The sequence below is a fragment of the Telopea speciosissima genome, chromosome 5, assembly GCF_018873765.1.
Source record: "Telopea speciosissima isolate NSW1024214 ecotype Mountain lineage chromosome 5, Tspe_v1, whole genome shotgun sequence".
Taxonomy (NCBI): Eukaryota; Viridiplantae; Streptophyta; class Magnoliopsida; order Proteales; family Proteaceae; genus Telopea; species Telopea speciosissima.
Genome location: NC_057920.1, coordinates 57,291,167 through 57,579,524, shown reverse-complemented (window position 1 = coordinate 57,579,524; position 288,358 = coordinate 57,291,167). Strand labels below are relative to the sequence as shown.

The window sequence follows — 288,358 nt, the reverse complement described above, 5'->3', positions numbered from 1 at the left end:
AAAATCCCTTAAACGTTAACTCTACCACACCAAATCTATCAACTATATTTTCCTCCTCATACATTTGGACTCATAAAAAGAAACACTACTATAATATTTTACTAATTTTTCAGCAACTGTATTCACCATTAGATAATGGATAGAGACAGTACAACAAGTACTGTTTTGGTTAATTTTGTAATAACAATCTCTATTTTGGCTAAATATGTTAAAATAAACATTGAAAGATTAATTTTGTAAAATGAAACCTGTTTTTGCCTAATCTTGTAATTTTCCCTGAAAAAAAAATGACATTTTACAATACACTTACAAAACAGACAGAGAGACATCACCTTTCTTTTTTCTTTGAAAAGAAAAATAGCATTATGTTACAATTCTTTTCTTTTTTTTTTGTTTTTTGAGGGGGGTTGTAAACAGAATTTTATTGAAGAAAAGAGGATAGCAATTAAAAGCCGAGGCATCCAGATTACAAAGATCCTAAAGCCAAGGAGTGGATGTAAGCCATCTAGTCTTGCATGCTAGACGAGGCCTTCCGGAGCTAAGGAGTCAGCTAAGCTATTAATCTCCCTAGAAATATGGTAGATTTGATATTCTTCAAAATTAGAGGATGGGAACTTAATGTCAATTATTTGGCATATGATAGTAGAAGGAGCTTTCGATGGATTTCCCAGGTTGAGGACAAGATCTCTACAGTTCAATTGCACTTGGATTTTGTCGAAACACTTGGAGATGGCATAGAGCATAGCCGTCTGGGAGCACAAGGGCTGAAACCAAGACTCCCTAATGGAGATAGCCAGTTGTGATGATCCGTGATGGCCCCTAGTAATGGAACCAAGACCCCCTAATGGATTTTAACGGTTATAGGCTGTATCAAAATTGATTTTTAAGAAATCCATGACTGGAGACTCAACTTGGCAATGTGGTGATCTTGCCGGGAAGGTGTGGGAGCTGTCTGGGCTTTACTATTAACAAACTTGAACTCCTCGTGAGCCTTAACTAAAGCGGCAATGACATCCGTTGGCTACCAACATCTACGCTTAAACGCTTAAATAGGTGATCATTTCTGACGATCTAAAGATGCCAATAGATGTAGGAGCAGAGACTGGAGAAGGATCTGTCTTTTTTTTTTTTTTTTGGTGGTAATTTACACATACCCCCTGAGGTTTAATGAAAGGATATTTTCAACCCCAGGTTTGAAAAATTCTGCGTACCCCCCTGAGGTTTGCAAATGGTAACAGATAGGTCCATTCCGTCAGTTCATGACTAACACTGTTAAAAAATAGACTTGAACTGACGGAAATGCCCTTACACAAAAATTTTTTAAAAACAAAAAAAACACCTGCAACTCATCTTCCCCAATCGATTTTGGGGAAGATGATTTGCAGGTTTTGCTGTGTTGATGCACTGATTCAAGGAAAAAACCATTAAAATTGGGAGCATCCAAAACTAAATAAATGAATTGAATCTCTTCACCCCTTCATTACCTCTTCTCCTTCTTCTTCTAAAACCTAATCGAATTGCTGCTCCACCATCGCCACCAACTATTTAAGCAGTCGTTCTATCCTGGATTCAAGATCATTGTCTGAAGTATCTTTCTCCATCTTCACCAAAAATAAAAAATATCATTCTCCATTCCAGAGGGTCAGATCCCATGGGAGAAGATATTTTCCCTTCACAAAAAGTGGGTCCTTAATGGTTTGTTTGACCATAAGTCCCATTCCATTCGGAAGCAGAGATCTGAGCCAAGAACTGTAAAACCGAGATCTTTTAACCGGCGAAAAGGGCAGCATCACTGGAGATCTGACACTGTAAATTTTTACTAGCTAAGTGGTTTTCCAATATTTGCAGGAATCTCGAATTTCATAAAAGGGATAAGTCTTCCTTGGTTTTTTGGGCTCTCTTTTGTTCTCTTTCTCCCACAAATTGAAAGGAAAAGGGACGAAAAATGCAATCTTTGCTTTGGATTTTCCAAATTCTGAAATCTTTGCGATAGCTTCGATTGACCTTCCCAAATCCTCTGCTTAGAAAACCGGCCTTATAGCTAATGGCGACCGTTTCTTCTTTATCTTCCGCCTGGTGCTGCTTCCTGTCAAATTAACCCCTTGATTTTTTAGGTTGCTGAACCTCGAGTTTGTTGGCTGGTTCCAATAGAGATGGGTTTTAGTACTTGAGTCCAGAATTTCTGCTCGAGTGAACCTCATAGCATGGAGTTCTTTTCTTCGAGGTTTGGAGCTACCGCCTGGTCTTTCATCGAGGAAGAAGAAGAAAGGTTCTTCTATTTCTTAATCTCTAATTTCTGGAAAGGTTCTTCTATTTCTTAATCTGACATTGGCCTACTTCTATTTGTTTTGATTTTTGTGTCAAGCATGGCAATCTTGAAGTTGTTAAATTCTCTCTTTTTTCATGTCTTCACTTCATTCTTGATGAGATTCCTCTTCGGAAGATGAGTTGCAGGTGGAGTGGATTTGAAAATTTTCCCTAATTTCAGTAAGGGTTGAAAGGGTTTTGAAACCTGCAACTCATCTTCCCCAAAATCATTTGGGGAATATGAGTTGCAGGTGTTTTTTTTTATTTTATTTGTGTAAGGGCAATTCCGTCAGTTCAAGTCTATTTTTTAACAGTGTTACTCATGAACTGACGGAATGGACCTATCTGTTACCATTTGCAAACGTCAGGGGGTATGCAGAATTTTCCAAACCTAGGGGTTGAAAATATCCTTTCGTTAAACCTCAGGGGGGTATGTGTAAATTTTCCTTTTTTTTTTTCTGATTACTTATGTGAATCGAGGTTAAGCTCTTGAGCCATAAGTGGAGCTGAGGGGAGTTAGATTGAGATAGCATATAGCCAATTGGGCTACCAAACCAAACCGCTTTAGCAAAAGAGCAACCAAGGAAAATGTGGTCGATAGATTCAAGCTCCACTCCACATCAATGATAAGAGGGGTCGATTGGAACACATCTTTGGTGAAGGGTCTCTCCTAAAGCCAAACCAGTAGTGTACGCGCGCCAAAGGAAATGTCCAGTGTCTGAATTTAGGGAGAGTAGGGCATTTCCATATAAATTTCTAGACCGATTTAGGTGTGATGCTCCATTGAGGGTGGTTTGAAGAAGAGGCATAGGTGGAGCAAGCTTCAACTAAGCAGTTGGAGGGAATGTGCTAAACATATTTAACCATGAATGTACCATTTTTAAATCCCCTCCAGGTTTGCATGTCATCCTTGGGGAATAAGCTTAGTTGGAAATCCAATATAGCGTTCAATTCAGTGGGGTGGAAAAACCCCCATGAGTAGATTTGTTCTCAATCTTCTGTTAGACTGATCAATTAGATCATACACTAACTTAAGATTGCAGTTTGGGGGTTTAGGATGTTGAAGCTTGAAACCCGGCCGGTAAGGTGGACACCCACTTATCCTCCCAAATATCCACTTAAGAACCGGTCTCTACCTTCCAAATGAGGCCGGACAAAAGAGATTTTCTTCCTTATAAAATGTTGCACTACGCCCAAGAGGGTTGGTGGCTTAGTGAAGCTTTGAGGAAAGAGGTACGAAGAAGACATATGGCCTTGATGAATTTGGCCCAAAAAAGAGTTCGGTTCCTTTCAAAGACGCCATGCTACCTTGGTCAAGAAAGCTGAATTTTGAAGAGAAGAATCTTTGGCTGAGTTGTATCGGTATTGGTGGAGACTCATACCGATTCTTGATCGATACGACACCAATCCAAGGGTACTGATCAAGCGTAAAAATGTGAATAAAACCCATTTTTATTGAAATTTAGGGGTAACATCATCAAATTCAGATTGATATGGGTTGATCCGGATTGATATCATATCAGTATCGATTGAGACCAATATCAATCTGGATCAATATTGTATTGGTATTGGACAAGACCGATATCGATCCAAATCGTTATCGTATTGGTATCGGCTGATACTGAGGCCGATCCTGATACCGATTACTAAAACCGTAATTGGGATATGGTACACTAGCACTTCTGTGTCTATCTCTCTTCTCTTCACAAGAAATGTCCTTGTTGCCTTCCAATATAAGATACATTTTTCTTTGGCACCTCATAACAAGAAATGTCCTTGTTGCCTTCCAATATAAGATACATTTTTCTTTAGCACCTCATTAATAACATATATGAGGAGGAGGAGATGGTGTACTGTACGACATAGGCTCAGAGAGCTTTTTTCCCTAAAAATAATTAGAAGTAAAATAAAAAATAATCATGATCTCGATTTAGAATTCCTTAGATGGAATTATTGGGAGATCTTGGTTAAAAGCGTGACACCAAGAGGTCTCCCTCGAAATACAACTCATTTTCCACATGTATTTAAATTAATAAAGATATGGTAGAAACAACACTACCTGGATGTGGGCGATACGCAACCCCTATGCCCAGACACAAAGGCGGGTGAAATAACCGTCACGACCCCATAAAATGATGAAAAGATGGAATTTCGTGATAGTCATTTTTCCCACACTGTCTTGGGCTCTTGGCACAGGGGCAGCGCACCCACGAAGCGTTCTCTTTCCCAATCTCTTTCCCCAAAAATACACAGTTGGAAATTTTTTCTAAAGTGAAAGATATTTAATTTAGTTTAACCAAAACTTTTACCGAAAAAACAAAAAAGTTTAACCAAAACAAGAAAGATATTTAATCTAGATAAATCTTCTAATACAAGAAATAACGGAATTACAATCCTATAGAAATTCCATCCAAGAGAGAGAGAGAGAGAGAGAGAGGCGTGGACTGGTGGTTCTGTTAAGGTATGAACAGTGGACGACGACAGGGTTGAGGTATCTTATGGGTCTCTCTGTTAACGAATGGTTCATTATTACGGCACGTTTTGTCAATTTTGCGGGATTGAGCCAATCACGTCCGGATTTGCCGAGGCCTCTTTGTTTTCCTAATGATTCCTTTTAGCCATGTTAATTGTTGCTAATCGCTAAAAGCAGCATTAGTTTACACTATCTCACGCGGCCACGCGGCCACGCGGGCCACGCCAGAACCCTGCCTTCCAGTCCCCCAAACCCAGACGTCTTCATTGCTTTTTATGCCTCTGCTGCAAAGGACTAATAGGACGACGTTGTATAAATTTCCCGTCCCGTTCCCTCTTATCTTTCCATTTCATGGAAACCTGAAAGAACCCAAAAAAAAACCCATTCCTCTCTCTTTGTCTCTGTGTGTGTTTTTGTGAAGAAACTAGTAAAAGTTTCCAACTGAAGATAAAGATGAAGGTTTGTAAATGTCTAACACATTTGTTCTGGTTCTGCATTGTTGTTTTGTATCTACAATTACATAATGCTATAACCCTTTAAATTTCTGAATTACAGAGAACCAACTTATTTCCGTACCTGCTCTCCATTGCAGCTCTGTTCCTTTTAGCTTGTTTCATCCCTTATTCTTCAGCTCTCAAGGTTTCTTCTTCTCTTCCACTTCCTCATTTTACATTTTATTTTCTATTACAACTTTTCATTTCAGCACAAAAAATATTCAAATCCTTTGATATTGCGTATCAGCTTGGGCAAACATGCGTATTGGACAAGAACTGTGACACGGGTTTGCACTGCGAAACCTGCGTTGCCAACGGCAACCTTCTGCCGAGATGTACTCGGATTCAGCCGGTGATTCCCACAACAAAGGTAACTTTTTCCATGCTTTCGCTACTTTCATCTCTTGATTTCTTGGATTTCTTTCTTTCTTTCCCCTTTTGCTGAATTTTTAGATTGTGTGGTTGGTGATGATTAGGTTAAAGGGTTACCCTTCAATCGGTATTCATGGCTGACGACCCACAACTCCTTTGCCCTTTTGGGAGCTAAATCTGCTATTGGCTCTGTTATTCTCACTCCTGAAAATCAACAAGATTCCATCACTAGTCAGCTCAATGTATGTATGACAATCTCTGATTTCCTTCACTTCTCCGTCACAGGTTCACACTGATAACTTGAAGATCTGTTATTAGTTTAGCATTTTCAGTTTAGCAGGAAATTAGAAGGTAATAATGCTATGGGTATATTTGATCTTTAAGGTAACTAAATAAGTTTTGCCATAGCTTTCCATTTGATCTGTTTGAAGGAGTTGGTGAAATTGATTACGCAGTTCGCTTGATACCAGATAGCTTCTAAACTACTCTAAATCCCCTTTTCTTTTGGATGGTTATCTTCTAATTTAAAAATCCCAACCGCCCAACTTGTTCTACCTACCCAAATTATTAGCACATTAGTGCCCAAGTTTTTTAAGGGGCAAGTGTTTGTAAAGTACTTAGTCAATTTATTTAATACTTCGGTGGGGTGGGGGTTGTGTTTTTAAATTACTTTGCAAGTAGTTGGTTTGGTTTCTGTCTTGAAAGGAAAGTTTCTCTCCACCCACAAGCAATGAAGAAGAGAATCCAAGGTCATAATTATTCCCCTATTATGCAAAGCCTAGACTATCTTTAAAGTCTCATACATACTCAATGAGGACAAGAAGGAATTTCTTCTGCAAGTAGTTGGTCTTGTTTTTTTTTTTTTTTTTAATAAGAGAAAGTTTCTCTTCACCTACGAATCGTGAAGGGAATCGACAGTCATAATTATTCCTCTTATTATACGAAATCTAACACGACCCTTAGATTCTGTGTCTTTGTTTTTATTGCGGTTGGATGGTACTCTAAGGCAATGGCGGACAATAGAGGGAGATTTATGACCGTCAATTCTCTCAACTAGCGGGAAGAGAATCTTTCTCCTATGTGAATAGTGTTTCTAATTCGACACTAATCACAACTGAGGTGTGGGGTTTGCATACCCTGTAGGAGGCAGTTTTCCTTCACCCATGGCCGACGGGTTTGGATGGTGTGTGAAGGGTAACGGGGAACAATGGGAGGGTATTATCGACTTCACACAATAGGGGAGCAGAGCATTTATGACCTTGGATGGGTATATTTTTCCTTCATCCATGGTGCGTAAAAATTTTTTCCTACCTTATATGTCCTAGATTTTGAAATAGGCCATGGGCTCCAAAACTGGCTAACCAATCAATTGCATAAATTAAATGCATATATCAGAGAGACTGGATCTTCCCAAAATTGCCAATTAATTGGATAGTCAAGAATCACATTAGTTGGTCAAGTTATCAAATTTTGTCTTGATATGATCCTCACAGTAGTTACTGTTGTTATGTAATCATCCATTAATACAAGATTGCTTAGTTAAGATGTGTGAATTCCATTGCAGAATGGTGTTAGAGGTTTCATGCTTGATATGTATGACTTTGAGAATGACATTTGGTTGTGTCACTCCTTTGGCGGCAATTGCTACAACTATACAGCCTTTGTAAGTCCTTTTTTGTGTGTGTGCAAGAAAGATTATGGTTTTACTGTGAGGCTTACTGACTCATAGGATTTAATCTTATTTATAACTAATTACTCCGAGTTTTGATTAACCAGCAACCTGCGATTAACGTATTGAAAGAGATTCAAACCTTTCTTGTTGCAAACCCATCAGAGATCATCACCATTATGATCGAAGACTATGTCACTTCTCCAAAGGGATTGACAAAGGTCTTCGATGCTGCAGGCCTCAGAAAATTCTGGTTTCCAGTATCTCGGATGCCCAAAAATGGTGGAGATTGGCCAACAATTGATGATATGGTACAGCAGAATCAACGTCTAGTGGTCTTCACCTCTAAATCAGCTAAGCAGATCTCAGAAGGAATTGCTTATGAGTGGAATTTTGTTGTGGAGAACCAATGTGAATCTTATACCTCCCAATATAGACTCCCTTTGTTTCCTGTAAAATAGGATATTTTCACTGTTTGTTTCAATGAAAAGTGAGGCAAAAATGCAATTTTTTCAGATGGTAATGGTGGGATGAAAGCGGGTTCCTGTCCAAACCGTGCGGAATCATCTCCCATGAACAGAACAACAAAATCACTTGTCCTACAGAACTACTTCCCTGATGCTCCAAACCCAGCGGGAGCTTGCAAAGATAATTCAGCTCCCCTTATGAACATGATGAACACTTGCTACAAAGCAGCTGGTAATCGGTGGCCAAACTTTATTGCTGTTGATTTTTACAAGGTATATATAATGTATGAAACATAATAGAGTTGCTGTTCTTAAAAAAAATATGGAAAATTGCAGCCAAAGAATACTTGTTTGATTGAATTCTATGTTCTGGTGTTGCAGAGGAGTGATGGAGGGGGTGCCTTTGATGCTGTAGATGTAGCTAATGGTCATCTGGTCTGTGGGTGTACCAACATTGCCTATTGCAAGGTCAGCTACCTTTATTATAATTACCCAGTAATAATCCAGTACACAATACCCAAAAATTTCTTCTTAAGTCAAAGACTTTGGTATGCATTTTAACACAGTTGAAACAGTCTTGGAACTAATTGTGATTAACACAATCTCCACACACTCTCCCTGAAATGTGGGCGGTGGGCCCCTCAGTATGGCCCTGTTTGTTTGACAGAAAGGGGTAAGAATAAAGAGATGAGAAACCACAGTACATGTGGGGCCTAGAACTTTCCTTTCCCACCCCTTTTTTGTCCACCAAACAAACATGACCTATATGAATGGTGGGAAACCCTTTTCATATTCATATTGACTCAAGTGTATACCTTTACACACCGACAGCGTATAAATCCCTTGCCCAAAATTTAATGTGATCATATGGTTATCCTCCTTCTCAAAGACACTCTACTTTTTAAGCTTTACTACAATTTTCTTGGCCATCCAATAAAATTTTACACTTCATCATCTTAAAATGTAAAGCTTTACTATCATCTTATTAAATCCAATCAGATGGGGGCCTATACAATTTCTGTAAACCTTCATAAACCCAGTTCTGAACTGGAACACATGAAACAATTAGGATTAAATATATATTATGGTCTACAAGTGAGAGGAGTTTGAGATCCCAATTTGTGTAGAGATCAATATGAAATTAACTCCTTTTTTTTTATATGTGATGTGCAGCCAAACGCCACCTTTGGAGCATGTGACACCGCAGAACCAGAGGCTACTCCTACACCTGCAGCGGCTTCAAAGACCAGTGCTGCGTCCTTGGAGAGAAGACCGTTCCAACTGCGGTGGTTCATTGGGGCAGTCTCAATCATTGCTGTATCATCGCTACTATGGTTATAGGTTCTTTCAGATCTGACTCGGATCCTGACTCGTTGTAGCTCATTAGCAAAGCTTCACAAGGGATCCGTTTGGTTTGAATTTTTTTTGTAAAGTGGAGTAAAATTTTCATTGGTAAAGTAGGATGTAATGAAGGATCCATTGGGCCCATTTCCTTGGAAACTTGTTGAATGAAAATAGCCAATTGTGAAGTAAAATTACATTTCCTTTCATGTTGATTTCATTTCCAACCTTTTGGGATTGGTGTGTGGTTTGTGTGATTACACTTTCATCAAAAAAAAAAAAAAAAAGCTCTCTCTCATCACGTGGTAAAAATAAGGCTGTATGTATAGAGATTCCTTCCTATGCTAACCATATAGAGAACTCTTTTATTTCTTTTAGGGGCAGAAAATTGCTGCACAAGCGTGGGGCCAATGAGTGCGCGTTGGTAGGGGTATAAATGAATAGTCAAAATCTGTTTTTGAATTCGTGTTCGTATCCGTTTAGCACTATCCAAACCTGTCCGAAAGCTAAACGGATGCGGATACGGATAGGATATAGCTATCTGAAAGCTATAGTTACGTGTGAATGGATAAAATATCTGATCCGTATCCATGTTCTTATCCGTTTAGCACTATCCGAATCCGTTCGAAAGCTAATCGGATGCAGATGCTGATATAGCACTATCCGAGCCGAATCCGATTCGTTTACATTCCTACGCGTAGGGGCATCATCGAGGAGGGATCTTTTTCTTTTAAGGAAAAATGAAGGTTGTTAGATTACGCGGTCCCTTTAGCCGGACACAAAGAGGGTGAAACGATCACCCCACCGGCCCACCCATGTTGATTGCCCCTGCACTTGGAGCATGCAGCATGTCAGTAAAACCCCTCCCTTCTCTTAAATTGAAACTTTATTTATTTATTTTTTTTGGTAATTAAACTTTATTTATAAAACATTAGGAAAGTCTTTTATGATTATTTTTTATGTTTCGGTAGAATAGAAATAATCATGCATTATTATTATTATTTTTTTCGTTTTTCCCTAAAATTTATTGGATATTATTTACAATACATTTTGACCGAAACACAATATTTTGCATCTAGTTTGATTTTAAAAGATAAGGATTGTCTCTAATATTTTAGAGAAAAAACTAACCTACTAGCAAACTAATCTTTCAATTTTGAAAATCTCTTAAATATGGGAAAAAAAACAAAGGACGGATTATTAACAAATAAAATTAAAAGAGAGGTTTCCCACACTATAACCATAGAAAGGAATTCGTATATCACACCAATTAGTGTTTTGAAAAAGGTATCATCCACGTGGAACCCAAATTTTTATAATAAATGAAATAAAATAAAATAAATACATATGTGAGGCATTCACTTTTTCTGAGAGGGTGTGCAGATCTTATGCGCATAATAAATTTTTTGGACTTCAACCAAAAAAAAAAAACATTTTTTTTGGACTTGAGTTCCCTATCCGACTATGTGACATACATTATCACCTCCCTGTGTCTACCTCACCACTCCTTCCTATGAAATGGCATCTCTCTCCTCCCACAAGAGGGGGAGATATGTCATTTTATAAGAGGGAGGGGAGAGGTAGACACAAGGAGGCGCTAGCATACGCTACACAGCTTGACAACGTTCTTTTCCCCTAAATATTTACTTGAGAAGAATAACACATTGGTCACGCAGCTCCTACATCAGCGCAGGAACCAATGGGGGGACGTGTAGGGGGTATCGACTTAAAGGGATTTTCCCTTTTGTAAGGGGCATGGACTACGTGGCAATCATTTCAAGGGGGCTATGTCTGGTCACAAACTGCAATCGACCAGGCAACGTTCTTTCTCCCTATTTACTTATAGTACCATGCCAAATTCCTGATTTGTTCAATAATTTGTTTTGGTAGGTGGTCAATTCAGTTTAGACTGAAACATTTTTTATTTGTTAAGGTTTAAACTGAAACTTGCCATGTGAAAAGACGATGACCTTGGGGTTTACCTTCCCACACTATTTCAGCTCAAATCTAATCTGTCGCATGGCTTAAGTTGGCACCCAACCATGGCTTTGGTTACATATACTGTAAGCCACTAAGACCAAAAGACCTTCCCCTTAGAGGTGCAAGTGTACAATCGGTCGGACTAGGTTGGGTGTTTGAAAACTCAGGCTGGCCCAAGGTCCTTAGGGCTCAGTCTGGACTCGGCTCAAGGTCAGGTTGGGCAATATGAGCCCAAACCAAGCCTTGCGATTTTAGGGGCAAATTGAACCATGTATTGGAAAAGTATTGAAATTATACATGCATCATGACTTGGGGTTGCCACTAAATGTGGCTAGAGTTAAAGTTCATATCAAATGGAGAAGGCCTATCTGTGTGCATTCAAAAATTCGCAACTCGCGAGGGGACCTGCTTCCAGTTAATTTACAATATGAGGCATTTAAAATTTGTGACCGATGTGGGCGACTCTGTCATGAAGTTACTTCTTGTCTAACAATGGCAGGAGGGCAAAGCTCTAGCTCTGGAAGATTTTGATCCCTCTACAAGTATGTTTGAACAAGCTCTAACACATACCCTACAGATGAACTTCACTGGCTTCGATAGATTCAATCAGCATGATGATGTCATCACCTTTCCAGCGGACCCGCCAGCACCCTTGATCACTGAAATTTTGGATGATGGTGAGACTGTTGCCGATACCATGGCTCTACTCGCTATTCATGATCCGGCCATTGCAACCCCAGTGGAAATGGAGTGGGATACGCCGCTGTTGGACTACACACCAGAGTGGGAAATGGGCCTGAATTCTGGTTGTTTTATTGGAGGATTAAAAGAAGCTTCCCCGGTGCCACCTATCGAAGACACTGTTACGGAGGAACTGGTCTCAAACTTTTTCAACACTCCGGTAGCCACGCCTGAGGTCGCAGCATCTCTCACCACAAGACCTCCAGGTTGTGACTTATTTGAACCTGCTCCGCTTGACATTGATCCTTTGTTTGGCATACCTGTACCTGCTCCAGTGACATTCTCTCCTCCAAGCCGGCCCGAGCTCTTTTCGGGGGACCCCACTGCTGCCCAGTCTTCCAAAAAACGAAAGTTTGCTTATCTGGAATCACCTTCCACCTTGGCTTCTGAGTTGGATTTCTTTAAAACTGCCCTTCAACACTGCATTTCCTCCTCATCAGATCCGGATTCCTTTCTCACGTTGGCCAAGTTTTGGATGAATCATTGTGCGTCTGCGCCTTCTAGGAGATCAACGACCACCAATTTGGCTCGTGGTACTACACCCTCTTCATGCCCAGGCGACATAGTACACCTGCCTTCATCTAATCCGGTACTCTCTCAACTTTTGACCTCCTTTTTTAAATACTCGCACTTTTGCCTGGTTTATTCTATTATGCTGTTAAGCTTCTCTTGGTGTTTGTGGGAGCTCCACAGACCCTCTCATCTACGGCATTACAAGGCCATTCGGATTTTCAGATTCTGTACGTTAATTATATTTTTTTGTTCCTCTCTCTAAAATGTTGATATTTTCTTGGAATATCCGTGGTCTTAATGGTAAATTCACACAAAAGTGTTTAACATCCCAAGTTGAAAAAGCTAAGCCGGACATTATTTTCCTGTGTGAAACCAAATGCACCGATCACTCCATGCTATTACAGAAATCCCTCTGCTGCTTAATTATACATCGGTCTGCTTCTCCGATAGTATGGGCACCCATGGTTTGAAAGGTGGCTTATGGTTATTGTCTAAACCCGAGTAGGTTTGTGTTGAGAGATTAATATACACCAATCTACTCGCCATTAAACTGAAGGGTGGGGAGGATATCTGTTCATGGCTTTTGTGTGTGTATGCTCCACCTCATTTACAGGAACGTGGACGCTTTTGGACTTTTCTCACAGAATTTATAGCTAACATCGATTGTGCGTTTGGTATCATTGGTGATTTTAATGAAGTCCTTAGTTCTGAAGATAAGTTGGGGGCTCCCCTTCCCAAGACACTGCTGCCACAACTTCGCTCAAGAGCTTAATTTCACTGCATTCCATGGATGAGGTATCCTCTTTTGGTTCCAAATTCACTTGGTCCAACAAACAGAAGCCCCCTCGACCTATTAAAGAATGTCTAGACAGAGCCTTTGCTCCACCCAACTGATTCCTTCTCTACCCTATGGCCTTTATTACCAAATTACCCTCCCTTGGTTCGGACCACAACCCTATCTTGTTAGCTAAGTCTGGAAATAAACGTAGTTACAAGAAATTGTTCCACTTTCAAGATGCCTGGACCCATCACCCTGATTTCAGCCGGTTCTGTGCCTTGACTTGGTCTTCCATCCTTGATGGGTCCCTCACTGCCAAGCTGGCTTCTTTCTCCTATGCTTGTCGGGATTGGAATAAGAACACTTTTGGATTCATAAATAACCTTAAACATTCTCTTTTCCAGGAACATCTTGCCCATTCTGAATCTTCCAACCCCAACAATGACATTATGGCAGGAATCGATCGGAGGCTTCACTGGATCTTTGAGGCTGAAGAAGCTTTTTGGCTTCAGAAATCGAGGCATTTGTATATTCGGGACGGGGATAGAAACACTAGGTTCTATCATTCTGTGGTAAAACACAATTTGAGAAAACGAAGGATTAAGTTCATCAAGGATCAAAGTGGTGAAGTTATCAGTGATCCATCTCTTATGGCTGCAGTTTTTGCTAATCACCCTAAAGAGGTTTTCACCACCTCTGAGCCCTTGGATGCTACTTTTGTTGAATGTTTATTTCAACCCGTTCTATCGGATGGTGATTCTAATACCCTTTGTTCCCCCCCTTCTATTGATGAAGTTAGGAAGGTGGTCTTTTCTCTTGGACCTTGGAAGGCACCTGGTCTTGACGGATTTCAGGCCATTTTTTTCCAAAAATACTGGGATGTGGTTCATCTAGTCCTGCATTTCTTTGAGTCTGGCCTATTGCCCCCGGGTCTCAATCATACTCTCATTTGTCTCACTCCTAAATCTGACTCGGCCTGCACCGTAGAGGAGTTCAGGCCCATTAGTTTGTGTAATGTTGCATATAAGATTATTGCGAAGACCCTTGCCAACAGACTTAAAGGAATGCTGCAGACTTTCATATCCCCTTTTCAGGCCACTTTTGTCCCTGGTAGACAAATCACCGATAATATTATCATTGCCCAAGAAATTTTCCAATTTTTTAAAACTACTAGGAGCAAAACTGGTTATGTGGCCATTAAAATTGATATGTCCAAAGCCTATGATAGGGTGGAATGGAGTTTGATTCGATCTATTTTCAAATTCCTAGGTTTTGGGGAGAAGTGGGGGGAGTTGATTTGGACATTGATTGCCACACCCTTTTTTTTCCATTAAACTGGATGGGAGTCCGTTTAACCACTTCCTCTCTACCAGAGGCATCAAACAAGGGTGCCCTCTCAGCCCAAACCTTTTTCTGGTAGTAATGGAAGTTCTCTCAAGACTGTTCTCTACCTACAGAGAACTAAATTTGTTTTGTGGTGTTAAAATTGCAAGGGGGGCACCGGAAATCTCACATTTACTTTTTGCAGATGATATTTTTATTTTTTGTCGGGCCACAACTAAAGATATTCTAACTATCAGAGTTATTTTGGATCTCTTTTCAGACCTATTTGGACAGGAAATCAATTTCCAGAAAAGTGGTATCCATTTTAGTAAGAATGGGCCAAAGGAGAGCAGAAATTCCTCTGTTCGACCTTAGGAATTAAGGAGATGTCCAAAGAATCTATGTATTTGGGAACTAATCTGTTTCATCGCAGATCAAAAGTGAAGGAATTAGAAAGCACTGTGTCACGCATCCAACGGAAGTTATCGCTTTGGAAAGCCCATCTTCTCTCCTTCGTAGGACGTCATGTCTTGATCCAATCGGTCTTGGCTTCGACCCCTGCCTACCTGATGCAGTGCTTCATGTTCCCCAGGAAAACCTGCAGAGACATAGATACTACCTGCCAACAGTTTTGGTTAGGTGGAGGACCAAATCACCCCAAGAAAGCTGCTTTAATATCCTGGACCAAATGTTGCACCCCCAAGTTTTCAGGAGGGCTTGGTTTTCAACAAGCCGAACACCACAATAAGGCTCTCCTAACCAAGCTAGGATGGCGATTACTTACCGAGGAGACTTCTCTGTGGGCCAAGATCCTTAAAACCAAATATTTCCCTAATTCTTCCCTCTTTGACCCCAAGACAAGACAAAAAAAGGGATCCTGGACTTGGAACAGCATTCACTGTCTGATTCCAACTCTTGATAGCTTGCTCATCAGAAAAAATCGGGAATGGTAAATCTACTTTTTTTTGGACTGAAAAATGGCTCCCTTCTGCCACACAGGTACTCTCTCACGCTGCTCTCCAACCCCTAACCACCGCAAACTCATCTACCAAGGCGGCTGATTTCATTACCAACTCCAATTGGAATCAAGATCGTTTGGTTCGCTGTGTGCCTCAACCTGTGATTTCTAATATTTGCTTGCTTCTTCTAACTTCTAACTCAAATGATTGTTGGTGGTGTGTTAAATCAAAAAAGGGTAATCTCACCACAAAACTGGCTGCTAAAGAGATTAATTCTGCTGCTATCTTGCCCGACCCTTTGATTAAATCTTGGTGGCATTTCTTTTGGAAACTTACACTCCACCCAAAGTTTAAAATTTTTTTCTGGCGTTTGCTAAATGCAGGACTTCCCATCAAGACTACTCTCTCGAAATGGATCCAGATCAACCCCTCCTGCATTTTTTGTCGCAAATGTGTCGAATCCTCATGGCATCTCTTTCTATCTTGTGGTTGGGCTAAACGCATATGGGCTGCTGGACCTTTAGGCTTGCGAATGAAACACATGCAGTACACAGAGTCTACAGGATATGTGTATCGATTTCTGTTTTAACCGCCATTTCGACCATCCGACCTTAATTTGGTTCTTCAGTACTTTTATAAACACTTGTTATTTTATTTGGACTACCAGGAACCGGCTGGCTACTTCCTCAGCCAAGCCCGACCCACACTGGATTCTAAATACTGTAAATAAATGGATTGCTTTTTTGAATTTATCACCCCCTACCACACACCCCTATTCTACAACTTCCCCACCCCTGATTTATTCCCAATCCCAAAATTCTAACTCTATTCCTCTATTTGATTTCCCTGTGTTAATATGTGCAGGACACCGTCGTGCTGGATTAAAAACAGCGGACTGGGCTTTTATGATTGTGTTACATGGACATGTGATGTTTTTTGATGATGCAGGACAATTAACTCCTAACAACATGTTGGAACCGGACCTACTTACTATAAAAATGGGTTTAATATGTGCCAAACAACAAGGGATAATGGTGGTGGAAATCTGGTTTTCCAATCAACTAATATCCAACATTTTGCCTTCTCCATCCATGAAACCGTGGCCGTGGGAACTAATTAAGGACCTGTTGTTCATAGTTGATAATGCACCTAATGTTACTTTCTTATGTAAAAATGCTATGTATGTACGAAGTTTGCTATCACTTGCCAAAGTAGTGCTATGTAATCAAGAAGACAAGGGTGATATTTCTACTGTTTAATAGTAAGTTTGTTTATTTTCATCAAAAATAAAAAATAAAAATTGAACCATGTACTTTTTTTTCATTTTTATATTATTTTTTACACACAAAAAAATCAACCTAAATATTTTTAGGTTTTATGTATTAAGTCAATGATGTTTATTAAATGTAAATTAATGATACTTTATCTATGGTCCTTATATTAAACATATATACATATGATATATATTATTTACATATGGGCTCAACACAAGGCCTCAGCCTAGGTCCGCCCCAGTCACACCTTAGCCCTGAAAATTCCAACATGACCCAATCTATTGGCTAAAAAGCCCAACTCAGACCCTGAAATTATTGAACAGGCTTCAGATGGACCTTTTGGGAAAAGATTGGACAAAGTGACACCACCCGCATACTGCAAGCTAGCGTTTGCTATGTCTATCTCTCTCTCTTCCTGTTTCTCTCTTCTTCCCCCTCCCCTTTGAAAAGACCCCTATGCCCCTCTTGTGTGATGTCCTATCCCACACCCTCATTGGTGCCACCAGCTAACTTACCACATGTGGTCGGTGTGACTATCCCTCTCCCTTCCCTTTTTATTTAACTTTTTTTTGGCACGACCCTTTTTATTTATAACTAGGCTTTCTCTTTTTCAAACAAACAAATAGGTCTTTAATTACTTTATCATCCTTATTGTAGTAGAATAAATGCATGTGATGCACACCATTATTTGTTTGATAAATTGGGAGCCTCAGGCTGTGTTTGGTATGCATTCCAAGTCGATTTTGGGAATGCGAAATCGACTTGAAGTGCATTCCAAGAATGCATACCAAACACAGCCTTAGTTTAACAATAAGGTGCTGTGTTGATAATAGAATTGATCTATCACACTCATTTCCTTTATACTCCCTCCAAAGCCTGTATTGTACCTAATTTCAATCATGTATCCTCCGATGTATTGGCATGCATCCTCCCAATTAGGGGTGTCAATTGATCGGTTTGGACTGATTTCAGAGTGAGAGTGAGTGAGTCTAAAACACGATACATTAAGAGTGCACTGATTTCAGTTTTGATTTCTTATCGGTTTCTCTTATCATTTAGAGTTCAGTTTTTTATCGGATTATATCTGTTTGGATTCGATTTTCTAAGATCGACTTGGTGTCTTATCGGTCAAATCGGTGTCGCAAAGCCTAAATCCAAAGCATGATCCATAATCTCATATCAGATTTGGTTCGGATTAATTTTGGTCGGTTTGGTTTAGTTTCGTTGGTTTGGGCCAACTTTTGACACCCCTATTCCCAATAGTCCAATAGTCCAAAGGTGATCAAAAAATTCTAATCATTTGATATTTAGTTTAATTGGTTCGGGCTCTATCGATTAAGTGTATGATAGTATGGCCTATTTCCATTACATGGATTGCGGAGTTTGTTAATACGTCTTCCATGTGTTCTACGCGGGGGAGGCTTACTTGTCTAATAGTATAGGTGCTTTATTTGTCTTTGGTTTCATCGCTTGTTACTTTGTCTGGTTTAATAATACCGCTTATCCTAGTGAGTTTTATGGGTCCACTACCCAACAAAAAAGGCATATAGTTATAATAAAGTAATCTAGGTCCACTATAAAATAAATAAATTAAAAAAATTTAGGACCATGAGAACCCCACACGCCAATTTTGAATGAATGGGAGATATAGTATTATATACCTTAAAAAGAAATCTCTCTATAGTTTTTTTTTTTGGGTATGGTGGTTTTCTTTATTTTTTGGTCAAGAGAAGGTGGAGTAACGCCTCCACCAAGCGAGATTTATAGAAATAGAGAAGAATGAACAAAGTTATCCTTTAGTAAAGAAGGATTTACAAAAAAAGGAGGTGGATGCAATCACCACACCTTAGAAAGTTTCAAAACTGCAACCCCTTTAGCTAGAGTATGAGCTTCCCTATTTACAGTCCTGGGAATGTATTGAAAAGAAACACTAGCAAAAGAGGAGCAAGGAGAATCAATATCATCAGCAATCGAGCACACTGCCCAGTCCGGCACTGTTGCAGATCTATTTACACAACCAATAACACTCATAGAATCAGAGAGAATGAGGATATGATGCATATTTAAGCTTCTAGCCAAAAGTAAGCCATCTCTTATGGCTTCCACCTCCATAGCTGCTGGAGAAAAACTAAAACCAAACTTGCACTTTGCTGCAAAAAAAACTTTTTCATGATCTTGGATCACAACTCCACACACTCCATTCAAGCAGTTTTTCTTCCACACGCCATCAACATGGATAACAAAAGGCCCAGCTGGAATCCGAGGGGAGATTGAAGAGACAGCAGCAGGAATTTTAAATGAGACCTTATTGCCAGTAAGGCCAATCCTAGCTTCTTCAACAATACAGTAAAAAACCTGAAAGAGAGATGTTAAGGTTAAACTAGAATGATTAAAGATATAATCATTGTGGAATTTCCAAATACACCATATCAACGATACCCATTGAAGAACAGCATCACCTGGGTCAGGGAGCATAGAAGATACGTTAAGGAATTGGTGTAATATATCAGCCATGGAAGATCCTGAAAGGGCTTGAGAATCATTCCTAAAAGGAGAAGCTTTCCAGCATGCCGAGGCAAAATCACAGTGAAAGAATGTATGCATAACAGATTCTTCACTTTTCCAACAGATTGGGCAATAGGTTCAAGAACCATGTTTCTAATAAATAGTAATTGCTTGGTTGCACTGGAATCATTACAACATCTCCATAAAAAGTGCTTCATTTAGGAAATTTGCCCAGGGGCGGGGGTCGTGTTGGGCCCCACAAATTCAACTTCCAAATAGATTTCTAAATTCAACTTCCAAATAGATTTCAGATTCACCTTTAGAGCTACATGCCAGATTCTTGGAGTTTTGATCAAGGGCAAAGTAGTAAGCTGGTCGAACTGTAAATTCACCATTGCCGGACAAGCCCCACACCTAAGAATCAAGTCTAGGAGTATTACTAATTGGAATTTTTAGAATAGCATCTGATTCCACACATGAGAAATTTGCAACTAAAACAGATTTCTTCCGGCACCTAGAAGATGAGTCAATCAAATCAGCCACGCAATGATTATGGTGGTTCACATTATTAATTTTTCGTTGAGTATCTACATTGTCATGTAGCAGATTGAATTGGACTGAAATTTTATACCAACTGGTGCCCAGGTTTTCGCCCTCTCTTCCCCATCATCTTTCCAGGATGTTAGCACTGGAGAAGCCCTTGCCATTAGGATGGGAATGTCCTTCGCTTTGTAGCAGAACATCTCAAAGGACTCCATTGAATCGGACTGCTTGGAGGGTGTCCATCTCCTTAATGATCCTTCTACTTCGATTCCGTTCAGGCTAGAGTTCATCATTAAGGATATTTTATCTGGCTTCAAAATTCTCTGAATGTAATTTTATTTTCATTCCCAAAGAGGCTAACTGTGTTGCCCATTCTTTGACTGGAAAGGCCCTATCTCTTGGGGAGATAGTTTGACCAAACTCCACCCCTTGGCTTCACAATCTTTGTGTAAGTGAAGCCTTGTCTTTCTCCTCAATAAATTTCACCTTACCAAAAAAAAAAAAAAAAAATTTATACACAAATAGATCTAAATGTCCATTGATCAAATGTCAAGTTTCAATTCAAACGTGGCAAAACAAAGCACTAAAAGATCAGAAGATATCAAATGGTGATGGGTAATTTATGAAACACCCCATGAAAATGGAACGATACTCAATTCAGCTCCTCTTATTTGAAAATACTCATCTGTCCCCCTCTATAGTAACGATGGTAACTTAAATCAAACCAAAAAGTGAAATGACAATTTTAACCTCAACCATAATAAGATAAACAATGACAATGGAGGTACCCAACGTTTGTAGAAAATGCACTTTAGATACCCTCCCTCTTCTGCTGCTCTTCTTCTCCTTCTTGCTGTTGCCACCGCCACAGCCATGATCAAAACCATTGTTGCAACCACCATCTCAGGCAAATCAGTCACCGCACGGAGGTTGGACCGCTGATGGAGCTTCACCGGAGCTCCGTGACCGTTCGCCAGTCGTTTTCATGGCTGGAATCAACTCTCAAAACCTGCAAAATGTTTTGAAATCGCTAGTTTGATCTTTAAACCCTTGGAAAAACCAACCTTTGCTTAAGGAAAACCATTCTAGAACTGCTCAATTAGACTAGTAATGAGAAACATGTACCCACAGGAAGCAAGCATTGGAACCTGTACAGATCTCACCAAAACTACTAGATTCAGAGGAAGGAAATTTTACCCAACCTTTTACATAAGAAAAGGGAGACACTCAAAGCGAGCAACAGAGACGAGTAGAGACGAACTCACCTCATTTCTACCTTCTAGTAATTGAAACAAGTGGGATTTGCAGAAGGGGTGTTCTGGTTTTTTGCTGATATTAAGACAAAAGAACAAGAGGATTAGATGAATCTGTTATGAATCCAAACAGAGTACAAACGATAATAATGATGCTCATGAATTTAGTAGTTCAATTCCTCTGTTCTTTGCTAAGACTTGAATGGTAAATAAGTTCACAAATCATATCTTTGGAGTTATCCAAATTGGAAATCCATAATCTTTTCACAAACTCAGAATGAAGATTGATATGGTGGATGGTCCAGCATCTCCGATTAATGAACAATAACTCCTCATTTTCTCTCTTTCAAATAAAACAAAACTATATTAAGAAAGCTTCATGTATCCTTTATTCGAGATTCATCTCTGAACAGGAAAGCTTCCTGTTTGATGTAACATTGACGATTCTTCCAGGTTTTAGATTTTAGCTGAAACTTTAAATGGTTCACGAAGACATCGATGGCTAGACCCTTCTCTCGCATCTTTGAAAACACTAAAACCAGAAGAAGCAGAAAAAGGTGAAGAGGAGGACGAGGCAGTTATAAGTTGGGGAGATTAAAACAGCAGGTCGGTCGAAGATTGATGCAACAGGTCCAGGTCAGACGGAGATTGAAGAGCAGGTTGGTCGGAGAAGGAGAAGAAGAAGATACTGGCTCCGGTGCCAGTGAAACACTTCATTGAATTTGGGGTTTTTTTGATGAAGGAAAAACAGTAAGTTTACCGTTATTTGAGGGTAGTTTTGGGTATTTAAACAAAATTAACTAGCTGACTTCATTAACAGTGTAAAACTAATGGTAGGGACTAATCTGTAATATAGGGTTTTAATGTAGAAAGTGTTATGAATATTTCAAATAAGAGGGGGTGACTTGAGTATCGTACCTTTTTCGGTGTTTCGTAAATTACCCCAATAACTATGCACGAACATACACGAAAACACATGCCAATACACAAGGGCGAATAATTAAAGGGAAGTCTTGTTGTAACCAAGGTTGGTTATATTTTATAGGAAAAATTAAATCTCCTCCCCTGTACTTTGCCTTAATTAGACATTCCTTCCATCGATTTTTTCCAATTACACCTAGACCCCCTCTAGCTGAAGTGCTAACCTGGTGTTAGTTTTATTTCAAAAAAGACTACTTTACCCTTGTACTAAAACATCAAAAATAAAACTACAATGATACCTTTTTCTTCATCTTCAACCTAAAACACCCACTTCTTCCTCCGTTGTGAGTGTGTGACCGCTACAGAGTATTATGGTGAGTTTCGATGATGATTTTCTACTCACCTTCTTGCTACCACTACTTCGCCATCTCCTTACCACTGTTCTCCTCTTCGCCCACTATTGCCTGGAAATGTTCGATGCACTAGTCTTCTTATTTGAATAGCTGTTGTAAATCTTCCCTGGCCCTTTCCTTCCATCTTCCTTTCCCTTCCCTTCTGTGTCTTCTTCTGTAGCGTATCCTGTTCCTGCTTTCTTTATTGTTGGTGGTTGTTTCTCATGAGGACCAGTTGAACCTGTGGCCCTTTCCCTGAGATATGGCTCCCAGACCCCCTCGAAACCCTCGCCCTACGATCCTCCCACATATCTCCCCAGGAGCACCCTCCAACAGTAACCCACCACCTACTCCTCCACCTCCCCGTCCCCAGGAAATTTCACCAGTATTGAGTAACCCTCTTCACCCACCCTTAAAAAAATACCAATCCCCTGTCCACAGGCCGACATCAAAGCCAGCAGCATCCCCTTGTAGCAACCAACAACTTCACCAACCATTTGGCCCTTCACAACCATCAGCCTCTGTACCACTGCCCCCAGCTTTCTATGAAGATACCTCGCCTATACCAACTCCGGCAACCAACTCTCCGGAAGCGGACGAGGAGGATGACGATGTACTATTTTTTGAAGATGATACAGAGGAATACTCCCCTTGCACCGGCGACAACTCACTTGTTGGTTACATTCTACCAGGCAAACCCTTTTGAAAGCAAGCAGTGTTCGAAGCGTTACCCACAGCCTGGAATACCAGATTCCCTGTACAGGTCTCTTCTCTAATTCAAAACCGATTCCTCTTTCGTTTCAATCATCCCATAGACCTTTCCAATGTGTTAGTGGAGGGTCCTTGGTCTGTCTCTGGCAATCTACTTCTGCTTGAACGATGGAGGGATGATGAGTGTTGGTCCTTTAAATGTATTGACATCTGGGTTCAATTTCATGCCCTACCTCCTGAAATGTGTACTTTGGAGCTAGGTTTCCAATTGGCACAAAAGCTAGGGGCTCCGATCAAGGCTATGATTATTCAAGGCACCCAAGCTGGTCAGAGGATGCTTTATCTTTGGGTTCGCATCACGATGGACATCCACCAAGCCCTCAAAGGAACTCTCTCTGTGCGTCGGAGGTTTGGTAATAAGGTGGAAGTACAAGTCAAGTATGAGAGACTCCCTCAGTTCTGTTACAGCTGTGGACTACTAGGACATGATGTTTCAAGGTGTGTGCTCATCTTTGAAGGAACCTATGAGGCAGCATCAGCTGAGCAGCCTGTGACATACACTTTGAGCTCACAAATTAGAGGCATTCCGCTGGATAATCGTCTGGTGGAGCAGGCTCGAGCCCTGGTATTCGAAGAGTCGGTGACTTATCGTAATAGATGCACTGAGTCTACCTCACCGCAAACCTCTAGCACCACATATGGCAGTGTTCCTTCAACTGGCGATGGGTCTGGCGGGCTAGACAAAGGTACCGGCAACGACAACCAACTGGCCGTTGTTCCTCTGCCACATGTGTTCAAACAGCTACAAGGCGCTCTGTCTCCGTACCAGCAATCGTCTGCCCAGTGTGCGCCTGCTACACAATTGTCCCCTGGCCCCACCAGTAACCGTCCTACCATACCACATGCCACAGCCTCTCAACATCACCCCCCAGGCTGGTCATCTCAACCTACCAGTGAAACGGCTTTAACCCAGGTGCTCATGCAAAACAGCCCAGCCACTTAAATGGCATCCTTACTCCATCATCTCACTTCCCCTGCCCTGGCCAATAACCCTGGCCTGCTCCCACCTCAGACGGACCTATCCCAGCTGTTGCTAGCTATTATACCCCATCTATCCACGATCAACATCCATCAACCCCCTGCGGACCCACTCCATTGTGGTTCTCACCCATCCTTTGCACCTATTAGCAATCACTCGTACCAACAACCTCCTAGCTCATCCAGTACCTTAACATTTAACCAAAGCCTAGCCCTCATCCAAACCTTCCCCCTCAACCAAAGCCCATACACACACACCCACACTACTCCAACCATCCTGATAGAGCCCAACACCCCTAACCAAGGCCCAGATCAGACCCTGGCCATCACCACCACTAGTTATGACTACATAACAATCCACCCATCCACCATTTCCCCTGATACATCTTCATCTCCAACAGGGGATAGAAAAGGACAAAAGTAGAGACGTCCCACTAATCCTCTCCAGGCCAAAACGAAAATAAAGAAGCAGAGAAGTATTGAAGGTCTTAGAAGTCCACCCCTAGGCCAAGATGAACTCGGTGAGCATTTTTTATCCTATACCCCCGCGGATGCTGTCGACCCACAACCCCGCGGGAGACCATGAAACTGCTAAGCTGGAACTACAGGGGCTTGGGGAGACCCCAGACAGTTCGGTCTCTGAGAAACCTCTCCAAATTGGAAAAGCAGGACATCATCTTCTTAATGGAAACTAAAAGTGGTAGGAAGAGAGTGAATCAGCTCAAGCGACAGTTACGAATGCAGGATTGTTATATTTTACCTACTGAAGGCGCGACTGGAGGCCTACCTCTTTCATGGAAGGACCCTTCACACATTTAGATTCTTCAAGCTAATCAGCGCTTCATTGACTACTCGGTGTCTTTACCAGGAGGGAAATCTTTTTTGCTCACCTGTGTCCATGGAGATCCTATTAAAGCAAACAGGCAAAGAGTTTGGGAGGCTCTAATTAGCCTTAGTGAAGGGAGGGATGACAATTGGCTAGTCATGGGAGACTTCAACTCCTTCTTGCAGTGGAAAGAAAAGGATGGGGGCAGTTGTAAAGGTAGCCGAGACATTTTCCATTTTGGGGAGATGGTGGAGAAAAGCAAGCTCATTGATCTTGGAGCTTAGGGCCCATTATTTACCTGGAGCAATAGACGTACTGGCCCTGCCAATATTCGTATTAGACTCGACAGAGCGTTTTTGAACGCTTCTTGGAGGACTACCTATCCGGAGGCTGTGGTTTTCACTCATGCAGCTGTGGGTTCAGACCACTGCCCGTTGTTGATCGACACCGATGGGAAGCCTTCCAGGGGGATTCGACCATTTAGATTCCAGAGCATGTGGTTACGACATTCGGAGTGTAGGAAGGTGGTAACATCGGCATGGGAACGAGCCCCCCCACCCCCCAAGGTGTTTTAACTAACAAATTAGATGCCTGCAGGAACTCTCTAAAGGATTGGAACTCTCAGGTGTTTGGTCATCTTCAAACAGTCATTTCCAACCTCCGAAGGGAGCTTGCTATTCTCTAGAATCAAAAGGTTCATGAAGCTTGTCCATTACAGGAAACGGCCATCTCCAAGGCTTTGGAAGAGGCACTTGCCCGAGAGGAGGAGTTTTGGTTTCAGAAGTCAAGAATTGATTGGTTGCGCTGTGGTGATCGAAACACAAGCTTCTTCCATGCCTCCACCATCCAACGCCGTCAACAAAATAGAATTCTTAAAATTCGTTCGGAGGATGGCACGTGGATCGCTTCTAAACCTCAGATCTACAAGGCCTTTGAGGATTATTATACCACTTTATTCACTTCAGAAGGCTGTGATGATGTAGCCCTTACCTCTGTCCTTCAGGCAATCAATCCCTGCATCTCCCCTTCGAACAATGCCCTACTGGAGGTCACCCCCACCATTGACGAAGTAAGGAAGGCCCTATTTGCAATGGCTTCTTCTAAGGCTCCGGGTATCGATGGCTTTCCCCCCCCTCTTTTTCCAAACGTATTGGGACCTCATCTCTGCCGACCTTTTCTCTTTTGTTACCACTGTTTTTGCTACAGGGTCTCTTCCTCCCAATTGCAATGACACTATTATCACCCTGATCTCAAAAACAACAGTACCGGAGGAGATCGATAACTTCAGGCCTATCAGTTTATGTGGGGTAGCAGTAAAAGTTCTCAAAAAATTATTGCCACTTGGCTGCAATCAATTCTGCCTCAGCTGGTGGCTACTACCCAATCAGCCTTCGTACCTGGCAGACTAATATCAGATAACATATTCACAGCCCATGAGGTCTTCCAATATGTCAAGAAGAAGTTGGTGATCCTCAAATTGGATATGAAAAGGGCATATGACCGTATTGAGTGGCACTTTTTGGGTAATATCCTTCACCGATTTGGTTTTAGCTCTAAATTTGTTACCCTAATTATGAATTGTGTCTCCTCTGTTAGCTATTCTATCATGATTAATGGTGCTTTAAGGTGTTCGGTGCAGCCCTCTAGGGGTATTAGACAGGGAGACCCACTGTCCCCTGCACTTTTTGTTATTTGCTCCCAAGCCTTGAGCAGCCTCATTGCCAAAGCACAAGGAGAAGGTTTGCTTCATGGTATTCAAGTCCGAAATAGGGGGAAGGCTCTAGCTCATTTATTATTTGTCGACGACAGCCTTCTCTTCTCGAAGGTCAAATTGCATGAGTTGTATAATTTAAAGGACCAGATGGAGATTTTCTGTAGAGCGAGTGGGCAATCTATTAATAGAAAAAAGTCCAGCCTTTGCTTCAGCCCCAACACGGCTACCAAGATCAAAAGATGGTTCTCCAGAGTGTTTAAGTTCCCTTATGGTGATGGACCAACGAAATATCTTGGTGTTCCAGCCACCATTGGAATCAATAAAACTCAAGTTTTCCATGAAGTAAATGACCGTATGGGTAAGAGGATTAATGGCTGGTCTCAAAATTTACTCTCCTTCGCGGGTCATGAGGTGCTTTTGAAATCAACAGCTCTACCTATATCCACATTTACCTCCACTCATTTTAAACTGTCGGCGTCTATCCACCAAAAAATTAGAAGTGCGGCTTCCCATTTCTTCTGGAGTGGTAATGCTGGAACAGGAAAAACTCACTGGCTTTCCTGGGGTAAACTCTGCCAGCCTAAATCTACAAGAGGTATTGGCTTCAAGGACCCAGAGCTACAAAACAAGGCGCTATTGGCCAAGGCAGCATGGCGGTTATTCTCAGATCCTACCTCTGAGTGGGCCTTGTTTAGGAAGCAGGTCTATTTTCCAAACTTTGATTTTTTAAATGCAAAATTGGGCAACAAAGCTTCTTGGGGGTGGAGGAGCATCTTAGAGGGGAGGAAGGCGTTACAAAGGGGGCTGATTTGGTAGATTGAGCATGGTTGGTCGGTGGATATTTGGGAGGACCAATGGGTTCCAACGTTGCATGGTTTCAAAATTCCCAGCCACTGTCGAATCGCAACACCTTTCCACAGAGTCTCCGATCTTATTCTTGTGGACTCCAACACTTGGAATGTGGCTCTCATTGATACCCTCTTTCCACAAGCCATTAAAGCAGCCATACTGCAAATCCAACTTCCAATGTTTCCTGTGGAGGATCACCTTATTTGGGGAGGTGATAAAGGGGTATTTTCTTAGTCAAGTCGGCATATAATATTCTTGCAGCTGGGGACAAACTTAAGATCATAAGTTCTCATTCCTCTTCCAGTGGTAACAAATGGAGTCGCACCCCAAAGGATCACTGGAAGGCTATTTGGCGTATGGTTTCCCTTCCAAAAATTAATTCTTTCCTTTGGAGAGCTACAGCTGATGGCCTCCCTACGAGGGAGGAGCTGGCTAAGCGGCATATATCTATTGACCCACAATGTTCCCGGTGTGAAGACGCCACTGAGACTATAGAGCATATACTCCTTCATTGCCCCTATGCCCAATCGGTGTGGTTTGGAAGTCCGATGGGCCTGCGTGTGGCAAATACTGAGTTTTCCTCATTCTCGGAGTTTATTGGGGCTTGGAAGGATTTTCAGAAATATGGTAAGAAGGAAGGTAGAAGTATGGAAGGGCTGGTTAGTTTCATTCTGTGGTACCTTTGGAAGAGCATAAATGACCTTATATTTAGAACAAAAAACTGGTCTCCCACGGAGGTAATTTCCGGAGCCATACAGGCCTTTTCAGAGTTTCAGGAGGCCCATAAGCCTACAAATTCATCTGCTCCAAGTGTTCAAGACAACTTGCCCCACCTCACTAATTGGGTGCCCCCTCCGGCGAATTGTTTAAAGATTAACTGTGATTCTTCGAGAGACCCCAAATCAGGGAGGACTGGGGTGGGAATGGTTGTGCGCACCTCAACTGCTAAAATTTTGGTTGCGAAGTCAAAAGTGGTGCATTTCAGTGAGATTCAGGTTGGCGAGGCTTTGGCCATTCGAGGAGGGCTCTTAGAAGGTATCGGTCAAGCTGTAGATCACCTCATTATTGAATCCGATAACAAGGCGTTATTGGCTACATTAACGACCCACATGCCTTGGTTCCTCTCAACCTGTAAGCAGTTATTAAAGATATCAAGCACCTATCTTCTTATCTACTCTCCTGCAGGTTCTCTTATGTTCCTAGAGAGTCCAATGCCTTGGCTGACTCTTTAGCAAGGAAAGCCTCGTCGTTAGGATGTACGACGGTATGGCCTAACTCCACTCCGTGGCTAATGGACTTATGTAAGCCGTTAGTGGCGTGTCTATAAATTTAGTCTTTACCAAAAAAAACCTAAAACGCCCATAACTATCTTTCCTCTTCCACCGCTAGCACCACCACCACGACACCACCATCATCATCGCCATCACTGCCGTCACCACCTCCTCCTCCATTGCCTCTGTTTTGAGTGTTTATAGTGTTGCTCAAACGGCTTATTGAAACTCTCCTTGAAATTATTTTGAACGGAGGAGTTGTAGGAAGTAGCCACACGGGAACGTTGTGGACACTCTAATTTAACCAGTTTTCCATCCAATATGTCTGGCGAAGACATTTGAATAGTTCATCCTAGAGGTTGCAGTGCAAAGTATATCAATTATTTTAGGGTTTTAGTTGTTTGGTGATCTATGAAAAAAGCAATTAAATTGAATCATTCATCTATAAACCCAAAAGAGTTCCAGTTGATCAGAAAATGTTTTGAACTTTCTTCTTCGACACAGTCCCTTCGATGAGAAATTCATTTTTTTTTCTAAAATCCAAAAAAAAGGCATATATGCCTCTAGAATCTAGATCGGTTTTGACCTTCTAGAAAATGGGTAGTTTTCTCAAAAATTTTTTAAAAAAATTGGGATTTTAGATTTTTTTTTCCTAAGTAAAAAAATAAAAAAGGAATTTGTCTGAACTCTGAAGTGATTTACTGGGGAATATTGAAGCAATCTATGAAAAGGAAAACGAGGGTTTTGGTTTTAAATCCATATTTTCTGGAATTTGTCTAAACTCTGAAGTGATTTACTGGGGAATATTGAAGCAATCTGTGAAAAGGAAAAAGAGGGTTTTAGTTTTAAATCCATATTTTCTGGAATTTGTCTGAACTCTGAAGTGATTTATTGGGGAATATTGAAGCAATCTATGAAAAGGAAAACGAGGGTTTTGATTTTTAAAGCCAAAATTTTCTTCATGTAATAATTCTGAGAGAGAGAGAGAGAGAGAGAGAGAGACGGTTTTGTGTGTTCAAAAAAGTTTGATTCAATATCAAAATTAGAGGTTGAAGGAGCAAGGTGGGGGCAACAGGGTTAGTTTGGAGATTAAAAAAGAAATAGGGAAAATTACATGACTAGCTACTTTTGGGTTTTCATTTACAAAACTGTCCACCCTATGTTTGAGTTAACAAAAATAGACAAAAACAAGTTTAGTTTTACAAAATTAGACAAAACAGTGACTCTCTTTCCTTCCTTCCTCGGCAGTTCCCCTCCGAAAAAATCTCTTTTTATTTTCTCTATTACTTGGGGTAGCAGAGAATGGCGGTGGTTGGGACAAGGGTAGGGTTGCAGGGAACGGAGGATGCTTGGGCGAGAAGGCAATGACAGGGGTAAAAATGTCTAAAAATGTAAGTGTGGGAGGGAGAGACACTATTTTGTCCAGTTTTGTAAACCTTAACTTGTTTTTGTCTATTTTTGTTAACTCAAACATAGGGTGGCCAGTTTTGTAAATGAAAACCCAAAAGTAGCTAATCATGTAATTTTCCCAAAGAAATACTACTTTGCCACCTAACAACTTAATAGACGGACGCTAACGGTATGGGTATATTAGTCTATAGGGATTACGGGTGTAATTGGAGAAAGCTTAGGGGAGGAATGCATAATTAGGACAAAGTACAGGGAGGGGATGTAATTTTCTCTATTTTATAACTTTACTTTTTTGCCCTTTGTCTTATTTTCCAAAAATTATTTAATTAAATGCATGAGTAAAAATGTTTCTCAAAATGTTGAAAGTCATTTAGTGTAGCATTTAATGCAATTTTTTGTAGTAAATGATTTTTGGGAAATAAGATAAGAGACAAAAAAGTAAGATTACAATTTCTCAATTCACCATTTTAGTGACAACAAGATGCACCCATAGTTTAAGGTATTGGTATCTTATCACCCGTATCAGGCAATACGTATCGGTATTGCAAGTCACAAATCTCGATACCGTATTTGGGAAATGGTACGAAAAGGGGTAAAACAATAAAAAATAAAAAATAAAAAAAATCAAGGGTACACTTGTCTGATGCAGCTGATTTGTGTCGATATCGTATCGGTATCGTATGGTTTTGCAGATAACCAATACCCGATTTGATACCGTGCACTAAAACCATGGATGCACCCTTACTGAAATTTGAGTCCAAAATTTGATATGTGATCTATCTTTACCATATCCTAGATGATTAGTGGTTAGATTTGTCATTTGATTCTTCCGGATGGTAGAATTGACTATCTAAACCACAAATACTCTTTCTTACCTTCTCGATCGACAATGGCACCTCCATTAGTGTATTTAAAGCATGTAACTTTCTTTTGATTGCTTCTTATTTTCTTCCCCAAAGTTTTTTTAAATCAGGAGCAAAGTAGAATTATTGTCGAGCTGTCAACTGGGGGGTTGAGATTTCTTCATTTCAAGAGGGTAGGGTGTTTATTTTAATTTTTTGGGTAGAAAGTGAGGTGTTTATCTTTTAGTACAAGAAAAATATATGATAAGTTTTACTCACTAAAAGAAAAGCAAGAAGTTAAAAATTATTTGACAGTTGAGAGATGTCAACTGTCAATAAGTAAATCTTTTCATAATTCTTATTTCAGAACAAATCCACACATGTACACATTAATTTAGGCCATGTTTGTTTGATGAAGAAAAGTGCAAAAACTAAATTGTGGAGTTGTCAAAAGTTGGGGGTTGAGATTTCTTCATTTCAAGAAGGTAGGGTGATTATTTTATTTTTTTGGGTAGAAAGTAGGTTGTTTATTTATTAGTACAAGAAAAGTATATAATAAGTTTTACTCACTAAAAAAAGAGTAAGAAGTTACAAATTATTTGACAGTTGAGAGATGTCAATCATCAATAAATAAATCTTTTCATAATTCTTATTTCAAAAGAAACCCACACATGTATACATTAATTTAGGCCATGTTTGTTTGGCGGAGAAAAGTGAAAAAAGTAAAAAGGGATGGAAAACGTATGTCTGTTTCCCACAAACTATAAAAAACGTGATTGTTTGGGTAGATGAGATGAGAAACTTTTAGACAACCTCATTAAATGCTATCGCTCTTTTTTTCACCCCACTCATTTTCAAAGTCCTACCACTTTGATACTATTCATGAAGAAGTAAAATTTGAGTCTATCTCTTTCCTCTTCTCATTTCCTTTCTCTCCTATGGAATCCCACCCCATCTCCATTTCATCTCTCTCCCACCAAATCCCACCAAATCCCACCCAATTACAAAACATGTTTCATTATTATTATTTTTTTTTTTATGAAAATAGAAAAGCTATATTAAACAAAAAGGAGTGTTTACAACGGTGTGATGTCCTTTCTATTGTCCCTATACATGTGAAAAGTTAAATTACGAAAGTGTTCAGTTGCCTTAGCAAAGTTAAGAAAGAGAAGTAATATGTTCCAAGATACAGGGGATGGGGATTGATAAGTTAGATAATTAAACATGTTCCATTTATTTCTTTTTTTTCCTTTGTCAACCCAACCCACAATATGTGTGATTTTTTCTTTTTGGTAAAGCAATATGTGGGATTCACCCTTACAACTTATCCACCCCCTTTTTTATCTGTCAAACAAACGGGGCTTTAGGTTGAGAGAGAGAGAGAACAATCGAAAACTTCCCAATCAATGTACCAGTGAACAAGGTGCACGTCACTGCTGAGTTTGGGGAGGATCATAATATACGCAATCTTATCTCCAATTCACGAATAAACTGCTTCCCAACTTGAAAACACAACCATCCGCCCTCTATTTAGTTCATGCAGTTATTAAAAACAAAAACAGAAAATTCTGATGATTGGTAATATTCAAGTATTGATGCTAAATACCTCTCTTTTGTCTCTCCTGGGATTTTCCCCATGACAAACTTTGAATAAAATTTCATCTTGACAAGCTCACGCTTAATAATTGCTTTCAAAGAAAACAGGCGACATTTCTTACCTAAAAAACTAAAAAATAGACGCCATTTGAGAGCAGTCCAAATTCCAGAATCCAGGTTGGGTGGTCTTCTGCACCGAAGTAGAGACTTGAGACTCGTCCAAATCTATCTCTCTCTCGAAGCCTGGACGAAGTCAAGTAGTCAAATATAATGATGGGATTCAAGATTTTGTCTGTTTAGAAGTACTTACCCCAACTGGGCCGAGTGTGAACGTGCCTGAATTTTCCTTCCTCAAATTTAAATACCATCCCTTAATCACTTGTTTAAGGGTAGTCAAATATAATGGCGTTCACAATTTTGTCTCTTTAGGGTACTTGCCCAACTGGGTCTGGTGTGAACGTTCCTGAATTTCCTTCCTGGAATTGTAGTACCAACCCTAGATCGCTTAGTACCCAAATCGGTGGGAGTTAATTAGTTGACGATTTGACGCAGTACTCTCTGATCTGGTCCGACCTCTCCCAGTGGTCTCCTCTATTCCTTTCTGTTTGTTTGATCTTTGTTAAGGACAACTAACTGCTACCTCTCTACTATCTTCTTCTTTGAATCCTGAATCCTGAATCCTGCAACCTGAAACCTGAAACCTGAAACCTGAAACCTGAAACAACCCAGAAGTGCATTCTTCTCACTCTATCTCTGGGAACTGAGGAAGATTGCCATAAGATACCCAAGGAAGATAGATAGGCATGAAGAAGGTTTGCATTTTAATGTCTCATATTTATGTTCTGGTTCTGCATTGTTGTTTGATTGCAATTACAGAACAACCATGATCCTTCATTTTGTTGTGTTGCAGGGATTTGCAGTTTTTTTCATTGCCGTTTGTCTCTTCCACTGTTCTTCCGCTCTGGAGGTTTCTGTTCCCCTTTCTCATTTCTTATTTTGTTTTGTGAGAAAATTTAACTACTATTGATTTTCAGAAAAAGAAATCTCATGATAATAATTCTGCATCAGGTCGGACAAACCTGTAGTTCGACCCAGAGCTGTGACTCGGATTTGCTCTGCCAAGCTTGTGCTGCGAACGGGAACACTCAGTCAAGATGTACTCAGATCCAGCCGGTCATTCCCACCACCAAGGTACTCTCTCTGTCTCTCCTTACCTCCTCCTATCGATTTTTGGGCGAATTTCTTTAAGTTTCTTTCAATCTTTCTCTGATTTCGATTGGGATGGTTGGTTTGGTGATTTAGGTTAATGGGCTTCCTTTCAATCGGTATTCATGGCTGACGACACACAACTCCTATGCCCTTTGGGGAGCAACGTCAGCGACGGGTAATACACTCATCACTGAAGAGAACCAGGAAGATTCCATCACCAATCAGCTCAATGTATGTATGATTTCATCGATTCCCTTCCCCTCTCCCCTCAAAGGCGCACAATGAAACATTAAACCTGAAAACCCTTTTTAAGTTCTATAGTCTGGGACTTCACCGGGAAAGTCGCCGCCCCTGGCGGTGAGCCGGTGACGTTTCGTATCTTTTAGTGACATGTTTGTTAATGACGATCAAAATTCTGTCACTGATTTTAGCTTGTCTTAATATAGTGATTAGAAATTGGTATTTTTGGTCTTCTCGTGAGTCGTGACTCTGTAAGCATCCTCTTTTTTCCTTTTTTTTTTTGTAACTTTGGGGTGGGGGAGAAGAATGAATATGTAAGCTAATCCATATGACTATATCTATCAATTTCAACTATCAAGTAACCCAAATGACTTATCTGCAATGATGCGTCTTGAATTCGGATTTGGTTGAATTAATTTCACAGTTCACTTCTAAGTTAGACTCTGCAACCCAGTTCTCCTCTTCTCTAATTTAAGAATCCCAGGGCCCCAACTTGTTCTTACCTGTCCTAATAATTTGCACATTAGATCCAACTTGTTCTTACCTACCCAAATTATTTGCTCATTAATTTCCACTTTTTGAGGCAATAATTTCTTCTGGTTTTTGCTTCTTTGTGTGTGTGTGTGTGTGTGTGTGTGTGTGTGGTGGGGGGGGGGGGGGGTGTTGGGTGTAAAGATGACAGCAAAGAGGGGTCCTATTTCTTTAATATGATGTATAGAATATTGTCCCTGTATTATTTCTAATCACAACTGAGGTCGGCATTACCTTGATCTGCTTGATTCTGAACATCCTATGTGAAACAAAACCGCAAAAACGGGTAAAAAAATTGTTTCTTGATGGACCTGATCCATTAATTTAATGAATCTGGCTTCTCTGAAAGGATCTTTATCTTAACCAATTCGGAAGGTATAGCTCCTATTTTAAGCCCCTGTATACTGGGCTATCAGAAATATGGTTTGTTTTAATGTGCAAATTGGGGTAAGATATAAGGGGGAGTGTCCCTTTGTCATCTGTTTTAGTAAACTATCCTTTGTGTAGTTAATCAGAATAAGATGCAATTTATCTCAACAGATTATAGATTTTTTTGGGGCATAAGAAGTGTGAGTTCCATTGCAGAACGGTATCAGGGGATTTATGCTTGATATGTATGACTTCTTGGATGACATCTGGTTGTGTCACTCCTTTGGCGGTGTATGCTACAACTTCACTGCATTTGTAAGTATGTTTTCATGAGAAGGATTATGGTTTATTTGTGAGGTTGACTTCCTCAATTGATTCAATCTTATCTTAAAACTAACTGCTACTAAATTTGATATAACAGCAACCTGCTATTAATGTTTTGAAAGAGATTCAAGCCTTTCTTGTTGCAAACCCTTCAGCGATTGTCACCATTTTTATCGAAGACTACACAGCCACAGGGGGATTAACTAAGGTCTTCAATGCTTCAGGCCTCAAGGAATTCTGGTTCCCTGTGTCTCAGATGCCCAAAAATGGTGAAGATTGGCCAACCGTCGATAATATGGTAAAGCAGAATCAACGTTTGTTGGTTTTCACCTCTAAATCGGCTAAGGAGGCCTCTGAGGGGATTGCATATGAGTGGAACTATGTTGTAGAGAACCAATGTGAGTCTACCTCTTCCACACACTATGCTACCCTTGAAAGTTGCTACTCATTTGAGGTGATGCCAAAATCTTGAGGCAAATTCGTGGTTTCTAATGGTGGTGGGCTAAAATTTCAGATGGCGATGGTGGGATGGTAGCGGGTTCCTGTCCAAACCGTGCAGAATCATCTCCCATGAATACAACAACCAAGTCACTTGTCCTCCAGAACTTCTTCCCTGATAACCCAAATCGTGATGTCGCTTGCGTAAATAATTCTTCTCCACTTATGAGCATGACGAACACTTGCTACAAAGCAGCTGGCGATCGGTGGGCAAACTTCATAGCTGTTGATTATTATCAGGTATTGATTATGGTGATGATACATAGTGGAGCCGCTATTCTGCAAAAATATCATTTTAGCAAAGGAAATTTACATCCGAAGAACACTTATTTTTTTGTTGCAGAGGAGCGATGGAGGGGGTGCCCCAGAAGCTGTAGATGTAGCTAATGGTCATCTAGCCTGTGGGTGTACCAACATTAACTATTGCAAGGTCAGTTATTTACCTTTATTACAACAACCCCATAATAATCAAATACAATACATCTTAAGGAAAAAATCTTAATGAATCTATGGCAGCTAAAGTAGCATATGTACTAAAATTAAGACCAACACAAAATTATCCTAATCTGTGAAGACTAAAGCCCTGCATTTGGTTGTCAATTGATTAAAATGGTTTCATATTTGTTGTCTGATAATTTTTGGACCAGGAACCATCTAATGTTGAGTCTTGATCTCCTTTCATTAGACCACATGATAAATTATTAGAGCTCCAAACCATTCTACAGTGATTATGCGTTTAACAACCGGACCAATATTTTGCTTCTTGGTTTGAATTTTTATCCGCTGCTGTAACTGCAGCGCTGTTGTGCGCATCGTGCGGCGCAGCAGCGGGCATGTGTGCACAATGGGAAAGGTCCTCTTGGTTTCCCTAGCATTCAAGAAAACAAATATTGATTTCAATTAAGCCCAAAACTGAAATATCTTCAATGTTTGATTTGAACTCAAATGATTTCGATTGGAATCATTAATTTGTAATATTAAGTCATTCAATTTCAATATTTTGACTGATATCATTAAAAATGTTTTAGTAATATTGATTGAATCTGTTCAACACTTGAATCTATGCTTATTGAATATTCTTTTAATAAAAAATAAACAAAATTTCCATCCACTATTAAAATATGAATAAATTATTATGATATGTAAATTAATTTAGTCATCATATTCATAGCAAATTAGATGATAGCCATCAAAGGCAGGTTTACGAAGTTGACTTTGACCCGTAAGTGTATTTGTATTTATTTATTGGATCCTTCTATGTGTCACTATACCCTTCACTATTTACCACTTGGTAGTACATGGTTAGTCCATGTAAAGAGGACCCCACATACATCTCACCAAGTTTTAGTCCAAAGTAAGCAAGGAAAGTTGCTCAAACTTTGTTTCAAAGTTTTAGTAAAATTATCAAAATGCCATCAAATGTAGAGATGGATATAAAATACAAAATGGCATGTTTTGTGATTTTAACCACTTCCTCTGCTCATTTCAAGCTGCAATTGTACTAGTGAGATGCTTGTGTAGTCCTATCACATGGACTAACTCACCTACAGTCTACAGTCATGTGGTAAATAGTGAAGCATTATACTTCACTAGGCATAGTGACAGGGAAGAAAACCCTTATTTATAATCTGTTTATGATCCAATGATTTAAGGGTAAAGAACAATATTATTCTGTGGGAACACCTTAAACAAGAGGGAATTATTATATGGGAGAATGTTCTCTGTGCCGCAGCGCAGCCTGCGCCCAGGCACATGGGCAGCCTGTGCAAGGGAGTAGGGTGGTCATTGTGCTCACCCCATGTGTTTAGGCGCAGGCTGCACTGTTGCACAGAGAACAACGCCCCTAATTATATATAGCTTGTAAATGATAGCTCAAGAGTTCTCAAGTCCTAATTCTTAAGATCAGTATGAAATTGACCTTTTCTTTTCTTTCTGTTTTTTCCATTTTAATTGACATGAGAATCATGCGATGTGCAGGCAAACTCGACCTACGGAACATGTGAGATTCCAGCCCCAGAACCTAGTCCCACCCCTTCAACGGAAGGAACCACCCCTTCAACCCAAGGAACGGCTCCAGGGGGAAATAGCGTTGCTTCTTCCTTGGAGAAAAGACCATTTCAACTGCGGTGGTTGGTTAGTGCAGTCTCAGCTTGTGCACTATCAACATTATTGTAGTTATAGTTTCTCTCAGATTTGGGTTACCCATTTTCTTGTTCTTTTATTTATTTTATTGTTTTTCCATCCACTTTTGCACAGCAGTCCCAAAAATGATTCATCCATGGAAAATATGATTTTTTTTGCTGATTTAATAAAGAGCTTCCAGTTGTAAGTTTTTTTTTAACATTGAGTACAAGTTTGACTGTAACTATGGCCTGATTTTGCCTTGTGGCAGCTTGTATGGGGCTAAAGTTTTGTGGATATATAGATCTTAAGGTCTTCTAATCATATGTCAAATTTCAACTCAGATCGGAGTTTGCCATGTGGCAAAATAGAATTCGGGATTATAAGAAGGTCATGTCATTCGTGTTGATCGTAGGCAGATCCTTCGATATATATATCCTAAGGTCTTTCAGTTATGGTTTTATATTTGTTAACCTAAGATATTATTCATAAATAAGCAAATACTTTTTATTCGAATCCAATAAAAATAGTTAAAAAAATCAAATTCCAAAACAATAAAAAGTCAATATCTCAGTTTAAGAACAAAAATTGGATTTTCGACGTAGATGCAAATTTCAAATTTAAATGATGAGTGTTTTTTTTTCAAATCTATAAATTTCATAAATCTTAATATGATATAACATTGCTAAAAACCAAACGTGTGGTAAAATATTCAATTGTTTAGATATATAAAAAAATATTTTTCATTCAGAACGATTTTGATAGTATTCGCACACACTAAATAAGATTTAATCGAATCATAATTTTTTCAATATAAATTAGATTTAAGCAATCTTCGATTTGTTTGAAATTTAAAAAGGAATTGATAATTAAGACAATCAAACACCATGGAGAAAGTGGACCACAATAGTCTTCAAAATGACAAGATCCGAGCTATCAAGTCCTCTAGAGACTCATAGGAAGAACCTCCTTTCTTGACAGAAGCTTCTGCCTTCTCCTTCAAAGATGCAACCCTCTCTCTCATCTCCTCTCCTTCTTTCTCAACCATTAGTCTTCTTATGTTTCTCTCAATCTCCCCTCTCTCCAACTTATTCTCAAGCTGCAACCCCACCTTCCAAACATGGCTCACGATCCTCGCGTTAGTAATCTGGTCTCCAAAATTAGGCGAACACAGCATTGGTACCCCTTCACATATACTCTCCAGCGTTGAGTTCCAACCGTTGTGGGTCCAAAATCCTCCCACAGCAGGGTGAGCCAACACATCCTGTTGAGGTGCCCAATTGACAAAACAACCCTTTCCTTTAACCATTTCTAGGAACCCATCAGGCCACAATGGTTCAACTCGTTCTGAACCATAGATCAAACCGGATCGAACCACCCACAAGAAGGGACACATGCTGTTGGCTAGCCCCCAAGCCATCTCCATTAATTCAGCCTCACCCATGCGTACTATGCTGCCGAAGCTAACGTAGATTACAGAGTTAGGTGCTTGTGTATCTAGCCAAGTGATGCAGCTGTGATCTTGGGACAATAAGCTACTGGAAGAAGCTGTGAAGAATTTATGGAAAGGGCCTACTGTGAACACTGGGATTGGAAATTCTTGAGCAAGCGTTGCCAGTGCCGACTGTTCAAGCTGATCGAAGGTGTTCCAAATGAGGCCAGATGAGGCTTTGACTTGATCAACCATGCTGCCCAGCAATTGGTAGAGGATCTCTATGTCATTCGCATTGATCGTAGGCAGATCCTTCACTAGTAGAGGTGGAATCGCCGTTGTTTGCATCTCCAATTGAGAATCTGACAAGCAAAACTGAATCTTAATTTGGAGAACAAAAAAAAAAGAAAGGGAAAATTAACCTAACTTTCCGAGTTTTATAGAAATATTAAGACCCTCCTCTTCTTGTTTCAAAAATTAATACCACCTCCCCTAACTTTGAAAAGTAATTAACACCGCACTCGGTCCGTTAGTGAATAATTGTGAAGTGGTAAGGTCAAGTTGAACCAAATTTTTTAAAATTCGAAAATGCCCTTTTGATGAAGTGAAGTGTTAGAAAATAACAATGCAGCAGAATGACAATTTGCAAAAGAAATGGAGAAAAAGAAAGCACACACATATAGGACAGAGATTTATGTGATACACCCCCAAGAAGGTAGACTACATCCACGATCGAACGATAGTACAGATCCACTATTTTGATGAAGAAAATTATAAAACCCTCTCTACATATCTCAAAGAGATAACTACTATATATATCGTTTTCACGCGTTACAATATAGAGAAAACCCTAAACCAAGAAAGTACAAATCTATCCCTAGAAGTCCTCCCGGTCTGGTCCAAGGTACAAATCAACATAGGACAAATAATATATCAAATCGAAGATCTCGACGAGCTCTTCAAGAGTCATATGCATTTTATTGTCCGTTTATGCGCGCTTCGAAGACGTTTACATGCATTTCGAAGGCGAAACAGCCCATCAAAAAACACAGTACTTTCTAGATAAAAATTGAGACCAGGCTTCACCAATAACATGAAGTGCCTATTCTACCCTTTCAACTTTAAAACCCAAAACACCCTTTTCTTCTTCCTCCCCAACTAAAAAACTCTCCCCAAACGAAGAACAACCGACCTGCAACCTTAACTTCACTGCAATTATACACTCCGGCAACAACTGTGAAGAAGGGCTTCAACCAGGCGACCATCGTTGTCACTCCATTTTGAATGTTGAATTGGGAAGTTTTTGATGGATTATTGCTAATTAGTTATATTTCAAGTTCCCATTTTGATGTCTTCCCCTTTACAAAATTGAAATTTTACCTTCTGTTCTTTGCCACGATCAAAAAAATATAGGGAAAATTTCATAGACACCCTTGTCAGTATATTAAATATAACAGACACCACAAATGTCCATTTTACCCAAAGTTGAAATGTCCATTTTACCCACTTAGTTATTTAAATAGCGATAAATGACACAAATGGTACCTAACGTTTAGAGAAATTTCATGTAAGATACCTAATGTTTCACAATTTATGTTTGAGGTATCTATTTTCATATTTCCAATTATACCTCAATTATAATTTTACATTAATGCCACTACCACCACCACCACAGTCACCGTCACCATCATCATCACCATCACTGCCACCGCCACCACCCTCTTCCGCTCTCACTCTCCAACACACCACCCCAACTCCCCACCCTTCCTGGCAACTCTACTATGCCCTAGAACACCACCCAGCTCTCCCCTGTCCCTGCCCAGCTCCACCCTCCCTTCCCTGCAACCCCGCCCAATCTTTCTTACTTGTTTACGAACTTTCTTTAGCAATGGTGCAGGAGAATTCTACAATTATTGATGGCCAGACAGGTGGAACCGAGAAAGGAAGCTCTAAATGCATGAGCTTTTTTGCTCTCAAGCCTAAGCCGACCATAAGGAATGGTCTTCTGTATCTTAATTTATAATCTTCCTTCTTTGGTTGGGAAGCCTCCAAAATAAAAAATCTCTCTTGTTTTCTTATCTTTCCTTTTCTGATTTCAATTCTCTTTCAGATTTTATAGAATCCCAAATTCCCTGTCTTTCTCACTCTGGCCGTTGTGAACGGTGGTGTTGCACAAAGAAAAGTGTTGAGGGTTTTCCTCAACATTGGAACACTAGAATTAGACTAGAAATAGTTATGGAAAATGAAGGTCACTCTTGAAGGTTTCTTGATTTCTCTATTGACTAAATACTTGAATCCATCCCATTACATTGGGATAAGGACCTCTATTTATACAAGTTTCTCTCCCTAACCCTCTTCCCAAAGATTTTCCAGATCTGGCAGATGGCTTTCCTTCTTCGTAAGGCCATCCCCCGTGCTCGGATTAGGAAACTCTCTAAAAAGAGAGTAGTCCTCTCCCCACTTTCGGGGGACTCCAAATCATTTTTTTACATGTGAGTTGGTTAACAGTCACCATCCATCAGGGTTCTTTAAAACTGATCTTGCTGACATGTCTAAACCATCATAATTGCCACACACGGGGTCTGATCAGTCTTGGACGAATACTGGTTTCTTGGGATCCAAGCCATTCCATGTGTCAGGGTAGGTAAAATATGTGTATCAGGTGGAAACTGTTGTGTGTGATTTCATGCTTTACTCACACCCTGCGAGGGCAACCACGCGATTTCCAGCCGTGTAGTTTTCCTCTCTCTGTTTTCGGAGTAGCCCATGAACACCCACACAACCTTCTTCCTCTCCATGCGGCCTCTGTTTTCTCCTTCGATTACTGTAAGCAAGGCCGGTACTACCGCTGCCTTGGCCTTGATCCCTGAAGGAATCAACCCATTTACTTCCTACCCATCTCACCTTTCTTCGATCCATCATCGCCTTAATCTCTAATAATATTGAGATTACCATCAATGTCCTTGGAAGCATAGGACCCCTTTGATTCGTAGTCAATGAGAGAGAGCTCATCGCCACAGCCCTTAAATCTTATGCTCGCAAAGGTCGTCTCCCTGTTCTCGGCTCTGATCTGAATAATTTCCTCCTCTACTGCGCCAATGCCGGAGCCGATGGTATTGTAACACAACCATCTTCATTGGATCCTCTGGATTTTTTTATTTGATTCTGCTTTTGTTTTTGGCTGAAAGTGAATTTTGGTTGTGGGTTTTTCTTTTGCAATTTTGAGTCTGTGGGAGACCATTGGATCTGGCGGAGGAAGGATTTCATACAAGGTTGAAGGAGCAGGGTGGGGGTGGAGTTGCAGGAAAGGGGTTGCAAATGCAAGAGGAGTGTTGCATCAAGAAATCGTCGAGCGGTCCTGCGAGTGCCGTCACCTGCAAGTGGACCAAAGGGGTCAACAGAGAGAACCGGTGTGGTCCCGGCCTAGGGCTCTCCGATGCCAAAGTTAGATCTCCTGGCGCAAATAGATGAATAGTGATTATTCAATATGAGTTTAGATGTCCCTTGATGGGGTTGCGTACCTTGCCTTTTATAGTAGCATATGGCGGTGTATGGCGGTGTGGAGAGTCCCCGTTTGATGGCGATTGTGCCGTTGAGTGGATAGAGGCCCTGGGTAACGGGGCTCTATCCTGATTGGCCATCTCCCCGTGGGAGGGAGTGTCTGGTGGCATCGGGATCCTTGGTGGATAGATACCCGCGTGTGGTGATAACGCCGTTGGTGCTTGAATCCGTCTGGATGACGTGACCTCTAAGCGGCGGTCTAGAGTCCTAGTAGTGACATGAGTCTTAGCGATACGATCGGATCGTAGATGGGTGGCCCCCACCTCACGTGCCCACGATGTTGTGCCTGGGTGCGAGGCCGCGTGGGTGAGGCTGCGCTGGATGTGTGGCTGCGCCTAGGTGAGGCCGCGCCAAGTGGTGGCTGCGCTGAGTGAGGCCGCGCCGGTGAGGAGGCCGCGGCCTGGTGAGGCCGCTCCTTGGTGAGGAGGCGCGCTGGGTGAGGCAGCGCTGGTGAGGAGGCGCGCCTGGGTGAGGCCGAGCACGGGTGAGGAGGCCGCCCTCGGGGTGGCCGCGCCCGAGTATTGCTTGGGACCCCGGTTCGTTCCCCTTAGCTATGAAGCGGGTCGTCCGTGACATGTGGCGGTCGTTGATTGGCCCGGTGAATATTGGATGTATCATTTGCCCCCCACTCTCTTGGGATAGGATGTCCAAGAGAGTAGGTGTCTTTGCATAGTGAGGGGTCCGGCGTGAATAGACTTTCCTGTGGGGTTTGCACCTGTAAATCCACTAATGAGGTAGGAGAGGTTGGGGGTTCAAACCTTACCTCCTACACTTTTTCTTTTTGTTTTTTGTAGGTATATGTTCCTTCCTCTCCCTTCTTCTTTCACTTCTCATTTCTCTTTCTTACTTTTTGTCTCCCCTTTTGCTCTCCTTTAATTCCCCCTTTTTGTCTTTTGTCTTCTCTTTGGTGCCCACCATGTGCTTATTTTTGGGTCACCTCCACTAGTATCCATTTTGCTTGATTTTGGGTCCTTGTGTTGGGGTTGTGTTATCTTGGTGCCTTGGTTTGCTTGGAAGGCTTGAGTGGTGCTTGGCTTGAGTGCCTTGCCTCTTGTGACCTCTATCCCTTGATTGTGCCTCGTGGTGTGGCTACGTCATCACCGTGTGCTTGCCCTTCTCGTGGTCACCTTTTTTTCCGAGGTAAATCGATCCCCACCTTTTTTCTTTTTTTTTTTGTATGGTGTCTCCTCGGTCTCGGTGAGGCCGTCCCTGCGGGGTGTGGCCGCGGTGAGGCCGTGCCTGCTGGTGTGGCCGCTGTGAGGCCGCGCCCTACGGGTGTAGCCGCGGTGAGGCAGCGCTTGCGGGTGTGGCCGCGGTGAGGCCGTGCCACGCGGATGTGGCTGCGGTGAGGCCGCGCCGCTGGTGTGGCCGAGGTGAGGCCGCGCTGGCCGGTGTGGCCACGGTGAGGCCGCGCCTGCGGGGTGTAGCGCGCGAGGCCGCGCCCTCGGGTGTGGCCGTGGTGAGGCTGCGCTGGGTGTGGCGCGATGAGGCCGCGCAGGGGTGGCCGCGCCTGAGTGTGGCCGCGCCTTGCGGGTGTGGCCGCGCCTAGGTGTGGCTGCGCCTTGCGGTGATGCCCGCCTATGGTGGCCGTGGCGTGGGTGTGATGGACCTCGCTCTTCTTCCTGTTCTTCCTCTTGTATGTGATGGATTTGCTTGTTTATATTTCGCAGTGGCATTCTTTTCATTTTTCTTGCCGACTTCGGGAGATTGCTTTCTCGAGTAAGTAGTTCGTTTCCCTCTTGTCCTTCATGTCGTTCCCGGTGACCTTGGCCTTGCTTCGATCGGGGTTGGATCTTCGAGGAGCGTTCCCGGATCGCCTTCTTCGTGGGTACTCCTCCTCTATACCCTCCCCTAGTGATACCGATGGAGGAGTGGGACCTTCTAGTGTCTCCGGTCCCCGTAGGGATCGTTAGCCCTCGGGCGGCATCCTCGGCCGCCGGTCCTGGCGATAGGTTAGGCCTGTTGCTAGCATCTTGTCACCTTCGACTTGGTTTCCCTCCGTGAGGAGTTCCATATTCCGCCGAGGTCATGTTGCGTGCTCCTGGGCCTAGCGAGTATGCCTTCTCTCATCGTGCGGGGAGATCTGTCTCTACCGTTCATTTTTCCTCCAGGGCCTTCGCCTTCCTATCCTCGCTTCGAGTTAGTGTTAGAGCATTGGCACCTCACCCCTGGGCAGGTGTTGCTCAACTCTTGGAGGGTGATCTTGGGTTTCTATGTCTTCTTCGCACTTTGGGCGTGCCGCCACTGTTCCCCTTTTCTCCCACTTTTATCTCATTGAAGAAGGGGAACCATGGATGCTATCACTTTGCTCGCCGCGTGCTCAAGGGGCCCTATGCCTCTGTGGAGCTTCTCACCGGGATCACTAGTCACGTGAAGTATTGGAGGATCGTTTCTTTTTTGCCACGGTCCCCGATGCCCATTACGGATGTTAGGGGAAGTTATTGACCTCAAGAGGGTCAATCGGGGGCTTGAGTGAGTGATTTTGAGGGTGACTCCCTCAAGTGTGCTGGGTCGCGATCCGTTCCACGTCCGAGTTGGACTCGGAGGCCTTCTGTCTCTCCGAAGGCGAGTCCTGGTAAGAGCATTGTCTTTTGTACTTGATTGGCATGTTGGTATTTGAATGTATGTGTCATCTCGATTGGTTGGTCGATCTATGCACGGTGGATACGCGTCCGGACTTGGCTTTGCTCCGCGGCAATCTGCGGAGGAAGGCCGCTTCTCGGGTGGTCCATCTCGCTGGAGTGACCGATGTTAGTGGTGCTTACTGCTGTGGTTGTTGGAGCGAGCGAAAGGTGGACCAGGACATGCCCGCGTGACGAGCTCCGGAGGCGGGTCCTCCTTCCCCGTACTTCTCCTTATGACGATGGCGTTCGGCTCTGTGCCTCTGCCTCCCTCTGTTGTTCCTTCGCATCTTTCGTATTGCCCCTTTCCAAGGGGAAAGGTGTGAGTTCCTCGGGCATGCGCCATTGATCTTCCCCTGGTGAGTCCCGGTGATCACCTTGGGCGTGCTTGGAGGGCTCGACCTTGGCCGGGCCGGCGTGTCGCGGAGTGGGTGGATAGGACAGGCTCCCTACCGCGAGGATGGCCTTACAGAGGCTTAGCGATGCTTGTCTGCTCGGACCCTCTACCATGACATGGCTTCGGTGAGTTATTCCTTTTATCTCATCATGTCCATTGTTCCATTTATTTTTACATTATTTTATCGCTTGCCATGTTGATTGTAGGTCCATCATCGTATTCTTTGGTGCCCGATCGGAGGGTCACGCTTCTCGTGAGGTGCGGATACAACGTACCCTGCGTGGCGTGGAGAGGAGCTCCGAGGGTCAGTCGATGCCCGTGAGAGGGCCGAGGCCACGCGAGAGGGTGTCAGGGGAGCTCATTGTGGTGTCCGGAAGCTCCTAGAGGTGTCCGAGGAGCTGCGTGTGACCTTTTGGTGCGGCCGAGAGCTCGGCTAGGGTTCTTGCTTTGGAGGAGGAGCTTCATTCATTGAGGGGAAGGCATGAGGTGGGCCGGCATCTGCAGTGAGCGAGCGTGGCTGAGTTCCAGGCATCCCCTGCGTTCTCGACTGTATCGGCGCGACTTCAGCCCGCCTATGAGGGAGGGGTCCGGGACTTAGCCGCTTGTGTCTGGAGGTGACCCACGACTATGACTTCTCTGTCTTGGGGTTTTTTGAGTTTGCTTGTGGCGCTTGGGTGTAGCTGTGGTGGAGAGCGCTCGGTGTCGAGGTGGAGGCTGCCCGCCTGAGGGGGTGCTGCTTGTGCGTCCTCTTGAGGCGGACATGATGTCTCCAAGCGGGTCGGAGGTGACCCACCACTCTATGATCCCTTGACCTTACGGTAGTCCCGATCCTGTAGACGTCTCAACCTTTTTCCTTTTTTTTTTTTTGAACTTGAGTTGTAACTACTATGACTTTTCTATGTGATCGCTTTTGCTTTTCTTTGATTGTCTTGTCTCTTGGTGATTATTTGCGCGTTGATGCTCTCTGACCCTTGATAGTTAACGCCTTAGGCGTAGAGCCTCAATGGTGGCATGGCGCCTTAGGCATGAAGCCTCAGTGTTGGCATGTTGCCTTAGGCTTGAAGCCTCGGTGTTGGCATGTCGCCTTAGGCATGAAGCCTCAATGTTGGCATGTCGCCTTAGGCATAAAGCCTCAATGTTGGCATGTTGCCTTAGGCACGAAGCCTCAGTGTTGGCATATCGCCTTAGGCACGAAGCCTCGATGTTGGCATATCGCCTTAGGCACGAAGCCTCAGTGTTGGCATATCGCCTTAGGCATAAAGCCTCAATGTTGGCATGTTGCTTTAGGCACGAAGTCTCAGTGTTGGCATATCGCCTTAGGCATAAAGCCTCAATGTTGGCATATCGCCTTAGGCACGAAGCCTCGATGTTGGCATATCGCCTTAGGCACGAAGCCTCAGTGTTGGCATCTCGCCTTAGGCATGAAGCCTCAGTGTTGGCATATCGCCTTAGGCATAAAGCCTCAATATTGGCATGTCGCCTTAGGCACGAAGCCTCAACGTTGGCATATCGCCTTAGGCATAAAGCCTCAGTTGAGTAGTAGAAGAAGCCGAGTATTCCCAAATTTTTTTCAATTCATCTTTGAACGTAATGCCATCTACTCTCATTTGGTGGCGCCAAACTCCGCTTTGTTACTTGGCGATAGTACTTCTTCAAGTATAGTGAGTTCCAGTGCACGGTCTACCTTCTTGCCCCGGAGTCTTCAAGCGGTAGGTCCTGGCGTATCCGCTTGGAGACTATGTAGGGCCCTTCCTGATTGGGTGACATGACTTCCACGCCTTTTGTGGGTTGTGATGCACTTGCCCTCGCAGATACTAAATCTCCCTGGTGGAATAGCCTTTCCTTGACCCTGGCATTATAGTACCGGCGATACGTTCTTTGGTAGGCGGCGTTCCTTAGTAGTGCTCTTTCGCGGACCTCATCTATAAAGTCTAGGTTCGCCTGCGATCCGTCGACATAGGTGCGTTCATTGAAGTGCGAACCCTATGGGACATAGTGGAACCTCTACTGCGCCAATGCTTGTGCCATATGCTAGGCGAGAATGGGCTCTCTCCTGTGGGCGTCCGTCTTGTAGTTCGGTATGCCCACGGGACGCTTGGTAGCTCTTCTACCCACTTGCCTTTGGCTCCTTCTAGCCTTTTCTTGACTCCTTCCGTAGCATTCTTGGTGACCTCCACTCGACCATTGGCTCAGGGTATGCTACCGACACAGTGCCGATAGTCGATGTTGTAGCTATGATGAGAATGCTTGGAATTTAGGGTTGTTGAATTGTTTTCCATTATGTCGGGACGAGGATCCGTGGTACCCGAACTCGTAGATGACGTCATCGCGGACGAACTTCTCCATCTCTGTCTCTGTTATCTTGGCCAAGGGTTTAGCTTCAACCCACTTGGTGAAGTAGTCGATCGCGACGACCTACTTCTTTCTGGTGCTGCGGTGAAGTTGCCTAAGATGTCTAGTCCCCACATGGCAAAAGGTATGGGGTTGAGGATTGATGTCAGCTTGGTGGCGGGTAGATGGGTACTTGGGCGAACAAGCGACATTGCTCGCACTTCTTGGCATATTGGATGGCCTCCTCTTGCATTCGTGGCCGTATAGTCCCTGGCGGAGGATTTTGTAGGCTAGGGCTCGTCCCCCATGTGGCTTCCACATATCCCCTCATGGACTTGGCTAGGGCGTACTCTGCCCCCTTGGGTCCTAGGCACCGAGTAGTGGTGCTTTGTTGCCCCCGCTTGTACAGATGCCCGTCTAGGGCGGTGTACTTTGCAGCTCTCATCCCGATCTTCCTTGCTTGGCCTTGTCTTACGGTAAGACATCGCTAAGAGGTAGTTGAGTAGAGGGTCCATCCAACTAGGTCCCTCCTTGATCTCGTTAACCCGCTTTTCCTTATACGTTGGCTCATGCGGGATCTCCACATAGACTGCGCTAGCCAAATTTTGGAGTTCCTCATTGGCTAGCCTGGATAGGGCATCGGCGGCGGCGTTCTCCTCCTGGGAACTCGAACCATCTCAAACTTCTCGAAACCCTCGATCAATGCTTGAGCGCGTGCTAGGTATGATGCCATCCTCTCATCTTTTGCCTCATACTCTCCATTCACCCGATTCACCACGAGTCAGGAGTCGCTCCGGGTGGATAGGTGTGTGACTTGGATGGCTTTGGCCACCCGAGTCCACTAGTAATGCCTCGTACTCGCTTCATTATTGGATGCTTGGAAGGTGAACCGGAGAGCATATTGGATCTGAAATCCCTGGGCTGGTTAATATGAGCCCAGCGCCGCTTCTGCCGCATTGCTCGACCCGTCCACGAACATGTCCCACGATCCGTGATCCTTCTCTTGGGCTCCTGTTTGTGACTCGATCTCGAGGGTACACTGCAATGAAATCTGCAAGAGCCTGGCCTTTGATGGCTGTCCTTGGTTGGAACCCGATGTCATGCTCACTTAACTCCACCGCCCATGCTATCAATCGTCCTGAGGCGTCCGGCTTGTGCAATATCTTCTTCAAGGGTAGGTCTGTGAGGACTGTGATGGTATGGGCTTGGAAGTATGGTCGTAGCTTCCTGGCTGCCATTACCAATGCATAGGCTACCTTCTCGATCCTAGTGTATCCGGTCTCGCATCGATCGGGACATGGCCGACGTAGTAGATGGGCCTCTGGACTTTGCCTTCTTCCTTCAAGAGATCTGCGCCACCGCGACAGGTGGCGGCGGCGTAGAGCCGCAACTCTTCGTTAGGTTCCGGCGCCCAAGCGGTGGGCTCTCTAGGTACTCCTTCAATTCTCAACGCCTTTTGGCACTCTTCCGTCCATGTGAAGTCCTTAGGGCTTGGAGGTTCTTCAATGTTTTGAAGAATGGTAAGCACTTATCACCTGATCGTGACACGAACCTGGAAAGGGCGGCAACCCTTCCATTTAACCTCTGCACTTCCCGACCGTTTCGAGGAGGTGCCATCTCTTGGATGGCCTTGATCTTGGATGGGTTGGCTTCTATTCCACGGACGAGACCATGAACCCCAGGAATTTTCCCGACGTTACAGAAGGCGCACTTTGCGGGTTTAGCTTCATCCGGTTCCTCCTCGATCGTGAATGCTTCCTCTAGGTCGGTCGGTGTTGGTTGGCGTGGACACTTTTCACGAGCATGTCATCCACGTATACCTCCATGTTGCGCCCGATCTACTCCTCGAACATCTTGTTGACCATTCTCTGGTAGGTGGCCCCTGCATTCTTTAACCCGAACGGCATGACGTTGTAGCGTAGTTCTCTTTGTCCGTCCGGAATGCGGTGTAAGACTCGTCATCCTCATACATGAGGATCTGGTTGTATCCGGAGTAGGCATCCATGAAACTCGATCTCATGGCGGCGATGGCGTCGATCGATGGGTCGATCCGGCGAGGTACTCATCTTTTGGGCATGCCTTGTTCGAGTCGGTGTAGTCGACACACATCCTCCACTTCCCACTTGGCTTTGGTACCATGACCACGTTGGCGAGCCAGGTTGGGAACTTCTCCTTCTCGATGAACCCCGATCGGCTTAACTTCTCGACCTCCTCCTTGATTCCGCTTGTCGGTCGAGGGGCGAAGTTACGCCGCTTCGCTGAACGGGCTTCCTGGTTGGGTCGACATGTAGTCGGTGTTCCGCTATGGGCGTGGTATTCTGGCATGTCGGAGGTCGACCATGCGAAGACATCCATGTTCGCTTGGAGGAGGTGTCCAAGCCCTTCTTTCTCGTTCCTTGCTTAGCGGCGAGCCGACCGAACGACCTTGGAGGGGTCATCCTGGGCCGAGGGCCATGGGATGAGGTCTTCCACCGCCTTCCCCTTCTCTCTGTCAGTTCATCTCTCTGGTCACTAATCATGCTCTCTAGGCAGAGTGCCATTCCACGAGTGTTGCCATTATTCTTTTTCATGAAGGTGGCGTAGCACTCCTTGCTTTCTTCTCGATCTCCTCGGACTTCGCCTACCCCATTCTCGGTGGGGAACTTCATCTTCAGGTGAAGTGGTGATATGACTCCTCTAAGGGCTGTCGGTGATGGTCGCCCTAAGAGGTCGTTGAAGGACACCATGGACTTGACTACCATGAAATTTACCATGATGGTTACTTGTTGAGGTGTACCCGAAGGTGATGGGTAGCTCTATGGTACCTCGATGGAGGCGGTGGCACCGAGAATCCATGGAGATAAGTGGGCTCACGGTTTGAGCTGGTCATCCCGAACCCAAACTTTCGATAGGCATCCAAGGAGAGTACGTCACGAGACGCCCGTGTCTATCTGCTCGGTACACGTGCGAGTCGATTGGCTACCTCCACTGTACTACCAAGGCATCTTCATGCGGGAAGTTTAGTCCTTCCGGTCTTCATCCGAGAAGGAGATCACCGCCTCGATCTTGGCTATCTTCTTGGGCTTCTCTGCCACTCCCACGAACCTGGCATGAGCTTTAGCTTTTTTGGTGGACTCTTGCCCTGGTCCTCCAAGTATGGTGAGGATAGGAGGTCCCTTGGTGCCACTAGGTTCTGGCATCTCTCCGCTCTTACGGGCGGTCTCTCTCTCGTCTGTTCTTCTTTCTTCTCGTCTCGGTTCCATTCTCGTCTCCGTCGCGACCTCTATCTCCTTGGCCTCGGCGGTTGTCACGTCTCCCCTTCACATACTTGTTCAAGCTTCTGCTCTTACCAGTTGTTCTATCTCTCTCTTCAATTGATAGCACTCCTCTGTGTCGTGCCCATTCTCTTTGTGGAAGAGACAATATTTGTTAGGGTTTCGCTTCTCCGGCGCGCTAGCATGGGTCGTGGCCAATGGAGTAGGTCACGGTCCTGGATCTGCATGAGTATCCGGGACTGGTGGTGTTCGAGTGGTGTGAACTCGGGGTGCTTGCCCTCTCACTTCTCTCTCGGCGGCGGTCTGTCCTCCTAGATGGGCGGTCGCTCTTCTTTTGTCGGCGCTCTCGTCCTCAACCTCTTACCCTCTTTGCGGTCATCGGTGCTGACCTCTTGTTGTCCTGTGGCTTGGCCTCGATTATTTTTGTTCTAGCTTGTAGTACCTCGGCCATATTTGCAAACTCGTTGCACCGCTCCAGGAGCTCTTTCATAGTCCTGGTCTCATGGCGTGCCAGGTCCTTGATCAAGTCCAGTCCCTAATACCTCCCGCTAGGGCTGCATGCGTGTCTGGTCATCCAAGTCTCGAACCTCCAGGGACTCCTTGGTGAACTGTAATGTATTCCCGAGAGATTCCCCAGGTTACGTACCCCGTTTAGTAGATTGACGGTGGTCTTCTTACGCTTGTTGACGCGTTTTGGAAACGGGTGACGAACTGTTCACATAGCTCTGCGACGAGCATATAGATCTCGGTCGTAGCCTGGAGAAACATGATGTGGCTGCTCCCTTAAGGGGCCAGCAGGGAATGCCCGACAGGATACCACGTCCGACCCCATACGGCGTCATCATGCCATTAAAGTAGTTGATGTGATCATTAGGGTCGGTGGTACCACTTGTAGAGTTCAAAGGTGGGTAGTCGAAACCTGGAAGGTAGTGTGGTGACATAATCTCTGCCAGAAGGGGTGTTGTCCGAGGTATGGAATGTGTCTCGCCTTTGGTGCTTCTTCAACCCTTCCAACTTCTCATCCAGGTCACGGAGTCTTTGATCGAGCTCCTCGTCCGTGTCGCCCCCACGCCCTAATCGGACGTTCACTGCGACCCCGTTCACGCTCTCTCCTGGATGTCCCCTCCCGCCTTGAGTGTTGGCGGGATGGTGAATGGTCATGCCGTGATGAACCCTGTCGTGAAGGTGAGGGGCTTTCTTCTCTGCAGTCCGGCCGTCGTGGTATGTGACCTTCTTCCGGTCGTCATCGAACACGGACCTCGGACCGATCTCTGCGGGCTAGACACCCTCGCCCGGGTGTTGGCGTCCTCCCATGTTCGGACCGTGGCGAGAGGTCTCTTGTTCTCCTGGGATGCTTGGAAGGCTACCCCGGCGCGGAGTGGGGTTGCCTGTCGCGCAAGTCTCTCGATCTCGCGCCTGGGAGATGATCTCCTAGGGTTTGGCTCTTGTTGAGGTATGGACTCCACCCTTGCGATGGTGAAGTCCTCCGACGGTGAGATGTCGCACGCGCTGCATCAAGTATTCTCGAAAGAGTCGTTGTTCATCGAGGATCTCGTTGCGGTCGTTGATCGACCCACGATGGGCGGAGCATTGGGGTCGGTGTTACCGCACCACCACATTGTCAGCCTCGTCATTGTTGGGCTCGGTGATCACGAATTGGTCATTAAGGGGATCTCTTCCTCCGGAGGACATGGTCCTGGTCGTTGGCTCGGCGAGAGCACTCCGGGGTGGTGATCCATTCCTTGCTCCGTTGTTGGTGGTGGTAGTCTTCCTTCGTGCCATTGAATGAGTATGGAAGCGAGCTAGTAGCTGTAATGGCTAGCGTCTTTCCCACGACGGCGCGCCAACTGTTGCATCAAGAAATCGTCGAGCGGTCTCCGAGTGCCATCACCGCAAGTGGACCAAAGGGGTCAACAGAGAGAACCCGTGTGGTCCCGGCCTAGGGCTCTCCGATGCCAAAGTTAGATCTCCTGGCGCAAATAGATGACTAGTGATTATTCAATATGAGTTTAGATGTCCCTTGATGGGGTTGCGTACCTTGCCTTTTATAGTAGCATATGGCGGTGTATGGCGGTGTGGAGAGTCCCCGTTTGATGGCGATTGTGCCGTTGAGTGGATAGAGGCCCTGGGTAACGGGGCTCTATCCTCGATAGCCATCTCCCGTGGGAGGGAGTGTCTGGTGGCATCAGGATCCTTGGTGGATAGATACCGCGTGTGGTGATAACGTCGTTGGTGCTTGAATCCGTGCGGATGACGTGACCTCTAAGCGGCGTCTAGAGTCCTGGTAGTGACATGAGTCTTAGCGATACGATCGGATCGTAGATGGGTGGCCCCCACCTCACGTGCCCACGATGTTGTGCCTGGGTGCGAGGCCGCGCTGGGTGAGGCTGCGCTGGATGTGTGGCTGCGCCTAGGTGAGGCCGCGCCCAAGTGGTGGCCGCGCTGAGTGAGGCCGCGGCCTGGGTGAGGCCGCTCCTTGGTGAGGAGGCGCGCTGGTGAGAGGCCGCGCCCTGGTGAGGAGGCCGCGCTGGGTGAGGCCGCTGGGTGAGGAGGCCGCGCTGGGTGAGGAGGCAGCGCCGATGCGGGCAGCGCCGAGTGGTGGCCGCGCCCGAGTGGTGCTGGACCCCGTTCGTTCCCCTTAGCTATGGAGCGGGTCGTCTGTGACACGTGGCGGTCGTTGATTGGCCTGGTGAATATTGGATGTATCAAGGAGAATGAAGAAGAAGCCCCCTTCCCTGTTATTGGTTCTTCCGCCGTCAGATCGAAGAATGAAGAGAATGATTTGTATTTGGGGTTTTAACCTTAAGGTATTATGAGAAATTCATCTTGTTGTAAGAGTAATTTCATCATGATAAAAGAGTTAACAACGACTTAATTGCACAGACCTAACGGAGTTGATTAGATTAAAATAAAGTAAAAATGTAAAGGGTGTCTCAACAATGTTTGGGGTGTCTGAAATTTTCCCAAAACAATATTACCAGAGCTGGAGTAGCAGGAGGATGACTCGCCGGAGTCGACGGAGCCTCCCCAGGGCAAGGATGACAGGAGGATGATACGCCGGATGCTGACTTCAAGAGAGGGTTAGGGCTCGTAAACCCTCAGTTGAGGAGAAGAGGGTTACAGCAAGGCTTCTACAGAGAAGGGACATAAGACTAGGGGAAGCTCGTAAGCCCTTTGTTGTTCACCACAATTAACCTCTGAACTTAGCGTCGCAAAGGGTATTGTAAGGTCCCCTAAACTCAGCCGCACCGAAAACAGTCCAAGAAGCACAACCCTTTGCTTAGGAGCGAGCGATTTTAGCAGCAAGTCAATATTCCGCAATAGGGCGACATTCAGCCGCACACCTGATCTTCTCCAGAGTGATCAATTTCAAACCCTCCGCCTTGGGGGAGAATTTCGTTATGCCCCATTAATCTGTAAATGTCTATTTATTCATTTGTGAGAAGAGCGAGAGAATGAGAGAGCAAGCAACTCACCGGAGTCTCTCTGATCTCACCGATCTCTCCGACTGTTTGGTGATCGGCCATTAGTTGTTGTTGTTGTTGGTTTTATTTTATTTTTTTTTGTGAAAAGAGCGGTCGTTAGTCAAGGTTGGCATTGGTTGATTTCACACGGTTTTCTCCTTTTAAAACATTCTATAGTGGCTAAGGGTAAAATAGATATTTTAGTTTTAAATTTTACACCGTTAAACAAGAGGGGAGGTTTTTAATATTTCAATTAGGGGTGAAACTGGGTTTGGTTGGGCCAGATTGTTTAAAACCCTATCCCAACCCTGAGTCCTCTTAGTTCAATCCAAGCCCAACCTGATCCTAGATCAGGTTGAGATATCTCAGTTCAAGCCCAACCTTGCCGGACTTAACCCAGCCTAGCCTAGCCGGACCCTGATTAACCCTGATCGGGTCGGGTTGCACTTGATTGACCCTGATTTTTGCTAGGGCCTAGTTTTCCCTGATTGACCAGTTTCATGTGATTGGGTATTGGTTTGTTTTATACTCAATTGACTATCAAAAATTTTTTTGGGTTAAAATACTTAGTCCAATCTTAAAATTTTAAATACTTTTGTCCAATAGATTATTAACCATTTTTTGGGTAATCCATTAGAACCAATAGATAATTAGATACTAAATAAAAATTATAAAATATAATCAATAAATTGTAAAGCATAAAACCTAACACAGGATTGACCGGGCTGAACTTAGCCCAAAGCCTTGACTTGACCCAACTCGACCTTAACCACGGGCTTTAAAATTTAAACCTTAACCCACCCTCAGTTGAAAAATATAGTCTAAGCCCTTCTTAGGTTCCGGGTGGGTTCTGGCCGACAGGACCAAACTTACACCCTATTTTCAATTAAACTCACGGGAGGTTAAGTTGATTTAAAAAAACAAAAAACCAAAGGAAAAAGGAAGGGGGATGTATGGTTAGAGAAGCTAAAATGCAGACCTGATGATATGGGGAGGTGACTTTTCTGTCTTGAAACTGAAACGGCGGCGGCGAAGGAAAGAAAGGATTCGACGCTGCTGGTCCGTAACGCAAGCCTGGGAAGCTTAAGATTGTCGGCGACATCTTGAGTAAAGTGCATCATAGCATCGGAGATGAGACAAGGAATGGTCTCTGCTTCTGCTTCCGCAGATGATAACAACCGAATCAAGCAATCACGAAGTGGAACTGCACAGTCGATGTTGAGTTGTGAGAGAAAGGCGACTGAGGCTTGGACATCTGATATGCCGTCTTGTAGGGGAATGAAGGTAAAGTGAGGGAAATTAGAGGAGTTGGGACAGTTGAATTGAGTGTGGATGATGGTGATGGAGAAGCCCTTTGAGTGGAGAATGGAAGCTAACTGAAGCATCGGGTTTATGTGACCCAGGAATGGGCATGGGAATAGCACCAATCGAACTCCTCTCCTCTTTTGCTCCTCCATCTAATTAGATCTGCATTCGCCTTTCTTCTTTCCTGGGATTCTTTTCACCGTGAGTCCAATCCCAAACTCCAAAATGACCAGGAGTGAATTATGCAGATAAGGATGCTCCTTTATTTAGGTTTTATTTTTTTTGTTAAAAAATCAACAAGAATATATAAAAAAACAAAAAACAAAAAACAAAAAAATCAAAAGGTGTGCATACTGACAATATAAATGTAAGGGTATTTATGTAATATCCCTTCATATGTTTTAATATAATCCTACTTGTATTAATGCCCAGACTATGAGGGGGCAATCTAGTAATTAGCCCATCTGACCTAAATCCTAGGTTCCTATAAATACTAGCTGGAGGCAGTAGTCTGGGTCTTAGTTAGTAAGTTCGGGAACGGCAATTGAACGGGAATGGATACGTACGGCAATTAAACGGGCTAGACAGTAATAATACTTTTAAAAAATCCGGCTTCATAAAACGCATACGATAATAATACGGTACGCGTTTAATACGGGTATAATACGGCATAGACGGCAATAATATTTTTTAAAAAACGGACATATATTTATTATATAACATGCATTCATCACCTAATAAACAAAATAATATCATGATTTTATGAACTAAAATAAACACAATAATATAATATGCTATATAACATCTCCAAAGTTATCATTTAACATACCAAAATATCAATAATCTACAAGAAATGAATGTAGATTGTCTGAAAATGAGATGAGCAAGTTGATTACCTTATCATTAAATCATTCTTCCAACATTACATTTCTTATTATCTACAATGAGATAACCATATATTTTTAACCAGATGTGTTCTTGTGAAGGGGGATGAGTTCCCACTAATTAACCAACACAAGACAAGAGGGAGAGTTCTAGATATGGATCTCCATTGTACACATTAGCTACAAGAGACAGAAAAACAAGAATAAAATAGAATAGAGATTGAGCCGTTCTCGCCAATATCACACCAGATTCATTTACTTCACTACCACCATCAAAGTTCAAAGACCAGAGAAACAAGACTTAAGTGCCGCTTTGTTGAACGGAGATGGGGAGGATGATTGGAGATGGAGGGCGGCTACTGTTGCCTGCTACGGTTGGATGTTCAACGCAAATCGAAAGGGATAAAACGGAAAGTGAAATCGCCTCCCTAAATTCTAATCTTTTGGGTATTTTTTTTTAAAAAAAAAATGTATAATACGCGTATTATACGAGTATAATACTCGATCAATTAAAAAATGCATTTTTTTATAAAAATATGGGAAAATACGGGGACGGGAGTATTATACGTTTAAAAATTTGGGTATGCATATAATACGCATATTATACGCATATTTACTAACTAAGGTCTGGGTATTCCAAACTAGATACTCAGGGTGTAATGCTTTAAGCAACCTTGTGCTTAAACCCTAACCCTAACAATCTTAAAGCATTAGGTTTTTCGTTTCCCTGCGTTCAAAATCTACTTTGGATTTCGGATTAACGTTCGACTTCGGTGATTTTCTCCAATCGATTTCGGTGTGATTGATCGTTTTTCTTTTGAGGGATCAACATTCGTACATATCACTTCTAGTTTGTTGATCGATTTGTATGATCGGCTTTGGTTTCGTTTTTTAGAAAACAAAATCGTGTTTCTACACTGTGGATCAAGGAATTGATTACCTATCCAAAGCTGTGGATCAAGGCATTGATTACCTCATCGGTTTTAGCATTCGGCTTCACTCTCAATTTTGGCGATCAACATCTACCACCTGCAAAATCCGTTGTACAAAGAAGAAGTAATTGATTGCTTTGATTGAAAAATAAATAAATAAATAAACGTTGGCAGCTTCTCAAAAGCATTGATTACTTTTTTCTGATTTGAAAAGGGTTTTGTCCTTTCTCATAAACATTTGATTTGAATGATTTTTTTTTTTTTTAAATGCAAATCAAAAGCAGCTTTTGGCAGAGTACGTTGGCAGAGACTTCTCTTCAAAGTTTTAATTGGCTGATTGCCTAATTTAAAAAAAAAAAAAAGGGAGAAGCCGCAAGTGACCGTACCAGTAGCCAGTGCCAGTAATCTGTGCCAACAGACAGCGACCTACGCCAACAAGAACCACGAGTGTCGGCGCTGCTGTACCACCGCTATCTTTTCCTCTGCCATCTAAATCCAGGGTTTTCTATATCAGGTGTGATTGTTCCTTGGACCATTTATTTTTATTTGAATTTTTCCTTGAACATATAAACAAATCACAGAATAATGGAGAAACATGTTGTTCCAATTGATGATTAAATTGGAAAGTTTTAGTGGCTCTGAGTTCAGTTCTTGGAAAAGGAAGACTCAGTTTGGACTGAAGTTCCTCAATATTTTTTATACTGTGGTAAATACCTTTTCTGATTGTACAGACCTAACTGAAGCCCAATGGATAAGTGATGAGGACTTTTGCAAAGACTATCTATTGAACTGCCTGTCAGATAGGCTGGCAGAGACCTATAATAAATATGAGACTGCAAAAGAGATTTGAAAAAACCTTGATGCCCAATTCAAAAAGGAAGAGGAACTATCAAAGACCCACTTAGTTGATAAGTTCATGGATTTCAAGTTTCAAGAAGACAAGAAAATCACTCATCAAGTTACAAACTTTGAGAACTTGAGAACAAAACTGAACCAAGAAAGTATCCCTGTTGTTGATGCATTCTTAGTGGGTGCAATTATTTTTAAGTTACCTTTTACCTAGCATTCCTTTAAAACTGAGATGCATAGAAAGAAAACACAAGTGGGGCTGGATGATCTCAAATGGTTCATTAGAATCGAAGATGAGAACAGAGCCAAGAATAACTTGGAGATGGTGAAACAATAACAGGCATCTGCCAATTTGGTTTCACAGCCCAAGAAATATCATAGGCAGTCCAAGCCACCTAAGAAAAAACCCCAACAGTTGGAGGCCAAAAAGACCATTTTTAAAAAGACGAGCAAGTGCCGCAACTGTGGAAAGTGGGGTCACTATGCATCTGAGTGTAGGAGTCCTAAGAAAGGGAACACTGACACACCACAGAAAGAAGTTCACATGTTGGTGGACAAGACTGAGCCTACTAACTTTGTTGCCATGGTTGGTAAGGGTAAAGGGTTGGCCAGTACATCTTCAGATTGGTGGTTAGACTCTGGGGCGACTTGTCATGTTTGCAATAACAAGGACCTGCTAACTGATATTGTTTAAGTAGTGGAGACTGTCACTATTGCAAATGGAGACGTCGTGAAAGTGATACAACAAGGGACAGCAAACTTGGTTCTTTCATCAGGTAAAATACTTACTTTGAAAAATGTTAAAATTTTTCTTGATTTTGAAAAGAATTTAATTTCAATTATAATTTTGTTTGATACTGGCATGTCTATTACTTTTAGTAATGATAGAGTAACATTGTCTGTTAACTCTTTTTTATTTTGGATGTGCTTATAATTTGAATGGTATGTTTAGGTTGAGTTTACCTAATGAGACAATAAACCAGGTTAACCATAATTCACTTGATCCCAAAATACTACATTGTAGGTTAGGACATGTGAACTATAGAAAATTGCTTAAACTAGGTAAAACTCATAATTTACCATTAGACACTTCAATTAGATTTACCAGATTTGAAGTGTGTGTTCAAACCAAAATAACTAGAAAACTTTTTAGAGCGGTTTCTAGGAGCACTCAACTTCTTGAACTTATACATTCTGACATTTATGACTTTAAAAGCTAAACAACTAGAGGAGGTCGGAAGTATTTGATAACATTTATAGACGATTTTTCTAGATATTGTCAATTTATACCGGTTAAAATCTAAAGATGAAGCATTTGAAAATTTTAAAATTTTCAAGAATAGGGTAGAAAATCAGTTGAACTTGAAAATTAAAAGATTTAGAAATGATAGGGGAGGAGAATACAAATTGACAGAGTTCAAGGAATTCTATGCCTCTGCGGGCTTAATCCTTAAGACTACTATTCCTTACTCACCTCAATCAAATGGCATAGCTGAAAGACAGAACAGGACGTTAACAGAGATGTTAAATTTCATGTTATTGACAGCTGGCATGCCCTCTTGCTATTGGGGAGAAGCAGTGTTGACTACAAATCACATTCTAAATAGACTACCACATTCAAAACTGACTTCTACACCTTATGAACTATGACATAATCATCCATGTAGATATGACACTCTTAAGGTTTGGAGCTGTATAGCTTATGTTAGGATACAAGACCCTAGGAGACCTAAGGTGGGAATTAGAACAAACACTTATGTATATCTAGGTTATGCAGAAGACAGTGCTACAAACCAGTTTTTTGGATCTATCAACCAATGTGATGATAGAATCTAGGGATGCTATATTCTTTGAGGATAAATTCCTTAGAGATAAAGGCCTGACCTTGCCTGGTCTGACTGAAGTGGTTACAGAATCACCTTTAGAATCTGAACCAATTGTTTCTGACACTACTCCCACAATGCTCCTTGAATCAGAATCTAGAAGAGTATCTATTAGAGATCGAGTACCCAAGAATTGTGGTGAGGATTTTGTGACCTACCATTTAGAGACTGATCCATCCACCTATAAGGAAGCGATGAGATCTAGGGACTCACTATTATAAAAAGAAGCCATTGATGATGAAATGAGCTCTTTAATGTAGAATGAGACCTGGCACCTTGTTGATCTGCCTAGAGAGGTCAAGACAATAAGGTGTAAGTGGCTACTGAAGAAGAAATTTAATCCGGATGGGTCTATAGCCAGGTATAAAGCACGGTTAGTAGCCAAGGGCTATAAACATGTGAGAGGGATAGATTATTTTGACATCTACTCCCCGGTCTGCCATTTGGCAATGATAAGGATTCTTTTTGCCATAGCATCTATTGAGCACTATGTTGTTCATCAAATGGATGTAAAGACGGCTTTCTTTAATGGAGACCTAACAAAAAAAATCTACATGAACCAACCTGAAGGGTTTGTCATGAAAGGTTCTGAAAAAATAGTTTGTAAATTAAACAAATCTCTCTATGGTCTTAAACAAGTACCTAAATTGTGGCATGAGAAGTTTGACAAGACAGTAAAGAGCCTTGGTTTTCAAATCAGCAACTCAGATAAGTGCCTTTATTTTTTATCTGAGTCAAACAAGGTCGCGATTATTTGCTTGTATGTAGACGACATGTTGATTTTAGGTTCTGATCTCTCTGTAGTGAGTGACATTAAAGAAATCTTGTCCAAAGAATTCGACATGAAAGATCTTGGTGTGGTAGACACCATTCTTGGAATGAGAGTAAGCTTCAGTGAGCAAGGGATCACCCTTAGTCAGACTCATTACATTGAGAAGCTACTTTCTAGTTAGGGATACAGTGATTATAAACCGATTGAGACACCATATGACTATAACAAATAGTTGAAACCTAACACAGGTGACACTGTGAATCAGTTAGATTTTTCTAAACTGATTGGTAGTCTCATGTATGCAATGAGTTGCACTAGACCAGACATAGCCTTTACGGTAGGCATGCTGAGTCATTTCAATCATAATCCTGGAAAAGAGCATTGGGATGTCCTATCGAGGCTAATGAGATACCTTAATGGTACTCAAGGTTATGCTCTATGTTATACTGGACATCCTCCAACTTTGGAAAGATATTATGATGCATCTTGGTGCTCAGATTTGGGAGACAACAGATCCACCAGTGGTTATGTATTTACACTAGGAGGAGCAGCTGTAGCATGAAAACCCAAGAGACAAACTAGTATTGCTCTGTCATCTATGGAATAGAAACTTTAAGCTCTAGCTTCTGCGAGAGATGAAACTGAATGGATAAAGGATCTGATCATGGATATTCCATTGAGGAGTTTTAAGTTAAACTCTATATCTATATTCTGTGATAATCAAGCAACAAAGATGATTGTGAATAACTCACTCTTTAATGGTAAGAGGAGACACATCAGGCTGAAACAGGCCATGCTGAATTATAGAACAGAACAAGGGATTATCACTTTGATTGATGTGAGATCGAAGGATAATACGGCAGATACCCTTACAAAGGGATTGAACAAAGATCGAACATTCAAAACTAGGGGGGAGATGGGGTTAAAGACCATTTAGTCAGGTCTTAAGCTAACCCAGTATTATTTTGAATTATTCGAATCTCATCTAGCCTTGGTAAGCATTCGGGACAGTTTACATGTTTCAGATAACTTAGTTAGGTTACTAAGTATGGGGGTTTGTGAAACCATTCCAAACTTGATGGTGTAGCAAATTTTCATGTGAAGTCTCCTTATTTTGTTATTCCACAAAGGAATATGAAAAATGTCTGATATGTTTCAATGATATTATGCTAGTCATTATGTCATTCCAAATTTGATGACATGTCTTTCATAGTATGGTGAACCATTCCAAATTTGATGATACAACATAAATCTATGACTGATATGACGAACACAGTATTCCAAATGGAAACATGGTATGGTCCTTATGATAGAGACTATATAGGATCGAGTTCTTGTAAAGAAACTTGATGATGATGCTTTTTTTTTTTTATTATTTACCTTCAGCCATATATGAAATGTACTAAGTTCTTATTGTTGAACTAGATACTATTGTGTAAATGATTGAATTCATATTATCTTATGAAATTCATATTTGACAAATTACAGAGAATGGCGAAGACGGAGGAGAACGGTTGAATCTGGATCTCGATGAGAATGACTTACTTGATGAGTAAAGTCACATGGATTGCAAGGACTTTTCCTTTTGATTATTTCTTTTGGTTTAGCCACTTGCATGTGGAACTTCGGATTTACTGTTGGGTTTAGTTTTGATCTAAAATCTTAATTTTATTTCTTGAAGTTTACTTATTACTTACTTGGTTTATTGGATTATTGATATTCAATTTATATTGATTTAATTACTGAATGAACAATGGTTTCTATACATGTGTGGTGGATAGATGTAGAACATAAGAGAAGATTGTAAGGGTATTTATGTAATATCCCTTCATATGTTCTAATATAATCCTATTTGTATTAATGTCCAGGTTGTGAGGGGTAATCTAGTAATTATTCCATCTGACCTAAACCCTAGTTTCCTATAAATACTAGCTGGAGGCAGCAGTCTGGGTATTCCAAACTAGATACTCAGGGTGTAATGCTTTAAGCAATCTTGTGCTTAAACCTAACCCTAACAATAAATACAGAGATCTGAAAACCCATCTTCGGTATTACTGTCGGTAAGAAACCGGGTCCGAAAAATTAAGACTTAAGATTCAAAGTATTCAAACGAAAATCTTGGATGAGTTTGGTTTCGGTCAATCAATTCGGTTTTGGTTTTCTTCCATGCCTTGATGATGTGATCCGAAATCGAATCGAGAATCGAGTCAATTCTGGAAGTGGAAATCAAAACCGAATTTGTTTGATTCGATTTGGTTACGGTTCTAATTTGGTTTTCCAATATGGGTCTAATTCGGTTCTTCAATACAGTTCCATTCTATTAAGCTGTCAATTGTTGTTGTCTTGTAGTTACCAAAAAAAAAAAAAAATTTGTTGTTGTTGCCTTGTGGTGTTCTCAAAAAACTTCATTTGTATAAATAAAATACTCACAAAACTTTAAAGGGACGAGAAATATTAATAAATAAATAAGAATCCCAAGTAAGTTCTCCACTTTCAGATCTTATCTTTTAGCTTACCCATCAATAAAGTCAGAGAAACACATCAAAATTATAGTTCCAAAAGGCAAGGTAACACCATAAAAAAAACAAAAGAAATAGGGTTTTTGATTTGAGTGTAGTATTCGGTTTGGTTTCAGTTCAAACGACGGATTTTGAACTAAAACCGAAACCGAATTAAATGCTCATATAACAAAATCGAAACTAAATTGAATTTATTCGGTTCGGTTCGATTAATTTGGCTTGGTTTTCGGGTTGGTTTTGACACCCTTAGATGAGATTGAGCATCCCACACCGGCTGATTCCACGTTATGATTGGAAGATCCCTTAGAACGATGGAATTATCTTTGTTTGTTTCGGCAAAAATTTGACATGTATAAAAGTTTTCCAATGCTTGTTTTGTTATGGAAACAAAAAACGTTGGAAAACTTTTCAAAATGTAAAATTTTACATTTACAAAGTAAAGTTTTACGCCGAAACAAATGGAGCCTAATAAGGAACAAAATTTGGAGTAACACAAGGTGCACTATTCTTGGCGACAAAACTAAGGAACAAAATTAAAGGTGACAAAAACTACCGCTGACCAAAAGTCTCATTCCAACTACAGTTTGTGAATGCCCAGGACGAAATTTTGTTGCTACTCAAGTTGCAGGAATGTTCCTGCTACCTGGTTCACAACCAAAGAAACATAATCAAAAAGGGTATTTGTGAACCCAAAGGAGAAGTGAATTATTTCCATTTTTTTGGCTGTAAGCCCGAAAGCAGGAACACACCTGCAATCTGGGTTGCAGCAAAATTTTTTCCTATTTCTTTAGCCGTAATTGGATCAACAATGATAGCTAAGAACTCAGCTCCTATTGGCACTTAGATTTTAAGAATAATAAAATGAAGGGCAAGGGATTGCTAACCGGTAGTGTAACCCTTGCACCAACACGGTTGCTAAAATTTTTTTGCATAGAGACATTTGTTTGGATGTAATTTTTTATTTCACTGGAGGTTGAACGCTCTTTTTGCGCACAAATGCATTAATTTGTATCTAGGCGGAGGAACCATGCTAACCGGTCATTCTTTTTCCCTCACATGAAAATGAGGCGCACATGCACTTGCGGTGGAAGTTAAGAATGGTAGTTAATGGATGTGCCCTAATTGCAGAGCCAGACATTATTTATTTATTTATTAAAATTTTTATGATAAAAAACATTATTAAAAACTAAGAAAAAAGAACAGAAACTACATCATCTGAAATGTTGAGATAGAGTTTTTCAGTTCAAGCCTTTAGGGCTAGGCTGTGGGCTACAGAGATTTGATCTCTATCTTGTTTTGGAATCCACACATTGGAGAAACATTTAAATAAAGTCTTAATGTCTAAAAGTAGAGTATAGATATCCCATGACCAGTTCCCATTATTGTTCTCCAGCCATCCAACCAGATTTTGGCAATCAGTTCAAACATCTACTGTAGTAGCGCTTAGATCCTTCGCTCGTTGCAAACCTTGGTGTATGGTCTTTGCTTCGGATTCCTGAGCGCTTCCTGCAAAACCGAATTCTATCACAGCACCAACAAACATCAGATGATAAGTAATAAGTGATGCCCACCGATACTCATTAGTCTCTTTAACAAAGCTTCGATCACATATGACAGTACAATTATCAAAAAGAAAGTTTTGGTAAACAGATATGGATAATAATGGACTGGGAACAACATAATCATAACCCGACGATAGATAGTACAAATTAGTAATCCATCTATCAATGCCTTTCATGATCATCATTGGTTTAGGTGGCGACTTTATTGCAATACAATGTTCCTTGGAATCCACAAGAAATAACATGCAATAGCACAAACAAATATGAAAAAAGACAAATCCTTTTTGGTCCAAGTAAAGGATGTACACAAAACATTAATAGCCTCAATTGAAGAAGAACCATGCAGAAATTCAGATCGTAACCCTAATATTCCTGCTGCCCAAATCCTTCTTTAGAAAGGACAGGAGAAAAAAAGATGTCAGTCAAATTTTCTTTCCAAATGACAAAACACACACTTATCATCTATGTTTAAGAACAGACAAAGCTTGTCTTTTGTTGTAAGATCTTTATTCAACAATTTTCAAAAGGAAATCCGAAATTTAGGATGCATTTTTTTTATTTCCACAACAAAGACCATACTTGCAGAGGGTGAGATTGTCCAGATGAAGTTTGGACAGAATCATGAGAAAAGGTTGTGTCAATATTAGACAAAAACCTTGCCGCAGTCTTAGTTTTCAAAGTTCCATTTTTGGTGAGAGGACAAAAGAGAAAATCCTCATGAGCAGATGTAGCAAGTGGAATTTTAGTGATGAGATGAATAAAATTACTAGAGAAAAGAGAACTAATTAAGTAAAGGTAATTTCCAAGATCTCTTAAGATTGTACATTGTATATATACTCCTCTTGGAGAAATCAGAATTCAAGGAAATACGATATAATTGGATATGGTATCTACTGCCGTTTAGCACTCCACCGAGTCTTTTCTTTTTTTCTCTTCTCTCTTCTTTTTTCTTCACGTCTTCCTTTCTTGATCGATCATGGGTGATGAGACCAATGACCTTGCCACCATCTCCACCGCTGCAACTCTCACCGATCCTGCCATCTCTCCACTTTCATCTCCATCTCCTTCTTTTAGTCACGCTCATCACTACATATCCATTAAACTTACATCAAAGAAATTTATCTTTTGGCAAAAGCAAATTGAACCTTTTCTTGATGGACAAAATCTCTTTGGTCACCTTGATGGCACAACACCCTGTCCATCTAACCCCACTGCTGTTGTTCTTTGGCGTCGTCATGACTCACTTATTCAAAGTCTTTTAATCTCCTCTCTCACTAAACAAGTTTTTCCCTTGGTGCTTGGGAAACGTACCAGTTGCGTGATATCTAGCTCTCTCTCTCCACGACATTCTCTACTCCTTCTAAGAGCTGCCTTACGTCTCTTATAATGGCTCTTCAGGATCTTCAACAAAAGTCGGAGGAATCTGTTTCTCAATTTTTGCAGCGCGCGAAATCCATTGCTGTCGAACTTGGTGCTGCTTGCCAACCTCTTTGTGCAAGTGCTTTCAATCTCCACATCTACAGGGGATTGAAACCAATTTCCCATCGCCTGTCTGCTTCACATATTCATGAACAGCAGGGAGCCATTGAACGTCGTCATTAAAACATCGTTGACACTGGACTCTCCCTTCTTGGTCATGGATCTGTTGCTCGTATTTATTGGCATTTTGCCTTTGAGACAACCATATATTTAAGGGTAAAGTACAAGTACCCCCCTATAATGCATCCAATATTCCTTGTACCCCCCTAAGCGGCTCAATATTCCACGTACCACCCTTCAATATTCCACGTACCACCCCCGCTTTACACCCCACATGCCAAATAGGTCCAATCCGTTAAATACCACCGTTAGATGCCAAAATTTTGACCATTTTACCCTTTGCTCCATTTTCTTAAATCTGAAAAGACTTAATTACCCTCACTTATTTGTTGCCCTTCTTCTATCTTTTTTAAATTTTGAAAAGACCTAATTGCCCTGACCTATTTGTTAAATTTTGAAAAGACCAAAATGCCCTTAACTTCCCCAAATCATCATCTTCTTTTACATACCCACCGCCACCATCACCACCACTTGTGAAGCCCCACCTCCAAGCACCACCTCCAACTCCTCCACCTCTACCAATTCCACCATCCGAATCCCCTCCCTTGCCTATTTCTCCATCAACACTGCCGCCCTTCCCAAATCTGAGAATCATTGATGCTTTTGTATTGAACCATTCCTGATAATGAGCAGAGAGGCGTTTAAAGCCCTAATCTACCGAAATGAAAGATCCAGAGATTAGGGTTACGCTCGCCTCCATATTGTTGACTCTTATATTTATTTCCTTTTTCTTTTTTTTTTTGGGTTTAATTTGTTTGTTCGAGAATAAGGTTTGTGGTGCGATGATTATAAAAATTCCTCATTCAATGTCAAGCGCCATGGCATGATAGACTCCTTAACACCCATAGAATATGAGCACCACCGAAATTTCATATTCTTTTGTGTCAAGGTTGTCGAAATGGATTTCAATTGAAGTGATGGATTGTAGTTGAAGATTAGAGAACCGAGACTGAACGGGAAAGTTGTTGTAACTTTATAAAACGATTTGGCGGCAGAATGGAGTTCAAGATCGAAAATAATGGTTAAGTAACAATTGCCCATTGCGAAACACGATAAAGTTTCAATGGAAGCGATGGGTTTTACTTAAGATGAGAGAAACCGAGAATGAAACGGGAAAGGGTTATGACTTGGATAACGATTTGGATGAGGGTGTTAACTTTGGGAAAAATATCTATACTTGGTGAACCAAGGGCTTGGGTGCCCTAGTTAAGGGCTTTGCATATGAGAATGGAAAGGGCGGAAATTCAAGGCCATGATCATGGATTTGGTGGTGGAATCGGAAAGGTTGGCGGTGACTAGAATGGCAAAAAAAAAAAAAAACTCAAAAAGGGTTCCCTTCAGTTCACGGCGGCAGCAGCGACGATTATCGATTGTCGATTGTCGAGTTGGGTGGCAGTGGTAGTGGTGGCGGTGGTGATGGTGGGTATGTAAAAGAAGATGATGATTTGGGGAAGATAAGGGCATTTTGGGGTTTTTAGGAACAAGTATTTAAGGGTAAAATAGTCTTTTCAAATTAGGTTAGGGTACTACATAAATGAGGGCAATTAGGTCTTTTCGATTATAAAAATAAAACAAAGGGTAAAATGGTCATTTTCAATTAGTTTAGGGCAACAAATAAGTGAGGGTAATTAAGTCTTTTTAGATTTAAGAAAATGGAGCAAAGGGTAAAGTGGCAGTGGTGGTGGTGGTGGTGGTGGCGGTGGTGGTGGGTATGTAAAAGAAGATGATGATTTGGGAAGATGAGGGCATTTTGGGGTTTTTAGGAACAAGTATTTAGGGGTAAAATAGTCTTTTCAAATTAGGTTAGGGTACTACATAAATGAGGGCAATTAGGTTTTTTCGATTATAAAAATAAAACAAAGGGTAAAATGGTCATTTTCAATTAGTTTAGGGCAACAAATAAGTGAGGGTGATTAAGTCTTTTTAGATTTAAGAAAATGGAGCAAAGGGTAAAGTGGCAGTGGTGGTGGTGGCGGTGGTGGTGGTGGGTATGTAAAAGAAGATGATGATTTGGGGAAGATGAGGGCATTTTGGGGTTTTTAGGAACAAGTATTTAGGGGTAAAATAGTCTTTTCAAATTAGGTTAGGGTACTACATAAACGAGGGCAATTAGGTATTTTCGATTATAAAAATAAAACAAAGGGTAAAATGGTCATTTTCAATTAGTTTAGGGCAACAAATAAGTGAGGGTAATTAAGTCTTTTTAGATTTAAGAAAATGGAGCAAAGGGTAAAATGGTCAAAATTTTGGCATCTAGCAGTAGTATTTAACGGATTGGACCTATCTGGCATTTGGGGTGTAAAGCAGGGGTGGTACGTGGAATATTGAGCCGATTAGGGGGGTACAAGGAATATTGGGTGCATTATAGGGGGGTACGTGTACTTTACCCTATATTTAATTATTCGAATGCCCTCTTTTGTCTCTTTAGGCATTTCTCCATTTCAACTTGTTTACCACAAGCCGCTCGACTATTCTTTTCTCAAGGTTTTTGGTTATTTATGCTTTCCTTACCTGCGTCTACAATAAGCATAAGACGGATTTTCAATCATCACGGTGTGCTTTTCTAGGCTATAGCTCATCCCACACTGGTTATCGCTGCCTTGACCTCTCCACCAATAGATTAATTGTTGCTTGTCATGTTCGTTTTGATGAGGAATCCTTTCCTCTTTTCATCTCCATTTTAGGACCACCACCATCATCTATGCCTTCGCTGCCCATACCATGGGCTTTTACTCCTCTTAGTCCGCCATCACCATCACCACCCGTTCCCTACGGTCTACCCTTACCTGCCTCCCCTTCTCCCTCCCTGTTGTACTCGCCTACCCCAAATCCCTGACCCATGTCACCCGTTCCCTTGCCGACCTCACCTACATCCATGGCCTCCTCCACTCCTACCTCTAGTCCACCACTCGTATCCGCTCCTTGGCCGAACTCTAAACCCTTCCACCTAGCACCGCCTCAATGCCCCAAGTGCCCAACTGTGTCCCATCTTCCTCTATGCAACTTCGGCCATGCCCAAATCTTCCCCATGCATTAAATACTAACACCACTTTGTCTGAGCCTACTTGTTTTTCAAAGGCATCTAAGATCCCTGAATGGCGCACAACGATGTTAGAAGAATTCAATGCACTTGCAAGAAATGGCACTTGGTCCCTTGTTCCACGGTCTCCTCAGATGAATTCGATTGGGTGCAAATGGGTGTATCACATCAAGCATAAGGCTGACAGTACTCTTGAGCGCTACAAAGCGCGTCTTGTGGCTAAGGGCTTCCATCAATAGCATGGAATTGACTATGGAGAGACGTTTAGTCTGATTATCAAACCTACCACTATCTGCTGTGTTTTCTCTATTGCGGTTTCTCAAGGTTGGCCTATCAGGCAGTTGAATGTTCAAAATGCATTCCTTCACGGTGTGCTCAGAGAAGAGATTTATATGTCTCAACCCCCAGGTTTCATTGATTCTGCACATCCCCACCATGTTTGTCGCCTCCACCGTTCACTTTATGGTCTCAAGCAAGCCCCACAGGCGTGGTTTCATCGTTTGTCAGATTTTCTACTTAAGCTTTGTTTTCATCCATCGAAGATGGATACCTCCTTATTTATTCGGCATTCTGGTGGTCATGTTTGCTATATTTTGATTTATGTTGATGACATATTGGTCATTGGTAGTGACGCTGGGGTTATTTCTCCACTTCTTCACACACTGTCCGAAGAGTTCTCAACTAAAGATTTGGGCGATCTCTACTCTTTTTTGGGTGTTGAAGTTACTTCTCATTCAAGGGGCATTTTTCTCTCTCAAGCTCGTTATATTTCTGATTTACGTCAACGCTCAAGCATGGTTGATTGCAAGCTTGTAAAGACACCCATGGCTACAACTTAGAAATTTGAAGATTTAGGGGGTGTTCCATTTTCTAATTCAACTCAGTATCGCTCTGTGGTTGGTGCTCTCCAATATTTGACTCTCACTTGCCCTGATGTCTCCTTTGCAGTAAACCATTCTTGCCAGTTCATGCATGCTCCCTCCGATACTCATTGGCAGATGGTCAAGCGCATTTTACGTTATCTTAAGAGTACTCGTACTCATGGGCTCCTAATTGAATGCTCCTCTTTGCGTTCCCTTCAGGCCTTTTTCGATGCCGATTAGGCTGATGAAGGTTCTGATCGTAAGTCCACCGGTGGTTTTGCTATTTTTCTTGCTCCAAATCTTATCTCATGGACCTCTCGCAAGCAACGAACAGTTGCTCGCTCCTCTACTAAAGCAGAATACAAGGCCTTAGCTGACGCATTTGCCGAACTCATATGGCTAGAATCTCTTCTTTCTGAACTTGGTCATCCTCTTCATGGCCCGCTGATTCTATGGTGTGACAATATTGGCGCCACTTACCTATCTACAAATATGATGTTCCATGCTCGCACAAAGCATGTCGAAGTTGACTTCCACTTTGTACGTGATTGAATAGCCAAGAAACAGTTACAAGTTCAATTTATTTCCACTCATGATCAACTGGCCGACATATGCACCAAGGCTTTGGCTACTGCTTGTTTTGAATTCTTGAGGGACAAGTTGAAGATTCGGCCTAGCGACGCTCCACCTTGAGGGGGTGTATTGAGAGTATTTCGCCCTTCCTTTCTTGGCCTCTCTCCACCATCACATGTGATATAGAATTATAACATGTGATATGGATTTGCATGATCAAAGATTGTATCTCATCACAATGTAAACTCTATATTTTCTTTATTCTCATACCTAGTTTAGATTAACTAGGTCTCTTAAGATTGTACATTGTATATATACTCCTCTTGGAGAATTCAGAATTCAAGGAAATACAATACAATTTGATAGGATACAATTGGTACGCGTTTTGGAGCCAGGCTATGTGTAGTGGCCTAAGAAACTCAGATTTACTGTGATCCAAAGACGTCAATGAGCATAAGGGAGTTCATCCTTGGGTTAGTCATACACTGGCCCAAAGAGCTCACCTTTATTACTATGGCTAAACCATAGGGACATAGGGTAATTAAGGTAGGGTGGCATGGAGTGGGATGGGGTCAAGTTTTCACTTTCGAGCCCGCTTGATAACCTTACTACTGTTTCTGTGCTATTTCTGTACTGAGATACAACAGAACAGTTTTTTCCGTTCTATGCTGAGAAACCCGCTTTTGACGTGCTTGGTAAACCTGTTCTGGCGTTTCTAGATGAGCAGGGGGTAAAGTGTGTGTGGAAAATTCATACATAGAGATTACAAAGTTCAAAAAAAAAAATCACAGAGATCACAAAGATCAAACAATATCCACCTCTAAAAATCATACACTGAGATCACAAAGTTAAAAAAAAAAAAAAATTACCCATCATACACAGATCACAGAGATCAACAAAAAAACACATCTTCAGCAGGTAAAAATCAGAGTCAACAGAATCTAAAGAATTGAACTTCTCCATTTCACAGTATAAACCAAATCCATCCAAGGCTCTTCCCTCCAATCAAATCTCTTTCATCATACAGTTACAAGCCAACCCATCAGGCTGCATTCCATTATTTAACATCTTTCTAAAGAGTTTCTCTGCATCCTCTATGTTCTTGATCCTCAGCAAGCAAAAATTACAAGAGAACTCTAGCATGTGGCACTTGAAACACTCCCATTCACAATCACTTTATCAACAAGCTTATAAGCCTCTTCTATACAACCTTCCACACAAAAACCCTTAATCAAAGTACTAATTGTAACTCGATTTGGACGACATCCATGAGCTATCATTCGATCCAAAAACCCTAGTGCCTCTGTTGCCCTCCTCTGCTTACAGAAACTCTGTATCACAGATGTGTATGTAACTGTATTTGGTGAACAATCACTACCCATTTTCTTCAATACCCCTAAAGCCTCTTCTGCGAGTTTTACCTCTTTAAAGAGATTTAAAATCACTTTATTTCACAGTAACCAAAGAACCATAAATTCTATATACTTCTAAAACATCATTCAGCAATTGTGGCTTACGATCAATCTCAAATAATTGACTAGCTTTGTTATACATCAAACTGCTATGTCTATAATATGATCGAAGGCCAGTCCAGATGAAAAACCTCATACTCAATATTGGTTGATCAGAGGAGCACCTCCGCAGAACATCTTCGACACACAAAGCATCCAATTTGCCATTAGTTTTTCCTAAATTTCTCTCTAAACTTGATCCAGAATCATTTTTCTGCAAGAGATTCCAATAGTTATCAGCAACATAAGTACTCCCTTTTTGGTCTTAATGTTTGGGACCTGATTTTCAGATCTTTCAGTGTTAATTTTTTTAATATATTCTTGTTGACCTTTCAATCCAAAAAAAACAAAAAACTAAATAAAGGAGCATCCTTATCTTAACAGGTCACGCCTGATCATTTTGGAGTTTGGGATCGGACTCACAGTGAAAAGAATTGAAGAAAGGCGAAAGCAGATCTAATCAGAGATGGAGGAGCAAAAGAGGAGAGGAATTCGGTTGGTGCTATTCCCATTCCCATTCCAGGGTCACATAAACCCGATGCTTCAGTTAGCTTCCATTCTCTACTCGAAGGGCTTCTCCATCACCATCATCCACACTCAATTCAACTCTCCCAACTCCTCTAATTACCCTCACTGTACCTTCATACCCATACAAGACGGCATATCAGCAGATGTCCAGCCCTCAGTGGCCCTTTTCTCACAACTCAACGTCAACTGTGCAGTTCCATTTCGTGATTGCTTGCTTCGGTTGTTATCATCTGGAGATGCAGAAGGAGAGCCCATTTCTTGTCTCATCTCCGATACCATCATGCACTTCACCCAAGGTGTCGCCGACGGTCTTGAGCTTCCCAGGCTTGTGTTACGGACCAGCAGCGTCGAATCCTTTCTTTCCTTCGCCGCCACCGTTTCAGTTTCAAGACAGAAAAGTTACCTCCCCATATCAGGTAAACATTTTACCTTCTCTAAGTAAACAGCCCCCTGCCCCCTCCCTTTTCCATTTTTGGTTTTTTTTTAATCAACTTAATCTCCCTGAGTTTAATTAAAATTAGGGGTGTAAGTTTGGCCCTATAGACCCGAACCCACCCAGAGCTCGAGGGTCTGAGCTATATTTTTAACCCTGAGGGTGGGTTAGGGTTTAAATTTTCAAATCCAAGGTCAGGGTCGAGCTGGGTCAGGGTTGGCTCTCCTCCAACCGCAGTAGGAGCGGGAGGGTCCAGCCCAAGAAAACAATGATGATTTTGGTCATTTTACAGGTAGGACTCAAGCGGCCCCCTATAAAATGACCAAACTCCCCCTGTTTTTAGGTGGGTTGGACCCTCCAGCTTCCACAACGGCTAGAGGAGAGCAAGATCCTCCCTGCGTTCCTTTTTCTTTCTTTCTTTTAATCTTTTTAAAAATCTGCTTAACCTCTCTTCTGAGTTTAATCGAAATATTAAGAACCACTCTTTTTGTTTCAAAAATTAACACCGTCCCTTTTAGTCCAACGGTATTAAATCTCAAACTGAAATATCTATCTTATTCTTGACCACTATAGAATGTTTTAAAAGGGGAAAACGGTGTGAAGGTTTCTAAAATGAAATTAATTGGCCTATGACTCGAAATCAACCAATGCCAACCCTGACTAATAATGGCCGAACACCAAACGTGAGAGACACCGGTGAGATCACAGAGACTTCAGTGTGTTTTCGGAGTGGCTGAGTTTAGGGGGACCTTACAATACCCTTTGCGACGCTAAGTTAGGAGGTTAATTGCAGTGAACAGAGGGCTTACAAGCTTCCCCTAGTCTTATCTCCCTTCTCTGTACAAGCCCTGTCGTAACCTTCTTCTCCTCAACAGAGGGTTTATGAGACCTAACCCTCTCTTGAAGTCAGACTCCAGCGTATCATCCTCCTGTCATCCTTGCCTTGGTGAGGCTCCGTCGACTCCGGCAAATCATCCTCCTGCTACTCCAGCTCCGAGTAAGATATTGTTTTGGTCGTGGCAAAGAACAGAAGGTAAAATTTCCATTTTAAAAGGGAAAGAGACATCAAAATGGGAACTTGAAATATAACTGATTAGCAATAACCCATCAAAAACATTCCGGTTCAATATTCAAAATGGAGTGATAACGATGGTTGCCGGGTTGGAAGCCTTTCTTCGCAGTTGTTACGGGTGTGTATGATTGCAGCGGAGGTAAGGTTGCAGGTCAGTTGTTCTTCCTTGGGGAGGGTTTTTTAGTTGGGGATGTTGAGGTTTGATGTCTTGACTTCTGATGATTGGACTGCTTTGTGGAGCCTTGGAGAAAAAATTTTGGGGGATTGTTTTTGTAACTTCGTCCCTATGATTGTTGCCCTGTTTTTGTACTTGTTTGAGGTATTTAGGGTTAAGGATTGTAACAGAGGCCTAAGACCGAAAACACTCTGGATTCCTCTTTACTTCATCGCTCAAAAAACGAAACATCATCCCCGTGGACATAGGCACATTGGCTGAACCACGTAAATCGCTTTGTCTGTGTGTGTGTGTGTGTTCTGCCATTATTGGTATCGTTTGCAGGTTCTGCAAAACAACAGGGGAATAAGAAGAAAAAAGTGTTTTGGGTTTTAAGGTTGAAAGGGTAGAGTAGGTAATTCATGTTATTGGTGAAGCCTGATCTCAATTTTAATCCAGAAAGTACTGTCTTTCTTTGGAGGACGCCTTCGAAACGCCTGAAACGCCTTCGAAACATGCATAAATGGTAAAAAAATGTGCATATGTTAGCGCCAAAGGCATTGACACCTGAAGAGCTTGTCGAGATCTTTGATTTGATACATTATTCACCCTATGTTGGTTTGTATCTTGGACCAGACCGGGTGGGCTTCTAGGAGCAGATTTGTATTTTCTTGGTTAGGGTTTTCTCTATACTGTAACGCGTGAAAACACTATATATAGTGGTTATCTCTTTGAGAGATAAAGATAGGGTTTTGTAATTTTCTTCATTGAAATAGTAGATTTGTACTATCGCTTGGCTGTGGATGTAGCCTACATTCTTGGGGGTAAACCACGTAATTAAATCTGTCTTGTATGTGCTTCTCTTTCTCCTTTTCTTTTGCAAATTGTCATTCTACTACATTGTTATTTCCTAATACTTCACTACATCAAAAGGGCATATTCGGATTTTAAAAATTTTGACTCAATTGACCTGACCACTTCACAATTATTCACTAATGGACTGGGTGCGGTGTTAATTACTTTTCGATAGTAAAAGAGGCGGTGTTAATTTTCCCTTGTTTTGTTCTTCTCCAAATTAAGCTTCGGTTCTGCTTTTCAGATTCTCAATTGGAGAAGCCAGTAACGGCGATTCCACCTCTAATGGCGAAGGCTCTGCCTACGATCAACACGAATGACATAGACATCCTGTTCCAATTACTGGGCAGTATGGTTGATCAAGACAAGGCCTCATCTGGCCTCATTTGGAACACCTTCGATCACCTTGAACAGTCGGCACTAGCAACGCTTGCTCAAGAATTTTCATTCCCAGTGTTCACAATAGGCCCTTTTCATAAACTCTTCACAGCTTCTTCCAGTAGCTTATTGTCCCAAGACCAAAGCTGCATCGCTTGGCTAGATACACAACCACCTAACTCTGTAATCTATGTAAGCTTCGGCAGCATAGTCGGCATGGATGAGGCTGAATTCGTGGAGATGGCTTGGGGTTTAGCCAACAGCAAGTGTCCCTTCTTGTGGGTGGTTCGATCCGGTTTGGTCCATGGTTCAGAACGAGTTGCACCATTGTGACCTGATGGGTTCCTAGAGATGGTTAAAGGAAAGGGTTGTTTTGTCAATTGGGCACCTCAACAGGATGTGTTGGCTCACCCTGCTGTGGGAGGGTTTTGGACCCACAATGGTTGGAACTCAACGATGGAGAGTATATGTGAAGGGGTACCAATGCTGTGTTCGCCTAATTTTGGAGACCAGATGACCAACGCGAGGATCGTGAGCCATGTTTGGAAGGTGGGGTTGCAGCTTGAGAATAAGTTGGAGAGAGGGGAGATTGAGGGAAACATAAGAAGACTAATGGTTGAGAAAGAAGGAGAGGAGATGAGAGAGAGGGTTGCGTCTTTGAAGGAGAAGGCAGAAGCTTGTGTCAAGAAAGGAGGTTCTTCCTATGAGTCTCTAGAGGATTTGATAGCTCGGATCTTGTCATTTTGAAGACTTTTGTGGTTCACCTTCTCCATGGTGATTGATTGTCTTAAAAATAAACTATGTTTAATTTCGAAGTTATAAAATTAAATTTCCTGCTCATTTGTCTACTACATCCACCATTTGAAAGATTCTATTATGCTACTAATGGGATTTTTCGTCTAAGTAATGGCTATTAATTCAAGTTTGAATGCTAGTGGTAGTAGTTTCCTTTTGGGAGACGGGAATAGACGTGGAGAATCCTTCTTGTGTTAAACTAAAATATTCAGAGGTATTGTATTTAAACAATGAAGTTAAAAAATAGGATAAATTACTTTTACACCCCTTGTATTATGGCCCGATTGCTTGACACCCCCAAAGTTTGAAATTATCCCATGAAATCTGACGATGTTAGTCTGTTACAAGTGGTTGAATGGAAAAATCCATTTTACCCTTGTGAGTTATTCTATTAAAATTTGTGAAGTTAAATGACTAGCTTACCCTTTAAATGTTTTAACCTAAATAATACAAAAAAATTTATTTTTTTTAAAGTGTGATTTTCTACAAATTAAAAAAAAATCTATATACATATCTATTCCAACTGTCGAAGCAAAAAATTCAGTTGGTGTTTTCATTTTGGTTTTCTTTAGTTACGCTCTTCCAATCTCTCTTTCTCCCGGTAAAAATAAATTAGAAAACAGGTAAGAATGGTTGGGTTTTTTAATGGCCAACATTAGGATGTTCTTGGGTTGTTTGCTTTGATTTTTTCTCTGGGGTCTACAAATCGCCACAGCAGCAGTTAATGGAGTGGAGGGTTGTTCAACGATGAAAAGGAAAACATCTTCCCTTATACTATGGCCAAATGGTAAAAGGGTCAATTCACTATCCTTAAAGGGTAGTTGGGGTATTTAGGATTTTCTTAACCCTTGACATCTTCACTAAACGGTGATTGACTAACAGACAAGGGCTAGTTGTAAGAAATCTTAAAATGTAGGGGGCTTCAACTAATAGTTTCAAACTTTGGGGGTGTCAATCAATCAGAACATAATACAAGGAGTGTACAAGTAATATACCCTAAAAAATACCTCTTCTGTCCGACATTGATCGGTTCTGACCAATGTTTACATTTTTCATTGTGTCTCTTGAAAGGACACATCCCTTGGGAAGCATGCATCCAAGGGATCCTTCTCCTTATATATAGAGGATGTTTTTGGAAACTTTGTATGACATTTAAAGGCTGTTTTATCTTAGAGGTTGATTCGCAAGAACCTGGCTTGCACCATAAGGAGCGTATAGTCTTAGCAAAAATGTTCATTACCACGACTCAACCCATTGATTCCTTATGTTTCATCATATATTTGCAAGTTTGTGATGCGATGTAAGTGCTTTGAAATCACCATCTTCGATCTTGGTTGTCCACAAATAATAAGTAATCTAAAACCCTTGTTACATGTATTTTCATGTATGATTTGAATGGTATATTTCCAGCAAGAGGTCGTGGGGTGATTCCCTTACCTATTTGGGAACTGAATCCCTAGTACTGCATCGAGCCTTCTTAGGCTGTTGAGATACCACAGGTTTTGATACCACATGTTTTCTATCTCGACTAGGACACTATTAGTAAATACCTGATTTGGAGTCAGTTTCTATTTTGGGAAGTCATGGCCTAGTTTGATAGATCCACGTATCATGCTATGAATGGTCAGATCATTTTGCCCGTATCACAAACCTTTCCATGAATTGATAATTGCATCTTCCAGCTGATGAAAACACCCACATCTACTTTCTTCGCCTTTAGAGTCTAACCCAAGAAGTGAATAACCTTCTCTCTATTCTTGTCTCCAAAAATATACTTAATAAATCCCATCTTTGCCGCCATCTTGTCTCCTCTTCTTCTTCATTGTGGAGAAGAGAAAAGTTGGGACTAATGTCTAGGCAAAAAGAAGGAAAAGGGTGGGGTGAGACACGCAGAGAGGGGGTGGGGCAGGGAGGACAAGGGGTGATTAGAGGCAGCAAGCTAGGGGTGATGGTATAGCTCGAAAAGAAGGGTAATTTGGGCATTTAAAAATATCAGGGGAATAAAGAGGGGATAAAAATTCACTTTTTTTTTTCGGGGAATCAAAAAAAAAGTTTAAGGTAGCAGGAGTATAAGTAAATAAAGATTAAACATTGGAGGAAAGTGATCGCAACTGCCCTTTTTTTGTGTGGGGGGAGAGGGGGAGTAAGGGAGATATTATATTACAATAATTGAGGGAATTTACAATCTAAAGAATTTCTTCTCATTAGCATCATCCTGTATAAGATTGGAAGTGTTTTTGAGAGACTATCTGTGCATAAATGGATTTTTTTTTCGCGCTGGGGGCGGGGTAATAAGAAACCCCACTAAGAAATCTGCTCAAAAGTTGATCTCTCCAACATGATGCATAAAGACACAACTTCGAAAGGAATCCTGTGCTTCCCAAATGTCTTCAAGTAGTCCAAGGGAGTGCCATGATATCTGGCAGCGCCTCGTTATCATCTGCACCGCCACCATATAGTCAGAGCGCACTTGTACATGTGGTATGCACAAAGACCGACCCTTTAGCAACCCGCATTTCACAGCCATCAACTCCATATGTAGGATGTTCACTTCAGCCGCAGCTCCTGCAACTATTGCTTTTCCATGTTCGTCATGCTCAATCACTCCATATCCTCCGATGAAAACCCTAACCGACCCATTGCAGTTGATTGTGATCCAGCCAGATGGTGGTGGTGGCCAGATATGAGGCCGAGGGTGCCCCAAGGAGAAGGAAACCTTAATCTTCCAACGGTGGAAGAAATCTCTGCTAGTGCTTGTATCTAGCACACAACTTTGCTCACCCGAGAACCGAGTCTGGGTATCACTAATAATCTGTTGAAGCACAGACCCGGGTGTGGAGCTTTGCTGATGCCCTGACTTAAGATTCAAACCGAAATCTGGGATGATATTGAGCATCCCACACCAGCTGATTCCACGCTAACTCTTCTTTTTGTTGCGCATTTGGGTATGGGATGGTTTCTATTATTCCATGTGATGAGGGGAAGAGGTTAATTTCCTTGCTATTTTTCATTCTTCCAACCAACACTGTACTACTGTTAGCATTCAGAATTGAGAATTAATAGCCATTACTTGAAAATCCCATTAGTAGCAAAATATAATCTTTCAGATGGTGGTGGATATAGTAGACAAATGAGCAGGAAAAGTCTTTAATTTTACAAGTTTGAAAATTAAACAGAATTGGTTAACTATGACAATCAATCACCATGGAGAAGGTGAACCACAAAAGTCTTCAAAATGACAAGATCTGAGCTATCAAGTCCTCTAGAGACTCATAGGAAGAACCTTCTTTCTTGACACAAGCTTCTGCCTTCTCCTTCAAAGTCGCAACCCTCCCTCTCATCTCCTCGCCTTCTTTCTCAACCATTAGTCTTCTTATGTTTCTCTCAATCTCCCCTCTCTCCAACTAATTCGCAAGCTGCAATCCTACCTTCCAAACATGGCTCACGATCCTCGCGTTAGTAATCTGGTCTCCAAAATTAGGCGAACACAGCATTGGTACCCCTTCACATATACTCTCCAGCGTTGAGTTCCAACCGTTGTGGGTCCAAAACCCTCCCACAGCAGGGTGAGCTAACACATCCTGTTGAGGTGCCCAATTGACAAAACAACCCTTTCCTTTAACCATCTCTAGGAACCCATCAGGCCACAATGGTTCAACTTGTTCTGAACCGCGGACCAAACCAGATCGAACCACCCACAAGAAGGGACACTTGCTGTTGGCTAACCCCCAAGCCATCTCCACGAATTCAGCCTCATCCATGCCGACTATGCTGCCGAAGCTTACATAGATTACAGAGTTAGGTGGTTCTGTATCTAGCCAATTAAGTGATGCAGCTATGGTCTTGGGACAATAAGCTACTGGAAGATGCTGTGAAGAGTTTATGAAAAGGGCCTATTGTGAACACTGGGATTGAAAATTCTTGGGCAAGTGTTGCTAGTGCCGGCTGTTCAAGGGGATCGAACGTGTTCCAAATGAGACCAGATGAGGCCTTGGCTTGGTCAACCCTGCTGCCCAGCAATTGGTAGAGGATCTCTTGGTCATGCGTGTTGATGTCTTTCAATATGAGAGGTGGAACCACTGTTACTGGTGTCTCCAACTGAGAATCTGACAAGTAAAACTGAAGCTTAATTTGGAAACCCCCCCCCCCCCCCCCCAAAAAAAAAAGAGGGAGGGTGGAGGCTTATATGTATGCTTGGAGGGGTATTATACACAGGAGAGTCTTATAGGTGTGTTTAGAATTTGACACCTCCTTTATTGTCCCTTATCTTTTCTCAAAAGCATTTAATAAAGTCTTTTTTTTTTTTTTTTTTTTTGATAAATTTGTCATTTCACATAAGAATTGCATTAAATGTTGCAATAAATCAATTGTTGAAATCCCCCCCCCTTTTTTGTAAAACCATTTTTTTTTTCTCGATAGAGGAGAAAGAATGCAAACCGGTCGCATTTGTTGTGTAGTTTCCACGCAGTGCGGCATAAAACCGTTGGATTGAAACATTTTTATCCTTACTATTGAATCTATTGTATACATTAATTTAATAACTAAATATTAAAAGATAGTAGACTTTGAATGAAATACATATAGGAAGATTGGCTAAACATGTAATAGTTTGGTGGGACCCACATCATCTTCTTCACCTACACTACTTCTTCTTCTTCTTCGTGAGGACTCTTGGTGAACACCTCTGCCTCACCCTGTTCTTCCTCTCAATGCCACCCCATCCCCTTCTTCTCAACCCACCGCCCCACCCCCTCACCCTGGTCTTCATTCCACACTTGACTCAGATGAGGGCATGTACAATGGGGGTTACGCTCTTGAGAGACCTCAAGTTGAGTTCGATGGAGGAGAGTGGAGATCAGGGGGGAGTGAGTGAGTCGTAACCAGGGTTAGGGGTGATAGGTGGAGTCTTACCCAGGTTAGGATGGGGGGTTTAGAATAAACCACGATTAAGTTGAGAGGTAAATGATTCATTCGAACTATGACATCCCTCACGTCCACGTGTCAATCACTCAGGGGGTATTACCAGGGAACCGACATATCTCAAAATTGAAAGGATAAAAATCCCTATCTTAGATTCTCTCTCTTTCTCTCTCTCTCCCCCTCTATAAGAAGCTAGAGTATAGGAACTCGGCTCCTGTCCAGCACCCTGCCCGGGCTGCATATGCAGCGTCGGACACAACGAGGCTTGAAAAGACCACCTCACCCCTGCCCAAGCGCCTTACCCGAGCAGGGGTGAGGCGGTCTTTTCACGCCTCACCAAGTTCGACGCTGCACATGCTGCCCGGGCAGGATGCTGGACAGAATCCTTTTTGAGAGTTTATTTCACCAGATCCATTGGGTTCCTCCTCAAGTAGAGAGGGACCCACATGCCATTCAATTTGAAAGCAGGGCACAAACTATAAAAGCAACAGTGAGGCGACAATTCTCTTAATCACTCCCACTCTCATTCTTTGTTTGTCCAAGCTGAGTCGAAAAAAAAATCCTCTGTAGTGCCCTAATTTGGGGGGTGCACTGCAGTGTGGGCATGAGACCTCAACATGTGGAAGATGAGAAATCCAACGGTTCCGAGCCTGAGAAAAAATTAAAGAAAAAAAAACTGCCTTACATCGAGCTCACACCGTTGGATGAAGCTTCTTCCACTCGTCGAGCTCTCAGGGTTGCACTGTAGTGCACCGCCAAATGCCCGAATTGCAAAGGATTTTACTTATGCGTTCCATGAATTTTGCGAGAAAGGAAGAGGATAAACATCATTTCAGTATTTTGGGTAATCTGTTATTTGTATGTGGATTGTATCGTTCAGTATATGGTGTGACGGTATTCTCCTTTTCTAGGGAAGAAGTAGGGAAGGTGTCAGTTCTTCCTATATTTGTCATTGCCAATATTGAGGTGAGAATCTTATTATTCTTGTACATCTTGATGAGGCATAAAACACCCCACCTATCAGAGGCTGCCACGTGGCCGACCCGACCTCAATCCGAGAATCGAGTTGGGCCGAGCAGGAAATTGGGCCGACCCCATATCCGATAAGTCACCTGACAAAGCCTGGTTGGTGCAAGCTTTCCGGCGACTGAGGCCGAGATTATACGGATCAGCCAGGGACTCCTAGCCGACCTCATGGCCGAGACCAACCTCCTCTCGGGCCGACCTCCATGGCCGACCCCACGGGCCGACCTCGTAGGCCGAGCCCTCCTCCATTCAGACTCCCATAGCACCCCACCGGGGATCTCCGGGCCACGTCAGCACATCCCGGGAATCACGGGATAGGGACCGAGCCACGATCCCAGCGCAACACAGAATCACACTCTACATGGACTCTTACCTTAATAAGAGTCCGACCCCGAAAATAACTCTCCACTCCGCTCTACGCGAGAGAACCTTCCGAAAGAAGGACTCCTACCATACTAGGACTCTCCCAACCGTCTCATCTCCTCCTTACTCTATAAATACCCAGGTATGGAGCTCTATTCCACATCTTGCTTTTTACTACGCAGTTACGCTGTCGCGTTGAAGACCTGACTTGAGCATCGGAGAGTCCTAGGCCGGAGCCACACCGGCCCTCTTGCGCTCATTGCTTGGTTTTTGCAGGTTCATCCGCGGGCGAACCAAGTACCGGAGGTTTTCACACGCAACAGATTTGGCGCCGTCTGTGGGAACGACATCAGCAAGCCTTGTCGTTTCTACCAATTCCCAGAACAATAATAATGGTGCACACGAGGTCAGGGCAGCATGGCTCTACTTCCCGTACGGAGGAGCCGCAACCTGTTGTGCAAACGAGGCGATCACCGCCCCCCGAAGCCTCTCGGCAGGGGATAAGCAGAAGACCCCCTAGGGCAGGTGGTGCGCAGCCCATCACGGGCACCATTCCACCTCCAGAGAGCGGGAATGGGGGAGGTGCACTAACCACGGCCGCGGCTAGCCGGGTACAGGTCGAGCCAAGTTTGGACGGGAATGTCCTACCTGCACCGCCACCCTTGTCGGAGAGTTTGGACCCAGAAGCCCCAGTAAATAATCGACAGGTTATGGATTTGCAGCTGCAGATGCTCCACACCAACGAGATGCTGCGCGCCTTCATGAACCAGATGGCCCGAGGCGGGGTGATGGGTCAAGTGCCGGCCGTGCTCCCTCCCGCTCCGGCCCGCGCTGAAAGAAACTTGCAGCAAAATGAGGGTCGGCATAGGGCCGAGCCGAGTCGGGCTGCGTCCTCGCATCCGTCTCGTCAGAAGACTCCACCTCCGCGCCCCAGTAGAGGCGCTCGACGGGGTGAACAAGAACATCGCCAAAGCCCGCGAACAGGGCGTGAAATTGAACCAGCCGGCTCTGTAGCAAGGAGGTCGGTATTTTCTGGACGGATCGGAGAGGACGAACCGCCAAGAATATTCCGAGAACAAAGGAAAAACCCGGTTGAAAGGCGCGCACCGAGACACGGAGAAGGATCGCGTCATACTTCCCGACGTCCGAGCTCACCTCCCCGAGAAGAACACCAGGGGAGTCCTCGAGGGTCCAACTTCCAAGAAGAAAAAAGAACAAGGAAGGACGGTGAGGACCGAGCTGACCAGAATGGCCGACTACAGCGGGATGACCGATCCTATCAACCCCGGGCCGAGGAGCCGGTTGGCCAAGCACCTGAAACCGAGCTGGAGAAGCGGCTACGAGACTTGGCCGAGCAGGTGGAGGGGTTGAAGAAACAGGCGACCCCGGACGCCTACTCTTTAGTCGGGCGTCACCCTTATCCTCCCGAGATCATGACCGCGCCGCTACCACACGGTTTCAAACCTCCCCCGTTCGACAGGTATGACGGGACGACCGACCCGACAGATCACATTAACTACTTTAATGCGATGATGACCATGTACGGGGGGACCGAGATCGTGTCTTGCCGAGCCTTCCCTGCATCCCTCAAGGGCGCGGCGACCTCATGGTTTTCCTGGTTGCCGCCGAATTCCATAAAAAGCTTCGCTCAACTCTGTCGAGCCTTTGTCACGCACTTCCAGAGTAGTATGAAACATAAGAAGACCACGGTCAACCTCCTTAGCGTGAAGCAAAGGCCCGACGAGTCGATCCGAGCATTCGTCTCCCGCTTCAACAAGGAATCCTTAGATATCAAGGATTTGGATGAGGCCACGGCCCATACGGCTATGAGCAACGGATTGGCCGACATGGACCTTATCAAGGACTTGGCCCGGAAGCCGACAAGAAACCTGGCCGAGCTCTTGGAGAGGTGCAACGAGTTTGCAAACATGGCCGAGGTCCTCCAAACCCGGAAGGGCAACGAAGGTCGTATCGATAAGAAAAGGCCGACAACAGACGACCGAAGAGAAGACAAAAGGCCAAGGATGGATCGCCGAGCTGACAGGTCGGATCGAGCTCGGAGCCCCGACTACACGCCATTGAATGCATCTCGCAAGGAGATCCTGATGCAAATACAAGATGGGGGTACATCCGCCGACCCCGACCGATGCAAGCGGGGTCATCTCGGAATCACAACAAGTATTGCCAATTCCATAAGGACATCGGTCACGACACCGAAGATTGTTATCAGCTGAAAAGAGAAATCGAAGAGCTGATAAAAGCGGGCCACTTGAAGAGATATGTCAAAGGAGGCCGAGAAGATCGTGGAGGTCGGCGGCCGGATGACCGAGATCAGAGAAGAGCCGAGCCTAAGGCCGAAACCAGGCGAGTTGAAAGAGATGATGACAAGGTCCGAGCCGAGAAGAAGGAGGACGGATCCGGGCCGAGCCATGACAAGGGAGCCCCCATATACACTATCCTCGGGGGGCCCGGGCAAGAGAGTACTAGAAAGGCAAAGGCAAACGCTCGCTTTGTCGGAGTAGCCGAGATGCCCGTCAAGAAACTCAAGCCGGCGGCGACGATCTCCTTCACGGAAGCCGACCTTGAAGGTATAAGTTTACCTCATGATGATGCTTTAGTGGTGCAGGTAGAAATTGCGAACAGACCCGTACACCGGGTATTGGTCGATACCGGCGCATCCGTGGACCTTATGTCATTGGAAGCGTACCGACAATTTGGCTTCGGCGACGAAGCGTTTAAGCCCGAAGGAACCTCGCTTCACGGGTTCTCGGGAGCGGCCGCGACTATCAAGGGCTCGATCGATCACCTAGTCACAATTGGGCAAGCTCCCTGCCAGGCGACGATCCAAGTCAAATTCATGGTGGTGCGGTCGGTAGTGGCTTTCAACGCCATACTCGGCCGTCCGTCATTGACCGCCCTCCAAGCCATCATCTCCCCGACTCACTTGAAGATGAAGTTCCCCACCGAGAACGGTGTCGGCGAGGTCCGAGGCGACCAAAAGAAGGCACGAGAGTGCTACGCTACCTTCGTCAAGCGAAACAAGGGTAACGTTCGAGGAATGGCCATGTGCATCGAACATCTCCCCGAAGATCAGCGGGATGAGCTTGTCGAGAGAAGAGGGCGACCCGTGGAAGACCTGACCCCACTTCATCTCAGCGAAGATGACCCAGCCAAGGTGGTCCAGCTCGGATCACTACTAAATAAAGATCAAAGAAGGCGGCTCGGAGTTTTCTTAAAAGCGAACGCCGATGTCTTCGCCTGGTCGGCCGCTGACATGTCGGGCATACCCCGACATATAGCTGAGCACCGACTCCATGTGGATCCGGGTCGGAAACCAATCCGGCAGAAGAGAAGGAACTACGCACTTGATCGGCAAACTGCAATCAAAGAAGAGGTGGAGAAGCTTCGCCGATCAGGATTCATTCGAGAAGAGAAATTCTCGACCTGGTTGGCTAACGTCGTCATGGTCCCTAAACCGAACAGGAAGTGGAGAATGTGTGTCGACTACACCGACCTCAACAAGGCCTGCCCAAAAGATGAGTACCCACTACCCCGGATCGACCTCTTGATCGACGCCACGGCAGGTCACGAGATGCTGAGTTTCATGGATGCGTACTCCGGCTACAACCAAATCATGATGCATGAGGAGGACGAGTCGTACACGGCCTTCCGAACCGACCAAGAGAATTTCTGCTACAAGGTCATGCCGTTCGGATTGAAGAATGCCGGAGCGACATACCAGCGCCTCGTGAACTATATATTCCGCGAGCAGATCGGAAAGAACATGGAAGTCTACGTGGACGACATGTTGGTGAAAAGTTTGAAGGCCGAGCACCACTTGGCCGACCTGGAAGAAGCCTTCAGCGTATTGAGGAAGAACCAGATGAAGCTGAATCCCGCCAAGTGTGCATTCGGCGTAACCTCGGGAAAGTTCCTCGGCTTCATGGTCTCTGTCAGAGGCATCGAAGCCAATCCGGCAAAAATCAGAGCCATCCAAGAGATGAGTCCTCCAAGGACGATCCGAGAAGTACAAAGGCTAAACGGACGCGTGGCGGCGTTGGCGCGATTCATGTCGAGATCGGGCGACAAGTGCCTACCATTCTTTAAGGCCCTAAAGAATATCCGGAACCCAAAAGATTTTATCTGGTCATCCGAATGCCAAGAAGCTTTTGAAGAGCTGAAGAAATATTTGGAGAATCCGCCTCTTCTCAGCCGACCTGAACCAAAAGAGGAGCTTCAAGTCTACTTAGCCGCCACTCCCGTAGCGGTCAGTGCGGTGTTGATCAGGGAAGAGAGTCGAACTCAAAGGCCGATATACTATGTCAGCCACGTTCTTGTTGATGCCGAGACAAGGTATTCCGGGTTCGAGAAAGTAGCATTCGCCCTAATCACGGCTGCAAGGAAACTAAGGCCGTACTTTCAAGCTCATCCGATCGTGGTACTGACCGACCAGCCACTCAAAAAGATATTACACAAACCCGACGTTTCGGGACGGCTGATTTCCTGGGCAGTTGAGTTAAGTGAATACGATATAAGCTATCGACCGAGGACGGCGATAAAAGGACAGGCCCTGGCCGACTTCATTGCTGAATGCACGGGGCCCGAACATGAGGTTGGAGAAGAAAAGGCAGTCCAAGAGGTCGGGGCTACGGCCGACCCGATTTGGACAATGAATGTTGACGGCTCAAGCAATTCTGGAGGAAGCGGGGCCGGCCTAATTCTTGTAAGCCCCGAAGGCTTTCTGGTCCAATATGCCCTAAGGTTCAAGTTCTCCGCCTCAAACAATGAGGCTGAGTATGAAGCCCTTCTAGCTGGACTTCGAGTCAGCAAAGCCATGGGCATAAAGCGGTTGAAGGTGCGAGGAGACTCCCAACTCGTGGTCAACCAGGTCAACGGAGACTACGAGGCAAAAGACGAAAGGATGATAGCATACCTGGGTCGAGCCCGAGATCTGATCTCCGAGCTCGAACACTTCGAGATGACCCGAATACCGAGAGAAGAGAATGCCGCGGCGGACTCCTTATCTAGGTTGGCCGAGGCCGACCTCCAATATCTGAGCCGGTCAGTATACATAGAAATATTGGAGAAGCCATCCTTACAAAACGAAAGCATAAAGCACATTGAAGAGGATGGGCCGACCTGGTTGGACCCCATTGTCAACTACTTGGAGAATGACCTGCTCCCGGGGAATCGAGACGAAGCAAGGAAGATCAAGATCCGATCTTCCAAGTACTCGATGATCGACGGAGTACTCTACAAAAGGGCAATCTCAGCCCCTCTTCTCCGATGTCTGGGACCGAAGGGGGCCGAGTATGCATTAGCCGAGGTGCATGAGGGAATATGCGGGAGTCACATGGGCGGCCGAGCTCTTGCATACAAGATACTTCGGCAAGGATTCTATTGGCCAAGAATGCAGGAAGAGGCCATGAAATACGTGAAGACGTGTGAGAAGTGCCAACTGTTCGCGCCAATCCCAAGCCGACCAGCAACAAAATTAACCTCAATGCTGAGCCCAATCCCATTCGCTATGTGGGGAATGGACATTCTCGGAGATTTCACCCCAGCATCGGGAAACAGAAAATACGTAGTAGTGGCGATCGATTACTTCACCAAGTGGGTCGAGGCCGAGCCTCTTGCCACCATCACTGAGAAGAACATGGAAAAATTTTTCCGAGATAAGGTCATCTACCGGTTCGGGCTACCGAAAGTTCTCATCACTGATAATGGCGCGCAATTCAACAACCCGGCCTTCCGAGAATTCTGCGAGCACTTCCACATTGACTTCCGACCAATCTCGGTCGCTCACCCATAAGCAAACGGACAAGTAGAAGTGTCCAACCCAACATTACTCGCCGGCATTAAGAGGAGATTGGATGAGGCCAAGGGGAGATGGGTGGAAGAACTCCCAAGCGTCCTATGGGCATATCGGACGACTGTAAGAACTCCAACCGGGGAAAGTCCATTTCGCCTCGCTTATGGGACCGAAGCCCTCGCACCGGTTGAAGTTATGGCTTCATCATACCGAGTGCTCAACTTCGATGAGAAGACCTATGAAGATGGGCTGCGAGCCAATTTGGACTTCCTCGATGAAGTCCGAGAAAATGCCCTACTCCGAAACGCGGCGTACCAACAGAAGAGGGCAAGCTACTATGACTCAAGAGTCAAAGAGCGGCATTTTCGTCAAGGGGACCTTGTTCTCAGAAAAAGCAGCGCATCTCAGCCGAGACAACAAGGAAAATTAGCACCAAACTGGGAGGGCCCGTACATAGTCTCCAAGCAAATTCGCCCTGGCACATATCGCTTGCAGACTCCGGGGGGCAAGAAGGTACCGAGACCTTGGAACTCGGAGAATTTGAAAAAGTTTTTTCAATAATTCAACATGCTTGTATTCGGTTTCAGTTCCGACATTTGATTCAATAAAGTTTCTCCTCCAACACTCAACGTATTGGCAAGCTCCCAAGTCGAAGTCATAAGACCGGTCCTCATAGACCAGGCCGACATCAAAGACCGACCCTCATAGGTCGGCAGCCAAGTCATAAGACCGGTCCTCATAGACCAGGTCGACATCAAAGACCGACCCTCATAGGTCGGCAGCCAAGTCATAAGACCGGTCCTCATAGACCAGGCCGACATCAAAGACCGACCCTCATAGGTCGGCCGCCAAGTCATAAGACCGGTCCTCATAGACCAGGCCGACATCAAAGACCGACCCTCATAGGTTGTCAGCCGGGTCGTAAGACCTGTCCAAATAGACATGGCCGATATCTCAAGGGCCGCCATTCTTATTTGGCCGAGCCTAACAAAGTACAAAACTAAGCTAAGGCATTGGGCTCGGCCAGGAAGGATATGCACGCGTCCGCGTATATGATAGCCTCTCCAATTGGATCGAAGGAAAAGGCGAATTAAACAACTAAGGTGAGAATCACATTGACCTCGGCGTGGCATGGCCGAAATCGCCGACAACGGGGAACATGGATAAAAAAGAGACAAGTTCCTAAGCTCGGCTAGGGAAACAACTCGGCAGCTCGGCCACAAACAAAATAGAATACGCAAGTAAAAGAATATTGAGGGCACCGAGTTCAAATACTTAGACAAATTTTGACAAAAATAAGTTGTTTTATTCATTAAAAGCCGACTGATCGGCACGGTTACAAAAGGGGCAGCTCGGCCCCACCCATACAAAAAAAAAAAAAAAAAAAAAAAAGAAAATTTTACATCTCAGCCTCCTCGGCGTGGGACTTGGAGGCACCCTCGGAGGCATCCACGGTGTTGGGTTCGGCAGTAGGATCTTGAGGAACAGCGCCCAGAGGGACGACGTCGGCTGAAGCAGGTGCCTCCAGGGGCTGAGCTTGGGTGACCTCGGCTCCCTCCTCATCTCCCATCTCCCCTGCAAAAGTAGTCGCATCGTCGTCAAAGCGGGAGAGATTGAGATCAGGATACGCGGCCTTGATCTCGGCCAAAAGCTCGGCTCGGCCAGCATCAAAACCTTCGGCGAAGGGAGGCTTCCTGATCTCGTGGCAGATATTGGCGTACTCCTCCGAGTGGAGATAGTCGCTAATCGCCGCACTCTGAGCCGTGGCCAGATCTTCCTTGGCCTTCTCCTTCACCTCGGCAAGCCGAGCCTGCAGAGCCCGGACCCTCTCTCTCTGCCTGGCCACCTCGGCACGAGAGCTCTCCACTCGGCCTCGGCGGCGGTGAGCTTCTCTTGGGTCTCCCAGCGCCTCGAACGGCATCTGGGCGTCACGATAAGCCTTCTTGCACTGGACGTCCAAGGAATAGTTCTCGGTCAGGAGCCGTTCGAAGCGGAGCATGGTCTCCACTGCTTTGGCGAACCCCTACAAAAAAGCATGAGAACAAAGAATCAGGATAAACTACACATATCAGACCATAGGCAAGAGCCGACAAGGAAACTTACCATATTGAAGTCTTGAAATAGGGTGGAGAGGAGCTCGGGGTCGGACAGCGCCTCCAGCTTCTCCTTGTCGGCTGGGAGCCGACTGGCATCCAGCCACTCCTTGGCGTGAGCGGCCGACGTCAAGGCCGAGTCCCCCGGGAAGAGGCGCCAGGTCGGCCTCACAGGGACGTTGTTGGCCGAAGCCCTCCCGGGCGTATCGGGAGATGTTGGTGGGGAGGCCACGGGCGGAAGGCCGCCACTTGTCTCGGTTAACCGGAGAGCTTTTGGCGTTTAATGTCTCTGAATTTTTCTTCTTCCTGTCTGCGATGATCTCGGCCCGTAGCCGAGCTGTGTCCATAGGAGGAATGTGGCCGACCACTGCAAGAGAAATCGAAAACACAAAAAACGAGTCAGAACAAGAAAAGAAAGCTAAGTAAAGAGGTCAGCTCGGACAACAAAGACAGGCTCGGCAAGGGCTCCTACCCGGGGTCATATGCCAACTCTGGAGAAACCCCTCGTCCTGAAGCTGGAGGACATCGAAGGGCGGACGCCGGGGGATCAGTTCGAGCGAGGTCATCTCGTTCTCGGTCAGGGGTAATACCCTATTGACGTAATTCAGGTTCATCTCCTTCCACTCGGTTCGGAGAGGGCTGTTGGGAATGGAAGCGAAGAAAAAGCGAGGCTTCCAATACTTGTTGAAGGTCGGCGTGCCGACCAAAAATTTGTGGCCGCCTAAAGCCGCACTCTTCCCGGATCGGCGGCAGAAGTAGTACCAGCCCTTCTCGGGAGACTTCTTCAGGAAGAAGAGCCGAGAAAAAAGCGCCACGCTCGCACCTCGGCCCATCTCGCAGAACAAAGAGTAGAAGCCATACACGGCCAGCCAAGAGTTCGGCACCAGCTGACCAGGGGACAGGTGGAAGTGGTCCAAGATCTGGTCCACCAGGCTGAGAACGGGGAGCCGAAACCCGTACTTGAAGGGCGTCTCGTACAGAGCCACCTCGCCGGGCCTGATGAAGCAGGCCATCTCCCCGGGATTAGGAACTCGGAGCTGAATGTCCTCGGGGATAGCATAGGTCGTCCTCAGATAGTCGAGGTCGGCCTCCGTCATCGTGCTCGGAACAGTGCCGACACTACCCTCCTCGGGCTCAGGGGCGTCGGTAGACGAGCTGACCGAGCCAGCCCCCGCCTCAGACGAATCTTCCTCACTTGACTCTTCATCGGATGAGGACGACCCGGAGTTCTCGGCCCGGACTGCAGCCGTGGATTGGGCCGCGTGGTCAAACTCCATGGGTAACGGGGGCTCGGCCACCTCGGCCTGACGAAGCTCCACTACGTCGGGCTCATCTGATGTCGAGCCCAACAGGTCTATGGTGGGAGAGCGAATGGGGAGTTCTCGGCTCGGACTCGTGCCCTCTGCCGCCCTGGCGAGCAGTTCACCCGTAGGACTACTACAAACCGACATGTCAAGCGGAGAAGACTTACTGGTTGAAGAAGAGCTGAGCGGGAATGAAACGACAAATGAAGTTGATCACGAACGAAGCTTCGGCCGAGTCGATCGCGGACAAACTTGCCGAGAAGTCTACCGAGATCTACCGAGTTGACGGACCAAAACTTGCCGAGAAGTCTGAGCGAGCAAGCGACGAGATCTACCGAGGCGACGGATCCAAACTTGCCGAGAAGTCAGTAACTTGAAGCAGTGAAGAGTGAATAGTTAGGAGTCACCTATTTATAATCCTTGGGTCCTACTGATCCAACGGTCGACCAGAGCTCAGCATGATCCAACGGCCCAGATCAAAGGACGTTTCGAATTCCCGAGCCCGCCATAATGACTGCTGACGTGACACTGACGCCCAACCGTCAGATCGTGCAGCGTCAAATCCGGAGCAGTAAATAATCTTGGCTCAACCGCAAGATTCTTCCCGACAAGCGCCCCGGGGAATTTCACTCATCAGCGCCGAGCCGACATCTGATGAGTGGGGGGGCCTGTGATGAGGCATAAAATACCCCACCTATCAGAGGCTGCCACGTGGCCGACCCGACCTCAATCCGAGAATCGAGTTGGGCCGAGCAGGAAATTGGGCCGACCCCATATTCGATAAGTCACCTGACAAAGCCTGGTTGGTGCGAGCTTTCCGGCGACTGAGGCCGAGATTATACGGGTCAGCCAGGGACTCCTAGCCGACCTCATGGCCGAGACCAACCTCCTCTCGGGCCGACCTCCATGGCCGACCCCACGGGCCGACCTCGTAGGCCGAGCCCTCCTCCATTCAGACTCCCATAGCACCCCACCGGGGATCTCCGGGCCACGTCAGCACATCCCGGGAATCACGGGATAGGGACCGAGCCACGATCCCAGCGCAACACAGAATCACACTCTACATGGACTCTTACCTTAATAAGAGTCCGACCCCGAAAATAACTCTCCACTCCGCTCTACGCGAGAGAACCTTCCGAAAGAAGGACTCCTACCATACTAGGACTCTCCCAACCGTCTCATCTCCTCCTTACTCTATAAATACCCAGGTATGGAGCTCTATTCCACATCTTGCTTTTTACTACGCAGTTACGCTGTCGCGTTGAAGACCTGACTTGAGCATCGGAGAGTCCTAGGCCGGAGCCACACCGGCCCTCTTGCGCTCATTGCTTGGTTTTTGCAGGTTCATCCGCGGGCGAACCAAGTACCGGAGGTTTTCACACGCAACACATCTACCTTATTATTTGGTGAGTTATTTTTTATATCCAAAGAGTGGGTCATTTCTCTTGATGCTTGGTAGCCTCTAATTTACCTAGAGAAGAATATTGTAATTCCATTATTATTTCATAGTAGAAGTTTAACCTAGACAAGGTCCTGTGGTTTTTTCCTGTCGTCTACTTTCCCATATTCGGTTATCAATGTGAATTTCTGTTAACTTACAAACAAGTGTCCAACAAGATCAAGAGGTTATCTCTGTTCAGTTTGTTGTTCTCCCCCCAACCAAACTCCCCACCCCAGACCTGTTAGAATAGGAGTTGGCTTGAAACTTCACGGCGCGTTACAGAGTCGCTTTCCTTAAGACCAAATTCATCCCAGAATACAGTGAAGCCTCAAACAAAGTTTATTATCTTGGCTGCGTATTGCACAAACGAAGCCAAGAACGATTTCAGAAAGCCTTTTGAGAAGCAAAAAAGCCAGAAGCAGAGAAATTTGTTCCTGCAGCAAAACAGATTCCCTACAAAAACAACTTTGAGAATGAGGAGAAGAATAGAACATTTTGGGATATGTTTCAAATTTGAAATATCTCTGGATATTAATAAGCCACTTGGCACCTGTTCCCAACAGATGGATTCTTCCATCTTTGAATCTGGTCCGTTAGATCGTAACTATACGATTTAAGCCATCCAAACACATAACAGTCATAACTATTGATCAACTTTGAATCTGGTCCGTTGGATCATAACTGTACGATCTATACCATCCAAAAATATAATAGTTATAACTATTGATCAACTGTATACATTGATCTTATCCAGATTCAAATCGAACCAGTAGATCAAAAGGAACAGACTAGATCAGATCTTGCGCGAAGCGATGCAAGCGTGCTAAGTGCTAAGTGCGTGCGCCACTAACGCCTCTACAGCCCACTGCCCACGCCACGCGTGCGCGTACGCGCTCGGATGAAAGTCCTCGCTCATACACCGTAGCATCCACCTTGTTTATTAACTTAATAGATAGTGCTTTATTAAATATACTTAAGTATTCACCTTTACGTTTCTGATGTGGAACTATTCCCAACATCATTATGTTGAAAAACTCCAACAATCCTCCACCATTTTCAATATAATGAAAGCCGTGATCGTTGACAATCCATGAAGCCCTATGCATAAACGGTAGGTATCTCTCGACTTGAACCTCCACTTAGTGAGAATACATCAAGGCAAACCAGGATAGCATAGTAGATAAACTTTGAACTAGCATCCTATAACGATTAGCCGGACATATTTCACACATATGACTCCATCTCAAAATCCTTCCATAAAACCGACACGTTAACGGCCATGTGTCTATATCCCGGTATCATGAGCGCTTTTAGAGTTAAGCCCTAAACTCACAAGAAGCGACCCCACTTCTCACTCACTTAAGTAGACTAATCAAAGATGCCCTGTAAATAACATCTCAACAAAACCTGTTATAAATCTATTAAGAGTATATAACTCATCCTCCACCATTCATCATTACAGGTACCAAGCACTCCTCGTGGGATGGAATATAAATCCTTTTAGTGCTTGCAGATCACATCATATGAAATACTTTATTCATTGAACTCAAATTTGATATTTCAAGTATTGAGTTGAGGTTCTTTCATTGGTGACCATTAAAAGTGGGCTTGAGACCCATCCCTTTAGATGCTTCACCATTTCCTTTACAAGGCCTTTTGTTAATGGATCAGCCAGATCTGACTTAATCTCACGGAATCAATGGTGATTATTTCATCACTTATCAACTGTCTCACATAACTACGTCTCAAACCAACGTGTCTAGACTTTCCATTATAAATATGACTACACGCTCTAGACAGCGTAGCTTCACTATCATAGTGTAGTGAAACTGGTGACATAGGCTTAGGCTATATAGGAATCTCTAACAATAAGTTCCTTACCCATTCTGCTTCCTTACTTTCGGAAGCTAACGCCACAAACTCTACTGCCATTGTAGAGTCAGCAATACAAGTTTGTTTCTTAGAGCCCCAAGATACGGCACCTCTACCAAGAGTGAATATCCAACCACTCGTGGATGAATGATCTTCGCTCTCTGTTATCCAACTAGCATCAGTGTATCCTTCTAAGACCACTGGATATCCAGTATAACATATTTCATAATCAATAGTTCTTTTAAGATATCTCAATACCCTAAAAACAGCTTTCCAATGTGGATTACTAGGATTACTAGTATACCTACTAAGCTTTCCAACTACAAAAGCAATATCAGGTCGTGTACCTGTTATGGCATACATCAAACAACCAATTACACTGGCATAATCTAACTGTGACACAGCTCTGCCATTATTAGGTATCAATTTGATGTTGGAATCAAACAGTGTACTCACAGTGGCACAATCAAAATGATTAAATTTCTTGAGTACTTTCTCTATATAATGTGATTGGGTCAGAATAATACCATCACAAGTTTTAATTATTCTCATTCCCAAAATGACATCAGCAGCACCCATATCTTTCATGTCAAAATTTGACGAAAGATATTTCTTAGAATTTTCTATTTGTTCCATATCAATGCCAAAAATAAGCGTATCATCAACATATAAACAAATGATAACACCTTTTCCATTAGAAAATTTGCTACATACGCATTTATCAGACTCATGTATTCTGAACCCGTTTGATAAAATAACTTCATCAAATTTATCATGCCATTGTTTTGGCACTTGTTTAAGTCCATATAGTGACTTAATCAATTTACAAACATTATGCTCTTGTCCCTTCATGACAAAGCCTTCACGTTGTTCCATATAGATTTCTTCATCTAATTCACCATTTAAAAAGGCTGTCTTAACATCCATTTGGTGAATTTCAAATTTAAATATGGACGCCAATGCAATTAGTACCTTAATTGTAGCAATTCTAGCCACCGGAGCATAAGTGTCAAAGTAATCAATCCCTTCTTTTTGTGTAAAGCCCTTGGCTACTAACCTTGCTTAAAATTTATCAACAGTTCCATCAACCTTCATTTTCTTTTTGAAAATCCATTTACACCCTACTGTTTTAGAGCTAGGGGGTAAATTAACCGATTTTCAGGTTTTATTTTCCATGATGGAATCCATTTCATCATTAATTGCCTCTTTCCAAAAAGCAACATCTTGAGACTTCATTGCATCATCATAAGTTTTAGGATCTTTCTCAATATTCAAAGCAACTGAGATTTGACCACTTTAACATTCTCTTGTACCTTCAACTAGATACATAAAGAAATCTGGACCAAGTCCTTAACTGTTCTCTTCCTCTTGCTCCTTCTAGACTCTTCATTTGATACTTGAGTCAAATCACTGCATTTGATACTTGAGTCAAATCACTGACTCCTCTTGAAGATCTAGACTCTTCAAAATTAGGAATTGAGGTGTACCTTTGTTCATAAAAAATGGCATCCCTTGATTCAATAACAGTATTCAATTCTATTGAATCATTAGGTCCAACCACCATGAACCTATATGCCTTACTATGTAAAGCATATCCTAGGAAAATGCATTCAACACTTCTTTCTCCTAGTTTCTTTCTTTTTGGTTCTAGGACTTTGACAATAGTCCTGCAGCTCCAAACCATAAGATATGCCAACTTTGGTTTTCTCTTCTTCCAAAGCTCATACGGTGTTGTAGAGCTCTTTTTGGAAGGAACTCTATTTAAGATATGACAGGCTGTTAGTAACGCTTCACCCAAAAACCCACTGCTCAGTCCAGAATTGGACATCATAGCCTTAACCATTTTCATTAAAGTCCTATTCTTCCTTTCAACAACTCCATTTTGCTGTGGGGTATACGGTGCAAAGACTTCATGTATAATCCCTATAGTCTCAAAATATTCTAGATCATAAAACTCACCTCCTGGAAATTTACATTTTCCCCTCTTTTTAGTGGTTAAATAGTCGTCATTCTAGTGGGATGGGGGACGTTTCCGATGGAAAGCCACCACGGGTGCCGGACCTGGGTAAATTTCTAGGATTTTTAGCCATGCAACCACCACAACATGCGCGATTGCAACCACCACAGCAGGCTACCAAGGAACTGCAACAATCCTACGCCGCGGTGGTCCAGCCTATACTACCAAAGGTGGACAACCTACCCTCGCCAGTGAGAGATGGAAACCTAACAAGGATCAAGATACCACAAGAGGCATATATCGCTCAGCTTGGCAAACTGCAGCACTCTTTGCTAGGGAGGGTAAACTTCAGATTTACGACCATGAATAGGCTGCGAGAGGCAACGGCACAATGGGCCCTAAAAGACGGGGTCTCTCTGAAGTCCTCAGGGAAGGGTTTTGTAATTTTCAGATTATATAACGTGGAGGACATGACATCAGTATGGAGAAGAAGCCCTCTACGTTTGGATGGTCAGGTCCTAAGGCTGCAGCAATGGCGAAAAGACTTTGCAGTGAGCGATGAGTCCATCACCCATAGGCTGACATGGGTGCGCTTTCCAAATCTCCCCCAGGAGTACTGGCACGAAGAAATCTTATTCTCCATTGCTAAGGCAGTGGGGAGGCCAATAGCGTTGGATAGAAGGACTAGGGACTCACACTTCGGCCACTATGCCAGAGTCTGTGTCGACATAGATGACTCAGTCCCCTGGGTTGACGAGGTGTATATGGAAAGAGAGCAGGAGGGTTCCACGGAATTATTTGTGTTTAAGCAGGCTGTAATCTTTGAAGATCCACCTACGCGCTGTGCGAGATGTCGCCGATATGGGCATCATCTTGAAGCCTGCAACAACTGAGAGGCTGGAAAAATTGGGGAGGAAGGAGTTTCTGGAGAGGTTTACATTGATGAGCAGCATCAGGATGGACGGCGATGAGCATGGAGGCGTCGATCATTGCCAGCGAGAGAGGGTTAGCAACATGTAGAGAGAGACGTGGGCAATTCCAACTTTGAAGAGTCGTGGACTCGTTGGAGTCTATAATTCTGTCTACACACAACCGCCCACATACGGCCTCACAGGGGGGATTATCACACATAGAGGATGTTGGCCTCTTGAGTCACACTGTCTCAAGGGTTTTGGACTCCTTAGTTTCCATTCCTAGGTGTAATGCGACGGTTAACTAGGACGAAGTCGTGGCTGAAGAGGACTCATCACCAACAAGCGTCGTCTACTCAGCAGGGACATTGGATCCCAACCCGGTCCAACCAGGTCTTGCGGGTAACCTGAGTCATGCTAGACAGGAGGAGAACTAGGCCATGGCTTGTGTTTTGACACAGGATAATGGGAGAACAGCTATTGTGCACCACGACGAAGCTGGTCATGCAGAAGAGGATAGGGAAGCAACCCCATTTACAGAGGTGAAAAGGCAAAGAGAGAAGCACATTCAATAAGCAAATATAGTGAAAGGCGCACGGCATTGCGGGCAAGGCGCAATGGAGGTCGCCACTATTACAGAAGAGTTGCAGGCGTCACCTAGATTGAATGACAGAGGCAATGGCCTCAGCCCATCTATTTAATCCTATGAAATGCATATTTTGGATTGTAAGGGGGTTAGGTAACCCACGAGCGAGAGCGCATTTGTGATTTTTGGTAAGGAGCACCTCACCTGACTTCTTATGTCTAACAGAACCTAAGATAAGCCCTGAAAGGAGCCCTGTAAGGTTTATTACCACGCTGGGCATGCATGTTGATTTAATATCCAATAGCAAGCCTGAGGGACCCCCTAATATATGGGTATACTGGAAGCAGGGTAACCCACGACCACATATAGTAATGACTACTGACCAGCATCTAACTCTATAGGTGGAGAAAAATGGAGTGAAGTGTTTCCTCTCGGTGATACATGCAAGTTGTTTCAGGGCCACAAAGCGGCAGCTTTGGAGCGACCAGGTGTCGCTAGCAGGGATTCAATGCCCATGGTTACTACTGGGAGATTTTAATGCTTATCTATACGTCGAGGAGAAGAAGGGCCCAGGAAGATTCAACACGGGCTCTGCCAAGGAGTTCGCTGCTATGGTGTGTGATGCCAAACTCACGCCGATTCCCTCGTCAGGTTCCAAATTTACCTGGTCCAATCACAGGAGGGTGAGGAACGTAAGAGCGGTGCTGGATCATAGTTTTTGCAATGATGCTTGGAATGACCAGTACATTGGCTGCATGCAACAAGTTATGGAGAAGGGCTCATCAGATCACTCACCCATATTTGTACATTGTAAAGACATGCCCCGGCTGAGTAACGCCCCATTTCAATTATAAAGGTTCTGGACAGAGCACGAGGAGTTTCGAGGGTTCGTAAGGAGTTCTTGGGCAGTGCCAGTTCAAGGATCCCCTATGGACGTGGTAGCTACAAAGCTAAAGCGCCTGAAACACCCCATTAGGGAATGGGCTACAAGGGTTTTTCCACATGTGGATAAGGAGGTTACTAGGTCCAAGGCATGCCTGGAAGAAATACAACTTGAAATTGAGGCAGAAGGAAGTACAGAGGATCTTTTTACATGTGAGCTACGAGCTAAGCAAGACTATGAGAATGCAGTTATTTTACAAGAAAAATTATGGTGTGAAAAGGCCAGGGACAAGTGGATCAGGTATGGGGATAGGTGCACCAAGTACTTCCACCAGGCTGTCAAAAACAGGGTTGCAAGAGGATCAATTAGAGAAATTAAAAAGGATGACGACTCAGTTTTGACGAACTGAAAAGACATTGGGGATTACATGGTATCTCACTTTGAGAATTTTTTTAAAAAGGGGGTGTCAACAAAGAGCCAGGACTTACTTTCTGTGATCCCTGCTCTGGTTACAGATGCAGACAATGAAAAGCTTTTCAAGATTCCATCCCAAGAAGAAATAAAATCAGTAGTGTTTGATCTAGACCCTGACAGTGCGCCAGGGCCAGATGGATACCCAGGTACGTTCTTCAGAGTGTGCTGGGAGGAGGTGGGAAGAGATGTATGCCGAGGTATTCAAAGCTTCTTTAGGGAAGGGGTTGTAACTAAGGGAGTCAACAGTAAACTCCTAAGCCCAATACCAAAGGTAGATAATGCCAATAAGGTAGGGCAGTTTCGCCCCATCTGCCTAGGGAATTTCTTTTTTAAGATAATTCCAAAAATCATGGCAACAAGATTATCTGCAATCCTGCACAAGCTAATATCAGAAGAGCAAGGCGCTTTCCAGAAGGGTAAGGTAATTTTTTAGAGCATTGGAGTCGCTTCAGAGCTAACAAACTTAATGCCAATCAAGTGTACGGCTAGAGGGCTAGGCATGAAGCTCGACATCCAAAAAGCATTTGACACTCTGGATTGGGGGTACTTGTTTGATGTTCTTGCTGCATTCGGATTCAGCCAAGTGTGGATCTCGTGGGTCCATCAAATAATGCTCTCTACCAAGATCTCGATGCTGATAAATGGCGGCCCAGTAGGTTTCTTTGGCGTGGAGAGAGGACTCAGTCAAGGGGACCCCCTCTCCCCACTGTTGTTCATACTTTCGGAGGAGGTGTTGTGCCGAGGGTTAATAGCAATGCAAAATAGGGGCTGGATCCATTCACTCTCTGGACCTCGACAGGTAATTACACCCACTCATCTTCTCTATGCTAAAAACCTCTTCATTTTCATGAAAGCAGAGCTGCGAAGTGTGAGGAGAGTAAAACGATTCCTGGAGACTTATGGAGCTTACTCAGGATAGGTGATAAACTTTACTAAGAGTAAAGTGTTCATGGGGCAAATTACTGCAGCTCGAAAGCACCGATTGGAGGCTGCCCTGCAAATCCCAGTGTGTACTTTTCCCACTAGATACCTAGGGGTGGAGCTGCAAAAGGGAAGGGTGAAACGGGAACTGACTCTTCCCCTTATGGATCACTTTAAAAAGTTAAAAAGAGACTGGCTACATGGAAGGGACGAATGCTCTCTATGGCGGGCCGAGTCGAGCTCGTTAGGTCGGTTATGGGGAGCATCCCTATTCACAATTTCTCTACATACCTCTGGTCGAAAGCTGTTACTGATGACATGGAAAGATGCATTCGGAATTTTATATGGGCAGGCAAGGCGGATAAAACAAAGGGGATTACAGCCGCCTGGAATAAGCGCTGCAAGCCCAGACAAGAAGGGGGGCTAGGAATCAGGCGATCTAGAGACTTCAATTTGGCATTAATTGCAAAGCTAGCGTGGACTATTAAAATAGGGAAATCGACCTTTGCATCTTTTTTGCGAGGAAGACTGGTCAAGCAAGATGGAACTTTAAAGAGGTCAGTAAGAAGCTCAACTATTTTGCCTAGACTGCGAAAGGTTTGGAACTTGGTTAGCACCACTGAATGGTGGATGGTGGGGAATGGAGAATCCATAAATTTCTGGTATGATAAATGGGTGAGAGGAAATAGCATCGATCATATGCTGCAGCCAAGCCGGATCCCCCACAATCTATCAGCTACAGTTGCTGATTTTCTAACGGAGGAAGGTTGGGCATTGCCTGTGGTGCAAGAGCCAGTTCTACAGGGTATCTTCACCACGACACAGGGTATGGGGATTACCGCATCAAATAGGTCGGACTGCTGTGTCTGGGCTCACACAACGTCAGGGTCTTTCTCAGTAAAGTCTGTATGGCACGCTATAAGGATTAAGGCAATCACCCCAGCGTGGAACTGGGAGGTTTGGACCCCCAGCCTGCTCCCAAGAATATCAATTTTTAGGTGGCGATTAGCTTAATGAGTACTACCCACGGATGAGAACGTAACACGCAGGGCCATCCCAATTGCGTCCAGGTGCGAACTTTGTCATGCAGCAAGCGAATCTAGTGCTCATATTTTCATAGAATGCGGATTCCAGTACAGGTATGGCAAGAAATTCTATATCACTTCAATGTGACATGGAGCGGCTTCCCTACCATGGAGCTCCTCTTCTCAAGGTGGAGAAGGAAAATGAAGGTGGTGAATCTCCCTTCCTTGTGGAGAGACCTGCTTGTAGTTACTTGTCAATAACTATGGCTGGAACGCAACCAACGGCGATTTGAAAACTCCAGTAGACCTGCGGCACAGATAGTAAGGCTATGCTTCAAAGAGATCAAGAACTGCTCCCACCCCAAGGGTATCTAGGTGAAGACGGTCAGTGATCTTATGTTGGCAAGAACATTCCAGGTTGCTGCCAAGGCCCCACCCCTCCAAAGAATATTGGAAGTTGTATGGAAGAAACCACCAGCTGAATGGTGGAAGCTCAACATCGACGGTTCATCGTTGGGGAACCCTGGCCATTTCGGCGCTGGTGGGGTTATACGGGATCATCTTGGAGCTACGGTAAGATGCTTTGCCTCCTACGAGGGAATACAAATAGACTACATGGCAGAAATTTCAGCTTTCTTTGTAGGCGTTAAGGAAGCTTATGAGCTACAGGTTCACAAGTTGTGGATTGAATCAAACTCTGCGGCAGCAGTTAACACAGTCCTGGCTAGAAATATGCTATGGTGTTTCCTGCAATCATGGTGGGGGGTGAAGAAATATCTAGATACCATCCAATGGCGGATCACCCACTGCTATCGGGAAGGCAACTCAATAGTGGATATGTTAGCCAATCATGCGGCGAAGACAAAGAGATCAGCTAAGTGGAACAAGACCCCAACGCTCATCACAAGAGTAATAGCAGGGGAAGCAATGAGCCGCCCTTACTATAGATTCACTTAGAGGATTTTACCAATGTGGTTCTTGCTAGCTGTGGGAGTTAGTGTCTACAGCTAGGGTTACTATCATAGTTTGTAACACATTTTTATCATTACTTTAAATATATGCATTGCTGACCTTTAGCAAAAAAATAAAACTCACCTCCTCTGTCGGATCTAAGACATTTTATTGTAGTCTTACACAAATTCTGTACTTTACTTTTATAAGTTTTGAAATATTTCAAAACTTCATCTTTTGTATTCAAAAGATAAACATAATAGAATCTTGTATAATCCTCAATAAAGGTAACAAAATATTTCTTTCCTCCTTTTGTAGGAGTACCATGCAGATCGTATACATCACTATGTACAAGATCCAGAATACTTGATGTTCTATTAATTTTAGGAAATGGTACTCTGGTTATTTTAGTAAGTATACAAGTTCTACACTTGTCTATATCCTTATTAACCCTTGGAATTAAATCCAGATTAACCATGTCAAGCATTCTTAAAAAATTAACATGTCCTAATCTACTATGCCATAAAGAAAAGGAGTCAATCATATAAGCAGAAACTTCTGTTTTATTCATAATAGTAGTAACAACATTCAACTTAAACATTCCTTCATACAGAAATCCCTTTCCCACAAAAGTACCACCCTTAGTCAGAATAAACTTGTCTGACTCAAACCCAAGTTTAAAACCAAACTTATTGAGGAGACTACCAGAAACAAGGTTCTTCCTAATTTCTGGAACATGATACACATCCGTCAAGATAAGTGTTTTCCCAGAGGAGAACTCAAGATGAACTTTTCCTTTTCCTTTCACAGCAGCAGTTGAAGCATTTCCCATATAGAGAATACTTCCATTATCCTCTGGTGCATAATCAGAGAACAGACCTTTGTCTTTGCAGACATGTCTAGTTGCACCAGAATCTATCCACCATGCAGCATCATCTCTGAGGAGGTTGGCCTCAGAAATCATGGCAACAAACTTCTGCTTGTCAGAATTTTCATTTGACTTCTTTTCATCAGACTTCTCAGACTTCTTTTTCAGATGTCTACATTCCTTCTTGAAATGTCTCATTTTGCCACAGAAATAACAAGGACCCTTCTTCTTCCTATTCTGGTGGTACTTGGTGGAGTCAGAATTCGAGTTCCACTTTCTCTTCCCTTTACCCTTCGTAGGTTTCTCATTCTGCTTAAAGTTTTGACCTTCCTCTAATACCAGAACCTTAAAAGCATCCACACCTTCACGGCATCTGTCATCTTCTTCAATTTTCAGATGGCTTTCTAAGTCTGCAAGAGTAATTTCCTCCTTTTTGTGTTTAAGGCTCTTTCTGTAGTCTTTCCAGAAAGGAGGCAGTTTATCTATAATGGCCGAAACTATAATAGTTTCGTCCATTTTCATGTCATGTTGCTTAAACTGATTGAGAATCTGCTTAATCTCATGAAACTGCTCAATGACCTTCCTACTATCAACCATTGTGTATCAAAAGAACTTACCTGCCAGGAATTTCTTACTGGTTGCATCTTCTACCAGATATGTGGTCTCCAATGCATCCCAAACTTCTTTTGCAGATTGCTTGTCAAGATACATGTCAAACAGAGTGTCGGACATAGAATTGCAAATATGACCCTTGTAGCAATAGTCATCTTGTTCCCATTTCTACTTAGTGCGAGTTTCAGCATGTGTTTCATCATCACGTTCTTCAGGCTTAGGAGTAGAGAGAACATAGACAACACTCAGTTGAGTTAACAGAAAATGCAACTTCTTCTGCCAACTTTTGAAATTGTTTCCATCAAACCGTTAGAGTTTGGTAATGTTTGCAGCAAGCACCTTGAGTGACTGTGCCATTTGAACAGAAAAATATTTGTCTTAAGATTGTTAGAACAGGAGTTGGCTTGAAACTTCAAGGCGCATTATAGAGTCGCTTTCCTTAAGACAAAATTCGTCCCTACAGTCTTATGCAAATAGGTTGCAGACGAATTGTCTCCCAGGATACAGTGAAGCCTCAAACAAAGTTGATTATCTTGGCTGCATATTGCACAAACGAAGCCAATAACGATTTCAGAAAGCCTTTTGAGAAGCAGAGAAATCCGTTCCTGCAACAAAACAGATTCCCTGCAAAAACAACTTTGAAAATGAGGAGAAGCAGAGAAATCCGTTCCTGCAGCAAAACAAATTCCCTGCAAAAACAACTTTGAAAATGAGGAGAAGAAGAGAACGTTTTGGGATATATTTCAAATTTGAAATATCTCTGGATATTAATAAGCCACTTGGCATCTGTTCCCAACAGATGGATTCTTCCATCTTTGAATCTGGTCCGTTAGATCGTAACTGTACGATCTAAGCCATCCAAACACATAACAGTCATAACTGTTGATCAACTTTGAATCTGGTCTATTGGATCATAACTGTATGATCTATACCGTCCAAAAATATAACAGTTATAACTATATACATTGATCTTATCCAAATTCAAATCGAACCACTAAATCAGATCTTGCTCGAAACGATGCTAAGTGTGTAGTGCGTGTGACACTAACGCCTTCACTGCCCACGCCGCACGTGCACGTGCGCACTTGGACGAAAGTCCTTGCACTTATACCGTAGCATCCACCTTGTTTATTAACTTAAACAATAGATAGTACTTTATTAAATATACTTAAGTATTCACTTTTATGTTTCCGATGTGGGACTATTCCCAACATCATTATGTTAAAAAACTCCAACAAGACATCTCTACCCTCATCTGTCCACCCCCTTTGCATCTCCCCTCCCTTGCCCTCCCTCTTTTGGCTCTCCGATTCCATCCCCCCTCTACAACATCGTAGCTCCGAACAGAAGAAAGAAGTTGGATATGAGAAGAAGAGTCGTCTCAAATAACCATACTCTATGGAGTTTAATATTTAATTGTTGATATTATATTATATCGTGTAGTGGAAATGTGGAATGACTATATTATTATTAATATTTTCTTAAAGGTATATTATAAATATTTTCTTAAAGGTATATTATATTGTGATGATGGAACGATGCAATACCCACCATATTCCAAGTCTTTATCTCTATATTATTATTGTTTACTTTTGATATTATTATATTATTTTGTATCATTTAGGAGCAAGGGAAAGCTAATCTGTTGTGTAGTCCAGTGCAATAGTTAATGAAAGTGTGCACAAAAGCATTGGTTTGGATACGATTTTTTATTTCTTTAAAAGCTGAATGGTCTTTTCACAAATAAAAACATTAGTTTGTTTTTTTTTTGTGAAATTCATTAGCTTATGTCTAAGCACAAGAATCACGCTAACGACGCAACCCGTTAGTGTTCTTTTTCCTATTATTATATGTTAGCATATATACCACAACTCTAGAAGACTAAGACTTACATTAGTCGATTTTAAATGATTTTAAATACTAACCACAAGATATAAAACTACGTAGAAGAAAATTAAAATAGAAAGGAAAATTTTGGATTCGGCTCCTCTCCTTGGAGGGCATCATCCAATGAGTGTCCAATGAAGAATCCAATGGTTGGACTTGCCGCACTCATTCTAGCATTGCCTTCCATTGGGATTGAGCTCTTCTCCAAGGAGCCCAGTGGCCGGTGGGGCATCTAGCCGTTGGACTATGCCGCACACACAACCCAGCCCTTGGATGCCCCCTTGGGCACTCCCTGCGCCGCTGGGCTCCCTGAAGAGGAGCCACGGGATCCCCTCCATTGGGCACTCATTGGGCAATGCCCTCCTAGGAGAGGAGCCGAATCAAAAGGAATAAGGTCTGAGAAGCTAAAACGCAGACCTGATATAGGAAGGTAACTTTTCTGACTTGAAAATGAAAAAGCGGCGAAGGAAAGAAAGGATTCAACGCTGCTAGTCTGTAACTTAAGCCTGGGAAGCATAAGACTGTCGGCGACATCTTGGGTGAAGTGCATGATAGCATCAGAGATGAGACAAGGAATAGGCTCTCCTTCTGCATCTGCAGATGATAACAACCGAAGCAAGCAATCACGAAGTGGAACTGAACAGTTGAGTTTGAGTTGTGAGAGAATGGCCACTGAGGGTTGGACATCTTCTGATATGCCGTCGTGTAGAGGAATGAAGGTGAAGTGAGGAAAATTAGAGGAGTTGGGAGAGTTGAATTGAGTGTGGATGATGGTGATGGAGAAGCCCTTTGAGTGGAGAATGGAAGCTAACTGAAGCATGGGGTTTATGTTACCTTGGAATGGACATGGGAATAGCACCAATCGAACTCCTCTCCTCTTTTGCTCCTCCTTCGATCTCTGTTTCGATGCTTTATTAATGGACCTCTCTTCTTTCCTGGGATATCTATCACTTGGTAGTATGGTATCAGCGAACACATACATTTAATATTGACCAACCAGCAGTCAACTGTAGTTGGTATCAAGCTCTTTTAGTTTTTTTGTTAAGAGGTCAGCAAAAATATAAAATATGGGTTGCGTGCTTGGGAAATTTATCCTGTCCGGTGCCTCTAAGAAGAGGGGGGTGGACCCCAACCCGGCAGTGTGTTCGGGTAGGGGATTAGGTCGTCATTTTTGCCCCCTATGAGAGGAATCAGACAACTGTATCGGGTAGGGAACCTAAAAAGATACTGATTCCTCAAGTGCAATGCACTACCTAATGCATCACACTTAAGAATTCAATGGTTTATCCAACACTTGAAAGGATAAAAAGATGCCACTACCAATGTTTTTGTGATTAGATTCTTAAGTGTGGTGCACTGGGCAGTGCACCGCACTTCAGAGGATGAAAATCTACGTGCATGCCGAGATCAATGAGAGTGTACACGTTGGCATCATGTGGGTGAGATTTCCAACTTTCATGGGGTGGGACGGTCATTTTTTCCCCTTTGTATATGGGCATGGATGGTACACTCTCCCATAGAGAGCTTTTCTCAACAAAAAAAAAAAAAATTTTCAAAATATATATGTCTAGGCATACTCAACAAATCTAAATCCAACCTCGGCATTGACATCAGGAAGAAACCAAACCCCAAAATCAAAACTTAGGACTCAAATCGAAATTTGAAACAAGATTGAACATCCCACACCAACTCATTCCACGCTATGATTGGAATATATGTTAAAACGATGGAAGATTCATGAGATGCAGTTAAGGGTATAAGTTTGGCCTTGAGGGCGGGTAACGGTTGGAAATTTCTGGCCTGGAGTCAAGGCCAGGTCAGGGTTTAGGTCTTGGGTTGAGCCCGGCCCGAACCAACATGACCCTTTCTTCTTCTTCCTCCTCTTCTTTCTTCTTCTTCTTCTTTCCAACCTAGCGAGCCCATGCATCTCCCTTCCCCCCCCCCCTTCCTTAAAAAAAAAAAAAATTAGGGCCAATCAGGGTCAACCCAGCCCGACCTTAACGGCAGGTCAGGATTGGATTTTTCTGGCCCTAAGTCGCCCGGCCCAACCCAACTCTGTTGCAACCTAGATGCAGCACTTTTAGTCAGATAATCAATTAATTTTCTTCCCCGTGGCAGTGGCAAATCTTCCATGAGATCAAATCTATAAACAACTTAATTGTTGGCGACAAAACCAAGGAACAAAATTTGACGTGACATAAACTACCATTGACCCAGAGCATTCAACACATTTGTTAATGCCCATTTCTTTAGGCTTAATTGGACCAAGAATGATAGTTAATAACTCACGGATTTGGATCCTCTGCGGCATGGTAGGCTGTCTGGCGCACATCGGACGGCTAGGAGCACTTGAACACGTAGCCCAACACACAGACGTTGAATGAGGCTATGTGCTTAGATGCTCCTGGCCATCCGATGTGTGTCGGACGCCCTACCGTGCTGTAGAGGAACCCAATCCATAAGTCAGCTCCTATTGGCACTTAGACATCATCCCGTATTAAACCAGAAAGAGTCCCAGCAAGGCTACCAATATTGAAATGGATCTCCTGAGTAGAATTTAGGAAACCAGCCGAAAAATCTGCACATTGGTTTAGCTCTTGAACATGGTATGCAAAGCAGCAACTGCGAAAAATAGTCCTGAAGCTCGTGTATCTCCTTTGTAAAATTAGCAACTTTAACTCTGGTTTCAAGTACTCCAAACACCGTAAGTTGGTTCAAGCTAGCCCAATCTAATACCGCCCTTCTCTTGTCGGGTTCGTTAATATTAGCGGGATTAATGGAAGAATCCCTCCATTAGTGCTAGCACACCTTGCCTTCCATTTTTATCTTCTAAACATTTTTGTAAAGTCTTTTATGTAAAGTTTTCTTTCCATCTTTATTCCCTCTATCAAGGGATTTGTATCCTTGTATTTTCTTTATATTGGCATCAGTAGATGCCCAAATAAATCACTACAGATTTTATCCATTCTCTGCATTTTATTCATAGATCCTTACCATGGATCCGTTACCCGATGTCAACCGTGCTTACTACCTTCTCTTACAAGAAGAACAACAGAGGGCTCTCACTCTTCCTGCTGCCATCCCTGAAGTCACAGCCATGGCTGCTGATCGCCAACCTTCTCAGTCCAACCGAGGTGATGCATCACGGTCTCACCACAGCTCTGGTCGACATAGTCGCAATCGCCCATTTTGTGACCACTGCAACATCTATGGCCACACTCGAGCCACATGCTGGCCTCTCCATGGGTACCATCCTGGACAGCAGCCGTGCCAATCCAGATCTGCCCGTGCTAGGACGCCACAGGTCAATGCTGTCTCTGTGGACAGCACGACTGTTCCTGGCTTGAGTTCTTCTCAATTTCAGCAACTGCTGACCCTCTTGGGGACTGATTTATCTGCACCTTCTACCCCTTTAACAGGTATAGAGACATGTCTCTCTGTCTCAGGTATGCACTCATCCCCTTGGCTGTTCGACAGTGGCGCTTCAGACCACATGACTTGTGACATTTCTACCCTACAAAATCCCATTTCCATTGTCCCTTCCACTCCAGTTCGCTTACCAGACGGTACTCTCTTACCCGTCTCTCACAAAGGGGATGCGTCTCTTAATCCATCTCTTCTTCTCAAAGATGTGCTTTATGTTCCCTCCTTCAAGTTCAATTTAATTTCCATTAGCAAACTTACACAAACTTTGAATTGCGTTCTAATTTTTTTTCCCACCTTTTGTGTTGTCCAGGACCTGTCAACGAAGACGCCGATTGGGGTGGGAACAATGCGTGATGGATTGTACTACTTTTCAAGAGACGAGGTCCCCATATCGAATAATGTTGTCTCCACATCTTCTTCCAATGTGCTATGGCATAAGCGACGGCTACCCTTCTCATGCTCATCTTAAAAGTTTGGCTTCATTTTTACCTATTGATTCTTCTTTTCATGGACTCTGTGATGTATGTCATTTATCCAAACAGACTCGTTTACCATTCCCTAGTAGCACTACTCGTAGTTTTGCATCTTTTGAGTTAATTCATTGTGATATATGATAGCACCGCTTCCACATCCGGTGCACATTATTTTTTAACTTTGGTCGATCATTATTCTCGTGCTATTTGGGTGTTTTTGATGCGTCACAAATCCGACATGCAACAATTATTAATGTCTTTTTATGCCATGGTTCGGGCCCAGTTTAATGCGTCTATTAAACATATTCACTCGGACAATGGATTGGAATTCCTCTCTTGTCCTATGCAAGCCTTTTACTCAAAAAATGGCATCTTACACCAGCGTTCATGCGTCGACACCCCGCAGCAAAATGGTGTGGCGGAACGCAAGCACCACCACCTCCTCGAGGTTGCACGGGCCTTGCGTTTCCAAGCTCATCTTCCTCTTCGGTTTTGGGGGGAGTGTGTTTTGACCGCTGCCTATCTCATAAATCGACTCCCAACCCCAATTCTCAATGGTAAGAGCCCACATGAGCTCCTTTTTGGTTCCCCACCCTCATACTCTCATCTAAGAATTTTTGGTTGCTTATGCTATGCACACAATCACCCACCTGGACGTACCAAATTTGACCCACGCACAGTCTGTTGCATATTTCTTGGCTACCCGCATGCTTACAAAGGGTACCGAGTATATGATCTCGAAAATGGGAAAATCTTCATTTCTCGGGATGTTATTTTCCATGAGGACGTATTTCCATTTTCCACCAGCCCGCCTGAATTTTCATCTCAGTCCATCCTCCCTCTCCCCTCCCGAGACTATGCTTGTCACCCTTCATCTGCGCCAACCCCTACCCTACACAGGATGACACTACCCCTCTTCCCCCATCACCGCCACCCCCTCCACCACCTCCACCGCCCCCACGCCGCTCTACTCGGCAACACAACCGTCCTACTCATCTCAATGATTTTGTATGCAATTCTTCCTCGTATCTTCCCTCGCCACCGTCAACTTTGACAGGTATTGTTCCCTATCCCATTAATTCTTAATTATCTTACTCACAAATTTCACCTTACCATTTTGCATTTTTATCTGCCTTGAATTTTGACTATGAACCTTCCACCTTTAAAGAAGCTATGAAGAACTCCCACTGGCGTACTGCCATGGAGGATGAGATTAAAGCCTTGGAACAGAATGACACTTGGTCTCTGCAGCTTCTTCCTGCAGGTAAAATTGGGTGCAAATGGGTATATAAAGTCAAGCATAAGGCAGACGGCAGTATAGAGCGTTACAAAGCTCGCCTAGTCACCAAGGGATACACCCAACAAGAAGGGCTAGACTACACTGAGACATTTGCACCGGTGGCCAAACTTGTTACAGTTCGTAGTCTCCTCGCTGTCGCTGCTGCCCGTGGATGGCATTTGCGTCAACTTGACGTTAATAATGCTTTTCTTCATGGTGATCTCCACGAGGACGTCTATATGCATTTACCCCTGGGTTTTCTCCTAAGGGGGAGACTAGAGTGTGCAAGCTCCAGAAATCCCTGTATGGTCTCAAACAGGCATCACGAAACTGATTCGCCACCCTTACACGATCTCTTCTTGATGCTAGATACTGCTAGTCAAAGGCAGATTATTCTCTTTTCATCAAGGCCACCTCCTCTAGCTATATTGTGGTACTAGTTTACATTGATGATATCATTGTCGCCGGTAATGACCAATTAGCAATTACAGGACTGATCTCCTTTCTACAAGATCGATTTCGGCTCAAGGATTTAGGGACACTCAAATACTTTCTCGGCCTTGAGGTTGCACGCAGTCCAGTGGGTATTTTCCTAAATCAACGAAAATACACACTTGACATCCTCTCTGAGACAGCGTTACTTGCCAGCAAACCGATTCTATTCCCAATGGAACAGAATCTTTGGCTCGACACGGATTCTGGCCCTCTTCTCGAGGATCCATCAATCTATCGCAGATTAATTGGTCGACTGCTATATCTCACCATCACAAGGCCCGATATAGCATTTTGTATCAACACCCTTAGTCAGTACATGCAACAGCCCAGGCAACCCCACATGGATGCAGCTACACGAGTCTTACGTTATCTCAAATCGGCTCCAGGTACGGAGGTTTTCTTCTCTAGCACCAACAATCTCCAGCTCACGGCTTTTTCAGATTCGGACTGGGCCGCATGTCCTACTACCCGACGATCCGTCACTGGTTACATCACTTTTCTTGGCAGTAGCCCTTTATCATGGAAGTCTAAGAAACAGACCACTGTGTCACGGTCCTCGGCCGAGGGGGAATATCGCTCTATGGCCACTACCACATGCAAGTTAGTTTGGCTTCGCTCCCTTCTTCAGGACTTAGGGGTTACTCAGGCCTCCGCCATGCGCCTCTACTGTGACAATCAAGCTGCGCTTCACATTGCAGCCAATCCCGTGTTTCATGAGCGTACAAAACACATTGACATTGACTGCCATGTAGTACGCGAACGCATTCAAGATGGTTCGATTTTTACATCTCATGTCCCGTCCCACATGCAGCTTGCTGACATCTTCACCAAACCCCTGGGTTGCGACACCTTTCATTCACTTCTTTCCAAGTTGGACGTTCATAATCTACACGCTCCAATTTGAGGGGAAGTATTAGCGGGATTAATGGAAGAATCCCTCCATTAGTGCTAGCACACCTTGCCTTCTATTTTTATCTTCTAAACATTTTTGTAAAGTCTTTTATGTAAAGTTTTCTTTCTATTTTTATTCTCTCTATCAAGGGATTTGTATCCTTGTATTTTCTTTATATTGGCATCATCAGTAGATGCCCAAATAAATCACTGTAGATTTTATCCATTCTCTGCATTTTACAATTAATGCCCATGGTATTCCACGCACCCAGCTTAATCATTGAGAAACTGTGGTGGTGGAATTATGCAACGGGCTCCTCCTACCCGGGCTCCGATCACGAACTCGCAACAAGTCATCATTGTCTGTTTCAGTCAGAACTTCTTCATCTGTCGTAGCAGCATCAACCAACGCCAAGAACCTATTGCCATTTGTTACCGCCGTCGTAGCAAGTGTCTCCCGGCTATTGGACGAAAGTTGCACTGTTGACGAAGAAGGAGGCTTCATGGCAACCTGAACTGGCGGTGCACGAACCACCACTGCAGGTGTTCCAGAAGTGGAAGCCACACTATGATTGTGGTAACTACCACTGACCAAAACCTCTTTATCACGATTCGATAAGCTAGTATTCGTAGGTGGGACCATGCCGCCACATGTCGCCCTATCAGAAAGAGGGATTGGAAGAGCGTGACTGGAGAAACCAAAATGAAAACACCAGCTGAATTTTTTGCTTCGACGGTTACAGAATTTTTTAATTCGTAGAAAATCACACTTCAAAAATAAAAATTCATTGGGCAGCCATGGCAGCTGTTTCAAGCACCATAGCAGGTTCCATGTATGATGTAGCCCGCAAAGGCTATGCAGCCATGACCGCAAGTGGCCACAAAGAAGCTGCTGCCTATACGTACCCCCCCAAGGGGTGTGCGGTCACAGCCGATTGTGCAATAAGCGCAGCGGGATCTCAGAGTTAAGGGTTTTTTTTTTTTCTTGGCTTTGTTTTCTAGCATTGGGAAACCCTGCTGGATTGGTGAGATATTGAATGGAGACCAAATCTTCGGGGAATCCATGGAGTTTGAGGTTGCAAATTTGTCTCTAAAACCTCAAGAGATTTGAGATCTCACCGGGAAGGACAGGATCAAATGCACTTGAGGTCTCTCCCGTTGATTGCATTTTGTCTAGAAGTTGAAGACAACCTATTTCGTTTTTTTAGGTTAAAACATTTAAAGAGTATGTTAGTCATTTTAACTTCAAAAGTTTTAATTAAATAACTCATAAGGGTAAAATGAATTTTTTCATTCAACCACTAACAACAGACTAACATAGTCAAATTTCATGAGATAGTTTCAAAATTTGGGGTTAAGTAATCGGGCTATAGTACAGGGGGTGTACAAGTAATTTACTCTATTTTTTAATTTTATTGAATAAATACAATACCTTTGAATATGTTAGATTAACATAAGAAGGATTCTCCACGTCTACTCCATTTCCCCAAAGAAAACTACTATTGCTAGCATTCAAACTTAAATTAATAGCCATTACTTAGACAAAAAATCTCATTAGTAGCAAAATATAATCTTTCATTACAACTTCAAAATTAAACATAGTTGATTTTTAAGACAATGAATCACCATGGAGAAGGTGAACCACAAAAGTCTTCAAAATGACAAGATCCGAGCTATCAAATCCTCTAGAGACTCATAGGAAGAACCTCCTTTCTTGACACAGGCTTCTGCCTTCTCCTTCAAAGAAGCAACCCTCTCTCTCATCTCCTCTCCTTCTTTCTCAACCATTAGTCTTCTTATGTTTCTCTCAATCTCCCCTCTCTCCAACTTATTCTCAAGCTGCAATCCCACCTTCCAAACATGGCTCACGATCCTCGCGTTAGTCATCTGGTCTCCAAAATTAGGCGAACATAGCATTGGTACCCCTTCACATATACTCTCCAGCGTTGAGTTCCAACCGTTGTGGGTCCAGAACCCTCCCACAGCAGGGTGAGCCAACACATCCTGTTGAGGTGCCCAATTGACAAAACAACCCTTTCCTTTAACCATCTCTAAGAACCCATCAGGTCACAATGGTTCAACTCTTTCTGAACCACGGACCAAGCCGGATCGAACCACCCACAAGAAGGGACACTTGCTGTTGGCTAACCCCGAAGCCATCTCCACGAATTCAGCCTCATCCATGCCGACTATGCTGCCGAAGCTTACATAGATTACAGAGTTAGGTGGTTGTGTATCTAGCCAAGTGATGCAGCTGTGGTCTTGGGACAATAAGCTACTGGAAGAAGCTGTGAAGAGTTTATGGAAAGGGCCTATTGTGAACACTGGGATTGAAAATTCTTGAGCAAGTGTTGCTAGTGCCGACTGCTCAAGGTGATCGCAGGTGTTCGAAATGAGGCCAGATGAGGCCTTGACTTGATCAACCGTGCTGCCCAGCAATTGGAACAGGATCTCTATGTCATTCGTGTTGATCGTAGGCAGAGCCTTCGCTATTAGAGGTGGAATCTCAGTTACTGGCATCTCCAATTGAGAATCTGACAAGCAAAACTGAAGCTCAATTTGGAGAACCAAACAAAAAAATAGGAAATTAACCTAATCTCCCGAGTTTTATCAAAATATTAAGACCCTCCTCTTCTTGTTTAAAAAATTAACACCACCTCCCTTACTTTTGAAAATTAATTAACACCGCAACCAATCCATTAGTGAATAATTGTGATGTGGTATGGTCAATTGAGCCAAATTTTTTAAAACCCGAATATGCCCTGTTGATGTGGTGAAGTGTTTGGAAATAACAATGCAGCAGAATGACAATTTGAAAAAGCAAAGAAGAAAGAGAAAGCATCTATACACACAAGATAGAGATTTACGTGGTTCATCCCCAAGTAGGTAGCTAGGCTACATCTACGATCGAGCAACAGTACAAATTCACTATTTTCGATGAAGAAAATTACAAAACCCTCTCTTCATCTCTCAAAGAGATAACCATTATATATAATGTTAGTATAGAGAAAACCTTAACCCAAGAAAATACAAATCTACCCTTAAAAGTCAATCCGGTCTGATCCAAGATACAAACCAACATTGGGTGAATATGAATCAAATTGAAGATCTCAACAAGCTCTTTAGTTGTCAGTGCCTAACATTTGCATTTTTTTTGGCCGTTTATGCAGGTTTTGAAAGCGTTGACACGCATTTCGAAAGTGCCCACCTAAGTGTCTACGTCCACGGGATGATGTTTCTTTTTGATCGATGGAGTAAAGAGGAATCTAAGAGTATTTTCAGCCTAGGCTTCTCTTACAATCCTTAACCCAAAATACTCCAAGTAACTACGAAAACAGGGCAACAATCATAGGGACGAAGTTACAAAAATAAACCCCCAAAAATTTTTCTCTGAGGCTCCACAAAGCATTCCAATCATCAGAAGTGAAGACACCGAACCTCAACAGCCCCCAACTGGAAAACCCTCCCTAAGGAAGAACAACTGACCTGCAACCTGACCTACGCTGCAATTATACACTCCCGCAACAACTGCGAAGAAAGGCTTCCAACTCGGTGACCATCGTTATCAGTCCATTGTAAATGTTGAAACGGGAAGTTTTTGATGGATTATTGCTGATAAGTTATATTTCAAGTTCCCATTTTGATGTCTTCGCCTTTTAAAATGGAAATTTTACATTCTGTTCTTTGCCACGACCAAAACAATATCTTACCGGAGCTGGAGCAGCAAGAGGATGATTTGCCGGAGTCGACGGAGCCTCACCAAGGCAAGAATGACAGGAGGATAATACGCCGGAGTCTGACTTCAAGAGAGGGTTAGGTCTCGTAAACCCTCTGTTGAGCAGAAGAGGGTTACGGCAGGGCTTGTACAGAGAAGGGAGATAAGACTAGGGGAAGCTTGTAAGCCCTCTGTTCACTGCAATTAACCTCCTAACTTGGCGTCGCAAAGGGTATTGTAAGGTCCCCCTAAACTCAGCCACAACAAAAATTAAACACACTGGAGTCTCTGTGATCTCACCGGTCTCTCTCACGTTTGGTGATCGACCGTTAGTTAGGGTTGGCATTGGTTGATTCCGAGTCGTAGATCAATTAATTTCATTTTAGAAACCTTCACACTGTTTTACCCTTTTAAAACATTCTATAGTGGTCAAGGGTAAGATAGATATTTCAGTTTGAGATTTAATACCGCTAGACTAAAAGGGACGGTGTTAATTTTTGAAACAAGAAGAGAGGTTCTTTCATATTTACATTAAACTCAGAAGAGGTTAAGTGGATTTCTTAAAAAATAAAAAGAAGAAATAAAAAGGAAAGGAGGGAGGATGAGGATCTGACTCTCCTCCAGCCGTGGTAGACCTACCTGTAAAATGATCAAAACCATCCTTGTTTTTCTGGGCTAGATCCTCCAGCTCCCACCACGGCTGGAGGAGAGCCAACCTTGGCCCAACTCAACCTTGACTTCGGGTTTGAAAATTTAAACCTTAACCCACCCTCAGGGTTGAAAATATAGCCTAGATCTTGTTCGGGCTCTGGACGGGTTCGGGCCAATAGGTCAAACTTACACCCCTAATTTCAATTAAACTCAAGGGAGGTTAAGTTGATTAAAAAAAAACAAAAAATGGAAAAGGGAGGGGGAGGGGTAGGGGTGTAAATGAATAGTCAAAATCCGTTTTCATATCCGTGTCCGTATCCGTTTAGCACTATCCGAATCCGTCCGAAAGCTAAACAGATGCGGATACGGATAGACTATAGTTATCCGAAAAGCTATATTTGCATGTAAACGGATAAAATATTCGATCCATATCCGTGTCCGCATTCGTTTAACACTATTTGAATCCGTCCGATAGTTAATCGAATGTGGATGCGGATATAACACTATCCGAGCCGAATCCGATCCGTTTACAGCCCTAGGGAGGGGGACTGTATGCTCAGAAAATGTAAAATGCTTACCTGATATGGGGAGGGAACTTTTCTGTCTTGAAACTGAGACAGCGGCGGCGAAGGAGAGAAAGGATTCGACGCTGCTGGTCCGTAACGCAAGCCTGGGAAGCTTAAGACTGTCGGCGACACCTTGGGTAAAGTGCATGATGGCATCGGAGATGAGACAAGAAATGCGCTCTCCTCCTTCGGCATCTCCAGATGATAACAACCGAAGCAAGCAATCACGAAGTGGAACTGCACAGTTGACGTTGAGTTGTGAGAAAAGGGCCACTGTGGGTTGGACATCTGACATGCCGTCTTGTATGGGAATGAAGGTAAAATTAGGGAAATTAGAGGAGTTGGGAGAGTTGAATTGAGTGTGGATGATGGTGATGGAAAAGCCCTTTGAGTGGAGAATGGAAGCTAACTGAAGCATGGGATTTATGTGACCCTGGAATGGGCATGGGAATAGCACCAACCGAATTCCTCTCCTCTTTTGCTCCTCCATCTCTGATTAGATCTGCTTTCGCCTTTCTTCAATTCTTTTCACTGTGACTCCGATCCCAAACTCCAAAATGATCTGGGGTGAATTGTAGAGATAAGGATGCTCCTTTATTTAGTTTATTTTTTTGGATAAAAGGTCAACAAGAATAATTAAAAAAATTACGACCGAAAGATCTGAATTCTGAAAACCCATCTTCAGTATTACCGTCGATAGGAAACCGGGTCCCAAAAACTAAGAATTAAGATTCAAACCGAAATCTGGAACGAGATTGAGCATCCCACACCAGCTGCCTCCACGCTATGATTGGAAAATCGCTTAGAACGACGGAATTGTATTTGTTTTGTTTGTTTCGGAGTAAAATTTTACTTAAAATTTTTCATTCAAAAAATTTGATTTATAAAATTTTGGAGTAACACAAGGTCCACTATTGTTGGTGATAAAACTAAGGAATAAAACTAAAGGCAACAGAAATTACCATTGACCAAAAGTCGAATTCCATCCATAGCTTGTGAATGCAGTTTTTTTTTTTTTTGGGTGGGGGGGGAGGGGGGATAGCAACAGTTTGTGAATGCCAGGATGAAATTTTGCTGCTACTTAGGTTGCAAGAATGTTCCTGCTATCTGGTTCTCAGCCAAAGAAACAGAATCTAAAAGGGTATTTTTTAAAATACTGAAACGTAAAAAGGTATTTGTGAACCCAAAGGGAAGGTGAATTATTCCATTTCTTTGGTTGTAAGTCCCAATAACAGGAACATTCCTGCAACCTAGGTAACAACAAAAAAAATTTCCATTTCTTTAACCGTAATTGGACCAAGAATGATAGCGAAGAACTCCGCTCCTATTGACACTTTGATTTTAAGAATAATAAAATGAAGGGCAAGAGAACGCTAACCGGTAGTGTGACCCCTGCATTAGTGCGGTAGCTAGTAAAAATGTGCATAGAAACATTTGTTAGGATGTAATTTTTTATTTCACTGGAGGCTTTTTTTGGTAAGAAGAGATTTTACTCATGATAAGTATGTGAATAGCCAGTGGCTTCACTCGGACAAAGATCATGAAGCCACAGAATGGTAAGCGGTCAATCTATCAAACACATGATAGACAGAGCCTTCCATGCTAAGGCATCTGCAATAGAATCTAGAGCCCTTGGAATACAATGAAAAGAGATAGACTGGAAAGAAGTAACTATACTCCTCACATCTGCAATCGTAGTTGTTGTATCTAAAGGAGGCACACAGTGTGGGTCAAGGAGTAAGGTGTGTAGTTCTTTGCTTCAATTTCCACCTGTAAGCGAAGATATCCCGCCTCTAGCGCCTGAGTAAGAGCATACGGAACCAATAGAGCCTCTCCTTGTAGAACAGAACTAAGATGATGGGGGATTGAAATAGCTTTCATCTAGACTCCTCCGTGATCTCTGAATATAATCCCCAATCCACCCTTGAATTTACCTTGCGCTAGAGCTGCATCACTATTAACCTTCAAAACACCTACTGGAGGGGGTGTCCACCGTGTCTGAAAAATAGATTCCTCAGTTGGAGTGGTACTTAGCGGCCTTATGGGAACCATAGTTGCTGCCTGGTATTCATTGAATGCATTCTCCGCTACAGTGATGACCTCTATAGGCATCGAGGTCTTTGTTTTGAAGACTAGGTCATTTCGTGCACGCCATATGTACCAGCAGATGAAGGAAGCTCTAGCCAGTGACTCATGGGCTAGTTGTTTGTCTTGACGAAACAAAGAATCCCAACTACACAACCACTCTGATAGCTTTGAAGGTGCAGCAGGTGAAGGTGAGTGTGTAAGAGAGCTCCCAAACCAAACTGCGCATGAGAAAGAACATTCAAATAACATATGATCCACGGTCTCCCTCTTCCCTCCACAATGAGCACAAAATGGATCGATTGGGAGTTTCCTCACAGCCAAACCATCTCCCGTTGCTATGCCTTCATTACAAGCTCTCCAAATGAACGACTTTATTTTCAGTAAGGTCTTAATGGCCCATATGCACTTCCAGATTCTATCAGGAACAAGATCCCAACTATGAAGCCTTGAGGAAGACGCACTTGCAGCAGCTTCTCTATCATCATTTAACTTCACTAACAAATGGTAGGCTGATTTTACAGTGAACCTACCATTTGTCGAGGCTCCCCAGATCTGCTCATCATCTGTCATGAATAAGCTCAGTGAAATTTTTAAAATAGCCTCCCTATTGCAGAACCTGCGGGATTCACCGACCATCCCTATAGTGCAGCATTACAGCAGTCATGGTGCTTCAGCCACATGGATTCAAACTTAAAGGGTCATTGTCCATGAGAAGAACCCCCCTCAGTATCAACAATAATAGGAGAATGATCAGAGCTCACAGCCGGTTTCACAAAGACATCGCATCGCCAAGATTTTGCTGCCATTCAGGATTGCAAAGAGCTAGATCCAAACGAATTCTAATATTTATAGCTCCATCTCTCTTCTTGTTCCAAGTATAGGAAGGACCATGGAACCCAAGATCAATGAACTTACAAGAATTTAGGAAGTCTCTAAAAATATCAGGATCACGTGAGCTCTGTTGAGAACCACCTGCTTCCTCATGCCAAGATAAGTAAGAATTAAAATCACCAAAACACAACCAATTACCTTGGCGATTGCGACCCAAAGCAACTATACGATCCCAAACTTGCTTCCTCTTGTGTTTCAAGGGATCACCATAGACACGTGTGAGGAAAAAAGAAGGATGATTTGTTGAAGTAATCTCCACATCCATCATTCTCGCATCACTACTTAGAACGGATGGTTATAGAATCCTTCCATACTAGAGCAAGACCTCCAGAGACACCCTGCGGCTCCACAAATGCACTTCCCTGAAAATTTCCTTTCCTTTGTACCAACTCAACCCGAGACTTCTTAATTTTTGTTTCCATCAAGAACACCAGATCCAGCTTATCCTTATTGAGGAGATGGTGGAGGGAGCGAATTGTTGAGGGACTCCCCAGCCCTTTACAATTCGGCTGAATGGTCTTTTTGCACACAAAGGCATTAACTTGTATCCAAGCGCAAAAACCATGCTAGCCGGTCATTCTTTTTCCCTAACATGAAAAAGAGGCGCTCATGCACTTGTCAGTGGAAGTTAAGAATGGTAGTTAATTGGTACGCGTTTTGGAGCCAAACTATTATGTAACGTAATATGTGGTGGCCCAAGAAGCTCAGATTTACTATGACCCAGAATTGTCAATGAGCCTTACAAAATAAAAAAGAAATATAATCTTTCAAATGGTGGGTGTGGTAGACAAATGAGCATGAAAAGTCTTTGATTTTACAAGTTTGAAAAAGAAACCGAATATCAATCTACTAAAGGAGTTAGAGACAAGTTCCAAGGACCAACTACTTAAGCCATTGAATTTGAATTGAAGACTTGTACAAGTGTATGTTGGATTTACGTGTCCATCAAACCTGGTTTATTTTAATTTGAACTATTTAATTTATTTCGTTCGATATTATCACATGCGATATAAAATTATGAGATGTTTGTATTCTAAAGTTTACAATTTAAATTGGAGTCACGACTAGGGTTTGGGTTGGGCACCCTTATCATATGGTCGTCACATTGAGTATGCCTAGACATGTTTATGTCAGGATACAAATGCGAGCACACATATGTGTGTGTTGGCGAAGAATCTTTTGTATCAATTCTCTCATGTATTACTACCAATTGTAGGTAAGAGATAGACATTTGTCACCGAGAACCTATACCTGAGAGAGCGTTGTCATTATGAAATGTGAACGTGTACTTTGATATATCAATGATAAGGTTCTATGGTCCAAAGTCAATATGTTGAGTGCGAGTGAGCATCTCATGAGTGAAAGAGTCACTCAACAAGGTTTTCACTGTCAGATGCGAAAAGTCAAGAGAGAGATTGTCTGTGGATGGTCAGATGAAAATCAGGATCCTGTACCATTTTAGAAATGGTTTGCAAAATTTATTCTCATATAAAATATTAATTATATGTATGATTTTATTAAAGTGTTTAAATCGAGTTTTGCGATTCCGATCACGTACATAGACACTTCGATATGGACATGTACTATGGAATGGGGTTTGACAGTGTATACATATATGCCGTAGATTCCGTAATGATGATGTTGATTGGTGGAGGGTTGACACATAATAAAGTTTTATTATGTAATTTAATTTTGGGATTGGTTTGTTAATTAAAATAATTGTTAATTTTATTTTATGGATTGGGTGCAATATTTTAATTGTCCATTCAAATAAAAATTAAAAATTATTTTACTTTTCCTTTTAGATTCTATTTATTCCCTTATTTGATGCACACAAGGATAGAGTTAAAATTCAAGTTAACTTGAGGTGAAAGAGCGTTAGACTCTCACAAGGAGTGGAGGCTCTCTTTAGAGCCCCACATGTATAAAAGAGGCACCAAGGGGGGGGGGGGGAGAGGAGCCACGTTGATTAGCTTGGCTCTCCCTCCCCATTGGCCGAGGTCTTTCTCTCTTCTCTTCTCTTCTCTTGCTCTCATATTCCCTCTCCGGAATCTTGAGAGCTATGGTTTGGTGAAACCCCGGTTTGAAGGTTGTGGATTTTATATCCCTGAGAAGATTGTTGACCTGACATAGAGATCTTTCATTGCATCAAAGCGAATATATCGTGAACATTCTTCCTTGTGTGCTTGTTTAAGAAAGAACCACTATCTGGAGGAGGGGCAATACTTGCTCTCCAGGTTAGTAAATCTATTTTTAATGTATTTTAATTAAAGATTCAAAATATGTTTTTGTTGGGTGTGTTAGAGGGTAATTGAGTTCTTTTTCGAATAGACATCTAAATAGCCAATGAGTGTGCCTATTGGAAGACTTGTTTGAGTGACTAATAAACAAGCTTTATGGGACAAAACATGATTTAGGGCATATCTTTTGGAGACATCTCTTAGTGGTGTCTCTTCCTCTCTTTATAAGAGAGGAGGTCGGTCTTGCTCATTCTTTAACAATTGTTTTTAAAAACATCTTTATAATTAATTTTAGTGTATGTTTTTCTTCCCTACCATATATAATAGTCTGTCAATGTCAATGAGTTAATGAATATAGTCTTTAGACTCCCTTTGTAATCACATTTAGAATTGCAGCCTATGAGATTAGAGAGTTGTTTTATTTTGGAGGCATAGATGTATGGTCAACCCTGATTGCAGAATTGGAGCATCTAAAAACCTTAAGGAGAACACATCGTTTGATGCAACTCAACTCTATCTTCTATTGTTCGAGTATTACAAGAGGACGTGTACTAATGTACTTCTTTTTACAAAAATATTTCAGTGCCAAATTCTTTGCTATGCTAATCAGATAAGTCTTGTATTTATTGTTTGTATAATATATTTCTAGTCTTATACTTCCTACCCATCTTATTTTATTTCAAACCAACTGAGCAGGAAAAGTCTTTAATTTTACAAGTTTGAAAATTAAACAGAATTGGAAATTAAGACAATCAATCACCATGGAGAAGGTGAACCACAAAAATCTTCAAAATGACAAGATCCGAGCTATCAAATCCTCTAGAGACTCATAGGAAGAACCTCCTTTCTTGACGCAAGCTTCTGCCTTCTCCTTCAAAGAAGCAACCCTCTCTCTCATCTCCTTTCCTTCTTTCTCAACCATTAGTCTTCTTATGTTTCTCTCAATCTCCCCTCTCTCCAACTTATTCTCAAGCTGCAATCCCACCTTCCACCCATGGCTCACGATCCTCGCGTTAGTCATCTGGTCTCCAAAATTGGGCGAACACAGCATTGGTACCCCTTCACATATACTCTCCAGCGTTGAATTCCAACCGTTGTGGGTCCAAAACCCTCCAACTGCAGGATGAGCCAAGACATCCTGTTGAGGAGCCCATTTGACAATACAACCCTTTCCTTTAACCATTTCTAGGAACCCATCAGGCCATGATGGTTCAACTCGTTCTGAGCTACGGACCAAGCCGGATCGAACCACCCACAAGAAGGGACACTTGCTGTTGGCTAACCCCCAAGCCATCTCCATGAATTCAGCCTCATCCATGCCGACTATGCTGCCGAAGCTTACATAGATTACAGAGTTAGGTGGTTGTGTATCTAGCCAAGTGATGCAGCTTTGGTCTTGGGACAATAAGCTACTGGAAGAAGCTGTGAAGATTTTATGGAAAGGGCCTATTGTGAACACTGGGATTGGAAATTCTTGAGCAAGTGTTGCCAGTGCCGATTGTTCAAGGTGATCAAATGTGTTCCAAATGAGGCCAGATGAGGCCTTGACTTTATCAACCATGTTGCGCAGCAATTGGTAGACGATCTCTTGGTCATGTGTGTTGATACCCTTTATTAAGAGAGGTGGAACCCCCGTTACTGGTATCTCCAATTGAGAATCTGACAAGTAAAACTGAAGCTTAATTTGAAAAACCGAAAAAAAAAAAAAAAAAAAAATTAGAAGGGAGGGGGGAGGTGGGGGGCGCTTATATATGCTTGGAGGGTATTATATATGGTTGCGGATAATAGGTGTCTTTATAATTTGACACATTCATTTTAACTCCTGTTACGTCTTTTTTACTTTTCTTATCTCTATTACTGTCACAGTCTCTATCGGATCTATGTTATCGATCCCATTTAGTTGGGATAAGGTTATGGTTGTTGTTGTTTGTATTCAATGTGGTAGAATCAAGCCATGATTGCAAAATCTAATTGTAACCACATTTATTAGATTTGCCTTTTAATTAAGGGTTTTTTACACATACCTCCCTTGAGGTATCAAGTATTTAAAAAAACACCCGTGAGGTTTGGATATTTTCACATGCCAATTTTACTTTCTAAAATAATTGACAAATAAACCTATGCCATTAACCTGGGACTAAAAACATTAGAATAAACTATATGTTGACCAAATTGCCCTTCTTGCTAAAACTAACATCTTTCTTCCACTACTTGGCCCGTTGAGCAAGAACAAACCGAGGTTAGCAACAATAACAGTTTTTTTTTTGGTGGTGGTGGGAGAGAAGGAATAATCTTGCAAATGTCATATTTGGAGGCTTCCTTCTCGATCTTAAGAATGTAAGCGATGGGGTCCTGGAATTCCGCCAAGGTTGGGTGGTACTCCAGTGGTAGGGGTAGGGTTTTGAGCCATGAAAAGTCCTATGGGGGTGTCTCTACCTGTTACGTGCATCTAGATTAGATTATTGCTTCGGTATATTGTAGTTAGTTATTTACTATTTTATTATAATTAGTTATTTACTATTTTTTGGGGGATTGGGTAACTTGATCGGTTATTGTAATTAGTGGTCAGTTGTTGTAGGTCGATAGGAGTCGTGGAATTATCCTAAGTTGTAAATTGCAGTTGTATTTACTATGTAGATACCTACGGATTAATGAAGAGAATGTGAGAATATTTGCCTAAAAAGTCTCTATTGAGATAAGAGGATCGACTACCTCCAAACAAGCCATACGTCCGACGGCTTCATCTCCAGAGTGTCTCTATCCTTTATTTTCTCTTTTTTTCCTTCTATTTTCTCTCAACAATAGTTGTGCACTTATCACTGGCCTTACTGCTGCCATTAATGGAATGAGTGACAAAAGATGGAAACTCTCGTTTACAATCTCTCACAACCATTAGATTGAAAACTTGAAAAGGCAAAGAAAACACAACTATTATAATAGGACACAGAATTTTTTTCCCTCCCTTTCCTTTTTGAGTTGTTCTTCCGCTCTGCCCTGCTTCACTCTTTGAGCAGAGGAGAAATGGTGAGACAATTTGATTGTAAGAATTATCTTTTGTTCTAACCTTACTAAGGTTGAGAATCTGTTTTAAGTCTGAAATCTCTGAAATTGGTCTATTCTTATTGCATGCTAGCCGTTTTTTTTTCAAATTGATCATGTTGTTTCTGCTTCACTCGTTGAGAAGGAAGGAAATGGAAGGAAAAAGGGTTTGATTGTATATCAGCAAGTGGGTTGTGGATTTTAGGTATCAGAGAACGGAAATGATAGGGAGCAAAAGGGGTTTTGAGACCAATGATAATGGGATTGTTGATGGGTTTCGGAAATGGAGAGATGAGAAGGGAAGGATGGATGCTGCGTTTTAAGGTTGGGTAGATTCCATTAGGGTAAATAGGGAAGAAGGAGAGATGAATGTAGAAGTGGGTTTATGTTTGGGGCTTTGAAAGTAAATAATCAAAAGGAGAAAAAGGGTTCGGTTGGTGATTTCAGATAGAAAAGAAAATAAAGAAGAAGAAGCATACCATGAGTTTTTTTAGAGAACTAAAGAAAAAATTAAAGGAGAAAAGGATATTTTTTTTGGTCAAAAAAAAAGGAAGGAGAAAAGGTTAGAAGAAGAAGCAGAAGACTAACAACTATCCTCGTTCAACCTACCGACACCGCTATAACTCCAGTGGATTTTTTCGATTAGGTCGATTGTATTTTAGAATTAAGTATGAGGACAAGGGTATGTTGATTATAAAATGTCTGAAAAACTCCTTTTGTTCGCAACTAACAGGAACCACCAAAGGACTAGGTGTATTTGACAATTATTTTAGAAAATAGAGGTGACATGTGTAAATATTCAAACCTAATAGATGTTTTTATAGATACTCGATACCTTAGGCGAGTTACGTGTAAAAAATCCTTTAATTTATGAGATAAAACTTAACTCCTAGCTTATTAGGGTTCACTTTTTATATGTTTAAATTAATATATTAAGGTTAGTTATCCAAAAAAAAAATTTAATATATTAAAGTTAATGTCATCACTTGATAATGGTTTTTTCAGAGACTGGGTACAATTGATAGAATTTTTAAATCTTAGAGGAAGAGAGTGTCATTGGTCAATATGTAGGGGAGGGGAATATAATTTACTTAAAGTTTTTTTTTTTTGGGTGATAAAGTTTTCTTAGAATTATATTATATTGTGTTTTGGAACTATGCAACGACCATCTTCTAGGTCTTTATCTGTATATTATTTGTTTACCAAAAAAATCTCTACATTATTGTTTTCTTTTGATATTATTATATTAGTAGACGACAATTCTCAAAGACTAGAGAGTAGGGGTGTCAATCGGTCAGGTTCGGTCGGGTTTACCCAGGCCTCATCAATTTTACAGGTTACACCGTGTCCGACCGTTTAGGCATGTGAACTTATCTTGGACGGACATGGTATGATTTTATTTCAATTGATCGATCGATCGATCGATGTTTGATCTTTAATCGGGACAGTTTTATTCGGGCTAAACGAGCCTAAATCAGGTCCAAAACAGACTAATGAGCCATTTAACTCTAAACGGTGTGGGCTTACTAATTACCATGCAACCAGAATTTTAAGTTCAAACTATCACACCGTTGGGCAGTCATGGTACACCTCAACTCAAAGTCAAATAAAGTTTATCTCAATTAAAATAGCAACACAACACCGAATAGAAACACATCTAACAAAGTAGAGGAAAAAATAATAGCGGCACAACACTGAATAGAAATACATCTAACAAAATAAGTAGAGGGGAATAAAAAAATAACAGCACAACACCAAATAGAAACACATCTAACAACGTTAGATTTAAAAACTAAAACTAAACATCATCTCACCAACGTTAAGTGTATCTAACCAATAAATGTCAAAGACCAACAAAGAAATAAACAAAAAAAAGAAAATTTGAAGGGAAGGAAAGGGAAACTTTATAAGTTAAAGGATCAGGCTGTAATCGGACGTTCTAGGTTGATCCAATGCCCGACAAGCTAGGACCCCACACCGGGACCATCCGATTACTAAACGTGTCGGGCCCGACACGCTTAGTAATCAGGCTGGACCGATAATCGGGCGGACTCGATCAACCTTGGCAGACCGGCCTGGAATTGACACCCCTAGTAGAGAGTTTAACATTAGTTGGTTTTAAATCGTTGATTTATTAAACTGTTCGAATCGAAGTGAACGGGTTTACCAAAAAACAATCAAATCGAACTGTTTAAATAAATAATTTATTTTTTTAATTAAAATTAAACCATTTTATAGATCATTTGCTGATTTATATTTACACGATTCGTTTGAATTTCGATTTAATTACACCCTTATTAAGCATACCCAGGCACCCAGCAGATTCAACATAAAAGAACAAAAATGATACCAACAGGAAAGCACCAACCTGTAGAGGAAGGTGAAAAGGCTGACACGAAAGCAAATGATCTTATCTTGACTAGTTGAGATTTTATCTTGGATTCGGATTTGGATTCTCTGCTGCCGTCGGCGGCACACCTCGATTTGGATCCTATGCTGGCACCTATCCGTGTGGCGCAGCCTCACATAGACAGTGGCGAAATGATCACCCTGCACAGATGGGATTAATGTGGGATCCACATCTTGTCTTGTGAGGCTGCGCACCAGTCACACGGAAAGGCGGCAGCGGAGAACCCGATTGTATTCACCTTCTCTCCAGCTCTCATTAGAGAAACTCGAGTTTGTTCAATGAATTAGTAACACAATCAATGTGATAACTATTCAGGTCACGGTGGCGACATGGATAAGAGTTTCAGTTTCTAGGCCTCTTACTATCAATTTGGCCCTTCTCTAGCCTGGGAGCTAGAGAACTCAGCCCAACAAAAACAGGGGTGCTTGAATCATTTCACTGGCAGCCCCTCCTCCTACGAACCACCCCTCTCCCCCTTTCTGGGCTGATCCTCCAGCTTCTGCCACAGCTGAAGGTGAGCCAGGTCCCCTTATTATACTAACCACGAGAAATAAAACTTTGTGCGGAAAAAATTAAAACAGAAACGAAAATTTAAGTATCAAGTGAATTTGATAATAAGCAAATTAATTGAAATCCTTATAGAGAAGATAAAAACACAGACCTGATATCGGGAGGTAACTTTTCTGTCTTGAAATTGAAACAGCGGCGGCGAAGGAAAGAAAGGATTCGACGCTGCTGGTCCGTAACACAAGCCTAGGAAGCTTAAGACTGTCGGCGATATCTTGGGTGAAGTGCATCATAGCATCGGAGATGAGACAAGGAAGGGTCTCTGCTTCTCCAGATGATAACAACCGAAGCAAGCAATCCTGAAATGGAACTGCGCAGTTGATGTTGAGTTGTGAGAGAAGGGCCACCACTTCTGAAACAGAGTGTTGGGAGACATCTGAAATCGATAAGCCGTCGGGTATGGGAATGAAGGTGAAGTGAGTGTAATTGGAGGAGTTGGGAGAGTTGAAGTGAGTGTGGATCATGGTGATGGAGAAGCCCATAGAGTAGAGAATGGAAGCTAGCTGAAGCATGGGGTTTATGTGACCCTGTAATGGGCATGGGAATAACACTAATCGAACTCCTCTTCTCTTTGGCTCCTCCATCTCTGGTTCGATCTTTTGGCCTTTCTTCTTTCTTGGGATTCTTCTCACTGCGATTCTGCGACCAAACTCCAGTATCAGCAAACACATATATTTAATCTTAGGCTACCACTCTACAGATTCCTAGCTATTTCCTTGTCTGGAAAGAGATTGCTGCCTGGGCTTCGATGGCCTGCGCCCTGGCCAATGGAAATGCGCACCCAAGCATCGCCTTAGGTGAGATTTTCATCTTATCATGGGTTACACGGTACTTTTTTAATTAAACGGTTTCACAGTTTTTATGAAAACTACTGCTCTTCCAAACTCGGTCGGACTCAGTAAGCATAGGATGAGTGTTAATCATAATTGATCTATTTCCATTCAGCAAGGGTTCTTTCTTCGTAAGCAATTTGATAGAGATGTGAGAACACCGTGGACACAGACAATCTTACAACCACGTAAATCCTTGTATACATTGTATGTGATTTCCATTCTTTTCTACATCATTTTCAGTTCTCATTTTCTACTCTCCAATCTCCTAAAAGTATCAAGAAAAAAACAAATTAGTGCTCTTTCCCTTTACCTTTTGATTAATCAAAGGTTTAGCCTTGTTGGTCATCACTGGCTCCTGGCATTCCTATGGGAAGGTGTAAATTTACATGCTTTAAAAGAAGATGAACAATGTTTACCACAAAAATAAAAAGATGCACAATGGAAAGATTGTCAAGATACCCCAAAGGAAGAAGCAGATAGATTAAGGAACTGATCTTTCCCCAAATGACAATCATATTAATAATAGCAAAACTCCTAACATACAAAAGACCCTCATCCACCATCTTCATTTTTCCTCAATACCTCCTTTCCCTTTTTTCTTCCCTACTCACCCCCTTCCTCTTTTTGTTTCAATGGTGGTCTCATCATAAAATGCTTCTTTCAAGAGAAACTTCAACATGGTTGAATCATCATTTGTAACATACACCATAACAGTACAGATGCTCTCCATGCTACACAAGCTACTGCTTAAAACTAAAGTTGATCCAACCAACATAGGAGGATATATGATATTTGCATGGGCCAGTACTGGATTGGGAGTAGTAGATCAGATGATCAATTGATCAGCCATTCACATTTTACTTCAGCCTGGCATCATCTACTGCTCTTGGAATTCTTGCTTCCTCCAACTAGCCCTAACTGCCAGTTTCATACCCACTGCTATCACCTGATTCTGTCTCCGGCTTCTCCATCAACCTATCTTTTGGGCTTCCTGGGTCTCTCCCTGCTCGACGATCCTGAACAAAGTTGTAAAAGAGATGCTTGAGTTAACCAATGGAAATAGGCCAAGACATTGACGAAATACAAGGCATCGCCACCATTTGTGTTAGTCTAAACCTACAATCATAAGGTATTCATCAGTTGAAAGATCGGGGTAACCAAAGAAGGAAAATATTAATAGAACAGTGGCAGCATAAGAGTGGAAAATGCACTGTAGAAAATAGGAAGATAAAGGAAGATTCACACACATCTTTGAAGGGGAAATCATCAGCTTCAGGCATATGTATCACATGCCCCATCTTTGGCCTCTTATGTGCATCTGGGTCAACACAATGTAAAGCTACTAAGAAAGCTCGCTTCAATGCCCTTGATGAAGGCTTCTCAGGTATCTTAGGGTCCAGCACTCCTTCAGAGCCACTCAACCAGGTTCACCCGAAAAATCACTTGCGATTACGAGGGTGGGAAGAAGGACAACCTTGAAATGCATTTGAGCTTGTGTAATCACATTCTCAGAATATGAACTAACCTCTCCAGGAGGACGGCTGTAATCAACAGGGTTCCTCCCAGAAATTCTCCATAAAAAGAATCCCAATAATATATACATCACTTCTTTCATTCAACATGCCAGTACTAGCATATTCAGGAGCCACATAGCTACAAAACAGAATCACAAAAGGTTATCATCTCCCCTATGGTTGATCCATGCTCAAAGATGGTCACTATATCTTCTAAAAGAAAGGGTGGGAAAGAGAAATAAGTGAATGTATCAACATGTAAAGGGAAATCCAACCAACCCAAATGTTCCCATGACACGAGTTGTGATGCAACTCCTCTCTGACCCCAAGAGCTTGGCAAGTCCAAAGTCGTCGAGCAAAATTTTGCTTGCTTTAATGTAACGATGAACAACCTTTGGCTCGAGTCCCTCATGATGGTATGTCAACCTAAATTTTCATGGGAATTTTGGACACTGTCAATTACATTAGAATCTGAAAAGATTAAGCCTGAATATGGTTTAAATTTATTGGAATCATACCCTTTTGCTGTTCCAAGGATGATCTTCATACAAATCTCCCATGTAAGAGGGCTGTAAGGACCTACATCCCCATGGAGCCACTGTTCTAAGTTACCGATGTCTACATATTCGTAAACAAGCATCCTGAAACATACCAAAACAAGTTAAAACATCCATCTTCCAAGGCATTTAAGAAGATAAAACGACCACAATTTTTTTCTTATACATTACTCGAAAATGTTTTAGCCTATGAAAATGTCTTTAGCTTGTGAATTGCAATGCCATGAGCTGAGGTTGAGATTGAAATGAAGAAGAAAAAAGAGATGAAGAGAGTAATTAACAAAGACCACAGTACCAATGAGATGAGCTCCTTAAGTGCAATAACCCAGTAACCTCACTAAATTCTTATGCCCAACACATCCAACTGCTTCAACTTCAACCTTGAACTCTCTCTCAGCTTGCCCCCTAAGGAAAAACTACTACCCAATTAAACATTGTCTGGTTTTCTGATATAAAACAATACCAATGGACATGCTAAATAAGAATACATGGTTTTTGGCAGAGGGGGAGGGTGCCAATCGTAGATTAATGCAAAAACCATCATTCAAGCAGTGAAAATAAGACTACCATAGCATAGTTAATAAAATTAATTTAACAAAATCTGGATTACATCTCAATGCCACACACAAGAATTCAATCCCGCATAGAGAATAAGAAGATACGAATATGTAAGAGGAAGAAACAGGGGAGGGGTGTAGGTGTAGACATAAATGGAAAATCGAGTGAGAAGTTACCTGTTATTGAGCAAGTTCTTGATAGCAACCTGGGTGTTATCCTCAAAGACTCCAAGGTAAACAATCCCCATACCCACCCTCGCCCCGATTACACTCTCGTCAGCGAACCCATTAGCTGAATCCTCAAGCTCTCTAAGAGTATACCAATGGCCCCAACCCAAATGGGAGACCTCGGGCATGGCTATCTACACCTGATCAACTGAGCGAATTGTTTTGGTATGCTTCAGGATGCTTGTTTATGAATATATAGACAACGGCAACTTATAACAGTGGCTCCACGGGGATGTAGGTTCTTACAGCCCTCTTACATGGGAGATTCCATGAATATCATCCTTGGAACAGCAAGAAGGTATAATTCCAATCAATTTACACCATATTCAAGTTTATCGTTTTCAGATTCTAATGTAGTTAAACATTGTACCAAAATTTCGAAGGAAAATTAGATTGGCATACCTTCACGAGGGACTCGAGCCAAAGGTTGTTCACTGTGACATTAACGCAAGCAACATTTTGCTCGACAAGTAATGAAACCCCAAGGTCTCCGTCTTTGAACTTGCCAAGCTCTTGGGCTCAGAGAGGAGTTACATCACAACTCGTGTCATGGGAACATTTGGGTCTTGTTGGTGCCGAGTTTGGTTCCTGGCATTGTCGATTCGGATCTCTTGCATCTCCCTGGCGCGGACATTTGGGATCGTGGGTTTCTGAGATTTAAGGATTGTGCTTGGCAGAGTTATTGCGTTTCCTGGTAAACCAGAGGAATATCAGAAACAGGATAGGAACAAAGGCAGCTCCAACGCAGTACCCAGTACAACCCACAAGCGGAGGCCAGAGAAAAAGATATCAAGGTATGTTTCGAAAGCTCATCGTTTACAGAAGAAGCAGCTTTGTACTCGGACATCCTTTTCTTCTTCTTCTTCAACTTAGGTTGGCAAAACTCAGTAATGTGTCGCAGAAACAAGGCCAGAGAAGAAGATAAACTGATAGATAGAAGAGAAAGGGAGCAGACTAAGCGCTAAAGGCGTGGATCACCTCACTTACCTCACTGGCAGATGAGGACGCTGGAGAGGACTTAAATTCTGAGCGAAGAAGAAAGATAGAGAGAGTGTGTGAACTACGAAGAAGAAAGTAGCAGCTGTCATACTTTTGGAATAAGAGGATCCCCACTTGAATGTTGTTAATGTCGGTGAGAGAATCTTAGTGCTTGTATCACATATTAAAGGGTGGGGCAGACGTAGATTCTGTAATAGGTTTTGTATTTTTACGGGTTTTGGAATCAAAGTGAAAAAAAGGGACTGAATACAAAATTTTTTATAATAATTATTTATATCATTATCAGAGGTGATTGTTTATCATATCACTAGCTCTAAATTATTTTATGGGAAAAGTTTTCATACACGTGAGAGGGTGGGTGTTTCAAGGCATTAATTAATGAATGGAGGTTTATGACTTTTCAATTCTTTGTGAGAGGGGACATGACCGAATATGCTTACACGGCCGTGTATGAAAACTTTCCCCTTATTTTATATTTGATTATTAAATATGGGTGATTGTTCTTTGCCTGGGAGCATAGGCTGCGCCCAAATACATGGAGTGGCCACTTAGGGGGGTGGGTCGATCATTTCTTCCACCCCCATGTGTCTGGGCGTATCTTGTGCCCCAACACAGAGAACGTTTGGCCATTAAATATTGAGCAAGAGTTCTCTGTGGGGGAGTGTGGCCCCTATGCACTGTGGGGGCAAATGGGGGTACGCATGGCGGCATCAATAGGGCAGTCATTATTGTCTTTTCATGGAGACGAGTGGTCATTTTGCCCTTCTTGTGTTTGGATGTAGGGCACGCATTTCCCCGCAAAGAACTTTCTCTTTAAATATTATTTTGCATCCAATTTCTTTTGGTTTAAAAAGTAAAATAAAAATTATATGTTAAAGGTATCATTACTAAATATGATAAGAAATTTAAATAGTTTATTAAATCAAAGTAATTATTACAAAAGTTTTATTTTTAGGTTTATAATTTTTTACTTCCCTTTCGTTAATGTGGCCTTAGAGAGAAAAAATGCTACCTAATCATGTGACTCGTTTCACCAAGACACATGAGCACGTGAAAATACCACCCTGTCCCATTAAATCAAAAAAATAATATAAATGTTGATGCCAAATGTTGATGCCCATGCATGCACTCTCATTGACCCCACACTGGTGCAAGCACTACACGCCCAAATAGCGATCTGATGCCCCTTTGTTTTATTAATTGATTGTTTGCTTCAGTCCTATATATTCACACTAAAAGGGTGTTTGCATGTTTCCTATAAAATAATTGATGAAATGGAAAAGCTTGATTAAGAATTTTTATTTTAAGGGAGGTAAGTGAGAGGAGATAGAAGCACTATCTCCAACAGTAGTAATTTAAGTGAGGGTGATACAGGCAGTGTCTAACTTAATGCGTTATTAATTTCTTTTCGCTTTGTGGGAATGATCTTTTGCTAAAATGTAGTTTTGTTTAATTAAAATTAGGGAAAAGTTTTCATACACGGTCGTGTAAACCGTGTATGTGAGAGGGTGAGAGTTTCAAGGCATTAACTAATGGGTGGGGATTTATGACTTTTCCAACTCTTTGTGAGAGACCCTCTCACATACACGATTTACACGACCGTGTATGAAAACTTTACCCTCAAAATTATTATGATTGCTTTAAGTGCATAAGATATTTCAGATTCCTTAATGTAGCCTTCTAACCTTACCAAAGAAAAAATTGTAGCCTTCTAAACTTTTTTTTAAGCTTTGAGAGTTTAAAGGCATCCTAAAATCAAACCCCACTGATGAACATTTTCTTCCACAAATCTGCCCTATGGTGACTTTTTAATATCTCTCATTTATGCTACAACTATCCTATCCAAAAAAAAAAAAATTATGCTACAACTATAAGTAAGGGTATCAAGGGTATCAAAACCTGGGCCGAATTGATGAAATTGAACCCGATATTAGTTTATCAGATCATGTTTTTGACTAGGGTTTTGTGACATTGAAACCAAACCAAACCACATCGAAGACATCGGACTATACTTTAAAAATCAAATCAAATTGATATAATCTGATAAGAAACCGATACCAGCCCAAAATTCATAAAAATTAAAAAAAAAACATACTTTTTTTTTCATCCTTTAAATATATTTACATAGTAAATCGAAACCAAAATAATAGTAAACCGATAAGGGAAATTGAAACCAAATCGAATCAAAACAGATGCACATTTATTGGATTTGACATCCTTATTTATAGACTAGAGACATATGTTCGAGTTTCTTAATATGAATATCTACAAAATTAAATTTTAAATAAATTTTCTAATTTGATATAAAAAAAGGAAATATGTCCCAAGTCTAGCATAGAGGGTGCTGCCAATCGAACCAACTACCAAAATCTCTAATATCAGTCCATACGTCTAGCTCTTCGAACCCCAAAGTCGAACCCTCGTGCATGCATTTCTTGGGAAGTTAATTGACTTGATTGGGCATTACGGGGCAGTGTTCCATTGCCTTTCTCTGCGTCAGTCGAATTCTGTTTTGGCGAAGGATGCTGATGGGATATCTATGCATAAGGCAGAAAAAATAGTCGCACATTAGATATGAAAGGGGATGTAGGTGGGTTAATAGGTACTTGGGTACCCTCTCCTTAACTGTTTGCTTTTGAGGATGAGATCTAAGTTCCTAACAAGTGGTATCAAAACCAGGATGTGGAAATTCCCATTTGGCCGAGGATTCTCGGAGTTTGATTTAAGGCTCCACGTCAGCTCTTACATGGAGGGGGAGATCAGGATCTCAGGCTCCACGTGTTTGTCTTCCGCGTGGAGGGAGAGATTATTGAGATATCCACACATAAGACAAAAAAAAATAGTCCCACATCGGATATGAAAAGAATGTTCTGTTGGCATATGCCAATAGATCAAGTCGTTGAATACCTCACCTGCTAGCTTATTACAGCCACTTCCAATGTTAGACCTATTTGGGAGGATAACATTGCTATGGATTTCATCACCGGGCTTCCAAACTCCGCTAAAAAACTTGCAATCATGGTTATTATTGATAGATTAACTAAATCTGCTTATTTTTGTGCTGTGCCCAGCACCTTCACCAGTGTTAAGTTGGATAAATTTTTTGTGTCCGATATCATTAAGCTCCATGGGGTTCTTCGCACCATTGTGAGTGACAGAGATCCCCTCTTTGTCAGATGTGAGTTTGTAAAATTAAATATTTCAAAAATGAATATTTGGAAATGATCTTTAATAGTTATATGAAAGCAATTTTTCAAACATAAAACACGTGCCAAATCATTTTGAAATTTTTGCAAAAAAAAAATCCAAACTAAATTTAAAAACTTTGGTCTCAGTGGCATGGTTTTAGTGTATGGTATTGGAACGTGTATCGATAATACGTAAAATTGATACAATATTAATATGGTATTGGTCTGAATCAGTTATATCAGACAAAATTACCCCTGAATTTCTTTAAAAATGAGTTTTCTGACCATTTTACCCATTGTTGTACTGTGCTATCGATACAGTATCAGTATCGGTGACTAGCAAAATCGATACGTATCGCCCGATACAGACAATACGATACCGATACTTAGAACCATGTTAGTGGATCTATCCTCAAACCGGATGGAACTCTCTTTGATGAGCCTTTGGATCCAATTTCGAGGCCCAAACCAAAGTGTATATAGTGTGGGCTGGAGGTCCATAAAGCCCATTTCTGGACCCATCTGTCTTAATAGAATCAGAGACTTCTATCGGCTTCTGTGTGGGCAGTATATAACTTCATATTCAATTTTCAAACCTTATTTTTGCCCTTCCAAGTTGCCACTAACAATGTTTAGAGGGGTATTTTTGGAAGAAAAAGAACATTTGTTATTACAAAAGCTTTCACAAAGAGTCGTAACTCTCCAAGTATGGAAGCTAAACCAGACTCTATTTTTGGAACAAGTGGGGTTAGGATAGCCAATGAGAGCCCTTCCACTTTGAGATAAATAAAGACTTTGGATAGCGTTTGATATGCATTTCAAATCGATTTTGGATTCTCAGATGATAAAAATAGTTATGTTTGAACCTTATCCTTTTTAAACCTTATTATTATTAGACCTTAGAGGAAGCTTGAAAAACATGTTCGGAAAGTGGGAGATAACAAGAGGGGACCAATGCTACATGTAATTGTCAAACTAGCTGGCCTGCTCTACCATTCTCTCAAGAACTTTCTTGAAGAACACTTCTAAACCCTTAGATCAACTTACCAGTCAATCTAAATGTAACAGATACTTCCCCCGGACAAGCCCCAATTTTGTTTTCTATCATCACTTCCCCCACTCTCAATGACAGATTAGAATAACAAAGTTAATTGTTCGGTCCACAAGTTTATGGACCAAATGTGTCAATAAAATTAAAATTGGTAATTTTGAACCAATTTTTGTGGGTTGTAGGGCTTACCTAGGTGATGACTCCTCATTTTCTTTTAGATGGATCTTAGGTCCATTATTTTAAGTCTTCAATCTTTTGGGGTTATTAAATTATAAGATCCATCTTATTCGGTTTGAGCTTGAAGTCTCTTTTTGATAAATTTCTCCCATAAACCTAAAATTAAAAAATTTCTTTATTGGGTCATTCACAAGGAGCAAAAAATGTTGTTAGGATCTATTCGTTTGCCAGTAAAAACTAGGGTAGGCAAAAAGGGGTGGGATAGTTGTGTCTTTTTTCATAAAATCCCCAAAATGATTGTTGTTTGGATACATGAGATGAGATTTTAACAAACAAATGTCTTTAAATTACGGATTGTGTCTGTCTACGTAACTCTTTATTTCTCCCACTCCACCAATCCCAAAAATCCCACCAAATTTAATGGGAGTTTTACACTATTCATGGAAAAATAGCAACATGGAATCCACTACGATACTTTTCCCTAATTTTCCCATCCTTCCCTTTCTACTACACATGGGATCCACCCCATCATATTTCTCACCCCTTTTTTTTTCTGCCAAAAGAACGGGGTCTTATGAAACATATTTCAAGAGCGTCTTCCTTGGTGGTTTCACATAGAAGAATCATGTGGCAATTCTAACTATTGAATAAAGAAGAAATAGTCCAAATTAAACATGAATGAAAGTTCCAACTCTAATTCAATCAAATACACGTTGGTTATTGGCATGCACCCTCTGAGTAGTCCATACATTATTGCAAGTCCATTTGATAATCCTAGATTTATTAGAGTTTTACTTTACCGTTTGGTCAATTTTGTTTGGGCATACATTTGGTTTGTGAGTGGGAGACCTTAGGATCTACTTGTTCACAAAATTTTAAACCGCATTTAAGTGTGAGAATAATGAATTTCGATAGACCTAAGAAAAAGTCATAACCATGGCCTTGAAAAGTTGATTTTTGAGTGGCCAATTAGATTAAGGTCTAAGACCCACAAAAATAAATTGATCTTAATATTAAAAAGATGTTAGGGACCTTGTCCACCAGACTAAATCAATCTCCCATTGCTTACTTAATATTTTATTTAATAATAACTTTTTTTTCTTAAACTGTATATTAAAATGATTAAACTAATAATTCAATTATTAAAACTATGATATGCAAATAAAAGACAATTAAAGAAAATGAAGTATATTATCATACCCGTGGCTAAGTACAAACAACACACGAAAATAATAGTTAGAGGAAAATAATATTATCCTAAAACTAAATCTTAATTTCTAAGAATTACAAATAAAAGAATTTAAAGAATGACTAGAAAGTCACTACTAATTGAGACAGCACTTGAGCTTGACTGACATGTTATCTTCTAAAATTTTTTTGGATGTCTTTGGACATGGGTGAAGGATGCTATTTATAGCCGCCAAGGAGGTAATGTGTCCTTCAAGAAATGTTTTGCAATTGAAATCATTCAAATATGTGGATATTTTTTTTTGGAATGAAGGGAGCTTTATATTAGATAATTGAGATAAAGAGATTACAGTCTGCAGAAGATCTTCCCGTTGGTCTTTAAAAATTTCACTAAAAAATTGGCGCATCTGTTGACTTCTCTAACACAGTGGCCAAAAATGCAGCTGCAAAACTGGTCCCGCAAGCCATGAATGTCCTCCATCAATCCCTGACAGTACCACGGTGCTTGATAGACTCCAGTGATGGACTGGACCGTTAGCAACGAATCCGATCTGACTTGGATTATGGTTTACTGACTTGTCTTTCACCGTAGAAGACAGTAAGGCCACCAGATATTTCTTTCGACGATGGAGAATCGATGTGTCTTTCACTCATCACAACACCACCCCCTCCCTTGTTTGGCCTTTTCCACCAACAGGTTGGGTGGCGGTTAACTGCGATGGGTCAATGTGGGGAGAGCTGGGAGGTTATGGCGTTCTGGGTCGAGATGATTATGATTGTGTTCTATTTGCTCTAGTTGGAGGTATACAAGATGATAACATCTTACAGCTGGAGCTTATAGCAATTAGGGCTGCTCTCTTAAGGTTTCTCTCTTCATGTTTTGAGTCTATCTCTTTATCTTTTGTTAGCAGAGATGACAATGCTTGTGCCCATACTATCTCTAAGTGGGCGTTGTGCTACTCTTATTTGGGTTTGTGGAAGTCTTCCTTTCCGGAGGACCTCCTCAATATTGTAACTTCCTTTTTGCCCTCCGAGGCCTAATATATTGCCCCACTTGCTGGGTTTTTCGTGCCAAAAAAAAAAAAAAAATTAAGACTGCTCTCGTGAAGGCTAAGGACATGGGCATTGGCCAAATATGTGGATATTGATTAAGACAATGTTGCGTACACAAGTGGTGGGAAGAGACAGAAAATAGGAACATAAAGATAATGATAACATAAAAAAAACTAGATAAACTTTGGCTTAATAGACTATCAAAGTCTCGTCACTTTTTTCATTACATTCTTCAACTATAAATAAGGATACAGATTTGAATAGTTATCGAACCATCTCCATAACTCACTACAACTCCCTAACTACTTTACCCACGTAACAGAAAGTTCAAAACAATCCAATGTTGCCAAATTAAGATGATGTATTTCATCTATAGAGAGGAGTTTAACTCCAGTTTTCTCATATTTTGGATTTATTCAAAAGAATTTTTGGATTGTTAGAGATGTATCTAGTCATCTTTTAAGTCTTTGGGAAAGAGATTAGTAGAGCTTATCCAACTAAAAAGCTTGGGGAAGAAGTCACAAAAAGAAAAATAAAAAAAAACAAATCACTTGGGCCGGAATAAAGATGAATATTGTTGGCTTGTAGTGTGCTCGAGCTGGCAGCCTGGCATGCACTGTGTATTTGGACCGCAAGTTGTTTAAATTTTTTTTTCGACAGTGGATCCAACAAAATAAAAAAAAAATTTAATTATGCATAAAATAATAGCCAATCATTTTCAAACATTTAAATACAACGGTTTGATTAAACATGCCTTATCCAAAACCTTCTAGGGCATTTCAATATATTTTAAGCTCCCTCCCGGTAACGTTTTTTTCTTTGGTTGAAGAAAAATCTATTGATAGATAGGACGCGTTATAGCCGAGGCATCCAGGTTACACAAGTTTTGGAGCCAAGGAGTGGAGTGTTTAGGTTTTTTTTTTTTTTTTTTTTTTTGTGATGGGTGGAGAGTTAATTAGGTATAACACGTGAAGTCTAAAGCGTAAAACAACGCCCTACTCTATGATATTCATTAATCATCGATGTGCACATTTTCAATGTGACAAAATAAGATGTTTACATTAATGTCTAAGTTTCCCTCTACCCATAGAGGCCAGTTCACCCATTATCCTAAGATTCACAAACTCTTCATAGGGTTTTTGTATGTTCCAAAATATCCTCCCAATACCTTTTCCCACCCTCTCTTACCCCGTGGTGAATGGAATCCCATTTATCGTGGGTGGAGGAAAACTCAATCCTTGCACTAAACTCCCATATGACATATTTTCAAGTTGTGCAAGAAGTCCTTCCTTGTTGGCTACACATGAAACCATTAAGGTGTAGATGCAGATCACAACTACTAATCCACCTTAAGTGGGCTTCGTTTATTGGCCTAGAACCAACCAACAACACTTGGTTTTTGGGTCATGTGTAGTGATGAAGCAAGTGTCTTTTAGATGAACCACTTGTTAATTTTGGTGGTCTACTTCAACCATATAGTTATTTTGTATTAATTTTTTATTATGAACCATTGAATAGAGGTAATAGAATACGTTCACCCATATTTTTGGAGAATATGGGTGAGAGTCCTATGCCTGGCCCATTAACTAAATGAGAACAAAAAAGCAAAAGGTGATTATATGTTTAGGTTTTTTTTTTTTTTATAGTTACACAGTTATGTTTTTTGTTTTGGTAATCACTCAAACCACACGTCAATCCCAAAAGGCTAACCAACTTTTGGGGACCGCAGAATGACACGTATACACAACACACAACACACACCACATTCACACACAGTTATGTATTTATCCATCAAATAAAATAACATCAATATTTGATAATAATATAATTTCAATGAAAAATGCACACCCTAAGAAAATAGGAAGGCTTCGTTTGCTTGGAAGGAAAGTGAAATTTTCAAATTAAAAAAAAAAAACTTTTGTAATTATTATCCCACTTGGTTATATCACTAACTCCAAATCATTCTATATTTGACTATTAAAATTTACTTTACTTTGCATCCAAATCCCTTGGATTTGAAAAATACGTAAAAATTGAGCAAGAGAACACTAACCAGTCGTGTAGCCCTTGCACTAGCACAAGAACCAATAAGAGTGCAGACATAAGCATTGGTTTGGATAGGATTTTTTATTTCATTGGGGGCTGAGCAGTCTTTTCACGTGCTCCTATGTCTGGGCGCATGAATCACATATCTAACAAACATCATTATTAAATATGGTAAGAAATTTAAGTAGTTTATACAATCATTTTAAGTAATGAATACAAAAGTTTACTGGATTTTAGCTTTAAAAATGTTTACTTTCCTTTCTTCTAATTTCCCTTGCAACCAAACATAGTTGAATGAAAATAAGATATATGAGAAAATATGGATTGAAATATGCAATTTGAGGTCTGCACCAAAGTGCAGTGATCGGTTGCTGGCTTGTGAAGACCAGCCTAAATCCAAGGGCAGGTGTTTGAACCCCACACACCCGGATTAAAATTCTCTCCAATTCCCTATTTGCCGAGTACGGTGCAATTTAGGGTCCAGAGTTCGACACGGTGCAAGCTTAATTGACCCAGTTTTTTTTTTTTTTCTTCTCAAACTCAAGACCGTTGGATGTCATATCTTCCACGTGTTGAGCTCCAAACAAGGGACAATTGGTGCGGCTCCTTCAAAGAGTGTTGTAACTGTTTGGATCTCATTGATCAAGAGTCTCGATTATGGAACCTTGAAATTTTGCAAGCTCACTTCCATAAAGAGGATAGGGATGCCATTTTGAAAATCAAATTAGGCCTATTTCCTTATCCAGATTCTCAAGTTTGGGATCCCTCTAGGAATGGCCTCTAATCTGTGAAAACGGCTTATCATCTGTTATGTAACCTCAACGACATCAAGGAGAGAGGAACAACATCTACTTCCAATGCCTCTTCACACCTTTTAACCCAATCTGATGTTTGGCAAAGGATTTAGAGAAGCCACACTACTCCTAAGGTTCGCACCTTTCTCTAGAGAGCTTGTGCCAACGAGTTAGCAACAACAGAGGCCCTTTCAAGAAGAAAAATCCCGATTGACACTTCTTGTCAAAGGTGTGGAGCTTCAATTGAATTAATAGATCATATTCTTCTTGAAAGGGCAGTTTGGTTTGGCTCCTCTCTCTCCTTCTTGGTTCCTACTAGTCCAACCATCAAGGAGTTCATTCAGAGATGGGATTTCTTCTCCAATCAAGGGAAGCAGGTTTTTCGTCAAACAACTTGCCTGATCTCATTTATCTGCTGGACATTGTGGCAAGTTAGAAATACCTTGTTGTTCAATGGGACAAAATACACCCCCCATGAGGTAATCAAATGGTTGGAGTACCTTTCCCAGGAATTCAGTGATGCAGCTGTGAGTATTAAGGCTTTTGGTCAGTAAAATCCCACTGCCCCGGCGATTCCTTGGTCACCCCCTCCTTCCTCTTGTTTTAAACTCAACACCAATGCAGCATTTTCTGAAGGTGTAGGAGGAATCGGATTCATAGTAAGGAATTTTCAAATGGGCATTAAAGGAGCATCTTCGAAGCCTCTTTTGTTTTCGTCCGTCCTCCAAGGGGAAGCCTTGGCCATCAGGGAGGGGTTGCTTTATTGTATTTCTGAGGGCTTTGATTGTGTGTAGGTTGAGTCGGATAGGTAACAGGTGATATCCTTCTTGTCATGTAACTCTTCCCCCCCCCCCCTCTGTCGAGATGGCTCAAATTGTTAAGGACATTTTGTACATGGTTCCTTACTTCTGCAGCTGTTCCTTTAGCCATATCTCGGGAGATTAACAGCATAGCTGACTCCCTAGCTCGGAAGGCCTTGTCTGTAGCGTGTGAGGCAAATTGGCCATTCTCCACTCCTTGGATCTGTGATCTGTGTAACTCAGACTCCTTGTGTTGGACACGCTTTAGTAAATAAGTTCTATTCCTACCAAAAAAAAAGTACTCCTATATATATGTAATATGGGGGTTGGGGGAAAATTATCCTCTCAGGTTCTCTGCCCGGTACAGTTCCCTAGTGCCTCTAATACGAGGGGGGTGGTCCCCATCAAGGCAATGAGGTCGGGCAGGGGGTAAGGTTGTCATTTTTGCTCCCATGTGAGAGGAACCGAACGAACTTTACTGGGCAAGGAACCTGAGAGGATAAAGATCCAGGGTTTGGGGGGTGGGGTGGTTTCAATCCAAACAGTTGGTTCGATCGATATTATTAATTGGGCAGATAAGCTGCTTTTGATCTTTTAAAGGTTTCTAACAACTAAAAATAATACGGAACCGATAAGAAATTTAGTTGATTGGTTTCAATTTTGTCTGATTAAGTTCGGTTGAAATTACCTTACACATTTACTTGCCAAGTAATTTTTATGCCCTACATCCCTAGGAAGTTAAAAATCCTCTTTAATTCCTTAAAAGTACAATGCGGTGCATTTTGGGGCTGAGAGCTAGACACGTGGAAGATGTCAAATCTAACGGTGCGGAGCTCAAGAAGAAAAAAAAAACTAGGTCAATTGAATTCGACACTGTTGGATTTAACATCTTCCAATGTGTCAAGCTCTCAGTCCCGAACTGCACCGCACCGCACTGTTAGAGAATTGGAGAAGATTATATGGTATGCTCATTTATTTAAGTTGAATGATGAAAAGGGCACAAGAAAAGAAATCCTGACCAATCTCACGAGATCAGGGATTTAGTTCACAATACCAGGTCGGATCGGACAATTCCAACCCCCTCCCAAAGATTATGATATTATTCTTTTAGGTTCCGTTTGTTCAAAGGGGAAGATGGGACCCACATGTTGGTGGGGTTTTGTTTGGATGAAAATGTTGAGGTAAAGTTACTTTTTCCATGAATAGTAACCAAAGTCGTCCCACCAATTTGGTGGGACTTTGGATAACAAAGGATTGAGATTTTAAAATGCCACATCAATAGACAAAGCAATTAATCATGTTCCATGAGCTTTTGTAAGTCCACCACTCCAAATTAACCAAAAAAGATTAAGGTAGATTTTGAAATGTCACATCAATATTTTTCTGCCCAACCTAAATCCCCTCTAAACACAAGGAGGCTTACCCTTTTGCATGGGTCAATCGCGTTTGTTAGAAGACAATAGAATTGTTGTAACAGCAAAACTCATCTATGTATTATTGTAACACCTGTTGATGTATCTCATAGTTGAGTTGTACCTTCCTCAGGTGTCAAATGTGATGTCGTATTTGGACGTTCAAATCAGATCTCTATTTCGGTACAATGAAAAGAAATTTCCTATGGTCAAAGTAATGAGATTTGTGGAACTAATCATCTCTACGCATGTGCCCCGAAACATAGCTCAATTGCTAAGCCCACTCTAATTTAGCCTCACCATCAAGGGCAGTGCACCGCATGCGCCTAGGTAGCATTCTTTCTCCCTTATGACGGACAGAGACATGCTAGAGTACCCTATGCCAATAGCTCAGAAAACCTTTTCCCATTTAATACAAACATACTCCATCTTTTTGAACTTTAAAATGATTATTTTTTTAAAAATCATACCCAGTTTCATTAATATGGGGCTGGGACCGTAGGGAGGTCAAAGATTCGGAAGGGTTTTAATTATTTAATATATAAATCAAAATTTAATCGATTTTGTGACTCTCCCCAAAACCTGCAATGGCAAGAGCCTCATGCACTAAGCATGCCCTTTCTTCTTAAAATTTAATCGAATTTTTAATCGTTTTAAACAGGTTTTCTTAAACCAAAACCAAACCATTTAACTAAATGGTCTCATTTTTTAAACCAACATTGAACCATTTATTAAACTTTTTCACGGTTTCAGTGTAAATTGCTTGGTTCGATTTCGATAAACAAATTCAACTTGGTTTTGACACTCTTAATTTTTCCACGAGTTTGTTTTTTTTTTTTTTTGGTAAGAAAAAATTTTATTGAAAAGGAGGGCAAGAGATATACTGGGCATCAGGATTGAAATTTAGCCATACTGTCATTCTTGCCACAGACAAGGCCTTCCTAGCAAGAGAGTACGCAACACAGTTTGCATCTTTTGGACTAAAGGAGAAGGAACAATAAGTGAAGTGTAGGAGCAGATCCCAAATCTCCTCCAACAGCAAGCCAAGCTCAATCGAAGGAGACGCTGGACTGACCGAAGAGGCTTGCAGAGCATCGATAACCTGGAAGCAATCCGAAGAGACCTCGATGGAGGAGATACTATTCTCCCGGGCCCATTGCATCCCTAAAAGAACAGCGAGAGCTTCACCAGTCTCGACAGAAGTAAAATGATCCGGGTTGGAGATGGCAAAAACAGGGGAGCCATTGTGGTCACGCCCAACCACTCCAAGACCTCCACTAGATGCTTCAAGAGGTAAGGCAGCATCGCAATTGATTTTTACAACATTTGCAATAGGAGGGATCCACCTGGGCTGAGAATCCAAATTCTCCTCCGAATTCGAATTAGAGGACTGAATGAAGGAGGAGCTATTTAAGAACTCCTGAGAGGTCCTTTGCGCCTTCAAAAAAACATCCTCTGGGGACCGCTCAATAGCTCTGAAGATCAGATCGTTGCGCGCGTTACAATCATCATCAAGGTTTTTTATGTTAGATTAATCCGAATAGGGACAAGATCCCAAAAGCCAGGATCTCCATAGGGCGTTCAAGAACATAATCAAATAAATAATAGAAAATAGGGATAGAACCACCAACCTTGTTTCGCATCCATAGTGATGATGATCGCAGCGGAAACGAATAAAGAACAAAGATCTAGGTGCTTCCCCTCTATTCCCAAAGTAACTGGCCTGATGAGAATACCGAATGCGCAGGGACGACGAACACTGAATATCTCCCTCTCTTTCAAGAATGCACTCCTCAATAGTAATTGAGAATAATAAGTTGTGTTGGGTAGAGGGGGACCTAGCTCTCCTTATATAGTAATCCCTATAGGTCCGACTCATCACGTCCCAATAGGAATCTATCCGCCCACACTAAGCCACCCACATTAGACTTCTAATATAACTTAATGACCCCACTTTATTAGACCAAAACCCTAATTAGCCTGGTTTAGGGATTTAATTATGTCCATATAGAATTTTATTAGAACTAAAATTCTAACATTCTCCCACTTGGACTTACATTAAATTCCTTATTTTTAAAAGGATTTAAAAACAGTTTTGACCAAAACAAATCACAAAGCAACAACTCTTTAAGAAAACTTTATGTGCACAATTTTTAAAATAAATTGATCTAGAGGTCATATTAGAAAGTCAATCCTATCCCATAGAGTTTTAGACACCGAATCATAGCGTAATCGCATCTATGATCAAGCGACAGCCTTCCATGATCACGAGAGCCCTCAACTCTACTAACATGGATGTAATGTGGTAGTGTGGCAATACTCACATAGTGATTCCTTATGTATTATCAATTTGTCAGTCCAAAATTTCTCTTCTTTAAGTGGCACAGCTCACTAGAGAAATAATCTTTATGATTCTAACGAATCTGTATGTCTCATCTTGAATAACTCGAGTTTTACTTTATGTGTTACAAGACATACCTTTAGGCTAATAACTTAATGTCCCGCCTTGCTTAAGGTTAACACATTCCTTAAGTCTTTAAAACTAGATATATATACATCATGTCAATAAATGAAACACCCAAGTGTTCAAAAGAATTTTGCATGCAATGACAACTGATACATATAAGCCAAGATTTACCACACGGTAAAAATTACAGGATGAAAATAAACTTTATTTTACAATGGAGCAAAACAACTCCCACTAACCAACCGCATCCCATGATGCACCTAAACCCATGCTTATGACATGTCTTTCAAAACACAAGGGCGAAGACCTTAGGTTAGGGGATCTATAACCATATCATCTCGTATCAATATGCTCCACCGCAATGTCACCTTTCTTTACTTGTCTCCTTTATGGTCAAATACTTGACATTCATGTCCTTAGACCCTCTAAGTTCTTTATTGTTGTTTATAAACAACACAAAGAAATCATATTACTATGTCCGGATGGGTCTATCCACGAGAATCTAAAATGGTCAACTACTTTATGAGATTCCCGAGTCAAATGACTCGAGTAGCAACCCCATGGCATGCTACAAACTTTACTGTATAGTCAATGTGGTTACCAATGTTTGTTTTGTCTTGTTCCATAATACTACCCTTCCGCCATTAGAAAAACTTAACCGGATGTGGATCTCCTATCATTCTCACACTAGCAAGGTCGGAATCAGTATGACCCACTAGCTTGAGTTCGGAATGTGTCTTTATGTTACATATAATCTTTTATCCCCTACAAGTACCATAATACTTTCTTGGCAAGAACCCAATGGCTAAGACCAGGATCTGACTGATATCTGCCAAGAAGACCCATCACAAAGGTAATAGTCGGTCTGGTACAGACCTGAGCATACATGATACTACCTAGTGCGCTAGGACAAAAGAAACCTCACCAAGGTCCTTTATGTCAAATTCCCTAGATAATAGTTGCTTTCATTTATGCAACATCCCTAGGTCACCGCTAGCAAGCAGGATGTCATCCATATAAAATATGAGAAAATAGAATTTGCTCCCACCGACCTTGTGATATATACACCGATCCGCTTTATTTTCCACAAAACCGAATGAAGTCACGACACACAAACTTCAAATACCACGCCGGAAGCTTGTTTGAGACCGTAAATAGACTTCTTGAGTCCACGCAAGATGGTCTCAACCATCCACCGCAAGACCCTCAGGTTTAATTCAACAAGCTCCCAAACATCATTATGTTTCATCGATTCCACCTCATCTCTCATTGCATCTAACCACAAATCTAATCGAGAACTAGAAACAACGCCAAGAAGTAATCGGATCAACCACACAACCAATGTCGTAGTCATGTTCTCTCGAGATAGACCTCATAGATAGATGGTATTTCAATTTCTCCCTTGATGGATTTCCGTGATGGTGCTACCACCGCCTCACCCTCGAATCAGAAATCTCACTGAATCGCATCAATGATAGGATCTCAATCGCATCCCGATTGAGAGGAATCTCATCAGTGCTACATGAATGTCAAGGATAGTTATCAATATCGAGGCTCCGAACTCCAGAGTGTAACTAATGGCGTGGTATGCCCCACATCCGTCTGAATAGGTAGAAGAACATGTACCAATGTACCAACCATGTCACTATCTCGACAGTCTGAGAATAATCATTCCTTTTGGCCATATCAAATTCCGAAACTTCGCCTATAAGTCCATAATTCTAGTGTCTCCGTAGGGGTTATAAAATTTATATCCCTTCGAATGATCCGGGTAGCTAACAAAATAGTAATGAGTAGTCCCGGGATCCAACTTGTTCAAAGTCGGATAATATAGTTTTACTTCTGGGCACCCCAAACTCTAAGATGATTTATGGGTTTAGTAACTACATGGTTAAGGATACAATGAGTAGTTTTCAAAAACTTCTCCCATAAGAACTTAGGTAAAATTTGTCTTACTAATCATACTCTTCACCGGTGCGGTTATGCCTTTCGGCGACACCATTTTTCTCGGGACTTCCTGGTATAGTAAATTGACCAACTATCGCAGAGTCCTCTTAGTATTTGGAAAATAGGCCCTTAAGCTATCCAAGATCGCCATGTTTGCCATAATACTCACCCCCACGATCGGATTTAACAATTTTAATAACTTTCCCCAAGCTGTTTCTCAACTTTAGTCCCAAAAATCTTGAACTTGTCAAGAAATTCAGACTTTTCTTTAATTAAGAACAGAGATAGCCATATCGGGAGTAGTCACTGTTAAAAGTGATGAAATAAAAATTTCTACACAATGTGGCTGAACAGGGGACCACTCGATGTCAATTTGAATGACCTCCAACGGTCGAACTATAGACTACGCTTTTCTTCTTTATCTTGGTCATCTTTCCCTTACATCGCTACATAAGTTTCTAGATCACTTTCGAGAGTAGGTAGGATGTCGGACTTTATCGCTCTTTCCACTCTTGCCTTATAAATATGACCTAACATCTTATGCCACAATGTGAAAGACCGTTCTTTAGGTAAGGGTCTTTTGAAAACAACGTTTTCAATGTTATGGAAGGCGTAGATATCATTGGGAGATAAACACAGTCTGTACAATCCATTGGACGTAATGCGAGAACCAACTTTATTTGAAACAAATTTATCATACTATTCTTTATTTCAAAATGGTAACTACCAATGTCCAACACTGAAATCGAAATTAAATTTACTGAAGGATGGTACATAAAAAGTATTCTTCAATCAAATTAAAACTAGAAACTAGTAATAAAATGATATCTCCCACGAACTTTACGTCAATCATATCCATCATTCCCTATGACAAGTCTTGATTCATCCCGATTTGGCCTCTTTCGGTTTATGAATCCCTATATGGTAAAAGCAACTTAGTTAGTTGCCCCCGCCTAGCCTCCAAGATCGGATGAGGCTTATGATAGATTGGACTCACAAACAAAAGCCAAAGAATCGTTACTGATGGCCGGGTTTTGATAACCAAGTCTTGTATTTGTTGCGATCCTTCTTTATGTGACCCTTCTTCTTGCAAAAGAAGAACGATCACTCTCTTTCTTGAAAGAGTCTTTCTTAGGTCCCAAATTGTTAATCCGATCGCACTCTTTATTGGCGATTTATGAGTATGGTTTTTAGACTTTTCACTCTCATGGGATTTGGAAATAACAAGTAGTTTCTCTTCCTGGATACAACCCTAGAAATAAGGTCATCGATACTCCGGACATCGTCCTGGGAAAGGTAGTTGGTTTTGATGATGTCAAAATCGAGAAGGTAGGGTATTAAGAACTTGATGAACAATCAAGGCATCGAAAGAACAATATTCAAGGCTTTGATTTTAGTTTGATAGTCAATCATCCAAACAATATAATCCCTAACACCCCAGAACCATGGTATTCCATATTAAATAGCCCTTGCGAAAGTCTCCCAATCTTAGCATTCGATGAAACTTGGTATCTCTTGAAAATTGCATCCAGAATACTGGCAAGACATTTATCGGGTAGACCACTCTTAAGGTGTCTCGGTATCGACCTCTTTATAGATAGTACACTAGCGATTACTCTTTTTCCATGCGAGAATGCACAAATTTTTCATCCTCGACTATCACCGTTAGGTCCATTGGTTTATCTATAACAAGGGACGTATGCACATTTTCCATCTCATGGCAAACATAATGTCCTCTTTCCACTTCTTAAAATTTGACCCAGTAAGAATCTCAATAGTGACCATGTTATTATGTGAGAAAATGTGATTGAAAATTTAAACAATGAACAATACAATAATCGCATAATGCAAGTACACTTGAAACCTTATAAGCTAATGAGAATTTTACACACATCGTTGTGAAAACACCTTTGGGCTGAATTCCCAACATGCAATTGTAAAAATCCCTACATACCAAGGGCCATGGGAATATAGCTCAACTTTCAAAATCCACCACCTTTGGGTGTGCGAATTCTAGGGTCGCCTATTCATATGCATATCGTATATGTAACCCTTCAAGTACCAATACATGACCACCACCTTTGGGTGTATGACCACACATTAGAGTTGAAGGACATCCCACAATCAGTATGAGACCGGTGTTTCATAAATCCAACAAGGAAGGTCGCTTGGCCGCTTCCATCGTCGAACCCATGGAACCCTCTCTTGGGATATTCCAAAATTACTTACATCCTTAAACAAATCGTGTTATTTTATACTTTATGACAAGGGGCTTAACTGTTTCAAAATTAACACAAATATGCCAACAGTATTGTTCATCAAAGTAGGTATTCCAATGAAGTCGAAAATTAGTTCGGTTCCCAATGGAACGAATCGACAAATTCCATAATAGGGCATGCATCAAAAGAATACCAAAAATATTTAAAATATTCATATCTGATCAAAATAGAGGGCACCACTTAGTAGCACAAAAAGCAGAGCTAACGCAAAAACGGGACCCCAAACGAGTCTCGTAGCCCCGAAAGCCGGCCAAAGTTCAAGTCAAAATCTGGTTGATTGACTTGGTCAAACCAGTCCGAAAGTCAAACCAAATCAATTTGGTTCAACCCCGGTCCGATCGAACGATTCAGACCCGGTCCAACCGGGTTCGGTCGAGACAAATCGGTTTTTCAACTATAATTTTGTACAACCAACCTTAACTGATTCCACATTAGTAATGTAGCAATAATAATCTCATAAAGGTGGTCCACTGTACTGATTTGATTTTTCTTATCCAATGTGAACCATCCAATGTAGCTAAACCAGCATCCAATGTATGTACATCATAGCTGCCAAAGCTTCTTACATCACTATAAATGTTATCTAGGCTATGAGGACTTACACAAGTCTTATTGGTACATAACCTGTGGGTTCCACAAAGAAAGTAGAAGTAATAATTCCACATTGTATGTGAGTAGCTCGATGTGCAGATTTATAAGTACTTGAGTACCCTCTCCTTAATGGATAACCTTTAACGATGAGTTCTACCAAGTCTTAAACAAGTGGTATCAAAGTGAAGGCAGGGCTTTCCACGCAGAAGGAAGATCCTGATGTGGAGACTTACATATACTTGGAAAACTTCTCCTTTATGGAGTTTATGCAAAAAGTACCAAGAAAAAAACAGATTAGTTCTCTTTTCCCTTTGCCTTTACCTTTTGATTTACCAAAGGCTTAACCTTGTTTATCTGGCTCTGGCATTTGGCCTGTGTGAAGGTGTAAATTTACATGCTTTTGAAGGAAGAAGAAGAAGAATGGAAAGATTGTTAAGATACCCCAAAAGCAGAAGCAGATTGAAATAAGTATTTGATCTTCTCCAAAATGATAAATCATATTAACAATAGTAGTGGAACTCCCAACATACAAAAGATCCTCATCCACCATCTTCAGTTCTTCCTCAATTCCTCCTCCCTTCCTCTTTCTGTTTCATTGGTGATCTCAACATGCATTGCTTCTTTGAAGAGAAACTTCAGCATGGTTGAATCATCATATATGATATACACAATAATAGTACAGATGCTACATGCTACACAAGCCACAGCTTAAAATTAAATTTGATCCAACCAACACAGGAGGATATGTAAATGATATTTCCATTGGCCAGCTCTTGATTGGGAGTAGTAGGCCAGATGACCAACTGATCTGTCAGTCACATTTTACTTCAGCCTGGCATTCATCTACTGCTCTTCTTGGCATTCTTGCTTCCTCTAACTAGCCCTAATGGCTAGGGTGCCACTTTCGTACCCACTGCTATCTCCTGATTCTGACACCCGCCTCTCCATCAATCTCTCTTTTAGGCGTCCAGGGTCTCTCCCTGTTCGACGATCCTGAACAAAGTTGTGAAAGAGATGCTTGAGTTAAACGATGGAAATAGGACAAGACATCATCAATGTTTGTGTTAGTCTAAACCTACAATGATAAGGTATCTTCAGTTGAATCTCAGGGTAACCATACAAGTAAAATATTAATACAACAGTGACAGCAGAAATGTGGAACATGCAGTGCAGGAAATACAAAGAGTAAGGAAGATGCACACACATCTCTAAAGGGGAAATCATCAGCTTCTAGCATATGTATCACATGCCCCATCTTTGGCCTCTTATGTGCACCTGGGTCAACACAGCGTAAAGCAACTAAGAGAGCTCGCTTCAATGCCCTCGACGAAGGCTTCTCAGGTATCTTAGGGTCCAGCACTCCTTCAGCATTCCGATTCGCAACCATTGTTTTGAGCCACTCAACCAGGTTCACCTGAAAAAATCACTTGCTGTTAGGAGGGTGGGAAGGACAACCTTGAAATGCATTTGAGTTTGTGGAATCACATTCTCAGCATATGAACTAACCTCTCCAGGAGGACGGCTGTAATCAACAGGGTTCCTCCCAGAAATTATCTCCATAAAAAGAATCCCAAAACTATATACATCACTTCTTTCATTCAACATGCCAGTACTAGCATATTCAGGAGCCACATAGCTACAAAACAGAATCACAAAAGGTTATCATCTCCCCTCTGGTTGATCCATGTTCAAAGGTCACTAAATCTTCTAAAAGAAAGGGTGGGAGAGAGAAATAAGTGAATGGATCAACATGTTAAGGGAAATTCAACCAACCCAAATGTTCCCATGACACGAGTTGTGATGTAACTCCTCTCTGAGCCCAAGAGCTTGGCAAGTCCAAAGTCGGAGACCTTGGGGTTCCATTGCTTGTCGAGCAAAATGTTGCTTGCTTTAATGTCACGGTGAACAACCTTTGGCTCGAGTCCCTCGTGAAGGTATGTCAACCTAAATTTCCATGGGAATTTCAGACACTATCAATTATAGAATCTGAAAAGAATAATCTTAAATATGGTTCAAATTGATTGGAATCATACCCTTTTGCTGTTCCAAGGATGATATTCATACGAATCTCCCATGTAAGAGGGCTGTAAGGACCTACATCCCCATGGAGCCACTGTTCTAAGTTACCGTTATCTACATATTCATAAACAAGCATCCTGAAACATACCAAAACAAGTTAAAACATTCATCTCCTATGGCATTTGAGAAGATAAAACAACCACAAATTTTGTTTGATACATTACTAGAAAATGTCTCAGCCGGTGAATTGTAATGCCATGAGCTGAGTTTGAGATTGAAATGAAGAAGAAGAAAAAGGATGAAGAGGGTAAATAACAAAAAACCAGAGTACCTATGAGCTCCTTCAGCGCAGTAACCTAGTAACCTCACTAAATTCTTATGCCGAACACGTCCAATTGCTTCAACTTCAACCTTGAACTCCCTCTCAGCTTGCCCCCTAAGGAAAATCGACTACCCAATTAAACATTGTCTGATTTTCTGATAAACAACAATACCAATGAACATGCTAAGTAAGAATTCATGTTTTATGGCAGAGGAAGAGTTCCAATCGCAAATTCATGTAAAACCCACCATTTAAGCAGCCAAAAATAAGACTACCATAGCATAGTTAATAAAATTAGTTTAACAAAAACTGGATTACATCTCAATGTCACACATAAGAATTCAATCCCGCATAGAGAAAAAGAAGATACAAATATGTAAAGAGGAAGAAACAGGGGAGGGGTGTAGGTGTAGACATAAATGGAAAATCGAGTGAGAAGTTACCTGTTATTGAGCAAGTTCTTGACAGCAACCTGGGAGTTATCCTGTAAGACTCCACGGTAAACAATCCCATACCCACCCTCACCGATTACATTCTCGTCAGCAAACCCATCAGTTGAATCCTCAAGCTCTCTAAGAGTATACCAATGGCCCCAACCCAAATGGGAGACCTCAGGGATGGCTATCGACATCTGATCAACAGAGCGAGTCTCCACGCTGCCATGCGAAGACCCACCAGCACGTTCAGGGTATGTAATTCTGTGGTCCTTCCCAATTTCAATGTGAATTCTGTGAAGCCCAATTGGGCTTTCTTCCTCCGGTAGGGGAAGCAGAGCTTGACGTTCAATTGTGCCCACTGCTTCCGAATCGGGTAAAGGGTGGTTTGGTGGAAGTAGCGCAAGCTGCTGATTAAGCGTCGTGTCTTGTTGGTGGCGAGTTGGGTTCCTGGCATTGTCGATTCGGATCTCTTGTATCTCTCTGGAAACATTTGGGATTGTGGGTTTTTGAGAAGGATTGAGTTTAGCAGAGTTATTGCGTTTCGAGGCAAACCAGAGGGATATCAGAAACAGGATAAGAACAAAGGCAGCTCCAACGCAGATACCCACTACAACCCATAAACGGAGGCCGAATATGAAGGTACGTTTCGAAAGCTCATCGTTTAGAAACGCAGCTTTGTACTCAGACATCCTTCTCTACCTCTTCTTCTACTTGAGTTGGCGAAACTCAGTAATTTGTTGCAGAGACGAGGCCAGAGAAAAAGATAAAATGATAGATAGAAGGGTTTGAACGGTGAAGAGGATATGAGAAGAATAAACAAAAGTAGGAGTGGAAGAGAGAAGGACTAGTGGTTACCGTTTGGAGCGAAGAAGAAAGAAAGAGAGAGAGAGAGAGAGAGAGAGAGAGAGAGAGGGTAGTGTGAACTGTGAAGAAGAAAGTAGCAGCTGTCATGATGGGACTTTTGGAATAACCGGAATTGAGGATCCCCCACTTTGTTGTTGTTAATGTCAGTGAGAGAGAGAGAGAGACTAGTCCCTGTATACACAGATTAATAAAGGGTGGGGTAGATCCTATTTCTGGTTTTTTGTTTTGTTTTATTGGTTGATTGTTTGCTTCACTCCTTTACACAATAAAAGGGTGTTTGCTTGTTTCCTAATAAATTTTTTGATGAAATGGAAAAGCTTGATTAGATTTTGATTTTAAGGAAGGTAAGTGAGGAGTGATGGAAGCAGTATCTCTAACAGTAGTACTGCCACTGAATAAGTCAGTGCGTTGGATTGAATTTATTTATCTATTAATTTCTTTTGTTTTGTGGAAATGATCTTTTGTCAAAGTGTTGTTTTTGTTTAATCAAAATGATGAGAAAGAGAACGCCACCTGATTGCGTCAAATACATCCCACACCGCCTTACCTTAGAAATGATAAAAAATATGGCGGTTATTTCATACATTTCAGGCGCAAGACAATGTATCTGGCACAATCGGACGGCATTCTTTCTCTTCAAAATTATTATGGTTGATTAAAATTCAAGAGATAAAATTTTTATAGGTGTTATAAGATATTTCAGATGCCTTAATGTAGTCTTGTAAACTTTGACAACTATGGAGCTGGGACCAAATCCCGGGGTATAGAGGGTGGACTATGCACGAGAATGGTCCGGGCATTAGGTCCGTCTACCTACCTAGCTTCTCGATGTTATTATTTTTTGGAATGGGTTCTCGGTACTCACTTGACTTCTACATGTGCAAGAGGGGACTATTGCTAACCATATGGGGTCTATTCAGGATCTCCGCACGCAGCTAACCGAGGCTGAGAGGGTCTCCACTTTTCTTAGGGAGCGGGTGAACTTGAGGAGGCAATTGGACACGATACTTCGTGACCAGGGGTAGCCCAATTATGCAGGGTAGCCTCGAGACAAAGGGTGTTAAACGGTTTGATTTCGGTTAAACGGTTCGGTTTAGTTCAGTTCGATTTTGATGGCTTGAGGGTAGAAATTGTAACCAGACCGTTTAGTTAAACGGTCTCATAATCAAAACCTAGACTGTTTAGTTAACGGTTTTTAAATGGTTTCGGTTAAATTGTTCTATACGGTTTTACACAGTTTCGGTTAGACGGTTCTATACACATTTACTACTCTATTTACTAATACTAGTTATTAGTTAATAATTATTACTTACTAAGTTATTAGGTTTTTTTTTATTATTTTTTTTGAGAAAGGAAATTGTTAATGAAGAAATGTGACTACTTAGTAGTTGCTATTTACTAGGTTTTGATTTTTTGTTTATAAAAAAAACAAAAAAAAAGTTGTTAGGTTTTTAAACAGTCAGACGATTTGATTATAATTGATTTTAATTGGATTATACGGTTTGAAACCGTTTGATCAATCGATCTAAACTGAACCAAACCGATTAAATAAACAGTGTCACTTCTAAAACCATAACCGAACCATTTAACTAAATGGTTTGCTGGTTTCGATTTAAACGGTTCGATTCAATTTCGATAAACGGTTTTGGTTTGGTTTTGACACCCTTAGTCGAGACTGGCTTGAGGGCATGCAAGTGGAGGATTTCGCTAGGCAGGGCTTTGACGCTAATGGGAGTAGGGCAGAGGTGCCCTTAGATGTTATGAAACATACATTGTTTATTTTTTTTGGGGGGGGGATTTTATTGTATTGACATTCCTTTTTATTTATTGTGTATTTGTAAATATAGATAAAACACATTATTTGTAGTTGATTTTCCTATTGTTATTACTTATAAATTGCATCATCACATAGTGATATTTTGTTTGTGCTTCCCGCTACACATGTGGGCTTTAGACGTGAGAATGGTAGGAGACAGGGTCAGATACAAAATAAAGGTTATGCCAAACAGGGTCCATGTTTAAATTTAGAGCTATCCAAATAAACAAAGTTATTGAAATACATAATATACATAATCACAGTGTCATTCATCTCACATCAAGTGCTTCAGCCATAATTCATCCATCAAACATACCACCTTGCTTGTCAAATCTTTGGGAGGGTGGAAATTCATTGCTTATGTTGGCCCTTCTTCGGGAAATTGATATTGCCTGAGGATTCAAGAGTGTAGATAGAAGGATGTGTGAGTCAGTCCCATCAACTTGTCGTAAAATATACCTTGAAGTTTTCATCAAGGGGGTATCAGTTCGTCACCATTGGCAATTTTACTGAATGCTCTAAATTGTCCTTTCACTTGGATATTTTTGCCAACCATGTATTGTGTGAAACTCCTCAACTTCCCTTTGTTTTTAGTAGTGAAGTGATAGGAGATGAGTGCATGGTATAGGTTTGAGGAAAATAATCCTCTCCACCTAAAATATGTAGTTCGAGGTAGATACATCGACACGTGGTAGCTCGGACATTCAATGGTGCCAAGCTCAAGAAATCAATGAGTTCGGTCGTTGAATGTCTAAACTGCCAGGTGTTGACATCTCCACCCCTGAACTACTCCATTATTAATGAAATATATCATTAACAATGATTCATTATCTTATACGTTTCCTTTCCAAGTAAAATTTATGCCCTAGATCCCCAAGCAAGGTAAGGGTGATTTCATTATCTACACTCCACTACATTACCCTACCTATTGCCAGCCCTACCACTGAGCCATATTACTGCTTCCCTTGACATTTCAACCATCTTTTTTTAAGCTTATTTTGCCACGTATCAAAGTTAATTTGGAGTCTTGGGAACTTAACTATGCACCAGATTTGGGTGCCACATTGCAGCTATTAAAGGCTGTTGTGCTAGCTTCTCTCCTCCGGCCCCCAAAATATTAAGCCCAAGCCCAAGCCCGGTCTGTTAATTTCTTCACCACCACATCAAACTCACTCTTTAAAAGCCCAAGCACGGCCCATTAATTTATCACGGAAAACGTACACAGAGACTTCTGATGGGGATCGGACGGGTGATATATGACCTGCTCAAGTTGAATAATGAAAGGGCACAAGAAAAGAAATCCAGCCTGTTGGCGCGAAAGTTGAGAGGGTTTTCCCGCCATTCGTCGGAATTAACTTTGCAAGCACACTTCTGTCGATGGCCTGATCCAGACACAGTACGGAGGAAGAAGAAGAAGAAGAAGAAGCGAGAGAGAGAGATGGCGGAAGAGCCAATTGTTGCGTGCAGGCGAAGAAGCAAAGGTGCCGATGCTACCGCCCGTGCCGAGGCGCTTGAGCGTCTTAAAGCTCTCCGCAGCGGCGGTCGGCGTTCCGAAGCTGGATTCCAGATCAAGATGGAGGATCCGATCTACGACACAATCGCCGAAGACGATTACGCTGCCCTCGTCGCTAAACGCCGCGAAGAAGTTCGTGGATTTATTGTTGACGATGATGGTCTGGGATACGGCGACGATGGGCAGGAAGAAGATTGGTCCCAAGCAGGTCTTCCTCCATCCTCAGATGAATCTGAAGGCGAGAACGAAAGGCCTAAGAAGAAAAAGATAGAGAGAAAGGACCCACCTCCTGCGAAGCCTTCTTCTTTGTCCGCTGCGGCTGCTCTCATGGGGAAGCAGCGCATCTCGTCGATGTTTACCTCTTCGGTATTCAAGAAGAGCAAGGAAGACAGACTCAAAGGGTTGTCCTCTGACAGCATTGTCGATAATGTGATTGCTGAATTTGCTCCCGATGAAGCTGACAGAGAGAGGCGGAGGAGGGGACACCAAAGCTCTCTGCTGAGCTCGAGGAGTTTTGTACCTGTGGTTCAGGTTAAGAGTGAGAAACAATCCGTTGTTAGTGCTGATTTGTTGGTTAAGCCTGAACCTGCCCAGGTTGCGGATGTTAGCCCCCCTGCAGATTTCCAAGAAAATTGTGATACGGATAATGGAAAAGACGAGTCCAAGGAATCAAAAGATAAAAGCGTTTGGAACCCTGAAGTGGGTTCGGATCTATTTCCTCAACGGCAGGAATCTTCAGCCAGTGAACCGGAGGCTGCGGAGATTGTGCCGGCCATCCTAGAAGCAAAAGCAGAACCTGTAAAGAGAGAGGAGGCGTTTTCTCTCAATGCTAAGATCAAAGTGGACAACCCTGCATTGAGTGCGACTGCTGGGTGGCGAGCAGTACGTAGTGGAGAAAACGAGAATGCCATTGGCAACGAAGGAGAAGCGATATCTTGCTCTAATGGTGAAGATAAGTCAGAATTTTTGCTTGATTCAGACGGATCTCTGCCCTTCTACATAATTGATGCGCACGAGGAGATCTACAGTACCAATATGGGCACCCTATATCTCTTTGGGAAGGTACTTGTGCCTCTTTTATTTTTCTGTTGTTTCGGCAAATATGCACTTCCCAACATATTCTAAGTTCCAAGGTGGATGGTTAAGACAGATGCATAAACATTACTAATAAAGGTATCTATAAATCAATTGCAATATATCATCACCCCAAAAATAATTATTGCAATAATTATACTCGTTATCTGTGATTTTGCAGTTTTGTATTTACTTTGCAAGATGTTTATGTCCTTTTACTTATGCCAGTGCTACAGTCATTCTTTCATTCCAAAATAATTAGACTACTCAAAACCAAAGAAACCCGTATTCAGTAAAAATAATAAAACCAGACTTATGATAAATAGCAAACTAGAATTTACTAAATACAATACAACTGTCATTACTAAACAAAGTGAAGAAATATGAATCTAGTGAAATGTTAAGTGAGTGCTTTTGATTTAACAGGATATATAGTTCAGATAGAGTAGCCTGGCATGAACAGAATTCATGTAACTGACCACAAGAAGTTTCAATAAAGCTTAGATTATTTGAGTTATGTTTGATTTTAGTAGGGGCAGGGTTACCGATGCCAACTCTTTAGAAGATTGGTGCAAGATACCTGCTAATTTTTGGTAGATAAGTGACTCCAATCCTAAGAAGGCAAGTAGGTTATTGATGCACATTCCCTCAGAACATATGTGAAGGATCCTTTAAATTCTTCAGGGATGCAAGGGCCAGGTTCACCCTATCACCTCTATTCTTCAATCATGCAATGTCTGGTGTATACACCTTCCTCTTTCTCTTCTAGGTTTTGCTGATTTTATATGTAGGGTGGATAGGTCTGAAATTGGAGAGAATCTTTGTAGCATTTATCTTCAATTTACTTAGTTTGTCCAAATATAAACACTGGCAGGTTTTCTGCATGTGAATATGTCAATGTTTATGGTCAACTTTTGGAAACTGAAGCATCTTTGTTATATTGCTTTTCGACTATATGCTTGGTTCTTCCACTCTTGTTGCAATTTGATGGGAAACCATTTTGACTGCTGGCATCTGTCAATGTGTTAAGGTTAAAGTTGGTAGCGCCTATCACAGCTGTTGTGTAGTTGTAAAGAACATGCAGAGGTGTGTCTATGCAGTCCCAAATGGTTCCGTTTTTCAAAATGATGTGATCATGGAGCTTGAGAAAGGCATTGCAGACTCCAGAATTTCACCGGCAATTTTCCGGACAAAGCTGCAAGTATGACTTTTATATTGTTTGTTGTTTGTTTGCAAATATGAAGATGTTTATGCTGCCTATGTACGGTCTTTATCTTGACGTATTTCTGATTTTGTCTTTTTTAGGAGATGGCATCTGAATTAAAGACTGAAATAGCGCAGAAGTTGTTAGATCTCAATGTGTCTACTTTTAGCATGGCTCCGGTTAAGGTATACAAGTGCAATTAATTTTTTTGTTGTGAGCATTTTTTCTTAACTACTCGTACATCTTGAGGTGTTTGCATTAATAATGTTCTCCCCCACTCCCCTTATGTTTATATGGTATAATTATTTGTTAAGTTACTTTAACATGTTGCAGAGGGGCTATGCATTTGAACGGTCTGATATACCTGTTGGTGAGCATTATGTTCTTAAGATCAACTACTCATTCAAGGTAATTTACATAAACTAGTTAAATGTTAAAGGCCGTGGAATAATTATGCTTATTCTGTCAACAATGTACTTTTGTTTCCCCTGCAATTAGAGATCACAACACCTCCAATACTTGATGCTCTCGAGTAAAAGAATAAGTATCTGTAGAACTTAATGCTTGTTACACTGTAGGCTTGTGAAATTCACATTCTTCATTTATTACTTGTTATTTATGTTTCATGTAAAACCTCTTCTAAGTTGTTGCTTCTGAATAACAATGTAGGATCCACCACTTCCTTCTGATCTCAAAGGAAAAAGTTTCTCTGCACTGCTTGGAACACATAGCAGGTATAAGCAGCCCTGGCTATTTCCTTGTACTTGATATTCATGTCTTATGAGCATCTTAATCCATTCTGAACAACCATATTTCTCTGTAAGTGGACCTTTTTACATCAAAGATTAGCTGACTAAAGGATTTTCTTTCTATTTCTCAAAATATTTGGTCTAAAAAGGTTCAGCATGTTATAACCTTGCTATGTTTATACAATTGTAGTTTTATTAGTAGATGAGAATATAGGTTTCTACTTGAACTAAACTGGTGGGCTTCTGTGGAAGTACTGATGCATTTTGTTCCCCAGCTTAAGGTCCGAATAGGGAATCATCAAGATCCATAATTAAATAAATGCCTCCAATGTGCTACTTCCAAGGGACTCATAGCCATGGTTATTTTAACTCTGCATCAGGGTTTAAATGCTACATGTCGCTTCTAAAGAATGCCCCCATCATAAAGTACATACATTGAATTATCAGTATTCATTTTTGAAGGCTTGGGCTAAAGGTTTTTGACTGCAAGCTGCCAAACCTAATGCGCCCAACTTTGTATCTAGGCTTGCAAGCAGCAGTGCCAAATGACACTGGCAAAGTTAGGCATTGCCTCATTTGTCAGAGAATACAACAACAACAACAACAACAACCATAACCTTATCTCAACTAAATGCGGTCGGTTACATGGATCCGATAGAGGCTATGACAGAGGATATTTTTGATAAATTACAATTCTTCTAATGAAAAGTAACAGAATACAAGCCCAAAAAAGGAACATACTAGTGTGTTTCTTTTATGAGTGGATATGCTGCCTAATTGGAAGTGGACCTACATAAAGATGGTCCCATATTGTTGGAGGGTATTACTGTATTAGAACATACACATAAGGATGATTTGGTGATTGCTTAATGCTTCCTTTGTTGACTTATTTACATTGTGTGGTTCTTCATTTCTGGCTTTGTTACCTGGTCTCTTCAAACAAGTTCCATATCAGGTATTTTTTTCGGGTGCAAAATGGTATAATTGGCTTTTATCCTTGCCTTATATAAATACCTTATTTTGCCATTGAGCTTTGCGCATTTTCTATTTGTGGTGACTTTCATAGTTAAATCTTTTTTAAGGATCCTGGGATCGGTACAAGCTGTTTGGTTTTAAGACAGCCTACTTGAAATTTGTGATGTTCTATGGTTCAATTACATCTAGTCAAACATCAGAATTCATTACTTTTGGATTGACATGACACCACTCTAGGTCAAGGGTATGAAACCTGGTTGAAGAACTGCATGCAATGAGCTATCAGTTATGCTTTTCTTTTGTGAAAGTTTTCCTTTGTAGTACCTTGAACTTCATTGCAAATTATACTTGGAGGCTAGAGCTTATAAATTTTCTTCTGTTCATGTTGAACCTGAATTATTTGTTGTAGGATACTTACCTTTTATCAGATTAATCTGTTGTTTTATGGACTTTCTCTACTATAACTAATTTCGAAAATTGGAGGGGTGGGGGTGGGGGGGGGGGGGAGAGGGGGAGGGTGTAAATAGAACATGGACTAACATCATTCTGTGCAGTGCTCTGGAGCTGTTTCTGATCAAAAGGAAAATAAAGGGGCCTTCCTGGTTATCACTTTCAAAATTTTCCAGCTGTCCAGCCTCTCAGCAGGTGAGGTTTTCAATTGTTCTGCTGATCTTACTGTTTAAGTAGTTCTCATATAATCTACTTATGCATCCTTTTCTTTGGCTTTCAATGTAATTGCTCAATTCTAAACTCTTGGTTAGGTGAGCTGGTGCAAATTTGAAGTTACTGTTGATTGCCCCAAGGACATTCGTACCTCAACTTCTTCAAAGTTGATGCCGGAAATTCCTCCAGTAATTGTTTCAGCAATAAATCTAAAAACAATCCTCAACAAAAACCAGACTGTATACGAGATTGTCTCTGCTTCTGTCATTAGCTGTTGCAAGGTCAAGGTAGGTTTATAATCGGTAGTTCTGTTGGTATGACCAATTTTGGTCATTGAAAATTTTAATTAGAAAACTGCACCTTTTTTTAGTCTTTTCAAATTTTAATTTTTAGATCGTAGTGTATGAAAGTTGCCTTTTCATAATTACTAATGCATCTATCTCAAAAGCAACTTGGTGTAAACCTTCTTTGCCTCCAATTTTAAAATCTGGTGGTAGGGTCGACTCCTTCCCCCCCCCCCCCCTCCCCCCAAAAAAAAGAAAAAAAAAAAGGACGAAAACAAAAATAAAAGAATGAATTTCCTTGTCTGGACTGGAAAACCAGATGAATCTGAACCTATTTGTGGTCCTTCAGGCCTCTGGGATGACCTAAATTGGAAACTGTCGACCCTAACATGATTTTTTTGGTCCCGAAGAATAAGTTGTTTCGGCCTAGTCATGATTTGATTGATTTTCCAACCATGATTTACGTAGTTATTATTTGATATTATTCTCTTGGTGCTGCAATTCTTGGTAGTAATTAAATACTGCCGTAAGTTTCATTTTGGATGAACTAAATATTTGATGATGTTTTACTTGTACTTGTTCCATTTCAGATTGACACTCCCATGGTGGCATCAGAATGGAAAAAAGCTGGGGTTCTTTGCCATTTTACTTTTGTCCGCAAGCTTGAAGGAGGCATATTTCCAATGGGATTTACAAAAGAAGTTACTGATAGAAATGCAAAGGCTGGATCTACTGTACTAACATTTACAAGCAGGCATGCATTTCAAATTAGACAGTGATGTTCAATATAAGAATATTTCAGTTTCTCTTAAAAAATGCATCCTCCCAGTTCAACTCATTCAAGGTTTCATTATTTTTACCATTTTCTATTGCAGTGAAAGAGATTTAATAAATTGTCTGATGACTGAACTATACAAATTAGATAGTGATGTTCTCGTTGGGCACAACATTTCCGGGTTTGACTTAGATGTTCTTCTCCACAGAGCCCAGGTAAGCATTTTCATCATATGAACAGTAGTGAAACTTTCTAAACAATGAATTATATTAGTGTACTGTGCATATTCCTAAGTTTGAGTTGCAGTATGCCACACCATGAAAAATCTCCTATTAATAACATATGATTATAACCATAATGAGCCATTTTCATATCCATACATGAAGTTGAAAAGATTTACTGTGGATGTATCAAAAGCATCCGGCATTGCTTCTCAATGAAATTTAATCTAATAAAGATAATAATTCTGTTCCTACTCACCACCATATTTTACACATGATGGTAACATTTTAGTTTACCCCATCTCTACACAAGATTCATACCCCAACAAAAAGTACTGGCAGAATAGTGACCCACCTATACATGGCAGGGTTGAAATACCAACATTTTCTCTCCTCTTCATATTCTTAGAATGATGCCCACCTGTTGCATATTAAGGGCATTGACAAATTAACTGTTGATGACCCTTAATTTTTCTTTTTTCAAAAACCTTCTCAGCACATGAATATTCAAGTTGCTTCTTTATTTCCATTATAAGAACACTTACGATTTCAAAATTTATTGTGAAGGCTTGCACGGTGTCAAATAAAGTATGGTCCAAAATTGGCCGCCTTAAGCGTTCTGGTATGCCTAAACTAACAAAGGGAAGCACCATTTTTGGGTCTGGAGCAAGTCCGGGGATCATGTCCTGTATCGCAGGCCGCCTCTTATGTGACACCTATTTATGCTCCCGTGACCTATTAAAGGAGGTAAACTCTGAACAAACTTGCTCTTTACTTTTTATTGTGTCATCTACCATGCCACCAGCACAGTTTCCAAGTCAAGGAAGCTGTTTTGTACCCATCAATTTGAAGATGAAATTGTGCATTGAGCATTTGATGGGTCAGTTCACGGTTTAGCTCAACCAAATTTTCTCTGACAAGCTTAAGATGCCCAATAAAACATGGGAAGGTTCAATCATCTAGTTTCCATTGGTTTCATAACGAAACAATGTAATGACTTGTTCCAAGAGATGCAGTTTTTGGCAACATTGTGATGACCGCAAACACAATTCCTTATGAAGGTAATGATATGACATAATTTTAACCCCTTGAAGCTTTTAAATCTCTTTCTCCCAGGTGAGCTATTCTTTGACACAACTTGCGAGGACCCAGCTGAATAAAGACAGGAAAGAGATCACTCCACATGATATTCCTGCAATGTTTCAAACATCAGAATCTCTTGTGGAACTTGTAGGTTCTTATGCTGACTGTTTTTTTTCTAATTCTTCTTCTTACACATGTATGCACACACAAAAACAGACTCATAATTGTTATGAACCTATGATAGAGATTTGATGAAAGAATGGAAAGTTTAGCTTCAAAGTCTTTGTTAGGTGTTCTTTTTTTATTTTCAATTTTTTAAATAGATGGTACTTGCAATGTATCTTTGTGAAGCTGTTCATACATGATTGATATATTACTCTTCTAATGTTGTATTTGTAATTGAATCAGGTTGAGTGTGGTGAGACTGATGCATGGTTATCCTTGGAACTGATGTTTCATTTGAGTGTTCTCCCTCTTACACGTCAGCTGACCAATATTAGTGGTAATCTCTGGAGCAAAACTCTCCAGGTAATCCCATATAAATTCTTATTTCCTTTAGTGGAGTATACATTTGAGGATTGACCTAGAAATCCAACACTGCTCTTTCAGGGTGCTAGGGCACAAAGAGTGGAATACCTTTTGTTGCATGCATTCCACTCAAAGAAGTATATTGTCCCAGACAAGATTTCTGCACGTGCGAAGGAGATGAAACCAACAAAACGGAGAATAAATCATGGTGCTGAGGATGGAGATGTTGATGATTTGGATAACAATGTTGCATATTTTGAGGATTTGGGTCAACAAATTGATCAGGGAAAAGGAAAGAAAGGTCCTGCCTATGCTGGCGGATTGGTTTTAGAACCCAAAAGAGGTTTATACGACAAGTACATCTTACTTCTAGATTTCAATAGTCTCTACCCGTCAATCATTCAGGTTATTTTCTTATATTATTGTGTCAGTTCCGTTACATTTTGTGCATTTTGACAAAAAGAAATATTCCATAGCATATTACTGCCTTATATTTTGGCATGATTTTTTTTTTGTTTTGATGTTTCATAGGAATACAATATCTGCTTCACAACAGTTGAAAGATCCTCTGATGGAGTAGTTCCACGTTTACCTTCTTGTCAAACTACTGGAGTTCTACCTGAGGTATAACCACTTTGATAATTATTGTCAAAATTATGTAGCCAGTCAATAAATGTTTATAACCTGAAGATCATTGCTTCCATATCAGATTTCTATGAGTAATTATGCACTTTAATTCAATGAAATAAAAATGAATTGGGTGGGGTAGACCTTGAAGGAGCCTTTTGTTTTCCATCAGAAATGTACCGGTTATAGATTTGGTACTTCTTTTCCTTTTATTTAGTAATAATATTTTCATTCTGCAGTGTTGTCTGAGAGGTTTGGCATCTGCATCTCTTGTGTCAAATTTGTGGAAGTGTACTGCATTCTAAAGGCTTACTTGTGATTTGGGTGTGCAACTTGGTTTGTTGGGTCTGCAGGAACCAAACCCTGATGAGAAGGGCTATGCAACCTGGTATTTTTTTAGAAGTACTTTCTTAATGTGTAGTTTTTTCAGGTGGGAATGGTGCATATAATTTGATATTTTAATTGGAAAGAGGAAATATATATATAGAAAAAACGAACTTCCATTAGATTTTGTTTGTAAATAAAGAATATAATGTTATGCATGTAATTAGAGCATTTTCTGTGACTCATTTAACAGTTACTGATGTAAAAGTTTTATTTATATTGTCAGTTGGCCTAAAATTCAAATTACGTGAAATGGGGTGAAATGGAAATAGTATAGAAGATTAATTTCCTTAGACTAACCAAAAGCAATGCTAGACAAATTGGGTGAAGGTGCTGCACTTGTTTCATATTAAGTGCAAGAAATTTTGTAATTCATAATAAAATAAAAGTTTTCTATTCAGAAGCCACAATAATTTCTTCAATAGGGCAAACGTAGTTCTATATTGGAATATTGGATAATGCAACTCAAGTAACTGCAACTAAACGAAAAAGCTCCTAAAACCAATTGTTTTTATTTCTTCATGTCAGACTTGTCTCTTGTTTGGTTGCCACGGTTGGCCTTATTCGCTTCTTATTTTTTCTGAACTAGGGTTAATTTTAAATCTCAACAGATTACCCAGCATGTGAAGGTGCTTATGTTTTACACTTTCCATATGAAAAGCTTTCAGATGAGAAAACTGGATATATGGATCATCAAAAAATTGTATAGTAAAATGATCCTTTTATGATAAGAGCTTAATAAACGGCAGTCATCTAAACAAGAACAGAGAGGCCTAGACCCAAAAGACGGAGAAAGCACTCACCTATTGAATCGTCCCACCCAAGATTCTTAACTCAATTTGGGAATTTCGGCCAAAACCTGTTTTGAATTTGAGAATTTTGCTGAAATGAGGGATGAAATGGCTAAACCTTATATTTTAAACTGGAATGTTTCTGAGATGGTATACAGGCCGAAAACCAAAATTTCCGACATTTTGGTTGAAAGGAAACAACATTTACAACTTAGGCCACGGCAACTATGACTCAGCTGATAAGATACTGGCATTACATTATTTCAGTCTTTGTTAGTATATTTAAGTATGTGTGAGGAAGGTGTTACCTGTCCTCCCTTTTGGGTCTTATTTGTAAATTTGTGTTTCTTAACTTTTGTGAGCTCTCCTAGTAATTGTTTTAGTCGTAGTAATTATGTCTGGTTTCTAAAAGTTTCAGGTATGCCCTACACTATCACAGTTTCGTAGTTGGCATTATACCTCATAAATGTGCAACTCATGCATTGAGGTGTTTGTTCTGTCTTTCTCAGTTGCATGCAGTTTCCACTAATTATTATATCATTTTTTCCAATTTTTGATTGTAGACTTGAGAATTAGTTGCAAGTTTTACTCTTTTTGTAGTTGCTGAAGAACTTGGTTCAAAGGAGGAAAATGGTTAAGTCTTGGCTTAAGAATGCATCAGGTCTTAAGGTTCAGCAGCTTGACATTCAGCAACAAGCTCTAAAGCTCACTGCAAACAGGTTTGTGCTGGAATCCTTTCCTTGAACCTCATTTTTCTTGGTTGCTCTACTGCCAATTCACTTGATTTTATTTGCAACACAGTATGTACGGATGCCTGGGGTTTTCCAACTCAAGATTTTACGCAAAGCCACTCGCAGAGCTTATAACAGCACAAGTAAGACGAGGCTGGTTTGCTATATATCTATGCTGATGAATATGATTTATACTTTTTGGGGATAAGCTTGTGTTTGCTATATACTAAAACATATGACTTATTCCATAGGGAAGGGAGATCCTACAAAGTACAGTTGATCTTGTTCAGAACAATTTGAGTTTAGAGGTAAGAAGCTCTCCACACCAACACACACACACCCCAAAAAACCAAAAAGAGAGACAGAGAGAATCTGACACTGACAGTTTCATGAATGAGTTTGATGTTATTTCCTTCATTTCCTGATGAAGTGGTCCAAATCACCCAATTCATGGTGGGTCTCAAGGTTCTTTTGAATTTTGTAGGTCATTTATGGAGATACAGATTCAATAATGATCTATACTGGACTTGATGATGCTGCAAAGATCAAATCAATTGCAGGAAAAGTTATTCAAGAGGTATTTTTGCCATTTTTAAAGGGTGGCAGGGGGTGATGAGGGTTTGGTTGATAGTGAATAGATAGATAATGCTGATTGATGGTAAGTTAGGAACTAATGGTATAATCCTGGAGTTATTGATAGTGAAACCTAAGTTGAATGTTTCTATAAAACCTGGATAGTCTTGAGACAGCTTCACTGAGAACCAAGCAACTATACTTTTGCCTTCTACCAAAAAGGGAAAAAAAGAGCGAAGGAATTCTCATTATCAATCCTAACCCTTTGCATGTGATGGTATAAAAGAATTCAGGACCATAATTCAAAGGGTCTCACCTCAGAAATCTCACAGATCATAATTCAACCCGAACAGATGACCATGACAATTAAGAATACAATATCTATCAGCCTTTTATATAGTCAAAGAAACACACCAGTTTCTAAGACTACCTTGTGGATTGCATGGCTATGATGATTCATCGAGGTTGACTAGAAATCCAGTCCCCTATCTTTGCTCCTCCTGTATGTCACATGAAGTCCTGGACACACTTTTGTCGGTTTTGAGGTATTTGTTGTATATGTAACTGTGACCTCTCATTCTTTTTATATTTAGGTCAACAAGAAGTATCGGTGTTTAGAGATTGATCTTGATGGTATATACAAGAGAATGCTGCTTCTGAAGAAAAAGAAATATGCAGCTGTTAAAGTGCAGTTTAAGGATGGGATGCCATATGAGGTTGCAATTGGAATAGTTCCAGTCATTTTTTATGGAATTGCTTATGATAAAAAGCCCCTCTTGATATATACTAGTTGGTTTACCATGCTGGAGCAGGTCATTGAACGTAAAGGCCTTGACATGGTTCGACGTGACTGGAGTTTACTATCAAAGGAAGTAGGGGATTTTTGCTTAGGCAAAATATTGTCTGGAGGGTATGCATTTGTGTTTTTTCAGCTTAGCTCTACTAACAGACTAGTGAACACATAAAGACCATTTTTGTAATTTGTTACTGAATGTCATCACTTGCTTGGTGTTACAATTACAGCTCATGCGAGGATGTTGTTGAGTCGATTCATAACTCTCTCATGAAGGTAATCCCAGGATCTCATGTGGATTGCAGGCATTAATGTCTAAATTGTGCAGTTTTTTTGCATGCTGTATGATGCAGAACCAGTTGTTCTTTTAACTGTTTGAATGTTTATTATTTGGGGTTTTTAGAGCCGAGGACAATATCTGTCTCCTAATCCATACAACAACCACAACAACAACTCAGCCTTATCCCAAATAAATGGGGTCGGCTACATGGATCCTTACCCTCCAATCAGCTCTTCTATGGCTAGATGTCACCTAGTCCATCCTTCTAGAAATAAAAGCTTCAAGTTGGTTTTGTTTTATGTTCTAGTGTGTGCGAATAGTTTGAAACAAGTACTGCAAAGCTGCAGTTTGCAAAACCCGAAAAGAGGAAAAGAGAAGCATTTCACTCACAAATTAATGAGTAAATCCATTTTTTAGATTTTTTTCCTTATTTATTACTTTTGTTTGGAAAACAGGTACAGGAGGAGATGAGGAATGGGGAAGTTGCACTTGAGAAATATGTCATCACAAAGACATTGACAAAACCACCAGAAGCCTACCCAGATGCCAGAAACCAACCTCATGTGCAAGTGGGTCCACTCAACAATCTTCAAAGCCATGTACATTGTTTGACCAGTGATATGATTCGTGCTTTTACCTAAATAATTTTCATTTGGCTATCCTCTAGGTGGCACTTAGATTGAAGCAAAGTGGCTACTCCACTGGGTGTTCTGCTGGGGATACGGTCCCTTATGTCATTTGCTGTGAGCCGGTATGATGAGCTTTCATGCAATATTTTAACTTTCACTTTGGACAAAACAATATTGGACTGCCTGTATCTTTAAACCTGTCATACTAATATATGCAATTTCTGTGGACAGGGAGCTGGTTCCAGTTCTTCTGTCGGGATAGCTCAGCGGGCTAGGCATCCTGATGAGTTGAAAAGGGACAATGGAAACTGGATAGTTGACATTGACTATTACTTGTCACAGCAGGTTTCCTTCATATTCTGTTGGCTCTTCAGCCATCCTAGTGGATGATGTTCATTTTTTATTGGCTCAAATGGTTGAGTTGGTTTCTCTATGCAGATCCATCCCGTAGTATCGCGGTTATGTGCTTCCATTCAAGGGACAAGCCCAGCACGTTTGGCCGATTGTCTTGGTCTCGATTCATCCAAGGTTCGCAGCACCTACTCTGGTCAACCAATGTGAGAAGTATGTATTATTTGCTGTGGTATGTATTAGTGACATTGCAAGTAATTGTTTTGTTTAGTTCCAAAGTAAAGTCAGTGAAGCCATCAACAAGGATCCATCTGCCTCACTCTTGTATGCTGTAGACGATGGTGAAAGGTAAGTTTTTTTAACTGTGTAGACCGTAATTACTTCACATGCTACTAAATAAAATTTGATGGATGCCTTCTGATGAAACAAAACTACAGATTTCGCGGCTGTGAGCCTTTGTGGTTGTCATGTCCGTGCTGCACCAGTACCTTTGAGTGTCCTGCAGTGTCCAGTTTATTATCGAATTCAAACAGTGAAAAGCCAGTAGGGTCACAAGCCGAAGAGTCCCGCTGTAGTTTCTGGAAACAATTGCAATGTCCAAAGTGCCCAGATGGGGGTGATGGAAGTAGAATGTCTCCGGCAATGATAGCTAACCAAGTAACTATAGGATTGCTGTTTCATGAACTTTGATTTGTACAATTGTCTTCAAGGGTTTAACAAATTTGTTAACTGATTTCACATACGTTATCACAGGTCAAAAGGCAAGCAGAAGGGTTTATCTCAATGTATTACAAGGGCTTAATGATGGTGACTGCTGATTACTGATTTTCTGTTACTATTAAATTGTGACTTACGAGCTTATTTGGATTTGACTCGGATCTGATTAATTATTAATTGTTTCATTCCAGTGTGATGATGAAACTTGCAAGTACACCACTCGTAGTCTTAACCTGCGAGTGATTGGTGACTCAGAGAGAGGAACTGTTTGTCCAAACTACCCTCGGTGTAATGGTCGCCTTATAAGACAGGTCCAGATCAAATCCCATCCTTCATGCAATTTTTTCTGTTACCTCTTAATTCCTTTTGCATTTGCTTATTAGAAACTTGGCAATTTGTTCTGATACAGTATACAGAAGCGGATCTGTATAAGCAGCTTGCATATTTTTGTCACATTTTGGATGCTACACGGTGCATCGAAAAGGTTATTTTTCTGCCTTCCAAAATCTGTGTTCATTTTTCTAAGTTAAAGAATAAACTCATCCAAAGAAATTAATCTCTATCATCTGCTTTTTGCTTATGGGTTTTGCAGTTAGAATCCAGTGTTAGAATGTCATTTGAGAAAGAACTGTCCAGAGTCCGACCAGCAGTTGATTTGGCATCATCAGTGGCACAGAATTTGCGGGACCGGTGTGCCTATGGGTGGGTCCAGCTAAAGGACCTTACTGTCTCGCTCTAACCAACCAAATAAAAGGATATTCAGTATTTCAAGTTCACGACTGGCCAATCCATGTAGTTTACATACATTAGATGTTTGATGTAGAGTAGGGCGACTTGAGGCAGAGAAAGAAATTCACATGTTATGATGCAGTTATATCATTTTGGGTCGATTTACAATATGTGCAGGCTTCATTTTTAATGTAATAATCCCTTCCCTGAAACCGGATGAATGGCATACCCATTTGTACAGCCAAAGAGCAAAGGAGAACAGTTGTGGTCTGTTTGCTGCTTATGATTGTACAGTAATACTAACTACAATGCCCTCCCCTAACACGCTAGCCACATCCCTAACAAGAGATTCTTGAATCCATACTAACAAGGACTAGAATTCCATGAAAACTATCTGTCATTGTATCAGCACCGGACGCCCAAAAAAAAAATATTTGTTTACGGTTTAATTCTTAGGAAAATTTCATGTACCTCCCTTGAGGTTTGCCTTAATTATGCTTTCACTTGTGAGGTTTGGAAAATTTCACGTGCCACCCTTGTTTTCCAAACTAATTAACAAAAAATCCAGTCCGTTAATTGGTGATTGAAAACGTTAAATTTGTGTTTTAGTTGACCAATATACCCTTGATGTGGGTAAAATGGCATTAATGTCTTCTTCTTCTCTTCTTCTTGCACTTAAACCCATGAACTTGGGAAAATTATCTACTCCATTTCTTGCCTGGTCCATCTCCCCAAGTCCCTCTAATAGGAGAGAGTAAACCTCATCCGGGCAGTGTGTTTTGGGGTAGGATGGTCATTTTTGCCTCCTATTAGAGGAATTTGGGGAAATGAACCGGTCAGAAAAATGGAGTAGATAATGATCTATTTTGGCCCTATCCAACGGCGGTCACATCTACACGGGCTCCGCCAATACCAAGATTTAGGTCTGGAGAAAGCTCCCTGGTGACAAGAATTTTAAAATTGCCATGTTTCTCTTGAGGGTGAGGGAAAGGTTTTTTATCTCAAATCTGAACCCATGCTACCTTTGCCTGCGATCGCTTTGAAGCATCTTGACTGCTGCCACAGTCCCATTACTCAGAGTCCCCTCTCTAGACGACTCCATAAGCTCCACTGCCAATCACATTTGCTTATGCAAACACATCTGGAACTAATTCAAGCTCTTTGTACATGAAAATTTGAATTCCTTTGCGTTTTGCTCAGGGTAGACAACCTAAGGCTCCGTGTGGTTGAAAAGAAATTAAAGGGAAGGGAAGGGAAATTTTTTAAAGCTAAAAAAGAAACTTTTGTAATCATTACCTCAAATGATTGTATAAACTATTTAAATTTCTTACTATATCTAGTAATGATACATCTTACATGTAATATTTATTTTACATTTTAAACCAAAGGGAATTGGATGCAAAGTAAAGTGGAATTTAATAACCAAATATGGAATGATTCGAAGTGATATTGTCACATGGGGTAATGATTACAAAAAATTCTTTTTTAAGTATAAAAATTTCACTTCCCTTCCCTTTAAATTCCTTTGGCTCAGTTTGGTTGCAAGGGGAATTAAAGGGAAGATAAGGGAAAATTTTCAAACCTAAAAAAGAACAATTTGTACTTATTACTCCATGTGATTGTATAAATTACTTAAATTTCTTACCTTATATAATAAAGATACATTTCACATGTAATATTTATTTTACATTTTAAACCATAGAAAATTAGATGCAAAGTAAAGTGAAATTTAATAACCAAATATGGAATGATTTGGAGTTATTGATATTTTCACATGGTGTCACATGGAGCCTTTGCAATCAAATGGAACATAAATTTCCTCCATATAGGCAACCACGTTTCACGTCTATTTCAGTTTTCAAATCAAACATCCAAAAAATCAAGTTTACTTTGGAGAGAATTCATAAAATTGAGCATATGGTAGAAAATTGAATTGGGTAGTTACTAGGGCTAGAGCTGAAGTCAATAGAAGTATGAGCCGCGAACTTGGGAATATTGTTGTTGTTGCTTCTGTTACTGATTGTGGGTTTGCCATTGGAACTTTTTTTGCTGGATTTGAGCCTCCGGATTATTGCAATAAGGATAAGCACCGCAACTAGTAAAACAAGTGAGATAATGGGTACAAGTATCATGAGGAAAGTATCGCAGAGCAGAGGAGATGAACTAGTAAGGAAAAAAGAAAAGGGTTTTCAGAGGTTGATACCGAAGTGGAAGCTCATTATTACCTCGTAGACGTTGATCCAAAACTCTTCAGAGGTTTTCTTGGTTAGGGTTTTCAAGAATTTCCAGAAATCGAATCCTGATTTGGGATAGGTTTCTCTTAAGGTTGGGGTTTTTATAGATTGGGGCTACGGTTGGAGTTTATCATTTGCCGATTGGGAAGACGATTACCTTGGGGTGAGTTCTTTAGGATTGTTTTTAGAATCGTCCAGGAAGAAGAAGAAGAGAGCACATTAGTGTCATTTTACCCCCTCGTATATTGGTCAACTAAAACACAATTTTAACTAGAGATGTAAATGGATCGAATTCGGTCGGATAGTGGCATTATCATATTCGTATCCGATTATATTCGGACGGATTCAGATAATATCTTATCGATTTTCAGACGGATTCAGATAGTTTCCGGATAGTTATTTTTTTTATACAAATTCTCTTAAATGGATATGAACGCGAATCGAATATGAATTTTAGACTATCTGTTGACATCTTTACTGTTTTTATGATGAAGACTAGGGTTGAGGCTTGAGAGTTCAACAACTACCCTTTCTTCTACTCTACTTAGTCTTTGATTTTCTCAGATATGTGATTCCATGTATCACATTGCATAAAACAATATATATAAATCAATAGAAAATATAGAAAAAGAATCACATTATCTTAACTTATAAAATTGTAAAAATAAGATAACAAAATCCAATAAGGTAACTTAAAAGGATAGATGGACAGAGAGATATATTTCAGATATTTTATTACCGTTGGATTGCTAAACGAATCAGATAATAATCGGTGGGCTAGCTAGGGGAGTTATCATATTCATATCCGATTAGTTTCAGACGGATTCGGATTCTCCTAAATGGATACGAATGCAGATCGAATACGGATTTTCGAATATCCGTTGACATCTCTAATTTTAATGTTCCTGACGAAAAATTCCAAACAAGGTTCTATAGCTATGGCCTCACCTATAATCCTTTCTCCACTCACAGATGCTGTTATACATGACAAGCTATAACAAAAATTAACACAGGTAATTACAAAATCCGTGCTCATTATACTTTGCAGCAGTTCAACAGATTACTTTCCTCTGGGATATTGAGATATTCTGCTCACTACTCCAATCAGGGTTCATACCCTTGTGTTCATAGCCTAATTTAGCGTGAAATACAGGGTCTCTACACTCTTGCTTTACCTTCAAGCAGAAAAAGCCAAGTTTCAATGTTGTAAGCGACCCAAAAAAAAAAAAGGTCCACATTGCCAGGCTTGATGATTCTCATCAGCATATCACTGACGGAAGGGTGCATGATCAAAGATCATTTTCTTTCTCAAGATTGCATATGGTCCAACAGTTTTATAGCAGCATTATAAATATAACATGAATTTAAAGCTCAAACAATTTCAAAAGATAAAAATTACATTGTCTAGTAAGTGAAACAGGGATGGACTTCTGGAAAATTAAAGTTCCATCTTCACCATTTAAGCAAAAGTCCACAAAGTGTCATGAGCATCTTGCCTACGTAGAACAAGTCCGATATATGGGTAGAAAAGGTGAAATAAAAAAGATTGTTCACATTTTTTTTATTATTTATATTGGATTGCAAAGTAATGGCACAATTACGTAAGTAGTGGGTAGTGTTAATAGCAAGGTAATGGCAATTAATTTGTATGGGAGGAAGAAATTAGTCTATAAAAACTCTTTTTTCTGGCATTTATTGGGCTGGAAAAAGACTTAACAAATGATAACAACATGAGAACCAAATAGTTTTTAAATCGGATTCCAGATGAATCCACCTGATAGACTCAGGGTAACCAAACAGTTATTCAGGAAGAATCAAGACACAGAATCAGGGTAACCAAACAGTTATTCAGGAAGATTCATGTTACAGCATCAGGGTAACCAAATAGTTAAATTTCAAAGATATGAATCCACAGAAACAGATTTTAGGGAATCTGATCCAGAATCAGAATCTAATTCTTCAGAATAACTGAACCAAACACTTCCTAAGCTATTCTGATCACAAGCAAGTGGTGCTTTTGTCAAAGCACAATGGGCAGGTACAGTCATCAATGGGTTTACAACATGAGTTATTAGATGAGAATAGAAACATGGATTTGGCTTGGTTGGATGAAATATTCAAAAATCTATAATGGGTTTTCAAAGAAAAGCAAGAATTATGGGTGTGGTTCTTTAGAGAAAGATAGGATATCAGAGAAGAACTTAAGGAAATTTGATGAAGTGGATGATGGAAGGGAGAGTGACTCGAGCTCTGATCTATTTGAGCTTCAGAACTGTGACTTGGGATTATTATGCAAGTAGTCTGGTTAGCTGGCGATTCATTATGCTTTCCCATAACTATCTGAACTAATAAGAACCCTACCCATCAAGTGAGTAACTTCGTTGTTAAAGGAAGAAATCAGATCGATGGGGGAGGGCCAAGCCATCAATCTCACTTACGAAAAAAAAACAAAAGAAAAAAAAAACTGATATGCCATTCTCCTCTTGAGATTGGGAAGAGTAGAGAGAGACGAAAGAGGTTGGAGACGGAAGAGCTTGGACCAGACACCTCGCCGTGCAAACCAGATAAAAATCCACTGTTGGAGAAGGGGCTCAATCGCAAACCAGATCTTTCGTTCTCCTCTTGAGATTGGGAAGAGTAGAGAGACGAAAGAGGTTGGATACGGAAGAGCTTGGACCAAACACCTCACTGTGCAAACCGCGACGCTCACATCACAAGTGCTCCATCTCCAGCAGAGACTTTCTTTAGAGTGCCGGTGACCAGAGAGAAACGAAAGGTTTTAGATCAGGAAAGGGGAGAGAGAATGAGAGGGAAAGGTAAAAATCAAAAAGTGAAAAACCAAAAGTAAAAAAAAAAAAATGTAATTTTTAATTTGATTTTCTGATTGTTGGATCAGTCAGATACCCGTGTCAATCAAGTAAGAGTGTAATGGAGCAAAATGGAGTGTTAGTAATGGAGCAGATAAGAATCCATTCAAATCTTCATCAACGACAAACATGCACTTCAAGTAATCCTTCTCCAAGCGGGTATTAGCATTAGCAAAGGCTTCAATCCAAGGACGAAAGCGGGCAACCCAATCGTTGGGCACCAATCTGAAATCAGTTAACCTTGGCATCCCTTTCGGCACCAAAGAACTCACCTTTGGGAATCTTGCGATTGCCCTTTTAAGGGACACAACAAAATAGCTGCAGATAAAGAGCTTGGACCGACTCCTCGCCTCAATCTTATACCAGTACTTGCAGACAAGGGAGGCAGAGTTGCGGTCGCAGCTAGATGTGAGGTAGCTAAGTACTATTTCGAGAACGACATGGTCTAGGAATTGCAAGGGACGACTTATGGTTTCGCTGGATGATGCTTCATGGGATACAACTCCACCCCCGCCGGAGATGGCTGGGCTACCGAGATCCACCATTTAACTCTGTGGTTTTCTAGGAGGAGGATCGATCTCATCCATCATCGGCATCTTACCCTTGTCTCTTCTATCCATCGTAATGATAGGGTAAGGAACAAAAAACCCCCTGACTTGGGTCTCTCAAGAATCCACTCGGATAGAAGTGGAGAGGAGGAGAAGATGGTGACAATGCACCTAAGAACCAAGGATTTGGGACACGACCTGAAATAAGGAAATATCCACTTGGAAACCTCGGAGCTGGAAATGAAAAATGGAAGGTGCCCTTCGTTAGGAGATAGGAACAAAGAGATTATTGAGAATGAGGAAAAGTGAGTTATATAGAGGAGGAGAAGATGATAACAACGCACCTAAGAACCAAGGATTTGGGACATAACTTGAAATAGGGAAAAATCCACTTGGAAACCCTCGGAGCTCAAAAATGGCAAGAATGGAAATGAAAAATGGAAGGTGCCCTTCGTTAGGAGACAGAGGAACAAAGAGATTATTTAGAGGAGGAGAAAATGATGACAATGCACCTAAGATCTAAGGATTTGGGACACGACTTGAAATAGGAAAAAATCCACTTGGAAAGAGCTTCAAAGATAAGGGATTGATTGTAGAAAAGCCCTGTGTGCCTACTCCAAATCAAGTAAAGTATGAGCCAGAAAATCAGGTGCTGAGTCAGCTGAAAAATGTACATGCTAACATCTCTATCTAGGGGTTATTGACGGCCTCCCCGTTGCATTGGGAAGTAGTCTTGAAAGCACTCAACAAGGTTCAAGTACCAATAGAAATAGGTCTGGAAGAACTCTCACACATTGTAGGGGCCACCTATGCCATGAAGTCTCTCTCCTTCTCGGAAGATGATCTAACACCTGGAGGAAAGAATCATAATCGGGCTCTATACATTATAATAGAGTGCAATGGAAACCGGATTCCTCAAGTTCTGATTGATAATGAGTCAGCCCTCAATGTCATACCTCTCAAAGCTGCGAGCTGCATAGGGTTGGATCTCACCCGAATAATGCCCTCAACTTAGACAATCCTAGCATATGATACAAGAAGGAATGTTCTAGGTGTGTTGACCATGGACATTTGAGTCGAACCTGCTCTATTCACTGTGGAATGTCAAGTAATTGACATCCAAGCATCATTCAATACACTATTAGGATGGGCTTGGCTGCATTCTATGGGAGTGATAGCTTCAAGTCTACATCAGAAGATGAAATTCATCCATGAAGGGAAGATGATCACTATTTTTGGCGACCCAAAATTGTCCATACCTTGGCAAGCATTAAGGAAGGTGGAGAAGCTCCAACAGACATCCAGTTAAGCGGATTTGAGATTGGGACAATCAGCGTAACGACTTCAGAATCAAGGAGATAATTCCACCCAAGTATCAATCTACTTGGAATGGGATCATTCTGAAGATGATGAACAATATGGGATATTTCTAGGGCTTGGATTAGGAAGGAACCAACAAGGGATTCCAGAATTCCTTGACTTTCCAACCTATGTGAACCATCATGGACTAGGATACGAAGTGTCGAAAAAAGGAAACAAGTTTGAAAGGACGAACCAAGAATACCAGAAGATGAACATTCTCAAAAGGAAGAAACTGTCTCCATACTTCAAGACCTTGAACGGATATTTTGTCAAAGAAGAGAACAATTTTCCTTACTACGGGAACATTGAGCCTTGGTTCTATCATGACAGTGGAAGTCTCCAGCTAGGATTTGAAATCTTCTTTCAGGATGATGTCAACTGGATCACCCTCGAAGTAGAACAGATGAAGCTGAAAGATACTGAAAAGGAATTGGACATCACTGAGCTATTCGAAATAGCCATGATCTCTATAGGGGACGAAGAGGGGCCGAAGCCTTATCTATTGATTCACCCACTCCAAGAACCAATTGTAAACTGGATTAGTATATGTGAAAGGTTTAGTAAAATAGAGTCTCAAGGAGTGGCCAGCTCCGAGTTAGTTCCATATGTCAATAGGTTTGTTGTAATCAAGGAAGATAGTATCTTCCAGTCTGTCGAGTCTGCTTGTACTCCTGCTCTTATCATGAATGAAATCGCCCATTCCAAGTATGACTCTTCTTCTGATTCCTCTTCCGACGATGATGATGTCCTTGAACATCACCATTATATAAAATAATTAAAGCAAAGAAAGGCCCAACCTGTCTGAGAGCACATACGCCTTGTAAATCTGGGAACAGAACAGTGCCCCCAGATGGTTAAAAGTTGGTTCCTTACTCAATGAAGAGGAAGTTAGTCAAATGATAGCCATGTTGAAGGAGTTCCAAAAAGTGTTCGCTTGGTCCTATGAAGTTATGCCAGGTATCGATCCAGAGATAATGCAACACCACCTGCCTACTTATCCAAATGCACAACTAGTCAAGCAAAATCCTAGAAGAATGCGACTTGAATGGAGTGAGAAGATCAGGGAAGAAGTTATAAAGTAGTGGAATGCAGGATTCCTACAAGTAACATAGTACCCCCAGTGGTTATCCAATATTGTTCCTGTACCCAAGAAAGACGGGAAGGTAAGAATGTGTGTGGATTTTCGGGACCTCAACAGAGTCAGCCTGAAGAACGACTTCCCCTTACCGCACATTGACATATTAGTTGACAACACGGCAAAACATGCCTTATTATCATTCATTGACGGATTCTCCAAATATAATCAGATCAGCATGTGTCCAAAGGATAGAGAAAAGACAGCATTCACCATGCCTTTGGGAACTTACTGTTACAAGGTAATGCCCTTTGGTTTGAAGAATGCTGGGGCAACGTATCAAAAAGCAGCAATAGCTATTCTCCATGACATGAAACACAAAGAGGTGAAAGTATATGTGGATGACATGATTGTCAAGTCAGTTACCCGACATGGGCACTTTGTAGCACTAAGGAAGTTCTTCGAACGAATTAAGGAATATAAGCTAAGGTTGAACCCTCAAAAGTGTGTTTGGAGCAACAACATGGAAACTCCTAGGATTTCTTGTCACCGAAAGAAGGATAGAAGTGGATCCCGATAAAATAAAGGCCATAACAGAAATGCCAGCACCAAAAATAGAAAAAGAAATCTAGGGTTTCTTAGGACGAATTCAGTACGTAAGTCGGTTCATAGCCCGGCTAACCGCAGTATGTGAACCCATCTTCAAGCTCTTAAAGAAAGAAGAACCAAAAGAATGGAATGAAAAGTGCCAAAAGGCATTCTTAAGGATAAAAGAATACCTGATGAATCCACCCGTCCTTGTTCTGCTAGTATTAGGTGAACCTCTACTGTTGTATTTATCTGTCAGGGAAGCATCAATGGGGTCAATGATGGCGCAACAAGATCAGAAGAGTGGGGAAGAACACATTGTTTACTACTTAAGCAAGAAATTGCTGGAGTATGAAACTTGCTACACCCCATTGGAACAAATGTGCATTGCTTTAGTCTGGGCAACCAGGAGATTGAGGCACTACATGATCGCACATCTGATCCGGTTAATTTTAAGGATGGATCTAATCAAGTACTTCGCCAACATTGATGGGAAGGATGGCTAGATGGTTGTTGCTATTATCAGAATTTGACATAACATATGTCAACCAAAAATCCATACAAGGACGAGCAATCTCGGACTATCTAGCCGCATACCCGACTGGGGTAGATTTGCAGTCGCTAGAAGACTCATTCCCATATGAGGATTTGGCATATGTGGAGGAAGAAGACGGTGAAGACTGGTGGCAGTTATATTTAGTTGGTACAGCCAAACAGAGAGGATATGGGGCAGGAATATTGTTGATAACCCCAGATGATCTCTGTCAGCCATCTGCAGTCCGATTAGAATTCCCTTGCACCAATAACATTGCAGAATATGAAGCATGAGTAATTGGCCTCGAAGCCGCCATGGCATTAGAGATCAAGAAGCTAAGAGTTTATGGGGACTCATCGATCGTGATTTGCCAAACTCAAGGGAAGTGGAAAACGAAGGATGAGAAGCTAAAACTCTACCAAGAACATTTGGAGAGCTTGATCACCCATCACCTTCGCATATTTTCCAAGGGATAATAACAGATTCGCTGACGCCTTAGCTACTTTGGCTTCAATGGTTGAATGTAGTTTAGATACTCAGGTCCGTCCATTCTTGGTGGATAGAAGGCATAGACCAGCATATGAAGGGTCAATGAACGCTTTAACAACCGATGGGAGGCCATAGTTTGCACCCATCATCGGTTTCATTAGAGAAAGGAAATATCCTCCGAATTCCAATAGGTGAACAAAAGCGGTTACGAAAGAATGCCACACAATTTATACTCCAAGATGTCCTGCTGTACAAAAGTTCCTATAACAGCACACAACTGCTATTTGTAGATGAAGACCAAGCCCAAAAGATTATGGATTGACCAGGGAATCTGTGGGCCACATATGAATGCTAGGATGCTCGCCAAGAAAATCCTCAAAATAGGATATTATTGGGAAACCATGGAAACCGAGTATGCATCATTCGTGCGGAGGTGTCACAAATGCTAGATATTTGCCAACATCATCTACATTTCTCCAATGGAGCTCCATTCATTGAATGCTCCCTGACCATTTTCTACATGGGGCATTGATATAATAGTGAAAGTGAGGCCATAGGCATCCAACGGATATGAATTCATCCTTGTTTCCATAGATTATTTTACCAAATCGGTGGATGCATAGTCTTATGAAAAACTTCTCGTACTCTACGATCGATTGGTAGGGAGAAGAAGTACCTTTACCTTTTTCTACTACTTTCTGTTTCTTCATTTTCTGCGGCAATCAAGAAAGTGTATCAAAAGCATATCCATAAATATGACAGGAACTAGAGGATTGATAGTCTCCAGAAGTTGCAGAAGGATCAGCTTGAATTAAGAAATAGTACTTCGACCATCAAGCTAAGAATTCCTTAGTAACCGCAGGAAAAGGCCGAAAATGTTGCGGCTTAAACTAAGAATGTGCCAATTTGTTAAGATCTATTATATCATGGATGTCTTCTAGTTCTTTTATCACCCATCGTTTGGTTAAACCTTCAGCATCTGAAAAATAGCACGGGTATGGAATGGCTTGGTAGAGACCGAATTGATGGGCCCAAAACTGGGGATTGTAGGGTTCAATCCCACACATATTGTTCCATGATAGTTCTAAGTAAATGCTAGAGTGCAGGTCACGACAAACCAAGAAAAAAGCCCATAGGTCAGGATGGGCTAATGGATTACGAAGGGTAGAGGCAAGCCAGGCATGAATACTTTTATAGGAATGGAAATGAATGAAAAGATTACTAGAATGGTCTTTAGGAAATCTTATAAAGAAAAGAAAACATGCGGTCAAGGAGCGATTGACCGGACTTTGGAAGAACTTAAAGCCAACAATTGGATAGTCCCTATCATAAGGAGGAGGACTAAATTCAGGAAAAAATGTAACCATAACTGGAGTACCCAAAAAGGGCCTCCTCCATTGGCAAAGTTGGACCAAACTAATTCATTACAGCCTCAATATAAGGAAGACAAACGAATGAGACCAGGTCAACTTGTTGACCATTGGCCAGTCTCAGATAAGCCTTATTAATCTTATCTGTTCGAGTGCAAATGAGGCATCGACAGATCCAGGACAAGAGGAAGGCTACATATTCTGGTTGATCAACTGGCCTTGGGTTTTTTGAAAATGGGTCAGGTAGGAAGTATACCTTGACTGTTTCGAGAAATCTAAGCCCCATTCTTCTCTAGAGCCCTCAGATCCTCCATTAAATTCTTTGCCCTTGAGTTTAAGATCTAAAAGAGCACTAATGTCAAGAAGAGTACGGCTCATCATCCCATAACTAAAGTGAAAAGAATTGGTGGATCTAGACCAAAAATGAAGAACGTCGTGGAGAAGATTTGTGTTGTAGGGAAGGAAGATCATGGACATAAGAATGACATCATATATGTTGAGTTATTTCTAGGTCCTACCTTTTTCTATAGAAACCCTATCAACCCAGGCGTTCCACTCATCAAAATGAGAGGGCCGTAACCGAGTAAATGCCTTAAGTTTTTAATTTAGGGGAAGAAGGATTTTCATTACGGAAGAAGGTGTTCATTAGAGTTAATAGGGAAGTTCAGAACAGAGATAGAAGGGTCTCGTAAATTTGGGCCTATTTTAAAGTGATCGAAGCAAGGGACAAGTACCTCTAAATTCACTGATGGTATAAGGGCTGCACATCTTCCTTGTATACACTCCACCATAAACTTTGTCCTTCCAGAAGTATGAGTTGATTGACTCATACTTGTTTTTTTGCGAACGAAGAAGAAACCTTTGCAACTTAGTACCGAGGAAAAAGAGAAGACGATTTAGATGCCTCGAAAGGAAGATGAAGAAGGCGAGTAGACAAAAAGGTTTTAAAGGAAAAAAAATGAGGTTTAAGAGCTTGGTGGTAGAAATTCATGATGATTTTCTAGGGAAACGACAAAAAAAGCTGTCAAAGTTACGTTCAGCAAAGGGGGTGAAGACGCGTGGCACTAGCGACATCTTTCATCTAGAAACGTCACTTCAAGTACGGAAGATTTTAAATGTTTAAAAGAAGTAAAAGGGTGAAAGATCTTTTGTTGATATAATGACCGATTATCTAGGCGGATTTGCCACAATCCCTATAAACTTTACAACTCCGTTCAAAAGGATTGTGAGGGGCATTGTTTGTACCCTATTTTTGGTCTACAACTGGGACCAGCAAAACTTGGGTCTAGAATGATATAGATATAGAAAAAAGATGAAAAGAAACTGGCCAATTTACCTAGACCTGGCCAAGACCAACAATCATGGTCATTCATATTGAGGATAAGGCGGTTATGATCGGTTTGTTTGAGTCTAGGACAAGCAGTTGCATTTGGTCAGTGAAGAAGTTACAACCGTTGCTAGAAAAACATGGCACCAATCAGTTATGAGATCCGTTCATCTTTAAATGGGGAAATGGAAGGAACAGAAGGGACCTTTTGTCAAATCAAAACTTGAAATTACTTATTTTCTATCTTAGTTTTCTTATTGTAAATATCCCTCTCTTGGATCATCTTCATGTACACTTTCGTTCGAAAGAACTATTTGTTCAATCTTAAGATCAATTCTCAGTGTTCAATTGTTTCATTCCCCTTTGAATCTGTTTGGAGTTACAATTTCTGTTTATTAAAGTCCTTGGAGTGACCGATGCAGGAGAGTGATCCACATTCTCTGAAAGAAGTCAAATCTTTGTTTTCAGGCAAGTTACTTTTCTTGAGTCTCCGCGACTCTGACACGCTCACAACATCAGGTTTATGATAGAATTTGTTGACAACAATACTTAAGTTGATCCATAGTTTTTGGCAACTATTCTCTGATTTCTCATCACACTAACTCGTATATTTAAGAGTTTTTTTTACGTACCCCCCCTGAGGTTTGACGTAATTATGAAAACATCCCTTAGTTTTAAAAAATTCTACGTGCCCCCCTGAGGTTCATAACAGTTAACAGATACCCCCATTCTGTTAGTCTAGGTCTAACAGTTGTAGACACTGAATTTTGTCACCCCCTGGCGATGATGACAACAGGACACGGACAGACATCGATATCTCTCTCAAGAAGGACTCTTGTCCCCACATCTAAACCAAATCACTCTAACATCCCTAAAATAACTTATAAGACCCTTTTACCAAATGCTAAAGGAGGTACTGCTCACCCTCCCCCACCACGGCGGTCCCGCTAAATTTTCTGAAGAGTCAGAAGGGAGCCAAAAACCCAAAAAATAAGAAAAAATGGCACTGCGCCCCCACGGCGCCGTGGACTCCTTCCCACAGAACAAAATAGAAATCTATAGCCGATCCCTATTTTTATGAACACCTTGCATCATGTGATGCGGCTAATAAGGTGTTTGGGTTAGGAAGTTCCTAACATTTCTGGAGTAGTCCCTGATCTTGTCAAGGGCCCTATTCCCCTGTTATGTGACAACAGAGGGGCCATTGCACAAGCTAAGGAGCCTAGGGCTCATCAGAGGAACAAACACGTGCAGCGGAAGTATCACTTCATCAGAGAGATTATCCAGCAGAGTGACGTGAGTATCTCCAAAGTGGACACAACTGAAAATGTGTCTGATGCCATGACAAAGGGTTTGTCACCAGGAGTGTTTGAGAAACACATGGAGGGCATGGGTTTAAAATGTATAGGGAATTGGCTTTGATGTACAAGTGGGAGATTGTTGGACAAGTGTGTGTCCATCAAACCCGGTTCGATCCGGTTCAACCCGGTTCACCTTTGTATTGAACATTTATACATTTTAGTTTAATATTGTCACATGCGATATAAACTTTTTGAGCATTATGTGTCCGTAAGTTATACTTAAAATGGTAGTCACGACTAGGGTTTGGGCTGGGCACCCTTATCATATGGTCGTCGCATTGGGTATGCCTAGACATGTGATGTCGAGTGCGAATGCGAGTGCTCACATGTTTGATGTGTGCATTGGCGAAGAATCTACTTTGTCGATTCCCTCATGTATTCGCCGGATGTAGGAAGGGATAGACATGTGTCACCGACACCACATACTGAGGGAACCCATCACGCAAAGTGTGATCGCATTCTTTGGTTCATCAATGACCGAGACTCAAGCGAGTCAAAGCCGGTGTTCGGGAATGCGTGAACACTTTGTGAGTGAAGGAGTTATCGAACACGGTCACCACGCCCGATTGGGGAACACCAATACAGAGACGTATCAGTGCATGGTCGGATCGAACTCGGATCCAGATCGCTTTTGGAAATGGTTTTGCAAAATTTATTTTACATAAAATGATACATTATTTATAGTTATTTCAAATAAAGTGTTTTATCGAGTTTTGCGGGACCCGATCGGATGCACAGATGCTCTTATATGGACATGTACTATGGATTGGGGTTTGGCAGTACATGTGTACATGCCCTAGATTCCATAATGATGGTGTTGATTAGTGGGGGGGTTGTATATGATAAATTGTTATCATATAGGGAGTTATTTGGAATTTGTTAATTTAATTGGCTCTTTATTTAATTAATGGATTTGGTGTTAATTGTAATTATCCATTAATAATTAAATAAAGAATCTAATTAAAACTTTCCCTATTAGATTCTGCTTCTTCACCTGTGTAGCACTTTGAGTTTAAACAGAACTGCCAGACTGAGAGAGAGAGAGTCAGATTCTCACTAGGGCTCTATTAAATCTATCTAGGATTTAATTAAACCCTATTATTATAAATAGGGGATCAAAAACAAGCAGAAGAGAAGCTCTCCACATTTTTGGAGCAGACACTCTCTCTCCTACATTTTTGGTTTCTCTCTCTCCCTCTTGTGATCTCTCTTCTTCTTCTTGCTTCTCTCACCTGTGTTTGAGAGTTGGGGTTTATGAAATCCTAGATATGTGCTGAGGAGTTTGAGGGCATCTGGGATTGGCGTGTAGAACCTTGGTAGCACCATTGGAGGTTCAGATCTGTTTGCTTGGAGCGCTCATTGGGGGAAGAACCACTGTCTATTGGAGGAGCAACACTTGAGGCTCACCAGGTTAGCAGTTCTTTATTAATTCCTTCTGTTCATTGATTATTAATATTTATGGGATGCGAAAGAAACTCGAATCGATTAATTTTCACTGCGCATTCGAGTATGGGATGGATCCCTCTTGCCATGTGATGGACTAGAGACGAATTTCTCCGTCCCTATTGTGATAATTAATTTTGTGGGAAGCAATAAGGAAGGAGAAACCCTAATAGGGATGCACCAGGGTTCCCATGGGAAACCATGGGACACCCTAAAATTAAAATGGGGCACCCATGGGACACCATGGGATAACCCAGGGCGTGCAATACCCTAATTGGTTTATAATTGGTTTCCCTACGGAATCATGGTTTGATCCCTGGACCGTTGTTTGACCAACAGTGTGGTATCAAAGCCACCTTTTCCACCCATGAATATTAGATAATTAATGGTTAATATGATTATGATGAGTGTGATGCAAGTTGGCACATGGGTGGTTAGGATATGGTTGTTGTAACAACCTTCCCATGTGCACATGGGTAGTTACAAGGTTGTTAGTGTAACAACCTACCCATGTGATGATGGATATGGTTTGTTTTGTTTATTCCAATTATTGAAGCATGTATCAAATTAGGTTGTGATTACTAATTTTTATTTTAAAATTTTTTAATCATGTTCTATATGTGGGGGGGGGGGGGGAGCGCACGCTGCCAAGCCTCTGCGCACGCCCTTCCCCATGAACCTACCCTTGTGCGCATCCCCTTGTGGGCTACTGCCTGCGAGCAGCAAGCTTGCGGGCTGCGGGCCTGCAGGCTGCTGTCCGTGGGCCCTGTGCCTATGGGCTGCGCAAGGAGTGCCTGCAGCCTGCGCAAGTGGGCTGCATGCACCCCCCTTGTTTCCCTCTAGTTTAAAAAAAAAAAAAAAAAAAACAGATTTTTCAAAACAGAATTTTATTATTTTGTTTTGTTTTTGGAGGATGATGATGGGTGAAGAGATTCCCTCTTTACCCACTTGCAATTAAAATGCGATTTTAATTTTATGGGCTTTGATACATGATATCACATGCGATGTGGTGGTTCAATAATTGAAGGAATCCATGTTTTAATTTTTGGTTTACTTGCTTTAATGCCCATGCATGAAATTATATTATGATGTGATTATGGGAATGACATTCTAATAAATGGATGGATTGTTTATGTATGTGATACATGGGGTTATGGGTGGATGTGATGCTTCTCTTTCTTTCTCTCTCTCCCCCTTTCTTTTTTATAAACAAATGTACTCCATCCCATGGGCAGCCCAAATGGTGGGTTGGTTTCTCCATGCGGGGTTTCTTTATTATTATGGAAAGAAAAGTGTATAGAATTTTTCTAGGTTTCGCGGGCTGCGGGCCTGCAGGCTGCTGTCCGTGGGCCCTGTGCCTATGGGCTGCGCAATGAGTGCCTGCAGCCTGCGCAAGTGGGCTGCATGCACCCCCTTGTTTTCCCTCCAGTTTTTTTAAAAAAAAAAAAAAAAAACAGATTTTTCAAAACAGAATTTTATTATTTTGTTTTGTTTTTGGAGGATGATGATGGGTGAAGAGATTCCCTCTTTACCCACTTGCAATTAAAATGCGATTTTAATTTTATGGGCTTGGATACATGATATCACATGCGATGTGGTGGCTCAATAATTGAAGGAATCCATGTTTTAATTTTTGGTTTATTTGCTTTAATGCCCATGCATGAAATTATATTATGATGTGATTATGGGAATGACATTCTAATAAATGGATGGATTGTTTATGTATGTGATACATGGGGTTATGGGTGGATGTGATGCTTCTCTTTCTTTCTCTCTCTCCCCCTTTCTTTTTTATAAACAAATGTACTCCACCCCATGGGCAACCCAAATGGTGGGTTGGTTTCTCCATGCGGGGGTTTCTTTATTATTATGGAAAGAAAAGTGTATAGAATTTTTTTAGGTTTCCATTGTAATTTTATAGGAGTTAGGACTCCCAGGGCATGTAGATGGTGATCCACATGTGGCGCTCAAAGCTTATGGAGATGCAAGTCACCTACTTTGAAGACGTGGTCGGGCGGAGGAGATGATCGAGGCGTGGCATCCATGGCATGATAAATGCACCCAAAGTTATTAGTTTTATTTTTATTGGGAGGGTTCTTTAATTGCTTCTGATAAAAATGCCGCCATCCCATAATCACTTTTAATTAATGTTGATTAATTATGTTGTTTAAATCTATCCATGTATGTGAGAGTTAATTAATCCCTCTTTATTCACAATACATGTATGATATGGACTAGTCTTAATCGGTAGACATGTCCATGGCCTCCTATTGAAGATAAATGTAGAAAATGTGTGACATGACCCCGCATAAGCCAACAGGATATTGTCAGGACCTCTGTCACGCATTTATCTATATTTACCTCCATCTAGATACATTCGGGTATGGATAGTGAGAGGGCACTGCGACAGTGGGCCATCTTTCATGATTCCATGATTCTAATTAATGCAATAGGTAAGTACATGACTTGGGTGTATGTCAGCCGACAGGATCTGGACATGACACCCAGGTGGCCGAAAATATTGGAAGCCCATGAGGCGGACAGCTTAGTCCACACTACCATGGTGTGTATAATGACTCTCGACAGGGTAAGTTATGCATGCAAGGGTTGTAGGTATCCAATTCATCTTTTGGGTTATGAGGAAAACCCAAATCATGAAAGACCATTGATATGTGTGTGCTCAATTTATTATTTTCAATGGTCATTAATTAGCATGTGGTTATTTACTTGTGCATGTGTAGATTAATATACGATGGCTGCCGTTAATTCCAACCTGTTAACACTCATTAGCGAATACAAACTTAATGGTACAAACTATGTCGATTGGTACCGGAGCATTAAGTTGCTCCTGATTGCTGAAGGACTGTACACAGTTCTAGATGAACAAGTTCCTCCTCAACCCGACCCGAACGATTTTGAGGCAAATGAAGAGATGCAAGGGTTCCTCATGAGGGATTCCAAGGCATCACTCTATATCCTAGGATCGTTGGAAAAATCAGTTGTAGACTCAGTCAAGGATATACGCACTGCTGGGGGTAAAATGGATAAGCTTGCTGAATTGTTCAACAGGCAGTTGACACACACACATTCTGATGCGGTGAGTCAAATCCATAACTCCAAGATGTCTCAGGGGACTCCAGTGATGGATCATGTAATGAAAATGATCAATCTGTTTGAAAAATTGGAATCCATGGGGACTGATTTCAGCCTGCGATACAAGACTGATGCGATCTTAGCATCACTCACTTCTGCCTACGCACCTTTTAGGATGTCCTACAAGATGTCCGAGAAGGAGATGGAGCTCACCGAGCTTGCTAATGCACTGGTAGAGGCTGAAGCGTCCTTGAAAAAGGACAAGGCTGAGGTCAATGCAACTGAGGCAAAGCCTTCTTTAAATGGGAAGAAGAAGAAAAAGGGAAGTAAGGACAAGACCCTAAAAGCCAAGGGTGGGAAGTCTGGCAATAAAGGCAAAGGTAAGTGCTTCTATTGCAAGAAGGAGGGTCACTGGAAAAGAAACTGTCGTGCTTACCTGGCAAATTTGAAAGACAAGAAGCCGGATGAAACAGAGGCTGCTAAAGAAGGTACATGTGATGTTCACGTTCTTTATGAGTCTAATTTGTCTTTTGAACCGACCAATTCTTGGTTGGTGGATAGTGGATCCACTGTTCACATTTGCAATGATTTGCAGGGGTTCAAGGAGACAAGGAACTTGGAAAGAAATGAAGTGCGTCTTCGAATGGACACTGGAGCTGAGACCATGGCGTTGGCTGTGGGAACTTTTATTTTAAATTTTAGTTCTACTAGTTTAGATTTAAAGGATTGTTATTATGTACCCTCTTTCAAGAGGAAGATAATTTCAGTTTCAAAACTTGTTTTGGACTGATATAGTTTTTCCTTTAATTCTAAATTGATTATTCGTTTTAATAATTCCTTTGTGGCATCCGGATATATGCAAAATGGTTTGTATTTTCTAGATTGCCCTATTAGAACGAATGTTGTTTCAAATGTTGATTTGAAACGGAAAGCAGCTCCAGTGAACTCAACATATTTGTGGCATCTAAGATTGGGTCACATTAATGTGGACCGAATCAGTAGATTGATGAGGGATGGGCCCTTAGAGAATCTGAGGGTGGAACCATTCCCCACCTGCGAGTCATGCCTTCAGGGCAAAATGACCAAGAAATCCTTAGCAATAAAGGTGCTAGAGCCACAGATCTGTTGGCGTTGATACACACTGATGTGTGTGGACCCATAAACATACAAGCAAGATATGGGTATGAGTACTTTATCACGTTCACCGATGATTACTCTAGATATGGTTATATATACTTGATGCGTAGGAAATCGAAAGCCCTTGATAAATTTAAAGAATTCCAAGCTGAGGTCGAAAGATAGCTCGATAAACGCATCAAGTCCTTACGATCAGATCGTGGAGGGGAGTATCTATCGGATGAGTTTAAAGAACATCTCATATCCCAAGGGATAGTTAGTCAGCTAACTAATCCAGGCACACCACAACAAAATGGTGTATCTGAATGACGCAATCAGACCCTATTGGATATGGTCAGGACGATGCTCACTTATAGTGAGCTGCCTCTTTCTTTCTGGGGGTACGCTTTAGAGACGGCGATATATATCTTGAATAGGGTTCCATCTAAGTCTGTAGCCAAGACACCCTTTGAGTTGTGGAAAGGGCGAAAGCCCAATTCAACACCTTAGGGTATGGGGTTGTATAGCACATGTGCGAAAGCAATGCATGACAAGTTAGAATCCAAGACTTGAGATACTATTTCTTAGGCTACCCTAAAGGCACGATAGGCTATTATTTCTATGACCCAGTTGACCAAAAGGTCATTGTAAGTAAACATGTCACATTTTTGGAGGAAGAAATGATGACCCGAGGTCCGAACCAGTCATAAAAGAGCTATCGGATGGCTCGAAACATCACTTCCGGAGACCAACCGACATACCCGCTGAAATACCAACACCGAGGAACCTCGACGCAGGGGGAGGACTGTTAGACCACCCACAGGCGAACTCTTTTAACCGAAGAGGAAACAGTGGAAGAGTTCCACATGGTATCGGTTGAATCGGATGATGATCCGATGACATACTCGAGGCTCTAAAGGATGTTGATGCCACTAGGTGGCTGGAAGCAATGCGCTCTAAAATCGATTCGATGCATTCCAACAAGGTCTGGATTCTAGTCGATCCACCACTTGGCGTCAAGCCGATTGGATGTAAATGGATCTTCAAGAGGAAGAAGGGCGCAGATGGAAAGGTCGAGAGATTCAAAGCGAGACTGGTGGCAAAGGGTTATACCCAGAAAGAGGGTATAGACTATGAGGAAACCTTTTCACCAGTAGCGATGATGAAATCCATCAGGATTTTATTGGCTATCGCAGCACACTTTGATTATGAGATCTGACAGATGGATGTGCAGACTGCATTTCTAAATGGGTTCCTTCAAGAGGAAATTTACATGGAACAGCCAGAGGGGTTCTCTTCCTTGGAGGAAGAAAGAAAGGTGTGCAAATTGCAGAGGTCCATTTATGGGCTGAAGCAGGCTTCCAGGAGCTGGAACATCAGGTTTGATCAATCAATCAAATCATTTGATTTTGATCAAAACATGGATGAACCATGCGTTTACAAGAAGATCGATGGGAGGCGAGATGTTTTCTTGTTTTATACGTAGATGACATATTGCGATTGGTAACGATGTAGGATTCCTTTCATCAGTAAAACAGTGGTTATCCACAACGTTTTCGATGAAAGACCTTGGTGAAGCTAGCTATATCCTTGGGATCAAACTCGTAAGAGATCGCCAGAAAAGGATGCTAGGCTTGTCACAGGCTACCTATATAGACAAAGTCCTTGCCAGATTTAGTATGGAGAACTCCAAGAGGGGAAGTGTTTCCTTCAGACATGGAGTCAGTCTTTCCAGATCACGATGTCCTCGGTCTCAGACGGACATTGAAGAGATGAAGAGGATTCCCTATGCCTCAAGATAGAGGAAGTCTAATGTACGCTATATTGCGCACGAGGCCGGACGTCTGCTATGCAGTAGGTATTGTGAGTCATTACGAGTTTAATGAGTGGAGGTGCCATTGTATAGAGGAGTACAAAATAGAAATCTATAGCCGATCCCTATTTTTATGAACACCTTGCATCATGTGATGCGGCTAATAAGGTGTTTGGGTTAGGAAGTTCCTAACATTTCTGGAGTAGTCCCTGATCTTGTCAAGGGCCCTATTCCCCTGTTATGTGACAACAGAGGGGCCATTGCACAAGCTAAGGAGCCTAGGGCTCATCAGAGGAACAAACACGTGCAGCGGAAGTATCACTTCATCAGAGAGATTATCCAGCAGAGTGACGTGAGTATCTCCAAAGTGGACACAACTGAAAATGTGTCTGATGCCATGACAAAGGGTTTGTCACCAGGAGTGTTTGAGAAACACATGGAGGGCATGGGTTTAAAATGTATGGGGAATTGGCTTTGATGTACAAGTGGGAGATTGTTGGACAAGTGTGTGTCCATCAAACCCGGTTCGATCCTGTTTAACCCGGTTCACCTTTGTATTGAACATTTATACATTTTAGTTTAATATTGTCACATGCGATATAAACTTTTTGAGCATTATGTGTCCGTAAGTTATACTTAAAATGGTAGTCACGACTAGGGTTTGGTGGGCACCCTTATCATATGGTCGTCGCATTGGGTATGCCTAGACATGTGATGTCGGGTGCGAATGCGAGTGCTCACATGTTTGATGTGTGCATTGGCGAAGAATCTACTTTGTCGATTCCCTCATGTATTCTGCCAGGATGTAGGAAGGGATAGACATGTGTCACCGACCCACATGCACTGAGGGAACCTGTCACCGCAAAGTGTGATCGCATTCTTTGGTTCATCAATGACCGAGACTCAAGCGAGTCAAAGCCGGTGTTAGGGAATGCGTGAACACTTTGTGAGTGAAGGAGTTATCGAACACGGTCACCACGCCCGATTGGGGAACACCAAGATAGAGACTGCTCGTGCATGGTCGGATCAGAATTTGGATCCAGTACCGTTTTGGAAATGGTTTTGCAAAATTTATTTTACATAAAATGATACATTATTTATAGTTATTTCAAATAAAGTGTTTTAACAAGTTTTGCGGGACCCGATCGGATGCACAGACGCTCTTATATGGACATGTACTATGGATTGGGGTTTGGCAGTACATGTGTACATGCCCTAGATTCCATAATGATGGTGTTGATTAGTAGGGGGGTTGTATATGATAAATTGTTATCATATAGGGACTTATTTGGAATTTGCTAATTTAATTGACTCTTTATTTAATTAATGGATTTGGTGCTAATTGTAATTATCCATTAATAATTAAATAAAGAATTTAATTAATACTTTCCCTATTAGATTCTGCTTCTTCACCTGTGTAGCACTTTGAGTTTAAACAGAACTGCCAGACTGAGAGAGAGAGAGTCAGACTCTCACTAGGGCTCTATTAAATCTATCTAGGATTTAATTAAACCCTATTATTATAAATAGGGGACCAAAAATACGCAGAAGAGAAGCTCTCCACATTTTTGGAGCAGACACTCTCTCTCCTACATTTTTGGTTTCTCTCTCTCCCTCTTGTGATCTCTCTTCTTCTTCTTGCTTCTCTCACCTGTGTTTGAGAGTTGGGGTTTATGAAACCCTAGATATGTGCTGAGGAGTTTGAGGGCATCTGGGATTGGGGTGTAGAACCTTGGTAGCACCATTGGAGGTTCAGATCTGTTTGCTTGGAGCGCTCACTGGAGGAAGAACCACTGTCTATTGGAGGAGCAACAATTGAGGCTCACCAGGTTAGCAGTTCTTTATTAATTCCTTCTGTTCATTGATTATTAATATTTATGGGATGCGAAAGAAACTCGAATCGTTTAATTTTCGCTGCGCATTCGAGTATGGGATGGATCCCTCTTGCCATGCGATGGACTAGAGACGAATTTCTCCGTCCCTATTGTGATAATTAATTTTGTGGGACGCAATAAGGAAGGAGAAACCCTAATAGGGATGCACCAGGGTTCCCATGGAAAACCATGAGACACCCTAAAATTAAAATGGGGCACCCATGGGACACCATGGGATAACCCAGGGCGTGCAATACCCTAATTGGTTTATAATTGGTTTCCCTACGGAATCATGGTTTGATCCCTGGACCGTTGTTTGACCAACAAGGCCATGGTTGAAACACGAAAGGCCTAAGAAAAAAAAGATAGAGAGAAAGGACCCACCTCCTGCGAAGCCCTCTTCTTTGTCCGCTGCGGCTGCTCTCATGGGGAAGCAGCGCATCTCGTCGATGTTTACCTCTTTGGTTTTCAAGAAGAGCAAGGAAGACCGACTCAAAGGGTTGTCCTTGACAGCATTGTAGACAATGTGATTGCTGAATTTGTTCCTGATGAAGCTGACAGAGAGAGAGGCGGATGAGGGGACACCAAAGCTCTGCTGAACTCGAGGAGTTTTGTACCTATGGTTCAGGTTAAGAGTGAGAAACAATCCGTTCTTAATGCTGATTTGTTGGTTAAGCCTAAACCCGCCCAGGTTGCGCATGTTAGTCCCCCTGCAGATTTCCAAGAAAATGGTGATACGGATAATGGAAAAGACGAGTCCAAGGAATCAAAAGATAAAAGCGTTTTGAACCCTGAAGTGGGTTCGGATACATTTCCACAACGGCAGGAGTCTTCAGCCAGTGAACCGTAGGCTGCGGAGATGATGCCGGCCATCGTCGAAGCTAAAGCAGAACCTGTAAAGAGAGAGGAGGCGTTTTCTCTCAATGCTAATTAAGATCAAAGTGGACAACCTGCATTGAGTGCGACTGCTGGGTGGCGAGCAGTACGTAGTGGAGAAAACGAGAAGGCCATTGGCAACGAAGGAGAAGCGATCTCTTGCCCTAATGGTGAAGATAAGTCAGAATTTTTGCTTGATTCAGACGGATCTCTGCCCTTCTACATAATTGATGCTCACGAGGAGATCTACAGTGCCAATATGGGCACCCTATATCTCTTTGGGAAGGTACTTGTGCCTCTTTTATTTTTCTGTTGTTTCGGCAAATATGCACTTCCCAACATATTCTAAGTTCCAAGGTGGATGGTTAAGACAGTTGCATAAACATTACTAATAAAGGTTTCTGTTCACGGTTTAATTCTAAGAAAAAAATCACGTACCACCCTTGAGTCAAGGTTTGCGTTAATTATGCTTTCACTTGTGAGGTTTGAAAATTTTCACGTATCACCCCTGTTTTCAAAACTAATTAATTAAAAAACCCAGTCTGTTAACTGTGACTGAAAACATTAGAATTGTGTTTTAGTTGACCAATATACCTTTGATAGAATAAAATGACTTTAATGTCTTCTTCATCTTCTTCTTTTCTTTATTCTTCTTGCACCTGAACCATGAACTCCCAACACCCTCGTACCAGGTAACGCCCACGACGATGCCATCAATGCCTTGGCCTTATCCAACGGTGGTCACATCTAAATGGGCTCCACCAATACCAAGATTATGGTGCTACTGATTGTGGGTTTGGCATTGGAACTGTTTTTGCTGGACTTGGCCTCCAGACTATTCTAACAAGGATAAACATTGCAACTAATAAGACAAGTGAGATAATGAGTACGATTATCATGAAGAATGTATCGCAGATCAGAGAAGATGAACTAATAAGGAAAAAAGATGGTTTTCAGAAGTTGATACCGAACTGGGAGCTCATTCTTACCTTGTATACGTTGATCCAAAACTCTTTAGAGGTTTTCTTGGTTAGAGTTTTGAAGAATTTTCAGAAATCAAATCTTGATTTGGGATTGATTTCTCTTAAGGTTGGGGTTTTTATAGATTGGGGCTAGGGCTGGAGTTTGTCCATTTGCCGTTTGGAAAGACGATTACCTTGGGGTGAGTTCTTTGGGATTGTTTTTAGAAAGAAGAAGAAAAAGAAGTTTTACCCCATCAAGGGTATATTGATCAACTAAAACACAATTTTAACATTTTCAATCACCAGTTAACGGATTGGGTTTTTTTTTGTCAAAGAGTTTGGAAAGCAGGGGTGGTACGTGAAAATTTTCAAACCTCATGGGTGAAAGTGTAATTAAGGCAAACCTCAGGGGAGGTACATGAAATCTTCGCTTAATCCTTTCAATAGCAGAGGAAAAAGTTCAGTTCCTGGCGAAAAATTCCAAACAAGATGCTGTTATAGCTATGCCCTCACCTATAACCCTTTCTCCACTCACAGATGCTGTTATACATGACAAGCTATAACAAAAAGTAACACAGGTTATTATCAAATCCGTGTCTCATCATACTTTGCAGTAGTCCAACAGATTATTTTCCTCTGGGATATTCTGCTCACTACTCCAACCAGGTTCCTACCCTTGTGTTCATAGTCTAATTCAGCATGAAATACAGAGTTTGGCCCATTAACTTCTTAAAACTACCATCCTCCCTGGATGAGAAAATTGAGAGGGGGCACAAACAATTGCACGGACAATTAATTAATTACTCATTATAAATTGCTTGTTCGTTCAATGGTGGATATTGCATAACATTAACATTTGAAGTATTGACTCTTTCAGGAAGCTTACTAAAGTCGTTTGCTTCTCACATGGCAATGATGCTTCAAGTATTACTCTGCCCATTCATCTTTACTGCAACTCCCCAACAGGTGCCTCATTGAGCCATAGGAAATGAATGAAATCATACAGCTTCGCACTTACACTCACCTGCTCAAAATGAAAGATATATTCCCTGTAAGAGAAAATTAGCTTTGAGAGAATGTTGATCTCAGATAAAAAAAAGATATCTGTAGAACCTTGTAAGGTGTTGGATTCAATCGCCTCATGTGATCAGGTCGCATTTGATCGAGCTGTTGCATGCAACGATCCCTTATCTCCTTAAGAGGTGGTAACTCTACTCTTGCTTTACCTTCAAGCAGACAAAGCCAAGTTTCAATGTTGTAAAGCTTCCCACAAAAAAACAAAAAAAAAAAAGGTCCACATCGCCAGGCTTGATGATTCTCAGCATATCACTGACGGAAGGGTGCATGATCAAAGATTCTTTTCTTTCTCAAGATTGAATATGTTCAAACAGTTTTATAGCAGCATTATAAATATAACATGAATTTAAAGCTCAAACAATTTCAAAAGATAAAAATTACATTGTCTAGTAAAATATGGATGGACTTGTGGAAAATTAAAGTTCCATCTTCACCATTTAAGCAAAAGTCCACAAAGTATCATGAGCATCTTGCCTATGTAGAACAAGTCCGATAGATGGTAGAAAAGGTGAAATAAAAAAGATTGTCCCTTGAGTTCTGCAGGTTGATGGCACTCCTGCCTTGTTTTTGTTTTCTTGATTTTCTAGTTTAGACCAGTCAAAACCAGGTTTTTTAATTAGAGCAGCCTGTACATCTTTGGAAGTCATCCTTTTATATCAAAGAAGTACGGAATGTTTTCAAATCAAGGGAGGTTATCCTTTTCATTTTAACAGGACAATCATGGCAAGAGTTCCCAAAAGATAACCCATAAGCACACTAATACCCTTTCTTCTTTCATATCTATAAAATAATTCATACAATTCCATCAGGATTGAATATTGTAAATTTCACAATATAATGGGCAACAATTAACCGCTTAACAGTCTCACACCTGAATCTCCAGGCCAGTAGCAATTAAGTAGTTCCTCAACATGCTGTGGCACTACATATGCTCTCTTAGATTCATTGAAAGGGTGACGACACAGAATCCGTTCTGCTGCCTGCATGTTGAACATATAATAATTAACAAAACTTCATATTGTCACTCAAATGACAAAAATTTAATTAAGGGAGCATATATCACATCAATAAGAACATGGAGATAATGCAGCAACCACTGGTTAGTGATGGCACAGTCAAAAAGCATCAATTTCCAATACAGCTTCTAAAAAAAAAAAACGATGCCCAAATCCCTAACAGACAGAAGAATTTTCAATGAAAAATTGTGTACTCAACATCTAGTTATATAATGATATTAGTTCTAGTAGTCTCTGTCCAGTCTATTCTTATCCTCCGTGTCAGAGAGTCGGAATGTGACTTGTAGACAAGATGAACCTGAATCCAGTACCAGTATGTCATAAGTACTCAATAACTTGCAATGGAAATCGTTACAACTGTTAGAGTTATTAGAATAGTTGTATGAGGGTTGTTCTGTCATTGTCTTATTATTAGACATGGCTAAGTTGTATTTTTGTTATTTCTTCTTTATTTCTATTTACCTCCCTAGGGAAGTCTATGTAATTCTTAGAAGTGATTAATGAAGTGAATATGTGTGTTGAGAATCACTCAACACACATAACCAATTATTCTCCCATTCTCTCTTCTCCTCTTCTTCTTCTTCCCTTACTCCTAGCTGTTAACCCTTTGATATCTCACTAGAATCGATCCACTAGAAGATTTAACTTGGTATCAGAGCTAGCAAATCTGGTTTGAGAGTCGATTGAACTTGTTTGCTGTCTTCACCTCTCTTTGGAACCCTAGAAAGGTAAAGAGTTCCATTAGAGGCTGTACTATGTGAGATACTACACATATTACATTCTTTGGAGTTGTATTCTTCAAACCAAATCCATATGGAGTGATATTAGGAGCAGCTGAAGTGGATTGAAGCTTGAGAAGATGCATACCTCGTTACCGCCAGCTTGTGGAGTGTTCTGTTCAATTCTCCTTCATCCCTCCATCTGTTTGAATGAGACCTAGTGCATTTGAATCACCTAGAGGTCCTCTATCAGACCCCTAACCTCTTGGTTGTTGAGAGGAGTGCTGCTTGGCCGAAAGCTGCTGTGAAGACCATGAAGATAACCCAATTTTTTCTGCCAGCCATGGGCTGTTTGAACTTCGATTCTGCCTTTGGCAGACTAGTTTGCCTTGAAACCAGGCTTGTTTGAGTCGCACATGAGTGCTTATTGAAGCCCTAAAAGCCTGGTCCTTGAAGGGGGAAGATTGGAGAGTAGCGCTCTCTTTTTTGCTGCTGTACAGGTATCGGCAGCTCTGTTTCTGCTCCTTGTTTGACTCATTTTTTGAAGATTGATGCATTGGATGGTTGTTTGTGCTGAGAATGGAATGTTTGCACCTTGTTACACTTGTTGGGTGTTATGAACTAAAGTTCCTTGGGTGTTAGAAGGATTTGGTTTGAGTTATGCAAGTTTTTTGCTCTCTGTATGCCTGCTGTTTTTTAGGCTTTGCCACAGCCTAGTTGATTTGGTTGATTTAGAACCATTTGTGTACTAGTTTACCTCCTTTATTTGGGTTGAGTGTACTCCCTAGTTGAGCAGCACACTAGTTTGACTGTTGAAGTGTCTGCATATGGTATCTACTATGTCTGGGCAAGATTTTCTGAAGTCAGTGGACCAACTGTTGCTAACAGCTTGAGTAGTGGTTCCCAAATGATGGCTTCCTTTGATAACCCCAACACCCAAATCTCTGTTGTGAAATTGGACAATACCAGCTACTTGGATTGGTCCCGTTCTGTGAAGATGTCCCTGCGAAGTAAGGGATAGTTGGGGTATATTACTGGCTCTATTAAGGAGCCTACCATTACTAATCCAGGATATCTAAAGTGGGAGACTGAGAACTCCACAGTTATGACATGGTTGGTTTTCTCCATGAAACCTGAAATTAGTAAGAGGTTTATGGACAAAGAAACTGCTAAGGAGATGTGGGACAATGTTGCCCGGAACTTTGATCAAGTTGGTGACTGTGCAAAGGTGTATATCAAATCACCAAAGGGTCACCAATATGAAGCAGGGTGATAGGAGCATCTCTGAATACTACAACACTGTTATCAGTCCGTGGCAGGAATATGAGCACTAAAGGTATCTTCGATTGTCCAACTCTGAGGATGAAGCCAAGGTTGACAAGAATCAAGAAGTTGAAAGGATCTTTTCTCTACTTGATGGGCTCAATCCAGAGCATGAGCCCATTCGTCTATAGATCCTAGGAAGGTCTCCCTTTCCGTCCTTGGATGAAGTATGTAGTTACTTGCAAAGTAAGGAAACCAAGAGAACAACTATGGATTATTGCACCATCAACAGAGAGATCTGCTCTTGTTTCTAGTTCCCACAGAGACTAGAAAAGTGGGGGGAAAGGCCAAGGGCCAACTCGTGGAGATCACCGTGAGAGATTTAAATGTGATCACTGTGGAAAGCTGGGGCACACCAAGGACAGGTGTTGGGATCTTCATGGGCAGCCCCCTGGTATGCGTGGTGGTTCATCTAGCACTCGTGGAGGCAAGCGAGGGGGAGCCGAGGGCTCACTCTGTGACATCCGAGTCTGAGACATCTGGACCCTAGCCTGCTCCTAATTCCCTTTCACAGGATGATATTGCAACCCTCCGCCAGCTGATGTCTCACCTTGGAGGGTCAGCTATTGGTTCTACCTCTGGAGGGTCAGCTACTTCTGCCTCAGCTCTGCAGGTCTCGTCTGCTCCTTCTACTGCACCCACCTGGATTATTGACTCTGGAGCCTCTAATCATATGACTGGCATGTCACAATATTATGATTCCTACTCCATTTGCTCTGGCCAGGACAAGGTAAGGGTTGCTGATGGTTCCCTTTCTTCTGTTTCTGGTAAGGGTAATGTGAGGGTTACTGCTTCTATTTCTCTTGAGTCTGTCCTTCATGTTCCTGATTTTGCTACTAACCTATTATTAGTGACTCACCTAACCAAATCCTTAAATTTTTGTCACTTTCTTTCCTTTCTATTGTCTTTTTCAGGATTTGGAGACAAAGAGGGTTATTGGTAGTGGGATTGAAAAAGGAGGACTCTACCTTCTTGAACCACAGTTACTTGGTCAATCTACTGCTGCAGCTTATGTTTGTGGTCAGAGTGGCCGTAGTACTTTGGAGTCTGTAATGCTTTGGCATCAACGTTTGGGTCATCCCTCTTTTGTTGTTATGAGGAGACAATTACCCCACTTGTTTACTTCTATTCCTTCTTCTTATGTTATTTAGTGTGGATCTTGTATTTTTGCTAAACATTGTCGCACATCTTATCCTTATCGTGGTAATAGATCTACTGCACCTTTTTCTCTTGTTCATACTGATGTTTGGGGGCCTTCTCCTACTGCTTCTTTGTCTAGATTTCGTTACTTTGTTTCATTTGTGGATGACTATTCTAGGTTTACTTGGACTGTTTTGTTGAAACAAAAGAGTGATGTTTGTGATGCTTTCAAGGATTTTTATCAACTTATCAGTACTCAGTTTGGTACTCGAATCCAAATTGTTAGGTCTGATAAGGGGGGTGACATGTATGGGGGCTCCAACAGTTCTTTTCTGATAATGGCATCATCCATCAACTGGCATTTGTTGACATCCCTCAACAAAATGGGGTGATTGAGAGAAAAAACCACCACTTGTTGGAAATCACCAGGGGTCTTCTCTTTGGTATGCATGTGCCTAAGACTTTCTGGTCTGATGCACTTCTTACCGCTGCCTTTCTTATTAACCGGATGCCAACTCCACTCCTTGGCTCCAAATCTCCCCTGGCTCTTCTTCACCCCAAGCTTGATCGCAAAGCTCTCAAGTGCATCTTATTGGGCTACTCTGAGTCAACCAAAGGGTATAAGTGCTAGCATCCTCCTTCCCGAAGGTGACTTCTCTCCAAAGATTTCACCTTCTTTGAGTCTATTCCTTACTTTTCTTCTCCTCAGCATCCTCTTCAAGGGGAGAGTACTAGAAGTGAATAGGATGCTGATGCCATTCCTTTTCTATCTCCCTTACCTACCTCCACTTCCCTATTCCTATTTGTTATTGGAAAACACAAAGAAGTGGGTGTTGTTGATGCTAATGGTGTTGTTGATATTGATGCTAGTAGTGGTGGTGATGTTAGCAAAAAAAAAAGAGCACAGGGAAGATTCAAAGATGTTATATTCAAAAGAGGTGAATGCTTGAACAGAAAAGGAAAGCAGCCTTGCCAAAACCCCTCTTTGGATCCACCCTCAGCCTCATCCTCCCCAGTCATGTAATACTTCTCCTCCTGAATTAGATCTTCCCATTGTTGTGAGAAAGGGGAAAAGAGTATGTACTAATCACATAGCCCAGTTTGTCTCCTATGATTCTATATCTCCTACAGGTATTGCCTTCTCCACTGCCGTTAAGTCTTCTTCCATTCCCAAAAATGTCACAGAGGCCTTATCCGATCCAAAATGGATGCAAGCAATGTCTGAGGTAATGGTGGCTCTGGAAAAGAACAATATGTGGACACTAGTTGATCTTACCAGGGGGAGAACTCTAGTTGGATACAAATGGGTTTACACCATCAAGTATAGATCCGATAGTACAGTGGAAAGATACAAAGCTAGGCTGGTTGCAAAAGGGTATAGTCCAGTGTATGACATTGACTACCAGGACACTTTTGCCCTTGTAGCCAAGCATAACTCAATCAGGGTTCTTCTTTCAGTGGCAGCCAATAAAGATTGGCCAATGTACCAATTAGATGTGAAGAATGCATTTCTTCATGGAGATTTAGCAGAAGAAGTGTACATGCAGCTTCCACCTGGTTTTAAGTGTCCCTAAGCTGAAGGGAAAGTGTGTCTCTTGAAAAAAGCTCTTTATGGCCTCAAGCAGTCTCCTAAGGCCTGATTTGAGAGATTTTGACAAGCCATCCTGAAGAATGGGTATTATCAGAGTCAAGCTGACCACACCTTGTTTATCAGAAGAGATAATGGTACAATTACAACTCTCATTGTCTATGTTGATGACATTGTGGTAACTGGGAATGATGTTACTGAGATTAACAGATTGAAGTCATGTCTGACTAAACATTTTGAGATCAAAGACCATGGACTCTTGAAATACTTCTTGGGTATTGAAGTATCTAGATCAAGGAAAGGAATCAACATCTGCCAAAGGAAATTTGTCTTGGATCTTTTGAAAGAGACAAGCATGATGGTGTAAACCAGCAACTTCCCCCATTGATCCGAATCATAAGCTTGGTGATGAATGTGGTTCTTCTCTTATAGATGTAAGCAAGTACCAAGATTAGTTGGGAAACTAATCTATCTCTCCTTGACTTGACCAGACATCTCTTATGCAATTGGAGTGGTGAGTCAGTTCAGTCATGCTCCCAGGAGTGGACATTTGGATGCAGTGTATCGCATCATTAGATACTTCAAATCCTGTCCAGGAAAAGGTCTTCTATTTGCCAGGCATGACCATTTGCAGATTGAAGGCTACACATATGCTGATTGGGCTAGTTCAGTCTCTAACAGGAGATCTATTTCTGGGTATTGTACCTTTGTGGGTGGTAATCTAGTTACCTGGAGGAGCAAGAAACAACCAATTGTAGCTAAATCCAGTACAGAGGCTGAGTTTAGGGCTATGGCTCATCGAGTGTGTGAACTTAATGGCTAAAGAGACTACTTCAAGACTTGAGTTTTGAAACTGAAGGGCTAATGAGACTTTATTGTGACAACAAAGCTGCTATAAGCATTGCCCATAATCCGGTTCAACATGATCGATCCAAACATATTGAGGTTGATCGACACTTCATCAAAGAGAAGTTGGATTTTGGGTGCATTTGTACTCCCTTTGTGAAAACAGATGACCAAGTTGCAGATATCTTCACCAAGGATCTCATTCCTAGTCCATTGAGTACCTTATTGTGCAAGTTGGGAATGTATGACATTTATTCTCTAGCTTGAGGGGGAGTGTTAGAGTTATTAGAATAATTGTATAAGGGTTGTTCTGTCATTTTCTTATTATTAGACATGGCTAAGTTGTATTTTTGTTATTTCTTCTTTATTTCTATTTACCTCCCTAGGGAGGTCTATGTAATTCTTAGAAGTAATTAATGAAGTGATTATGTGTGTTGAGAATCACTCAACAAACATAACCGATTATTCTCCCATTCTCTCTTTTCTTTTTGTGGATGAAAATTCTCTTCTTCTTCTTCCCTTACTCCTAGCTGTTAACCATTTGATATCTCACTAGAATCGATCCATTAGAAGATTTAACTACAACATCTTGTATAGCCTGTTTTCTTAAAAATAGAGCACTAAGACAGAACAAGTGGGCAACATAGGCCAGCATTTGCTCTTAGGAGCTTGAACAGAAGAACAATTTTCTCCTTGAGATGGGTCCCATCAACAAGAAGACTTCACTGACCAAATCTGATCCTTCTCACCTTCTAGTAGTCAACTCGATATTTGTTTCTTGGTTACTAAGACAGTAAGACACCTGCTTATTTCAAAATTCAAACCAGAGGGAGGAGAGATGCACTTCCCATCAGCAGCTTTGACAGTTTTTGAGTAGCAAGTAGAGGTTACAAGATGTATTGTCCAATATATCTTGCACCTTTTGAGTAAATGAGTGTTTTGAGGGAAACACAAATGCATTAAAAGGCCAAAATTATCAGCTAAAGTCCATGAGTCAGTAAAAGTTCAGCACAAGAAAAATAATTCATTACCCATTACATGAATACACACACTTTCCATTAGGAATCACATAGACATTGGAAAGTGGAGGTCTGCAACTGAAAACCCCTCTGATATTATGGAAACCCTTTAAGCAGTTGCTTTGGGTTAAAAAGGTGATAAGTTTTCATGAGACTAAGGAAACTTACCCAAGGCATTTCATGCAAAATCACAAATATTTTGTCAGGTAAGGAATATCATAGTAGAGCTCTGGATTATACGACTACTATAACAAACTAAAACCCTATCCAGTACTCAAAATAGTTGGTAAACAAAGAATATGGATGAGAAGCTTAAACATCATTCTGCTACAAAACTTTCCAAATTTACTGGAAAGTAATCATAAGATGATAAGCTGATAATACCTTTGGAGGTGGTTCATTTTCCCCTGTCATTATGTCCACCAAGGGGTAACCTTCTCTCCCGTACAATCTATAACACCGTTTCTTGCATGGTATCGAGACCTAGAAGAAGAAAATAATAAACCCCGGGGAAACAAAATTGGAATGCTATTGAGACTGCTAGACATCCTGGTCAAACCTTTGATACATCTTCAGAAAGTTTTATGCGAGGTTGATTATTTATCTCAACCAACTTGAAAACACAGCCTAGAGCTGCTTGAGCGTAGCATGTAACGAGATAGGTGCCTATTCCATATGCATCGACTTCATGTCCCTGTGAAGAGAAAAAGTCATCCAATTTAAATGTGAATCCACAGAACTTAAAGATATAATTTTTATTTTTCTTTAATAAGGAACAAAAATTTGTAGCAATGTATATATATATATATATATATAATTTTTTTTTTTTGAGGGTGGGCCTTGGTGCAATGGAAAGGTTGCTCCATTGTGACCAAGTGGTCAAGGGTTCAGGGTTCGAGTCTGAAAACATCCTCTCTGAGAAAGCAGGATGAGGCTGCATACATTATGGCCCTCCCCAGACTCCGCAGTGGCGGGAGCCTCGTGCACTGGGTACACCCTTTATATATATATATATATATATATATATATATATATAGAGAGAGAGAGAGAGAGAGAGAGAGAGAGAGAGAGAGAGAGAGAGAGAGAGATTAGGAAAACCCAGCAGGAAAATGTTGCAACCAGAGGTCCAGAATGACCTTGATAATCTTTCTCCATCATAGTTATTTGTCCTGTAGTGTCTAGTTGCGTACCATAGTAGCATACTTAATATTAATCATATATAGAATCATAAAACCTTTCGTGCAGCTACATAGCTGTGAATAAAACATCCTACAAACCAAGAATCATGCAAGAGGAGATTCAAAAGTTTAATTTGGGGTTTGGGTCAGGGAAATGGATTGGAAGAAATTCGAAATCCTAAATGCCCAGCACCATAAATCGGAGGAATCTGAGTGGTACCTCCAACCCTCTTTAAATATTCCTGAAATTGTTTAAGCCAAAAATACATTTCCTGGATTCAGCCTTTTATTCTACTCATCCTTTTCATCGTGCCTCAAACAGTTGAAATTGGATTTTCCAGTTCCCAACTCTAACCAAATGTTCAAATCTAGGCTATATGGATTCCTAGACCATAAAAATTTCTCACGTTTCAAATTTCGATATTTACAATGAGACAAAATTTCGATCAGAAAAATTCTCAAATAGATTTTACACTGATAAGAATAACCATTTTTATTGTTAAGAGAAATATTCCCATTTAAAGAGGCATTGAAGCAGATCCATATCAAGGATATGATTTTGAATTACCATTAAATGAACAGCCCGGTATTAGGTGTCAGAACAATTTAGGAGTCCACCTTTCTGCCAAAGATTGTGGTTTATGTAGATCAACCAAATCCTCTACAGTTTTTTAAACCAAGTATTTTGAATCAAAATCAAACTGGAGATGGAGATTGGGTTTCAGTAAATCAAAGCTCGGTTTAGTATAACATGTCAAATTTTAGGATCTACGAAATTGTGTATAGTCACTAGATTACGTTGGATGAGTGACATAGGTCATTTAATTAGGGTAGGTCTGAAATTAGGTTCAACTAAGAAAATCTTATGATTAGGGTTCCTACTTCCTAGAAGAAATGCAGCTAGGGAAAATATGGTGGCCACAGGGTTCAGTCTGCAAGAAAAAGGGCAACATTGGAAACACTCGAGAAGTTTTTTTAAAGTAGAGGCCAATTGATTCTTTACAATTCCAACCTTAATTTTGTGAACTGCAACCTAAAATAATTACTGGAATGTGAACTTGAATAAAATGAAAGAACTTGGAAAGAAGAAGTTAATCTAGAGTAAGGTGAAGAGAACTAGAAGGATACTGACCTCCAGTCAAGAGACAGAATCCCATGTTCTCTCAACCAACAACACTTATGGACCAATACCAATAACTTCAATTTGTAAAACGCTCATAAAAGAAAATAAGAGCTCGAAAAGAAGATAATCCTTCACCTTCTGAAATGTTAATTACACAATTTATTTTCATTTGCTTTGACAGTGAAAAGTATTTATTCAAAAAAGGGGACTGTCAAAATGACATCTCTACAGGTGCATTTAGAACTTGACACTTTCTTTTGATTGCCCCTTGTCTAATTACCAAAAGTTTTTTTAAGTCAATGGTAAAAAGGGGTTTTCAAAATAATTTGAAAGTGACTTATCCTTAAGTCATTTTCAAAATCTGTCATTGTCTTACACATTTTTACATATGTGAAATGACAGGATTTATCCTCACCCAAAAAAACATGTGTAATACTAGAAAGCCAAAAAGGTAAGTTTACAAATTATTTGACACCTTGAAGGGTGTCAATAAGAAAATCCCTTCAAAAAAAGAGAGAAAGAAACCCTCGATACCACACAAGGTCATAACAATAGCTATGCATCAGCCTTACAAAAAGTAAAACTGAATCACAAGCTATACAGAAAAGAAATCCCTCTGACTTCTGAAATCAGTGAGAGACACCCTTAAACTAAGAACAGGTAGAAGGCCACCATGACTCTTCCACAATTAAAAACAAGGAATTACCCTATTTAGTGCATTTTTGGCTAACTTCCTGAGTTTTAGATTCTGGGGCTTCTGGAAGAGAGTTTCTAGTGATTATAGGAGTTAAAAAAAGTGGGTACAATAAGAACATTTGGTTGGAATCTTTAATACTAGAAGCTCCTCCTCCTCCCCCCTGTTTCTGGGGATTCTTAAGTTTCTAGTGGTAAAGATACCAAACAAAATGCTCACATTGAATATGTTCTTTTTAAACCCTCATAATCACTAGAAGCTGGCTCCTAGAAGAACAAAAGCAGAAGCCCAAGAAGCTTAGCAAAACATACACTTAAAGAGAAGTAGGATGATTTACAATTCTGTTACTGGAATTCTTACTTACAACAAGTAAGGTTGTTTCTTTCCTCGTAAAATCCCTTGTAAATACGAATTTTTCTGTAAAATTTGCTTTGTCATTGCTTGTTTCACCTTAGTAAAATGAGGTCCATGTAACATTTTACCTCAGTTCACAACTTCTAAGTGTTTCTCAGGAGAATTTTCCACTAAATTGCGCTGAGCTTCACTTGTTTCCATGTTGAAAAATTCCTTATGTTTTATTGTAGGAGGAAAAATATGATGTAAAATGTCATCATAAGATTTTCCAATGCTAGTCTGTCATTTACTTTACATGGAAAAATCATTTAAAATAATTACATAAAATGCTATGATAACTAATTCTTAATTATGCAGCAGCCCCTATCATATGGTTGTGAAATCCATATATGGATAGGCCCACAGATACATAGGCCATACGGAACCATCAAAGGCAACAAAGGGTGCCCTCAATATATTTAAACTTTTTTAAGGGAAGATATGGTCAAATTGCACATCAAAGTTTCCACGGAAAAATCCGAAAATTGTGTGGCTCCCCTGGAAATTTTTAAAAATTTTAAAAAAGCAATGAAAAATTAGATTTCACAGTAAACTTTTATTTTCTGGCATGCTGAAACAAACGGACCCTCATAAAATTTGCAGCTCGCAAGATTTTACAAAGTAGGAAACCAATGGCACATTAAAGAAATATTAACTAACAATTCATTATTACAATTAAACCGAAATGAAATAACTCTCTAGAGTAAAGTGGAAACTAGTAGAAATATTCAGAAATATTTAAAGAAATAAAAATGGAAACTAAACATAGAGCTAATTACATGGATCTCCTGATTAACCTAGTCAAGGATATTCTAATAAAGAGCCAGTTAAGAATCAGAGGTACCCTGAAGCACATAGTAGTCCATGATTTGGATGCATCGTTTGGGATCATCCAGGGGACATTGCACGAAGCCCACTGATTCAGTTGGACTTGCTTAAGTCTAGGGATGTAAACTTGGCGTTGGTTTGACTGATTCCAATCAGATTAATTCTGATGGCAGTGTGGTGGTATAGATGCATGACATGATTACATTCATTGATTATAGTCTAGTGAAGGATCAGGTGCTCTTGTAACATCAAACCTTTGGATCTTCCTCAAGTGTCTAATGCACTTTGGTTGATTAAGTGTGTGAGCCCTAATTCTTCTCAATTATTTCAGTACTTACAGATTGTGTACACATTCTTCTATAGGGTGGACAGAATAAGAATAAAGTAAAAGTCAGGAAGGAAGATCAGTTTCATCACATATTTTCAAAACATTTCTTGATCTCCCCCAAACAACACACCCCACCCCAATTTTGTAAGCATTCAACTTGAAACGATAAACATAATATTTGTTCTGTACTATTCTCGATTCAGAGTTCACCTGTTTGTTCAAAGCATCTAAAGTTTCCTCATTAAGATCATTGCTAGCAGTAACGTTCATCGTTCCAAATCCAGGCACCCCAAATTCCTTTTCAATTGCACAGAAGAACTTCCTTGACTCACTGGACAAATATGCAAGGTCACCAGAATCCAATCTAATCCCAACCGCTTTGTACCTGCAAAACATATCTCATCACCAGGAAAAATTAAAAGCAACAAAGATTAATTAAAGTAGGAAGTCTTCTAGATAGAATAAATTAAGGGCCAAAAGAAGGTAGGCAGGACCAAATCCACTAAATGAAGTGATGATTTTCAAAACAAGGACAAAAAGTTCAGAGATCAAACCCAAAGTGGAAGGAGTCCAAGGATCACAACTCTCACCTAGAAAATAACTAAACAACAAAGACATGTGCTACAAGAGAAACTGATATGCAGCAAGTGGAAAACCATAGACTGCTTGATGCTTCACATGAGGAACATGTTTAATAATGTGATGCTCAAAGAACCAGAAGGGAACTCCCAAAGGGGAACCCAAAACACAAAAGACAAAACATCCAAAGCAACAGAAGTAAAACAATCCCACAACAGCAACTAGCAAAAAGGTGAAATTCGGGAGACACCAAGCCACCTCTCAACACCGCCGGGGGGGGGGGGGGGAAATAGACCTAGATACAACAAAAAAAGACACCTTTTCAAACCAACCCAAACCTCTCAAATTACCTCCAACATACAACAAAATGTAGCACATCCATCATAAACTCTTGGGAGGCCATTTCTTTCTAGTGCTCCCATTACCTCTCCCCCCTCAAAACGTTTCCTCTGAATACCCCGCTGTATTTAGGCTCTACCTTATGGCATATGAATGAACCTCCTGTCCAGCCATACAACTTTCTGCTGGTAACAACCAGCAACGTAGGACTGGAAAGGACTAAAAATAATAAAGTTAATTCAATGTACGATACTAGCAATGCAAGACTGGAATGGACTCAAAACAGTAAGTTTAATGAAATATACAATACCAGTAACGTAGGACTGTAATGGACTAAAGACAGAGTTGATGCAACAGACCATACCAGTATGCAGGACTGGCATGGACTAAAGACAATAAGGTTAATGCAATATACCATAGCAGTACACAGGGCAGGCATGGACTCAAAACAATAAGGTTAATGCAATATACCACATTAGTATGCAAGACAGGAATGGACTCAAAACAATAAGGTTAATGCAACCATACTGGCAATGTAGGACTGGAAAAACGGAGTAAAAACAATAAGGTTAATGCAATATACCATACTAGCAACGTAGGACTGGAATGGACTCAAAACAATAAGGTTAATGCAATGCACCATGCCTTCACAGCATGCTAAACTGCTAATCCCTCTTCTCAAGATAATCGTTAGAAGTCCAATCTTCTCTGGTCTCCACCACTTGATCCAACTCATTGTTTGACAACACAGTGAACACCCATAATATTAATAAGACCGATTAGACAGGAAAAATTACCGAACCATGCACACTTAACTAGATCCCTGACTTAGCCCGTGCAATGGGTGACTAGAGGTGCTGTTATTTAACAATCCTCACCCGTTGACACCTTTAGATGCGTCAAATTTCGGGGACGAAATTTTTATAAAGTTGGGGGAATGTTACACCCGCACCCGAAATATATCCTAATACCCCGAAATCTATGTGGCCATGACAAATTCCATTTGGGTAGAAATCTGAAACGTAAGACCTTGCCCACAAAAGTTTAGAACCATTTGAGCTGCTAATCCGGATTCCGTGCTTTCTTTAATAAATAGTCTTATTTCCACCAAAAGAGAGAGAGAGCAGGAAAAAATTAGGGTTGAAACTTGCAACAAGGTCAGGTTGGGTGGGCCTTTTAAAACCTCAACCCAACTCTGAGTCCCCTTAGCTGGGCCTAGGCCCAGCCCGATCCTAACTCAAAGCCTAGAAAATCCAACCCTGACCTGCCATTAGGATTGGGTCGGACAAACCCTGATTGGCCTTAAAATGCATAAATTTGTCTCTGGAAAGACCAAGATACATTTGATATTATTTCTGACACAATACATTAAACAGTTAATAACTTCATAGATGATTTTGTGGTTAGGAGAAAATGAGGAATTTTGAAAACATTTTAAGGCAAACACTAAAATTGGAGTCATTGTAAAATCTAGGTTTATTTAACCATCAAGGAATCCAAACACACAAATTATCTATAGGGAGAGGGTTCCCAAAAAGGCAGGTGGCCCTTGCGCCAGCGCAGGGGCCAATGGGAGCGCCCACGGAAACATCAACAGTGGCGGGATTTCCGCCTTTCATGGGGGATGGTGCAGTCATTTCGCCCTCCCCTGTGTCTGGCGCAGGGGCCACGCTGCCTTTCAGGCCTCTTTTTCCCATAAAATAAATAAAAAATAGATAATTGAAAGCTTGTTATTCAACAGCATAAAATGACTTATATGACAGTGTCCCAACATCACAGCATATAGCGCGATCAGCATATTTTTGTCCCTGGAAAGGCAAAGATACATTTGACATTATTTCTCACACAATACTTTAAAACTGTTAGTAACTTTACAGATGATTTTGTAGTTGGGAGAAAATGATGAATTTTGAAAAAAAATTTAAGGCAAACAGCTTTGGACATGTTTAGGTTTTATTTGAGTTTCTTTTTCTCTTATCCCCCACCCCCTGCGCAGAATAAAAACTTTATTAGAAAATCATAAGAATCAGAATGCCAGGCTGTAGCGCTAAACTAACCAAGAAGAATCACCCAAAGCCAAAAACACACAGGAATGACATGCACTACAATGGATGTCCCAAAACATATCCTAGGTCTCACAACTCCTTTCTCTTTTCACCAATCATCTGCTATTTTATTGGCCAACCTATGATTTTAAGGTAGAAGTTAGAGACGATGCACATCTAGGGAGAGAAAATTGCCTTGTTCTTTGAACATCATTGCACAATGCACATCCAGCCAATAAGTTCTGTACACCTACAGACCTACCCAACAAGCTACTTCAGTGAAAATTCTGCTTATTACCGATTTTTACAAAATATTTTTCATGAGAAAGCACAGTATTCATCCTTCAAAGAAACACACAATAGTAAACTGTTGGCAGAATCGTGGGTTAGAAAGAGAGAATGAGAGAATGGAATTGCTTGATTTCATTGATAGGTAAGCCCCTCTATTTATAATAGAGGAAAATATTACCAAGGGACATAAATAAACAAAAAATACCCCTAACTAGCTGACTCAATAAGACCAGCAATCTAATCCTAATAACTTAACAACTAAGCAAACCCAAAAGGACCAGAATACCCCCACAGTATGCTGGATTATATATTCCAACACTCCCCCTCAAGTTGGATTATACAAATAAGTAAAGAAAGAAGATCCAACTTGAACTAATAAGAAAAAAAACTCCAATATTCTAACACTCCCCCTCAAATTGGCGCATATAAGCCATTAATGCCCAATTTGAACAAAATGGGAAGAAACTGAGTTGCAGCAGAGTCCAGCTTGACAGATGAATGAAGCTCCCAAATAAACCTTCAATAACTTGAAATAATTGATCTCCAAAACCTGGGCAGACTTGATCAACAAACTTTCACCAATCTTCAATAGCTGTCCAGTGATGAATCTCAGATTGTTACAGTGACATAAAATCCTGAAGTGTAGAACTAGGGCAGCAAGCAGCGGAAATAATCAACCCAACTGTAAAATCCTCATATAGGTAGGCAACAAATCCTCAAATAGGCATGCAACAACCAAATATTTTCAATACTTTAATACTTCAACCCAACTGTAAATCCTTATATAGGTAGGCAACAAATCCTCAAATAGGCAGGCAACAACCAAATATCTTCAATACTTTAATACTTCAATCTCCCCCTTACGGAAAACTCAACCTAATAACAAAGGATACCCAATGGCAATGGTGGAAACACTGATCTTCTATGTTTTGCACCAAGTGTTCCTGTAAGTACTACTTCTACAATGTCTGCAAGTGTACTTTATATAATCTCCCCCTCACGTGTAGTAGTACACGTGGACATAACAGAGATGATGTAAGAGATAGTGCAAAAGTATAATCTTTCGAAATTTTCAAAGGTGCTATGGGAATGGAAAAAGAAGAAATGGCAAAGTAGAGTAAACCATAAACTTCCAAGGCGATGATTGGTAAGTGCCAAAGGTATGATATGGGAGATGGGTATTGGAAGAAGCAGTGGGATAAAGAATCATGGAGAAAAAACAATGCAACATATAAATTGTCAACCATCTTCAAACGATCAAACAAACTCCTTAGATGGAAACTCCTGCAGGGGAGAAACACCTAACTCCAATATTCAAATCTGATAAGTAAACAGATCTGATTTGAAGTAAGGAAAGACTCCAATCTTCAAGGCTTGATCAATCTTCAAACACGGAAGAACCAGTGTGCAAAACTCCAATTTGTAAACCCCCACATGCTAAATAGAACTGACAAAGATATCTGGGCATAATTGATGTAATAAACTTAAAAAAAACTTGGATCAGATCTGAATTAGTGAACAATGCTAGGACCAAGCTCTCAAAGTAAGCTAGATTTGAATCAGTAGAGAAAACTTCACACAACTGAATAGGTTTGTAGTTGCAACCAATAACTGTGTTAAATTATGTACACCAGAATACCATGGGGGTATTCTGGTCTTTTGGGTGTTTTATTTATTTTTTATTTATGTATTTATGAGCAAGGGTAGAAATGTAATTAGGGCCGTGACACTGTTCACGTAAACAGTGTCGTGAACAGTGTTTCCCCTTGTAATCTCTTTTATTCTTATTATAAATAGAGAGCTTGACTGATCTCATTGATCATTCAAGCATTATTCCACAAACCTGTTTTGTTAACATGGCATCAGAGCCAAAATTTCTCTGATCTAAGTTTTCAAAACCCACCCCCTTCCTATCGTTTTTTCTTTCCTCACCTTCTCTTGATATCTTTTCTCTCCTTTTTTCCCCTTTGCTTCTCCTCCCTTCCTAAGGGCAGCACTACAGAGGTGATCATATGATCTAGTTGCTGCCCTATTCCCACCTCTGTTTTTCCCCTTTATGAGATAATTTATTTGGTTCGATTGCTGCTGGTTCCTGTCTGCGATTTTTGGAGTTTCCAGAATTTTGAAGCCCTAGCCACTACCATTGATCAAGGCTGGTTTTCTGCATATTGGACACTCATCTGCGATCTGGACCAGCTGCCCTCAAGCCTTTTTTGGTTGTTGTAGACCCCTTCTCCCAATCGATTCCTCTTTTTTAGGGTTTTCTAAAACCCTGATCATTATCGATTTTTGGGAATTGGGCTGTTTGCTGTTTATTTTTTATTGGAGCTTCTTCTCTTCATTAAGGACATCCTCTACAGGTTCCTGGACAGATTCGATCAAGCTTCTTCGTCAATTTTTTTTGGATCCCCATCACCACATCGATCTCCAATTTCGGGTTCTCTTCCAAAACCCTGACATTGTCGATCTCGGTTAAAGGGATCTCCTTGCTGCTGCTGATTTTTTGGGAGCTGTTTTTCCCTTCATATTGGCCCACTCGACCTTGATTTCTGCTCTTGGTTTGGTGTAATTGCTGGTTTTTCATTCTCCACAGCCTTGTTGCAACTATGGGTGACTCTACTGATTCCACTGCAACTTCTAATCAACCTGGACATGAAAAATCAGATTATCATACTTTTCAGCCCAATCCCATCAAACTTGATGGCAACAACTACCTATTGTGGTTTCGGTCAGCCTCTTTTGCTATTGCTGGCCGTGGTCTCACTGGCCACATTGATGGCACTGCTCCCATGCCTGCTGCCCCCAGGTGCTGCCCGGACTCGCTGGTTTGCCAACAATGGTGTTCTCATGTCTTATTTGATTGGTTCTACGACTTCGGACATTGCACATGGGTTCCTCCTTTTTGATACAGGTTCTCAGGTTTGGTCAGCCTATAAGGAAACGTACGGATAGCTTGGTAATGATGCACAGGTCTATGAACTCAGGAAGAAGGTTCTTCAAACTACTCAGGGGGACTTAACAGTCTCTAAATATTATGCTACTCTGCGTAACCTTTGGCAACAGTTGGACCACTTCTCTGATTACCAACCTGATAATGCTACTAATCTGGCTGCCTATAAGAAACTTGTGGATAAAATCAGGGTCTATGACTTCTTGGCTGGGTTGAATGTTGAGTATGACCCAATTCGTGTTCAAGTGTTGGGCCATTCCCCTTTTCCCAAACTTGAGCAGTCTTATGCCTTGGTCTCCTCTGAAGAAAATCGCCGAGCTGCTATGTTGCACCCTGCTGTCCCTGACAGATCAGCCCTTCAGACTACTGTACCGACTCCTTCTACACCAGTTGGTACTCTCTCTGTGGGTGGTACTACTATCGGCACTATTACTTGTGAGCATTGTCATAAGCCTTATCACACCAAGGACAAATGTTGGAAACTTCATGGGAAGTCTGCTGACTTTGAGGCTAAACGGGCTGCCAAGCTAAAACAAAAAACCAAGGCCAATCACTCTGAGTCTGTCACTGCAGCCCCTACTACTGACACTGGCCTATCTCAGGAGGATTTACAGGCATTCCTACGTGTGCTAAAGTCTTCCATTGCTGCTGCCTCTACTACACCAGCTACTGCCACTTCGTTTACTCCTTCAGGTTCACACTTTGCTCGGTCAGGTATTTCGTTTGGTGGTCATTGTGCCTCTGTAGCTTCCCATCCTTGGGTCATTGATTCTGGAGCTACAGATCACATGACCGGGTCCTCTAGCCTCTTCCATCGTTATTCTCCTACCTCTGGGAAAGACAAAGTCAAGGTGGTTGATGGTTCCCTTTCCTCCATTTCTGGAAAAGGAATCATTAACTGCACTCCTTCCCTTCCTTTGTCCAATGTTTTACATATTCCAAATTTTACTACTAACCTTCTTTCTATTAGTAGTATAACTCGTGATCTTAACTGCAAAGTAACATTTTTTTCTTCCCATTGTGTTTTTCTGGATCTGGACTCTGGGAAGACAATTGGATTGGGTAAAGTGCATGGTGGCCTATACCTGCTTGATGATGGACGTCTCACTCCACCTCCATAACTACCACTACATCAGAATTCCTTAGTATCTTCTGAAATTTATCAGTGGCACTCTAGATTAGGTCACCCCCCCTTAAGTATCTTAACATCTTTATTTCTTACTTTGGTCAAACATTGTGATAAGACCGATTTCTTTTGTGAGGCTTGTGTTTTGGCCAAACAGACACGTTCAACTTATTCTATTTCTAATAAAAGGGGTTCTTCACTTTTTCACTTAGTACATTCTGATGTTTGGGGCCCCAGTCGTAAGACTTCGGTTTCTGGTCACCGTTGGTTTGTCTCTTTTATTGATTATCATTCTAGACACACATGGGTTTATCTTTTACACACCAAAAGTCAAGTTTTTTCTTGTTTTCAGCATTTCCATAACATGGTCAAAACTCAGTTCAATGCTACTCTTAAAGTCTTGAGAAGTGATAATGGGACTGAGTATACAGAGACTCAATTTCAGAAATACCTTGCTGATAATGGGATTGTTCATCAGACAAGTTGTGTTGATACTCCAGCCCAAAATGGTGTGGCTGAAAGGAAGAACCGACACTTATTGGAAGTGGCCAGGGTGTTGATGTTTTCGCGCCATGTTCCCTCCCAATATTGGGGGGATGCTATTCTTACTGCAACCTATCTTATTAATCGGTTGCCTTCCCGTGTTCTTGACTCCCGCAGTCCGGCCGATATTTTACATGGGAATTCCACCTTTGTGGTTCCTCCCAAAGTTTTCGGTTGTGTGTGTTATGCCAGAGACACTAAACCTCATGGCAAATTTGATCCTCGTGGGTTAAGGTGTATTTTTTTGGGTTATTCTCCGACCCAGAAAGGTTATAAGTGTTACCACCCTCCTCCTCGTCGTACTTTGCTCAGTATGGATGTGGTCTTTCATGGAAGTCTTGCCTAGTATCAGTCTACACATCTTCAGGGGGAGAATTCTGGTTCCAGTGAAGATGTGCTTGTGTTTCCTCCCCTTGAGATTCCTCCTTTGGCTGCTGCCCAGCCTCCTACCACTGCTGCCTAGCCTCCTACCACTGCTGCCCAGCCTCCTTTGGCTGCTACCCAGCCTCCTTTAGCTGCTGTCCCTTCATCTGTAGGGACTCCTTTACAGGGGGAGTATGTAGGAAATAATGGTAGTAATGATCATTGTCAGGGGGAGTTGACTCCAGTCCAGAGAACCATCAGTGAATTTCAGAAGAAAATTGACAACTCTAATATCATCACCTACAAGAGACACTCCAACAGAGGGCAGCATCAATCCACTGTGGCACCAATACCTATCCAATTGCCAACCCAGGAGTCAGATCCTCCTCTTCCTTGTGGTGAGACCTCTCCTTCTGATCTACCTATTGCTCATCGAAAAGGTACTAGGACTTGCACCCTGCATCCCATTTCTCGCTTTGTTTCTTATAGTTCTCTTTCTCCATCTTTTCGTGTATTTGTGTCCTCTCTTTCTTCTGTTCCTATTCCTAAAAACTGGCAGGAAGCATATACAGATGGAAAGTGGAAGGCAGCTATGTTGGAAGAAATGAGAGCTTTAGAAAAAAACAACACTTGGGATCTTGTAACCCTCCCTCCAGGAAAAAAACCAGTGGGATGTAAGTGGGTGTTTGTGGTCAAACAAAAGATTGATGGGTCTGTGGATCAGTATAAGGCACGTTTGGTTGCAAAGGGCTTCACCCAAACATATGGGATTGACTATCAGGACACTTTTGCCCCTATTGCAAAATTGAATACAGTTCGGGTTTTACTATCGTGTGCAGTTAATCTTGGATGGGATCTCCAACAGTTGGATGTGAAGAATGCCTTCCTAAATGGGGAACTTTGTGAGGAGGTATACATGGATATTCCACCAGGTTTTTCTTCTGACAATAATGAAGGCAAGGTATGCAAATTGAAGCGAGCATTGTATGGGCTGAAGCCACCTCGAGCATGGTTTGGTCGGTTCCACAAGGCAATGACATCTGTTGGCTACAAGCAAAGTAATGCTGATCATACTCTCTTTATAAAGAGGGCTGGTGAGAAGCTCACTGTTCTTATAGTGTATGTGGATGACATTGTGGTTACAGGCAATGATGGGGATGAGATTAGCCGGTTGAAGAGGTTTCTTGGGCAGGAATTCGAGATTAAAGATCTAGGGCAGCTACGGTACTTTCTTGGGATTGAGGTTGTCAGATCTTCTAAAGGCATCTTTCTCTCCCAAAGGAAGTATGTCCTAGACTTGTTGGCTGAAACTGGTCTGTTAGGATGTCACCCTTCAGATACTCCTATGGAGGCTACTGTTTGTCTCAAAGAAAAGGAGGGTGAACCTATTGATAAAGGCCGGTACCAACGCCTAGTGGGAAAGCTGATTTATCTCTCACATACTCGTCCAGATATTGCTATTGCTGTGAGTACTGTGAGTACTGTGAGTCAGTTCATGCATGATCCCTATTCTTCTCACATAGAGGCTGTTCTTCGGATTCTCCACTACTTAAAGTCAGCTCCTGGAAAAGGCATTCTTCTGTCTCCTAATGGTAACCTACGGGTAGAGGCGTATACCGATGCTGACTGGGCTGGTTTTGTAGATCGGAAGTCTATCTCTGGATACTGTTCTTTTGTAGGTGGCAATTTGGTCACTTGGCGTAGCAAGAAGCAGAATGTGGTGGCTCGTTCTAGTGCTGAAGCCGAGTTTTGGGCTATGGCACAAGGCATTTGTGAGTTACTTTGGTTGAAAGGCTTGCTACAAGATCTTAGTGTTCCTGTTCATCTTCCCATGATGTTGTACTGTGATAACAAAGCTGCAATCAGCATTGCACACAACCCGGTACAGCATGATCGCACTAAACATGTTGAAGCGGACAGACATTTCATCAAGGAAAAGCTGGAAGAAGGGTTGATTTGTGTTCCTTTTGTGAAGTCGGCTGATCAGGTTGCTGATATCTTCACTAAGGAATTATCTGGGAAATTGTTCCATCCCATTCTAGTCAAGTTGGGCATGATTGATATATTTGCACCAACTTGAGGGGGAGTGTTAAATTATGTACACCAGAATACCATGGGGGTATTCTGGTCTTTTGAGTATTTTATTTATTTTTTATTTATGTATTTATGAGCAAGGGTAGAAATATAATTAGGGCCGTGACACTGTTCACGCGAACAGTATCATGAACAGTGTCGTGAATAGTATTTCCCCTTGTAATCTCTTTTATTCTTATTATAAATAGAGAGCTTGACTGATCTCATTGATCATTCAAGCATTATTCCACAAACCTATTTTATTAACACTATGGAACACACTGTTGTAATCCCAAATAAATTGATCTCCAGGATAGTAGATTCGAGTCTTCAACAATGAAAGAAATTCGATCTCCAATAGTAGGATACTCAGTCTCAAGAACAGGGTAGCAGTAGTCCTCATAAAGGCAGCAGTAACATATCAACCAGTCATGTTAACAGAAGCCAATCAATAGAACCAGCAAGGTATGTAGTAAAGCTCAATAGAACCAGCAAGTATAAGATAATAACTCAGCAAATCCAATAGTAAGTGATGCAGCCAGCCACATAGGAACTAGAAAAAAAATAGGTTGATTGATGTAGAAGGTGACCATAAGGAAGAAATCTGAATTTCGTTAAAAAAAACTCTATGAATGATGCTGAAACTTGGGTCAAGTACTCCTCTAATGGTGATAAAACACTCCTAAAAAAATCAGCAAGAGAGGACTGTCCTAATCCTTAGATTGATTATAGTCAACGTTTTGTAAAAACCCTGAAACTTGAGATCGATTGGAGGGTAGGGGGCTTCAAAAAACTGATGATGACTTGTCAAAGTTTGATGATTTCAGGTAATAGATGTTGTCCTCAACTGCTTGAATGGATCTCCAATACGAACAATCAATCTCTTGTGGTGTTTGAGACTTGATCTTTAAGAAGGAGAAACACCTAAAAGTGCAGAAAAAATAGGGCAGCAGCTATCTTAGGTAAAATACTTCTTCAAGCCATGAATAATTGAAGTAGATTGCCTCTCTTGATGGTAGAAACACCTCCAAAAAATTACAGCAGCAGCAAACAACCCTAACCCAAAAATCGATATGTGTTAGGGTTTTATAAAACCCCAAAAGTAAAGATCGATTGGGCTATGGGTCTTCTTGAAAACTTGGATAGGTGCAAGATTGAGGTAGAGTGGTCCTAGTAATAGAAGTAATCAGCCCTCCAAAAATCAGCAAAAAGCTAAAACCAGTAACCCTAAATTCAATTGGATTCAGGGTTTTGTCAGGATTTTTTGGTAGGTAACCAAATTAGAAGGTTAAGGAGGTTTTGTTGTAAAAACTAATCCAACCATCAGAAAAGGTCCAAACTTAGGTCGAGTGGGCTTATAATAGTAGAGAATCACCCCCCAAAAATCAGCTACATCTGAAAGGAGAAACCCAAAAATCTTTCAAAACCCTGACAAGTTGAGATCGATTGGGTATGGGGGCTGGAATGGTTAATGAAAGCTGGAGAAAGAAAAAAAAAGCGGAGAGAGGATAGTGGAATAGGGTAGAAAGGTGCTGGAAAAGGGTGCATGGGAGGCTGCAACAATGGAGGATCAGCCTTCTTTAGTGATAGAAATCTGATCTTCAAGAAAAACTGGAGACCTTCAAATCGCAGAGATTGTTCCAGCAGAATTTTAATGGAAAAAATAGATAGGATGGAGGATGGCAGCAACTAAATCTTTCGTTTAGGTTTTTACCTCATTAGCGTTGCTCCCTTACAAGGATGAGAAGAAGAAAACCAGAAGAAGGTGAAACCGATAAAAAGAGAGAGAGGGAGAAGTCGATTAAAGAGAAGAAGGGTTTTTTCTTTCTAACCTAGATCAAAACTGCTCTGATACCATGTTGGCAGAATCGTGGGTTAGAAAAAGGAAATGAGAGAATGGAATTGCTTGATGTCATTGATAGGTAAGACCCTTATAATAGAGGGAAATATTACAAAGGGACATAAATAGACAAAAATACCCCTAACTAGCTGACTCAATAAGAGCAGCAATCTAATCCCAATAACTTAACAACTAAGCAAACTCAAAAGGACCAGAATACCCCCACGGTATTCTGGATTATATATTCCAACATAAACATTGTTCTGTGCTATATAAATTTTCCCCTTTTCCCAAAAGGAGATGCCAGAACCACACTAGCAATACCTTGGGGATAACTCTATCTGAATGAAACATCCACAAATTCCTTGGAAACTTTACACGAGGCAGACCTGAGGGAGGAACAATTGCAAACGCCTCACATCGTAACCTTTTTGTAATCAAATCAACATTGTAGCACCCTGCGTTTCACTGGGACCAGGACCACTATCACGGCCTTATAAGGAAGTGGGAGTATGATCCTTAGGGATAATGACAAAGGTAGCAAATGACAACTTACATCGTTGGCTTTAAAGTTATCATTTGTAGTCCAAAATCCAAATCCACACTCTTCTGTCATTGTGTGCACTATAAGAAATGGGAAAAAAGAGAAAGGGTTTCCAGTTTTCCCTTTCTTTTTTCACTTGATTGATCAGATTACTCCCCTCCCCCCCCCCACCAATAGATAACCCCAAATTTATTGGAAAAGATAAAGCCCGAATACAAAATCACAACTAGATTGGGCTTAATCAGTAAAGACAACAATGTGAAAACAGAAATCACTCAAGGGAAAGAGTTCCTAGAACGCCAAGTTAATCTCTCAACCCTTGCCTGGCTAACAGATCCGGCATGTTTCTTGCAGTCCTTGGCTTCCATGGAACTAGCAGTTCACCTCTGATGAAGCAAGGAAATTTATGTATCTTATAACATCTGCAGATTTTCAATGGAAATACTTATAAGAAGAATCCAAGCAATGATAGTCAGTGAATTTCCTTCCACCATGATACTGTCAAAACCCTCTCAGCACACTCCAAATACAATTTGGAGGGAGAGAATTTCTGCTCTAACAGAATCCCCACACCTATAGGGCCGAGTAAGCCTCAAATAAGGTCATATACGCAATCAGATGACTTCCTCTATGCCAGAGCATAGTTGTCACGGATCCAGGTGACCCAAAGTTATCACAGCGTCAAGGCAACCCAAGGCGTTGGAGAGGGCTTAGACACAAGGCAACACCAACAAGGCGACCAAGGCGCTTGGAACCTAGGCGTCGCCTTGACAACTATGTGCCAAAGGGACCTGGGTTTCCCATTGACGAACCACCAAAACTTAATTTCACAATTTCTTCCTATGGAGACCACAAGACCAATCTTCTTTTGATGGGGATGGTAGAGTTAATTATATTCCGTAATCTGTGAACAAGTAAATGACTGGAACATCTTTAAAAGGAGGATCAACCATTGCCCAATGTGCCACCCTCACCCTAGTCCTCTCGTGTCCTTCAACTCTGAAGAGAACATATCCTGAAAAGTGGCCATCTACATGGCCATGAAGAGGCCTTTTGCCCTTACAGAAGATAATTAACGAATACCAGCCAAGCTATATTTATTTGCAAAAGCACCAAAAGCTGAAGGAAAACCTTATTACTAAAGGAATATGTGAAGCAATAACATGAAAGGAAGGCATTCAAATAAATCCTAAAACTATATATTTTTATTCAAAATAAATTCTTAAGAGTGTAAACACTATCCAAACTTACCCCAAATCAGCAAGTGCTAGAGCAACTGCACAGAAATTAGGAATACCACTCTTCATAACCTGGTAAAAACTAAAAAGGAAGATGTCAACACTCAGTCGTTGGAAAATCTGTTAAAAACAACAAAAAGAGATGCACCAGATGAAATAAGACAATATCATTCAAATGAAAAGCTTATATACCATTATAATGGTAGTGACAATAGAGATCAACTCCCAAGAAAAATAGGCATGCTTGATATGCAGGATAACAAACCGAAAATGATTCACAAGATATCCATGTATAGATTTAATTGTAGGTAACATGACAACTGTACTAATTTGTATCAATCACACATTACCGTGTTATCTCTAGCATGAACCTTAGCTGTTTGGTACATTATACCAAAACAATATGGGATGTTCAAGAATAAGTTTTCAAGAATGATGAATATAGCAACTAAGATTAATGGAAATATAGAAAATATTCCATATATCCCCTTATAACTTTTGTTATACTAGAGTTAAAATTCAAAGAAAATGCCATTTCAAGGAAATCACCCAAATGACTTGTACCCATCTTATGAGAGATATCATTACGGAATATGGTCAGTTACACAACTAAGTTTAAGTTCTGATCTCAATAAATAGTGAGTTTTTGACCATAAGTTTGAAGCTTGTCCCTAGCCATAGTTTCACAACCGGACAGGAGGCAATCCGAAAAGCTGCCCAGTTCTGGTTCAGAGTTCAGACTGGTTTGACTGACTGCATTTTGACTAAAGGAAGAAAATATTAGATAAATGCTACAATTAAAAAAAATAAAAACACTGACCAGAACTGGGCGGTTCTGGTTTTTTCTGGTTTGAATGCCGGTTTCTCTGGTATTAAAACTATGGTCCCAGCTAAAACTCAAAAAAGAAGGGGAACAAAAGTATTAAATAACTGAGTTAAACAGTGTCTCTGGGTTTCACTATGATGAACTAAAACTTAGAATCAGCTTAAGAAATAGAAAGTGTAAGTGCAAATATTATAAGTTTGAGTCTCAACCATCAGTCAAGTAACAAATTATACCTTGTCAAAAGACCGATTACAAGCAGAATGTTTACACATAATTCATTTATGAGGTTTTAAAACTTGAAAAGTAATCTAATAATCTTATGCAGTCTGGACCAATTAGCTTACATCATATGTGTCCACAAGAGCTAGAAAGCTTGTAGGGAATGCCAATGCATACGAGATGAAAGCTGCCAATTCGCTTTGATTGGTCTCACCAAAAATGCCATGCAATGAATTTGTCCACTGAAATGCAAGCATAGAAATCAATTAAAATGAAGTTTAATAGGGAAAGAGAGAAAAACGAGACAGAAACACATTACATTATGTGCAACATAACAACATATGCAGTAGGGAGCCATTATTCGTATTCAGAAAAGCTTAATGCTAATGCAAAACGTAAAATTGACTAAATATTAAGCTGAAATTTGAAATGTGGATGAATTTCAGTAAAAGTATGGATTTTCACTTCGTGATAGCACCACTGAATTTCATTGGTGTTAGAAGTGAGTGTATGTTGGAGGGTAAAATGGGAAAGACCCCTCTCGGGATTAGCGTCAGCCATTCTGGCGCTAATACCGAGAGGGGTTCCCCCTGCTCTCTTTTAGTTCCGTTTTGCCCCTGTAAAGTGCTCTCTATAAGTAATGATATCTGGCCTCTCTCAAAGCTAAGAGAGTCCAGCCTTTCTCTCACTCTTTTCTCCTCTCCTCTCCTTCTATTTCTTTTCTATTTACATGGTATCAGAGCTGATCTGATCAAGAGCCCAAGCTTCCACTTCCTCTTTCACCCCCTCTTTTATTTCTATAACCTAAAGAAGGTGGGATAAACTCTATCAGATTTGAAGACCCTATAAGGATCCTCTCTACCGTAGGGGGTAGATTATCCCATTTTTTATGCCTTGAAGATGTTCGACAGATTGCAGCAATGGTTGAGACATCGTTTCCTCTCTATATCAGGTTCGATGTCTTTTATAATGCTTTATGGTTGCTTGGGATGTATTTCTGGGATATTTTGGTGCTTTTTCATTGCTGTAAATCTACTCTTTTGGGATGAATGTGCTGCTGGATACAGCTTGACATAGATATCAATTTCTTAATCGATTTTTTGGACTGTTTTTGGTCATTTTGCTTGTATTGAGCTACTGTTATGATGTTTGTTTGAGCTACTGTTATGATATCGGTTGCTTGTGTTGGCTGCTGTTATTCTATTGAAGTGTTCTTTGAACTACTGCTATACTATCGGATTACTCCTATTGGACTGGTCTACTGTTTGAAGGCCTTTATATGTTGATAAGCTACTGTTTAATGCTTATTCTGGATTAAGCACTAGCTGGTTGCTCTGTTATACACTTTTGGGTGCTTCTTTGAAGATTGAGTGTTGTTTGCATTGGCTTGAGAGCTATTATTGTTGGATTCCTCTTTGGTGGTAATTATGGGAGAGACATTGACGGACACAAAGGCTGTGCCCGAGGTTGTATCCACATCCCCAAATTTTCTGAACTCTAAGAAGCTAGAAGGGAGTCAGAATTTTCAGCAATGGCACAAGATTGTGACCTTGGTTCTCACAGGAAGGGGTGAGAAACATCACTTGACTCGAAAGAAACTTGCTACCATGGATAATGATGCTTGGGAGGTTGCGGATGCTCGTATCTTGGGTCAGATGTTAAATTCCATGGATAGTAATATTGTAGACCTTGTGACCCATATTGACACTGTCAAAGATCTATGGGATTATTTGGCTGTTTTATACTCTGGACACAACAACCTCTCCAGGAATTATGAACTCTCCCAAGAGTTTTATCGAGTTGATAGGAAGGGTCGACCCTTGACCTAACACTATGCTGATTTCAAAAGGATGTATGAGGAATTGAATGCTTTGCTGCCCATTACTTCTGATGTTACCCAGATGCAGCAACAGCGTGAGCAACTCGCAATTATGAGCTTCTTGGGCAGTTTGGGCCCTGATTTTGACTCATTAAGGTCTCAAATTCTTGGAAGTGTTACAGTTCCATCTCTTGCAGATACTTTTTCTCGAGTTCTTCGTGTGTCTCGTGACACTACTCGACTTTCTTCTGGTGATAGTTCTGCTCTTGTGAGTAGTGGCCGCAGTGGGGGTCGTCAGCTTGCCAAGTTCCCCCCAGTTGCACCTTTTGCTAATACCCATGACTTATCTGAGAAGTCTGAGAAATCTGATCCTCCAAGGACTTGCCATCATTGTGGCAAATCATGTCACATTCAGCGCTATATTTGGAAGCTACACGGTAAACCTCCACAGTCCAAGATAGCTAACACTGCCAGTGTTGACCCTGCAGCCCCACTTGTCCTTATTGAGGAACGTCGTGTGACTTTGACTATGATAGAGGAGGAACATGCTCGCTATAGCCAGGGCAAGGCTGCTCAGGACATTTCTTCCACTGCTACGAAAGGTAATGCCACTGCGCGTCTCTCCACTTCTAGGTCCTAGATAATTGATTCAAGGGCCTCAGACCATATGTCTGGCATCTCGGGTATCTTTTCCTCTTTACAATCGTCTCATTCGAGTGTCACTTTAGTTGATGGTTCCTATGCTACAGTCAGAGGCACTGGTACTGTTCAACCCACTTCTTCCTTGTCTCTTTCTTCTGTCTTGTATTTACCTAAATTTCCTTTTAATCTCTTGTCTGTTAGCCAACTTACCAATGCCTACAACTGTTCCATAACATTTTTTCCTGATTCTTGTGTCTTTCAGGATTTGCGGACGAAGAGGACGATTGGTAGAGGCAGGGTCTCGGGGGGCTCTATCTTCTTGAGGACACATCTTCAGCTGCTTGTTCAGGCACCGCTACCCCTCATCAGCTTCATTGTCGCCTTGGTCATCCGTCTTTACAGAGTTCGCAAAAACTGTTTCCTAGTTTGCGTTCTCTTTCAGTTTTAGATTGTGAGTCGTGTCAGTTTGGGAAACTCCACCGTGTGAGTTATCCCCCTCATGTCAACAAACGGGCCTTACATCCCTTCTCTTTGGTTCACTCAAATGTATAGGGTCCTTGTCGAGTGTCTTCCAAGTTGGGTTTTACATTTGTTGATGACTACGCTCGTGTGACTTGGTTGTACTCAATGAAAATTCATTTTGAAGTGTTCTCTATTTTTTCTTCATTTATTGCTGAAATTAAGAATCAATTTGGCTCTTATATTAAGGTGTTGCATAGTGATAATGCAAGGGAATATTTTTCTGCCCCTTTTTTGAGTTTATGATCGCTCGTGGGATCATTCATCAGTCTTCCTGTTCTGACACACCCCAACAAATGGTGTGGCTGAACGGAAGAACCGTTACTTGATGGAAGTAACTGGGTCCCTTCTCTTTGAAATGAAAGTGGACAAGTCTTTCTGACTCTTTGTTCCCTTTGCCCCCTGGGGTCTTTGGGTGTGTTTGCTTTATTCGGGATCATACTCCTGGTTTGTCGAAGTTAGATCCCAAGGCTATTAAATGAATTTTTGTGGGATATTCTCGTGTTCAAAAAGGGTATCGTTGTTATTCTCCTGTTCTTCGCAAGTATTTTATTACTGCTAATGTTTCTTTCTTTGAGTCTCAAACTTATGTGCATGAGCCTGTTGAGGATCCTTCCTTGAATGAGGATCTTCCTCTTTGTGTTATTCAACCTCCTGTGCAACCTCGTGTTCGGCCTCCCATTCATGTTTATCATCATGAACTTCGTCTAAGGGAAGAAGTTGCTGCCCCTATTGATGCTCCGCCTGCTGCCACGTCTTTGTCGTCTGTGGATCCTACCCCTGATCCTACCTTTTCTGATTTGGATCAGCCCCTTGCACATCGGAAAGGTACCTGTCAATGTGTTAAATACCCAATTTCTTTTCATGTTTCTTATTCTAGTTTATCTCCTACCTTTCACACATGTCTTTGCACTATTGCTTCTCATCCTATTCCTAAGAGCATTGCAGAGGCATTATCTATTTATGGCTGGAGGACAGCTATGGAAGAAGAATTATAGGCTTTGGACCACAACCACACTTGGGACCTTGTTCCACTGCCCCCTGGGAAGTCTGCCATTGGTTGTCGTTGGGTCTATGTGGTCAAAGTTAATGCCGATGGATCTCTTGCTCGCCTGAAAGCTCGCTTGATGGCTAAAGGCTACGCACAGGTGTATGGTGTCGATTACTTGGATACTTTTTCTCCGGTTGCCAAGCTCACCTCTGTTCAGGTCTTGATCTCTCTTGCCGCCTCTCCGGTGGCCTTTGTATCATCTCGATGTTAAGAATGCATTCCTCCATAGCGATCTCCAAGAGGAGGTGTATATGACTATATGGAGCAACCTCCAGGGTTTGTTGCTCAGGGGGAGTCTGGGTCAGTTTGCAGATTGAAGAAATCATTGTATGGATTGAAACAGTCTCCAAGGGCCTGGTTTGGCCGGTTTACAGAAGTGGTTCTTGAGTTTGGTTTGTCACGCTGCAATAGTAACTACTCTCTCTTCTACCGTCAGACAAGTGCTGGAAGAATTTTTCTGATTGTTTATGTTGATGACATTGTGATTACTGGTGATGACTCTACAAGAATTGATAGTTTGAAAACTCATCTACAACAAAGATTTCAATCTAAAGATTGGGACAGTTGAATTATTTCCTAGGGGTTGAATGGCTCAATCCAGGAAGGGAATATCTATCTCACAGCGAAAGTATACTCTTGACTTGCTTACGGAGACTGGGATGCTAGGGTGTAAACCTCTTGTTAGTTATATGTCCAGAATACCATAGGGGTATTCTGGACCTTTCTTCTTTCTTAGTTATGTTTATTATTTTGGTTTTAGTCCCACATTGGTTTTGTAATCTTTTTTATTCATTCATTATGATTATAAATAGAAGTGCTTGGTGATCACATTGATTATCCAAGTATTAACCTAATTCAAATCTGCTTACATGGTATCAGAGCTTATTTCAAACTAGGGACACCACTTTTTCTCGTTTTTTTTATTCTCCTTCTCTCTCGATCTTCTTCTCTTCTAGTTCTCTTCTTCTTCTTCTCCTTTGTTCTTCATTCCCATATAGGGCAGCACTGATGAGGTGATCATGCGATCCAGTTGCTGCCCCCATTACCTTATTAATGTTTCATAATTCTGTTCGATACCCCTACATCAACACTGCTGCGATATTCTGCGATATTGGCTCTTCAGTTTTTTTGGAGAATTGCTTCTACATCAGATACCAGGGCTCCTCTCCTCTCTTTGAAGACCACAAGCTGCTGAAGAATTGTTGTTTGACTGGTTCAGAACTTATCTCCCAAGATTGAAGACCTCCTTGAGATCGATTCCTACATTATCAGGGTTTTGAAGACACCTATCGATCTTAGGGTTATTGCTGCCCACTGGACCTGATTTTTTGCAGGTGTTTTCCCCACTTATGAGGGCTCCTTCGACTGCTATTTGAGCTCCTACAGATCTGTTTTTGTGTGTGAAGACCTTGAGATCAATTTCATAATTACAGGGTTTTCTCAAACCCTAATTCTATCGATATTGGGGCTGCTGCACCTGTTTTCTGGATCGAATTTTTTTCTACAGATGTGTTTATATTATTAAGGACTTCTCTACTTCAGTCTTTTAGCCACTTCAATACTGATTTTTTGCAGCCTAGGCTACTCCATCGATTCCATCACTTTAGGGTTTTGTTCAAAACCCTAAAAAAACTTAATCGATCAAGGTTTCTTTTGGCTGCTGGTTCTACCTTTTGGGGCTTTACTTGAAGTTGTTTGACCTTCTTTGCTGCCAGTATGGGTGACTCTACCAACTCTACGGCTACTTCTGTTCATGATGGCAATAACAAGACAGATTATCACAGCTTTCCACCTCACCCTATCAAACTGGATGGATCAAATTATCTTCTATGGTCCAGATCAGCCTCCTTTGCCATTGCTGGTCGTGGCCTCACCGACCATATTGATGGCACTAGTGTTAAGCCCAGTGATAAAGGCCCTGCTCAGACTAAGTGGCTTGGCAATAATGGTGTTCTCATGTCCTACCTCATAAGCTCTATGACTTCAGCTTTACAGCATAATTTTCTTCTTCTGGATACTGCCGACCAGATTTGGGCTGCTTGCAAGGAGACCTACAGGCAGCTTGGCAATGATGCCCAGGTTTATGAAATTCGAAAGAAGGTCCTTCACACTACTCAGGGAGACCTTTCTGTTTCGGATTACTATGCTACTCTCCGCAGCCTATGGCAACAGTTGGACCATTTCTCTGATTTTCACCCGTCTACAGTTAATGACATTGCTTCTTATAAGAAACATATGGACAAGATCAGGGTCTATGATTTTCTGGCTAGTTTAAATATGGAGTATGACCCCATTCGTGTTCAAGTGTTGGGCCATCAACCTTTTCCCACACTTGAACACTCTTATGCATTGGTTTCTTCTGAGGAGAACTGCAGGGCTGCCATGTTACATCCTCCCATTACTGACAGATCTGCTCTCAAGGCTGCTGCCCCCATCATTCCTATACTTAGTAACACTGCTTCTTTTGGTGATTCTACTACGGGGACTGTCGTTTGTGAGCACTGTCACAAACCATATCACACCAAGGAGAAGTGCTGGAAACTTCATGGGAAACCAGCTGACTTTGAAGCAAAAAGAGCTGCCAAGACCAAGACCAAGACAAAGACCAAGGCCCATCAGACTGAGACTGTTACTACAGCCCCTACTACTGACACTGGTCTATCCCAGGATGATCTACAGGCATTCCTACTTATGCTGAGGTCCTCCGCTGCTGCTGCTTCTACTACATCAGCTCCTGCCAGTTCTTCCGCTCATTCAGGTTCACACTTTGCCCCGTCAGGTATTCCTTTTGGAGGTCATTGTGCTTCTGTAGCCTCCCATCCTTGGATCATAGATTCTGGGGCTACAGATCATATGACCGGTTCCTCTAGTTTGTTTCATAGATATTCTCCTACTTCTGGGAAGGACAAGGTTAAGGTAGCTGATGGTTCCCTTTCATCTATTTCTGGAAAGGGAATCATCAACTGCACTTCCTCTCTTCCATTAACTTCTGTTTTGCACATTCCTAATTTTACTACTAACCTTCTTTCCATTAATAGTATTACTCGTGATCTTAACTGCAAAGTTACTTTCTTTCCTTCTCATTGTGTGTTTCAGGATCTGGCCTTTGGGAAGACGATTGGATTGGGTAAAGTGCACGGTGGGCTGTACCTGCTTGATGATGGTCGCTTCTCTCCACCACCATTACCTTCTCCACTACACCAGAACTCCATGGTCTCTTCTGAACTCTACCAGTGGCCCTCTAGGTTAGGTCACCCCCCTTTAGGAATTTTAGCACATTTATTTCCTAGTTTGGTCACCCTACATACTAAGGATGACTTTTTCTGTGAGGCGTGTGTTCTGGCCAAATAGACACGTTCAAATTATCCTATTTCAAATAAAAGTTTTTATTTTGAGTTAGTGCATTCTGATGTTTGGGGCCCTAATCGTAAGCCCTCTATTTCTGGCCATTGGTGGTTTGTATCTTTCATTGATTGTCATTCTAGGAACACATGGGTCTATCTCTTGCACACCAAAAATCAAGTTTTTTTATGCTTTCAACACTTTCATAAAATGGTCCAAACTCAATTCCAGGCTACTCTCAAAATATTGAGAAGTGATAATGGAACAGAGTATAAAGAATCACAATTTCAAAAATATTTGGCTGACCATGGAATCATTCATCAGACTAGTTGTGTTGATACCCCTGCCCAGAATGGTGTGGCAGAAAGGAAAAACCGCCACTTGTTAGAAATGGCCAGAGCATTAATGTTTGCGAGGAATGTCCTGTCTCAATATTGGGGGGATGCAGTTATCACGACAGCCTATCTCATTAATAGGCTGCCATCTCGGGTACTTCACTCCCGTAGCCCCTCTGATGTTTTAATTGGTAATTCCTCCTTTATTGTGCCTCCCAAGGTGTTTGGTTGTGTGTGTTATGCTCGAGATACTAAATCTCCCAGCAAACTTGAACCTCGGGGACTCCGTTGTATTTTCTTGGGTTATTCTCCAACCCAGAAAGGCTATAAATGTTACCATCCCCCTTCCCGCCGTACCATGGTTAGCATGGATGTTGTTTTCCATGAGTCCCTTTCTTATTATTCATCGCCACCTCTTCAGGGGGAGAGTGTTGGTGAAGATGTGGCTTTCGAGATTCTCTACCTGAGGAGCCTCTGGCTACCCAGCCCTCTTTACCACCCACGGCTGCTGTCCAACCCCTTTTGGATGCTTCCCATCCACCCTTGGATGCTACCCATCCTACTTTGGAGACTTCCCAACAACCTCTGGCTGTTTCTCCCTCACCTAATGGGAATCCTTTACAGGGGGAGACCATAAAAAATAGTGTTGTTAATATTCTTACTCAGGGGGAGCGGACTCCGGTCCAGAGAACTATTGGTGAATTTCAGAAGAGAATTGACAACTCCAACATGATCACCTATACAAGGGGAAGATCCACAAGAGGGCAGTTGCATCCCACTATAGCACTAGTACCCATCCAATTGCCGGCTCCAGACACAGATCCTACATCTCCTAGTAATCCATCTCTTTCCGACCTACCTATTGCACTTCGCAAAGGTACTAGGACTTGCACTTTACATCCCATATCTCATTTTGTTTCGTATAACTCTCTTTCTCCCTCTTTTCGTGCATTTGTATCTTCTCTTTCCTCTGTTTCGGTTCCTAGAAATTGGCAGGAAGCATCTACAGATGGAAAGTGGAAGACAGCAATGTTGGAATAAATGAGAGCACTACACAAAAATAATACGTGGGATCTTGTGGCTCTTCCTCCAGGAAAAAAACCAGTGGGCTGTACATGGGTCTTCGTAGTTAAACAGGAGGCTGATGGTTCGGTGGACAGGTATAAGGCACGTTTGGTTGCAAAGGGGTTCACTCAGACTTATGGAGTTGACTATCAGGAGACCTTTGCACCAGTGGCAAAGCTCAACACTATCAGGGTGTTATTATCTTGTGCTGCAAATCTTGGGTGGGATCTTCAGCAGTTAGATGTCAAAAATGCCTTTTTCCATGGGGAGCTTGAGGAGGAGGTATATATGGACATTCCACCTGGTTTCTCTGATGACAGGACTAAGGGAAAGGTTTGTAAATTGAAGCGTGCCCTTTATGGCTTGAAGCAGTCACCCAGGGCCTGGTTTGGCAGATTTCATAAGGCTATGATTTCAGCAGGTTACTAGCAGAGCAATGCTGATCACACTTTGTTTATCCGACGACTTGGTGACATGGTTACTCTTCTCATAGTCTATGTGGATGATATTGTGATCACTGGTAATGATGATGCTGCAATCAGGGATTTGAAAATTCTTCTTGGCCGTGAGTTTGAGGTCAAAGATCTTGGTCCCCTAAAATATTTTCTAGGGATAGAAGTTGCTCGATCTTCAAAGGGCATCTTTCTTTCTCAAACAAAATATGTCCTTGATCTATTGACTGAGACAGGGCTACTTGGCTGTCATCCTTCAGATACTCCTATGGAAGCTACTACAAAACTTAGGGAGAAAGAGGGTGAGCCGGTTGACAAGGGTGCCTATCACCGATTAGTAGGCAAACTAATCTACCTTTCCCACACACACCCTGACATTGCAGTTGCTGTGAGTTTGGTGAGTCAGTTCATGCATGATCCATATTCCTCTCATATGGATGCGGTCCGTCGTATTTTGAGGTATTTGAAGTCTGCTCCAGGAAAGGGAATTCTTCGATCTGCCAATGCTCACTTGAAGGTTGAAGCCTATACTGATGCCGATCGGGCTGGTTCTCCTGACAGGAAATCTATCTCTGGCTACTATTCCTTTGTGGGTGGAAACCTTGTCACATGGCGGAGCAAAAAGCAGAATGTTGTAGCAAGGTCTAGTGCTGAAGCCGAGTTCCGCGCAATGGCACAAGGAATTTGTGAACTTCTGTGGCTTAGAAGATTATTGCAGGATATTGGTGTTGCTGTCCATCTTCCAATGATGCTTTATTGTCACAATAAAGCAGCCATTAGCATTGCTCATAACCCTGTCCAGCATGTAATGTAGTCCTAGAATAGGAGATAATCCTACTAGGAGCCAGATAAAAGCAAGGTCTAGTCAAGCCTGCTGTTTGGGGCTGTTTTAGGGCAAAATTAGGGTTTAGGATGGGAATTTGGGAATGGGGTTTATAGGGTATTAATGGGCAGGTCTAGGGGGTCAATATAGTATAAAAAGGTTAGGGTTTGGATGAGTTTTGAAATTCTGCAATTCTGGACAGAATTGAGTTGCAGGTTTTGGGCTTTAATGGAGTTAGGGTTTATGGGATTCAAACAAAAAATAAAGGGGATCAATTGGGGTAAAGGATTAGAGGATTAGAAGAAGAATTTTGGCATCAAACTTACTAGAGATTCCACTGGCAGCAAGCTTCGATAGTTGTGAAGGATAAAGCCACCTTCGAATTTGAAGAAGATCCTCCTAGCCGTCACGGCGTAAGGAGTCAACCGGATTCCACCAATCCCTTTCCACCTTGATAGAACCACAAGGATGCACACTCACAAGGAGCACAGGAGCCGCAACAATGGCAGCCAACAAGCAAAACCTTTTTTCATTAATCAAATTCGTGTTCAAGGCTTTGCCCCTTTACAACCTTATATAAAAGACTCAAAAATAGACTTCTACTCTAAAAAGGAAAGGCCTAACCCAATCCCTAACCTATTAGATAACTTAAACTGACTAGGAAACTAAAATAGACTTAAAATAGAGTCCTAATGACTTAAAAACAACTTAAACTACTTAAAATAAAGAAGATTCCCTACTAGCCAATAGGATATAAGAACTTCTTAGCCAATAGGATCACTTCACTTAAATTAGACCAATTGAACCAATTGGACGCAACCAATTTAAACCGGTTCAATTAAAAACATAAAAATAGACTAAATATTGGGCTAATCCCGTATGCAACCTATGTACCCCTCTTTTAGGCCCAGAAAAGTGGCCTATTACATAGAAAACCCATGGGATCAAAGGCCCAACATACATATAACCCAACCCTAGACTTATTTCTAAAGAAATAAGCCCATTTCGGTGACGAATCTGCATCAGCATGATCGTACTAAACATGTGGAGGTTGACCGACATTTCATCAAGGAGAAGCTTAAAGCTGGCCTCGTTTGTGTTCCCTTTGTGAAGTCTACTGATCAGCTAGCTGATGTGTTCACTAAGGGATTGAGTAGCAAGCTGTTTCATCCTATCTTAGTCAAGTTGGGCATGCATGATATATATACTCCAACTTGAGGGGGAGTGTTAGTTATATGTCCAAAATACCGTAGGGGTATTCTGGACCTTTCTTCTTTCTTAGTTATGTTTATTATTTTGGTTTTAGTCCCACATTGGTTTTGTAATCTTTTTTATTCATTCATTATGATTATAAATAGAAGTGCTTGGTGATCACATTGATTATCCAAGTATTAACCTAATTCAAATCTGCTTACACCTCTTGATAACCTAATGGATCCAAATATCAAGCGTGTTGCAGATGAGGGAGATCCCCTTGATGATCCAGAAAGGTACAGAAGGTTGGTTGGAAAGCTGAATTACTTGACATTCACTCGACCTGATATTTCATTTCCAGTCGGTGTTATAAGTCAATTCATGTCATTTCCTAGGACACCTCATTGGGATGCTGTCATTCGGATTTTAAGGCATCTTAAGAAGGCTCCTGGACGAGGATTGGTGTATACTGATCATGGCCATACACGAGTTGAGAGATTTTCTGATGCCAATTGGGCTGGATCACCGATGGATCGGAGGTCAACTACAGGCTACTGTGTATTTGTTGGAGGGAACCTTGTCTCATGGAAGAGTAAGAAATAGAGTGTAGTGGCGAGATCAAGTGCAGAATTAGAGTACCGAGCTATGGCCCATGCTACCTGTGAGCTGGTTTGGTTGAAGATGTTGTTGACTAATTTGAGAGCTCTACACCAATGCAATTGTGGTGTGACAACCAGGCAGCGATATATATAGCCTCAAACCCCGTATTTCATGAGAGAACTAAACATATTGAGGTGGATTGTCACTTTGTGAGAGAAAAACTCCAACAGAGCGTAATCTCTACAAAGTATGTCAAGGCTGGAGAACAACTTGCTGATATTTTCACTAAGTCTCTAGTAAGTGGGAGGGTTGACTATATTTGTAACAAGCTAGGCATGATTGATATATATGCTCCAGCTTGAGGGGGAGTGATAAAAGTGAGTGTATGTTGGAGGGTAAAATGGGAAAGACCCCTTTCGGGATTAGCATCAGCCATTCTGGCGCTAATACCAAGAGGGCTTCCCCCTCCTCTCTTTTGGTTCCTTTTTTGCCCCTGTAAAGTGCTCTCTATAAGTAATGATATCTGGCCTCTCTCAAAACTAAGAGAGTCCAGCCTTTCTCTCACTCTTTTCTCCTCTCCTCTCCTTTCTCTCCTTCTTTCTCTCCTTCTATTTCTTTTCTATTTACAATTGGAATTGACTATCCAGGTAAAACAACAAGACTTGGTACAATGGGTATCTATAGTAACTGAAACATGAGATACGACATTCAGAAATGGCAAGAAAAAATGCAGACACAAATATATAGCAAGCATTTCCTATGTGTAACATTTTCTACCATATATAGATGTCAAGAGAGGCTTTACCAATATGAAGATTTCCTATCACAACTGCAGGTTACAAATTGGTAGTGAACACCCCAATTTACATAGCCAAGCTTGGATACATGGCCGATGACTTGAACCAAGTGGAGAAATAATAGTGTGCATTCTGACCATCAGAAAGGGGACTGGCCCTATGGATTGGAAATGTGAATTGTGGCCCACCTCAAGTATATGGTTTACCATGTATTGTATTACTCGCTCATATTATCAGCTGGCAGACTGTTCTTTCAAGATGTTGATTTTTCAACCATTTATTAAAGCTTAATTCTGCTATGTGGCAAACAACAGTTGCACTGAACCTTAACACATGCATAGGGCATGACCGGGCTACACGTGGACTGGATGCATGTGGAAGATTCATGACACATGTTGTGAGACTTGGATACAGTAAACTAATAGTTATTTCCTGGAGAACAAGTTTGAACCCAGTGGGGATGTTCACTTAACTGATTTCAACACTGCCTCAAACAAGAAATAGAATGACACAAGCAAGACCCATTCTGACCTATCTTCAACAAATTTCGAGTTTCTTCATCAGCCATTTTCTAGAAAAAAAGCCAAATACTTTTTTTTTGGATGAATAATTAATTTAATTCATTACCAAAGGAAAGAAAAGGGAGAGGGGGAGAGAGAGCGTTCAAGGGCACAAAGCCTCAAACAAATTACAAGGCCTACATGAGAGGAGGCTAGGCCTGTAAAAATCAAAAGCCCACGTGGACATAAAGACAGAAGGAAGCCCAAGAAATACAAAAGCCCACAAGAGCAAAGAAGCCCAAAATAAAGAGAAGGGCAGCCAAGTCAATTCCAGGTAGGGAACCACAAATCCTAAACCAACTATCTCAGCTCAACTTCGACCAGCCGCCAAGACCAGAACGGAGCATCACCGGCAAACAAACAGCCACAGCAGAGAGGCACTGGCCTAGCGGAGGACCACGGCCAAGTGGAGGTGACAGCCACATCAGCGAGACACCGACCTTGCAGAGGGCAATGGCGAAGCGGCTGCTGGCCAAGCATAGCTTGCAGAGGGCAGACTATGCAGCTGGCAGTAACATGGCGTTAGCCAAGTGAGCCAGGCGGATCAGACAAAAGACTGACCGAGAGGGGCTTGCGACCAAGCAGTTGCAGTCCAAGCGGGCTGGCGACCAAGCAACAACTAAGAGTGCCGGCGATGCAAGACGACTGGTGAGAGAGAAGGCAAACGGGGCTGGAGGCGAAGAGACGGGCCAGCAGACCAAGCGAGGAAGGCAGCCAGCGAGGGAGGCGACCCAGCAAAGTGAGCGGTTATCGGAGACGAAAGCCAATCGAAGCATCGCGACTAGGCAGGAAAGTCCCCAACAAGCCTGGATACAGACCTAGTGGGAGGGCAACTTGCAAGGCAGCAAACCAGGCAAGGAAGACGTCCACGAAAACGACAAACCAACAGGGCTGCCGACAAGCATGACTGCAGACAAAGTAAGGATGATGGCCACTAGCACCACGCTGGTCCAAACGAGGACACCAAGCTCCAAATCCTGAAGAAGAAGAGAAAGAGGAGGAGGAAGAAAGGGATGGAGAGAAGTAGAAGGAGAAGGGGGAAGGAGGAGCCCGATCTCACTGCCAGACTCCAAAACCTGATGAAGAAGAGGAAGAAAGGTAGGGCGAGAAGGGGGGGGGGGGGGAGAAGGAGAGAAGGAGAAGGGAGGAAGAAGGGGGGACGGCCGGGCTGCTCCTCAGCAGCGGCGCTGGGTTTTGCTTCTGTCGCTAGGTTTTTTCTTCTATAGAGGACTGAAGTTGGTCCAAGCTCCTTTGAAAAAAAATATAATTGATATAAAGGGATTGATGTAAATAATATGCCGGAGTTTTTCATCTTGGAAGGGATTGATGTAAATTTCTTCCACTTCTTGTTATATCAAGTAGAATGATATTATTTCCTTCCCCCCCCCCCCCCCCAAAAAAAAAAAAGTATAATTGTGCTTGCTTTCGCATATATGAATCCAGGTGTTAGATTATGTTCATATTTTCTGGTTATATTCATCTTATCTGAAAAGGAAACTACCTAGCTAAGCTTAAAGTATTAACACAATAGGAAACTTAGTAGAGCCCAAGGTTTTAGGTCTCGGTTTCGCCACTGGTTTCGCCAGGACACGAAACCGAGATATACCGAGATCTCGGCGAGATCTTGCATTTTTTCTGGCCAACTCGATAGTTGGTTTTGGTGGTCGTATGGCCAAGATAAGTCCTGAAACTTAACATTTACCCTATTTTAGGCCTTCTAAACATAGTAGAATCATTAGTTTTTACAAATTCAAACCCAAAATAGTACTTTGACTTCGAACCCTAGGTTGATAGTCTACGGCGTATGTGAGGTATACCCTAGGCTAAGCCACACAATATTTAGAACTCTTATAATTAAAGTAGAAGTGTAAAACAACTTAATTAAACATTAGGAATTAAAAAACATCAAACCATAAACCTATTAATCATTAGCCATCATATTCATATTTCATAATCATACATGGTGCACCAATTGATGGTTTACTAATAATTGACTAATTGTTTTGGATCTCGGAAAAAGACATAGATTAAACAAATACAAGCTAGTACTGAAACGAGGGCTGGATCATCATAATGACCACGTTGTTGTTGAAGCTTCAATCTTCACTTGGAGGTGAGATTTGCCCAAAACAATCACAAAACTTCCACTTTGTATGAGTTTTCCCTTCACAACAAACCAACAGAGGCGAGATTTTGACTTGGGGGTCGAAATCTCGGCAAGGGGGGATTTTATAAGAGTTAAGTTGGTCGAGACCGAGAGTGGCAAGATCTCGGCCGAGATATTGTAGTATTTAGGTATCGCCTGTGATCTCGTCTCGAGGTCCACCAAAACCGAGATAATAGCGAGATCTCGCCGAGATCTTGTACCATGGTAGAGCCTAATCTAAACCACTTAACTAGAAAACGTAACCCTACAGTATGGAGGAATAAACACAATAAGAAACATCAATACAACAGGAAACATAGTAGAGCCTAATCTAAACTACTTAAACAGAAAAAGTAACCCCATGGTATGGAGGTTCGTGAACACCCATGGACCCCCAACCTAGATACACGTATTTAAACACTCCCCCCCCCCCCCGCCCTCAAGCTGGAGTATATCTCCCATACCCAGTTTGGAACAACCTTCAAGAAATGCAGGTCGAAACAATGCCTTTGTAAACAAATCACCAAGTTGATTGCCGGTGTTGACAAACGGAATTGAAATGATCTTTTACATAACTGCATTCCTCATAAAGTGACAATCGATCTCAATATCCTTGCTGATCTCTTGCTATTACTGCTCATATTATCACTGGCATTACCCTGTTTTAGGGTGATTTTTCAGGCAGCTTGATTATCCAATTCATCTTAAATTTTCCAGTAGATCAGAAAGATATTTTGGGGTTCTGTTTAACCACTATTTAGGGTCTTTCGATCCCATTTTGAAGCCAATCAGGGCTCTTCTTCTGAGTTGCAGATTTCTTAACACGTTCTTGCAGTACTCTGTTTTTCTGGACAATTTTCAGAATTATTGCTTCTGATATTAATTGGGATCTATTTGGTGGATTCACACTGAATTTGTGGGGTTTTGTTCCTCTATTATAACAGGTTTTCCAAGTCTGATTTGGTGTCACTCAGACACCTTAAGTGCGTGGTATTTGAAACCACATATTTGCTGGTTTTTCTTACTTTCAGAATCGATTTCTAAGGTTGGTTGTTCATAATGGCTGATCCAAAGCCTTCAACGGACAATGTCAATGTCCAAAACTCCAAATCACCACTATAAACTCAATGGAGTTGGAAATTATCTGTTATGGGTTGAGGCAGTCGACGTTTATATTAATGCAAAGGGGAAGCTGAAGAACCTTCAATTTGATCCTCCTCCTGCTGATTCCAAAGAACCTGCTGATATTAAAGCCTAGGAGGAATGAATGCATGAGAATGATACTCTCCTCATATGGTTATGGAACAACATGGATCAAGCTATTGCAGCTAATTTGATGTTCCACAACTTCCACCTCACTGCCAAAGGCATGTGGGATGATTTGAAGCGAACCTGCTCTCAAGAGAAGAATATATCTAGGGTTTATGAGTTACATGATAAACTTTTTACCTTTAAGCAGGGAGATAAGTCATTGAAAGAATACTTCAATGCCTTTACAGGTATAAGAGAGTAACTTAATATTCATCAGCCACTTACTACAAATCTGGAATAGTTATGATTTCAGTGGCAAGAGTTCTATGTTGCAAAACTCGTGGCTGGATTAAATCTAGATTATTAGTTTGTTAAGAGTCAGTTGCTTGCTAGAGAGAAGGTACCCACACTTAATGAGTCTTTTGCACATCTTCAGTGTATTATTAGTTTATCACACCCTCTCGTCATCACACCTCTCCCAAAGACAGTTCTGCATTGCTGGCCGTAACCGTGGATCTAATTTCTATGGGAGAGGGCATGGTGGTCGCAGTAAAATTGGACAGCAAAGTGACCTACCTATCCGACAGTGTTCCTTTTGTGGCAAGTTGAATCACACTATTGATACTTGCTGGGCAAAACATGAACACCCATGGACACCCAACCGAGATACATGTATTCTAACAAAAACCTTCATTAGTAGTGGTTCAAAAGACATGTAAGAATTAAACTATAACAGCTCACAAAGTGCTGGGTTTAATTTTTTCATTTCTAGCTAAAGATAAAGTGTTAGAGAGTAACATGGAAGAGACAGCAGCTATAAATCTTGACCATAGAGATGGATTGAATCAGCTGACTTGAAAGTCATTCTCTCTTTCAGTGTCCCTCTTCCATCAATTTCTCTCTCCTTGGTATTGTTTTGAATTTTCTTTACCAGAACAGACTAATTTTCGATGGGAGGAGATCAAGCCTGAACAAACTTGATGAAGAGCCATCTTTTCCTCTATCTCCAGCCCAAGCACCTATAGTTTTGTCTCTTTCCACAACAGGATGTGTCATTTCTTATTATTTACTGTTGTTTTTATGTGTTGCCATTATTTATCCTGCTACTTACGTATAAGCAGGTTACTTCTGTCCTTTGTTATTCCTTTTTAAGTTAGACAGTTAGACAAGTACACCCCTGTTTAGGTGTTTAAGTTAGGGCACTTGAGTATTATAAGTTAGAAAAAGGGTTAGAGAGTCAAATACATGTGTGCATGTGTGTGTACTGTTAACTCATTGTAACTACCATTATTTACGTTTTTGGAGATAATACAGCAGGGAAGACTCCTTTTCTCTTCCAGTTTTTGGTGCTTTACAAGGTTTTGAGTAAGGAAAACCCTAGATTTATCAAATAGCTATATGTTAGAGAGTGCTGCTACAACAATAGAAGGAAGGTTCACCGAGCAATCTAAATGATCAAGCAGCAAATTTTAAAAAAGGAATTGACTGATCTTGAAAAGAAACCAACCTGAATTTTGCTTAGCCAGGTCTGTACCAGACTAACAAAATCTTCACAAATGCTTGAGCCATCACTACTACGGATTGATTTGTCAACTATCTCATCAAGACTCTGCACAGTAGGTGATACATTAGTCCAATTACATTTTATTTTACTCAATAAGAAGGTATAGCCAGACCTATGCCACAGTATAATAAATGCAGTAAGTAATAATCCTGCATAGCAAAGGACAATAGCAGTGCAGCTCTTGACAACAGCCATATTGAATCAAGGAAACAACTAATACAAAAAAAAAAAAAAAAGGGTAGGGTGAGGGTTACTTCCTGACTGTAAGGTTATTAATAAGTAGTACTGTCAAGAAAAACAGATATTTGAACGGAAGGGAAAAAGTGCAAATGCCTTGATACAAAAGCAACTAGTCTCAGAAACAAAAACCTCTATCAAGCCAAGTTCATCATCAGTCAAAAGCCCCATCCGAAACATTTGTAGTTGGCTACAGGAAACCGGTTCAATAATTTCTGTCTATTCAGGGCCATATCTCCTGTTAAAGCATTATCTCATTCAAATCTTTCATCAATACCACCAAGCAAATATTTGCTTGTAAATAAACTCTTGATGTCCTGATCAGTCAAGAAAACTTTACCTAATGGACACATGAGAGAACTCGAAAGCACATCAATGCTAAATAATTGACCGAACCTGACATGTTTCTGATAATTGATTGAAAAATCTAACTACAATGATTCCTGGTTCTTGCTCACACCATTTGGCAGATCACTTCATCCATGGTTGTGTAACTGTTAAACTTCTCTTTAAGACACTAAATTCAGTGTGGCTAGATCTATGTTACCAGGACACTTCAAACTATGAGTTGTACCACTATCCGGCACTTTAATGAGAATGAGAGAAATGGAATCTTTGCCACACCCAACTGTTGCCTGTAAAAATTCTTCAGTTGACAAGTACTTTTTCAACCAAGGTTCAAGAAGTTGGTTTGGACCAGGGTTTTGACCATAGTCGAAACCGAATTATTTCGGGTTTTGACCGATTTCTGTTGGAAATTCTACAGGGGATGATTGGTGGATTCATTTGACCATTTCAGAGGATCAAACGGCCATGTTTTGAGCTGAAACTTGGCAGAGACCCTAATTAGGCATCCCTAAACACAATGGAACTGTTAGATTGTTGAAAAAACACTCAAATTGTTGCTTTGGTTTTGTACCCTAGGTTGGCAAAATACGTACCTTGCCTGTACATTTCCTATGTCACACATGATTTAGTACTATAACATACCAAATATAAAAAATAAAAAAATAAAAAATTTTAAATATGCAATAGAAAGTGACAAATGGAGAAAAATCATTTAATATTTTAAACGTCAAAATATTATCAAAGGTGCAAGTGTACAGTCACTGACAATGACTTCGTGAATCAGAAGTTCACATGAAAGCCCAAAAGTGCAAATTTACCCTATTTTTTGCCAAAAATTGCTTTAGGAAAAGAAGGTATTACCTCAAAATGTGAATCTTCAACCAATCTCCCTCAAATCCACCAAATGTTGGTTGTAGATGACTTGCACAAGGTTAGAAGAGCTTGTTCCACAAAGAATTGGATGATGAATGGCCAAAGTCCACTTAATTTGAGTTTTTCCTAAGGGCAGGTTTTGCACAAAACGAAATGGCACGACTGACTCGGACCAAAATTTCAACCGAAACTTTCAAGTTTCAGTTGAAATTATGAATATATGCAGAGTCGCAAAATTATGAATATATGCAGAGTCGCATCCCATTTCATGTCGGTTCAGGTCGAAACCAAAATATTTTGGTCTGTCTCGACCGATACCAGCGACTTCTTGAACTTGTTTTCAACTACTATTTCACAAATTGTATCTTCAAGTTCGCTTTGTGTGTAATGAAATACAAGGTGAACCACAACAATTATAAAAATAGAAAAAAATTTACCTAAAAAAAGTGCGATAATAGGGCAAGTGGAATCACAAAATGAGCCGTTATCAACACAAATTAAAAAAAAATATGTAATTATCAAAGCAATCGTGAGGATTTGGATAGAAGAAATAGTGGTAATTTCATATGTTAACTAAGAATTTTCCATCACAATTACCAACCATGAATGAGCTAACGAAGGCATGTGAATGTGTCCCACGAAGTGGTATCCCAAACAACCTTCCAGCAGCAACATTGCTGTCCAAAAAATATGCAGATATTACATATACAGAAAATCAACAATGAAAGCCATTGTAGAAGATCGAGAAGGATGTAGAAAACATGATCATTTGAGGAATCATACAGCTCTTGTTTTTTCTCCGTTCTGTACACGAGTTCGCATTGATGACAATTATGATTAAGTTCCATGGTGAAATAAGTTTTCATTACAGATGTCCATAAAAGCCACCTAAGGGGCATCACTTTTTCAATCGCGCTTTGCATCGATGAAATCTTTCCTTTTCACTAACCATAAATTTATATGACAGAAAAGAAAAAGAGAAGAGAAGCAACACAACAACAAGAGTATGCATGCAATTAGAAGTCCCTAACAGAAACAAAATAACAAAGGAGAAAGAGGAAACCCACCCACACAGAGAGGGAGAGAGAGTGAGGCACGCATGAAGCCATAAAACTCTGAAGGCGAAAATCACCTTAAAGCAGAGGTAAACCCCAAAGAAATCCTTGACACAAACTAAATATTGGCAGCACATAAACCAAAAATACCCTTCCACTAAGTGGAGATACACTATTCAAACTCCTCCTAGCATGCTCGTTCCCCCCTTAACATGAGGATTAGAGTCAACGGGTCCTGCTTCACAGATACAGATCCTTCAGGAACCATAATGGGACTGACTTCAATATCAACTGAACCTCTACCAATCACATAATTATGTTCTTCCAGCCATTTAATATACTTTAAACTCCAAAGCATGATGTCCACTCCCAAGGATAAAAACACCTAAGCATTTGCTGATATTAATAAAATTTCTATTTACTTTAATTAATAATGAGTGGGAAACCTCAACCATGATCATGCAAATAGAAGATGGCATAGACAAAAAGACAAGTACTTCAATCAGCATTAAGCATAAATTTCTAACAAGATGCTACTCAAGATTCAAAGGAACTCAAAAGTCTGAGAGAAAAATGGAAAATTTTATTGAATGATAATGAAGAATAGTTACACAATTTAGGAGTGGCTCTGACGGTGATAACTTCAGCGGGAAAGTCATTTGAGATCATTTGGGCACATTGCTAAGGAGGAGTGTTATAGTACATGTGTCAGTATCTGAATAATAGAACCAGTGATCAGAAGAGAAGAGAAGAGATGGGATGGAAAGGGGGACTGCCTAGAGAAGAAAAGTCAATGATCTAGGAGTCCCCCTCCCCCAATAGCTTTATTTATAACCTGGGAATTGCATAGTAGAGGACTCCTTCTAATGGAAGGAATCAGAAACAAAATAAAATTTAATTTAAACCTAAACAAACCAATCCTAGATTCACTAGGATACTAAAACACCAAGTCACAATAGAGGGAAAACTCCCCCTACCATGTTACAATCAGATTGTACCCCACGTTAGAATAGTTAACAATCCCCCTCAAGCAAGAGCATACAAATCTCCCATGCTCAGCTTGACACAACTCTTCCGGAAGGTAGGCCCGAAGAGAGGCTTCGTAAACATATCACCAAGCTGATTAGTAGACAAAACAAATGGAGGTAACAATTAATTTCTTCATGACAGCATCTCGCACCAGCCCAGTCAACATCTGAATAGTAGACCTTCAGTCACCATCTGCATCAGCCCAGTCACCATCTGCCCTAGCCAAGTCAACATCAGAATATCCTACCAGATCAACAATCTGAGGTGGACGATAAATGAGCCCCTTTCCGGGAGCCACTTTAGATATCTCAAGATTCTACAAGCTGCCTCCCGGTGGACCTTTTTTGGTGACTGCATAAACTGGCTAATAACTCCCACAATAAATGATATGTCTGGGCGAGTGACAGTTAAATAAATCAGTTTCCACTAGTCTTCTGTATTGGTGCACATCAGCAAAATCCTCATCTGTAGTAGAAACAAATTTTTTTTATGGAGGTCCATAAGAGTGTCCACTGGTTTAGAGACAAGTATACCAGTCTCAGATAACAGGTCTAACACATACTTTTGCTGTGAAAGACAAATCCCCTTTTTTTATCGAAGAACTTCAATACCAAGAAAATATCTGAGATTGCCCAAGTCCATCATCTGAAGTGTTGATGTAAGACAGGAAATCAACTTCTGGATATTGCACTCTTGTTGGTAGCAACATTGTTACCTGGCGTAGTAAAAAACAAAGTGTGGTCGCTCGGTCTAGTGCAGAGGCTGAATTTTGTGCTATGGCACATGGTATTTGTGAGTTGCTATGGCTCCAGGGTCTCCTTGGTGATTTAGGTCTTCCTGTTCGTCTTCCCATGACACTATATTGTGTCAACAAGTCTGCCATTAGAATTGCTCATAACCCAGTTCAGCATGATCGCACCAAACATATTGAGATTGATCGTCACTTTATCAAAGAAAAACTGGAGTTGGGCCTTATCTGCATTCCTTTTGTGAAGTCCAGTGAGCAATTAGCACACATTCTCACCAAAGGGCTTAGTAGTAAAGTGTTGCATCCAATTTTGTGCAAGTTGGGCATGTGTGATATCTATGCTCCAACTTGAGGGGGAGTACTGCCATGGTTCAAAATCTCGCGATATTTCGCCGAAATATCGCTTAATTTCGCATATCTCGAGCTTACCGAGATGCGAAATCAGGTCGACATGAAAAAATACCATATTTCGTCGATATCTCGTGAGATATCGTGAGATATCTCGTGAGATATCGACGAAATATGGTATTTTGGCTTAAAGTGTCACGTGAAGGGGGGCTTTAATACAATATTTCGCAGATTTCGGTCCATATTTCGACCGAGAGCTGCATTTGCTAAGGAATTTCAGTCATTTGCCTATTCTTCCACTCTTCCAAGCTCTCATCCAACACTCTAGCCATTGTTCAAGCACATTGTTGTCGGATTTTCGCCGGTAAACTCATCGGAGGGTCATCTAAGCTCATCATCCAAGCCTTTTTCCACTATTTAAGGTAAATTCTATTCCTCTAAAACTATTTTTTTGAAAAGACTATGTACAAATTTTGTTGGATGGTGATGATATTAATATATGTTAGACACCGGAGGCCGATCTATAGCCTCACGGTGTCGAAATTTTTCTTCCATATGTATTTTTTTTTTTTAATTTTCTGGTTTTAAAAATTCATTTTCCTACAATTAAAATAGGAAATAATTAGGGGTAATATGACTTAGATGGTAATGAATTAAATATATGTTAGACACCAATGGCCGATCTATGGCTTCACGGTGTCGGATTTATTTTTCTGCTCTTAAATAATTATTTTAATTTTCGCACATACCACTCCATTGGCATCGGATTATGGTGCATCACAACCTTAGGGTGGATATGGATATGGATCATCATCATATGGGCAGTTTAGTGGGGTAGGGGACTATGACTACCAGTCCCAGTCCCAGGGACATACTGGATCATCTTTTGTAGATAACATCTTTGCATACCCTAGCGGACCTAGCTACCAACCTCACCAGCCATACATGCAGCCAATGCCATCGCCTCTTGCGCCGGCGCCAACATCATATCACAGTGGATCATCTTCTTCACGGACTGGATCGATTGGTAACCCTAGTTTATATCTTAGGATAGGTTACCTACAGTATGTTGATGATTCCATTTACGTGACACTTGTGGATGACTTCACTCGTTTCTTCTCCGATTCTATACCGTGGTCCACATATGTCCTTCAAACAGAGAGCAATGGACGTCGACTCCAGCGAAGCATAAGTGGGATTGATCCAGGGAGGCACAGCAACTACTATTAGCAGTTTAGCACTTGTAATTTGTAACTTAAGTTGTGATTTCATTGATCTATGAACTTGTGAGTTATGACTTGCGAGTTGCGAGTCTTGTGACTTACTAACTTTGACACTTAGTGTATTACCTTTAAGGCTTTAAGCGAGTTATTGAATATTATGGAGTTTATGAGAATCATGGCACTCATCAATGTGTATTGGCTTTAACTTGATATGTGATGAAGTTAAATACTATTATTAAATATTAACTGCCTAATCTATGTGTATTTAACTATTTATACATTAGGGTCGGCGACCGTATGTCAATCAAGGGTGCAAGCCCAAAACACCAATTTGAATTCACATTTTTACAATTTTATGGTTTAAATGTGTTTATTAAGCTTAAATAAGGCTGTCCATGAAGTTTCAGGCCTAGATATGGCCAAATACCCCCCGAGATGGACCCCCGAAATATTGCAGAAAAAATGCAATATTTCGGTCATATTTCGCGATATCTCGGATATTTCGGATATCTCGGTAGGCCCGAGATACCGATATATCGTGAGATATAGTACTATGAGTACTGCAATATATGGTGTAATATTGGGTACAGGGGTAGTTTAGTCTTTTCAATTGTTCTCATGTAACCCTACTTCTCTAAATTATAAATAAAGGGGCTAGTGTCATTATTGACACAAGTCATAATTTCCCAAATCCCAACACTATTAATCTTTGAAGGCTGATTGAAGACAATAACTGCTCACTCGATCCAGGTTTCAGCAACTTTTAATGTCTGATTTTTTGGGATTCAAAATCTTCCAACATCCCTTGCTGTACTCTGTTTTTGGGCCTATTTTCAGACCTCCTCAAATTACTTCTGATCCTCCCATCAGATCAGCATTCTATAAAAAATATTTGGGGTTCTCTTACCCTCTCCCAGGGGATCATTCGATAACAATTTCAGACCAATCCAACCTGCAGATCTCTGGTAATTTGAATTCACCCTAAATCTAAAGGTAATTGCAATTTTTTGATATTTCTGCTGCTGCCGATTTTGTTGCTATCCTCCTGGTGTGTTACTACTTACTTCTACTGCTGTTATCTGGGTCTGACATCAAGACTGCTGCTGTTACTCTTGTTATTGTGATTGTTTCGACATGATGGCTGATCCTAAGCCTCTTCTAGTTGATACAGTTTATGTTCAGATTACCAATATTAAACTCAGTGGGGGTATCAAATTACATGCTATGGGCTTAGGCTGTTCAAGTTTATATACATGCTAAGGGTAAGATGAAAATATCTTACCGGTGATCCTCCTACTTGTGATCTGAAAGACTCAGCTTCTGTTAATGCATATGAGGAGTGGATGCGTGAAGACTCCACCAAGAAAATCTGGTTGTGGAACATTATTGACTCTGCTATTCCCTCTAATGTTATGTTTCACTCAACTGCCAAAGGAGTTTGGAATGACCTTCGTGGAAGTTTCTCTCAAGAAAAAAACATTTTTCGAATATATGAGCTGTATGACAAGATGTTACCTTAACACAGAAAGACAAGTCTCTCAATGAGTACTACAATGAATTCAAAAGTATTATTGAGGAACTTCAGATGCATCAACCCCTCACTACTGATTTGGAGCAACTCAAGACACAGAGAGCTGAGTTGTATGTTGCAAAATTTTTAGCTGATTAAGACTATCAATCTGTGAAGAGTCACCTTCTTACTGAAGAAAAGGTACCCTCTGTCAATGACACCTTTTCCTGGTTGCAGCGTATGTCTACCTCTCTCAAAGGTACTACTACACCTTCTCTGAAGGAAGGTTCTGCTTTTATTGCTACTCGAGGACATGGCTTCTCCAATGGAAGGGATCGTGGTTTCTCCAGAGGCCATGGTCGAGATACCGGTGGCCAGTATTCTAACAAGTCTTCTCGTCATTGCTCTTTTTGCAACAAGCTTAATCATACTGTTGATACTTGTTGGGGTAAGCACGGGAAACCAAATTGGGCTAATGAATTAGCCAACACTGCTACTACTGAGAACACCACCAAGCACGTCTCTACTGGTGACACTACTACCTCTGCATATGGGGTTTCTTCTACTATTTTCATGTATCGAGATGACTACACCCAGATTCTCAAGCGTCTCCAATAGCTTGAGACTATAGTTTCCTCTTCTGCAGCTACCTTTTCCCATACAGGTACTTCTGCCCTTCTTTCCAGTTTTCACTACTTCCACTCCGGGGATTATTGACTCTGGTGCCTCCACTTTTGTGACTGGTAAGTCAGAATTATTTTAATTTTTGTCTTCCCTTAATTCTGTTTCTCCTGATATTCTTGCTAATGGTTCTTCCACTACTGTCACCAGTCATGGTACAGTATCTCCTACTTCCTCTTTAACCTAGTCATCTGTATTACATGTTCCACAGTTGGCATTAAATCTTTTGTCTGTTTGTCAACTCACTAAAATGCTTAACTGTTCTGTTACATTTTACCCTTCATACTATGTTTTTCAGGACCTTCAGACAGGGAGGCGATTGGAGGAGGGCTTGAGCAAGCTGACTTCATTACCTGGATGGCACTGGACCTTCTACAGCTGCTGCTACTACCACTAGTGGGCCATCTCCTTTTCACTGGCATGTTCATCTGGGCCATTTGTCTTTACCTAAGCTTCAATGCATGGTTCCTAGTTGCAAGTCCGTCTCTCTTCAGTGTGAAGCTCACCGATCATCATTTCCTTCTCGTAGCGAACCTCAGCGTCAATCTTTGTTTTCGTGATTTCATTATGATATTTGGGGTCCATATCATGTCAAAAATAGGTTAGGATTTTCTTATTTTGTTACTTTTGTGAATGATCACTTCTGTATGACTTGGGTTTATTTGTTGAAACATTGATCTGAATTCTTGTCCATTTTTAAATACTTTTGTAATGAAATAAAGACCCAATTTCATAGTTCTATAAAGATTTTCTCTGATAATGCTCGAGTATTCTCAGCGTGAAATTACTAGTTTCCGCTTAGATCATGACATTAAACATCAAAGGAGCTGTTCAAACATCCCTCAACAGAATGGGGTGGCAGAACTTAAAAACCACCACCTATTGGAAGTTGCTCATTCTCTTACGTTTCATATGCATGTTCCAAAGAACTTTTGGTGTGATGTTGTTCTTACTGCATGTTTTCTTATTAATCGGATGCCTTCTTCGGTTTTATCAAATCAGTCTCCGTTTTCTATTTTGTTCCCTAATTCCCCCATATTTTCTGTCTTTCCTAAAGTCTTTGGCTGTCTTTGGCTGTGTTTGCTTTGTTCATATTTTACAACCTAATATTGATAAACTATCCTTTCGTTCTGTTAAGTATATTTTCTTGGGTTATTCTTGGACCCAGTCATGCAGTATCAAGCCTGAAGAAGATCCCTCATGCTGTTTTGGTCCACATCCAACCCACAGGGCCAAGAACCAGCCTCAATTAAGCCCAGCCGTGGGTTAAGCTGGCCCGGGTTAGTCCCTGTGATATTATTGCTGGTGGGGCCCATGAAGTCGACTCCAAAGAGCCACCAGACCTGAGTTTAATTTTCTTAAAGTGTCTTTTAATATTCCAACGTGTCTTTTCATTTTCATAGGCTTAGTTAATGAGTAAATTTCTTTTTCTAGGTGCTTTAATTAGACTTTTCAGTTTTCAAGTTGGGTCTTCTAAGTTTCTATGTAGGAATCCAAAAGTTTGGATTAAGTAATTAATTTTACTTGCTATTAGTTTCTAGGTTATTTAATGCTTTATTGGAGTTAGCTTCTAGGTGATTAATGCTTAAGTCCAAGAGTCATTTTTTTTTTCTTTATATACTCATATAATCCAACAATGAAAGAAAGATTTGAAGACTGAATTGAATATTGGATTTCATTAGAAATTAGCAGGTGTGTTTGATCACCTTCTATCCCTTCCCCTCTCCTCAACGTCTTCTCTTCTTCTCTCTTCATCCAAGATCAGAATATGATCTTGAAAGCTCATCTTCTCCCTTTATCCTATCCCTAACCTCCCTATAAACTAGATCTGATCTCTCTACTACAGATTTAAACCTTTTGTCGGCGTCACCCAGAAGGGATACAAGTGTTATGACCTACTCATCGGCAATACGTTGGTGTTGATGTTACTTTCTTTGAGAATACCCGCTTTTATTCCCCTACCATCTCTGCACGAGCTCCTGGTGTAGCTACTGATCATAATACTCCTATTACTATTGTTGTGCCACTCGTGATCGTCATAGTTGTCAAGGCATCGCCTTGGGCATCTTGTTGGTGTAGCCTTGATTTTGGACCCTCTCCAACGCCTTGGGCCACCTATACGCCATGACAACTATGATGCTCGTCCTCTACAGGTTTATACTCGGCGATAGAAGATAATGTTGTCTACTACCGTGCCGGTCTCTTCATTGCCCTCTACAGAATTTGATCCCACTAAGGTCCCTGCTGTGTCTCCTCCTCAATCTGCTCCTACAGAGGTTCCTTCACTAGACTTACCAATTGCTGTCCGCAAAAGCACTCGTTCCTATACTCAAAAATCTCTTGCTGCCTACCCTATTGAAATTATGTTTCTATTTCTCATCTTCCATCTCCGTTACATAATTTCTTTTTACTTATCTATTCAATCCATCCCTAAGCCTTATCTTGAGACTTTATAACTCCCTTGGTGGAATATAGCTATGGACACGGAAATGGAAGCTTTGTTATCTTGTCAGACCTGGACTCTAGTGGATTTACCTCCCGGTAAAGATCTGCATAGTGTCGTTGGGTTTATACGATCAAGTACAATCCAAATGGCTCCATTGAAAGGCTCAAGGCCCGCTAGGTTGCCAAAGGCTACACTCAGACTTATGTTGTGGACTATTTTGAGACTTTTTCTCTTGTAGCACGGTTAAATTATGTAAGGACTGTAAGGTTATACCAAGAGAGAGCTTAACCGCCCAACATAGACTGATGGTCTTGGATATGTACCTCAGTACAAGGCAACGTAAGAAGGCAAAACAAGTTTGCCCTAAGATAAGATGGGGGCGACCTCAAGGAGTCCTCTTTGTTAGAAGTCATGTAATAGGGGTAGTTTAGGAACTAGTCTCATTACTAGTTGCCTTAGTCTGTAATTCTGTTTTTCTTCTTTTATTTCTCTTGTACCTCCCTAGGGAGGTGGATGTAATTCTCATTATTATGATTGAAGTAATATAGGTGTATGGAGAAGTCTCTCCAACACACAACATTACAACCGAAACTATTCTCTTCTCTCTTCTCTCTTCTCTTGCCATCTTCTTCCTCCTCCAACTTCTTCCTTCTCTCTTACTTACCTTCTTAACCTAAAATCTAACTTGGTATCAGAGCTTTAGGGTTTGAGAGTCGAATCCATCTTCTTGCTTCCATTCTTTCCTTCTCTTTGAAACCTAGGGAACAAAGGGTTTCAAGGAGAAGCTTCCTATGTAAGAAATCAGTTGAAAGGAGCATGAAATAGGTTTAATATAACCTATCCCTGTATTTGCAACTGCTGCTTGAGCTCAGATGAAACTCTTTTGTTGATTTGAAGCCTCTCTATCCACTGCTAGAGTTACCGCCAGCTCCAGCTTGAAGTTTCTGTATCTCTCAATCTTGGCATGGGTTTAAGGCTTGGAATGGAGCACTAGAATCACCCAAGGGTGCTTGTCGAGGTCCATGTGTCCCTCCTTGCTACTTGAGGACTCTATGTGAGCAAAACTTTTTCGTGGAGCTCTGTTTTCTGCCCAGGTACAGCCTGTGACTGCTGCTTCCTTTTTTCCTTGCATTTGGAGTACCATGGACTCCTCCCTTGGTTGAGAAGTGTTTATGGATACCTTGTTTAAGGTCTTGGAACTTGTTTGAGTGTTTTTTTGCTACTTGGAAGATGTTGGGTGAAGTTCTGTCCAGGTTTTACCTCTTTTTTTCTGCTGGAATTTACTCCTTGTGATTGGAATCATTATTTGGGTTGAGTGTGTACTGCCCACTTGTCTCTAGTGTTCTTGTTTGGGTTGAGAGTATCTTTTTCCTGCCATCATGCCTGATTCGGATACATCTGTGCTTGGGACTGCTGATTCCCAGCCTACTACTGTTGTTCCTTTGTTGGCTTATGAGAGTACTCACCAACAGATTTCTTTTGTGAAGCTTGATGGTACTAATTACTTAGATTGGTCACGTTCCGTGAGACTTTCCCTTAGGAGTGAGGGAAAACTTGGATATATCACAGGTACTATCAAGGCTCCAGCAATTGGTTCACCTACATTTGATAAATGGGAGACTGAAAATTCTACAGTTATGACATGGTTGATCTTCTCCATGAAGCCCGAGATTGGGCGAAGGTTTATAAGGAAAGAAACTGCCAAAGCTATTTGGGATAGTGTCTCTATGGCTTTTGACAGAGTAGGTGACACTGACAAGGTCTATCAGCTCCATCAAAAAATTCACTCATTGAAGCAAGGTGACAACACTATTTCTGAGTACTATAGTGCATTTCTTAGTCTTGTGGAGGAGTATGACCACTACAGGGACCTTCATTTGACCAACCCAGAGGATGAAGCAAAGGTGTATCTGACTCTTGAAAAAGAGTGTGTCTTCTCTTTACTTGGTGATTTGAACCCTGACTATGAGCCAGTTAAACTCCAGCTGTTAGGCCGGTCTCCCCTTCCCTCTCTTAGTGAAGTCTGCAATTACTTACAAAGTGAGGAGACCCGGCGGCTTACTACGGCACCACCACCAGCATCATCTCATGAGAGATCAGCCCTCCATTCCAATTCTTTTCGGGACACCCGTGGAGGTGGTAAAGGCCCAGGGCCTAACCGTGAGGAAGCCAGTACTGTGGAGACAGTTGGTGCCAGTGGAGTTGGGCGTGACAGATTTAAATGTGATCATTGTGGATGCATTGGACATACCAAGGATAGGTGTTGGTCTCTCCATGGTCGCCCTCCTGGTACGTGTGGTCGTGGTGGCCGTAGAGGGGGAGCTAGAGCTCATTCCGCGACGACTGAGGCTGATGCCCCACAGGATGACTCAACCTTTATGGATGCAGTGGTTCACAGGGTTGTGTCACAGTTGAGCACTTCTTCTACACCTAGTGTGGCTGGCTCCTCATCATCCTCAGCTTTACAGGTCTCCACCTCAGCTTCTACTGCTGCCCAGTCTTGGGTCATTGACTCTAGTACCACCGACCACATGACTGGTACGCCTCATTATTATGATTCCTATACCATTTGCTCTGGTAAGGATGAGGTTAGGGTAGCTGATGGCTCCCTTTCCTCCATATCCGGTAAGGGAAATATCCTTGTGACATCATCTATTTCCCTCACTTCTGTTCTTCATGTTCCCAACCTTACACTGAATCTTTTATCTGTGAGTCATCTGGCTAAATCTCTCAACTATTGTGTCACATTTTTTCCTTCTGTCTTTTTCAGGATTTGGTGACGAAGAGGATTATTGGTAGTAGACGTGAGGAGCAAGGCCTCTATCTTTTTTACCCTTTTTTGCCCACAAGCCACAGCTCATTCTTATGTGTGTGGTCGTAATGATAGTAGTTCTGTGGATTCTGTTATGTTATGGCATCGTCGCCTTGGCCATCCATCTTTTGCTGTAATGAGGAAACAATTGCCTCACTTATTTTCTTCTATTGCCCCTTCTCATGTTTTTCAATGTGAACCATGTATGTTTGTCAAACATTGTCAGTCTTCATATCCTTATCATGGTAATAGAACTGTTGCTCCTTTCCATATTGTGCATACTGATGTTTGGGGTCCTTCCCCTACAACTTCATTATTTGGCTATCGTTACTTTGTGTCATTTGTTGATGATTTTTCACATGCCACATGGACTGTTCTTCTGAAGCATAAGAGTGATGTTTGTGATGCTTTTCAGAATTTTTATCAAATGATTCTTACTCAATTTGAGACTCGCATCAAAATTGTCCAATCTGATAAAGGGGGAGAGTACATGTTTGGTGGTCTTCAATCCTTCTTTACTACTCATGGCATTATTCATCAGCTAGTGTGTGTTGACACGCCCTAACAAAATGGAGTTGCTGAGAGGAAAAATCGCCATCGACTAGAGGTCACCCGTAGTCTCTTGTTTGGCATGCATGTCCCCAAGACCTTCTGGTCTGCGGCTCTTCTCATTGCCTCCTTTTTCATCAATCGCATGCCTGCCAAGCTTCTTAATTTCAAATCTCCCTTGGACATCTTATCTCCCAAGGCCTCTGCTTTTTCTCTTCCCCCTTGAGTCTTTGGTTGTGTTTTTTATGTGCATGTTAACAAATCTGTTCGCACTAAACTTGACCCCAAAGCTCTCAAGTGTCTCTTCCTTGGGTACTCTTCTACTACCAAGGGGTACAAGTGTTACCACCCTTCTTCCCGCCGATGTATCATTTCCAAGGATGTTACCTTTCTTGAGTCTATCCCTTTCTTTGTCCCTTCTCAACATCCTCTTCAGGGGGAGAATTGTGGGAGTGAACAGGCTGCTGATGATTTCTTCCTTTCTCCTCTACCTACATCCCCTTTTATGCTTGACATTGGAAAACACAGGACTGTAGATGTGGTTGAGGAGGTTGATGATCAACCAAGGGGGAATACAGATTTGGTTGTTGAAAGTGGTTCTGGTAAGGAGAAGGATTACCACATTACATACAAAAAAGGTGAAGGCTTGCATAATACAAGAAAGAAGACCTACCAAGAGTCCTCTTCAGATCCAGATCCACATCCTGAGATTCATTCTTCTCAATCCGGTGACATTCCTTCTCCTCCATCTGATTTGGACCTTCCTATTGCTATTAGGAAAGGGAAAAGAACTTGTACTAATCCTATATCCTAGTTTGTTTCCTATGATGCAATTTCTCTAGCAGGTCTTGCCTTTACTACTACTCTCTCTATTGCTTCCATTCCCAAAAATGTCATTGATGCTATGTCTGACCCAAAATGGAGACAAGCCATGTCTGAGGAGATGGTGGCACTTGAGAAGAATGGTACTTGGCAACTTGTGGACCTTCCCAAGGGACGTGTCCCAGTTGGATGCAGATGGATCTACACAATCAAGTATAAATCTGATGGCAGTATTGAGAGATACAAAGCAAGGTTGGTAGCCAAGGGGTACAGTCAAGTCTATGGAATTGACTACCAGGAGACATTTGCCCCTGTGGCCAAGCATAACTCAATAAGAGTTCTTTTATCTTTGGCTGCCAATAAAGATTAGCCTTTATATAAGTTGGATGTAAAAACTGCCTTCCTTCATGGCAACTTGGAAGAGGTAGTGTACATGCAAACTCCACCAGGCTTCAAGATGCCCTCAGCTGAAGGGAAAGTGTGCCTCCTTAAGAAGGCTCTATATGGTCTCAAACAGTCACCAAAGGCATAGTTTGCGCGCTTCCGACAGGCTATTTTGAAGAATGAATATTCCCAGAGCCAAGCTGATCACACCCTCTTCACCAAGCGGAGTAATGGTACTATCACAGTTCTCATTGTCTATGTTGATGATATTGTGGTCACAGGAAATGATACAGCTGAGATAGGTAAATTGAAGAGCTACTTGGCACAGCAATTTGAGATCAAAGACCTGGGTCCCTTGAGGTACTTCTTAGGAATAGAAGTATCAAGGACCAAGAAAGGAATCAACATATGTCAGAGGAGGTTTATTTTTGACTTGTTGACAAAGACAAGGATGTTAGGCTGTAAACCAGCAAGCTCTCCTATTGAGCAGAATCACAAACTAGGAGAGGACTGTGGTCCTTCTCTTGTTGATGCGGGGAAGTATCAAAGGCTAGTGGGGAAGCTTATCTATCTTTCTATGACTCGGCCAGATATCTCTTATGCAGTGGGAGTTGTCAGCCAATTCATGGATGCTCCCAAGAGTGGCCATTTGGATGCTGTGTATCGCATTCTAAGATATTTGAAGTCCTCTCTAGGGAAAGGACTGTTGTATACAAAACACAACCACTTGGGAGTGGAAGGCTTCACAAATGCCGATTGGGCTGGTTCCATTACAGATAGGAGATCTACCTCCGGCTATTGTACCTTTGTGGGAGGTAACTTGGTCACATGGAGGAGTAAGAAACAGCATGTTGTAGTCAGATCTAATGCCGAGGCCGAATTTAGAGCTATGGCACATGGAGTGTGTGAACTCATTTGGCTAAAAAGGTTTGTTCAGGAACTGGGATTTGACACTGAAGGACCCATGAGGTTATACTGTGGCAACAAGGCTGCCATCAGCATTGCTCACAACCCTGTTCAACATGACCGGACTAAGCACATTGAGGTTGATACGCACTTCATCAAGGAGAAGATAGACTCTGGCTGTATTTGTACTCCTTTTGTGAAGACTGGTGATCAGTTGGCAGATATCTTCACCAAGGCTCTTGGTTCTCCTCAGTTTTGTTCTCTCCTAAGCAAGCTGGGAATGCAGGATATATATTCTCCAGCTTGAGGGGGAGCGTTAGAAGTCATGTAATAGGGGTAGTTTAGGAACTAGTCTCATTACTAGTTGCCTTAGTTTGTAATTCTATTTTTCTTCTTTTATTTCTCTTGTACCTCCCTAGGGAGGTGGATGTAATTCTCATTATTATGATTGAAGTAATATAGGTGTATGGAGAAGTCTCTCCAACACATAACATTACAACCGAAACTATTCTCTTCTCTCTTCTCTCTTCTCTTGCCATCTTCTTCCTCCTCCAACTTCTTCCTTCTCTCTTACTTACCTTCTTAACCTAAAATCTAACTCTCCTAGCGTCATTTACCGATAAAGTAGCTCTACAAGGAAAGTGGGATTTTGAGGGAGGTACCAACGAGATGTGGACTAAGATGACGACTTGTATTATGAAGGTTGTTAAAGAACTCCCAGGGATTTCACAAGATATGTGTCTGGCCCCTAGAGAGACTTGGTGGTGGGATGATGAGGTTCAAGCAGCCATTAAGACTATGAAAGCTCATTTTAAGACTTGGAAAAGGACTAACGAGGCAGAGGATAAGGTGAGATATTATGCGGCCAGAAAAGAAGCTCGGAAGATTGTAGGGAAAGCAAGAGAAGAAATACAATGACCTCTATGAAAAACTTAATACAAAGGAAGGGAAAAATACAATATATCAAATAGCCAAAATAAGAGAAAGGAAGAACAGAGATTTGGACCATGTTAGATGCATTAAGAGTGAGGATGGTAGAGTACTAATACGAGATGAGGACATTATGGAGAGACGGGGTGAATATTTCTACAACCTACTTAATGGAGCTATCTTGACCGATAGGATGGATTCGGAAGTGGAGAGAAATAGTCTTGAAGCCAACACACGTCATGGACATCTACAACGAGTTGATGAGGCCGAAGTTAAATAGGCCCCATGAAAGATGAAGGTAGGGAAATCACCGAGACAGGATGAGATCTCAATTGAAGTATGGAAGAGCTTAGGAGCACGGGGGATATCTTGGCTAACCAAGCTGTTTAACAAGATTTTTAGTACAAAGAAGATGCCAGATGAGTGGAGGAGAAGCATTGTAGTCCCGATTTATAAGAATAAAGGTGATATCCAGAACTGCAATAACTACAGAGGCATAAAACTAATGAGCCATACCCTGAAACTTTGGGAAAAAATCATTAAAGTCCACTTAATAAGAGAAACTGATATATCGGAGAACCAATTTGGTTTTATGCCAGGGAGATCCATGATAGAAGCTATTTACCTTTTAAGGAGACTTATGGAAATATTTAGAGCTTACAAAAGGAACCTCCATATGATCTTTATCGACCTAGAAAAGGCCTATGATAGTCCCTAGAGAGCTCATTTGGCATGTCCTAGAGAAGAGAAGGAACTCAAGTAACTATGTGGATATAATCAAGGACATGTATGAGGGCATGGTGACAAGTGTCAAAACTGTAGAGGGCCAAAGTAGTGAATGGGACAATTAGGTTACATCAAGGATCAGCTATAAGCCCCTAGTTGTTTGCACTCATAATGGATGATTTAACCAGGCACATCCAAGATGAGGTCCCTTGGTGTATGCTTTTCGCTGATGCTATTGTTTTGATGGATGAGACAGTGGAAGGGATTAATGCAAAAGCTAGAGTTATAAAGATCAAGCTTGGAATCATAAGGCTTTAAGTTAAGCAAAACAAAGACAAAGTATAAGATGTGTAACTTCAGTCAAACCAGGAGAGGTGAGGAAGTGGTGAAACTTGAGGAGCGAGAGCTACCACAAAGGGAATGCATTAGATACTTGGGATCAACCATTAACAAAGAGGGTGATATAGAGGATGATGTTTCCCACATAATTAAAGTAGGATGGATGAAGTGGAGAGGTGCATTGGGAGTATTATGTGACAAACGCATGCCTATTAAGCTTGATAGTTGAAAAAATCAGAAAATAGAAGAGGAAGAAGAAGAAGAGAACAGAAGAAAATGTTGCAGCCGTAACTATCAATCCATTCAATAGAGACAGCCAAAAGAATACATATACATGTGTATAAGGTTAGGGAAAAAGACGAAAAAGACCTTTGGGCTTTAAGGAATCTCGTGATTAGCGCCTGGCGCTAATCACGAGATCCTATGTGGACCCCACAACAACACCATAACCATAACACTCCCCCTCAAGCTGGAGCATATATATCAATCATGCCCAGCTTGTTACAAATATACTCTATCCTCCCATTACCCAATGATTTGGTAAATACATCTGCAAGCTGCTCTCCAGTTCTGATATGACTAGGAAGAATCACTCCACTCTGCATCTTCTCTCGAACAAAATGGCAATCAATCTCAATGTGCTTCGTCCTCTCAGGGAACACAGGATTGGAAGCAATATGGATTGATGCCTGATTATCACACCATAATTGCATGGGAGTTGGAACCTTGAACCCCAACTGAAGACAATAGCTGCTGTATCCACATTAATTCGCATGTTACTTGCGCCATAGCTCTGTATTCCAACTCAGCACTGGAACGAGCCACCACACTCTGCTTTTTGCTCTTCCATGAAACCAGATTTCCTCCAACAAAAGTGCAGTACCCAGTAGTTGACCTCCTGTCAGTTGGGGACCCTGCCCAATCAGCATCTGAAAACCCCTCAACTCCACTATGTACATGATCTCGATACACAATTCCTCTACCCGGGGCCTTTTTGAGATACCTTAGGATGCGTACAACTACATCCCAATGAGATGTCCGAGGAGATGAAAGACACTGACTGACCATACTCACTGGGAAAGCAATGTCAGGTCGAGTAACTGTCAAATAATTCAGCTTACCCACCAATCTTCTCTATTTTTCAGGATCATCAAGGACATCTCCCCCTTCGGCAACAAGTCTCACATTCTGGTCCATGGGTGTGTCAATCGGCTTAGCTCCAAGCATACCTGTCTCAGTAAGCAGATCCAATACATACTTCCGTTGTGATAGGAAAACTCCTTTCCGAGACTGTGCCACTTCAATTCCCAAAAAATATTTTAATTTCCCCAAGTCCTTGGTCTGAAATTTCTGTTGAAGATATGACTTCAACTCTGTTATACCAACTGAATCATCACCTGTAATGATAATATCATCAACGTACACAATCAAAAAAATCCTCCCTGCACCTGATTGTTTATAGAAGAATGAATGATCACTCCCACACCTGAACATGCCAAAGGCCAAGACAACTTCAGTAAATTTGCCAAACCACGCACGGGGAGACTGTTTCAGCCCATATAAAGATTTTTTTAATTTGCACACCATCCCAGACTCCCCCTGAGCAACAAACCCGGGTGGTTGCTCCATACAAACCTCTTCCTGTAGAGTCCCATGTAGGAACGCATTCTTAACATCAAGCTGAAACAAGGGCCAATGATATGTAGCTGCAAGAGATATCAAAATACGAACAGACGCAAGTTTGGCCACCGGAGAGAATGTATCCAAGTAGTCCTTACCATACACCTGCGCATACCCTTTAGCTACAAGCCTCGCTTTTAAGCGAGCAAGGGAACCATCCGGATTAACCTTCACTGCATATACCCAGCGACAACCGATGGCTGTTTTCCCTGGAGGCAGCGGTACAATATCCCAAGTATCATTCACCTTTAATGCCAATAATTCTTCCTCCATAGCTGTCCTCTAGCCAGGATCAGATAATGCCTCTGTCACAAACTTAGGAAGAGGATGGGCCTCAACAGTAGATAAAAAGGAACGAAATGGAGAAGACAAAGAAGAATAAGAAACAAATCTGGAAATTGGATGTTGAGTACAACTACGGGTACCTTTCCGTTTAGCAATTGGAATGTCAAGGTAAGAAACAACAAGTTCCACTGAAGAGGTAGTTGTGGTAGGATCTGCAGCCTAAGAAGATGTGACAGAGTCGCCAAGAACAGGAGGGGCAGCAGCTACTTGTGGACGACGAACATAGACTTTGGTTGGCGGCAATCCCTGTGCAGGGGCTGGTTGTGTGGGAGCAGGAGCAGAAGTCTGAATTACATACACCAGAAGGTCATCATCCAACTTAGAAACATTCACTGGATCAGCATGGTACGGTGTTAACTCAAAAAAGGAGACATCAACTGTGATAAAATACTTTCATAAGGATGGAGAAAAACAGCGGTACCCCTTCTGGGTACGGGAGTAGCCAAGAAACATACACTTAATTGCTTTAGGATCCAACTTAGATAGCCCTAGTGTATGATTTCGAACAAAGCATGTGCAACCAAATATACGAGGCGGCAAAACAAACAACGGCTCAGTGGGAAACAGTAAGGAATGAGGAATTTCGCCCCGCAAGACCGAGGAAGGCATACGGTTAATGAGGTAGCATGCAGTTAAAACAACATCAACCCAAAAATGTTTGGGAACTTTCATCTCAAATAACAAGGAACAGGTTACCTCCATTAAATGACGATTTTTCCTCTCTGCCACACCGTTTTGTTGTGGTGTGTCAGAACAGGAAGACTGGTGGATCATACCATGCTCTACCATGAATGTAGAAAAGGGAGCAGAGAAGTACTCTTTGGCATTATCACTACGAAGAATTTTCACAGGCACACCAAACTGAGTCTGAATTTCAGAGACAAATGCATAGAAAATAGAAAATAACTCCGATCTATTTTTCATTAAATATAACCAAGTCATTCTTGAATAGTCATCAACAAAGGTGACAAAATATTTAAAACCCAAATTTGACACGACAAGACATGGCCCTCACACATCAGAATGGACCAAAGAAAAAGGAGAAACAGACCTCTTATTGACTCTAGGGGGATAACTCACACGGTGGAGTTTCCCAAACAGACAGGACTCACATTCAAGACAAGAAAGGAAATGGAAACTAGATCTAACTTCTTAAGACTTTCCAAGGACACATGACCAAGATGACAATGAATTTGATGATGTGAAGCAACACTGGAACAAGCAACCGACTGAGATCCATCAAGTAGATATAGCCCCCCTGACTCACGGCCTCTACCAATCGTCTTCTTCGTAGCAAGATCCTGAAAAATACAAGAATAGGGATAAAATGTCACTGAACAATTAAAAGTATTAGTTAACTTACTTACTGACATAAGATTAAACGGAAAATTTGGAAGGTAGAGAATGGAAGACAGGGATAATGAAGAGATAGGATGAACAGCCCCAGTGCCCTTAACCTTGGCTAGAGACCCATCAGCTAAGGTAACACTGGATGATGATGGAGACAAAGAAGAAAAGATACCTGACATTCCAGACATGTGATCTGATGCCCCTGAATCAATGATCCAGGGACGAGAAGCAGCGGAAAGGCATGCAGTGGCATTACCTGTCATAACCAAAGTAGCAGTAGAAGAAGTCGGCTATAAAATCTGAAATTGGTTGTACGGTGCATACTCTTCATCAGACATAACAATCACCTTTCCCTCAAAAGGTTGAGACTGAGGGGCTGGATCACTACTTGCAGTAGAATTAGCGAACTGCTGCTATCCAGACTTTCCATGAAGCTTCCAACAAAACCTCTGAATATGGCCAGGCTGGCCACAATGATGACATGTCCGGACAGTAGCTGATCCATCAGAAGAGGCATTAGACTGCCCATAGCCTTGGCTGTTAGTAGGCTGAAATATACCACAGCCTCCACTACAACCAGCCCCACGTCCACAGCTTCCCCCACGGTAACTACCATCTCCATGACCACCCCCACTAGCTGTATTTTGGGAAACCAATGCTGAATTATCAACTGCTGGTGTGGAGTCACGAGAGTTCTCATGAGATACTCGAAGAACACAAGCAAATGTATCCGTGAGAGAAGCTATGTGTTCACTTCCAAGAATTTGTGATCGGACAGATTCATACTCCTGCCCGAGTCCTCCCAAAAAGCCCATAACAGCCAACTGTTCTCTTTGGATTTGCATCTGTTTCACATCCGAAGAGATAGGAAGAAGAGCATTTAATTCTTCATACAATCGCTTAAAATCAGCGAAATATTGGGTGATAGAACGCCCCTTTCTCTCAGTCCTGTAAAACTCCTGTGACAACTCATAAATCCTTAATAAATTATTTTGGCCTGAATAAAGAACTTCCAAGTAGTCCCATAAATCTTTCACAGTGTCAATATGAGTGACCAAATCCACAACATGATTCTCCATCGAGTTTAACATCTGTCCAAGAATTCGGGCATCGACCGTCTCCCAAGTTGTATCATTTGCTGGTTTGGGTCCTGTCAAGTGTAGTTGCTGATTTCACCCAGTCAAAACAAGTTTCACAATTTTCCTCCATTGCTGAAAATATGCAATGCCTTCAAGCTTCTTCTCTATGATCCAATTGGAAGATGAGGAAACTACCTCTGTAACCACTGCACTACTTTTATCTTCATCACCCATGTTGACTTCACAATAAATTTTAGAGATCAAGAAATCCCAAACACACCTCCAATAGATGATACCACCAATCGAATCACCAAAAAACACCCACAATTTCACCAACTGCTGCTCCAATAGGTACTGCCATCAATCACATCCAAATACATCACTCACGGCTTCAAAAACTGCTGCTCCACCATAAATCGAGTCTCCCAAACTCATCAGTCCACCAATACAGCACTCAAACAACCACAAACACCATCGCAAACACACCAGAATCTGCTTTTAATTATAAAATAGCAGATTTACATCATACACTTCCAAACACCAATCAACCAATACCCAAAAATAATCGCAGGGGTGAAAATCACCCCCCCTTGCTAAAACCGAGAGCCTCTGGTAGTGTTACCAGATATCGCAGAGAAGGAAAAGAAAGAAAATGGAAGAAAAGGGGAAGAGAGGGCTTGCGCAGATTTGTACCAGGCCTAGAATCTCTGCTTTGATACCATGATAGTTGAGAAAATCAGAAAATAGAAGAGGAAGAAGAAGAAGAGAAGAGAAGAAAGTGTTGCAGCCGTAACTATCAATCCATTCAATAGAGACAGCCAAAAGAATACATATACATGTGTATAGGGTTAGAGAAAAGACGAAAAAGACCTTGGGACTATAAGGAATCTCGTGATTAGCGCCTGGCGCTAATCACGAGATCCTACGTGGACCCACGACAGCACCATAACCATAACAAAGCTTAAGGGGAAATTCTACAGGACAGTTATAAGACCAGCCATGACTTATGGAGCAAAATGTTGGGCAGTTAAGAAGAGTAATATAGATAAGATGAATGTAGCCGAGATGAGGATGTTGAGGAGGATGTGTGGTAAGACCAAGAGAGATAAAGTAAGGAATGATTGTATTATAACCGATTTGGGAGTTGCACCAATCCAGGACATGCTTCGTGAGAGCCGCTTGAGATGGTATGGTCATGTCCAACGGAGACCTATGGATGCACCAGTAAGGAGGAGTGACCAGGTTTAATTTGACGGAGCTAAAAGAGGTAGGGGGCATGCCTAAGATGACTATTGGAGAAGTGATAAGAAAGGATATGCCTGTGGTAGGGCTCGATCCTAGTATGAACGTAGTTAGAGTTGTTTGGAGGACAAGGACCCGTGTAGCCGACCCTTTGTAGGGGAATGTTCCTAGGATGCTGTTTTGATTAATGCTTTGACTTTTTCCTTTACTTATTTCCTATTCTTCTTTCTTTTACTTCTTTTTACTTCTCTTATTTCTCTTACTGTCATAGCCTCTATTGGATCCATGTAGCCAATCCCATTTAGTTGGGATAAGGTTATGGTTGTTGTTGTTGTAGCAGGGTTAAATTATGTTCGTGTACTTATTTCTCTTTCCGTCAAATTTAGATTGGGCTCTTTATCAGATGGATATTAAAAATACCTTTTCTCTACGGCGATCTTAAAGTAGGTGTATATGGAGCAACCTCCTGGGTATGTTGCTCAGGGGAAAATTCTGCTCGGGTGTGCAGGTTACAGAAGGCTATCTATGGTTTAAAACAGTCACCTCGTGTCTGGTTTGACAAGTTCAGTTCTGTTGTCACTTGTTGTTTCTCGCAGTGCTATTCAGATCATTTTGTGTTTGTTCACCGACAAGGGTCGAAGGTGATTGTCTTGATTGTGTACGTTGATGATATTATAATATCTGGGAATGATACATACTTCAGGAATTGCTACTGTAAAGGATTAGGCTGGAAAATCAATCCAGATGGGGCAAATTGGATTGGCCCCACCCACATTGCACCTCAAATCTGGTACATGCATGCAACTGTTTTATTGGTTGATTTCATGTAGTTCAAAAAATAATAAATCCATTTACTTCATTTACGCCAAAACGGTTTCACTAAAACTTTGTCTTTCATCTAAATTATAATCATACTCACTAAACTCGTCTGCACATCTTGTCGAAAGTCTATAAGGTGTTTGGACTTGGGTGATAAGAGAAACCATCAAGAGAAAGAGGGGAGGAAAGAGACTTGAATTTATAACACCAAATGCAGATAGCCTCCAATCACTAATACACTACCAAAAAAGAAACATAATTAAGGAGGAAGCCGTATTCAATCATAAATGCAACATAACTTCCTCCCTTGCATTTGCAATTACCATTCTTATACACCATGAATGAGTAAGCACCCAAAAGAAAGTACTGAGTCAAAAGAGTTTACTTAAAACTGTTAACAACAATAGCAAAAAACACAGTTCCAAGTGTCCAATAAACAAAAATCAATGTCTTGACTGAAATAACCTTGTTGCGTCGAAGCCACCCATATAGCAATACTTTGAAGCACTTATTCCACCATCAGGCCCCTACATGTGAAAGAAATGAAATTTTCCAGATAAAGTCAGGGAAGCACTTTAGATCAAAGAAAATGGAGGTTAGCAACCTGTGCCCGACGAAGCCCAAACTCAAGTAGCATTTTGGACTTTCCAGCAACAAATCGATGTCTTGCAGCATTTGTAGCAACTAATGAAGCATAATTGACAAGGTTCACAAAAGGGGTTTCCAGAAGCTGAACCACCTGAAACATTTCAAGGAAAACATTCAGCATAATTAATGGAACCCAAATCATAATGTATTTCATTGAAACATTATGATTAAATAATGTTCAATGCTGATTTACATGGTAAACACAATGCCTTTTGTCATTAATTATAATCAACAATAAATAGTACAATTTCCCTCTGATAGTACTTACAGCAATGGGTCCCCCAACTCTCAGTAAGGGTATCTTTGGGAAAACAACTGATCCCTCAGGAATAGCGTACACTTCAACATCAGAACAGTCAAGTCCCCTAAGATAATTGAAAAATCCATCCTATAGTGAAACAACAAATAGAGATGGTTAACAACAAATTAAAAGTAGAAATCACAAATTTGATTTCAGAGAAAGTGCATCTCATAGCACAGTTTGCTACTATCATTTAACGTGAGAATACAAGGCTAGACATTAGCGAATAAAGACTTCTGTATTACATAGGAAATGAGTTTGATCTTATCCATATGAGAAATGAATGACAACATGTGCCCAAGTTGTAAAGAACTAATATATTTTGGAAGGATAGGTGGCTAGGTAGCTATACCATTGAGGAGGCCTTGGATATTGATGCTAATTTTTTTCATAGCCTTGAAGCTAAGGTTTCGGATTTCATTTTCAGATTTCCAGCGGCAATTCCCAAGAGTGTCATAGACTTTATTGAATAACATTTGCAATGCTGAGAGGTCTATTAAAATTCCAAGATGGGATATGGAGGATAGATGCATTTGGAGCTTGACTCCATCTGGAACTTTTTCAGTTAAATTGGCGTGGGAGGAAAAAAGGAAAAGAAATCCTAAGGTGCCTTGGGCTTAAAAATATAGAAAGTTAACGGTTGGACGATGAGAAACTGACATGGACAGAAGTTAGTGAGTCACGAAAACAGCAAAATAGTAAATAGAGAACTGATATATCTCACTAACCAGCCATCTGATGAACACAAGATTTATGTAAAATGGAATAGGGATGGAGGAGAGTAACATAGTTTAATATCAGCCCAAACTGATGGACAGATTCTTAGAACCCATCGGCTGAAGTCTAACTAGGTTGCTGTCCAACAGGATATAACAGTGCTGGAAAAAACTGACAGAATACGAAAGAATTCATAACAGTGTTGGGAAGTCAAATAAGAACAAAGAAAAAGATTAGAACTCATCTAGGACGCCCACGGTAAGAGTTTTGAGCGCTGGAATAATTGCTGGAAAGTGTATGACAGTAACGAAAACATAAAAAGAATGGAGAAAATGAAAGAAAAGGATATGACCAATAGGAATCACCACCTATGACCTGCGGTTGGGCTTCACCACCTATGACCTGCGGTTGGGCTTCACCACCTTGGTTGCCACTTGCTTCACCACAAGGGCTATGACTGATTCACCACAGTGCACATACTCACATAGAGCATATTTTTCTCAACCATCAAATCTGTGGACTAGCTGCCCCTTCCTCTTTATTTATAATAACCAAGGGCCACAATACAAAATTTGTAACCCTTCTATTGTCTGGGGTTACTTGGCTGCCAAGATATTTAGGAACTTCTTGAAAGAAGATCCCTTGTATTACAAAAATTAGAAACTTAATAATACAAAAAGAGACTCTTAGTTGCTACTACTTTTAACGACTAACCCATTACAAGAACAGAACTTAACAGTAGCTATAACATGAAAATAGAAACTAAGTAATTAGTAACTCCTAAAAGATCTTTGCAGCTCCAAATCTCCCCTACGCAAGCTGGCTTCATGGGGCCCACATCAAGTACACATGAACAGTACCACGTGAACAGTCTTCTTCCTTGAACTACATCAGCTCTCCCCGGCTTGAAAAAACTTGACCTTGAGTTTTAGCAAGTTGAGGAATCAACTGTGTATGATGGACATTCAAGTTCATCCCATACAAGTATACAAGTACTCCGGCAGCTCACAATAGGCAGGAATGTAATCCTTAAGGCTTGGTCCCCACTCCTCAAAGAACTTGCGTGGAATTATAAACTCAATGTGCTCCACCTAAGGTTCAGCTTAGAATTCTTTCTTCTCTCCCCAAGTACTGATTGTAGCGTCAAGTCGTTGCATTCTCCTCTCTTGGTTGAACTCCTGAGGCTCTGTCAAACTAAACCAATCAAAATTATCTTCTAGGACAACACAACCAGTCATAGAATAATTGAGGATCGTATCGGCCATTCTTTCAGCTCCAACTTCACTTTGTGGTAGTCATCCATAATACATCAGTTGGGAGAACCCGCTTCAAAGTAGGCACACACGTGGTCCTCAAAAGAAGGTTGCGGGCTTGTGGCTGTGGAGGAAGTGGCTGTACTCGAGGTATAAAGTATCGGTATCGCGTATTGTATCGGTGGGGTGATTTCAAGAGACGTTTCGTATCATATGCCATCGCATCGGAGATACGTATTGCACGCTACAGATACACATGGAAATGGTCCAAATACACATAGAAATACACTTTTGGAGCAAAATCCAATATAAATAAGCAATATTGCATTTTGTTTCCCTGATTCAACCAAGGTGCAATTAGTTTCCTTGATTTGATTCGTTTTTCAGCAAGGAATAAAAGCCCCAAGCATGAAATTTGAAAGATGTCAAAAAATTGAAGTTTTGGGTGAAAACTTGTCTGTCCAAGTGCTTTTGATGCTTTTTGGTTTCTGGAATCACGATTCTAAAGTCACATGTGCCTTTTAATGTGCGTGACACAATGTATCACAATGTATCGCACCATATCGGCCAATACAATGCAATATGTACCAATACTTTTAAACCTTTTTTCAACCCCTAAACCAATCATATCGAGAGTATCGGTACGTATCGATCATATCATATCGCACCGTGTCGGCCGATACAATGCGATACTAACTGCTGCCCGCCCAATCTGCATCAGAAAAAGCCTGTAAAGTGGTGTTCATAGAGCGCTCAAGTAAGAGACCATGACGGGATGTATACTTCAAGCAACGGAGAATGCACTTCACCATGACCCAGTGATCCTCCGTGGGACCATGCATAAATTGACACACCCTGTTGACCGTAAAGGAGACATCAGGACGGGTTATAGTGACATATTGAAGACCCTCAACAATAGAGCGATACTTGGTAGGGTTAGGCAAGAGGGCACCCTCTGAAACAGAAACAGAAGGTTTGTAGGTAATGGATGGTCATGCGAACAGGCTTACAGTTGACCATGCCAGCCCTGTGAAGAAGATCACCAATATATCGATGTTAAGAGAGCAAAATCCCATTGGGATGACTTAGGACCTCGATGCCAAGAAAGAAATTCAATGGGTCTAAATCCTTGATGGAAAACTTAAGGGCAAGGTGGTAAAGAAGCGTTGTCACCTGCTCCGAACAATTGCTGGTAAGTGGTAACCAATAAATCGTCAACATAAACTAAAACATATATCAATTGTGTACTAGATTTGTAAAGAGAAGGATCAATCTGAGATCCCCGAAATCCAAATTGTAATAAAAATTGGGAGAGACGATTGAACTAGGCCCGTGGAGCCTGTTTGAGGCCATATAAAGAGCGACACAGTCGGCAGACATGGTTGGGATGATTGCTATCGACAAAGCCAGGGGCTGAGACATGCAGACCTTCTCATGAAGAATGCCATGGAGGAAGGCATTATGTACGTCCAATTGCCGAATCGGCCACCCCTAACCAGCATCAAGAGCACGAATAGTGCGGATGATAGTTAGTTTGACGACTGGACTGAATGTATCTGTATAATCAACACCCTGCTGTTGGTGACAGCCATTGGCAATCAGGCATCCTTTGTAGCACTCTAAGGAACCATCAGCCTTTCTCTTGATGCAGTATACCCATTTACAGCCAACTAAATTCATATCATCACGTGGGGGAACCAGATTCTAGGTCTCATTACGAATGAGGGCATTGAATTCCCCGGTTATGGCAGTCTTCCTTTCCGGATGCTTATTAGCCTGTGTAAAACAAGTTGGTTCAATGGAGCGGGGGAGAGGCCTCAGTGGAGAAGGTAATGTAGTGGGTGACGTGGCCCAAGGTTGGTAAGGTGAGGGAGAGGGTACGGGAGGTGAACCAAGGATGCATTTGGAAAATGGAAAAGAGGATTCAGCAAACTGGACAAGGTGGGTAATATAAGTCCGATTGGTAGCCAAGTCCAAGCAACGGTAGCCAGTATGCGAAGGGCTGTACCCTAGGAAGCAAAATGGGTGGAGCAATAGTCCATCTTATGACGATTGTAGGGCTGGAGATAGGAAAAACACAAGCAACCAAAAACCCGAAGAAACTTGTAGTCAAGTACGTTATGAAAGACTAGTTGAAAAGGGCTTGAATTGTCAGAAACCCGTGGCATGCAATTAATCAAGTAGACAGCAGTGTCAAAGGCAAAATTCCAGTACTGGCGTGGGACAAAGACATGGGAAAGAAGGGAGAGGCCCGTTTCTACGATATGGCGGTAACGCCGCTCAACAGTCCCTTCTTGTTCATGGGTATGGGGACAGGAAACCCTGTGAGAAATGCCAAGAGTGGCAAAGACAGAGGGAAGGGTCCTATAATCACCACCCCAATCGGTCTAAAAGATGCAGCAATATTGAAAAGACAACTATCTCACTTGCAAGCATATTTGGGTGGAATCCAATATATGACGAGGCTTTAATTTTACGTGAGAATTGGTGTTTAACTAGTACTTCAAATTTATGGAAGACAATGAAAACATCAGATTTATGAAGCAACGGAAAAAACCAAATTAACTTTGTATTTGTCATCCACAAAAATTACAAAGAAACAGTGCCCGTTAGTAGAGGAGTTAGGGGAGGGTCTCCAAACATCACTAAAGATCAAGTCTAAAGGGAACAAACTACAAGAAGTGACGCCTAAGGACAACCGGCTAGCTTTGCCAAGTTGACAGGAAGTACAAATTGAAGGGAGCCGCGTAGACTAGCACGACAAATTATTGACTTGAACTATGGATCGGAGAAGATGCTCGTGTGGATGACCTAGACGATGATGCCAATCGTGGAGAGAAGTACGTTCAGCAACATGCATAAGTGGAGGAGGAGAGGGAGAGGATCGTGCATATAGGCCATTGCTACTCGGCCCGGAAAGAAGAGTCAACCTGGTTACCTGATCCTTGACAAGAAAATAAGAGGCGTAAAACTCAAAATAAATGCCATTATCATGGGCAAAACGTTGGACAGAAAGAAGAGGTTTAGTAATGAAAGGAACATGTAAATTACTAAAACGAGACCAATATGAGGAACTTCTAAAACATGAGATATTTGAGGTGAATAGAGGGCAGCATATGTTCGAATGATCACCTCATGGATGCTGCCCCTTGTGCTGGTTTCGAACCAAGAAGAGGAAGGGGATCGAAGGAGAGAGAAACGATAGCAAATAGGACTGTTCTAATCCCTAGATCAGAGATGCTCTGATACCATGTTAGAAGAAAGAAGAACAATCCTATAGGTTGGATCAATTAAATCAGCCAAGCTTCTATTTATAAAGAAAGCTTCAAAGGGAAAATTACACTGCTACCCCTACTCTAATTGACTCTACTAGGGTCATTAGAGAGGAGGAAAAGGTAAAAATAACAAAGGAGGAAATTACATAGTAAAATTCCATGTATACCCCTATGGTATTCACTATACAATTCAACACAAACCAATAAGGAAAGTTCAGTTTCGGTTTTGGCTTGTATCAGTTTGTTATCAGGGTCGGCTTCAGTTTTGGCCCAGTTTGGCTTCGGTTTAAAATACATATTTATACAAAACTATGGAAAAATCTGGTTTTTAAATAGGTTTCGGGTTGTTATCAGTTTCTTATCGGGGTAGATCAGTTTGGTTTCGGTGTCAGGTTCTTTTGGTTTCTGTTGTGGTTCGGTTTGGTTTCGGGGCCATAATACCCCCAATCCAAAACCTGTCTAATAAGACATCGGCGCAGTTTGGTCCAGGCCATTTCAGTTCGGTTCAGGCCAGTGTATCCAGTTCGGTCTCAATTTTGACACCCCTATCCCGCTGTCACCTTCATTGATTCCTGGTTGTAGATTGAAGTTCAGACCCTGTGGCTACATGGTATTGGTGATTTCTTGTAGAGAAATTCGTGAGATAGGGAGTCCCTTACCATTGCCAACATGAAGATTATCAAAACCAGCATAAATTTCATAGTGAGAGAGAGAATGGACATCTGGAGTCACATGGTGGGTGGCTCCGGTGTCAGGATACCAGGTAAGGGCAGTGGAGAGGTGGGGAAAGGGTAGGAGATGGGGTTGAGCATAATGGGCAGTGGGAGTGTTGGGTGGTGCGTAGGGTTAACAGGGATTATAGGGTTGGGATGGCGGGTAGGGATGGGTGGCGGTGGGATGGGATGGATTGTGATAAAAAACAGGTAGAGGAAGTATGTTGGTTCTGTTACAAATAGAGCACCATAGGTTACCACGACCACAACCACAGCCACGGCCTCCACGACCCAAATTGAAACCAATATCAGAGTTGTTGGATGCACCATGCTGAACTGTATTGGCCGCAGGAGGAGAAGAAGGCACCGACTCAGTGGACGAGACTTTGCTGGAGGAAGACACATGAAGAGATTCATGGTGAGGAGCAGGCCGTGAAGCTGATCATACATAGGGGTCTCCGGGCGGATAAGGAGAGAGGGTACAATGTCCTTCAGATCTGGACGCAAGGCGCAGTAAATATGAGTGTTGAAATCCTCAGAATGGAGCATAACCGGCGGCAGCAAGTTCATCGGCAAGAGACTTGGCACGCTGAAGTAGTTGAGAGACCGATTCATCAGATTTTTGAGTGAGTTCATGAAGGCAGACATGTAGAGAGTGTAGACATGTTGTGGACGCAGAGCCAAAGGTTTTGGAAAGGGAATCCCGGATCTCCTTACTGGAATCCTTGCCAATAACTTGAGGAGGAACATCTTCAGACATAGAGGCAAAGAACAGGCTCATTATTAAGGAGTCTTGCTGCTGCCAAAGCTCAGATGCATCTCCATCAGAGGGACATGGGTAGGATCCAGAAACGAAGCCGAAGAGTTTATGGCCTTTGAGATAGTGTAGGAGTTGGGTTTTCCAAAGTAGGTAGTTTTTGGATGTAAGTTTAAGGGTGAGGTGGTGATAGGCCGAAGGAGTGGAAGGGGATGGTGCGGTGATGGTGGAAGGAATGGTTGTCATGTTCAAGGAGGTAGCGGGTGACGGTGGGGGGTAGACATGAAATCGATATATGATAGGAGAGATGATGATACAGCCGACCAGGGAAAGGTTGAAGAGGCGATGCAAGAGATTGGGAGTGGCAGCAGCAGCTTGAGAGGGAGAACAGAAAAAAGAGATGAAGAAGCAGGAACTGCAGAGCTCGTTGGAGCTTTTTTTTTTTTTTTTACGCTCTGGATACCATGTTGAGATTAAAAGAATGATGTTCACTATATTGGGCTCTTTGGCCGGTTGCAATATATATACAATATACAATGAAGAGTGCCTACTCAAGGATCTGAGATCCAGAATACAAGAGATTGGATATGAATGAAAGACTACATATGATATATAATAGGAAACCTAATAGAGAAAGGTAAGTCAAAATACTGTTTCCATAATGAGGAACTCTATATACAGTCAATAAATAGTAAAAAAGGAAAAGATTAGAACTCATCTAGGGATGCCCACGGTAAGAGTTTGAGGGCTGGAATGCTTGCTGGAACAATGTATGCTAGTAAAGAAAACATAAAAGAGAATGGAGAAAATGAAAAGAAAAGGATATGACCAATAGGCATCATAGTTGTCCCAGCGTCCAGGCGAACCAAGGTGTTAGATGGGGCCTGGATGCAAGGGGACCAAAATGGCCCGCCTAAGCGACCAAGGGGACACTAGTTGTCAAGGCGCCTGAATGCCAAAGCGGTCATCTAAGCAACGGCTACGCGACGCCTTGACAACTATGATAGGTATCACTACTTATGGCCTGTGGTTGGGGTTCACCACCCTCCCTCCAAGGCTTCACCACCTTGGTTATTACTTGCTTCACTACAAGGGCTGTGACTGATTCACCACAGTGCACATACTCACATAGAGCATATTTTTCTCAAACATCAAATCTGTGGGCTAGCTGCCCCTTCCTCTTTATTTATAATAACCAATGGTCACAATACAAAATTTGTAACCCTTCTATTGTGTGGGCTTACTTGGCTGCCAAGATATTTAGGAACTTCTAGAAAGAAGATCCCTTGCTTTTACAAAAATTAGACACTTACTAAAATAAAAAGAGACACTTAGTTGCTACTATTTTTAATGACTAAGAGACTATTACAAGAATAGAAACTAAAAATAGCTACAACATGAAACCAAAAATTGAGTAATTAGTAACTCCTAAAAGATCTTTGCAGCTCAAATCTCTCCCATACAAGCTAGCTTCATGGGGTCCACACCAAGTCTACATGAACAGTACCACAATAGTACCACGTGAACAGTCGTCTTCTTGGAACTGCATCAGAAAGAGGAATAATCTCTTTCCTATCACCTGGTACTTGATTCAAGTCTACAATTTTTCCAAAGGAGACAATGTAGTCTCATCACTGTAAGAAGGACACTCATCCCACAAAAAAACTTGGAGAAGTGGTGGAAATTCTAATATTTTCATTACTTCTGAAAACTGAAAAGAACAAGAAGGTAGTATTTAAAGAGGTTACAATAAACAATTTTGAAATGGCATAAAGTTTTTTGTTTCCTAGTACAATACAGAGATACCCTAGAAACAGAAAGAAAGTAAAATTCAAAAAAATTGTAGCAACTCTTGATTTGGGTGGAACTCTTTAATATCTAATCCCACAGGAAATTTTCTCTTCTTGTGTAGTCGTATGCTCCTTGTTTTGTATACTTATTTTTCCTCTTATGAATAAAATATTTCTTATCAAAAAGTTAAAAAGGTGTCCACGTATTTTCATAAGTTGAATCCTATATAAAAGTTTAATAACGATCAAAATGCTAAATGGTTGAGAAGATTCAACTAGGCTTTGATTGTTCCACCTATACGACAATAATAAATGTCTCGTTTCTGGCTTCAACGTATATTCAAAAACATTACAAACTCAATTTTAGAATATTTTACCTCACAATTAGGAGGCAATGATGAACGAAGAAAGGAAATCTCCTCCTCTGTAAGTTTGAAATTGGCAATGAACCGAATACACTCTTCTAGGCCAGCAAAGACGGTATATTCACCTCCAAAGGGGTTCTTCCGGAAGAATAAATCGAACCTGAAACACGTCGACGATTAGGAAAACGAAAGAGCTATCCAGAGAACTGTAAGATTAAATCACTTTCCAATCAGCCCTCTATTCAAAGCCAGACAAGATTCCAGTCCTCAGCTATACATGTTTTTTCTCACCACTTCTTCTATGGTATGCATTTATTCACAATACTACATTCATAGAGGACAGGTAAGTCTAGATTTTTAATCCATACTATATGGTCCTTCATAAGCTACCTATGTTACATGATTTTCTTTTCTTAAACTTTTTCATAAATGAATTGTTTGCAGTATCTAGTTAATTTTTTTTTGATAGAACAGTATCTAGTTAATTACTTCTATTAAAATTGATTTTCAAGTCTACTCTATAGAAACTTGTAATTTTAAGTATTTAGTTGTCAAGACTTCAAAGCACCCTTTGTATATTAGTATGTTACCCCCTTCATAAGCTGGAGGGCTCAAGAATCATACAGGGATCATCAAACTATCTACAAGCAAATATAATAACCAGTCTACCATGATGTACTCATGGTTTGTTGTAGCTTGTTCCTAAGGATGTAATTTTTTCCTGTACTTGATGAAACTAAGCTCCTATAAAATTAAGCATGCATTGGCAGATGCAGAAGTGGATTTCTTTTTTTCTTTTTCCCCCTTTCTTTAACAGGAAAAAATGCAAAATTTTATCAATGACTCACTGAAAAACATATACATCAGTATGGGCATAACTGAAGATGAAAATTATACAGACATCTGTACAAAGTACATACATATGCATTCAGTTTGCGTGTGTATGATACTCCACCACAGAGAGCCTATGGAGATTTTTGTAAATATCAGCATATACTTTGGATGCAGAACCCATTTGTGCATATGAGATGCCTCCCCCCCCCCCAAACCCCTTTTCAATAAAGAAATCATGTAGAATATATGAAAATGGAATCTAAATGGGGTTCTTCTAGACCCGTTCTAGAACAGCCAAAGTAACTGAACAGATAAGACAGGGAGAAGAATAAAGGATGGGAGGTGGGGAAGACATTAAACAGAATTTTTTTTTATTTTTTTTTTCGGGTATAACATTAAACAGAATTCACAGCTAATGATGCATCTGCTTTCGCAAGAGTGCGCTGCTGAATTCCCACTCGCATTATCTTGCCTGAATGTTATTCAGAGGGCCCATATTTGATGTCAGTAGATAATTTCCCGATAACTAACGACCTTATAGAGATTCTTCTTATTGATCAAGCAAAACATAGGTTGGGACCTGGTAAAGCTCAAAGTATTTCTAGGAACACCTAGCCAATAGATAACTACTCAAATTGTTAAGTTTATACAAAAAATTCTTATACAGGGTGGAAAAAAAAATTGAAACAAAAGTTAATCTTTTTCCCCCTTAAGCAATGGATTAAAATCCATGCTAAGGAAAAAAGGTTGAAGAATTGCTACTCCATCACAAACAACTTAATACGAAAGACTACTAAGAAATAGACATGGAATTCAATTACGCAAATACATAAACAACTCGTTCAAAAATTTAGAATTCAATTATGCAGCTTTACTTACACAGCTCGTTCTAGATGCTTGCCAGCTTTCCAGTAAGCGTAAGCCATGGTGAACTGATAAAGATCTGTAAGTAAAGGCGTAACCATTGGATTTGTTGGTCCATCGATACTTTGATGCAATTGCTCTTCCTTCGATCCATTCGCTTTCGCCTCCATCTTCTTCTTCTGCAAAAATCTCCCAATCTCTCACCTCTCTCTCTCTCTCGCTCGCTCACTCACGTCCGTCGTCTTCTTATTGATGGCAATTATATATTAACTTATTAATTTATTAATTTATTAATTTTTCTTCCTGAAAAACGAAGAAGCAGAAGGGAAGAGACGAAGAAATAAACAAAGACGTGACGTGAGGAGGACGGGAGGCTTTGGTAAGTGACAATTTACGGTTAGAGATGAATTTGGAGAGAGATTGTTTAACAGCTCAAGGGAGGGCTAGAGGCTAGATCCGTTTGTTATACCAGTTTGTAACGTATAAAAAGACATCAATATCCACAGTTCCAGAATCCAGACTAAAGAGAGCCTGAAAGGGCTTATGTTTTCTTGATTGCTGACCAAAATGACTTTTTTAGCTTTATGAGGGAAGTGTTGGGGCCTTGCTGTTTTTTATTTTTTTTCTTGGATGGGGGTAAAATATAATCGTACACGTTACCGATAAAGCTTTCCTTATCAGGGAGTCAGCCAAACTATGTACAATTAAGTTGAAGATACAAGTATCCAAAAAACAAAGAAGATTACCAATGTCCTTCAGGATGGATCTCAAATGAAGAGGAAATAGTTGTGATTTCTTTTTGTAGATAGAAGATCACATTCTTATTATCTAATTCAATAACCATGCACTAGATAGATCTCAAGTGACAAGGAGACCGTTGTGATTCCTTTTTGTAGATAGGAGATCACACTCTTATATATTGTCCGATTCAATAACCACGCACTCATATCCTTTCGAAACAAATTCCAACATAGAGGAACAAATGGCTAGAGCAACTGTTACACACTCTTATTATTCTTTCTAATACATTTAGTACCAATAAAATTCAATGGGGCAACGATGTTGAATTGTTGATTACTACATTTAATATAAATATGGGAAAATGTTCTTTGTGGGGGTGGGGAGAGGAGGCGCAAGCCATGCCCAGACACAGTGGGGGGCGCAATGTCCACCCGCCCCCCATGAAAGACGGAATTTCTGCCCTCCTAGATGCCAATGTGCATGTGTGGCCCCTGCGCTCCCACACAGAGAATGCTCTCCCTTTAAATATAATCAAAAGTGGGTAACAACGTTTGGAGTCTTTGGACTTCTCACAAGAAGAATAACGAGGCAATGGAGCATGATGAATTTCTACGAAAGAGACGAATAATATCTTCCCATCTACGTCTGAATATCTCTTTTCTTAGCCACTTTGACAGATCTCTCTCCCATTTAACAATCTCATCACTTGATCCAGTAAATTCTGTGAAACCCCAGATGATGATATTCCTATCTTCTTGTCCCTCTCAAAGAGGCTTTTTTCTTTTCAAGAACTAGTATTCCTCTCTCCCCTAGTTTCTCTTAGAGCAGAGTTTAATACTTTCACTATGGCTGCTACAATACCTGTTTCATAATCCCATCCTTTTTTTCAGATAAAACCCACTTCAAAGTTCATCCCATCTTAGTGCTAATTTCTTTTAAAGAGTTTCAGTGGCCAAGTGTTGGGAGGGAAGTGCTTTGTTCATGTAGTGTTGCAACAATAGAAGATGATCAGGGAAGCATAAGAAAGGATATTTGGCTAATGTGAAAGGAACCTAACTCGCCAGACAATCAGAGAAGCATACGAAAGGATATCTAGGTAAAGTTAAAGGGACTAACTCAGTAATTTTTTCATGACTCCAGAAAAGAGTCAAGGTAAAAATCAGATTGACCAGGATCGAGTCTGGGCATTTTTAAGCCTAGACGAGTCTTCAAGATTCATGACCAGGTTTCATGATTTTTTAATTCAACTCGGGTGACTAGCCCGAGTTAAATCCTTGTTTTCCAACTATTTATCAAATATCATTAGTTAATGGAAAAAGTTTTTTCTTAATTACGAGAGAGGAGATCATGATAAGAATGGTTGTCAGATGCGAATAATAATAAAAGTTGCTTATAACAAAATGCATAAAAATATGATAGAATAGAGAGAAGGGGCCATATTTGTTAATTTCTATGGATATACTACGAAACAAGTACGATTACAAATAGTAAAGTAAGAAGACTTATCTTTGACATAGTTGACTTACCGGATTTTAATTTATGCGAATCACCCAAATCGAGTGAAAAAATACAAAACCTGATTAGGAGTTACGAAGACTTGCCAAGTTTAAGAAATGATCACACCAAGTCTAAGTCAATCTGAATTTTAATATGTAAAATTTACCGAGTTTGTTTTTTAAATTGGGCAATTTATAATTCATTGACCATAAGCTTAGTCTACAATTAAACAAAACCTTAAAAAATTTTTTTGTTGTCTTCAACCGTAGCACTTTTTTTGAAGCCTCGCAAATTTAGTGTTCCTAATGAAATAATTTTTTCATAGATTAGGTATATATCTAACCCCATTCAAAGTTCATACAATCTCATCAAACATGCGAATCCATACGTTCCAATCCTGATAATCTTTCTTTCACATTGTTTGTCATTTTGATCGTATCATTATCACATGCATGATATGTACAAATTGATCCTTGATTGGACATTTGTGAAATAAAAAACAAAAATCTAAAATCCAATCTGAAGTTTTTGTACCTAATGAAGTAGTGAGAAAGATATCTCCATCACTCTAAGACCTTTCTACGATAGCAGCATTAGATGATCTATCTTCATTCTTCTTTGTTATCATTTTTCTTCCTTTAATCTTTCTTATGCGTTGACAATTTCTCCTTAAATGACCTTTTTCCTTGTAATAATAATAAGTTATTTTGTGACCTTTTGACTTGGAGTGACCCTAGTTTAGGCTTGTTGAACTCTTCCTTTCTCTTATTTCACCTACATCTACTCGAATCACTAACTGTAACCAAGGTATTACCCCCTCTAACGTTCCCTCATTGTTACTTTTTTTACGTGTCTTATTATCACCAAAACAGTAATAATCTCGTCAAGTTTGAGAGTATCCTTACTAAACAGTAGTGTAACCATAATGTGATCAACTGTAGGAGATAGTGAATCTAATATGAGAGGTGCCTTGACCTCCTCTTCGATCTTATCTAGAGTCATCAATTTCATCAATATCTTGTTAAACTCATCCAAATGCACCTCAAATTTTGCTCTTTCTTACGATCGAAGACCATATAACTTTTTCTTAAAAAAATAATTCAATTTGTCAACAACTTTGATTTGTACCGTCTCTCCAATTTTGTTCAGACCTCCTTCGAATCCACCAACCTAATAACCTCGCAAAGAGTATTATCTGCTAGATACAACTGGATCATGTTATTCTTTAGATCCCTCAACTCTGACCACTCATCTTTAGCCATCTTGTCCAATTTGTCTGATTTTTTCTTGAGAGCATTAACCGTCTTATCTTGTGTGAGAATATTATTCAATTATTATTGCCATAAATTGAAATCATTATGGCTATTGAAACGTTTTATAGAAAAGCTTTAACTTTTCATCGTTATTTAATTTACTTGATCTGTGCCTTCAATGTTCACCATTGGCCTCAACGAACCTATCAGTGTTGATCTTGCAGAAACATTAACAATCTATACCAACAAAAGAGAATCTGCCCGATTTGCAACGTCCACAATATCAGAAAATATTGGGATACCAAACTCCACCCGTGAACAACCTCTTCACGTTTTGATTTCTTCCCAAGTAATTTTTTTTTTTTTTTTTTTTTTTTTCTCCAGTAGGGTTTCCCGTTCACCCACCCTTTTCTCTTTCTTGTTATTTTTTCCTCTTAACACTGTGGGTTCTTCTTCTCCTCTTCCTTTTTGTAGCCTTTTGCACTTTCTTCGAAGGAGAAAGTTTCTTCTCACCGTACACTTCCTCTTCTTTTCCCCCTTCAGCAGCACCTTCTTCTTTTTTTACACGGACACATACCGGAGGGGAAAATAGATCTGCGCATTCTTGTGAGGAAAACAAAAACCACTAACCAGCTGATAAACATACCTTTTACCACTCTCTTGCGCACCATCCATTCCCATAATAATTAGTCACTTCAACTTCTCAGCATAAAATATAATCATATTATCAGACTACCACAGGCTGATTCTCAAAAATCACCTAAAGCTATGTTTGGTAAGAAAAAGAATCTTAAATATAAAATAAAAGAAGAAAATATTTTCTTGGTGTTTCATTGGCAAATAAAAAATAAAAAAAATCCAATGAAAATAATCACGTCATAAATACCAATCAAATGAGGTATGTTTTGTATGCAATATTAAGGGTATCCACTCATACTGCATATCGCATACCGTGTATCGATACTAATAACAAATTGTTTATACTATATCGAATAAATTAGATATAATATTGGTATGAGATACTTGTACCGAGTCGATATAGACAAAATAGTAAAAATAAACCATACTATAACGAATAGATACGATACAATATCGATATGAAATACTTATATTGATCCAGTATTCAATACGGTATCAATATGAGGTGAAAGTACTATATATTGTACCGGTACCATACCAAATATCTGATACCATACCGATTAACACCCTTAGTACTACGCATCATACATTCTCAAATTAACAATGAAACAAAATTCACAACCTAACTATTCATCATCTCCTTCCTACAAAACACGGAATCGGTCCTAAGAACCTTAGAATCGACTCTCATATATGAAATTCAGTGATTCTAAAATTCAATTAACGGGTCCATGTCTAGGGCGGCTGAGAACACTAAATCTTAACTGACGTGTAGGCACCGGGCATTCTCCAAGCATTTGTCATTTTTTTTTAAAATTTGTGCAACTCTGCATAAAAATTGACCCCAAAGAGATCTACTGTTGCGTGCCAGGAAAATTCTTAGCCACATCAGAGTAAAGTTACTTAAAGAGACTCCATTTATAGTGATCAACTCTATCAAACATTGGTTTGATTGTGTATCCCTTAATTTATTGACTTCACAGTTCGCAACAATCTTCTAGAACTTTATCTTACCAGATGATAAATTTCATTTGGACTTGAAAGCACAATTGAAAAACTGAGTTTTGACTAGGCCGAGTCTCCTAAGTTGAGTTAAAATTTCAAAAAATTCGATCAAGAGTCATGTAGATCAGATCACAAAAAAAATAAAATGATAGACTGGGTCATAAACCATTTGAGTCAAATAAGCCTCAATATTTTTACTTGAATCATGACAAACTTGGTGAGTTTTGTCGTTTTAAAAAAAAAAACACTATAATGTGGGTTTACTTAGAAACTGAGTTGACGTAAAATAGTAAACCCATATTCTAAAATAATAAAAAAACCCTCAACTCCTCGACTCCCTTCTCTTGTCCACTAGTATGAACGCAAAGTGCAATGATCTGTGATTCCTTGATTTTAATTATTCCTGATTTTTCCATATTCTTCTGATTTTTTACTAATTTATACATATCTATTGTATTAAAAAAATTAAAAAACATGACTCGTCTTGACCAGGTTTGATAAGGCCGAGTCACCAAGTTTTTTCGAAAGACGAGTCGAGTCAAAAAACTTGGGTTTTGATGTATTTATTATATTTTTTTAATACAATAAATACGTATTCAATACATTAGTAAAAAATCAAAAAAATACAGAAAATACAGGAAAATCGAAAAGAAAAAAAAAAAAAATCAAGGAATCACATATCAATGCATTTTGAGTTTATACCATTTGATTTTGAACAAGAAAAAGGAGTCGAGAAGTTGAGGGTTTCTTAGTGTTTTCGAATACATATTTGCTATTTTACTCAACTCAATTTTTAAGTGAATCAGCTTTATGAATTTTTTTTAAAACAATGATACTCGTCGAGTTTGTCATAACTCAGGAAAAAAAAAACTTGGACAATTTTTTATCCAATCTCGCTAATGTTTTACCTTGACCTAGTCTACATGACTCTTGATCAGATTTTCCAAAATTTTGATTCAACTTAAGCAATTCGCTCAATTAAGATCCAATTTTCCAACTATGCTTGAAAGTTG

The 288,358-nt window shown here is 41.3% G+C and overlaps 9 protein-coding genes, 1 non-coding gene and 4 pseudogenes across 11 annotated transcripts; 4 read left to right on the top strand and 10 right to left on the bottom strand.

Annotated features, from left to right (window-relative positions):
• The first annotated feature begins 5,203 nt into the window (after positions 1 to 5,203).
• LOC122661869 (PI-PLC X domain-containing protein At5g67130-like) lies at positions 5,204 to 9,190 on the top strand. The gene is made up of 9 exons (XM_043857377.1): positions 5,204 to 5,239; positions 5,336 to 5,419; positions 5,522 to 5,644; positions 5,751 to 5,888; positions 7,211 to 7,309; positions 7,423 to 7,726; positions 7,832 to 8,055; positions 8,164 to 8,250; positions 8,956 to 9,190. The coding sequence occupies exons 1-9, from the start codon at positions 5,234 to 5,236 to the stop codon at positions 9,121 to 9,123; spliced, it is 1,233 nt and encodes a 410-aa protein (XP_043713312.1). The 5' UTR covers positions 5,204 to 5,233; the 3' UTR covers positions 9,124 to 9,190.
• A 29,514-nt stretch (positions 9,191 to 38,704) lies between these two features.
• LOC122663129 (UDP-glycosyltransferase 76B1-like) lies at positions 38,705 to 40,551 on the bottom strand. Its single transcript, XM_043858830.1, has 2 exons — positions 40,479 to 40,551; positions 38,705 to 39,648 (listed from the first exon to the last, which is right to left on the bottom strand). Exons 1-2 carry the CDS (start codon positions 40,549 to 40,551, stop codon positions 38,768 to 38,770), a joined length of 954 nt encoding a protein of 317 aa, XP_043714765.1. The 3' UTR covers positions 38,705 to 38,767.
• Positions 40,552 to 62,672: 22,121 nt separating this feature from the next.
• LOC122661868 lies at positions 62,673 to 108,233 on the bottom strand (annotated as a pseudogene).
• LOC122663475 lies at positions 67,993 to 68,080 on the top strand. Its single transcript, XR_006333145.1, has one exon. It is a non-coding gene; the product is annotated as a small nucleolar RNA snoR8a (small nucleolar RNA).
• LOC122663128 lies at positions 72,304 to 73,454 on the bottom strand (annotated as a pseudogene).
• LOC122663127 lies at positions 73,629 to 77,448 on the top strand (annotated as a pseudogene).
• A 7,274-nt stretch (positions 108,234 to 115,507) lies between the features above and the next one.
• On the bottom strand, positions 115,508 to 119,357 carry LOC122662228 (UDP-glycosyltransferase 76C2-like). Its single transcript, XM_043857802.1, has 2 exons — positions 118,836 to 119,357; positions 115,508 to 116,425 (listed from the first exon to the last, which is right to left on the bottom strand). Exons 1-2 carry the CDS (start codon positions 119,311 to 119,313, stop codon positions 115,959 to 115,961), a joined length of 945 nt encoding a protein of 314 aa, XP_043713737.1. The 5' UTR covers positions 119,314 to 119,357; the 3' UTR covers positions 115,508 to 115,958.
• LOC122663126 (UDP-glycosyltransferase 76B1-like) lies at positions 115,545 to 115,940 on the bottom strand. Its single transcript, XM_043858828.1, has one exon. It carries the CDS (start codon positions 115,938 to 115,940, stop codon positions 115,545 to 115,547), a length of 396 nt encoding a protein of 131 aa, XP_043714763.1.
• Positions 119,358 to 124,778: 5,421 nt separating the features above from the next.
• On the bottom strand, positions 124,779 to 130,678 carry LOC122661180 (UDP-glycosyltransferase 76B1-like). Its single transcript, XM_043856519.1, has 2 exons — positions 130,153 to 130,678; positions 124,779 to 125,701 (listed from the first exon to the last, which is right to left on the bottom strand). Exons 1-2 carry the CDS (start codon positions 130,640 to 130,642, stop codon positions 124,830 to 124,832), a joined length of 1,362 nt encoding a protein of 453 aa, XP_043712454.1. The 5' UTR covers positions 130,643 to 130,678; the 3' UTR covers positions 124,779 to 124,829.
• An 825-nt stretch (positions 130,679 to 131,503) lies between these two features.
• Positions 131,504 to 157,279, bottom strand: LOC122661776 (probable serine/threonine-protein kinase At1g01540). 2 transcript variants are annotated; one of them, XM_043857281.1, is made up of 7 exons: positions 156,524 to 157,279; positions 156,090 to 156,194; positions 155,773 to 155,895; positions 155,513 to 155,683; positions 155,246 to 155,375; positions 154,944 to 155,153; positions 131,504 to 131,907 (listed from the first exon to the last, which is right to left on the bottom strand). In XM_043857281.1, the coding sequence occupies exons 1-7, from the start codon at positions 157,204 to 157,206 to the stop codon at positions 131,806 to 131,808; spliced, it is 1,524 nt and encodes a 507-aa protein (XP_043713216.1). In that variant the 5' UTR covers positions 157,207 to 157,279; the 3' UTR covers positions 131,504 to 131,805. The 2 variants fall into 2 exon arrangements, with proteins under 2 accessions (XP_043713216.1, XP_043713215.1); XM_043857280.1 differs by lacking the exon at positions 131,504 to 131,907 and adding an exon at positions 154,365 to 154,732.
• On the bottom strand, positions 132,302 to 133,113 carry LOC122661777 (annotated as a pseudogene).
• LOC122661778 (probable serine/threonine-protein kinase At1g01540) lies at positions 133,265 to 133,897 on the bottom strand. Its single transcript, XM_043857283.1, has 2 exons — positions 133,697 to 133,897; positions 133,265 to 133,367 (listed from the first exon to the last, which is right to left on the bottom strand). The coding sequence occupies exons 1-2, from the start codon at positions 133,873 to 133,875 to the stop codon at positions 133,274 to 133,276; spliced, it is 273 nt and encodes a 90-aa protein (XP_043713218.1). The 5' UTR covers positions 133,876 to 133,897; the 3' UTR covers positions 133,265 to 133,273.
• A 3,309-nt stretch (positions 157,280 to 160,588) lies between the features above and the next one.
• On the top strand, positions 160,589 to 174,890 carry LOC122662431 (DNA polymerase alpha catalytic subunit). The gene is made up of 31 exons (XM_043858064.1): positions 160,589 to 161,772; positions 162,815 to 162,985; positions 163,090 to 163,173; positions 163,322 to 163,396; positions 163,658 to 163,722; positions 165,267 to 165,357; positions 165,474 to 165,662; positions 166,250 to 166,413; positions 166,535 to 166,649; positions 167,223 to 167,402; positions 167,772 to 167,885; positions 168,147 to 168,266; positions 168,348 to 168,671; positions 168,798 to 168,890; positions 170,669 to 170,787; positions 170,870 to 170,942; positions 171,051 to 171,107; positions 171,284 to 171,376; positions 171,966 to 172,088; positions 172,185 to 172,282; positions 172,396 to 172,441; positions 172,901 to 173,014; positions 173,113 to 173,196; positions 173,306 to 173,419; positions 173,513 to 173,602; positions 173,697 to 173,773; positions 173,863 to 174,082; positions 174,179 to 174,232; positions 174,334 to 174,453; positions 174,552 to 174,626; positions 174,735 to 174,890. Exons 1-31 carry the CDS (start codon positions 160,636 to 160,638, stop codon positions 174,879 to 174,881), a joined length of 4,626 nt encoding a protein of 1,541 aa, XP_043713999.1. The 5' UTR covers positions 160,589 to 160,635; the 3' UTR covers positions 174,882 to 174,890.
• A 25,701-nt stretch (positions 174,891 to 200,591) lies between these two features.
• LOC122661708 (nicotinate phosphoribosyltransferase 2-like) lies at positions 200,592 to 282,438 on the bottom strand. The gene is made up of 15 exons (XM_043857207.1): positions 282,226 to 282,438; positions 280,525 to 280,672; positions 271,610 to 271,729; positions 271,298 to 271,432; positions 271,159 to 271,220; positions 248,272 to 248,347; positions 246,156 to 246,257; positions 228,178 to 228,294; positions 227,021 to 227,079; positions 213,287 to 213,461; positions 209,092 to 209,226; positions 208,917 to 209,015; positions 201,753 to 201,861; positions 200,918 to 201,030; positions 200,592 to 200,828 (listed from the first exon to the last, which is right to left on the bottom strand). The coding sequence occupies exons 1-15, from the start codon at positions 282,378 to 282,380 to the stop codon at positions 200,751 to 200,753; spliced, it is 1,683 nt and encodes a 560-aa protein (XP_043713142.1). The 5' UTR covers positions 282,381 to 282,438; the 3' UTR covers positions 200,592 to 200,750.
• Positions 282,439 to 288,358: the final 5,920 nt, after the last annotated feature.

Coding starts and splice junctions, on each gene's coding strand:
- LOC122661778 (XM_043857283.1), bottom strand. CDS start 133,875: ATGCCCGAGGTCTCCCATTTGGGTTGGGGCCATTGGTATACTCTTAGA. Junction 133,368..133,696: donor AAGAACTTGCTCAATAACAG/GTAACTTCTCAC, acceptor GTTTTTCCTTAG/GGGGCAAGCTGAGAGAGAGT.
- LOC122663126 (XM_043858828.1), bottom strand. CDS start 115,940: ATGGTTAAAGGAAAGGGTTGTTTTGTCAATTGGGCACCTCAACAGGAT.
- LOC122661180 (XM_043856519.1), bottom strand. CDS start 130,642: ATGGAGGAGCCAAAGAGAAGAGGAGTTCGATTAGTGTTATTCCCATGC. Junction 125,702..130,152: donor AAGTTACCTCCCGATATCAG/GTCTGTGTTTTT, acceptor TTTACTTGTCAG/ATTCTCAATTGGAGATACCA.
- LOC122662431 (XM_043858064.1), top strand. CDS start 160,636: ATGGCGGAAGAGCCAATTGTTGCGTGCAGGCGAAGAAGCAAAGGTGCC. Junction 170,788..170,869: donor CTAAAGCTCACTGCAAACAG/GTTTGTGCTGGA, acceptor TTTGCAACACAG/TATGTACGGATGCCTGGGGT. Junction 173,197..173,305: donor ATGTCATTTGCTGTGAGCCG/GTATGATGAGCT, acceptor TTCTGTGGACAG/GGAGCTGGTTCCAGTTCTTC.
- LOC122661869 (XM_043857377.1), top strand. Junction 5,645..5,750: donor CGGTGATTCCCACAACAAAG/GTAACTTTTTCC, acceptor GGTGATGATTAG/GTTAAAGGGTTACCCTTCAA. Junction 7,310..7,422: donor GCTACAACTATACAGCCTTT/GTAAGTCCTTTT, acceptor TTGATTAACCAG/CAACCTGCGATTAACGTATT.
- LOC122662228 (XM_043857802.1), bottom strand. CDS start 119,313: ATGGAGGAGCAAAAGAGGAGAGGAATTCGGTTGGTGCTATTCCCATGC. Junction 116,426..118,835: donor AAGTTCCCTCCCCATATCAG/GTAAGCATTTTA, acceptor TTTGCTTGTCAG/ATTCTCAATTGGAGATGCCA.
- LOC122663129 (XM_043858830.1), bottom strand. CDS start 40,551: ATGGTCGCCTGGTTGAAGCCCTTCTTCACAGTTGTTGCCGGAGTGTAT. Junction 39,649..40,478: donor CAGTGAAGTTAAGGTTGCAG/GTCGGTTGTTCT, acceptor TTTGCTTGTCAG/ATTCTCAATTGGAGATGCAA.
- LOC122661708 (XM_043857207.1), bottom strand. CDS start 282,380: ATGGAGGCGAAAGCGAATGGATCGAAGGAAGAGCAATTGCATCAAAGT. Junction 280,673..282,225: donor AAGCATCTAGAACGAGCTGT/GTAAGTAAAGCT, acceptor GACGTGTTTCAG/GTTCGATTTATTCTTCCGGA. Junction 271,433..271,609: donor GAGTTGGGGGACCCATTGCT/GTAAGTACTATC, acceptor GAAATGTTTCAG/GTGGTTCAGCTTCTGGAAAC.
- LOC122661776 (XM_043857280.1), bottom strand. CDS start 157,206: ATGTCTGAGTACAAAGCTGCGTTTCTAAACGATGAGCTTTCGAAACGT. Junction 156,195..156,523: donor AAGAACTTGCTCAATAACAG/GTAACTTCTCAC, acceptor GATTTTCCTTAG/GGGGCAAGCTGAGAGGGAGT. Junction 155,376..155,512: donor CGTGTCATGGGAACATTTGG/GTTGGTTGAATT, acceptor TCTGTTTTGTAG/CTATGTGGCTCCTGAATATG.